Below are 219,454 nucleotides of genomic sequence, written 5' to 3' on the forward strand. Positions count from 1 at the left end.
CAAGGTAAAATCCACATCCCCCCCCCCCCCCCCCCCTTGTTGATCAAATGTTTCATAGAAAAAAAGACTTTTTTTCAGTAGGACAAATTAGCTGAAGTTGAACCGGGACCTTTGCTGTAGATTGGCCTCAAACGGCAGTGAAACCCAAAGTAAAAATGTTATATTTGCAGTTCTATACATCAGGATTTTCCATTAAAAATTATTATGTTTAATTTGTTTAAAATATCCATATATTACTGGATATGCAGTAAATAAAAAAAATGTCTCTGCTGGTAATTAAAAAGGTTGCCATGAGGACTGTAACTGAGATCTTTCCCTTTCCTTAACCGGACAGGAACATTTTATAAATATGAACAGAAGTGCATTGCTGTGCTTGATCAATATGTGAGTACCACTTATTTTTATATGCTGAATTCCTATTTCATTTTTCTTTTTTTAAATGTTTAGTTTATAATGGTGCACGTTTGTAGTTTCCCTGTCTACACACACTTTACACTCAGGTGAAACATTGAAAATTGAGCTTTTTCTCCTTCGTTCAGCTCGATGTTGTATTCATGTTACGTTGGTAGATTTTTGTTTGGCTGTTTCATCAACGAAACAGTAGAAACTGGACGTATACATCCTGCAAGCATTATGTTTCCACACTGAAGACTCGAGTTCATTTAAGTGAAACAATTCGCAGCTTTAATCACCATATTTGGGACATTTTTTAAACCAGTGTAGCGTCTCCCTCTTTAACTGTGTGTCAGGTCAGTTAAAATTTTGGCCAGTGGCCAATAAAACAGGATGTATTTCAATCAGAGAAAATAATCAAATGTAGGTGGGGTTCAAATAATTTAGTTGATTTAAACAAAATGAAAGTCAGTTAAGGGAATATTTGGAATTTTCTCCTCCAAATGTTTTCTATAAACAAAACAAACAAATACTATAAGGGTTATAATTGTAAAATGACATAATCAAATAGCAAAAAGAATCCACATACGTTAGCTTTGAATTTATGTTGAATGATGTCCAGTCCAACTTATCTGTACAGCCTCCACAAGTGTACAAACCAATGCAGCTCGTCACATATTAAGGTCTGAGCAGAGCCCTTAAGTGTCACATTTTAGTGCAGGGAAACAAAACATTTATTGTCATAGGTCGCTACAGTCAACGCTGGCTGTAAAGTGTGTCTTTCATTTCATGGCCCAATCCTGAAAATATGAGGAGGCTGGCAAGGAATGAGAAGAATGCTTCTCATTTCGATGACAGCCACAGAGTCGGCTAAGGGTGGCTCGACCTTGCTGCAGAAACAAATTAATAAATAAATAAAAGATGAATTAGTGTGGAGAAATGTTTCAGAAGGTGTTCACATTCACCAACATGGATAGTTAGTGAGAAAGTATGAGTCCCGTCGCCTTTCAAGGGCACGATACAGCATCAGTGAAGCAGAGAGAGTTAAAGCTCAGCTGCTGAGTTGTGCCACTGTCACAGAATGAGAACCATTCACAGCAGATATGTGGACACGTCCATAGGCTGCCAACCCTTACAGAAAGGAAGAAAGACTACATTTCTTACTTCTCAATCAACCACCTGCTTCCTCTTTCCAGAACCAAGCCATCTTTCATTGACAGTGCATAATCAGGAGGTCAAATCACTAATTTTCAAAGCACACCTTTAGGTGCCCATTCAATGCTGGGGGGAAATTATAGGGTAGCTTCTTCCTAATAGCTTATCATTGAGCTACGAAGAGGAGGAGCAACAGATAAAGACAAGAGAGAGGAAGAGGATGATTGCCCAGCTGAGTGATGCTGGCGTCCGGTGGCATGAATATGTTCGGCTGGCTCGGCTCCACCGCCGATTGTGAGGGCAGATGTTGCTTTGGGCCCCCGGGCATGGCCGTGATGCAGCGGCAGCAGGTTTGTCCAACCAGCTGCCGTCTCTAGTGTCATTCCACATTTGGAGCAAGGGATAGGAATCAAACTGGGCTTGACCAAAAGGGCAGGCTGCGGGGGTGCTGGGTGGGCAAGGGTGGGGGTGGGCACTTCACACCATGTGTGGCGACAAAAGGCCTGGCAGTCTGCAGTCAGGCTCGGGCTGCCAGTGCTTTTCAAGATGATGTTAGGGGTGGGCGGGCTGAGGGGGAGCTGACAGAGACAAATGGCTGAGCAGAGTGCTGGTCACAGGATGCAGCTGCTACACATCAATCGCTTCCTCATCACAGTTAGAATGACTGCCAGCTTCAGCTTTGAGCAAGTAGGTTTATTAGAGGGTGTGAATGCGGCTTCAAGTAAAAGCCACACAGAGATTTGAAAGTTGCGTCTGATGAAAACTTTAAGGACTTAACTTCTGTACATGGCTTCCTTCTTTATGGTTTGCTGCCATAAACCCAAAACGGGTCGGCAGTAAGCTTCTCAAAGAATAGTTTAAAGTATAATTCAGGTTTTTCACAACTTTTCTTTACAGTTCTGGTCACTTTCTCTTCAAGGTTATTTCTGAGAACACTGTAACATACAGGATGTTTACAGTAGATTTAGCAGTTATTTTACTGCAACTAGAGTAAATCCACCCATCATCAGTCTCAAATGAAAACAATTAGAAAGCCTTCCGCTGCTGCTCCAGTTGAAATTTCACTGTCAAACGAATCTTCCGGCTCGAGTATTTGACTTACCACTTAATACCCAAATGAAGCGTCTGGATAGCATAACCATTTTTGCCATTTTTTTTCAACAAACATGAGTTTAAAGGTAAACATTGGCGAGTTGTGTGAATTCTGACATGATTTGTGAGATCACCAAGTTCACAAAGTCATTCTTCATCACCATCTGGTGCTGCAAAAACTGTTTCCTGATATTCGCAGTGGCAGATTTATATGATTCACAGCACACGATGAGAACGTTTCTGTGATTTTGCTCTTTTACAGATCACTGTGCTGCCTAATTTAAAACCTTCTCATGACAGACAGCTTTCCTGGGCTGAGGCAGTGTTTTATTTATTTATTTATTTATTTATTTATTTATTTATCTTTGTACTTTACCAAATTTTAATGTCTCTGTATTTACAGCAAAATCACTGTTTGAAGTAGATTTTACGAAATGACTTAATTGATCGGGGCAGGCTGTAGGATATCCTTTCCTTGGTTGAGGGAATATAATTGGACGACAGAGACATTGTTATGTGAAGTGCTGATTAAATGAGGGGACCAGAACCATGCATTATGTCTCTTTTTGCTTCCCAGCATCCAATCATAATCAGAGGCTCTAACAATAAAAGAAATGACATTCCTTCAACAGCGGAGGACAAAAAAGTAATCAGTGGCAGAGTAAAACAATTAGAAAATTAGATGTAATTGTCTACCTACCTTCCTGCATTAGGACAGAATCGCTGCCTCTGCAACACAAAGCATTGTGCAGGGAAAATATCAGCACAAGCCACAAGTCTGCAGCATTCGAAGCCCAGACAGAATGACTGACCGCACAATGCGATTCCAGTTTGAATGTTTTCAGCAACATTTTTTCACGGCAGAGGTTAATGTACACTGACCTATCCCTCTCCAGCTAACTGCTCCTCCTTTGTCTCTTAGTGAAGCAGGACTACAAGCGCAAGCTATGAGCCATGTCAGATAGAGACTTAATAAGGTTCAGACGGCTCCAAAGGTCATCCAGCTTCTCAAAAGAGCAATAAAACTAATTTTCAGTTAACTGAATGTTGTATTTGAGGCTTGTACCGCTGCATGTCTTCAGTCAGGAATTAATAGGCAGCACCAAACCAAAACCCAGGTCTAACTGGGCAGTCTGCATACTTTAAGTGATCTTTTACTGACACCTGCTGGTGAAATCAGTTATTACTGCACTAAAATGTAATAATAATTAAAAGATTGACTACAATGTTTTCTCATCAAGTTTTCTTTTGATGATTTTAGTAATTAATTAAGTCAACCAGTAACACTGCAGAAGAGATCACATCAGCAAACTGTCTCGACTGCTCTTTGCTCAAAGTCGTTAAGGATTTTTTAATTGATATCATATGTGTTTCATAACTCAGCACAATAACTGAGAGGTGGTCACAGGATAATACAATCATCTATGAGCATTGTGCTTAGACAGATATTCAACTTTATGCATTATAGAAACATTTTTTTAAAATTAGTATCAGTTTGTAATCTATTATCACACCGAACATTTTTACTTCATTCACATTTTCAATCAATTATAACACCAAACTGTGCACAGTGAGTCCGGCTCACGTTTCTTCTCCTCCAGTCGGGCATCTCCCTGAAAAGAGCAGAAAAACAACTGCTCCCTACTACTGCAGTTGTTACAGACACGCTTCCTCTAGGTTGTTGTCAACCTTAACCCGACACCTTGAAGTTTCTATCGCCAGTGCAGGAACGCCATCCTCCCATAACCCCAACACATTCCTAAGGCAGCCTCTCCTTGCTTATGCTCTATGTCAGTGTCAGTGTGAACCAGTCTACGTTCAACACCCTCCTTCACATCATGGAGTTAAATACTTGCAACTAATAAGAAGTGTATCAACTCTATTATGAACATACACTGCAAGTAATGTTAAAAAGAAACTTTATTAAAATGCATTTGTGACAGGTTTCTTCACGACAATGCTGTCCTGCACTCCCAGAATTTATGGACCAGTAGAGGCAGCACATTTGCTTTTTACTGGCAGTCCAGGGATGACCTCTCTGCTCTTCTCTGCATCTGGCTGATAGACGAACAACAGCACAACCAAGACCAGTTGTAGCAACAGATCTTTCTGCAGGCAAAGTTAGAACATACCAGGAGCTGAAGTGTTAAGAACAATGAAAAGTGTACACTGGAGCCACTGTCTGTGTTTTTTTAGGAGATCTTTCACATTTCTGGATGGGATTAATCTTCAAGAAACAAGAAGTCAACCAGTTATCTTTTTCAAGCACTCGGGACTACGGCTGGGCCATTTCATACCGTTCACGGTAACACCGGTATAATGTTGGGCAACGATAAGAAAATGAATATGGGTAAAACGCGCATGCGCAGAGCCTTTGTTTTCATACGCACATGGTGGAAAAATCATGGCGGCGACGCAGAATAAGAAGGGCGAAAGTGGATCGTTGAATGAAACAATGAACCAGAACTGGTTTGTAAAAATGCTGCAACTTCACTGGTGTGGAACTGGTTTAGCTTTCGTCCATCAGATACACAACAAAGCACTATTTTTGGTAGCACATGCTAGCGGGCCGTCGTTATTACCGTGTTGTTTGGAAAATACGGCGCACTTAAAATCAATCCTTTGATTTCTCTGAAAATCGACAGTGCCCCTTATAATCCTGTGTGCCTTATGTATGAATTCTGGTTGTGTTTACTGACCTCGAAATAATTTTATGTGCACGGCGCTCGAAAATCTGTCAGATGTTTCAGTACGACTTTGCTAAGCTACGAAGCCGCACCGCTTGATGGATTGTCGGAGCATTACGGCTATTGTAGGCGGAGCCTCGCGGAGTGATACGTACTGTGCTTCAACATAATATTACTGTATTGTGTGTGTATAACCTCTTATTATACAGGGTTATATTATACATGGTTTTGCTGAGGATATGTCGGCCAGTTTCCACTGGAAATGCCTTTTGGTTTTGCACTGTTAAATTTTTATATAACTTTAATGCACATAAAAAAACAGCTGCTTGTTTAAGTGAAAATACATTGATGTTTGGTTTCTTTTGCACTAATAAAGTTGTGGAGTTGAAAATTCAGAGAGGGGAATTACATATATATATATATATATATACATATATCAAGCTCTACCAGAGGTCTGGGAGCTTGAGGGTGTCTTAGTTGTTCCTAGGACACTGCTCCTCGGGACAGAGATCTCTACACAGCCTGCACCTGGGGTCTTGGCTCGTGTGATTCTTGTGCTGCCATGATTAGTGCCTCTGTGCTGTCTTTCAGTCCAGCTTTGTCCAGCCACTGGTAGGATTTCTGGATGTCAGCCACCTCCTCTATCTGCTGGTGGTACATACCGTGCAGGGGCCTGTCCTTCCATGATGGTTGCTCCTCTTTCTTGGGTTTCTGCTGCCTGAGGTATTTACTGAGCACGCTGTCAGTTTCTTCCTGATGTATTCGTGGATGTTCATTGTCTCATCCTGGACTGTGGTGCTGACACCAGTCCCTGGCCTCCTTCCTTCTGGTTAGCGTACAGCCTCAGGGTGCTGGACTTGGGTTGAAACCCTCCATGCATGGTAAGGAGTTTCCTGGTCTTGATGTCAGTGGCTTCTATCTCCTCCTTTGGCCAATTTATTACCCCAGCAGGGTACCTGATCACGGGCAGATGTAGGTGTTGATCTTGTTCTTACCGTTCAGCTGACTCCTCAGGACTTGCCTGACCCTCTGCAGGTATTTGGTGGTTGCAGCTGTCCTAGCGGCCTCTTCATGGTTCCCATTTGCCTGATTTCAATTGAATTATGTTACTCTTATGTTACTCTTTGTCAAATACATTAAATTAGTGCTTTTCTTTTGTTGTGGTGGGGGCATGGTAGTACTCAGACTTCACCCTTCATTGACATGCTCCAACCTCAGGTTTCCAACTTTGTAGAGAAGGATTCAGCAGCAGGATAACACATGTCAGTGCTTTAAAGAGTGAAGTACTTCAGACTGGAAAATAATAAGGACTCCTGACTGTCACCTAACCTTAGACCTTTTGTAACTGAGAATCACAAAAGCGCTGATAATCTTTCGTGGTAAAGCACCTATGACCAAAAGCTATAGTTCTTAAAAAAAAAGGAATGAAATCAAGCAGCAGATAAGAGCTTCCTCCCAAGAGTCTGACCGCTCCCTTAGAGATGGGTTGAGGAACTTGAGTAGATTTGAGAATAGAGCTACTACACCTCCACATCGGAAGCAGCAGTTTAGGTGGTGGTGATGGCGTCTGACTAGAATGCCTCCTGGACGGCTCTGAGGTGAGGTGTTTCCAGCATGTTCAAGCGGGAGAGAGCAGGTACAGACCTAGGACACACATAAGAGATCTTTGGCATCTGCCCAGAAGAGAAGCTGGTTGGGAGAGTGAGGTTTTTTCCCCTCTTGATAATTATAAAGAAAAAGAAAAAAGTCAACAGTGATGATTCAGTTATTCTGCGTGCTACATTACTTAATTATCTACAGACTTATATTTGTAATGACTGTCAGGTAGGGATGGGTATCGTTTAGGTTTTATCCGATACCGGTGCCAAACTGGTAGTTTTGAAATGGTGCCAGTGCTTAAACGGTGCTCGAACCGCTGCTTAAAGAATCAAGAACACAAACTTTGTCCAAAAACCTCTCATGTTCAGCTGTTTTTTGTAAAAAGATAACAATGTTAGCCTTTTCTGCAGCTATGGGGCATATATGGTATCATTCTTGGCTGGAAGCAGCTTAAACAATGGAAAAAACACAAACTTTGTTCAAAAACCTCTCATGTTCAGCTGTTTTTTTGTAAAAAGATAACAATGTTAGCCTTTTCTGCAGCTATGGGGCATATATGGTATCATTCTTGGCTGGAAGCAGCTTAAACAATGGAAAAAACACAAACTTTGTCCAAAAACCTCTCATGTTTAACTGTTTTCCACTTTTTCTTTGGTCATTTTAGCCTTTTTGTCCAGGGTGAAGGGAGTATCTGCCATCAAACAAGAAGACAGCCACATGTAGCTATGATGGTGTTTGCTAGTTCACCTTACATGCATTAATGTAATAACGTGGTTAGCCTACTCAACGTAAATTACACACGAACAACATTAAGCTACTCACGCAGAGAAGAACGGCTGCTGCTGCATCATCATCCTCATCATTTCTGCTACACTGGCAGGGCTAGGGGCCAGGACTCTCCTCTTCGGGTTTTTGGGGGATGTTGCTAACTCCGGGTCGATAACAGGCACCACACCCGCAGTAGATGTGCTCGGTGTGAGGTCTCGCAGCAAGCTATCAAATACGGCGCATTTCTCTGCTTTTAAAAAAAACGCTATGCGTCACCAGGTGTTTCATCAGATTTGAGGTGTTACCTCCTTTGACAGTATCACAGTATCAGCTTAAAACACTTGTTGCAGCTGCTGAGTTTGCATCTTTTGCTGTGAAGTACAGCCAGACTTTTGACCGCTTCACCTTGGGCATTTTTAATCTGTAGCTCTGCTCTAAAAGAACGTACGTACCTGGGCCCGCCTACTATCCTCGGAAACGTAAAATGATTGGCTAGAATCTAAAGTGTATCACAGCTCAGGGAAAAAAAGCACCAAAATGTGCGCTGCTTTTCGGTCTGGTTACTACCGTTTATGTGAGAACCGGTGCCATCATGGCACCGGACACCGGTACCCATCCCTACTGTCAGGTAAAGCCCTAAACCAAAGACCAACTTATTTGAACCTTGTGTGAACACCTGTACTGCAATTTGCATGATTTAATAAGTTATTAAAAGAATTAGAATAATATTTCCATTGTTTATTATCAGCAATTACTCAAATACATACAAACAAACAGTAGGAAAACTTGACTTATTTGTCACAAGCTTATCATGTTTAACGCGCCCACATTCACACTTCCAAGTTTGTTTCTTTTCTTTTCTTTTTTTTTTTAAAAAGAATTTTATTTACAAATCATTTTCCAAGAAATATAAATTAAACATTCCACTGATTTACTACCAACAAACTCCACAGAATATTAAACTGCCATTTTCCGGCAATGTCTCAGTACTAATAAATACAACACTATCCGTTCTGAGTGACTGGACCTTCAGCTTACTTCAGCCATTTTCACTTTAAAACATTCCTACACAATTATTCTTCCTAAAGTCTTTGAAAACAATAGAAAAGCTGGAAAGGTTCTGACATCATCCTCTGATACAGAAAGTTCAAGGGCTGAAAGACCAATTCGTTTTCAACATTGCTGAAGACTCCATAAACGGATGGACAATGAACATTACACTGGAGAGGCAATATCGGCTGGCAGAGGTCAAATTCAACATGAGTCAAAAATCAAAGGTATACAGAAGACTTTAAGGGAAGAACCACAGAAAATTCCAATAAATTATTTTTGAGGATAAATAATATTTTTAAGCCAGGCTGAGAGATTCCCAAATTCACCACATAACTGGTGCAGAACCAAGCTTAAAGATGTACACTCGTAGCTGATCGTAAGTAAATAACAAGTGGTCCAAACTTAGTAGCCACTGGTAAAGCCATTAATTTCAATAATGAATTAAAAAAAAAACAACAAAAAGCGCTAAAGTCAAAAATTTGGTGTTAAATATAATATTTCTTAGATGGACTCAACTGAGAGTTCTTGGCGATGAAAGAAACAATTTGATGATGAACTTATCTTCCATGTTTAGTTGTTTTTAGTTGTTCTTTCCATGTAATAATCTAAAGGCTTTCATGATGTTTGAATTTTCCACAGAAGATTTTGATGTATGTTACGTATTTACAAAGATAAAATCACACAACCCCCCAACTGGTTCTGAAATTTGGCCGCCCCTCCCTGAGCCTGTTCTGTCAGAGGTTTCTTCCCACTGTCAACAAGTGCTTGTTCAAAGGGGGTTGCTTTGATTGTAGGGTCTTTATCTTATAATATAAAGCGCCTTGATGTTGTGATTTGGCACTATATAAATTAACTTGAAATTAAAAAGGTTGTTACAATTAGTAAAAAAAATGTCAGAGATTAACTGGCAGAGTTTGGAACATTTAGCTAGACATGATAGAAAGATAAAGTTGAGACCACATTAAAAAAAATCCTATTTACACAAAGTCCCATCAAATCATGTAAAAAGAGGCAATAGAAGAAAAATAATTACAAACATTGGTGAGTTTTCGTTTGCAAAAAAGCCTTCTCCTGTACATTTCTACAACATCTGTATTGAGACAGGCATACCTAGACCTAAGTACATATCATGCTGCACTAATATAGTGCAAAATTATCCCTGAAAAATGGAGAAGGGACAGGCAGGCAGAAGTGATGCTGTCTCTGGGATTTATTAAGCTCCTTTTTGTCTCCTCGTCATGTTGTTTCCTGTGAGATGCACCGAAGCCATAATGACACTCAGGCCTCCGAATGTTCATTTGACACAGAACGAGTGATATCAAGGCAATGTCACCAAGCAGTGAAAAAAAATGAGGGAATGATTTTCACAGAAGTATTTGTCCTGCGGAGACACTATTCAGTGACTGTTGTTTGAATATTTTGGGCAGTGGTAGATGGCAAAGAAGCAAAGGAGGACTTTCAGCAGGAAACAAAGAATCCATGAAGGCTCGTGTGAAAAAAATGCCAAAATGAACATTTAAAAACAGACGGGGAAAACTAGGCTGCTAATGAACATGGTCAGTCGTGATCTTTGAGGTTCTTCTTTTGCATGTGAACAAGTCTCAGCATTGGCGCTGATATCAAAGGGTTTCCACGGCGATGCCGTAAGTTCTGAAAGAGGACAAATGTTTGTACGTTGAGCAGGAAGACTTCTACATGTCTGCGTCTCCATCGTAAGCCAGAGTCAAAGGCTTCAGTCTGTTGTTCATCTGGCGTCTCTGTGGCTTCTTTGGCTTTTTGCTACAGAACAAACAAAGAACAGGTGAGGAACAGTAAGACAATCTGACAGTGACTTCCACTCATGACCAACCTATTACATACAAGACATGATTCTGTGTTTCTGTCACGTCTGCCTTAAAAACAACACCACTGTCTTTGGAAGTATATCCATCAGTCTTCAGCTGTCCCTCCTCATTTAGACCCTGTTGCTAAAGAGGAGAGTCTGTGAAGGTTCTCAGTCATCCAGGTCATCTTAGTCAAAGGAGCTTGCAAAGAAAAGCGTCTGGACTTCTTTAAGTTGCTTGAAGACGTTTCACCTCTCATCCGAGAAGCTTCTTCAGTTCTAAGGTCAAATGGTGGAGAGTCCCAGATTTAAACCTAGTGGGAGTGTCCCCCCACAGAGGGACAAAAGGACCCCCTGATGATCCTCTAATCGCCTGAGCCAAGGTGTGAAACTGGGTGTGGGTCCCAATCAGCCAGAGTTTCGGGTGAGCTCATTGTGAAACCTGGCCCCACCTTATCATGCGATTTCCTGAGGTCAGATGGCCCAGGATGTGAGTGGGCGTTAAGGCGTCTGGGAAGGGATCTCAAAACTGGATTATAGATGGCAGAGAGTTGGTGTCGTAAACCACCGCCTCTGTTCAAAGATGGTCGCTCACAGTGGACATAGATGCTTCTTTCACTCCTCTTTCAAACCATCTGTCCTCTCTGTCCAAAATGTGAACGTTGGCATCCTCGAAAGAGTGACCTTTGACCTTTAGATGCAGATGAAGGTGGGGCCAGGTTTCACAATGAACTCACCCAAAACTCTGGCTGATTGGGACCCACACCCAGTTTCACACCTTGGCTCAGGCGATTAGAGGATCATCAGGGGGTCCTTTTGTCCCTCTGTGGGGGGAAACTCCCACTAAGTTTATATCTGGGACTCTCCACCATTTGACCTTAGAACTGAAGAAGCTTCTCGGATGAGAGGTGAAACATCTTCAAGCAACTTAAAGAAGTCCAGACGCTTTTCTTTGCAAGCTCCTTTGACTAAAGAGGAGAGCTGTACAAAATAAAGTCCTTTATAGTTTTCAAAATTGGCTTCAAAGTTACTGTAACTCTGGGACAACGTTTAGCGTTTTCCACAGGTGCTACACATTGATGCATTACCACATCACTAGTTTCTAAACTTTGGTTACAGTCCTGGTAATATTAACTTAAAATAAACATTAAAATGTGCAAAAACGGTGATATTGCATTTGCTCTGCAATATGAGAGAAATTCAAATTCTATATTTCCAGAGGTTTCTTCATATTGAAAGGGAGTTTTTCCTTCCCACTGCGGTCGAGTGCATGCTCATACCAAATGGTCTGGTTGTTGGGGTCTTTACTTTGAAACATAAAGCACCTCGAGGCGAGTGTTGTTTTGAATTGTTGCTATATTAATAAAACTGAAGTGAACTGAATTGAAATTGTTTAACCAAGACTTAGTTCAACTAATAAACTTGTACAAATATGATTCAACTTTTCACCTTTTTGCTGTCAAATCAGCAGCTTTTTGGTTTTCTCACCTCTAGTAGGTGATCCACTGACATGATTGAACAAGCAATCTGGATGTTTGGGAACATGTCACGTAGAGAATAAAAGGTAAAAGTAAGGCCTTGACTACGTGATAAGAGTCTCAAAGGGAGCTGGGTGTGGCAGTGAGTGCTGTAGCTCTGGATGTTGTTGTGATGATGGAGGCTTTGAGAGCTGCGCCTCATATTGCTGTTGCTTTTCCTGCAGCTGCGGTTGCTGTTTGTTGCACCACTTTAACTCCTCTTGCTCTAGTTTCTGGCAGGCAGGACAGGTATAAGTGCAGCTGTTTTGCTCCATCCAATAAATCCTGTCTGAGGGGGACTTGGAGCTTGACTTGCAGCAAAGGCAACAACCACAACAACTAAATAGAGTGTGAGAGGGTAGAAAGAAAAAAGGGACAAGACAAGACAAGAAGGAACAAATGATAAGGGAAACAGAAAAATGAAAAACAAAAACAAATGAAGAAATAATTGTGAGCAGTGTTGTGATGGAGGTCAGATCCCATGTCATTTTATTGGACGATGCTTTTTTTTTTTTCATAATATGGCCTTTAAATAGACAATGCAAGATGGAAGACAGGCGTTACACTTTATTCTACATGAAAACCGAAATCTAAGAAGTCTGTTGAAGCGTCGTTGATTTAACAGGTGACTCGCCTCTGTCAGTGCGCCCCAGGGCAGCTGTGGCTACAATGTAGCTGCCGTCACCAGTGTGTGGATGTAGTGTCAAGCGCTTTACAGGCTACAAATACATTTACCATCTACCAATAGATCGGACTCTCACTTTTGAGCTTAGTATGGCTTAGTGATCAGATAGCAATTGGTTGTTAAAAACAAATTGCTATCTGATCAGTGAACATGATGTCAGAGCCATTATTTTTTTTAAAAAAATCCTTACTGACTCGTCCTTATGGTCGCCAAACTGGCCAATATGTGAAATTCCCAACATCAAAAATAACCAAAAAAGTTGTAAGATTGTTGCAGGATGTTAAGATTCTTTTGCAACATCCAATCTGCGACAGCAGATGGGTGCTCCATCATGACAGTGCACACTCACAGTACACTGAAAATGCTCACCTGCTACAGATTTGACTCAGTGACTCGTTCCACTTTGATTTTTTAGGGAACTTTATGAGACACAGTACAAAATCACTAATTGCTAATTAGTGAACTACATTTTAATTTGACTTTCTTTCATGGTGATCTCCATCACATCACTTAATGTACATTATTGACATCATGAGGGAAAAAAAATTGATGATGAAGTCAGAACATATTTCAGATGTGTTACTTTACCATGCTAAGTATGTCATGGAGATTATAAAGACAAGCAGCACAAATGCTCCTGCTGCTACTCCATACACCCAGGTTTTCAGCTTCCCATCTGCAGAGACACATAGACAGCAATGGTCAGCACTTACGATTGGACAGTTTTATTTAGACAAAGGTGACCCGAGTAAATACAAAATGCAGTTATTAAATTATGACTTCCTTTATTAAATGAAACAGTTTATCTAAGGTTATCTGCAAAAGAGACCTCTAAACCTAATATCGGGTTATCAGCCCTCCCTTTTTTCTCTCTCTCTCATTCGATTCCTTTTCTTCTTCTTTTTTTCTTTTATTATTACTTCCCCTATCTTTTGCCAACATAGCTCACCCTCGGTCAGCTCCGGCAGAATAACCACTCCGATTACAATTTGAATAATGATAGAAAAGAAAAGAAAAAAAATAGAAAGATCACACTACCACCTCTGTGTTTTACTTGTATACCTCATACATCTCTAAAGTTAGAAATATCCTGTCTCACTGAAAAGCCTTCAGTTAATCCAAAATGCTGCAGCAAGAGTCCTGACAGGGACTACAAAGAGAGAGCAGATTTCTCCTGTTTTGGCTTCCTGTTAAATCCAGAATTCAAAATCCTGCTCCTCACATACAAGGTCTTAAATAATCAGGCCCCATCTTATCTTAATGACCTTGTAGTACCATATCACCCTATTAGAGCACTTCGCTCCTGCTCTGCAGGCCTACTTGTTGTTCCTAGAGTATTTAAAAGTAGAATGGGAGGCAGAGCCTTCAGTTTTCAGGCCCCTCTTCTGTGGAACCAGCTTCCAGTTTGGATTCGGGAGACAGACACTATCTCTACTTTTAAGATTAGGCTTAAAACTTTCCTTTTTGCTAAAGCATATAGTTAGGGCTGGACCAGGTGACCCTGAATCCTCCCTTAGTTATGCTGCAATAGATGTAGGCTGCTGGGGATTCCCATGATGCATTGAGTTTTTCCTTTCCAGTCACCTTTCTCACTCACTATGTATTAACAGACCTCTCTGTATTGAATCATATCTGTTATTAATCTCTGTCTCTCTTCCACAGCATGTCTTTATCCTGTCTTCCTTCTCTCACCCCAACCAATCACAGCAGATGGCCCCGCCCCTCCCTGAGCCTGGTTCTGCTGGAGGTTTCTTCCTGTTAAAAGGGAGTTTTTCCTTCCCACTGTCGCCAAAGTGCTGCTCATAGGGGGTCATATGATTGTTGGGCTTTTCTCTGTATCTATGAAGCGCCTTGAGGCGACTTTTGTTGTGATTTGGCGCTATATAAATAAAATTGAATTGAATTGAATTGAATGTTTGTATTATATTATTTTTATGAAACGCTGTTAACTTTCTATCAGATGTAACAGGACTCAAACCTTTTTGTCCCGTCAGACCACAGAATATTTTCCAAACAGTCTTGAGAGTCATCTCAAACAAAAAGTTATTATACTTTATCAGTATAAAACCACATATTGAGGTGCACATGTCTCAAACTACAAACACAGATGTCCTTGTATTTATATACACATTCATACAATAATCTGAAAAAGAAAGTTTGCACAGTCCCTGATTATTTTCCGGGCATGCACGATATTGTGTTTCTTTGGTCTCTTTCTGGTAAGCCTACGTGGATTTTGTCAAGTCATTTGGGAGAACAGAAACAAGACTTGATCAACCACCCTACAAGGAAAAAATCTACATTTGTTTCAGAATCAAAGCTGGGACCGTATACAAGTACTAACGTTCTGTGGTGAAGTGCCTAAAGTTACTAATGTGCCACAAACAGGACTTTAATATCACCAACCATTCCCATTTTATTACAGTGTATCCATATAAATGGCCCACTCTGTAGTATGCAGATTTGGCTGAAGCAATGCAGTCCTTATAAAACAACATATGATCGTTATGCATTTCTTTGTGTATGGTAAGTCCGGTTTTCCTGAACAGATATTCCAGTTGGCGTCCTTTAGCTTTGAGATGATGCAGGTTAAGAGTAAACCGTGGTGCTGAACGGGCGTTTAAGTGGAGCAAATATGTTAAGAAGGTTATGGAGGAGCTGCGAGTAAATGGAAGGTCATAAATGGCAGATGAAAGATCAGCAAGGTTAATATTACTAATTTTCCTAAATGTGATGTCACGGGGGAGTATAGGTTTTAGAGGATGGTGCATTTACAGGAGAAGAAATAAACATATGATCAGATTGGGGAAACAAATGGGCTTTACAGTGAGTGGGGGTGAGGCCAGAGCAGCAGACCAAATCCAAGACATGACCTTTAGAATGAGTAGAAAATGTTATGTATTGAAGAAGCCCAAAACTTTCCAGGCAAGAAGTAAAATCTCTGGAAAGATTGTCCATATGGATATTGACGTCACCAACAATTATCAAATTTAGGGAAGGTACTGAGAAATTAATAATAAAAAAAAGCAGCAAAGTAATTTAAAAATTCCTTATTTGGCTTAGGTGGTGAGAGTATATACAAGGAGCTGCACTGCGATGTATTCAAATGAGTGGAAGGGTGGGGAAGAGACAGGGAGAACTTTCCGGTGCTTGTGGTGAATTATCACGAGGCCGCCGCCCCTCCCAGAGTTGCGAGATTGACAGATGTAAACAAACTCAGATGGAGTAGAGTCCTTAAGTGAAACAAAATCATTAGGCTGTTGCCACGTTTCAGTCAAGCAAAGAAAGTCCAACTTACGGTCCGAGAGGAGATCCTGGACAAGATGTCCCTTACCGGTAAGAGCGGATGTTTAAAAGACAGAAGTTGATGCTGGAATTACGATGCCAGGCTTAGCCGACCTAACAAGGTGGGCCAGCACATTGTGGTCAACAGTCCGGTCAGTTTTGCGGGGATGACGACGAGTTTTGGACCAGATGGACTGGACACTATTGAGTTAGTGTCACTGGTATTGAAGTTTCGCCGAAGCCCTCGGTGAATGTACGTGTGGCGGGGCTTGAAAGCGATGTCTGGATAGAGTTAAATCAGAACCAGAAAGACTTTATTTATCTCCAAGGGGCAATTAAGAAAGTAAAGCGCCACAGGTAGAGAGTTAGGAAGTGGAGTTGCAGAAGTTGAGGACTGAAGTAGAGCTGTCGCTGAGTGACGAGCGATGGAAAAAACAACCCAGGTGAGCACGGATCGCTCAGACACCACATCTTGATCAGGGCTGGCGCTGAATGTAGACGGATGGAAAAGGCCATGAGGGTAAAAGACGGAGCAGGCAGCTGGAGTGCGAGCAGTAAAAACCCGCAAATATTGCAAAAGCAAGTCAAAACAGGATTGTGCTTTAAATACGCTTAAAATACTTCAGTCAAGTTGTCATCAATAACTTTAAAACAAAATAAAAACAAATAACAACGAGAATAAATCGGTGAGCAGCGGCAGCCAGACGCGCCAGCGTTCATTCAGTCAAAAGACTAGTGTCTGTGACAGCAGAGCAGGAGCACTGGTGTGGCCGGCATCGGACCTTTAATGCTACTCGGGTTCCCAGATTTTACCAGAAGAGGCAGGGTAGCCACCTGGATAACAGAGGCAGTTAGTGCTGGCTGAGTCTCACAGATCGGCTTCATCCGAACTCTGCAGTGCCTGTTGGGTAATACTCACAGGATCAGAGGTTAAACAGTGAGCTCATCCAGACTTCCTTTATTGAGAAGCTGGTTCCACCAGAATGACACTTTTGATCTGTAATCTGGATCTTAAGCTGCTCGGAGCAGGTTAGGTGTGCAGCATGGGTTAACCCTGATGTGACCTGGATAACCCAAAATCCCGCTTCGTAGTACAGGCCTCTGATCGGCAGTGTTAGGGTAAGTGAATCCAGATAACAGGCTGTGCTGAACGCGTTAACACGAAGCCACGAGGCTCGGTGTTAACAGAAGGAAAATGTTGACTTGTTATTTTTCATCACAGATGTTTTAGTCCAGCCTGAGGACTGTTCCTTTGTTTTACATTTTAAAACAATAATTTGCATGATTGTATTGACACATATTAGCATTAACCGGACTTTACAACCTCTTCATCAGGTCAAATCAAACCATTTAATGTAAAAACCAATAATGCCGTGTTCCAGATGCCTGAGGTCACTCCCGAGCAGAGATGGGCAGTAACACATTACAAGTAATCTGATTACTTTTTTCAAGTAACGCGTAAAGTAAGGGATTACTATTGCAAAAAAGGTAATTAGATTACCGTTACTTTCCCGTAAGCATGCTGCGTTACTGCGTTACTAAAACCGTGATTTTTTTGTGAGTGTCTCATGACAGTGACGTAAGCGAGTGTGATGTTCGTGACAACAGCTGTGTGCAGATCAACAATGGATCATATATCGAGTGCAGAGAGAGTATGAGCGTGCAGCGTTTAAAGCGTGGAAGTACTGACCTCACTTTGAGTTTGATTCCATAAAAAGTGACAAAAACATCAGCGTCTGCTGCTCACTGCGTGGGAAGAAAACTTCTTTTTACAGCGAAAAAACCCCTAAACTTCCGAGCAAGCACAGAGTGCGCTATGACGTAATGGGAAACTCACAGAGAAACTCGTGGATTCGTCAACTCACCGCTGCGGCACACCTGCACCAGGGTAAACCTCCGCCTGCCCCACTCCTGCTATACAGGTAAAAATAGAGCAAAAGGACCGCTAATCTTTGATTTTATTTATTTTCTGTGTTTTACTTGCATCTATTTGAAAGACTGAGTGCATATAATTTAATGTTTGCTTGATGCATTTTGTATGATGGATTATGCAGAAAGAATTGGGCTGAAAGTTCTATCGCTTTATCACGAATTCAGGTTGTAAATCATGTTTTTAAAAAGTATTCAATTCAATTCAATTTTATTTATATAGCGCCAAATCACAACAAAAGTCGCCTCAAGGCGCTTCATAGATATAGAGAAAAACCCAACAATCATATGACCCCCTATGAGCAAGCACTTTGGCGACAGTGGGAAGGAAAAACTCCCTTTTAACAGGAAGAAACCTCCGGCAGAACCAGGCTCAGGGAGGGGCGGGGCCATCTGCTGCGACCGGTTGGGGTGAGAGAAGGAAGACAGGATAAAGACATGCTGTGGAAGAGAGACAGAGATTAATAACAGATATGATTCAATACAGAGAGGTCTGTTAATACATAGTGAGCGAGAAAGGTGACTGGAAAGGAAAAACTCAATGCATCATGGGAATCCCCCGGCAGCCTACATCTATTGCAGCATAACTAAGGGAGGATTCAGGGTCACCTGGTCCAGCCCTAACTATATGCTTTAGCAAAAAGGAAAGTTTTAAGCCTAATCTTAAAAGTAGAGATAGTGTCTGTCTTCCGAATCCAAACTGGAAGCTGGTTCCACAGAAGAGGGGCCTGAAAACTGAAGGCTCTGCCTCCCATTCTACTTTTAAATACTCTAGGAACAACAAGTAGGCCTGCAGAGCGGGAGCGAAGTGCTCTAATAGGGTGATATGGTACTACAAGGTCATTAATATAAGATGGGGCCTGATTATTTAAGACCTTGTATGTGAGGAGCAGGATTTTGAGTTCAATTCTGGATTTAACAGGAAGCCAATGAAGGGAAGCCAAAACAGGAGAAATCTGCTCTCTCTTTCTAGTCCCTGTCAGGACTCTTGCTGCAGCATTTTGGATTAGCTGAAGGCTTTTCAGTGAGTTTTTTGGACATCCTGATAATAATGAATTGCAGTAGTCCAGCCTGGAAGTAATAAATGCACGAACTAGTTTTTCAGCGTCACTCTGAGACAGGATATTTCTAATTTTAGAGATGTTGCGCAAATGGAAGAACGCAGTCTTACATATTTGTTTAATATGTGCGTTGAAGGACATATCCTGGTCAAAAATGACTCCAAGTTTCCTCACAGTGTTACTGGAGGCCAAGGTATTGCCATCCAGAGTAAGAATCTGGTTAGATACCATATTTCTAAGCTTTTCAGCGCCGAGTACAATAACCTCAGTTTTATCTGAGTTAAGAAGCAGAAAGTTAGTGGCCATCCAAGTCTTTATGTCTTTAAGACATTCCTGCAGTTTAACTAATTGGTGTGTGTTATCTGGCTTCATGGACAGATAGAGCTGGGTGTCATCTGCATAGCAGTGAAAATGTATGCTATGTCTTCTAATGATGCTGCCTAGGGGAAGCATGTATAATGTAAACAGAATTGGTCCTAGCACTGAACCCTGTGGAACTCCATAATTAACCTCAGTGTGTGAAGAGGACTCTCCATTTACATGCACAAATTGGAGTCTATTAGATAGATATGATACAAACCACTGCAGTGCAATACCTGTAATACCTACAGCATGTTCTAATCGCTCTAATAGGATATTATGGTCAACAGTATCGAATGCTGCACTAAGGTCAAGAAGGACAAGCACAGAGATGAGTCCACTGTCAGAGGCCATAAGAAGATCATTTGTAACCTTCACTAAAGCTGTTTCTGTGCTGTGATGAACTCTGAAACCTGACTGAAACTCTTCAAATAAACCATTCCTCTGCAGATGATCTGTTAGCTGTTTGACAACTACTCTTTCAAGGATTTTTGATATGAAAGGAAGGTTGGAGATTGGCCTATAATTAGCTAAGACTGCTGGGTCTAGAGATGGCTTTCTGAGTAAAGGTTTAACTGCAGCCACCTTGAAGGCCTGTGGTACATAGCCGATTATTAGAGATAGGTTGATCATATATAAGATCGAAGAATTAATCAATGGCAGGACTTCTTTGAGCAGTTTTGTAGGAATGGGGTCTAAAAGACACGTTGATGGTTTGGAGGAAGTAATTATTGAAGTTAACTCAGAAAGATCGATTGGAAAAAAAGAGTCTAACTTAACATCAATGAAACTAAGAGTAGCTGTAGATAATATTACATCTGTGGGATGATTATTGGTAATTTTTTCTCTAATGATAAAAATTTTATTTGTGAAGAAGTTCATGAAGTCATCACTAGTTAACGTTAAAGGGATGGTTGGCTCAAAAGAGCTCTGACTTTTTGTCAGCCTGGCTACAGTGCTGAAGAGAAACCTGGGGTTGTTCTTATTTTCTTCAATCAGTGATGAGTAGTAAGCTGTTCTGGCTTTGCGGAGGGCTTTCTTATAAAGCAACAAACTATTTCTCCAGGCTAAATGATGATCCTCTAAATTTGTGACACGCCATTTCCTCTCCAGATTACGAGTCATCTGCTTTAGGGTACGTGTTTGAGAATTATACCACGGGGTCAGGTACTTCTGATTAGAGACCTTAGTTTTCACTGGAGCTACAGTATCCAGAGTCGTACGTAGTGAGGAGGTGAAATTATTAACAAGATAATCGACCTCTGTTGGGGTAGCGTTCAGATAGCTGCTCTGCTCTGTGTTGGTACAGGGCATTGACGATGATAACAGTGGCTGGATTATATTCTTAAACTTAGTTACAGCGCTTTCAGAAAGACATCTACTTTGATAAAGTCTACTCTCCACTGCTGTGTAATCAATTATTGTAAATGTAAATGTTATCAGTAAATGATCAGACAGGAGAGGGTTTTCAGGAAACACTGTTAAATGTTCAGTTTCTATGCCATATGTTAAAACAAGATCTAGAGTGTGATTAAAGTGGTGGGTGGATTCTTTTACATTTTGAGAGAAACCAATTGAGTCTAACAACAGATTAAATGCCATGTTGAGGCTGTCATTTTTAGCATCAACATGGATGTTAAAATCACCCACAATAATTATTTTATCTGAGCTCAGAACTAAATCAGATATAAAGTCTGAGAAATCAGACAGAAACTCTGTGTAAGGCCCAGGTGGACGATAGATGATAACAAGTAAGACTGGTTTCTGAGTTTCACAGCTGGGGTGGACAATGTTAAGCATCAGGCTTTCAAATGAATTAAAAGTCTGTCTTGGTCTTTCATTAGTTAATAGACTGGTGTGAAAAATTGCTGCCACACCGCCCCCTCGACCTGTGCTTCGAGATTTCTGGTAGTTAGAATGACTCGGGGGTGTTGATTCATTTAAACTAACATAATCATCCTGCTGCAACCAGGTTTCTGTAAGGCAGAGTAAATCAATTTGTTGATCAATTATTAAGTCATGTACTAACAGAGACTTGGAGGAGAGAGACCTAATATTTAATAATCCACATTTCACTGTTTTACTCTTTGGTTCAGATGTGGATACTGTATTGTTCTTTCTTTGTAAATGTTTAAGTTGTTTGTTGGTGGTTTTTAGTTTGTTTTTTGTCTTTTTGGAAGCTGACACAGTCTCTATGGAGATGGGTTTTTGGGGGGGTAGCAGGAGGAGAGAAGCTGCAGAGAGGCGTGTAAGACTGCAACTCTGCTTCCTGGTCCCAACTCTGGATAGTCATATTTTGAGGGGTTTAATAAATTTGTCCATATTTCTAGAAATGAGAGCTGCTCCATCCAAAGTGGGATGGATGCCATCTCTCCTAACAAGACCAGGTTTCCTCCAGAAGGTTTGCCAATTATCTATGAAGCCCACATCGTTTCTGGGACACCACTCAGACAGCCAACAATTTAAGGAGAACATGCGGCTAAACATGTCACTCCTGGTCTGATTGGGGAGGGGACCAGAGAAAACTACAGAGTCCGACATTGTTTTGGCAAAGTTGCACACCGATTCAATATTGATTTTAGTGACCTCCGATTGGCGTAACCGGGTGTCATTACTGCCGACGTGAATTATGATTTTACTGAATTTACGTTTACCCTTAGCCAGCAGTTTTAAATTTCCTTCAATGTCGCCTGCTCTGGCCCCTGGAAGACAATTGACTATGGTTGCCGGTGTCTCTAGCTTCACATGTCTGAGAACAGAATCACCAATTACCAGAGTTTGACCCCCAGCGGGTGTGTCACCGAGTGGGGAAAAACGGTTAGACACATGAACGGGTTGGTGGTGTACCTGGGGCTTCTGTTTAGGACTATGCTTCCTCCTCACCGTTACCCAGCCGTCCTCTTTCCGCAGCTGCTTGGGATCTGCCGGGGAACAGCTAGCGGGGCCTACGCTATCTTCGGCTGCACCAGCTACAGGGGCCTGGCTAGCTAAGGGTGAGTGAAGGGTGCGAAGCAGAGTCTCCAATTCAGTAATCCTGGCCTCCAGAGCTGCAAATATGCTACATTTGTTACAGATATCATTACTGCTAAAGGAGGCCGAGGAGTAACTAAACATCTGACACAATGAGCAAGAAAGTGCAGAAGGGACAGGTGAAGTAGCCATGGTGCTAACGAGTCGGCTACGAGCTAAGCTAGCGAAACAGTACAGAGACAGTGAGTGAATACTTTGGCTATAAATTAGGTAGTGAGTACACAGAAAGTGTGCTTCGGATGAAGCACGTGAAGATTATACTATGAAAAAAGAATGTATTTAAAAGTTGTTAATTAAACTGCTAAGCAAATAAGCTACTCAGAAACACCACTGTGTTTGAGCAGGAACAGGAAGTGATACTATACCACAGAGCGAGCAAACACCAAGTGACAGCGCCACCGACAGGAGTGAAAAAGACATCACACTAGTAACTAAGTAACTAATTACTTTTGAAAATAAGTAATCAGTAAAGTAACGGGATTACTTTCCCGTAATCAGTAATTAGATACTGATTACTTTTTTCAAGTCATTTGACCAACACTGCTCCCGAGTTAGCGCATTCCAGACAAAAGCAAAAAAACAAAACAGGTTTGTTAAGTTTGTTAACTAAGAATATAAGAATATATGTATATATAATAATGTATATAATGTTGGTCCCCTGTCTCACCAGCTGGCTCACATTGGCCCACAGTGTTGTTTTTGTTGTTTTCCATGTCGCTCGCTCTCCTCTGTCTGCCTGGGCAGAACTCATTACTGGGCTCCCGCTTTTGGCCGACGCATCTGCGCTAATGATCGGCACCTACAGCTAATTAGTTCCTGTTTTCCCTGGCCGCTATTAATGGTTGGAGCAGCTCATCGCTGAATGCCCCGAGTTCATAAAGCCCCGGCTAAGTCTAAGTTTGCTTTTGTGATTGTTCAGTGTAGTGTTAACACTCGCTTCTGTGCGTAGGTTCCTTGGACCCCGAACGATGCCACCTTATCCCAAAGTCCAGCCAATAATGCGATTCACATTCGTGTATACGCAGCTAATCAACGTCATTGAAGGGCTATGACAGCGTCCTTATGTGCCGACACCGGTGTTTTAGCGAGCAAAGCAGCGTGGCTGATGTTAATGACAACGTGTACGACCATTGGAGATGTGAGCAGGACAGACGGAACAATTGATGGAAAAGTGTGGACTTTATACCAGTTTTTAAATTGTGTTGATCGGCCACGTAAAACCAGAGTTATGATAAAAATATCTGCAATGTTTGGTTTTCTTCCTGAATACTGTCGTTGTTTATATTTACTGCGGGAAGAAACGGTAAAAATGGCGTTTTATAAGGAAAACGCTCGAAAGCCTGTGAACGAAAACAAAACCAAAAAAAACCCACCCTTTCCTATTGGTGGACAAATGTACCATGTTGACCAATCAAAAAATTATATGGCAACATGGCCTTTAGTCGTTTAGGAAGGGGGAAGTTTTAGGAGTGACGGCGGTGTTTTGAGATGTGAGAGATTTGCGACGTTTAGCACAAGTCTTGTGTAGTTAGTGTGTAGTTAGTGTGTAGTGTAGTCAGTAGTGTTGTTGTGTGTGTCAGAACAATGAGGCGACTGCTGAATGTTACAGGTGTTACAGCAGTGATACATCTGCTGCTGTCAGGCCTGCAGGTATCAGGCTGTTATTCTCCTTCATCTCATAGTGACAGAAATTATTTTTTGGAGTGGCACAAATAATTTGTGTGGCATCAGATTTGATGCAGAACAGCTGATTGTTCTGTGAATAGTTTGAAATGTTTATTTAAAAAAACGCCTTGGCTGCATTTTTAGGTAAACAGCTGCAAAAAACTTTGTTGTTTGCAAAACTCAGTAACTTTTTTGAAGAAGTAACTATATAATTAATTGACCAACATTGGTCATTATTGACTGTATTTGCAGACAGAGAGTTACAGACTCTCTCCCAGACCACAGACTCATAATACAAGTCAGAGCTTTATAATAAAGAAAGAAGGAAAGAAAGTTGTGTTTTCAAAATTGGAGTTCAAGTTATTTTTACTTCCAATAGTGTTAACATCCTCCACAGGTCAGGAACAAGATTTTTTTAAATTTTCATTGTAAGTGGGCTAAAGCAGTTAATTAAAAGTAGTCTAACATAAATATAAATGCTGTAATTTGATTATTTTAATAAACATGTAACTTGGATGGATTCGATGCTGGCGTGACCACAGTGCACACGTCTGCTGTTGCTCACAGTGGTCCAAGGGACGCTCAGGGAGTTTGTGTGTTCACTCAGGCTACGTCCACGCGTACCCGGGTATTTTTGAAAACGCAGATTTTTCTATGTGTTTGCACCTTTCGTCCACACGTAAACGGCGTTTTTAGTCACTGAAAACGGAGATTTTTAAAAACTCTGGCCAGGAGTAAATGCCGTTTTTGCATTTACATGTGGATGAGGAAAACGGAGAAAACGCAGCGTCAAAGGTGTGCGCCTTTTTTGACGTCACACTGTGCGCCACGTTATTGTTTCGGTGAAATGAATTTCTACAATACTGTTACTGTTAATTGTTCTCTCTGCAGTGTTTAAATGCTTACATATACACACACAGTTACTGTCCCTCCACACATACCACTCGGTTCTGCTTCTATGCCCCAGCTTTGTTTACTTTTTCCCACCGAGGCTTCTAGACTTCTGATTGGCCAACATTTCTGCATGGTTAGGAATATAGCACCACCTGCTGCTTTGGCATGTTCCTAGCAGTGTTTTCCTTCATTTCTGCCTTTACGTGTGGACGGGATTATTTTTTAAAACGAAAACGGAAAATCTCCGTTTTCAAAAATACCCGTGTACGTGTGGACGTAGCCTCAGACACATGAAAAATTAGAGGGAACATTGTTCACCAAATGACTGATTATGTCTGCCTTAAGCTGACACCAGCTTGGAGCCTCAAAACACAGTTGATCCTTTAACCATCATGATGCACTTCGTTTTAAAACCCCCTGAAGACCCCACAGCTTATGCTTGGCTGCTTTTTATTGATTTTAGCTCTGCTTTTAATACTATCCAGCCTTTTTCAGAAGCTAAAACAGACGACACACAGCTCTATTATAAATGGTAAAAAATTATTTTTTCACAAATGTTTTAAAAATTGTTTTAAAAAAAATGTGCAGTTTTGGTTGTATAACTATGTTGGTTTTCATGGTGGGCTCTCTCAAAAAGTCATGCTTCTGTCTGAGCACTTTTGTGTTTCCTGTTTTAAGCACGTATAAGTATAATTAGACACAAAATAATAGCGTGGTCTGGAAATTTCTCAGTAAAATGGAAGTTGTTAAAAGTGGTGCAGGCAGCCACGAAAATTATAGTCCAGAAATAGTATCAGAACAGTGTGCATTACAGCAAGCCACAGGAACTTTGTGCAATCTAAGTCATATCCTGTACAATATGAGCTGTTACTTTCTGACAGAAGATTTGAAAATTTAAAAGGAATTCATTTGTAACTTGCTTGATTAATGCTCTGAATAACTCTAAATGGTTTGTAGTTTGTGGAAAAAAAATTAATTTGGTTTAAATATATTTTTTATGTATGTCCTTTGTATGTGGTTGTTGTAATGCTTGTCCTGTTGGAGTCCAGAACAAATGTCCTCTTTGGAAACAAAGTACATTAAAAGAAACGAATGGATGAATATTTCTGTGGAAGCTTCTGATTTGATCCAACCAGTGCTTAGGTTTCTGCTATAGTCTGTTCCTCATCTGATCAGCAGGGGGCAGCAGAATATAACATAACACAATATTTTGAATTTGTCCAAATTTTTCAGTGTTTAAAAAAAAATTCCCAATGTAGCCTCAAGGTTCACAATAGTACAAAGTCTGTAATAAAAGATCTTTACAGTCAAAGAGATTTTGATTGTAAAATGTGTGTTTAGCATGGAGCCTTCTTCTATAGATGCAGCATGTAGTTTTATTTTGATTTTAGGTGAATATTGCATAATTTTAACATTTCTGAGATTAAACATTGCATCCACATAATGGGCTTCTTGTTTAAATATATTATCATTTCTTATAGACTTGACAGTTAGCGATGGCTCTGTTACCTGGACCAAAGGGCTGCAGGAACCAGGTGCGTCCTGCCCTGCCTGGTGAGCTGGCTGCAGGTTGAGTGGGGTTGAAGCCTCGGATCGTCTTAACGTCAGCCTTGTTGTCACCTGCAGTGGGGATCTCTAGCACTGGAATGAGAGTGCACTGGTCCAGCAAGCCATCAGATGTCATCACTTCAGTGTAGCCATCTTCACAGCCACACACACCCGCCTGAAACAGGAAAGAGAAATTTCGTAATGACCTCTGTTATATGAAACTATGTAAACGAAACTCTGAGCAGCAGAGATGTGCCATAGCTAACACAAGGAATAAAAGTTTCTGGAAGTCAAATTATTTTCAAACTGCTTTAAAAAGGGAGAAAAGACGTCTTTGTGGTGATTATTCACAGCAGATACCAATCAATCAACATTTTTATATTTTCTTTTTCCTTTTTATGGTTTGGCTTTGGTATCTGATAGTTGCACTGACCAATTCATTGCATTACATGTAAAGTTGATAAACTATGAGTTTTTGAAAATCCCCAGATTAACTTGAGTTGTTTTGGAGTCTGTTTTAGAGAAGTTAAGTCTTCCTGATGAACCTGTAATAAGAACACTGCCTGATGTCAAGCAGTAACTGCCTCCACAACTGTCGCAGAGCGACTGCAACGGCTTTGTCGCCTTGTTTGAGGACATGTCACGCCTCTTTTCCACTAGTACCTACTTAGCTCAAATTGACTCGACTCTACTCAGTCTACATCATTTTCAATTACAATTGAGTAATAGTATAACAACCACCTAACGTGCATGGGGTTGTTATAGCAATGCAGCCAAAAATCCTGTGATGTCACTTGCATGGGACAAAAACAACACACAATCCAGGGCATTGAGGCCATGGTATACGTGCTGCTGCTTGGTAAGTGTCTGGACTTCATTCCTGGACATGGTGCTGATTTTTGTTCCCACGTTGCCAGGTTTCAATTTTGATTTTTGTGAAGGAGTCGCTCTAATGCCTCAAGTGATGCCACTGACTGACCAGTCAGTCAGTGGCATCAGATCAATTTAGATAGTTTGGAACCTGATCGAGTAGGTCCTAGTACCTAGTACTGTCACCTATTGGAAAACCCTCAAAACCAAGTAAAGTTGAGCCGAGTAGGTACCAGTGGGAAAGGGCTAAGAGATCTTTGCCAGTGGACTGAAAGTCCTGGGAACTGAATGTCAATGAGTAAGACTGGTAATATAAGCTAGGGCTTGTCTGTTAAGGGCCATTATTAAAGCTTAAACTAAATTCTAAAATGCACAGGAAGCCAGTGCAGCTAAGCCATGACTGGAGGGATAAGCTCATATTTTTAGCACCAGTCAGCAGAGTTGATGCAGAATTTAGCATCATTTGAAAATATGTTAACAGAGACAGTGGGAGGCTGTATAGTATAGGCATTATTGCTGACTGGTAATAGTTATTTTTGACAAGAGAACAAAATAACATCCAAGTCTTTTACATAAAACTTGAAATATGGGTTGAGATGACCTCAGCAGAAGTGTTTCTAGATGTGAAGCTGGTCTAAAACTGATTTGGTTGCAGTTATTCACAGAAAGGGTGTGGGTCACTATTAGAGAGTCCTGAACCACTTGGCTGATAGTGACCCACACCCGTTTTCATACCTTGGCTCATGTGATTAGGCAGATGATCAATAGCGGGTCAACGACCCTCTTAAGGGGCACTCTCAAAAATCTGGGACTCTCCACCATTTGCTCTTAGAACTGAAGAAGCTTCTCAGATGAAAAGTGAAAGGTTTTCAAGAAACTTTATAAAAGTCCTGTCGCTTTTCTTTCAAAACTCCATAGAGAGCTTGGGTGTGTTTTTCATCATTGAAAATTTCTGAAAATGAAAAGTTGAAAATGCTGAAAAACCAATGCACCAAGTGCCAAATTTCAACCCAGCCCTTTGAACTCCAATTTTGATTTCTCAAAATTCTCAAAACACTTAACGATACCACTTACAGCTCCCAGGGACTTCAGTCAGAATGCTCTTCATAGACTGTAACTGTAAACACCAAGTCTAGCAGTGCTTTTAACTGTATGTTCTTATAATGAAAGTATATCCATGACATGACATGAGATGCACTTATGACACACGTCTGTGAACTTGTATTTCTATTTGTTTGAACTACACCTCTTCTGAGAACATGTTTTTGTATTTGTTTTCTGTTGAAGGGCAATTTCACTATCAGTGTGTGACTGGCCTGACTCTTTGACTGATTTGACAATGGTCTTTGACTGACCATTGTTTTTCTTGTGACATTACCAATAAGTTTGATGTGTCACATGACCCTCTTCCTATTGCAAAAACAAAAGTTGTATCCAAGATGGCCGACTTCTAAATGGCCACCATGGTCACCACCCATCTTGAGGAGTTTGCCCCCTCACATATACTAATGTGCCACAAACAGGACTTTAATATCACCAACCATTCCCATGTTATTACGTATCTATATAAATGGACCACCCTTTAGTCTCAAAACCAATAGCCTGCCATCAAGAGCTCGAAGCCAATCACATGGACATCCGGTAAATAAGAATCTATCCTTTGGGATAAAAATGCTCCCTGCATGAGTAATTAATAAGATGTACTGTAGAAACATGACCTACTGACCTGAACTACTGAATAACATGAATAACCTCAAACAATCACATTTCTAAAGGTTTAAAAAAAAACTGAAATAAAACAGCAGCCATTCACAACTCAAAAGTCCAAGTCATGTAAAGTTTAGTCACATATCATGATGCCATCGCAAGTTTCACAATTTGTTAACAGCTTCTCTTATCAAATGTCTCAATATCTCGAAAATAAGAAACCTCCTGTCTCAGAGTGATGGTGAAAAACGACCTCAGTCATTTATTACTTCTAGGCTGGGCTACTGCAATTGATTATTATCATGTTGTTCTAAAAGCTGCCTGAAAAGCTTTGAGTTGCTGCAGCAAGAGTACTGACAGGTTATATAGAGAGAGTCCTTATTTCCCCCAAATTGGATTCTCTTCAGTTCTCCCTGTTAAACCCAGAATCAAATTTAATTCTTCATATTCAAGGTCCTGAATAATCATAAACATCTTATCTTAAAGACCTCATATCATCCCAATAGAGCGCTTTGCTCTTGGACTGCAGGCTTACTTGTAGAAGTAAGAAGCAATAATGATGTGTTCTAATATAATACAACTATGAAGCAAACAGCAGGCTAGTTTTCTGCTTGTCTGCAACTATATCAGAATGAGAAACTGCTCATGCTGGTAATGATGGTCTTCTACACTGAATTTAATATTTGGAAGCATAAGCATTTCATTTTTCAAATGATGTATGATTTGAATCTTATATTCAAAAAGCAGGTGGAAGTTTTATTTTCTAGCATAAAGGGTTTAATGAGCTGTTCACAAGAATGTAGTAAAATAGCTCTATTAGATAGGTCTCAAATCCACCTGGACAGTTACTCAGTGGCACAGTGGAAGCTGAAGATTGGATCTGACCACAGATGTAAGAAAAATGAATGAATTGACTTCATCATATACTCACCTCTGTGCACAGGGACTGTGGCTTGGTGCATGGTGGGTTACACGATCGGTCTGCCTTTGGTTTGGCTGTTGTAAGGCATCCACCTGTGGAGTAAAGTTCAAAAGGTCAAACCAGAGGTTTGATGTTCTGTTTGGTTCTTTTTTTGCTTATTGTTTATACTGACTTATATATCTTTTTTTAATATCTTGAGCCTTAGTTCTTCATTTGAGTTCCTGTTTATTTGTCTTTGTAATCTACTTGGGGTTTACTTTGTATAGTCTTTTGCGTTATTTTCATAGCCTTCCACCTTCCTTGTCAAGTATAAGTTATTTGCAATACACCAAGCACCTCTCAGGTTGTGTCGGGTTTCCCAGCAGCACAAATCCTGTCACAGTGTTGACCAAATTCCCGAAGTGATTTGTCAGACCTGTGGCATGATCCTTTGTGGATATCTTCGGAGCTGCAGCCAAGGTGTGCCAGTGGAAGAGTGGGCTCTGTAGCTGCTCCCAGCATCGCAAGGCAAGTTTAAGCACGTCTGTGATTTTGGATCATCTGGGGATGTCCTCTAAAGATCACCGCTGCCAGTTCCTTGGAGAGCCAGATGAAAGCGTGTGATCGCCCTTTTGACTATACTCAGAGGCTCTGGGAAGCTGCAGCGAGGTGGCCTCCCAGCACCCTCCATATTCAGTAATTCAGTATGTTCTGGACCTCAGTGGCAAGTGGGGCGTGTTGACTATGAAGTGTTGTGGTCGTACAGGGGTCACACAAATCAACCACCTCCTTAAAGCATGGAGAGAGGGAGAATCCATTTCTCCTGTTAGATTGGTAAAGGGTAGAGATGAGTTGGGGCCGGAGGTGCCAACTTCAACCATTCCCACCTCTCTCCTTGTGACCACCTTCTAACACTGGCCCAGAGAGCAGATGTTGTGTGTCTGTTGTCTCCCCTGCCCAGTTGCACCGCTCTCATAGAACACCACTTTGAGACTAACCCTGGGGTGGTGCTGGTTTCACAGCTCTACGGGTTACCTGAACACAAAACGTAAAGAAAGATGGGTCTATGGATTTTTGATGGATTTGACCAAAGGTTACTGGCAGATTCCCTTTTCTCCAGAGTACAAGGAGAAAACAGCCTTTTCCACTCCGTATGGGTTGTACCAACTGGTCATCCTTCCTTTCAGCTTGTTGGCGCTTCGGCCACTGTCCAGCAGGTGCTGAGATGCACACTACACAGGCTGCCACCTATCTGTATAATCTTATCATCCACAGTGACACCTGGGCAGAGCATATGCAGCGGGAAGTGTGTGGTCAGATAAAGGGAGGTACAGTATATGGGGGAGGCAGGCAGGTGCACCCCAGATAGACAAAACAGCAGCCATTGAATGGACTGATTCTTACACAGTACTTTTCTACACTGAGCACTCAAAACATATTCACCCATTCACACAAGCACTTTTCTCAGTGGTATTTCTATGTAAGGGCTTCTATCTTACATTCACACACAGTCATATTCTGATGGATGCACCGAGAGCATCTTGGGCTGAGTGTCTTGCCTAAGGATATTTGGCATACAGACTGGAGCAGATGAGGATTCAACCACCAATCCTCATCTGCTTCCCATTTAATAGGTAGCCTGCTCTACCACCTGAGCTACAGCCACCCCTGAATGTTATGTTAAAATTCCCGTGAGTAGGCCATGAGTTGGGTAATGGGGCTGTGTGCCAATGGAATGTGGCTTTGCGGCTCAGCTGCAGGGGAGGGGTGCAGTCCAGTGGGTTCAAAGGCAGTGCCTGGGGAGGCTTGCGGACACAGCTGTCAGCAATGGTCTAATGATGAAGAATAAAGTGATGGCAATGATGTAGACAGTGTGCAACTGACACTGACAGAAAAAACGCAAGTCTGCAAAAGCATGGTGATCCAGCAAGGCTACTGAATATTTATTAGGTTGTGGGCTCTGGGGGAGAAATCTATATTAATATTCATGAAAGGAATGCCACTGCTTACAAGCAAAAATCTATGAAAAGAGAATAACAATGTGCATTATGCCAATCACAGATGCAAGGGCCAGCACAGCATCTGGAGCATCAGATCTACTGATATTTCTTCATGTATACAGAAATATGAATGAATTGGCTATTTGGAAAAGAAGTGGATGCAAAGTGCTGATGGTGATGGACAGCAGGCTTCAATCATCACTGTGGAACTGCTGGGGATTGAAACATCTGTTATCTGGATCTCAAATTCTCTTTCCAGTAATGCTTGTGGGGAAGACTGTTTTAGGAAAGCTTATCCACATTGTCACCCTGCTAATCACAGAGCAAATCCCCATGTCAAAGATTGATTGAGGCAACTCATGCACACGCTCACATTTACATCTGCTCTGTGTGAGATCAGGCTGTAAACTGGTCTACAGTGGCAATTTGAGCATTCAGTAAATCGAGGGTTTTAACTCTTTAAGACCTACCATAGAACCAAGTCCACCAGAGCTTATATTATATGTTTACATGCTGTGGAGCCATTTTTGGGAGCATTTCAAGTTGCTATACATCAATACAACCATTACAGCCTCAATTTTAATAATATGTATGCATTAAGTGCATAGTAATTACATAAATTGCAAAAAAGTGCAATAAACTACAAAAAAATTGAAAATTGTTTTTGTTTTTTTAACATATATTTGTAGTTAGAGAAATTTAAGAGGCTTATCCCTCAAAACTGTAAATACAAAAAAGTTGCACAAAATAGTTTCCCACCACAGGAAATTTATTTTGAGCGTCTTCATAGTTTTATTTTTGAAATACACCAATTTTTATATACTGCAGGAAAAATGAAAATAAATATTATAATGCAAATTTGCAAAAAAGAAGCATATGCATCAAAATAAACTATTTCCAGCAGTGCAATATGAGTCCTAAGCATCCCAGAAACGACACAGAAAGTCATAAAGTCAAAGATAACTTTTAAAAACACCAGTATAGACTCATGAGGCCCTGATGGTAAAAAAAAAAACTACATTTCCGCGAAATGACGTCACTTCCGGTTTCGGGCAGGTCATGGCGGACATGCGAAAGTTCGCACTGACGTCTAATCCAATGTAGGAAGTGTTACGAACAGCTGATCGGATCGGCAAAGCGTGTTTCTGGAATATTATGTTTTTGTTGCTGCAAGTGCTTTTTATGCAGTTTGTGCAAAGTTATACGTGGAAGGAAACTGTGACCGAGGACAAGCTGATGGCATAAGATGTAAGTACAACTCCTCCGGTTTCATATGCAAAAAAAATTATTGCGCTAGCTTACGTGGTTGCAGAGCTTAAAAATAGTTACGCAAAACAGAGCGTGCTGCTCTGACCGGTTTTAAAGGGTTAAAGAACAGGCGCTGAATTGGGAAAAGAAAAATCATATCTGTTATTAACCTCTGTCTCTCTTCCACAGCATGTCTTTATCCTGTCTTCCTTCTCTCACCCCAACCAATCACAGCAGATGGCCCCGCCCCTCCCCGAGCCTGGTTCTGCTGGAGGTTTCTTCCTGTTAAAAGGGAGTTTTTCCTTCCCACTGTCGCCAAAGTGCTGCTCATAGGGGGTCATACAATTGTTGGGTTTTTCTCTGTATCTATGAAGCGCCTTGAGGTGACTTTTGTTGTGATTTGGCGCTATATAAATAAAATTGAATTGAATTGAATTGAAAAAAAGAACTGACAGGGAGACTGTAGCTCGTTTAGCTCGTTTAGTTCATTCAGTAAACACGCTCTTATTACCTGTGACATTGAGACCATCTGAACGCTCACACCAGACGTGCCGAGACGAGCCTCTCCACGGTCCAGATTTCCACTTGTAATCAAAACATTCACCGTCTACAGAAAGGATATAATCAGATGTTTTTGTTTTAAAAAATGTTTTTTTAATTTAAAATTAAATTATATAAATTATATAAATGATATGAATATTGTCTGTCCTTTTCACCATTTTTATTGTTTGTGTAGCTTACACTTACATTTCTTAGTGTAAGAAAAAAACAGGAAAAGGGACAATACTATATCAGTGCTTAAATTAAACGTCTGAATTAATTGCAGTTCACATTAAAAAACATCCTTTGACCGGGACTATTGTGACCTGTGCACGGTCGTGCTTCAAGCTCTTGTTCTGGACACTGCAGCAGGTTCTCTGGATCCTGGGCCACCACGGCTCTAGATCGAACTTGGACTGAACCGAAGCCCAGGTCAGCTCCATTAATGCAGCTTAGCTGGCACGAACTCCAAACAGTCCAGTCTGTCAAGTAGCACTCTCCTACAGAACAGAAACCAGTTCATCAGCAAACCAAAATGCAACATCGCTGTATGATGTAAAAGTTATTGATAAACACAGTGTCCATAATTAAAGTTTTAAGTGTTAAGTGCATGTCCACAGCCTATTCATGGCTTTGGGAGATTATATCATGTGCTGTTAAAATGTAATATTAAGTTGGTTAAAGGAAAATAAAACGTGAATGAAATGGCACACAAATCTTACACATTATACATTCTTTAAAATGAGCATTATGGTAGCCATCCATAATGTTTAGAAAGGCCCTATACAGTGGTTATTAAATATTTACAAGTATTTATACCTATTTCTGGGGGTTCCTTCCAGGAGAATCTTTAAATCAAGCTTGCAAACTGATTTACTAAAGAAATCAAAACAGCTGGTCTCATTTTTCCTGCTTGATATAGTGGAAGTCATTGGTGTGTCGAGGAGGCGTTTTGTGTTTATCATTATTATCATACTATGTTCTGGTTTATTCTGATGATGTATTTGGGTTTAGACTTTGAGTTCTTCCTGTTTTGGTTCTGTGCGTCCTCTGTCTGCCCGTGTGTTCCCTCCCTGTTGCTATGTCTGAGGTCTTGTGTCAAGCTCGTGTCTGTGCATACCTGTTGTTGTTTTTCCTGTTTTACTTTGATAGTCTCTGTCCTGTGTGTAGTGTGTCTGGTTTTGCTTCCCCTTGTCTAGTCAGCTTTGATTAGTCGCAGCTGTGTCTCATGCCCTTGTTATCCCAGTGTGTATTTAAGGCCTGTGTTTCTCTGTGTCAGCATCGCATCGTTAACGTCTGCTCACCATCCTCCCTCTGCCTGCCTACTAGTTTAGTTTTGTATTCCCAGTTCAGTTTGTGCACAGCAATAAAGCTGTTTAAGTTCACCTTTTGTCTTTGCGTTTTGGAGTCTGCATGCACACAGACCATGACACGTTGCAGAGATTAAAGCGCAGATGCTAGAAAAGTGAGACATTTACCCACTGTAAAAATAAACTTGTCAATCAGGCATTTCTGGTTCATTTTAGTCCTTCAAGGGATCTATGTTGGTAAATCACCCGCAGCTGAATATCATCTCTTACTTTGCACTAAACTCTGCGGCTCGTGGCAGAGACAGATTCAATGATTAGCATTAAGTAACAGCACTAGAACTGACAGGAAAAGCTCAAATAAAGGCTTTTAGAACAATCTGATAAATAATTGAAGTCATCCTCCCAAGAAGTAACAAATGGACATTTTTTACCATCATTCTGAGACAATGTTTCCTGTTATAGTATTTATATATATGCTAATTTAAAGTCATATCCTGAAGGACAACGTCAAGACAGAACTGAAGGTCAAAGCTATCCAAACTATGTACAGAGGAATTTAACTGGATATGACATCCTATCTGGGCTGATGTATAATGTGAAGACGTCCAAGCACAGAACCCTGTGGGATTCTGTGATTAACTGTTGTGTGTAAGCAAGGCTCCTTATTTACATACAAAAGTCAGAATCCATCAGGTGATGAAATATTTAAAACCAGCAGAATTTCTTTCAACATGAACAGTTTAGTCAGTGTATTTAATAGTGAAGCACATTAACTGTAATACTTGTGTGAATAGTCTTGGGTTTGGGTCCAATAGTAACAGACGAGTTACTGTTACCTCAGCAAGTGACTGCTCTTTATTAACAAAGAGCTGGATTCAACAACAACCTACCTGGACAGGGTACAGTACAGGCTTCCTGCAGAACTATCTGTGTGTTTCCTTCTACTGAGGGCTCCAGATCCCCACACAGTTCATCGTCCACCACACTACCGTCCTGTCGACCTGAACCGTCTGACACAAAGCACGACACATTCCTGAATCTCAGACCTTCTCCACACCTCGCTCCCTAATGGAAAAGCAAACAGAATTACACTAAAGATGGATACAATTCAATCTACATTTAACTTCTGTAGTCCAGTCAGCTAGCTGCTAGCTTTAATCACCTTCAGCTACTAGGCCTTCAAATGATTTTAAACCATTTGTGTTAGTCTTTGGTAAGTTTAAAAAACAATTCTAAATATAGTAACAAACTACTGGTACTGGTACTACTGGTTACCTGCTGTTTGAAATGAGTTAAATATTAAACTATTATAGCAATAATAACAATAATAACAATAATAATAATAACAATAATAACAATAATATCCTTCAGGTTAACATGGCAATTTAAAAGGAGAGGCATATAATAATAATAATAATAATAATAATAATAATAATAATAATAATAATAATAATAATAATAATAATAATAATAATAATATCCTTCAGGTTAACATGGCAATTTAAAAGGAGAGGCATATAATAATAATAATAATAATAATAATAATAATAATAATAATAATAATAATAATGATGATGATGATGATGATGATGATGATAATAATAATAATAATATCCTTCAGGTTAACATGGCAATTTAAAAGGAGAGGCATATAATAATAATAATAATAATAATAATAATAATAATAATAATAATAATAATAATAATAATAATGATGATGATGATGATGATGATGATAATAATAATATCCTTCAGGTTAACATGGCAATTTAAAAGGAGAGGCATATAATAATAATAATAATAATAATAATAATGATGATGATGATGATGATGATGATGATAATAATAATAATATCCTTCAGGTTAACATGGCAATTTAAAAGGAGAGGCATATAATAATAATAATAATAATAATAATAATAATAATAATAATAATAATAATAATAACAATAATAACAATAATATCCTTCAGGTTAACATGGCAATTTAAAAGGAGAGGCATATAATAATAATAATAATAATAATAATAATAATAATAATAATAATAATAATAATAATAATAATAATATCCTTCAGGTTAACATGGCAATTTAAAAGGAGAGGCATATAATAATAATAATAATAATAATAATAATAATAATAATAATATCCTTCAGGTTAACATGGCAATTTAAAAGGAGAGGCATATAATAATAATAATAATAATAATAATAATAATAATGATGATGATGATGATGATGATGATGATAATAATAATAATAATATCCTTCAGGTTAACATGGCAATTTAAAAGGAGAGGCATATAATAATAATAATAATAATAATAATAATAATAACAATAATAACAATAATAACAATAATATCCTTCAGGTTAACATGGCAATTTAAAAGGAGAGGCATATAATAATAATAATAATAATAATAATAATAATAATATCCTTCAGGTTAACATGGCAATTTAAAAGGAGAGGCATATAATAATAATAATAATAATAATAATAATAATAATAATAATAATAATAATAATAATAATGATGATGATGATGATGATGATGATGATGATAATAATAATAATAATATCCTTCAGGTTAACATGGCAATTTAAAAGGAGAGGCATATAATAATAATAATAATAATAATAATAATAATAATAATAATAATAATTAGTCAAGACATTTGTCATGTTAATTGTCCAATTTTTCATTTATAAAGTTCTTATGAAAACAAAGTATAAATTTTCAATTCAATTCACTTTTATTTATACAGCACCAAATCACAACAACAGTTGCCTCAAGGCGCTTCATATTGTAAGGTAGACCGTGGCGACAGTGGGAAGGAAAAACTCCCTTTTAACAGGAAGAAACCTCCGACAGAACCAGGCTCAGGGAGGGGCGGGGCCATCTGCTGTGATTGGTTGGGGTGAGAGAAGGAAGACAGGATAAAGACATGCTGTAGAAGAGAATCACAGCGTGTCTTTTAGGGTTTACTAAATAGTGAAATGGTCAAAGTCAGTCCTCTGGAAAGTCTCACCAGGTGTCATGACAGCATCTTGAGACACCTTCATTTTGGACTATCCCTCCTCATCTAGGTGAGTATGTCAGGATGGTTTAATATGACTTTAATGGTTTTATATAATATTTTTCACACTAGTGAAATTAGTGACTAGTGAAAATTAAATACAGTGTTTCACTATTCTGGTAAATATGTTGAAGAAGAAGAGGAAGGCTAATTGACCTCAGATTTGCACTCAGACCAGGCGCTGTATCTCCACCTGTAGCAGGGCTTCACCAGGCAGGGCTTCCACTGCTCCATTTGGGATGGACATGGCCTCCCATCACCCTGCGGAGCTTGGATCACCGTCCGTCTCCTCCACAGTTTGCCTGCCAAAAAGCAGAGAAATGAATCAATTCAAATATTAATGGTTGGGTGAAAAAGAATAGGATAACATTAATTACTCGAAACATAAAGACAGTATTGTGTATATTTTCATGATGACAGCCTCACACTAAAAACAAATGTAGACTGTTTGTCTTCAGTTCCAGTTTAACTTTATTTTTGATGTTCTACAGTGTCTAAACCCTGGTCCCTCATGATTGTGATATCACTGTTTTATTACAAAGACTTTTCTTATTTATTTGTTTGATGTAAACAGAAGGCCTGCACTACGTTTGAAGGTCATAGCCATCTATCAGGCATGAAGGCTCACATGCATCAACATGTTTTTGGTACTGTGCCTGGTACCTGTGCATTCATTTTCAGTTAGTGGTTTCAAACTGAACCTGATTTTCAGTTGTTTTTTAGTCAGTACTAAGTAAATAACAATAGATACAAGGCCTGAAGTATATGGTTTAAGTCAGGGGTCTTAAATATAAGGCTCGGGGGCCAGAATCAGCCTGGCAAAGACTCTGCCCCACTGGAAAGCTTTAGAGGGCATAGACGTTTAACTTTTAGCTGTGTTTTCATAAGTTTACAGCTGTTTATACTGATGAAGACCTCTTCCTTTGCTATTAGGAAGGCAATTGGTACTATACTGACAGAACAGACAGCCAGAGGGATGAGGGAGATCAAGACACCGGACGGAGGGAGACACAGACAATTTATATACAAGAGGGAACTGGGGCAGAGAAGAAACACCTGGGGAACATGGATCGACATAATCTAACTAACAAGACAGGGGAAGCAAAACTGAACATGGCACACACAAGACAAGTTACTATCACTGCAAAACAGGAAATGGTAAATGGCCTGTATTTGTATAGCGCTTTACTAGTCCCTAAGGACCCCAAAGTGCTTTACACACCCAGTCATCCACACATTCACACACTGGTGATGGCAGCTACATTGTAGCCACAGCCGCCCTGGGGCGCACTGACAGAGGCGAGGCTGCCGGACACTGGCGCCACGGCAGAAATCACTAACACCGAGACACAGGCAAGAAAGAGCGCGATGGACAGAGAGAGGGTGAGAGACAGAGAGCAAACTTGACATTCATAAACAGACATAACTGACTCACTGCTGGAGAGGACACAGAGGTGCAAGACCAAGACAAACAGGACACAAAATGGAACAAAGCTCCGAACTAAGAACTAGCACCAAGGCCTCGCAAATCTGAACATCAGAATAAGATCCCTAAAAGAGTGAACAAGGCCAAACAATGCTAAACACAAACCCAAACAAACTCCAAACACATGGTCAAACCCCAGGACCATGGCATTCAAACTATACCAAACAAATGAAATAAGAGATAAAGAATTAACTAACAGGAAAAATCCTGTTTTATTTCTATCTACTATAGAAATTTCAGGGTAAATTTTCAGTAAAAAGTAAAAAAATATTTTTTTAAGGAATTTTACACATTACGACAGAATTTCTGAGACATACTATTGAAATTTCACCTCTTTGTCAACTGGGAATATGGGGAGAGAACGCCAAGAGTCCATTTTACCAGATTCACTGTGCATTAAAAGGAGTTTAAAGGAGGCAACTGGACTGTTTCACCTCTCATCCAAGAGGCTTCTTAAGGTCTAAAATCAAAAGCTGGAGAGTCCTGGGTATTTAAACCCTAGTGGGGTTGTCCATTAAGAAGGTCATTGACCCCCTATTAATCATTGTGAATCATCAACATGTTATTACCACCACCAGGGGTTTCGGATGAAACCACTGTGAGACCATACCTCACCCTATTATGTGGCCTATTGAAGTTACTTGATGCAAAATGGGAAAGGACCTCAACCTGCATTGAAGGCAGCTTACAGTATCATAAGCCACCACCTCTGTGTTTAAAGACGGTCATTCACATGGTTTCTTTTACTCTTCACTTTACTCTTCTACTCTTCACTCTTCAATTTAGGACAGATGGTTCGACATCTGTCCTAAATTCCAAAATGTGAACATTGGCATGATTCAGGTGTAGAGTCTTGTCCTGTCTGGATGGCTCTTCCATGTTGTGTCACATGTTTGTGGAGCAGCTGTTTGGTTTCACACCACTGCACAGCTTAACTTGTGTTTGCGAGTTATTGTCCTTGGGATGAGCCACAAATGGTCTCAGAGTGGGGCTGGATCTGAAGAGCACTGTGATGTCATGCTTGGAGAAAATTCTCTGGGGTTTCTCTAACAAACCTGACTTGAATGTTCTTCTGTTTGCCATTCTGTCTCTCCCAAGTTGATGTCTGACCTTTTCTATCTATCTGCATTTATTTGATGAAGGCCTAGTTGGGACAACCACACGTTTTAAGAGCTTTCTTTCCATGTGTGCATTATAATACTATTTCCCACCAGCCTTAGAGGCATTTTTACCCAGTGTTTCAGGGTCATGGAAGAGATTGGATGGAGAAATGATTGCACTGGAGAGCATACCTGAAACCTTCATCCAGATTTGACTCTGCTTCAGGTTGTGTTAGTTCAGTAATCCTTATTTCTGTTTCTGTGGCCATCTGTGTCCACTGTGAATGACCATCATTGAACAGAGATGGTGGCTGACGACACCATCTGTCAGCCACCTACAATGCAGCCTTGAGACATCTGACATAGACTCTTAGATGCGGCGGCAACTTAACAGTCATCACTCCAACTGTTTCTCTCCGATAACTATGACAAGGAAGAAAACTGCATTGTTCCACCTGAATCAGAGGTTCAATTAATGGACTTTCCTCGTCAGTACCCTGACATAGACATAGGGATGCTGAGCAGTGTGACTTTCCCATAGCACAGCTTCCAGCCAGCCTTCTTTAAGATGGGAATCAACACCCCAGTCTACCAATTTAGAGGCACAACCCTACAGTAGATCTCCACGCAATATTACAGAGGCATGTCAATCAAACTGGCCCTATGACATTCACAGCCTTAGTGTACACAGGATGAATCTCATCCACACAAGGGGCCCTGCCACCAAGGAGTTGTTTAACTACTTCAAAAATTCACAGAGTCATCTCCCTCGTCCCAGACGAGGCATGCCAGCAGGATGGATGAAAAGTATTCCTTTCATTGACCAACTATATGCTCAGTTGACATCAGCAACACTCCCCCTACACCACACTCTGTGTGAGAAAACATTGCTTTTCATTCCTGAGTCACATCATAATTTTCCAGAATTTAGGAGGTAGCTCAGGAAGTAGAGCAGACTAATCGGAAGGTTGGTGGTTCCAGTCCAAATGGCAAAGCATTCTTGGGAAAGATACCGAATTCCAAGTTGCTCTCTGAGGCACTTATCGGAGTGAGAATGTGTGAATGTCCGATAGAAAGGAATTAGGTGTAGAAAAAAGTGAATGGGTGAATCAGTACAAAGTGCTTCGAGTGCTCAAGTAGAATTGCAACATGGCCTCACTGAACTCCTTGTTTCAGCTACTACCAGAGCCACACTCCATTTGGCCCGCCAGTACCCGTCTGCCACCTCTGGAGTCCTCCAAGCTACACAAGCCTGACAGAAGCCCTTCTTTAGCTTGTCAGCTCCCTTCATCTATGATGTCCACCATGTTGTTTGGGGATTATCAACAAAACAATTGTAGCTGTTCCTTTGTGAAGCCATCTCAACAATGCAGGTGAGGAACATGGTGCATTTGGAGTCAGTATTCCCAGCTTCTCTCTGAATGCTGTCAAAGTTCTGATGGAGGTGGCCTCTGCCAGATGTTCCCAGTGCATCCTTCCTATATGTTTGGGTGTGCGAGGCCTGTCCACCATCCTACCCTGCCTTTTGATCTAACTAACTACTAGTTAAATACTCTGTTAAATGCTTAGCTTCTCAAAAACTCTCAAAAAAAATATTTCCAGAATCAATCATTTATCCAGGTGCCATGTGCACATGAACATTTTTCTGTCACAAATTGCACAAAAATCCAGTAATCTGAACCACTCGAGGCAGGCCGTTTCTCCCAATTACACCATGCCAGGTCTCACTGTCATGTGACGAAGAAGGGCAATGGAGTCACCAGGTGGGGAAACCTCCTGCACTATAACCAGCAACTCCAAGCTAAGAGAGCATTTGTAAAGCATTTGGACAATCTACATGAAGTAAAGGTTTGTAATTCCCACATTCACTTTTTCTATCTGTAAAATAACACCGTGCAGTGCAGATAAAGTACAGAAAACTTAAAAGGAAACATATATGATTGGAGACTGTTGGACTCAAACATTAGCACATAGTAGCAATAAACTACTGCGAAAAATGTAACTGGTTAATTCCAATTCTTCCCTGGATTTGTTTACCTGCCAGTCCACATGTGTGACTACAGCCAGACCATGGTGACCAGTCAGACAGCTGGCAATTAACAGGACACTCCACAACACAGGATGCATTCATTTGCCACTTTCTCTCCAGACCAAGCTGCAAAGAAATATCATTAGTATTTCATGAACTCAAACATTTACAAAGGTTTAAAAGGCAAGCAGTACTACACATCTCACCTCTTTGCAGAAGATGAGGTCTACAGATTTACCATCACTACGCACACAGTCCAGCATGCGGGTTTTGAATCCATTTCCACACACTGCTTTGTCACTGAGCTGACAGGTACTCCATTCTGAAGAGACACAGTAAAAGGTCAGCATAACAGGAGGTAGGAGAGTAGGTCATCTACAGTCTGAAGGTTGGTGGTTCAATCTCTGGCTGCTTCAGTCTGTATGCCTGGGCAAAGTACTAACCCCAAGTTGTTTATTTCTGACCCATAAAATACTTTTTAATGAGCGGGCCAAAGTTTCAGTTTAAACCGACATTCTGTTTTACTTCCTTTAATTAATCCGTGCATGCTGGATGTACATTCAGTGAAAGATCGCAAGTCTTTTGCAAAGCCAACACAAAAAGACAATCATTCATGCTCACATTGACACCTATGAGGATTTAAACATACAGTACATGGAAAAAGCTCACGCAGGCACAAAGTGAAACGCTAACTTCACACAGAAGGGCACTGAACAGCTTAAACCCAGGATGTGCTTGCTTTGAATTTGCAGTGCTAAACACTGCACTATGCTGTGTCTTTAAATCAGGGGCCTTGAACTCCAGGCCTCGAGGGCTGGTGTCCTGCAGGTTTAGATATCACCCTGGATCAAATGATGAGTTCATTAGCAGGCCTCTGGAGAACTTCAAGACGTGTTGAGGAAGTCATTTAGCCATTTAAATCAGCTGTGTTGGATCAAGGACACATCTAAGGGCCTGGAGTTTGAGACCCCTGCTTTAACTACAGAATTTAATTGATTCGCATTCATTGTTTTTATTAACATACATAATATCCCAACTTCTTTGGAAACAAATCTGAACAGGTTAATGCTGACCAGTGATGTTGTAGGTGTAGTGAAAGCAGTTCCTGTTGAGTTTGCACGGCTCTGTCTCTTCAGTCGGTGGACACTCCTTCTTTTCTCCTGGCTGTCGGAGCGGGTAAGCACTCCTCTCCCGGGTGCTGTTCTCACTACATGGCTGAAAAGCAGAGGGAAAGGTTCTGACTGTTTTACATAAGCACACATTAAAAGCGTGGAACATAAAGGCTTTTGATTTTTCTATGTTGCAGATAGACAGACAGAAGTAATTTGACTGAAATTTGAACTCTTTTGATGAGACGTGAGATTCAGTGCATCATTTCTTACATTGAAACACTAGCAGTTTGTATTGGTGAAATGTGTTCCTGATTTGAGAACTGTATTAACAGTAGTAAGAATTACTTTTCTGCTGTCACAATTGTGCCAAAGCGATCAAGAAAAACTCTAAAACTCAGAACAGAAGCTAAGCTTGTTTTTTCACACACAAAGTCCTGAATGATCAGGCCTAATTCATATATTCACCTTCAGAAGTCAAAGTCATTATCAGTGATAATCCCAACTCTGATTCTAACCCTCGGCAATCACAATATTGTTTTTATTTCACAGTTAATCCAAGTTTTGGCAACAGAGAACTGAGAAAATTATCATTTTAATTGGCACACAGGAAAATCTATTCACATTTTTCCAAAATTAAGTCACGACCTTCTCCAAAATATATGATCAAGGCTCCATGATATCCCAAAAGAGCACTTTGTTTACTTATGGTTTCCTTCCTTCCTTGTTTCATTCCATCCATCCAATCTCCTCTGGGGTACGCATAGAGACAGACAACTGTCCACAGTCACATTCACCTACCATACCTATGGTACCTATGGTTTCTTGAGTTTCCCTCTTCTGTGGACTCATTTTTTTTTCTGTTGTTGTTGTTTTTTTAAAGGTTTCGATTGTTTGTAAATAAGAGCAACATAACAAAAATCCCTTTGTTATGTTGCTCTGAGTCTAGACTGGTGTTGGACTTTCATTCTTTCTTCTTTTCAGTCCTGACTTGTTTATATGGCACTTTTGTACATTGTTAACTGTCTTGTCCTGTTTGTTATTAGCGGTCTGTCTGTCCTCACCTTTTGTCTCTTCTTTTCCCTTGACCCTCAGTTGGTCACTGCAGATTACTGCCCCTCCATGATTCTGGTCCTGACAGAGAGCTCCTGTTGAAAAGGAGCGCTTACTTCCCACCAATCGCCAAGTGCTTGCACATAGAGTAAGCACTTGGCGATTGGTCATTGCGGTTCTCTCTTAAATAATGTAGGGTCTCACTATATTAAGTGTGTTGACACGATTGTTGTTAGCAGTATATAAATAAAAGTGAATTGAATTAACATACAAACAAATATGTGACACTGAGCAATACCACCTAGATATATTTCGGCTCAGCTCAGCACACAGCTCAATCCTGGATCCAGTATCCTGGAGACGGGCTAATCTTTATTCCACTTTGGAGTTGCATTCAGTAAGAAGTAGTGAACTAGGGTAGTATACTTCTCTTTGCTGGTAGTTTTCTCAGGTGGATGTTTCCATTCATCTTGGGGTAAGAGGACAGGTCCTCACTGTTGTTTTTCCCTGTGCCCCAAGCATCAGCTCAGAGTACACAGCCTTCTCGGAGGGCCTGGCTGAGGGCTGGAAGGTCCCCCACCTGGGGACTGATTTGTTGTCCTTGGGACCTCAGCATTCATGTGAGCAATGACAGTGAAGGCTGGTGGAGTGTGATCGGGACAACATCCTACCTGACGTCTAAGGAGCTCGGAAAGAAAAGCGTCTGGACTTCTTTAAGTTGCTTGAACTTAAAGGGTGAGCTCATTGTGAAACCATGTCCCACCTTATCATGTGATTTCGAAATCACATGATAGGGTGGGGCCAGGTTTCACAGTGAACTCACCCGAAACTCTGGCTGATTGGGACCCACACCCAGTTTCACACCTTGGCTCAGGCGATTAGAGGATCATCAGGGGGTCCTTTTGTCCCTCTGTGGGGGGACACTCCCACCAGGTTTATATCTAAAGAATTAAAGAAGTCCAGATGCTTTTCTTTCCAAGCTCTTTAGACTACGATGACCTGGATGTCTGAGAACCTTCACAGACACATCCTACCTGACCTAAACCTGAGCAGCGCGCTGTTACTGGACTTCTTTGTTGTTCACAGGTTGTCTATAATAAGCATGAGAGTTTTCATAAGTGCATTTGGCACTAGGACACACTTGGTTGCAGGCTAATGATTGATTCTGTAATCATATCATGCATTTCATGGACTTTTGGGTGGAGAGGTGAGCTGCTTCTGTTGGCGTCATCATGCAGTTATTTGTATAAATTGGCTGAGATAAGAATTAGCAACTCCAAGTCTGAATCCTTTGTTTTCATCTGGGAAAAGTTAAAGTGTCTACCCTGGGGTGGGGCTGAATTATTGCCCCAAGTACATCAGTTTGTCTCAGAGTCTGATTCACTAAAGAGGGAAAAATGATGAAGGAGATTGACAGATGGATTTGTGCAACATATGCAGTAATGCTGCTGCTGCAGCATGAGCATTGAGTATGAAAGAGAAGTTTTTGATTTACTGGGCAATATATTTTCCTACCCTCACCTATGACCACAAGCTCTGGGTAGTGACTAAAAAATGAGATCACAAATACAAACAGTTGACATTAGCTTCCTCTGAAGGGTGTCTTGGCTCTCCTATAGAAGTAGGGTTAGAGCTTGGTCATGCTGAAGGGACTGAAATTAGAGCCTTTACTCCTCCTTTTCAAAAGGAGCCAATTCAGGTCCTTCGTGCATCTGACCTTTTGAGCATCATCTAGGTGAGATGTGCTGGACACGTCCAACTGGAAACGAACCCTATTCTAACCCAGGATATGCTGGTGAGAACATATGTCTCGGCTGGTTTAGAAGCATCTTAATTTCCACCTTGTTTAGCTCCTCATGTTGGTGCTGCGCTTTTACTTTTTCCCACCATTGGCTGCCAGATTTTCATCTTCTCTCCTATTGGTAAATTAATTGGCGCTACATACTATATATCCCATTCTGGACTGTAATAATGAGTGAATGAGTGTCCTTGCTCAAAATATAGGGTTAAGATTACCACCTATGATGACTTAGAAATAAGAGAGTTAATCCAGTTATTTTTCATTTAAATTTCTTTTTCATTTTTGTGCAAAGTTTGGGAACATTTGTATTACCAGTCTCATCAGTTAATTATATTAACTTGTTAGATTATAAACAATTTGCTGACTTTCATCTGGTCTTCTTCTTTGGCTCTCAGCGAAGGCGGTCGCACTTTTCTCCTCTCCTCCTTACCCTTATCTTCCCTGCTTAGCCTCTTGTGTCCTTGTCTTGTCTCATGTGCATTACTTTCCCTCGAACAGTCTCTCACTGTCGTTCTCTAAAACCTAAAAGAGAATTATGGATTTGATAAACTGATCTCTGAATGCTATTGACACCCTTTTCTCAACGAGAAGTCTGGGCTCGGGAGAGCCCGAGTGCCCTGGAGGGACTTTCCCTGCCGGATACACGATGGACGGGTGGCAGAACTAGAGAGTCGTGTGCCTGGCGGGACTGTCGATCGAGGACGCTGAAGATATCTACCTATTCGGAACCATGATAGCAGGGTTCTTGCTGATCGGAGCTGGCATGGCCCTGACTTATCGGAGAATTGAGAGAGCAGAACCGGCTGTTCAACCCCCCCCAAGGCTGCCCGCTGGAATCGAAGCGACGGGACGAGGCGCGACCTCTCACAACGAACGCAGCATGGTTAACACCTTGGAGACGCTTCCAGCTGCTGTGAAGGCTCAAAACAACACCATTGAGCGCATGGGGGGATACATCAGAGAGAGGCCTGCTCAAAATGAGACCCTTGAGCGAAAGTTGGATCACATCGCAGAACGGATCACTGCAGTTGTGAGGTCTCAGAATCAAAAGAATGACAACACCACGGATCAGAAGTTTGATACCGTCATGGGGAGGCTCGCGGCTCTCCAACGGGAGATCGAGAGACCAGTGTCCGAGTGTTAAATGAACAGATTTAAATTCTCGTGAGCTGCTCGCATGAAAACAAATCAACAAATTCGAGATCATAATGCAGACACCACCACGGCGCCAGCTGCAGGCCCAAGGCTGAAGCCGGACAAACACTCCCTGATAACGACTGTGTGATGACTATTCTCCCATCCCATGCAAGGCCACCTGGATTGGCTGGAGGACTGTTTACTTAGCCTGATAGGGCGAAGGACACTGTCTCAGCTAAACTATGGACACGCACACACACACACTTACACTGATAAGCACTCACTCATCCCCCCTCCCTTTCCAACGCCTTCGAAGCTTGTTTCCTGCGAGGGAACATGGCGGGTCTTTGTGCCGCGCTGGGGTGATAGCGCTGTGCAGAGGGCGGCTGCTGTGTTCGCTTTGTATTACTCCTCACCCCCCACCCAACCCTGTGGCTTGTTATGTCTTCACAATGTTGTACTGTGGACATTTGTGTGCTTTTTTGTGCAGAGGAGTTTTTTTGTTTCCTGTTCTCATGCTGTCCTACCATGGAAGCACAGCATGAGTAGAGGTCTCTTTTTTTCCTCTTGTACTTTCCCATTGTAGTGTACATTCAGTGTTTTTTTTTTTTTCTGTAACGCTACCGGTCTCCGACTTGTATCCCCATGTAATGTCTGTGTTATGTGTGTAAGGTCGGGGTGGGTCCCACTTCACTGCAGGGCAACCTGCTTTGATTGATTGATTGATTGATTGATTGATTGATTGATTGATTGGTAATTAAGATAACTCACTGAGAATCTGAAAATGATGCTACAAAGCAGGTCAAGGCTTTAAACTATATCACTACTGTATCCAATGTAATGGTTTTTAACTTCATTACACAATAGCCATAAAGAAATACGAGACAATCTGATTGGCTGAGAAGTCTTAAAACTCTGAAGTTGCTTTGTCCAATCTATTTACACATATGGGAAATTAGAATTCACTTTATGCAGCATGCTTATCTTTCTTAAACTGCCTTTACACCACAAGACACATTCACCCATCAACAAACATATGTACTTATTCACAGAGTGCCTTTTTAGCACAAAGAGCGGGTTTAGTTGACACAGGCGGGGTTCCTCTATTACCTTCACTAGTTCTCTGAATTCAAAACCACTACTTTAACTCTGGTTTCAACTATCCACTATATAATAAAGGCAACATGTCAGAAACAATGTAAGATTTAGAAAGAAAAAAAAAGACTGGCAACTTCATTCCATCCTTACCAGTGGACATGGGCTCCAAGCTCCCCAGTCTGACAACACACAGTCTTCCGGGCAGGGCAGGTGGCTCTTGCGGGCCCCCAAAGGCATTTCCTCTGGGTCACACAAGTAGTCCTCCACCTGTTCAGAGGGCCCGTCTATAGTGTTCAGCATGCACCTGGTCACAAAAAGTTGAAGCAAAAGTTTCACAGCATTCCTTCAACAACACTCGAATATTTGAGCCTATTTTTACAGTCTTCTTGAACTAAAGCTGTTAATAAACATGTGGTATTTGTAAAGTCTGTGTAAAGCTAAATATCTGGATATTAAACCAGATGTACTCTATATTGCCAAAAATATATTTTTTAATGAAAATGGTTTAACATGTCGACCCATCCTCTAAGCTATAACAGCTTCAACTCTTCTGGGAAGACTTTCCATATGATGGGGATTTTTGACTACTCTTCAAGAAGCACATTTGTGAGATCAGACACTGATAATGGACACGAAGGCCAGTCCCCACTGGAGATTTTAATCATGTGGATTTAAAATCTGTGCTTTCTAAATTCCTTCAGCACATTATGTGTGAAATGATCAGGCCAGACCCGATCAAGGGAACGCACACTGCTGAGGTAGTGAAGAAAGCCCACAAGAAACTCTACTTTCTGAGGGTTCTCAGAAAGAATAACATCCCTGAGAAACTGTTTGTGTCCTACTATCACTGCACAGTAGAAAGTATCCTGGTATCCTTCTCCAGCTGCACAGTAGCACAGAAGAGAAACCACTGCAGGGTTATACGGGTCGCCCAGCGGATAGTGAGCTGTCCACTCCCCTCATTTAAAGAACTGCACTCCCTGATCATGACCTGTTTCAAAGGCTACTTTTAGCCAGATGATTAAGATCCATAAAGACAGACTTAGGAAAAGCTTTTATCCCTCAGCCATCACATTGCTGCTAAGATAATCAGACAATCTGATCGAATACAACTTTCATGTACAATGTTTACAATGTTACAACACCGTCTCATGTTACCATGTTTACAGCTTTATGAGCATCACTGCTCCCAACAAACGTCACTAGCCGTGTCTGGGCCTAAACTTCGCTGCAGGTCCATATATCAAACGATCACTATGGCATTACTGAGAGTTGAAAAAGTCTATAGTCTTTCATCTTTAATAAAATGATCAGCGTTCTGCTCTACCAGGTGTAACAATTGAGTTTAACATCCAGGCATCCATGAAAACGGAATTTATGACATTTAACGTTAGAAGTTAGCAGGAAGTTAGCTCGCTAGCTTCTATCTAAATACAATATAGCATGTCCTGACTGCGGGGTTTTGGAAACAAATTCAAACGTACAGCTCTGTTATCACTTCCAGCATAAATGAAGACAGAAAACTAAACAGCAGTGACGTTTGTAGGGTTACTGAAGTTTGGCTAGCTGGTATATAATGATGTGCTACGTGACCGCTAGCGACACAGCTATGTTAGCATAACATAATCAAGCTAACTTTTTTTCCACTCGATAAAAGTTAACGTGAGTGTTCTCGATGGTTAGGAACAAATGTAATGGCATGGCAGGATGCTGTAAAAGGACCAAACTTCAGTCAGGAGAACAACTGAGATAATCCATCCACAATACGAGGTTAGTCATTCATATACTGCTGCATGGGCTGGGCTGTAGTTACATCCTAAGGTTTTAAAAACTGAGCTTAAATAAATGATTAGCGGTAATAAAAGCCGAGGGAGGTCAACAGTGATCACTGACTGTTTTAGGAGCTTTTTGAGATTAAATAGAAGAAAACACAAAACATTAAACATGTTAACAACACAAAAGCCATATTAAACACAGACTACTTTAGGCCTGGAAGTAGGATTCGTCACGTCATCACTTAACGACCGGATAGGTTGTTGGGAGCAGTGATTGTTCTCAACAAGGGTTGTTCACATCCCTGCTGTTCTTTGCACACATTTCCCATTTTCTGTAAACAGTTTGTCAGGTTTTTTAAAGCACAAATATATCGCACTTTTTGTATATTTTTAAAAGGATTATCTTACTCACTTTCACATTTCTTCGTATTTGAGTATGCTATTTTTACTAACTGTACGGTAATCTTTTTTTTGGATGTTGTAAATTTGCCCTTACAGTCTCTTATTTCTTGTTTTTTTTATTTTACTTTCGTTACTTTTGTGTGAATCTGCATGCTCCATCTGCCTGTCACTTTGCTGATGGAACACCTGAATTACCCAAAGAGGGACAACAAAGGATGTTTCTATTCTATTCAATGATTTGGACGGGTCAGTGAATACTTTTGGCAATATAGTGTATATATTGGTTATAACATCATGCACTACTATTTTAATTGTTTGATCACTTTTTAACAATTCAGCACAAGCAAACACTCAGCTCTGTTTTTCCTCCAAAAGGAAGAATATCACCTGTTTAAAGCTCTACCTAAAGATCAGAGACACTGACACATGATTCTGTTCATCTTACTTGACGTTTCGGGTTTGAACACCTTCACCACAGTTGTCATTCAGGTCCACATTGCTGACTTTCCACACACTCCAAGGCTCTGCCACCCACACATACTGCCCACAGTCACTGAGGCAAGGCACCACCTCATAGACCTGATGCACATAAAAACACCAGTTACCCTACAGGCACAGCTGCATGATGTCAGAGAGGAAATGTGTCAAAAAATAAGAAATTTAAATCCTTCCAGTCAGTTTTGCTTATGTTTGAAAATCATACATTATAATAAAACTAAATACCAAAACTAACTTTATGAAATAATTACAAACAGCAGCAGCCTACTTACTTGAGCCTGTAAGTGGAATCCATTTGTAAAAGAAGACAAGGAAACAACAGAAAACAGCATTGTTTAGGTTATTATCCAAAAAGAATAGGTATAAAGCTAGAATATAACACTTTAAGTGAGCCCTCTCTCACCTGGTTGACATGGTCCAATTTAGGGCAAGGTCTGCCACCATTGTATGGTTTTTCTCGGAGCCATTTAGAGCGAACTTTGACCCCACTGCCACATGATTTGCTACAGCGAGACCAGTTGGACCACTCACTTAGTTTGCAGTCAGATGGACAAGGAATGATGCAGGCTTCCTCAATATACCCTGTAACCAGTCACATAACGAAAAAGTACAGCAAGATATTTGACAGCATCTTGGCTGTACACAATGGTCTGTTTTTATTATTTGACATACAGGTCATTCAGTCTCAAATTATTGTGGGCCTTCTGCTTGACCATCTCTGGTTTGCACAAAAATCTTATGGTCCAAAGTTTGGACATATTAAATTGCTGTAAATTGTTTCACGTATCCAATCATTTTCAAGATATATGTTTGTGAAAAATGGTCCATCCATCTGATGGACGAATGAGCAGGGACTCCTCCTGGTAAGACATGTCTGAAACACCTCAACTGGAAGTGATCCAGGAGTCATCCTGGTCCGATGACCGAATCGCCTTAACTTGATTTTTTTTCCCAAGGAAACGAATCTGTCTTGTATTTAAAGCCTATTCTTTTGTGACCATGGGTGAGGAAGAAACGTAGATTGATTGGTAAATCGACAGCTTCTCTATGCACGTGTTTAAATGTGTATGCAAAAACTTAGGTTAAACATAGTATTTTCATAGCGGTGGCTTAGCTCACTGGGATGAGCAGGCGCCTGCTTCACTTCACTATCTAATAAAGTCAGAACGAGGTACTTTCGAGGTTGTAGTGAAGTTGTGTTGTGATGGTTACTTTTCTCTATCTTTTCCAATAAGGTATGGTCTCTCCATTTCAAACTAAGTGCTCTATTAGGGTGATATGCCACTTTGAGGTCTTGGCCTGATTATTCAAGACCTTCTATTTGGAGAGAAGCATTTTAAAATTTACTCTGGATTTAAAGAAAGCCGCTGAATAGGAGCCAATATGGGAGACATATAGTCTTTCTTTCTCTTTCTGGTACCGGTTAGTACTCTCATTGCAGAGTACTGTGTGAGGTAAGTGTAACATAGTTAAATAGAGTTGAAGTTAAATCCTGCTAATTGGGACATTGGCACCACTTACTGTTGTAAAAGTCACCCTGCAACATTCACAAAGGGCAAGGGATTCTGGGTAATCCTCAGAATAATGGAGGAGTCCTGCGAGGTAAGGAATGCGCAAATGTCGTGGGGAAGAAAAATCATATCGCAGGTTGTAACAGTGATACAATCTGACCCGATTATTTTTGTTGTTTAAACATCATTTGTTGCGGGTAATTTCTCCAGTCCTTATGTTGAGTTGATGCACATTTCTTTATTATTTCTTTATTGGGAAGAGAGGGAAAAAACACAGGAGCATAGGTAGCTAACGCTGTTGTTGCTTTTCCATTTAGGTCTTTACGCTGACTGCCCACGACAATAAATGAAAGCATCCTAACTTGTTGCCTTTTTGTTGTGAATGCAGGTATGTGACTGTGCCACACTGTTTAGAGAATACTCATTGTTTTATGTACAGCTCTGAAATATATTTCTGTATTCCTTTCATTTGGGAAATTTAAGCTGCAGATTAATTGTGTTGAGGTTCTTCTATTTTGTTTGTATAATTTTACCACTATATGATCACACTGCAAGTGTAAATGTAATCTGCACTGGTCACTTCACTTTATTGTTATTGATATTTATATTTAAAAGTGCAATACTGTAATTTTCTGCTGCTCATTCCTGTGCAATATCCCGTCTGCCCTCCCGTCATATTTCTTTTCAAGATTTTCTTATTTAATCACTAGTGTACATATATTTATATTTATAGATACATATATATTTAGTCATCTTTTGTCTTTTACCATGTCTCTCTAATATTTTGCTCCTTATTATTTACTATCTTACTTACTTAAACTTACTATCCTTTACTATTTTTACTATTTTTCTATTTTTTTATTATTTTATTTTATTTATTATATTTTTTCCTACTGTATCATGCTGCTGAGTGACTGCTGCTCGTCAAACACATTTCATTGCAATGTTGACCCTGTGCTGTGTTGCATATGACAAATAAAACTGAAAACTAAATGTAATCCTCAGAATAATGGAGGATCCCTGCGAGGTCTTTAAGCTGACTGCCCACAACAACAAATGAAAGCATCCTAACCTGTTGCCTTTTTGTTGTGAATGCAGACCAGAGAAGACACCACACAGAGGTCACATGAGCATGCAAATCAGTAACATAGGCTGTCTATATGACAACCAAGACAATTTACACAGTTTCACTGATTGAACACTTAATCACATTGTCTTTAGAATAATCAGCAGATGCAAATATATATATATCTTGCAGCTAACATTTAGCTGTAACCCTGTCAAGTAGAGACGGCAGTGTGAGCAATTAGAAATATATTTTACTGTTATTGTCAATCATCATCCTCATTACCATTGCATTAATAACATAATCTGCAGTATTGATATTGTATTCAGATGTTTAAACATATTGGTACCCGATTAGCCTTTACTACAGGTGCAGTTATAACCACTCTAAACTGTTGAGTTGAATCTATAATCTTAAATGCTTTTGAATGCTCGTTATAATCTTAAAATGTGTACGTGCTGGCCTTCTGTCTGGTGGAAAAGGTTACAAGTTGAAACTGAGTGCAGTTCATGATGACACACAAACACACAGTAGACTTTATCTCATTTATAGGTGAGAGGTTAATCATGTTTGCTTGTAACTCTAAAATTGTCTCTGTAAAAGAGGAACAGTTTGATTTTCAGACGGGAAGTGAAAGTCAGAATGTTGACAGGAAGCATCTGCTGTGGAGACGGAGACATTGTTATTTTTAAACTGTGTTAAGTCATTGTGGTTTTGAAACCTATGTATGAACTGTATCTGAGTGACGTTTAAGGGCGTCAGTAAATTTAAGCCCAGAAGGTATAAAACACCTGCTTATGCTCTGTAAGTCGGGGATCGGCGCTGTCTGCGTACAGCGGGCGGTCTTCCCACGCGTGTCATTAAAATCATCGTTTGACTCCACCCGGCCGGACCAGTGTTGTTATCATGGAAGTTGATTACCTCCTCTACCCCTCCTCAATATTGAACCTAACAGCAGCAGAGGTGAAAACAGCACAAGGGATTGTGGGAAGTCCACTTCCACATCTGGACTCAGAGTATGATGGACAGATCCAAAAAAGGGGCAGACATATTGCTGCAGACCCCACTGACACTGGCAATGGACTGTTTATACTGCTTCCTTCTGGAAAGCGTTATATGAACATACCAGACTGAGACACAGCTTCTTCCCCAGAGCTGTGAAATCCATTTCAATTCAGTGATGTTTTGCACATATTTCTAAGGCACAGGTGGATAGTAGCCTTCAGTTGTTTTTTTATTTTGTTAAATACCAATAAAATGATAGCACAAGTGCTGTTACGTGTCTGGCCAATGTGTCCCCTTTGTTAAGAGGGAGGAAAAAAAACTTCACATTTGTAGTTTTGTCTTGTTATATAATATTTGAAATAAAAAAAATCTACATTTTCAGAAATATTTGTGGGTGTTTTCTTGTTTGTTTGGTTAGTTTTTTGTGCTACTTGAACACTAAAGTGGCACTCCAATGAGATGACAGCGTTAGCAGTGGCCCACGGCTCATTTAAGCTTGAGACCCCTGCTCTGCGGGGAACGGTGTTAATGTGATGCCTTGGGGTCAGATTTAGTTATCCAGTCACAGAAAACTCACCGTGGCTGTTGCATCGAGAAGTCTCCACTATCCTGTTGTCTTGGTCATAGCACACCATGGCTTGGTAGCGGTAGCCTTGGCCACACTCTTTGATGTCACCTTGTATCTTCATGCCAAGCTGACCCTCCATGCGACCACCCTCGGATAGGATACAGTCCGACCAGTTGCCTACAGGCTGGGCATTGTATTTATTACATGGGCAGTACTGTGTCTCGCTTAGAGGATACAGCTGGTTGTTTTTACACTGGTCATGCTTTCTACTTCTCCCTGCAGAAACAGCAAAAGATAAACGGTTATCATCTACAACCAGTTTCCACTAGTGAAGGGTTCAATGTGGTGACCTTCACACACAGAAAAGTAACAATATGTTTTTACATCTGCTGAATGAGCACTAAAGTTTCTGGAAGTTGGCCACTCACCTACTAGCATCCTTTTGCGGGTTCTGACACCCACACAATCTGCTGTACAGGAAGAAAACTTGGACCAGCTGCTGAGTTGACAGTCTTCCTGGCAGGGCACCTGACAGGGTTGGGTGAGAGATGGCATGGAGCTAGCAAACTTAAGACAAGCTTCAATGTCTGCTTGCCCACCATCCTGCTTTCGGCATGAAACAGCTAAAGAAGGGGAAAAAAAGGAATGATGGAGTTCTGCAAAAATGGACTTTTGTTTTTGTAATGGCACACCATTTGTATAACCGATAATGTGAACTAATCACTAATGGATTTGATTATCAGATTTAGAGTACTGTATATACTATCAGGGTTGGGTATCAATTTTGATTTCTGTAACTGATTAGATTCACTTCAATTTTGACTCAGTCAGTCAGAAATATTATAATTCTGATCATTTATCAGTACATGTCCGTGTTTTTATATCTATGTGTAAAAACAACGCTGACACTTGTGAGACTTCATTAGAGGTGTGAGCATCACAGCAGAGACCTTTGTGTTAAAGTACGTGAGGATAAAACTCAGAACAACATGAAGAAGACTTTCCTGGCCTGGCGTTTTATAGCAGATAATCTTCAGTAGATAGAAAAAGGGAAGAAAACCGTGAACAATATCAACATTGTTTTAGAATATGAACATTACCTGATGCTGCTGAAGTTATAGAGGTCTGATTAGAGACGCAGCTAAGCATTGTGCAATTTAGCATCATTTGTAAAGTTTTTTTTAGTACTGAACAACAGAAATGAGGCTTTTCTTGTCGAAGGTCATTTTTGAAAAAAACACAACAACAACCAAGAAACAGCGGGCGACGGTGCTGTACAAAACGGTAGAAAGCAAGCGAATAATGCAGAAAACAGAGATTTTGATGGTAAACTGGTCGCTGAGTACACTGAGAAAGAGAGCTGTGCAGGAAGTAAAAGCCAAAGTCAGAGGTAATTCATGACAATGTTTCTCAAACGTGAAGCGTAGTTTGGATCGTCTTTTGCTGCTGGTTCAGTGAATTTTGGTCAGAGTGATGAAACCTGCAGCTTCAGAATCTATGAGACGTCTGCTTTCAGCACCTGATGGCGTTTCTGTGTACGTGCCGTCGGGAGAACGATCCACACTTTGTGTTTACATCTTTGTGCAGAATCCATTTACCTGCTCTTTGCTGTTTTAGCTGTTTGGTGGTTGTTGACACAGTTTTGTGAGCTTTAACCTGAGATTCTGGCATTTCTGGCAAAATACATATATTTAAAAATGGATTCAGAATTTTATGAAACAATATCGTTTTATTCAAACTAAAATCTTTTTAAACCTACCCAATATACTATCTTTCCAGCTGTCACAGAAAAATATAGATGGGCATGATTTGATAGCAGAACAAATTGTCACTATTTAAGGTTATCTCTGTTTGCTTCTGTTTAATATCCACAACATGGTTATGCCTTATGTAAGTGAAAGGGTGCACAAGGGTAGTATTGTGCTAATCAATTTAATTAAATTCAGTTCAGTTTTATTTATACAGCCTCAAATCACAACATCATTTGCATCAAGGCACAGTCCTACAATAAAATAATACATACAGAGAAAAACCCAACAATCATATGACCCCCTATGAGCAAATACTTTGGCAACAGTGGGAAGGAAAAACTCCCTTTTAACAGGAAGAAACCTCCTGCAGAACCAGGCTCAGGGAGGGGCGGGGCCATCTGCTGTGATTGGTTAGGGAGACAGGACAAAAGACACGCTGTGGAAGAGAGCCAGAGTATACCATTACAGGTACCTCCCAGGGATCAGGGTGAAGATAACCGGAAACTCGCAATGGCCTTGTGGCAGGGGTGTGGTGGCTGAGGGGCAGTGCCAAGGAGGCTGAGGCTCAGGTGGAGGTAATCAGGTGGATGAACTGTTTTTTCCTTTTTTAGTGCCTGCCACCAGCGGCAAGAGAGGAGAGCTCACACATTTAATTATTAATCCAGTGAAGTGATTAATTATTGCTTATATGTTTAACATTTCCCTAACCATGACATGTTATTTTGTGATTCCATTTATCAGTGTCTACATGCCCATCCACTCCTCCCCCACTAAATTATTATTTTTGTCTCCAGTGGGGATTTAAAAGATTTGCATCTTAAAACCGTCTACAACAAAATTAAAATCGGAAGCTGACTTTCATAGTTAGAACTCGTCACCAGTGACAGATGACACTGCCACTGACACCAGATCCGATTTCCATTTCAATATTCCAGTAAGCCGCTAATGACCATTGTTTCTGAAAAACTACAATCAACTAAATGAATGAGAATGATTAGGAGACTCATAATAAATACTATAACTATTCCTACTGTGTGTCAAACACTTGCCTGATCACTGACCACCCTACAAAAGTGAGTTCTGCAGCTTCTTCTTTCAGCTTGTTAAATTGCAGTCATGGAACAGCTCTGCTGTCTGCCACAACATGCAGTTATGAAGACTGTCTCTGAAAAAAATATGAGCAAGGTTTGCTGACTTCGCAAATGATGGTGCAGCTGCTGTGATGGGCTGAAAGGAGGCACACTCCTGAGTGAAAACATCAACTAACCTGAACGTCATTCACTGCATGATTCACGTGTTAGAACCTTTTCACCATCATCCTTTATAACAAGTTACAGAGGGGTCTCAAATCAGCACGGGCCTTCTGCATGACCATTTCCAATTTGCAAAAAAATGTTATGGTACAAAGTCTGGACACAGAATGATTGCTGCAAGATTTTGGCTTCATATATCAAATACTGTCCAGCACATAATTTTTTGTGAGACTGTCTGCCGACCTACTTTGACCATTTTTTCACACATTGAAATCTGAGGCAATGTTTGAACGTGAATATCACAACATCTATTAAAGATAACACCCTGAAAGTTTTCTTTGGACAGATATATTAAAACATGCCCAATAATTAAAATCTGCCCTTGTGCAAAGTGAATGTTGAGCGCACCCTAATAAAACACTTCACACACACACGACTGACACTTTTTTAATGGTATATAGTTGAATTTAACAATACTGCCAAAAAAAGCATGTAGAATATTTTTTGAACATAAAATTCATAGTCACAAAAATTAAGATAATGCCATTTTTCACTCAACTTGGATCAAGTAAATATGACAAGTTGTGGCAGAAAATCACAAACACTGGTAAAGTGTCCAAACAGAATAAAATTCTGGAATCTCCACATGGTGAAAAAATGAAATTATTATGTTAAATATGAACATATTGTTTATTTCTGAGACCTGGGTCAAATCAGCATTTGTTTTAGAATATTTTCTACTTAGCCATATTCAATTTGTTTAAAAATGTGATTGTCCAAAGTCTGGAGACAAATAATTATTGCTGAGAATTTTTTGCTTCATATATCAAATACTTTTCAAGATATATGTTTTTTAGAAAAATGGTCCATCCACTCATTTTCAGGCAATTTGAAATCGGAGACGATATTGGAACATGAATGGCCCAAAAACTATTAAAGACAAAAGCCTGAAATTATTACTTGTCTTTCATCACTTCTGTTTTCATCAAAAGGAATTTAGAAAAGATTCTAAGTATTGGCTAAAATACAAAAAAAAAAAAATTCAAGCTCTCTTAAAAATTCCCATATTTGAATACACACTACCATTAAATGATAATTACTAACTACCGTACTTTCCACACTCTAAGGCGCACTTAAAATCCTTTAATTTCCTCAAAAATCAACAGTGTGCCTTATGTATGAATTCTGGTTGTGCTTACTGATCTCGAACCGATTTTATGTGGTACACAGCACTTAGAAATCTGTCAAAAAATGTTTTAATACGACTTTGGTAGCTACGAAGCCACTTGATGGATTTTCAGAGCATAATGGCTACAGTGATCAGGAGCCTCGCGGAGTAATCTGGGTCCTAAACTCCGTCTCTTCAGGTCCCAAAGTCAAACGAACACTGCGGCATCATTGAGAGTTAAAAACGGTCTAAATTCTTTCATCTTTAATAAAATGATCAGCGTTGCTGGTGTAACAATTAAGTTTAACATCCAGGCATCCATGAAAACAGAATTTATTAAATTTAACGGAATTAGAAGTTAGCAGGAAGTTAGCCTGCTAGCTTCCACCTAAACATGATATAGCATGTTTGACTGAGAGATTTCTGAAATAATTCAAACATACAGCTCTGCTATCACTTCCAACATAAATGAAGACAGAAAACTAAACAGCAGTGACATTTGTAGGGTTACTGAAGTTGGACTAGCTGGTATATAATGATGTGCTACGTGTTGGCTAGCAACACAGCTATGTTAGCATAACAAACACAGTGAAGCAGGAGGATGAACGCTAACTATTTTCCACTGGATAACATGAGGGTTCCTGATGGTCAGGGACAAATGCAATCGCATGGCAGGATGCTGTAAACGGACCAAACTTCAGTCAGGAGAACAACTGAGAAAATCCATCCACAATACGAGGTTAGTCATTAATATACTGCAACAACATGGGAATAGAACAGCTGCCAGAGAATTCAACATTAATGAATCAATGGTACAGAAGTGGAGGAAGCAAGAAGAATGAGTTGAGGAAAGTTTGACTTATTTGACTGTTTTGTTTCGCTTAGTGCGCCTTATAATCTGATGCGCCTTATGGTCTGAAAAATAGGGTACAATAAAAGTTTAATGAAAATACTATTTTCTTAATTTTTATGCCAAAGAATTTCATGCAAAAAAAGGTTCTACATGTTTTACTTTAAATTATTTTATTGTGACCTGTTTAATATTATATACTATTCAGAAGTTATCACTAGTTGTCTCTGGCAGGTGAGAATTGCTTACATTTTTTCATATTTCATTTACCCAATAGTTGCACACTTTTTTGATCTGTCTCAAATTACACATCGTGATTCACTTTGATTGTTTAAAGAAACAAAAAAGCCAATGAAAATGTTAAATGTTAAAACATTGCCTCAGACTTTAGGCCTGGACCAAATTGCAAACGAAAAACAAGTATCTTGAAAAGTATTTGATATGTGAAGCTAATTATATATGTCAGGTGGGGGGGTTGAGATGACAGAGCAAATGACCCAGACTTGAGGTGGCTGTAGCTCAGGAGGTAAAGCAGGCCATCTACTGATTGGAAGGTTGGTGGTTTGATCCCTGGCTCCCCCACTCTGCATGTCAAAAATCCTTGGGCAAGATACTAACCCCCACTCACTCTCCGATGCATCCATCAAGTATGAATGTTAGTTAATTAATTAGAAATCACTGAAAGGCATAGAAAACAGTGCATGGGTGAATGCGGAGTCTTGTATAAAGTGCTTTGAGTGCTCCAGGAGAGTAGAAAAGCGCTATATAAGAATCAGTCCATTTACTATGGTGTTATTTTTGTGCCACTATTCTGAGCACAAATAAAAAAAATTGCAGGTGCAAGTGTTGCATTTTGAGAAGAAATGTATTTTGAGCGAAGAAAAGCTCAATTTGAGTGAACAAAATTCATTGCTGCGTGCAAAAAATGTATTTCAGTGTTTGCTATTATCCACACACACACACAACAGCAGCCCCTCTCGCTCGTTTTTTGCATTTGCGCTTGCTTGCAATGTGTTGCTCGCGCTCTCAACATTTCTGCCCGTGCACGTTCAACTCTTTCTCTACAGCGTTATATTTGTGCCACAAAACCAACCAATCACAGACTTGGATGCAAAAAAAATCAGATTAGCTGTTTTGGTCTCCAATCAGCTCGAAATGACGAAATGCAATATCCCAATATCCTAAAACTCAAACGAGGCAGTGGCGGAGGAACGTGGTTGCGCATTTAAAACACTGGTAAGCTAACGCTAGTCTGGTGACAATTAAGTGCAGTTACTGGTTACAGTTATTGAATATTGTTGTTTTTGGTTTTTTTCACTATGGCCAAATGTTAAATTAACGTTTCAGGAGTTGAGTGAGTGATCTGATTTCAGTTTTGTTCGTGTTGCCTGTCTCTTGTTACTCTGATTAAATGCCAAAACGGCCTATGGGAGTTTTGAATTGCGTTAAATTTCTTGTTGTTGCGCTAATGTTTATTAGCTTTATTGCTAATTTCCTTTACTTTGATGGGACCCATGTGAATGTTTTTCTATATTATTTTGAATGAATATCATTATAAGAATTAGATGTTGTAATTTGTTTGGTTATTGATTGTTGTATGAAATATGGCATTAATGATTTGACTTTGTTATTTATGGATTTATTTGTTTTATCATGACAGTAGATCGGTGTTTCGGTTTAATATTGAATGATAATTTATGTTTTTTGACCTTGACCTTTCATTACAAAACAAAGACAGCTTCTTCGTTAGCACTCATGCCATCTCTTTTCAACACCAAAAACATTACTCAAGAGGACAGCAGCTGAAATATGAAATCCAAAGATGATAATGCACACAGAGCCCTTTGTAACTCATCCCAATCAACAAACGTCATATATGAATTTCTCACGTTTGAATTGAATTGAATTGAATTGAATTGTTTAGGTCAGGTTATACTCCCGCCATCAAAGCCCTGGTCAGTCCATTATTTTTGTGTGTGATACATATGCATATATTTATTTTGTTGTACATCTGTATACATTCCTCAATACCATAATATATATATATTTTTTGAGCTCTATTTCTTTTTCCTGTGTTTTATTCACACACTCAGGCTCAACAGTCGAAACACTTCTGATTAGCTCATTATCTGTGAAGCTGCAGCCAGGCGCCCTGGTCCCTTACCGCGTTACTCTGTGTGTGTGTGTGTGTGTGTGTGTGAGATTGTCCTCACCTCGAACCTGCAGACCTAGCCCACAGAGCTCCTGATTCCCAGGACTGCCCTCCCGAACAGACCATGGAACCAATTGACATCTTCGCCACTTATGAGTTTTCCATCTGTCAAAAAACACATTATAAGAGGAGTCTTGAATGAAAATTGAACTGGTCTACTTTGTTCATATTTGACCATCACAAGAAAACATCATATTCAGCATTGCATATTAGTTTTTGGCAGGTACTGAGTGAAAAAAGTCCCCCCACTTTTTTTTTACTTGTGAAGGAGCTTGTTTATTATAAACATGAAGTTAGGATTAACAAACTTTATTAGACTGGTTTTAAATATATTGTATTATCAGATAATACATGTTATCAGATTAATATGATTAATCTATCTATATTAATGGGCTACATACCACGAGCCTTTACGGTGGCAGTAATTAATCCATGACTTAAAAAGCCATCGGGTGGCTCAGCTGCACCAATCTCCAACTTTCCTTTCATCTCAAAATTTCATAAAAGAATAATATTAAACCAGTTAACTGCTCACCTGCAGAGGAACAGTTTATGTGAAGCATTTCAGTCAGAATTCATAACTGTACAGAAACAGCTTTAGTGATCTTCTTGTAGCCTCTGACAGTGGATTAATTTCTGTGATTGTGCACTATCATTCAAAGGCACAGCATATATTTTCATTGCTTTGCAGACGATAATCACCTTTTAATTAATATGTGTGTGTTATCCCTGTGTTCATAATATAGTTCAACTGTAGGAGTGTCTTAAAGATATAAAGACCTCTAGGTTTTTGTACTGGATCATAAAAATGAGAAACATCAGGACAGACACTTGCTGGCATTACCTTGACCTTCTGCAGCACTGTAAGGCAGCGGTCCTCAACCCCCGGGCCTCGGACCGGTACCGGTCCGTGAGTCGTTTGGTACCGGGCCGCGAGAGTTGAGGCTCAGGTGTGAAATGTATAGTTTTCAGGGTTTTTATTGGTTTTCAGCGTTATTTTGTTATTGTTTTTATCGTTTACTCGGTTTTCCTGGGTCTTTTCACGTGTGTTATGAATAAATCTTCTTTTTTTCGGTACCGGTACTAGTTTTATTTTGTTGTATTTATCCGCGACACCTTAAAGGCCGGTCCATGAAAATATTGTCGGGCATAAACCGGTCCGTGGAGCAAAAAAGGTTGGGGACCGCTGCTGTAAGGGATGCTGGAGTCGATTCTGATATTATATTTATATAATGTAAACAATATTTTGGCTTTATGCTGCTAAACTATTATTCATTGCTTCTGCAATGGTTTAATAAGAATATTTTCTTCTTCCTGCTCCTTTTCACACATGGTTGTAGTGTTTTTGATAGAAAGTGTGGTTGGTTTGTTTGATTTTTTTTTTGTACCAAGTGTGAAATAAATAAATAAATGAAATGAAATGAAATGCAACACTGACAATAAAAATGAGCTTATCTTATGCTCGACTGTTTCTAATTTTAGATTCTAATTTTGGAGATATTGCATCGTCGTTGCAGAGTATCTGTAAAATTAGAATCATCTTTTCTCAGACTTATACTGAAAAACTAGTTCATGCATTTATTGTTTTATTATTATTATTATCAGGATTTCCTAAAAACTGCCTGGAAAGCCTTCAGTTGATCCAAAATGATGCAGCGAGTGTGCTGACAGGGACTAAAGGTCTCAAATAATCAGGCCCCGTCCTATCTTTATGAACTCATATCACCCCAATAGAGCACTTTTCTCGCAGACCACAGGCTCGCTTGTGGTTCCTGGGATATTTAAAAGCAAAACAGGAGGCGGAGCCTTCAGCTTACTGTAGAACCAGCTCAAGATGCACTGAGCATTTCTTCTTTGCGAACCCTTTTCTTTGATTAATAAATATTTGTAATATGTAGTCTGGATTTTCACAACGAGTCCTTTGTCTCGTCTCCCTCCGCTCACCCCCAACCAGACACAGTAGTCGTCTGCCTTTTCCTGAGCCATGTTCATTTCGGTTGTTCACATTTCAACATAACATTAGTACTGATACAAAAGTAGTTCTCTTCTGACACTGAGTGAAAAAACACACGAGTAAAACCATTCCTGTTTGGGGGTTTCTCATTGTTGCCCCTTTAATGCAGTTACCAAATCAACATCCCAGATGTTTAACTGACTTGATGCTATTCTCTGATCTAAAAAGTATTCCTTATATTTTTGTGTCTGAGCGGTGTATAATGATTTAAACTATATTAATAGCATTTAAATTCATGCATGAATGCGTATTTACTGAACAGGACCCATACCTGTATCCCTCACAGACAGAGGGAGTCTCGCAATCTCTTTCCTGGGTCAGTACCTCAGGGCAGTCCTGTCCTCCGTTAGCTGGCAACTGAATGATGAGCCGTTTCCTGTATTGCTTCTTTTTAGTGTTAGCGCCTAGGGGAAACCACAAGAGAACACACTGATCCGTTAAACTGAAGTTTCCAAAATGCCCTGAATCTTTAAAGCTGTTTTTTAAAGATAGGATGTATTTTGTGTCCTCTGAGAATGTTTATTATTAGCCTAGCTAGCATACTCACCCTGTACAAGAAGACAGCATTTCAAGGAGAGGCTAATATAATTGAGTGAAATCTCAAATGTCATCTCCATTATCTGCTCTATGGTATCCAATACAACAGTTAGAGATAATTGACTTTACAGGAAGTCCACTTCTAGCAGGATTACTATATCAGGTTAAAGCTTCCAGTGATTGAGTTTGGATAATCTATTAAGGATTAAAATGGTTTTGGGATGCATTGCAGCTGGATTATTACTTCTAAAAGTAAGCATCTTATAAGCCTAATGCACACTTCAACGTGACCGAAGGATCTGAGAATGTAACAAACAACAACGATGTCTCTGCAATATTCACTCTATTAAAGCTTGTATAAGAGAGATGAAAGACAAATAGAGTGACTCATTTGTTTGGCTTCTGGTTTTCCATATTTACATGGAAACGTGTTCCTTTATATTGTAGAGTCTTTACCTTGCAATATAAGGTAAAGACTCTTCAATATAAAGCACCTCGAGGGGACTGATGTTGTGATTTGATGCTTTATAAATAAAACTGAACTGAATTGAATTCAAGCAGCTGCTACATCAGAAGTGTCAGCCTCCACTGAAATAGCCCTCACTATAGCTACACAATCCTTTTTCATCATACCTTAGCTTAAAAAGAACAAAAACAACAATAACTGGACTGTCAAACTTCTTGCCATCTCCACCAGGTAACCTCCTTGGGGATCTAACCCTGGGAACCTTTGTTGGAAACACTGCATTTCCATGGCATTTATGAAACATGTCACAACATTCACAAGAGAACTGGGATATCTGATATTCCTTTTCAGTGAAGAGGCTGCTGCTATTATTTATCTGCTACAGCTAAAATAATGATTTGCATATTTTCTGTGCTTTATTATTGGGGTGACTGCTTTACACACGCACATTCTAGCTGTTTGTGGCCTTTCTAACATTGTTAGAAGCATTAACGTGTGCATTGATTGTACCTGTCTGACACGTTGATGGACAGGGGCTCCAATCACTGTATGGGGTCACAATACAGTCTCTCTTGCATGGCAGCAAACAGGGCCTGACAGTGTCTGGACGAACACTCTCTGGACACCTGAAAGTACATCACTGACATGTCACACACACACAGAGTACCCTTGAAAATCTGATAGAGCCGCAGTGAACACACTGCACTGTAAAAACTAATTGTTTCTAAAATGTCTACTTAAAATATTATTAAATTTGTGGATTAACATGACAAATGTAAAAATTTCCCCCTGATGATAACAGTAAATTGCGTATCGTTCCTGCAGAAGTCACACACATGGCTCCTGAGCAATCCCAGCTCATTCTTCTTTGGCGAATCTCCTCCAGATCTGATCGTCTTCTGGCACGGACCTCGGTCTTCAGTTCACAAACATTCAACAGGATTGAAATCAGGACTTTGCGTCTCATCAGTAAAGTTCACTTTAGTCTTATGGAGGCAGCGCTTAAAATCTTTTGCTTCTGACCTCTACCAGTCTTATTCTGACGATACTTCTTACTCCACTGTGTTCTCTAAGAATCAAAACTTCTGTTTCTCAAGTCTAAACTGATTTTTTTGGCGTGATACTTTCTCAACTGACAGCTAAAGCTTTGCTGAGTTTTTTGTGTATGTACATCGGGAGATAGAACAGAAATATTTCTTATTGCAGAGATGGGCAGTAACGCGTAATCCAATTTACTTTTTGCAAGTAACGAGTAAAGTAAGGGATTACTATTGAAGTAATTAGATTACTTACTTTCCCATAAGCATGCCCCGTTGCCGCGTTACTAAACTGAGATTTTGTTTGTGAGAGTGTCTCATGACCAGTGTTGGTCAAGTTACTTGAAAAATCTACGTCCCTACCCTCACCTATGGCCACGAGCTGTGGGTAGTGACCGAAAGAACGAGATCGTGGATACAAGCGGCAGAAATGAGCTTCCTCCGAAGGGTGGCTGGCCTCTCCCTTAGAGATAGGGTGAGAAGTTCGGCCATCCGGGAGGAGCTCAGAGTAGAGCCGCTGCTGCTCAACATCGAAAGGAGCCAGCTGATGTGGTTTGGGCATCTGACAAGGATGTCTCCTGGGCACCTCCTGGGTGAGGTGTTCCAGGCATGTCCCACGGGGAGGAGGCCCCGCAGCAGACCCAGGACACGCTGGAGAGATTATATCTCTCGGCTGGCCTGGGAACGCCTTGGTGTTTCCCCGGATAAGCTGGAGGAGGTGGCTGGGGAGAGGGAGGTCTGGGCCTCTTTGCTTAGGCTGCTGCCCCCGCGACCCGGCCTCAGATAAAGCGGATGAAGATGGATGGATGGATGGAACATGCAGTTCCTCTCTCAGCGTCTGCTTTTGGGTCCTGTTCACAAACACACCGGCGAACCCCGCCCTCACATCTATCTTTAAACATTGTCTGACATTGTTTGTTTTACATGTTGAACAATTTAGCCAGATTCATCTATCCATTTCATCTGGAGATAAATCAGAAAAGCATATTTATTTAAAATATCAGTTCACACAATCCAGTTGCATTGATGTGTGTATACAGTGTTATCACAAGTGACAGAACAGACAGTCAAAACATAAAAATAGGACAGAAGGTGAAAAAGTCCCAGAATAATTATATATTGATAGATATTTTTGTTTAGTTTTTGTACTGGTAATGAACTGGGACAGTTTCTTGCCCTTTCAACTTCACAAGACGTGCAATACAGTATTCGGTCATATGCCAAAATATGCTGATTAGGTTTTCTTACTTTTTGGGAGGAACCTGGCCCACATTCACCCGAACACAAATGACTTTGCGGGTTTGCATCCCCACAGAACAGGAGACATCATCTCCACGAGTACGGCCCACAGATGTGTTGGTTGATGGAATGAAAGAGTCCTCGATGCATTGTCCCCATGGACCAGTTTGCCAGTGGTAGACCGTACAGGGATGGTCATTGCACCTTCTCACCTCCTGCAGAGCACTGATGTTTGGACACTGGACTCCACCTGAGAAGCGAAAATTGTAGTACAGTTGTCAGTGGGGTAGTGTTAGTGCTGACAAATGACCAGGACACAGGAGTGAGGGTTATGAAATTAAAAACAAAATGAAATTGTAATAAAAAAGCAAAAATGTTATTACTATTATCAACATTCAAATTCAATATCTGAGGTGGAAATGCAAAGGACAGTGGACCAATTGTGAGAGACGATCTCTAACTAGTTTTTGTTTATGTTTGTTCACTTATGAACAAACGGTGGGGTGGCTGTAGCTCAGGTGGTAGAGCAGGTCATCTACTGATCGGAAGGTTGGTGGTTCGATCCCTGGCTTCCCCAGTCTGCATGCCAAATATCCTTGGGCAAGATACTAACCCCAAATTGCTCTCCGATGCATCCATCGGAGTATGAATGTGTGTGTGAATGTTACCTTAGAAAGCACTTAGAAAAATGTGCTTGTGCGAATGGGTGTGAATGGGTGAATGTACATGTTGTGTAACGCGCTTTGAGTGCTCAGAAAGAGTAGAAAAGCGCTATATAAGAACCAGTCCATTTACCATTTACCATTTACTTATGAAGGTCGAGTCAAAAAGAACTAACCAACAAACTACAGTGACACTCTTTTCAGCACTTTGTCCCAGCTGAGCACCTGACATCTGTGTAGCATCCTGTGTTAGCATGTTCAGTCTTACGCTCCTCCAAAATCAAATCAAATCAAATCAAAATTTATTTATAGAGCACATATTAAAACAACAGTGTTGACCATAGTGCTTCACAGTCAGTAAAAGCATGAGACAGTTAAAACAAACAATAAAAGAGGACAACAAACAATAGGTAACAACACAACAAACTAGACCAGCCAACTACACAGAATCAAAAGCCAAAGTAAAAAAATAAGTTTTAAGACATGAGTTGCAACAAACTGTTTGTGATTCAGTGCTCTTGCCCTGATGAAGGGAACTATTCACAACATTAACAAACTACTTCCTTGCTCACAAGTGGTCACTACGGCAGGTTTACAGCTTCCTGACACAACCACCAAGGTTTGTTCACTACTTAGGTAAATGTGTAATCCACTATACTGTAGAGCTACTTAGTGACAACATCAACTACAAGGTGATTTTTTAGTATTGAGTTACACAATGCCTCCTAGGATATAATACAATGCAAAAATACACAGTTCAGTTCTGGGTTCATTTCAGTCACTTTATCCTTAAACTCAACCTTTATTATTTAGAATAGAATAGACATTTGTTAAATATGATACAGAGCATCTCCAACTCAGTGCTAACATGTGGGGGGGGGGGGGGGGGGGGGGGGAGTTCTGCTGCGCTATATATATAAAATGTATAAAAATGTACAAATATACAATCTGGTGTAAGAAGAAAAAAGTAAATATGTAAATAAACAGTTTGTTTCGTTTATTGCGCATAGAATTTCGTATTGCACAGTGGTGGTTTATAAAGGGAAATGGGAAAATGGCTGAGTGGGACTGTGTTATTGGTGTGTGTACGAGTTAAGGGTGGTTATGGCCTTGGGGGCACCTGTAGCGCTTCTCTGACGGAAGCAGGCTGAACAAGTTAAAAACAGGTTGGGAACTGTCTACGATGATATTTGTTGCTCTGCTGAGGCAGCAGGAGGAATTAATTGTCCTCAAACTCGGGCTGCATCCACACGTACACGGGTATTTTTGAAAATGCATATTTTTCTATGGGTTTGGGCCTTTCGTCCACATGTAAACAGCTGACGAGTCACCTGTAGGTGTGGACGAATTAACCTGGAGATTTACTCACGCAACGTCAACGGTGTGCGCCACGTTATTATTTACATGAGATTCACTTCAACAATGGCAGATAGAGACAAAATACTGTTGCTGTTGGTCTTATTATCTGCAGCTTTTACACGCTTAAATATACACATGCAGTTAGAAAGACAGAGGTGTCAGAGTGAACTTCGGACATGGCTTCTACATTCAACACAGTGTAACAGCAGTCTGGCGAGGAAGGAGCAGCTAGCAGGTCCAGCGGGCATGTAGTGTGAAGGTTAGCTGGTTAACTCGAAGCCAGTCAGTTAAATTATGTATAAATACACAACCACTAATTTTTTTGACATTAGTAATTCATTTTGTGCATAATTTTATATTGTTGTTGATAATAAATAATAAACATCATACATTTTTAGAGAATTTGCTGTGGCAATGCCTACTGAGTATGTGCTAAGTGACAGTAACTGAAATGTTGGAAGTTCACACAAATATGTCTTTTCTCAGAATTACTTGAATATAGACCAGCGGATGTTGCTGAGAGTTGTCATCGGTGAAGATGATATTAGAAAGTTAACGATGTGTAAGACACCAGATTGCTGCAGTATCATTTTAAACCACAGTACGAAGATAAAGACTTCAATAATGCCCTCTGCAGTTTGACTTAAATAGTTGATTTGCCTTAAAGAGGCAAATCAATTATGGTGAAAGAGCAACACTAAAAAAAAATCCCTCTCATAACTCTTCATCTAACAACTCTTTCATAACCCAACACGTGATCAGTCATGCACAGCAAACACTGAAATCGTGTCAACTGTTGGGACGTTACAACTGCTAAGCCATCAGTGGCCGGAGTTCTTTAATATACCCAATTTCTCAGTAGATGTTGAGTACAGACTTGGAAGGGGAAATCTTGCCTTCATGCAAGATCGGACACAAATGACACGAGACGTTAAGCATGACGTATTTGAAAAAGCTTCATGTACACTTTCAAGGCATAGCAAAAAGATGATGACTTCACCAGAGTTGCAAAAGCACTGATTAGCAAGCACCCTGACTGACTGACTAACGAGGGAATGGTTGAGAACCTTAAACAGCATTCACTGATTGCTCTGCAGATCGTTATTGACCATGTAAACCATGTAGGAGGTTTGCGCAATGTAGTCTACACAAAAGAGCTACTGCAGCTGCAGCCAGGCAGAAGTATCCCATGTATCTTGAGGACCAATGATTTCTAAAGTAACATGAACAGAAAGCAAAGCAGACCAAAGGACTAACGGAGGAGATAACAGAGATAAAAACCAAAAAGAAGAGAATGGAGAAGGATGTGTCCAATGGGCTTCAAAGAGCTGCAAAAGAAAAGGAAAAAAGTCTGGAGGTTCTGGAGAAACAGTCAACTGACAAACTCAAGGAACTGAAAGACACTCCTTCATAGGCCCTGCCCTTATTATTTTGATGTACTTGGTGCAGTTTTCTTGTTTTGTGGGTTATTTTTCTCAACAGATCTGACAGGTTGATTCAGTCATTTGCACATCTAGATTTGTTGGTGAAATATGCTTCTATGCCTTTTCTCAGTTTTTACACTATATGCATATAATGCATCATTTTGCTTTTGTAGTATTTGTGTGGTACTTTTTTCTGTGTTTAACAAAAAAAAAAAAAGGGGGGGGGGGAACATTTAAGTAAGTCTAAGATGATTTTGCACATGGTCTTACTGAGGTAATGTGAAGCAAATATGCAGTTCCCCCATCTGTTTTTGCACTGTTCTGAGTTGTTATTGCATTAACTTTTTTTTGATTTTTTTTGATACTTTAATTCAATGCCTACCAAAAAGACAAATTCTATTATATTTCTCACTTTATTGTTAAGTTATTTGCCAAATGACATTTAGCATAATACCGTCTTTTTTGTGCGATTAAAAAAAAAGTGAAATGATTCTGCGTATGCATGTTTTTGTATCAATATGTAATTTATGACAGTGGCAATGTGCTGGAAAAGCTTGAACATGGACCTTGAAAGTGCTTAAAAACGGCTTGAATTTGACCCTGAAAAAAGGTGCATGTAGGAGGGCCAGGAGAGTCCTTACTGAATTCCTTGATCCATAAAAAAGGATTTCTGATCTATTGTAGGAAACTGTCTTATCTACAGAAATTGTGTGTCAGGGTATGTATGTTACATGTTAGTTGTGTAACACACACTTCACGATCTGTGAACATGTTCAAAAAGAAAGTGGCACCTTGCCACCTTAAACGTTTGTAACAGGGAATAAGACTTCTTTTTTTTAATGTTGCATTTAATAATTTAATGCATTTTGTCACTCAGACTAATGTAAAATTTTCTGTTTCTTTCTTTACTGAATAAACTCCAAGAGAGGCAACACAATCCAAAATGCTGTTTTTAGTTGTTAGCATTTTTAATGATGAAGGCACTTGAAAAGTAACACAATAAGAATTATATATCAAATAATAATGGCAATGTTTCATTTCAACGTATAGTATGTTGACATGAAAGAAAGCATATACTCTCAAATTATGGAAACGGCCAATGGGATGTGTTTTGTTTGACATGTCATGCACATGTATATATTTGGTGGCTGTCATTAAAGTTGCTCTCTCTTGGGGCGTGTACATCATCCAAAATGGCCAAAGGCTGATGTCTGTTTATTCGTCCCTACTTATCGTTGGTGCAGTCTATTATTCATGTCAGACTTCTCTGTGGATTTCATTTTCTGCTAACATAGTAACTGCAACCTTTTGTTCATTGTACTCCTGTATTGTCAGACAAAGTGAGTGTTTAAAACACATAGCCTCAAGCTATTTCCCTGCAATCTCACACACTTTATCACCTAAACAAAGCTAAACACAGGTCCAAGGTTTTGTAACCAAATAAAGGGTCTGGGGGAGTTACATTTGTTACAGTTCTAAACTGCACCCTCTGATGAAGATTAGTCTTAAGAAAAGTTGGATATTGTTGAAAAAAAAAACCCAACTCTCCATTTAAAATCTCTAATGCTGTGATGATCAATGGTATCGCTTTAGATGATAAGAAAGTGGGAGAAAATTACAGATTTTCTTAAAGGTTTTGCTCCATTAATAGGATCATATTAGTAGATGAGCAAACCTCTAAACTCCATAGACAGGCAGTTGATATAGTAGTACCCATTCCAACCTCCCTAAACTTAAAAACCTAGCTAAGGTAATTGGCAGGGATTATGTTCTCAAGGACATGATGGCCCAAATCAGTGAGTCATTCACAAATCTTTTGCCTTCCACAGCCGAGTTACTGCCTGAGTTAACTGAGACCCACCCCACTAAATCCCGTGTTAGCAACACGTTCTCACTCCCACAGCGTAACATTTTACGTTAGGTGACAAATCGTCAACATATTACGTTTTCGGCTACCCACCAAGTTTCTAAGTGACGACCTCGGAAAAATTAGGAAATATGAGAACCGTATGGACTCAATCTACACATGTTCGCTCTTTTTCTTCAAAACGCTTAGAAACACGCTATTTAACATCATTAAAGTCCTGGATACGGTCAGGAAAAAGGTTATGGTTAGGGCTAGGGATAAGGTTAGGTTAAGGCTGGAATACAGGGCTGGAACGTCTATTACCGCGGGAGCGTCATTGCACTGGATTTCGGCCATAACCCGCCGCGTACCATAAGAACACCGAAGGTCTACTTTCGCGTTCCTCAGGAACGCCGCGGGACGTGACAAAACGTCGGCATGTTACGCCTCGGGAGTGAGAACGGGCTGGTGTTAGAGTTGACTCCCAGAAAGTACCACTTAAATCTCTTGGTGAAGTTCAGATTGCTCCAGCAATACACGTGATCTCAGTCCATCAGAAGTGAAGCATGTAGTGGAGGAGCACATTGTAAAAAGGAAATACGGTACACTGCAGATTCAGTCTTCGCAGAGGCTGCAAAATCCCTAAACCATACTTTAACATCTGGTGCTCCAGTGCTGAACTGATCAGCACTGATGTGGTCCTTCCCTATATATATCAAGCATCAGAGGTTGAGGAGAATTCTTAAAAACCTTTTATCTCCAGCAGTTGATGTATTAAAACATTTAAGCTTCAGTAGCTTACTTGCTATATTTCCACTTACCCAACTCTGATTATGGAAGGAGCCATTCAGCAATGGCTCCATTGACACAGTAACTACTGTTTTATATTCTGGAGCTCCACATGAAAGTAAGGTGAAGAAAGACAGGCTGCAGAGCTAGAGTAAAGTCTTGGGAAAACCTTCCATATCATATGTCATTACGAGAAATCTAAGATCTCTGTCCAATAAGATGGAAGAGCTAACAACATTAACCAGTCTGCACAAGACGTATTTCGCTTGTGCTTCTCAGAGAAGTGGGTGAATGAATTTGTTCTGGACTCAAAAAGCAAAGGAGACTGGAAAAAGGAAGGAATTTCTACTGGAATGCCACCTCAGGTCAGATTTTCATCTTGGAAGATGCTGACTGGTTGACAGGTGGGCAGCAATAAGGAAAGTGAAGGAAGTGACAGTTGACACTTTCATTGTTTTTACACTCTTTCTCACTTCAGGTCTTTGTAAGTTATAACGACGCTCTTATCTGCAGCTGGCGATGGGCCAACAGCAGCACAGAGTGGTCCAAAGACTCGCTGTACCACATATTTTGAACACTGCCTCACTGTGGCAATACGGCTCTATGGAGGCAGGCAGGCCATCCCCAAGCTGCCAAAAACAGTGAACGTGCTAGACAAAGAGAAAGGAAGTGACAACTACAAGAGAAAATTGGAGGAGTGGCTTTAGGGAATAATGCAAGGACATTCTGGAGGGTCTGAAAACAATCACCGGCCAAGACAAAGCCAGCAGAAGGTGCCCAGAATATGATGGAAGGTAGTGAGCTAACCAACAAAACTGAGTGTTTAAAACAATGATAAGTGACCTTCACAGCCACGATCTGTGGTTTTCATGCTGTATTTTTTCTCTCTTCTTCTGTTCCTGGTAAACTCCACGGTTGCTTCGTTCCCTATTCGGACCCACTTCTCAACCAGTCAGCATCTGGCCCATGCATATGTCATCCATATCCAGTGACATGCAGCTGAGATTTGGGATGATTAATGGTCAATGAAAAATTGCTGTCCAAACGGAAGTACGTGCAAAGACACAAATTTTAAATACAGTCACTTACAATATTTCATCACTGTATGCGTATATACACATACAGTGTATATATTCACTAAAGAAATCAAGGACATGGTAATGCTAAGTAAGTGAGCACTTTATGTGTATACAGTCTGTACAAAGACGTGGTTTGCAAGTTTAACCTGGACTTGTTGCTGATGTTGTGAGCAGAATACGTAGTCTTGATAAACCCAAAACATGATGGTGTCACAGGCTGGGTCTCTGACCCAGCGCTCTGAGTTCATTTTGTATTTGTCTCATTTTAGATTTGTGATTAGTTTGTGTCATTCCTATTTAGCTTTAGTTAAGGAAAGGCAGTTATTATTTATTGTTTCCTTGGTTTCTATGTTTGAGTTCTTGTATCGTTCATCACGTGTTAGGTCTGTTAAGCTTGTGTTGTCATGTCTAGTTTCAGTGTTTCCTGTTTTATTTTGAAGGGGTCGTGTGTTCTTTGTTCATTGTATTTAGTTTCACTTCCCTTGTCCTGTCATTAGGCTCATGTCAGTCAGCTGTTCCTCCATGTGTTCCCACTTCCCCTAATCACCTCCTGTGTATTGAAGTCCTCTGTTTTCAGTGTGTCATTGTCAGATCGTCTGCTTTGTTTTCAAGCCAAGAAGTTGCGTCAAGTTTCCTCATGTCAAGTCCATGTTCCTGTTGTAGGTTTTTTAGTTAATTTAGCTCACCCAGTTTAGTTTATTGTTAGCCTTGCATTTTGCCTTTTGTTTACAGTTATTTTGCCAGCCTCAATAAACGGCTCATTTTCTGTTATTCAAGTCATGTTTCACATTTTGTTTCTGTCTGCATTTGGGTCCACCCTTCACTCTACACACAGTCAGCCCTGCTGATTGTGACAGATGGATCTGAATATTTGAGAAATTTATGATCACAAAGCATATGTGCCATAAGACAACTTATTGTAGAAACACTGGTAAAAGCATACGTGAATAAATTTGCTGAATAACCCTTTACAACTTTACATCAATAATCCTTGATGTTGAAAATAAAAGCCTCCATCAAGATTTTCACTTGATGCGATATTTAGATTATGTTTAAAGTTGATTTGGTTAAACGTTTTCAAATGTTGTTCAATTATGTTCAAATGTTAAATGTTAAATTTCACTTTGCTTTCTCGTGTCCTTAATGGAAAATAAAAAACATGCTGTAAAAATAAGACTTATTATTAAGCATCCAATTTCAACCTACCCCTGTATTCTTAAAGGTGTAAATTGGACTTCTGTACTATTAAGTTAAACATTTGCATTGATTAAATATGCTGATGTCATTGCTGAAAGACCCAGCGTACACTGAGGAGCTCAGGTGAGAGGCACATATTCATTTTTAATAGAATTACCTTTACCTATACTGTAGCTTCATGAGTGCTGCAACGCTGCTTTGCTCTCCTTATACAGTTCCTACCTTCTCCTGCATTATAGGCGAGGATGGAACGAGTTCTGGTCTGTTTGCCCTCCGTGTTCTTTCCAGAGCAGGTATGGGAGCAGAGAGACCAGGAGCTCCAGGGGCTCAAGGCACAGTCCTTGGGGCAAGGCACCTCGCAGATAAATGGCATAGGAAGGATGGCGTCCTGGCAGAGTTGTCGATCCACATATTCACCTGGGTGAATAAAAAGAGAATTATGGTACTGTGCCAAATTCAAAATGTGTTATAAAGTTAAAAGATAATAATAACATTCATTCAATTAAACAGGGCTAAGAAAGCAACATCAAATTTCCTTCAAAAAGTCACTTTAAAATAAAGGCTGAGTGTGAAATGTTGCTTTTCTTGGTGGGACTGCCAAAATGACTAAAGGAAAAATTGCACTTTCTAATGTGGTAACTAATGTAACTAATGACCAACATTGTAAATTCTTTTGCATCACAGTTTTATTGCCTTAAATTAAAAAACAAAAAAACTGAAATAAACAGCAACAATAGATCATTTCTGGCGCCGCTCCAAGCTGGCAGCCAGTGTTAGCAGCTCTGGCCTGACCAAGTCCTTTTTTCTCTTTCTTTGTTGTTATTGTGTTTCGTGTTCTTGTTTTTATATTGTGGACTGTACTACTCCACAATCAAGCTCAGAATTTTATGGACAATTGTGTTTTTTATCATATTTTTAACGGCATCTGTATCCGGAGAGTGCATGCAGGTGTTAGCCCTCGGGGTCCCCGCTGTTCTGCCTATTGATCTCGCTTCTTGTTTCTGCATTTCTTTGTGGTACAATCACCTGATATTAATTTGGGGAATTAATTATTAATTATGGGAAAGTGTAAATTCAGTTTTGGCTGTTTGCAGTGATGAGCATTCAAGCTGCGGCCTGAAAGTCTCTTTGTGCTGGTTTTCATCTTTGCTTTGTGCTGCCAAAGTTATACATAAGTTAAACACAACAAATGGCTAACAGATCTATAAACCCTATAAATTTATATGTTGGAAATGGGAGTGACATCTCACTGACATTTCAGTACATCATTCACAAGCTGGGCTGAGTATCAGATGGTCCTAGGAATCCTGAACTGAATGACTGAATGATCTTTTGATTGTGAAAAACACACAGAGATGTGAATGGGACTGCAGACTACGGTAAAATCATCGATGGACTACTTAGAAATAAATAATCATCGTAAAAGGTGTAAGAAACATCCCAGCACAGGTGCCACACAGCCTCCTAAAGTATGATGTGCACATTATCACCCACCCTTAGGCGAGCTTTCACAGCAGCTTTAAAGGCATGTGCATCATGATGAGTTGATGTCTATCAACACATTTATAAGCCACTGTCCAATTTTCCATTTAAAGATAAAATTCACTCATGTTCACATCTTACTCCTTATTGTGCTTCTATCTGTGTGACATGCCTAGTGTGTGTGGGGGATTAGAAATTATTTTACTACTATTGTTAATAATCATCATCATTACCATTGCATTAATAACATAATCTGCAGTATTGATATTGTATTTAGATGTTTAAACATATTGGTACCCGATTAGCCTTTACTACAGGTGCAGTTATAACCACGTTAAACTGTTGAGTTGAATCTATAATCTTAAATGCTTTTGAATGCTTGTTATAATCTTAAATGTGTACGTGCTGGCCTTCTGTCTGGTGGAAAAGGTTACAAGTTGAAACTGAGTGCAGTTCATGCTGACAAACACACAGTAGACTTTATCTCATTTATAGGTGAGAGGTTAATCATGTTTGCTTGCAACTCTAAAATTGTCTCTGCAAAAAGAGGAACAGTTTGGTTTTCCAGACAGGAAGTGAAAGTCAGAATGTTGACAGGAAGCATCTGCTGTGGAGACGGAGACAATGTTATTTTTAAACTGTCTTAAGTCATTGTGATTTTGAAACCTATGTATGAACTGTATCTGAGTGACGTTTAAGGGCGTCAGTAAATTTAAGCCTGGAAAGGTATAAAACACCTGCTTATGCTCTGTAAGTCGGGGATCGGCGCTGTCTGCGTACAGCGGGCGATCTTCCCACGCGTGTCATTAAAATCATCGTTTGACTCAACCCGGCCGGACCAGTGTTGTTATTATGGAAGTTGATTACCTCCTCTACCCCTCCTCAGTATTTGAACCCAACATGTGAAATGTCAGTGACAACTGTGTGATAAAGCGAGTGCGAGTGGGACCGCAGGTTTTCAAACTGTCATCCATACCTGCACAGAGGGCAACAGGAAAACTCTGACAGTGGAGAAATGCCCCTGACTTTCCACTGGCACTGTTTCTGTGGTGATGGCACATAATGTGCCAAAATTACATAAAGTATTTTTAAAGTAGACAATTTTAAGCATAATTGTCACGTGACTCTGTGTGAATTACACCTTCTGTAAACATTATCTTCTGTCTACTCAGAGAGACCTGACTACAGAAAATCATCAGTGTTCTTAGTTTTCTACAGTATGAAGATACCCTGGGGATGTTTTGCTAGCAGAGTGATAGATAATTTATGGAAAGTGTCAAAACACCACAGTAGCTTTTGCTTGGAACCAAAACTTAAAGGCAATCTCAAAGCACTTTAGAGACCAGCTACTCCTAAAGCTCGGACTAGGATAAATATGTTCACATATACTCACCGTCACTGTTGAAACACTGGACCTGAGGGATCTGGGTTCCTGGTCCACACTTCTCCTCATTATCTGGGATACAGTCCTCCAGTTTAACCACCAGCCAGTCGTAGCAGCCCGGGTCTTCACATGGTATGGCCTCCACCAGGTGGGGGCAGTTTCCTGTCCCACCTGTTGGTTCATTGATGATTCTCCTCTTCCTCAACTTAAAGCCTTTGGGGGAACAACAGAAATCTAATGAGCTACATGATCTCAAACTAATAAACTATGGCTACCCCTGTGTGTACGCTTGTGTACAACTGTAGCATATTTTTTCACCAGATGTTTCTTATTGAAATATTGCTTTTAGCAGTCCATTGTTACATGTAGCACAAGTGACTGAGATCATGCTTTTGTTGGAGCAGCTCCAAAACTGTGGAACGATCTCTCTTTAGAGATTTTTAGTTTTATTTTAGTTGTTTTTAGTTGATTCTCTGCGGTTTTATCTTGTTTTTTAATATAGGGCTGTTTTAATTTTTATGTATTGTGTGTTTTATTTATTTATATTTGCTGTTTTCTGTTATTGTATTGTTTTTGACCTATTTTCTGTACGGCACTTTGGTCCTGTGCTGGCTATTTTAAAGTGCTTTATAAATAAAATTGGATTGGATCAGATTAGGAGTTAAATTAACAAAGATTCAAAGAAATTTGCATGATGAATAGTGTGATGCATATATCTATCACACCCGCTGCTTCCACAAAGCTGCCAGCATTGTGGAAAACCCCTCACACACAAGCTTCAATCTGCTGCCTTCTGGCAAGAGGTACCAGGCGCTCACTGCCAGACCGCCAAACAGTTTCTTCGCCCAAGCCGCCAGACTCCTGAACACACTGGACTAACACACACACAAACACACACCTTCATATATCAAGTTACTTTCTGCACAACCTACTGTCATTGTTGCACTTTTCTATTGCATGTTTGTGTCTGCGCTGTCTTGTGCCTGTATTGTTCTGTTTCTTTTGCAGTTTTTGCACACTTGCACTATGTAGTCCTGCGTTGATTGTCTGTTATATGTTGCACATGACTAATGCCTGAAGACATCCATTAATTAATTTGGGAAATTGTTTGAACGGCAAGAGTTGAGGTTGGGATTAGGGTTGTATAAACCAAGATGAGGACTGAATGCTATACTCTCAGTCATCACTGACTTGCTCTCTGCAGAGTGTATCATGGATGCAATAACTGAAAGGCAGGAGTGAAGGCTATGTGATAGGTGATGAATCTTTGCTTTGACATGAAGATTTTGGCTCTGTTTATTTTTAATTTTGCATTACAGTCCAAAATGCAGCAGCCCGCCTCTTGACTGGTACCAGGAAATTTTGCCATATTACTCCTGTTCTAGCTAGCTTGCATTGGCTGCCCATAAAGTACCGTATTCAATTTAAAATATTACTCCTTACATTCAAAACTATTAATAAATTAGCGCCAAGTTATCTTAGTGAACTTCTCAAACCACAGACTCCTGCTAGAACACTCAACTACTTCTGACCCAACCCAGATCTCGGCTGAAGTCTCGGGGTGACCGTGCGTTTGCTCCGGCTGCCCCGGGACTGTGGAATAACCTTCCTCTCGACCTCCACGCATCTGATTCCATTGCACTGTTCAAATCACGACTAAAAACCCACTTATTCAATCTTGCCTTTCCCTCTATTTAATATTTCTTTTATGATTTTATATCATGCACTTTTATGCTCATTTAAATTCTTGTTTGCTCTGTACCTGTTGCTTTCCTATGTATCAGTGACAGCTACCTGCTTGCATACCTAGTACTTGCTTTGGTCCTATTTCTATTATCCTCCTCCTATTCTCTATGTTACTTGTTAAGCACCTTGGCATACCCTTGGTTTTTAAGTGTGCTTTATAAATAAAGTTTATTATTATTATTATTATTCATTGTGTCCTAAAACCATTTCACCTTTTGAAACTGCAACTGTCATCTACTAAATTCAGTCAGCTGTGGCTAATTAACATTAATTAAGATGATAGCGCTGCAGTTTCATCCAGGTCACGTCTTATTCTTGAACACTGCTGACTGCATAAATTGAGGACACTTTCGCTGCGTTCACACTGCAGGCGAAAGCGCATCAAATCAGATTTTTTTGACCCTCTGCGACCCATATCCGATCGTGGTGTGACAGTGTGAACGGCACAAATCCGATATTTTCAAATCCGATCTGGGTCACTTTCGCATGTGGTACTGAATCCGATACATATCCGATGTTTCAGAAAGCGACTGCTGTTTGAACGGTCAGGTTGTATTAAATCCGTCTTTTACGTCACTGACACAACACAGACGCCAATTATCAGCGCCCGATGAGACATCGTGAACGCTTCCCGGCCATCCCGTGAAACTGTTGGGAAGACAACGTTGGAGAAACATGAACATTTTATTTGTACTGACAGAAATCTGCAACTATCCTTTGATGCACCGCTCCTCTAAAACAGCAATAAGGATCATTAATTTGTTATTTACATTATTATGTAAATAACAAAATAACTTAAAGCAAAAATTGGGAAACGTGAAGTCCGAAGTCTTTATATTAAGGCCATCTGTCAAACAATACTGTTGCTCTGGGTCCAAACAGAGCGCGTTGTGTGTGACGTCTTCTTTTGCGCATGAGGACGCATTGAGCGTTCACACTAGAGCGCGTTTGCTGTCGCATTTTATTTGTAGTGTGAACGAGCAGACAAAAAAATCGGATTTGAGCATTAAGACCTGCAGAGTGAACGTAGCCATAGCTTGGGACTTGGTCAAGGATGTCATCGGCTGTCTATATAGGAAAACATGATGGCAACCTCCCTCTTGTGGTATTCAGAAAGTGAAAACAAGTGCTCGGTTTGCTGTTGTACACTTACTTTGATATAAATCTGACACTGTACTGTACCACGGTAGATTTCACTGGGAAAAGATGTGTGTGCAGTGAAGACTTCCAGTTTTAAAAGGTTTAACAGAATTCCTTACATGCATTTTTATACATAGTCCCATATTTTCAGACGTCCAACTTTACATTCAAAACTGACTGAAAATCAGTTTCTTTATTCAGTCACAAAGGACCTGAAGTTCAATTCAAGTGTTGAACTATTTAGTGGCTGTTCACTGGAAATGTCAACATGAGGTCCAGAGAGATCTTGATGCAAGTCATTCATGAAAAATTGAAATAAACCTATGAGAGAGATAGAAAATACTTTAGGAGTGGCCAAGTCAGCAATTTGATGTATTCTTTATCCAGCTCAGTGACATCAGTGACATCGGTGACATTGGAAGGACACAGGAGACGAATAAAGTGGCTGATCACAAAATCTACAATCAAGAGACACCTTTCTGAATGAAATGCCTTCATGAAGGAAAATCATTGGCTTTACAGTAAAATTTCGCACCCCTGGTAAAACCCAACAACAGGAACACAAGATTAGTGTCATGGTCCGGATCTGTGACTCCGTGTTTATGTTTTAGTTTATTATTAGTCTGTGGTTTTGGTTACCTTGGGTGTTTGTACTCTTCTGTTTCATGGTTCATGTTCCTATGTTCTGTGTCCCCCAGTCTGTGTTAAGTTGGTGTGTTATGTCATTACGTGTATGTGTTTCCTGTTTTACTTTGAAGGTCCGTGTTTGTTCTCAGTGTGTTCAGTTTGCTTTTCCCCTGTCTCGTCAGGTCTGATTACTCCCAGCTGTGCCCTCCTTTTGTGTCTCAATCATTCGTTATCCTTTTGTGTATTTTAACCTCGTGTCTGCCTGTTAGTTGCTGGTTCGTCTGTGTTTTTCCCCTCCGTCATTCTGTGTTTGTTCCTCCGTCTTCCTGGACTTTCTCCCTGCCAAGGTACTCTGATTCGTGTTCTGGTTTTGTTGTTTAAGTTCTAGTTTTTCCCAGTTTAGAGTATTTTCAGTTCTGTTTCTCGCCACCCCTGCTTTGTGTTGTACTCCACCCCTTTGGTTATTAAAGCTCGCTCACAACTACGCAGTCTGCATCTTGGGTCCGTTTATATTTTCACACGGCCTGCCCCGGCAGCCCGTGACAATTAGATGTTGACAGAAAACCGTTCTGAAAAAAATAGTTCTGAAAACAAACAAACAAAACAAAAATAAAAACTTATGAAAACAAGATTAAATTGAATCACAAGAAGAAGGAAGAGAAAAGCAAAGATAAGGAAAGGAACGCCTCATGATTCAAAAAATACCACATGGCACGGACATGTGAAACCAACTCACTAGTGTTTATTGATGACGTGACTGCAAATTGAAGTTGGCAGATAATTTCTGAAGTGCGCAGGTTATACAGCTGCAAAAAAGGTCTGACAAAGTATCTCAAGGGAGGAAATGGACTGAGAGTGACACAAGGAGGATAAAAGTAAAAAAAGGATCTATTTCAACAATTTCTAGTCATCCTTTTAATTTGATGTTCTTCATGAAGGCAGAGTCATGGTGGACACTGCTGTTCCAGGGATTGTGACTGTGTCAACTCTACTGATGGACTAACATCACCACAACAGCATCCAACTGCATGGCTTCTGTAATTGATTTTGACTTCATTGTCAACATCAAGCAGTGTTGCCAACTCCTCAGTAAGGAAAATCGCTATTGGTTGTCCTAAAAGTCGCTAGAAGTCGCTAAATGACGTCATCACCTAATTTGCATAATTGGTCATGCTAATGTAATTGTAACCTACGCTGCTGGAGAGAGAAATAACATCGTGGACGAGACATAAAGTGAGCAAAAAACGTCCTAAATGCATTTAGAATTTATTTAGAACTACAAATTAAATTTCTTTTAGCAATTATTGTTTTTTGTAATGTCTTTCACGTCTTTTTTTAGCGACTTTTTTTAGAAAAAAAGTGCTAGGGGGTCTGAAAACTCGCTAAATATAGCGTCAAAGTCGCTAAGTTGGCAACACTGACATCAAGTTTAACATTTTTAATACATACTATAGAATATGAAGGTAGAATGTTTTGTACATTATAAATCTGGGTAAAAGTCAATGCACTGCAAATTTGTTTGGCTTATTTGCTTTATTGGGGCACAAAAACAATCGTAGGGCAGATGAAGGGGTATGCAATTTTTAAAGGGAGATTTCAGGAAAGTAAACCCTGCAGAAGTCCTTTGATTAGTCACTTCATGACACAATATACTATTGTAACCCTAACAGTATCGCTTACCTTTCTTGGCTACCTGGTCTTGACAGTTTTCATACGTGCAGGGTCCCCACGTGCTCCACGAAGATACCTCACAATCAACAGGACAGCTTATGTGGCAGAGTTGGGTGGTGTTTGGAGGAATACCCAGACAAAGCTTACTGTCCACTGGCCGCAGTGCTATAGAGACAAAGACAAGGACAAAGACAGTGTTCATCTATCTTTAAGACATAGTTTAAAAACAAACTAGCTCAATAAAATTATAAATGGACTCATATAGTTCTTATACAGGGCTTTTCTACTCTACCTGAGCACTCAAAGCCTTGTAAAGTGATTAGAAAGTACTCAGCTATCTGTTCAGTAAGTGGTGCAGAGGGTGATAATCCATGTATTTTCCACATATACCCACAGTCATGTGACTTCTACAACACATGACAGACGGCGTAGTGAGTCACACTGATTTCAAATTGCAACCGCAGTTTAAAAAAAACCTTATAGATGTTTGGCCTGATTGTCAGCTGACCTCTGCTCCATCAGCTGCAGATGGCTGTCTGCAAGGTCGTCAGGCTGATGAGTCATCATAGTTGTGTCACAGCAGAACTCATGCACATACAAATTGCTTAGCCAAAGGTGTGTCCTTTAATAGCGTTGCTCAGTAGGCAGTAGACGACATGCCCTCGAGTGCTAATGTGGCAAAAGCTGGTGGATGAACAATCCAGTCACTTTATCATGGACTACTGGTGGTTCTATTGTTAATATTTTGGGAATAGCGGGTGAGATAGAAAGCAGTCATTTTCTTTCTCAGTGTTACAACCACCATGGCCACTGCCCTGTGATGCTCTGGGTGAGTGAAACAGAACTGGGCCCCAGAGCAAGAGTTTGTCTGTTTGAGTCACTCCTGTCACATCTAATTTTCTTTCTTGCTAGAAGGTTCAAAAAGTACTTCAAGCTGAGATCTAGGCTGGCTTAAGTTATTGATCTGATTTATAGACTGCCATTCAACATCAACAAAAAGACTTTTTAAGCTTGCAATCTGCAGCTGTTTGGAAATAAGTCCAGGGGACCTCCTCATCTTGTGTAAATCTACAATTCCCCCTCTTGGATCTTTTTGTTCTCATTCCAAGATATTCCATCTTTGCCTCTCTTTGTCTCCAAACTGTTCATTTCTGTTTTACAGGAGGAGATCACTGACATGGGTTTTCATCATCAGGCTGTCCAACCTCTCCCTGACTCATGCCACTGTTCCTACTTGTCTGAGGGCCTGCACCATCATTCCCATCCCCCAAACAGTGGAATAGACAGCCTCAGTGACTACAGACCTATAGCTCTCATGTCTGTAGTCATGAAGTGTTTCTCAGTGCACCAGAGACTGCCTGCCTCCCTCCTCGTTCAACCCCCACCAGTTTGCTGAAGAAGCAAATCAGTCCACAGAGGATGCCGTTACCATCACCCTTCACAGAGCACTGAGCCATCTTGAGAACAGGAAGATCTACATGAGGATGCTCTCCGCTACAGCTTAGCGTTCAGCAACACAATCCCAAACATCCTCATCACCAAACTGGGCCCCCTTCAAATCCCCCTTCCACCTGCTCCTGGATCAGGCCACTCACAAACGGACTCTACTTTGACCTCGTCCAACGCAAGGTTGTTATCGTTAACAAAAACTAACCAAATGACGAACACTGGAAGTAAAAAAACATTTTTGTTGGATGGATGATGGATGTAGAAATAAAAATAAAAAACGAGACTTTGTAAAAAAAAAAAAAAAATTTATATAGAAAATGTGTTTAGTTTTCCATGATGTGTGTCTGTCATACATTTGTCCAGACACGTGCAGAGGGTGGGGGTGGAAGGGGCTTGAGCACCGGCCCCTTTCTCGATGGTGCCCCAGTTTTCTTGAACCATTGCATTAATCAGCAGCATTTGCAGAGGTCCACACTGACTTGTCTGATGCAGACGAATATGTAGAAGAAATCTACCTACACTCATTTATTGCCCGATGTCGTAATTGTGTCTACTACTTTATTTCCCACTTAAAAAGATAAATGGCTTCTCAGTAGACCCACTGCTCAGATGCCTTGATGAAATTAGGGCCTGGATGGCTTTGAACTTTTTACATTTTAATGAACAGAAAACAGAAGTGATGGTTTTTGGTGGCGCTTCTGAGGCCACTATTATAGATCTTGGTTCGCTGGCACAGTATGTTAAACCAGTCATCACTAATCTGGGAGTTAAAATAGAGGCAAATCTTAAACTTGAAAGCCAGGTCAGAGCTGTTGTAAGATCGAACTTTTTTCATTTGAGAGAATTAGCCAAAATAAAGCCTATCTTATCGAAACAGCATTTTGAGACAGTAATCCATGCCTTTGTTACTTCTAGGCTGGATTATTGTAACGCACTTTATTTTGGGGTTAGTGATGCGTCCATTAGGCGCCTGCAGGTTGTGCAAAATGCTGCAGCACGTCTTTTAACTGGAACAAAAAAGTCTGAGCACATTACCCCAATTTTAATTTCACTCCACTGGCTACCTGTACATTTTAGGATTGTTTTTAAAATTCTCTTATTTGCTTTTAAATCTCTTAATGGCCTGCCCCCCCCCTACCTCTCGGAGCTACTACAACCATATACACCTGCCCGTTCCCTTAGGTCCGCCAATCAGCAGCTCCTTAAGGTACCGAAAACTAAGTACAGTGGGGCAAAAAAGTATTTAGTCAGCCACCGATTGTGCAAGTTCCCCCACTTAAAATGATGACAGAGGTCAGTAATTTGCACCAGAGGTACACTTCAACTGTGAGAGACAGAATGTGAAAAAAAATCCATGAATTCACATGGTAGGATTTGTAAAGAATTTATTCGTAAATCAGGGTGGAAAATAAGTATTTGGTCAATAACAAAAATACAACTCAATACTTTGTAACATAACCTTTGTTGGCAATAACAGAGGTCAAACGTTTACTATAGGTCTTTACCAGGTTTGCACACACAGTAGCTGGTATTTTGGCCCATTCCTCCATGCAGATCTTCTCAAGAGCAGTGATGTTTTGGGGCTGTCGCCGAGCAACACGGACTTTCAACTCCCGCCACAGATTTTCTATGGGGTTGAGGTCTGGAGACTGGCTAGGCCACTCCAGGACTTTCAAATGCTTCTTACGGAGCCACTCCTTTGTTGCCCGGGCGGTGTGTTTTGGATCATTGTCATGTTGGAAGACCCAGCCTCGTTTCATCTTCAAAGTTCTCACTGATGGAAGGAGGTTTTGGCTCAAAATCTCACGATACTTGGCCCCATTCATTCTGTCCTTAACACGGATCAGTCGTCCTGTCCCCTTGGCAGAAAAACAGCCCCATAGCATGATGTTTCCACCCCCATGCTTCACAGTAGGTATGGTGTTCTTGGGATGCAACTCAGTATTCTTCTTCCTCCAAACACGACGAGTTGAGTTTATACCAAAAAGTTCTACTTTGGTTTCATCTGACCACATGACATTCTCCCAATCCTCTGCTGTATCATCCATGTGCTCTCTGGCAAACTTCAGACGGGCCTGGACATGCACTGGCTTCAGCAGCGGAACACGTCTGGCACTGCGGGATTTGATTCCCTGCCGTTGTAGTGTGTTACTGATGGTGACCTTTGTTACTTTGGTCCCAGCTCTCTGCAGGTCATTCACCAGGTCCCCCCGTGTGGTTCTGGGATCTTTGCTCACCGTTCTCATGATCATTTTGACCCCACGGGATGAGATCTTGCGTGGAGCCCCAGATCGAGGGAGATTATCAGTGGTCTTGTATGTCTTCCATTTTCTGATGATTGCTCCCACAGTTGATTTTTTCACACCAAGCTGCTTGCCTATTGTAGATTCACTCTTCCCAGTCTGGTGCAGGTCTACAATTCTTTACCTGGTGTCCTTCGAAAGCTCTTTGGTCTTGGCCATGGCGGAGTTTGGAGTCTGACTGGTTGAGGCTGTGGACAGGTGTCTTTTATACAGATGATGAGGTCAAACAGGTGCCATTCATACAGGTAACGAGTGGGGGACAGAAAAGCTTCTTACAGAAGACGTTACAGGTCTGTGAGAGCCAGGGATTTTCCTTGTTTGAGGTGACCAAATACTTATTTTCCACCCTGATTTACAAATAAATTCTTTACAAATCCTACCATGTGAATTCATGGATTTTTTTTTCACATTCTGTCTCTCACAGTTGAAGTGTACCTCTGGTGCAAATTACTGACCTCTGTCATCATTTTAAGTGGGGGAACTTGCACAATCGGTGGCTGACTAAATACTTTTTTGCCCCACTGTATAAATTTAAAGGTGATCGTGCTTTTGCTGTAGTTGCTCCAAAGTTGTGGAATGATCTACCCTTGCATGTTAGGCAGGCTTCTTCTCTTTCTGAATTTAAAAGTCTTCTTAAAACATATTTATTCGCTGAAGCCTTTGGCATTGATTAGAGGGGTTGACTCAATTTGTTTTAACATGTTTCAATTTATTTTAGTTTTTTAGTTATTTATTTTATCTTATCTTATCTCATTTTAATTTTTTTTTTACTTATGCTATTAGCATGTACAGCACTTTGTGAACTCTGGTTTTATGTTAAAGTGCTTTATAAATAAAGGTGGTATGGTATGGTACTAAATCCATCTTAATTACAAAGTTACTCTGCCATTATTACAGAAGAAAGTGATACGAATGATTCATAACGTTAAATATAGAGAACATACAAATAAATTATTTATAAAATCAAAATTATTAAAATTAGGAGATTTAGTGAAACTACGGACACTATTAATTATGTTTAAGGCTAAAAATAATATTTTGCCCTTTAAGTTACAAAGAGTATTTTTATTGTGTTCAGGGGGAGAAGACAGCAGAAGGAAATTTTATTTTAAGCATCAGTTAGCTACACAAAGATTAATGAGTCCAACGGTTAGAGGTATACGACTGTGGAACACTTCATTATAATTTAAAGAATTGTATAAATTTACATTGTTTTAAAAAGTGTTACATGCTTAAAGCGATAACTCAATATGAAGAATGTGAATGAAATTGGAGTTCATTGAAAAAGGATCCATCCATTTTTATTTATTTTAATATTATTTTTCTCCTTGTTACTATGTGGAGCGGTATATTCTGATTGTAAATGTGTTGTTTGGTTTGGGTTAGGACCGGAGATAAATGTTAATGTTAGTTTGTCCTGATTTTTGGTGCCCACTTGTAATATAAATTGGATTGTAGATATGGGGCGGGGTTTAATAAGAATATTTTCTTCTTCCTGCTTCTTTTCACACATGGTTGTTGTGCTTTTTATAGAAAGTGCGGTTGGTTTGTTAGAATTGTTGTACCAAGTGTGAAATAAATAAATAAATGAAATATATCTTTTATAGTTACCTGATATCAATGGATGTTCATCTGCCCTACATTAATATTATTTTTAGAAAGAGCCCACAGGTTCATAGGTGTGTATGTGGGTTGTCTGTGTTGGCCCTGCTACAGATCGGCGACCTGCCTCTCGCCCTATTAGCTGGGATAGGCTCCTGGGATAGACGTCTTCCTGATGTATTCCTCTTGTTTGTACATAATCCGCTTGTTGTACATACTACTGTTCTCTGAAATTTATTCTTGCTGTTCAGCTATTTATATTTGTATTCCATCCACAGTTTGTGAGGTGAGTCCACAATTTTGCTGAACGTGTGCAATAACAAGGCTATTCTATTCTATTCTATTCTATTCTATTCTATTTTTTCCTTCTTTTTTTTTTTTTTTACTAGGTTTCCCTTTGGCAATACTGACACAGGCAATACATGGACTCTACAAAGGTTGCACAGGAAGTTCAGCCCATCCATGTCTCCCAGCACAGTCTGAAGAGCATGGAGGAGATTCTCTGTGCAAGGAAGAGCAGGATGGGCAATCTCAGAGCTCCACCAATGCCTCAAATGCCTCTATGCAGGCAGTTCCTGGAGGATAAAGGAATTAATACCATTGACAGGCCACCATGCTCTTCTGACCTAAACCCTCCTGGGATCTTATCTTTTGGTCCACCCAACACTGCTAGGTTGCACCCCTGATTGTCCAGCAGCTCAGTGATGCTCCGCTCTAGATCTGGAAGGAGACCTCCCAGTATCAACTGAAAATAGCTGCACATGATGTAATTTCTGTGAGACCGTCATGAGTATTGTTTTTTCTAACAGTTAAAATTCTATTTGTGAAGAAACTGATGAAGTCGTTACCAGTGAAGGTTAAAAGAACAACAGAGCTCTGAGTCTCTGTGACTCATTCTTCTTTGTGCTTCCCAACACCAGAGGGCACTGCTCTGTGCTGCGATGCACCAGCTGACTAATAACCTTCTTGCCAGTTCCTTTCCAGATGAGGATTCATTGCATCAGAGTTACACAGCTATTATATATAGCATGCCACAGTTTCATGCCCTGTAGGTGTTGCATTGATCATAATGTTCAGAGATATTAAGGTCTCAGTCCCACTGGGGTTTGCTGATCATCTTTAGAGAGCAAATTCTTACATTACAACAGCCAAATTATCAGATCAGAATTAAAAATCACAAGTTCTGCAATGACAGTAGCTCTAAGAAATTATATCACTGCTGTGGTCAAAAGCAATTTACTAGTCAGCAACAAAATCTGTTTGTTTTTAATGTTTTTTTAGAGTTTGGAACAAATATTAGAGCATAGTTTAATTAAGTATCTGTTGAGAGGTGTGTGAGGCCACCAGTGTAACATGTGCTCAATACAGCTCACTTACCCATCTTAAAATATCGCAAGGTTTCAGATTCTTTTGTTTTACTGGGATGTTCTGGCAACAAAATGCTAATAATCATACCAGAAAAAATTAGGCTAAGCAAAACAGAGGTGGAGCTGGATTAAGTGGGATCAGGATACACAAAGTGACTCTAAGACATTCCAGTCAGTAATATGGTCCTCTCTCTCTCTCTCTCTTTGAGAGAAATCTCTAAAAAGGAGCCACTAAACCAATCAAAACCTTAATATGGATAAAGTCACTAATTTACAGCATTCAATGAGTCACTGAGTTGCTAATACAACACAAGTTTTAGTGCAATAATAAAACTTGTATGCAAACTGAGGAAACATGAATAAAGAAAGAAAAACACATGAAAGTATTTTTACCTGATGGCTTCACTGCTACGAACATGTCTGCTCATTTCCGTCTCCACTATTCATAAGAATGACCTCAGATTTTAAAACCAGTCTCACCAAGTTTGAACACAGCAACGATCACCCTGCTTTTCAAACCAAATAAAGATTACGCCAACCTCTCTGACTGTCAGCTGCTTTCTCAAATCAATACAGACATTAAAATTATAAATGAGGCTCTGGCATTTAGACGAGACAAAATCATACCAATTCTAATTCATCCTGATCAGACTGATGTTATTAAAGGTAAACAACTTTTACTTATCAATAAATCTCACATTTTAATCTCATCCGCACGCTCCACAATGTTACTAGATAAGGATGTCTTCTCTTTACTTCGCTCTTTACATTTTTCATAGAGCCAGTAGAGGATTTAATCAGACAAAATGAAAATATCAAAAATGTATTCAAACAGCCACCATAGACCATGAAGCCATCCATCCATTCGCTTCCGCTTATCCTTTTCAGGGTAGCGGGGGTCGCTGGAGCCTATCCCAGCTGTCATAGGGCGAGAGGTCGCCAGTCTGTCGCAGGGCCAACACACAGGGACAGACAACCATTCGCACTCACATTCACTCCGCATTCACACCTAGTGGCAATTTGGATTATCCAATTAACCTATCCTCACAAGCTGCATGTCTTTGGACGGTGGGAGGAAGCCGGAGTACCCGGAGGGAACCCACACAAACACGGGGAGAACATGCAAACTCCACACAGAAAGACCCCGAGCTGATGGTGGAATTGAACTCAGGACCTTCTTGCTGTGCGGCAACAGTGCTAACCACCGTGCTGAAAATATCAAAAATGTATTCAAACAGCCACCGTAGACCATGAAGCCATTTTTTATGCAGATGATATTTTATAAAAATACAAATGTATAATTTCTGCATTATAAAAATATTAATTAAGCACACAACAGAAGGAACAACTCAATATAAAAATGTATCAAATGGGATTTTAGATGCATACACTAAACACCTAAATGCAACCTGGCAGTGCAGCCCAGTCAACACACTGATCAGCTACAGCATCTTCCCTGTTGGTTTGCCACATCCTGTTGTCTCCACAACGCTGCGTTCCAATGTAGCCCTTACTGTTGCCAAGAAGGTAACAATTTTGACAATTTTTAAAGTGTAAATTACAAAATGATATAAGCATTGTGAAATAGAAGAATTGAAGGATCTTCTAATAAATCACATGCTTGGAGATGGAAACGTCTTAAGTTAACCAGATCAGGACTTAATAATCAAAAATTATTTATTAAGTGCTTCTGACAGAGAAACAGTTGCAAAGTGCACAGAAAGAGTAAAATAAATAAGAACATTAATAGACACAATAAAATCTAACAGGTACTTTTAAAATAAATAATTAATAATTCAATGAACTAAAAGTAAGCTTTTTATTCCCAGGCCAGTGGTCTAGTTCAAGCAACCAAAACTGCATTTACTCTGATCCACTCCCCCTCAGGGTCAGTTTCTCTGACTGTCAGTATCCCACTTCTGTCCAACCCAGTTAATTTTGGAATATTCTCGATCTCCTCGTCTTAACCTGCGAGGCAACACCGTACTGAGCCAGTCAAGTTTAGCACATTTCTCTTCCCGTCTGTGTCCCTGGTTTCTGGTCATGAGGATGTTGTGTAATGGGTGTCTGTAGTTCACAGGGTGTGAGTAGAGCCACACCTTTCTTTTTTTGACCCTCCTCTCATCCTATTTGTAAAAGTTCATCGATGTTTCCGGCAATATTAATGAATGGCTGAGTGCAACTGGCACTAATCAGTATACTCAGGAAATACATGATCTAATTAATAGAAATACTTTGTGCTCCTTAAAGTAAATCATAATATGTGGGGTTTTTTTGGTTTTCAATAAAAGTTTAGTTTTATTAATTCTATATTTTTATTTTAAGCTGTTTCTTTTTCGATTTGCTCTCCAGGCTTGATGGAGCTGTTTCAGAGTTGTTCTTTGCTGGTTTTAAAGCCACTTTCAGTCCAATGCTCGTGCCTGCAGGGGGTTGTTTTCCAAACCCAGTTTGAACCTTGCAACCATGCAAATGAAACTGTACAGGACCAGGTGTGAAACTCTTATCAACTATTTGGGCTGAATTTTGTAGACCAGATAAACTAAACAGGCCTATTTTGAGTTGTTAGATCATGCCATCATGTGAAAATGACTTCTGCATATTTTTAAATTACACTTTATTATAAATTCAACATGATGTCACAAAGTTTTGGATGTCTTAATATCAGGTTTATTAATGTACTCTGGACTCTCTACTTTTTAGGACTGGGATTATAACAGTAATTTAAAAATCAGATGAAAGTTCTATGATTATTTTAATCAAAGAACAAAACACATCAAATGCATTCAGTTAGAAAGTTCTACAAAAAGGCAGAGATGGGGGTTGTCTGTGGAAAGAAAGCTCTTATTTCACATTGAATCCTTAAGAAGTGACAATAGTTTCAATGTAATTGATTTGAATGACAAGGACTAAAATGAGACAAGCAAAAATTCCTAATTTTAACATGTTGCTAAATGTTAGGAGCATACAAAGAAGAGGATTGGTTTTATAACATCCATAACAGGGCTGGAGCCTATCCCAGCTGTCACAGGGCGACAGACCCTGGACAGATCGCCATTCTGTCGCAGACACATAGAGACAGACACCCATTCGCACTCACATTCACACCTATGGGCAATTTAGAATCATTAAGGCATGTTATTTAACTAATTGCGTGCCTTTCTACTGTGGGAAGCCAGAGTAACCAGACCAAACCCAGACGAGCATTAACATGCACACAGAAAGGCCCCGGCCAGATGGTGGAGTCAAACCCAGGAACTTCTTGCTGTGAGGCAACAGTGCTAACCACCGCACCACCGTGCTGCCCTTTTTCTTTAAAAAACAGTGTTCTGTAGTGACCAAGACATCGATTTACTGATCCACACTACTAGGATCTACAGCATGGACATCAGAATTTCATTCAGACAGGAGCATTGTAGTAGGGATGGTAACAAAGAGAGGGAAGGTAATCAGAACTGAGGGGAGAAGGCAACTGAGGCAAACACTGAGAACAGATACAAGTACCTTGGAATCGCACAGGCAAATGGGAACCATGAACAGAACAGCTCTTTACTGTCTTTACTTATTGTACATGTACAACGAAAGAGGCTGCTAGAAACGTCACAACCCCAAGTTGGAAGGAGACTGTGGACTAGTGATTGACAGAACCACTGTCCAGGATTAAACAGCAAACATCTATGAGTACGTCAGGAAAATGGCCACAACTGATCATGTGCTTAGTGAATACCTCAGACAGCAGAAACCCAAGAAAGAAGTGAATGAGGTCATGGAAGAACAGGCCCCTGTATGGCAGATACCACTGGCAGACAGCAGAAGTGACTGATATCAACATCCCTACCAATAGCTTGACAAAGCTGAACACAGTGCACTGCAGCACAGGAGCATGCGACATCAATAGAGGCTGCCATCTACTACAGCAAGCAAGACTTGAGGTGCAGGATGTGTGAAGATGCCCCTGAAAGATTCCAGCACGTACCAGCAGGGTACAAGATGCTAGCAGGCAGGACACACATGCAAAGAGACTGGACAAGCAGAGGAAGAGGCCTATAATGATAGCTGTAGCTATTCCAAGTGATAGGAAGAGGGAACACAAGAAGCTTGAGAAATACCGAGGACTGAGAGTGGAGCTCGGGAAGATGTGGAATATGAAGGCAATAACTGCCATGCAAATTATATCCACTTGTATATCTCTTCTAAGCCCCAAGATGTATCTAAACTACAGATTTTGCAAAGGTGACCATTTTTCCAGTTTAATGGAGAGAAAACACAAGTCCTTGTTTGAACCTAAGGTTAAGGTAATGCAAACTCTCGCTCTTGCCATATTCACTACACAAAGCTTAGCAACTTTTAGCATTATTTATTTGTATTAGAAAAACCTCCCTCACTAAGTCTTCACACTCTTGCTAATTCAATTACACCAGCTTTCCATCAACGTCAAAGTCCACTTTAGAGTCTTTCTTTGACTTTTAGAGCTCAACACAGCCGAGCATCAAGAACTTTTACAGACGTACTTTACGTCCCTGAGGGCTGCTCAAAGGCTGCACACTGTGCAGCATGCAAAGCTGAAAACTATATTAGACAGAAACTCTGCAACTCTCTCACTCAGCTAAAGATCACTTTAGCATTTTTGTTATGAAGCGCTTTTTATATTTATCTTGGAAGATGCTATATCAATAAAAAATTACTTTTACTTACTTATCACTGTGTAGCTGTTACAGACTGAATTTGGAAATTTTGGAAATTTGAATTTGTGTGAAAACAAGCTGAGGAATTATTAACACATACTAGACTTTTAATGGATAATTTGTTTTACTGTAAACACATTTAGAAAGCCCTTTTATAGTCTTCCTGACCTCTTGAAGCAGTTTAGACTATAACATTTATACAGCACCTGACATACGTGGCATTGATATTTTTGGACTGTGAGGAATAAGCCAGAGTGCTCTGAACACAGTGGGCCTCCCACAGCCAGGGCTTGAACCAGGAACCCTCTTAATAAGAAGTGACAGCACTAACCACAATGCCACCATTAAATGCTTAACACTAGTGGTGTGTGATACTGCATATTTTGGTATCGATCCAATACCAAGTAAATACGAGCCAGTATCGCCGATACCGATACTTTTCTATAAATGAGCTGGATGCGTCATTGAATTGCTAAATCTCAATTAATTTTCATGACCTTAAGTGTCTTTTGTGATGTTTCCTTTTTTATTATTAAATAGTTAAATCCCAGGACATAATTAGGACAAAGTTATAATTAAATAGAAAATGCTGTATTATCATTTTTTAGTGCACGCAAACCGGTAAACAAACAAATTAAAACAAACAAGTACTGTTGAGAAATCCCCAAAGCGTCACGTCACGTGACAGCGCAACATCTGAACACAAGGGGGGGGGGGGGGGGGGGGGCAAAGTGTGCCTGCTCTGCGCTGACACAGGAGCGGTGAGTCTGGCGCCCTGGCTGTTTCGTCTTTCGTGTGCAGCATTGCAAACAAGAGCGGACCTTAAAGTAAAGAATCAATCTCATCAGGCGATCTCGATCCGATACCAATGACGACTTGGTATCGATACAATCAATATTTGGATCGATCCACCGACCACTACTTAAAACCAGAGTACAGAAAACCTGGCACACATGCCTTTGGCCAACAACAACTTGGTTTCTAAACAACATACGTTGCAGAGGTGGAAAGTGACAAAGTATAAATACTTTGTTACTGTAGGTAAATAGAATATTCAGTATCTGTACTTTATCTCTGTAGTTATTTTTCTTGTTTTTTACTTTTACTTTTACCCCCCCCACATTTCAACATAAATATCTGTATTTCTACTCTTGACATTTTCAAATCAGGCTCATTACTTTAGGTTCAAAGGTATAATTTATAGCGTTATACTCAGTCTGTATGTTGTAGTGAGCATCTAGCTTAACCGGCTCTATCCTGGCCATTTGTGGCCACTTTACTTTTCTTTTTTCAGCCATTTTCGTTCTGTTAATGCAAATGGAATGAAACTTCCCAAAGGTGTGTATTTTTTTCAGATTTAATTTTCAACATCAGGTCCTTAATAATATCAATAATATTCACTATACACCAAATTGTTCCTCTTGGCGCTACTGTGGCCATTTTTGGCCAATTGAAACCCATTATAACCACCTTTTTTGATTCCTTGTTATTGACAGTAATATATCATGCGATTTAGGTAAAATTGCTTTCATTCTAAACTCAACACATGAAAATTTTATTTTTTAATGTTTTTTACCAAATTACATCATTTACCCATTTTTGGCCAAACAAGCAATTTCATGTAATATTCCGAGTTTCTAGTAGCGGCCTTTGATGGCTTATCACACTCCAATGGACCAAAATAATGACACAATTTTGACATAGGTTTGATCTTAAGGATCTAATAGTAAAAACAAACATGTATTTGCAAGATAGACTGGAATAAATTATGATGCATCAAACATTACAAAGGCTGCAGTGAATTGCTGTGGATGCAGGTTATTGAGCTTTGAGGTTCCCAGTCAAACTCAGCTTTGAAGCACATGTTAAAACCACTTTTACTCTTGTATTTTTCATAAAAAGAGACCATACCCAAAATATCAACTCAAAAAAACAAAACAAAACCCGATCACAGGACATTTTGCAGAGTTCAAAGCTACAGCTGCAGCTGCAGCGCAAACAACAACAAACACTGTTTGTAAACGTGTCCTGGAGTTTCTGCAGGTGCAAACGTTGCTACTGCTGTAAGTCAGCCTAACAGCTTCCAGACTATTTATTCTGACTATATGACAAGAAGGTCATCACTGCTTCAAGCACTGTCTGTATGATCTGGTCAGATACAAAGGACAGCAAGCAGACATCTGCCCTTGAAGAAAAGTCATCTGCCCAAGATGAAGAAACTTCCTCTCCAGAAGATGAGGGGACAATCTCCAAAGTGTCTGACTGCATCACCACTGATGATGAGTACTAGCCAGTGCCTGAATCCTCTTCTTTGGGGGAAGATTGGGGTTGGGGGGGCATGGAGGTGGAGGCCGAGCAGCTGATGGAAAAGAACATGGGAGCATTTTCTGAGACCGAGGAGCCGGTGACTGAGTGGATCCCTCATGAAAAGAAAACCGTGTGGGTCCCACTACTGAAGAGAGACTGCTCTACAATCCAGTACCCACTGGTATCAAACCAGGGCTCAGCCTGTATGCAGTTCCCTGCATTAGCAGCCTGAGATCTACTTTTGACTTTTTTAAAACAAAGGAGATCTTTTAGCTGCTGTGCACCCTTACAAACCTGCACGGGAGGTGAAGGTGTGAGGATTGGAGGATTATAGATGAAGTGGAGATGTGAGCCTACACCAGAATAAAGCAATACATAGCATGTTGGATGACAATGCTGGAAGTTCTCAGGAAGTAAAAAAGGGAAAGGGGTTCAGACTCCACCTGACGGAGGAGCTCCTAGGACAACGTCTTTCCTTCGGGCACCTTGGCAGAGGAACTCCTGAGATGAAAACTGGCACAGAGGAAACAACCCAGAGCTTCCTCCCCAGCTCCTCCAGTTGCAACAGAGGAAGATTTTGTTGTCTGTCTTTGGCTTCACCAAAACTACCACGGCGATATCCCACATGCCAAAGCAACGGAGGAATGTGCTTCTTTTGACCACAACGCACAAGGAACCAGCAGTTAGTGATGGGGAACAGAGGAAGCCTGGAAGCAAGAAGCAATCCTGGACTACAATAGGCACAAATACAGCTTGGATAAGTTAGAGAGGATGTTGGCACCTCGAGTTGTTGAAGGAAAACTAACTGATGGCTCTTTTCTCCAATCTCCTGGATGTCTTGGGATACGATGCCTTTGTCCCACCGGAAACAGCTTCACTGAAGTGGGGGAGTCCTCTACAACCTACAAATGAAGAGTGATCCTGGGAGAGCTGGGACACATGCTGGTGACCTCAACAACTGCAAGACACCCTTGTCCCTGATTCTCAGCCACTTCTGCCATTGATCTCAAGACACAGTAGTCTGAACCAGAGTGTGACCCACACCCCACCAACGAAATGAGAAGAAGGTGCAAAAGGTGCACCTCCAGGAACAGCAGCCCCTCAGGTGTAGAAAGTGTGTCTACAAAAACCACTCTACTGTGGTTAGCACATCTTGCTGCTAATGAGGATGCACACAGACGCACACAAACACTGGAATATAAATTTTGATCATTTTTGTGGTCATTTCAGTGGTTATTTGGTCATTAAATTGCCTTTTTGGCCATTCATCCCAAAAAAATTTAATAAAGTAAAGTAAAAATAAATCATTGTTACTGTTACTGACCTGCAATGATGATTAAAAAAATATTAGGTTTCATCATTCATATGCTAATGTGAACTTTATTTCAATTTTCCCCCAAAAGCGTAGTAATAATACATAAGCTGACTGGTATTCAAAGGGTATAATTTCTGAATACGAATTATATTTTGGTTTTCATGACTAGAAGCGGTGCTAATTTAAAAAATCAAGTCAACGAAAGTAGAAAAATATTTTAATATATATTAATTTTATAGTATTTGGTAAACGTAAACAGGGGGTGGCCATTTTTGGCCATGAACAAGCTGAGAGGGATTTTTCTTGTTTTTCTGTCACTACACAAAAACCCAAAGATGCATAAAACTCATTGATACTTTTAATTATTGCTACGCATCTAACCTCCATCATGGTTAGAAAATAAATCAGTTTGCATGTATTATTTAGGAAAAAAATGGTGATTTTATGCTTTTATCCCTATTTAAATCATTACAATTATGTGATTTAACTGGTATTTAAAGGGTTAAAATTATGGATTTGATTTAAATTTTGGTCTTGATGAACAGCACCGATGCTAATCTTAAGAATCAAGTCAAAAAAATAATACAAGAAATTTCAGTAGCATTGCAATTATATAAAATTGCGAGATTCGAGGTTGTCCTCCAGCTAGTGCAATGGACAAACAAACTGGTGTTTAAAGGGTTATAAATTTAAAAAGTAATAATTATCTTATATTTGTGAAAAGAACTGAAGTTACTTAAAAGCTTTATGCAGAAAAAATGGCAAAAAAACATAAAAATAATAAATTACAGACCTAATCTGTTGGTGGCCACTTTTGGCCACGAACAAGCTGAAAGTGATTTTGAACAAACCAGAGGGTTAAGAGGGATAAGCATAAATAATAAAGGGAATATTGTTTTTACATTAAATAACCTTTCTACAACATTTCTAATTAGCTCAACAAACATCAGCAAACAAACAAACAATTTGAATACAGGCTGTTGCAGTGTGTTGGTAGCTAAAGTTCCTGACTTAGTTCCAGGGAGGAAAACAAAGGAGAGCTAACTTCACTCAGAAATGGTGAAAGATCTAAGAAAAGGCAAAACAGGTCAGGAGGAAGAGAGGTTACATTTAAATGTAAGGGCTGCTTAGTAACACTGCAGATTTAAAAATTATATGTAATGTCATGTGAAGCATCCTGCAAAAAGTAAGTATCCTAATTTTGTGTTATTCAAATGTTGTATTACATTCTGGGTAGTTTTGTGCAGGATAAACAGGTTAGCTTACATGTGGTGATTGTTTACCGTAGAGCACTGTGTTGTGCACTGATACACCGTGGCTATGGTGCTTATGGCTACTGTTGGGTTACATCAAGTGTAGCAGAGATTAATTTACATTTAAGATGATGATGCTTAGATTCATTCAGTAAATTCAATCATTATCCTGCCTTTATACTGTTTATTATAAAGAAAGTATAGAGTATATGCTGAGCCACTGCAACAGATCTTAGTGTTCCCTCACTTGCAGACTCTCACTTTAACCCCTCATTGTTCTGTTCAGGTGTGTGTCCCACTCTACCATGTAGGCAAAAGAAAATAGTATTTTTTTAATTCTCTTTTACTGCTTGTGTCCTAGGTAACAGATTCAAGTACATCCATTAGAATTTAGGTTTGAATAAAACTAGTATTTAGTCATGCACTGATATTATATTTGCAGAAGGTCCTGTGCATGAAAATAGATGATAGAATTGTCTTCACTGACTTACTTTTTACTTTCTTTCTTTATGCCTATGGTATTCACTTTTACTTGAGTAAAGAAGTTGACTCGGTAAAATTTACTGGAGTATTTCTTAACACAAGTATCTGCACTATACAATGTCTGTACTATGCATGCCACCTCTGTTGAACTAGCATGCATATATAAAAAAATTAGTATGAGAATTACAACACAAAATGCTTTCTCAATCTAAGCAACACTTCAAGTAACACACAGTGTTGTCATTCAGATATTTTCCATTCATTCTGTTCCTTTGCTGTTTGCTTGTCTTACCTTTGAAATCAGTTCTTGTGAGGATGAAAGTGGTTTTAAGATATAATGAAACAAGCCTGAATCAGACAATGAAACCGGACGGAGGTTAACTTTGAAAAAGACCAATGCAATGACAACATTTACCTTCTCAGGAGTGTTTTTGTTTAATAAAACAGAAAAATTACCTTCTTTGCTCCTGAGAGGACTGAGGTTTGATGGTGTGTCAGTGCTGGCTTGCACACAGTACACCTCCCGAGTCTGAGTACCACCTCCGCACATTCCTGTATGGTTTCCACGTCGGCGGTCCTGCTGGCTCAGCAGCATGTCCACCTTGCACTCTGTCCATTCTGTGGTCTTCCAGCTGTACCTGCGGACAGGTGTGACAACAAGAACCTTTGTGAATCAATAAATAAACTGATAACATGGGACAACATTTCTGCTCATCATTTTCTAAGAAAGATGCAGATACAAGCAAAACCGATCAAACTGTGAAGGTGAACTGCAGCTATTGAGACCATTAATCAGCGAGTTGCACAGTCTACTTGATAATAGGCTTCATTTTCTGACTGTCACACAAACTTTCAGCTTTAAGGAGCTGAGCAGGTCTTCTGTGCCATTGACAAGCTGCTGCTGGTCTTCCTGCAGCGACTGATGACATATTAATTTAGTGTTTCTGACCATGAAACAACGGTCAGAATAGAATCAAATCAAACTAGCACATGACTTCCAGTAAATATATGGTTTATACAAAAATGTGTAAACATGCATCATGAAGGTGCTCATAGAGACCACAACAGTTTTCAGTGAAGTGTACAATAAGAGTAAAATTGCTGCATATTATTCATATAGGTGTGTGAGTTGATTAGAGTCTTATGTGAAGGTAATCCTTTAAATAAGGGAAGAAGAAAAGAAAAAGGTGCAAGCAGATTTAAAAGTAATTAGAAAAAGGAAAACATTTTTGAAAATGACAGAAAGGAAGAGAATGACTGTAACTAAAGTGAGTGTCATGGTCCCCGTGCCTGTGCAGCCGCCCCGCAAGGCTACATGTGTGTTTGTTTACTCTCTCCTTCTCTTGCCTCTCCGCCCACACACCTGTTGCCCATCAGGCTGCCATTAGGTGTGTGCCATTTAAGGCCGAGACGCAGTCTCCACGCTGGATGATTGTGTGAGACACATTAGTGAGCCTCTAGCCTCAGTGAAGTTTCCGTGTGTAAATCTGTGATTCTGCGTAACCGATCTCTGTTTTGAGTAGTTTTCCGGGACCCATAACCTACCCGCTGTGTGGACATGTGTGAAGAAGAGAGCATGTGTGAGAGAGCTTCCCCTTCCCGGATTTTCCCCCTGGACCCTAGGAACTCCGAATTTCCCCCACTGTATATATTCTGCACCTGATGATTGTGTAAATAAAACTGAACTCTGCTCTGCGCTTGAGTCCCGCCATCGCTTGTGACAGCGAGCTGATCCTGAGATCATTTGGATCAAATGATGCTCCACCCCATATGGCAGTGCAGATGTAGGCCTTAAGCAAGTAATGATCCAGTAAGTGTGACTAGAAAAAGAAAATGTAAAAGAGAAAATCTTGCTAAACACCAATGAGGGTGCCCTCCAGTGGACTATTGACTATAAGTGATTCATGAGTTAATAATAAGTATAACTGGAAGCAAAAACCGTAAGACCACGCATGTTTGAATGTGGACATTGTTAGAGATACTAATGTTTATATAGGAGCACTGACTGTGATTGCTGAAATTAACAATCTGGTGATACAATGTAATCAGGACAAAACTGATAATAAAGTTGTGAATAAACAACCAGAATAAATAAATAAATAAATAAATAAATAAGGGAAATTAAACAGGATATGGTATAAATGCAATAAAAAATAGACAGGCTAAATACTATGTACACTGATATTAAACAATAATGGGATATCTATAAAGAAAAAAGGGTAGTAGCAGCAAAGATGAAATCATTGCCTGAACATAAACTCAAAACAAACAGAAACTCAAGGAATGAGAACATTTTTGGGTTAAGTATTGAAGTATCAAGATGATGCTTTGGTAAACACATGACTGCAGACGTGTTTACCAAAGCCAAGCTGCAGTAATCGAGCAGATTGTGTAATCAGCCACACTCACAGCAGCCCTACAGTTAAATCCATTTAACTGTAGGGCCAGAGGCCAGAGGTTTTTGGAATGAAGATGTAATTAGCAGCACGTGAACACCTTTTCCTACACGAACACAGTCTCTGATAGTCAGAGAGGTGAATGACCCCATAGTCACAGGAGAGGAAAGCCTGGTTAAGAGCACAGAAGCATCTTGTGACAGCAGAGCGGCTGAAGAGCTGTCGGCATTGAAGGACTGGATGGAGTACACGAGGAGCGAGAAATGAATGCTGACCAAATAGCAGGCAGAGCTGAGCAACTGGAAAATGAAATCAGAGAAACAATGGAAGCTGAGAAACAACCAGATAGAATAGATCTGCATGTGTACCATACTCACCCTATTTGCTAGAGAAATTAATAAACGAGAGATGTTGGAAGAAATTTCTGGCACATGTAAAAAGTGTGGTCTGGAGCAAAATGCAGCCCCTGTGGCATCCCTCACCAGATCTGTGGGTCCAAAGGCTCATTGAGTGGAACTGGTAGGGATCATAAAAGAAAACTCTCTCCAAAAAGAAAAGCAACTACATAAACACATCCTTCACTTTCCCAATGACTTTTCTCATCACAGAGTGAATCCTTTTAAAGATCCATTAATGAATCAAAATAATAATCATTGGTGCCAGAAGGAAGTCCTTTGATCATTCTTCTGGCCCAAAAGAAGATCCTACTGCGATCTAGGGTTGGCAGATACGCTGGCAGACCTCACTGAGGGAGCAAATTAATTTATCAGTGCTTTAGAGGAGAGCCGTGCTGCAGTAATGCTGGAGACATCAAAGTTCTGTTAATGCATGGAGATGTGTTTACCAAGGCTAAGCTCCCACAGTTATGCCAAAGGAAAGACAGTGAAGGGTTTGGAGGACATCACACAGACATGTAGGAGGCCCTGAGAACATTTTATCCAGAAAGAGTAGACCCCTCCAGAGTGAAGGGAGAAAAAATTACAGATGATTAATATCTTTCCAAATTTCTTCACAACTTTCAAAGCAGATTCAAAGGTGAAACAGGCAGAAACCCTGTTTAAGGTAATGACAGTGGAGGCCATGCTACATGTGCAAGAGCGAGTGGAGAATGTGGTAGGCCTGGATAAGCTGGCATGGCTGTTGGTTGTAGATCATATTGTCCATCATGTTAACGATTATAGGAAGAAAAAACAACAAGCAAATAAAATGAACAAACGTTTGACAAATAAACTGAGACAACTAAAGCTGGGAAAACTAACCAAACAAAAGACAAGATGAAAGGTGCTGTTGGTGACCACTGATCCAGAAGCAAACCACAAGCACCAGCTGTAGCTGTAGCAATGCTGCAACCTTCAGCACACCATTAATCCAACAGGTCCTTGAGGCAGATGAGGTTAACATGACCAACAACCAGGACTAAGGCAGTCTGGACAACACCAACTGTATAATCATTCTCATTCCACACCTCAACAGAATGAAGAACTCATTGTTACACACATTAAACAAATATGTAAGACTGCGTTCTTCCATTTGTGCAACATCTCTAAAGTTAGAAATATCCTGTCTCAGAGTGACGCTGAAAAACTAGTTCATGCATTTATTACTTCCAGGCTGGACAAGTGTAATTCATTATTATCAGGAAGTCCAAAAAACTCCCTGAAAAGCCTTCAGCTAATCCAAAATACTGCAGCAAGAGTCCTGACAGGGACTAGAAAGAGAGAGCAGATTTCTCCTGTTTTGGCTTCCTGTTAAATCCAGAATTCAAAATCCTGCTCCTCACATACAAGGTCTTAAATAATCAGGCCCCATCTTATCTTAATGACCTTGTAGTACCATATCACCCTATTAGAGCACTTCGCTCTCGCTCTGCAGGCCTACTTGTTGTTCCTAGAGTATTTAAAAGTAGAATGGGAGGCAGAGCCTTCAGTTTTCAGGCACCTCTTCTGTGGAACCAGCTTCCAGTTTGGATTCAGGAGACAGACACTATCTCTACTTTCAAGATTAGGCTTAAAACTTTCCTTTTTGCTAAAGCATATAGTTAGGGCTGGACCAGGTGACCCTGAATCCTCCCTTAGTTATGCTGCAATAGATGTAGGCTGCCGGGGGATTCCCATGATGCATTGAGTTTTTCCTTTCCAGTCACCTTTCTCACTCACTATGTGTTAACAGACCTCTCTGTATTGAATCATATCTGTTATTAATCTCTGTCTCTCTTCCACAGCATGTCTTTATCCTGTCTTCCTTCTCTCACCCCAACCAATCACAGCAGATGGCCCCGCCCCTCCCTGAGCCTGGTTCTGCCGGAGGTTTCTTCCTGTTAAAAGGGAGTTTTTCCTTCCCACTGTCGCCAAAGTGCTGCTCATAGGGAGTCATATGATTGTTGGGTTTTTCTCTGTATCTATGAAGCGCCTTGAGGCGACTTTTGTTGTGATTTGGCGCTATATAAATAAAATTGAATTGAATTGAATTGTTATTTATTCCTGGTGTCTTACTATTTATATTTTACTCCTGCACATTTGGCGTGGAGCACCCATAATTTTGTTGTACACATACAATGACAATAAAAGGCTGTTCTATTTTAGTGCAACTAATGTATGTTGGGGTTACAATTAGCATGGTCATTGAAGAAGAGTCTGTCCCGTTAAACAATAGATCGACTCTGGTATGACATGAATTGAACTTAGTATTATCAATGATAGATGAAGTCCCATCATGCATTGGTGATACTGTGCTTGAATGAGTCACATAAACTAGGTCCCATGTGGGAATCTGCTCTGAAAGTACTTGAGTGGATTCTACCTGAAAATAAACGAATTCATGTTTCAGCAGCAGTGATCGGTACCATTAGAATATTGATAAATGGTGAGTAAGACAACCATGGAAATTACTCTACAGCAAGCAATAGGGATCCGCCCTCTATTGAAGTGTTAATAAATCACAAGTTTCTGCAATACAACAATTTATAGCAATTCAACATCCTGACTCCAAGACTATTGTTTGGTTCATTGCCTCAGAGCAATCAATGCACGTGAATCACTGCTTCACACTGTTGTTTCTGATGCTCAGCTGTACTGTGATTGATTTGTGTTCAGCTTTTTTCATTTACTCTTGCACTGTCGTGTGAAGGCTGTGTGCAGACTCACGGCAGGCTCCAAATCTCAGCTTTTATTGCTGGATGACAAAATGTAACAAAAGCCCAAAAACACAAAACACTGGGTCGACGACCCAGGCACCCTAACATGCACCTCGATTCACAAATTCTCTTTGACAGCAGTACACCTATACCACCTGACCTAGGTTTGAACCCGTCTCCATCCATCTTCAACCATATGTTAGCACAGAATTTGCAGCAGATTGATGCACAACACTGCTGCATTATGCAAATGACGTTCTTATTTGTAGAAGCTCTAAAGAAAATTGTGAGAAAGACGTCTGTTTCTTTTCTAACTACATTGACAGTGGGGGGACCATAAAGAAAGCAGAGACAAATTGCAATTCAGCCAACAAAAGCACACAGAAGTGTCTTGGTAAACAACTTTGTGGGGGAAGGATGCTGATGACTGTCAGATCTCTGTCCCTTTAAAGAAAAAGGCACATACTCTACACAGCCATTACTTCAGTGTCTCGATGACATTAAGGCTTGGATGTCTGTTAACTTTTTAAAATTCAATGATAAAAAGACCGAGGTGATGGTTTTTGGTAGCCCCACCGAGACCCCCGATGTGTATTTAGATACCTTGGCCCAGTATGTTAAACCAGCTGTCACAAACCTGGGGGTCAAAGTGGACTGTGTTTGAAAATCAGATTAAGGCAGTGATAAAAATCTAGCTTCTTTCAGCTCAGGCAGCTGCAAAAAAAGCCATTAGGACACATTTCTCCTGTTTTAGCTTCACTTCACTGGCTGCCCATTTCTTTTAGGATTCATTTTAAAATTCTTTTATTTGCTTTTAAAGCCCTCCATGGCCTAGCCCCACCTTATCTCTCCCGCTCTCTCAGGTCAGCTGATCAGCTGCTCCTGCATGTACTCAGGACTGGGCGTAAACCCAATCTCCCTTTAGAGATTAGACAGGCCACTTTCCTGCCTGTTTTTAAGTCACTCCTGAAAAGCCACCTCTTTCGGCCTTTGACACCACGTGAGATGTTGGTTTTTAGTTTTATTTTAGTTGTTTATAGTTGATTCTTTGCTGTTTTATCTTGTTTTCTTTTTTAATATAGGGCTGTTTTAATTTTTATGTATTATGTGTTTTGTTTATTTATTTTTGTTTGTTTTCTTTTATTCTACTGTTTTTAACTTATTTTCTGTACACCTGTGCTGGCTATTTTAAAGTGCTTTATAGATCAAACGGGATTGGATTGGAAAGGAGGCTAATTGCTCCTTCCCAAACAGAAGCTGTGACCAAAGTGCCCAAACAGTTAACCATGGGCCAGGTGTTTTCTTTCCTGTGAATGGCAGAAGATAGCCGCCTGTGGATCAGCTATAATATGGACAATAGGTCGAAGCAACAATAAAGCCAAGCTGCAATGGACAGAAGGTGCAGAGGGAGTCTTTGAGGCACCGAAGAAAGATATACAGTCTACCCCATCACTGGGCAATGGCTACTGATTACTTTAAAACAATATATAAATGAAACTGAATGAAATTGAAATGCTGTACCCATGCTGTACACCCCCATGTATGAAGCCTTTAACTTATTACTGCACTAAACCTGACAACATGGAAACTGGTCTGCCACCCAGTTATCAGGACCAGGCAGCTGCAGCTTTTAAAAAGTCATCTTTATTGACAATTGGCTGCCCAGTGATAGTTCATACATCACACCAGTTTACTACTCCAGATTTGTTTCTACCCAACCAAGGTGTACGGGCTATGAAGGCAAATCTCAAAGTTCCAGAACTGAACAACTGGTGCAACACTGCGCACGCTGCAACCAGGATGATGGTGCCAACTGATAGGAACTCCCATGATTGTTACAGCATACTGAGAAGCTTAAGCACATGATAGCTGCTGATCTTACTTTATTTGTGGACAACTCCTGCTTTCAGGATGAAAAGGTTGACTCTGCTGGTTATGCTGCTGTTCAACTAAACTCTACTGTTGAGACTTTCACAACCATACAAGCACGAATGGTTGATCAGCTGTGCTCTCCACAACCTGACAGCTGCCTGTAAAATAGCTACAGGTAAAAGATGTTTACTCCAATTTGCTTGTGCCATGTGACATGTCAGCGCTAACAGCTGAAAGCAGAGAGGCATCCATCGAGCAGATGGAACACCAATAGCACAATTAATAGAAGCTCTACAACTCCCCTCTGTTGTACTAGCAATTAAATGCCCATCATATCAGAAAACTGACACCATGTTAGCTAAAGGCAACAGTGTAGCAGATGAAGTAGCAAAACAGGCAGCAGTGCCATGATGGCACCTGTGTTAACAGATGCAGCTGCTCACCCTTGGTCAGTCTGAATTCGCTTATAGTTGCTCAGGAAAAGGCTAACGAGCAAAAAACCATCCTTGGATACAGTGAGGAGCACTCATTCAACCATCTGATGTCGGTCTTACTGAGAAGTAGTCACAGACATTTTGTGCTACTATCTTCATTTCTCCATGCAACAATCTATCTTCCACATGTATCAGATCACTTCACAGTTACCTTAGCAACCCCTACTTCTCTAAAGGACAGACTTGTCCTATGACATAAAAAAATCCATACCACCTGTGGTCTACATGATAAAAACACAATTTTCCCTTTTTGCATGGTCCAGGGGGAGTAACTTGAGAATATCACAAAAAAAACTATACCCGTGATATGAGTAAGATGATGCTGATATCATCCAAAACCCAAACATGAGTGGAATCTTTAAGACATGTAACACCACTAAACAGTGATATTTTTCTGGGTCAACACACTGACACAAGAATACTGTGTCAGCCTGTATGGAGCAGAAGAGGAAGACTCTTTAGATTTATATGTGCTACAATAAACCTCATGCACAGTGCTTGCAAGTTTATGATGTAGGCAATAGCACATGGCTGTTAGATGTTGTTTTTTGGTTGTGTGATAAAGATAAATGCATAAATTCAGTATTACCACCTAACTGGACAGGCATATGTGCACCAGTCATATTAACAGGACAAATCAACTAACCAGCAACAAACTTTATGAGATTCCAGATGCCTCACCTTATTATGTCTTTATGGAAAATTTTAGCTATTTAGCTTTTTTAAAGTAGCTCAAGATTGTTTGATCACACCAGGCCATGCAGAAGAATAGTAACCTTTGCGTGCTCTGATAATTAATATTAACCCTATAATACCCTTTGTATCATATTTGATACTGAGACATCTATCTCATCAACATGATCAATACTTGCCATAATTTCAAAATGTTATGGAAAAAATTCTTTTTTTGTCTAAAATTAACATTGTTGTTAACAAAAAGTTGCCAAAAATGGCCAATGTATCAAATGCGATACAAAAAATATATAACAAATATATCATGAAGAACATGATATAGCAAAAACATTTTGTGGATTTTGTCATAAGGGTTAATAAACATCTCAGTTCCAAAAAAATCAGAATTTTCCAGCTATTTTTTGATGGGTTGGGTCTTACAGGGCTAACTCCCAGAGTTATTCCCCCGGAAATATTGTTTTGAGAGTAGTTAATAATTTATGTTCATTTCAGTAGAGTGGTGCAAGAAAGTCAAATTGGTGGTGGGGTTACTAATCCTACTCCTATCAACAGTGTCTAAAGCTGAGTGATCTAAACAGGGTTACGTTCTAACAATAACCTGCGATAAGTGAAATCTGCGACGTAGCCAGCTTTATATTTTACAATTATTATAGATGTTTTAAGGCTGTGAAACCCCTCACTACACACTTTATACACTTTTCTCAGACAGGCACGAACATTTTCACACTTTTCTGTCTTGTTTAAACTCTCAAAGTTCAAACCTTGTTAGAAAAAAAAGTCCAGTATTATAGAACGAAACCAAAGATCAAACCCTGTTTTCAGGACCAGAACATGAGAACAGAGCAGCTGCCAGAGAATTCAACATTAATGAATCAATGATACGGAAGTAGAGGAAGCAGGAAGAATGAGTTGAATAAAGTTTGATTTATCTGACTGTTTTTTTCGCTTAATGCGCCTTATAATCCAAAAAATACGCTAACTTCTACCTTCCTTTAGCATGTCCGGAAGTCTAACTTTTTGTGCGATGGTTAGCATCTTCCTCTGCCTTTTGGGTGCTACGGCAGGTGCCTTTGTCGGTGCAAAACTTTTCATCGATATTATTGTGTTTGTTGGGGAGAAAACTTACAAACATACAGTGCAGCACTTCAGAGTCACACTGCTAGGATCGAAGATTTATGTGAATTTTACAAGTTGATCACATGCTGTACTGTACAGGAGGCACGGCACGGAGGAGACTGATTGTCAATGGTCTACAGCTGATCAGGGCGCAGACCACGATGCGCTGTAAAAAAAAAAAAAAAAAAAAAGCATGCAAAATGGCACAAAAAAACAGCGAGGCCGCGAAAGGTGAACCGCATTATAGCGAGGAACAAGCACAGCTTGAAAATGGAAGGATTAGTGCTACAGTGAGATTTGCAGTGTCAAAAACAGAATAGTTTATTTTTCATTTGATGTAGAAATCATCAGTGTGGGCACAGCCAAGACAACAGACAGAACAATCAAGAATGAAAACACAACTAACGTCTAACCTCCCTCCCTACACGGGAGAAATGGTGTTAAAGAAAAAGGTTTCCCACCCTTACAGCTACCAGGTCTATTTGCTTTATAAATATTACTGTATACTTTATAATATATACTGTAAATATTATAAAAATATTATTCATAATGTTTTTATAATATTTACAGCATATACAGAAAAAAACGAATCCAGCTCTTCTAGATGCAGAAACTTGGTCACACAATACACAGCTAAACACACAACACGGCCATGATGGAAACAGAAAGTAGGCGGGGCCAGCTATGGAGTTATTTTTGTGCCACTATTCTGAGTGCATGCAAAAAAAAATTGCAGGTGCAAGTGTTGCATTTTGAGGAGAACTTTATTTTGAGCGAAGAAAAGCTAAATTTGAGTGAATAAAATTCATTGCTGCGTGCAAAAAATGTATTTCAGTGTTTGCTATTATCCACACACACACACAACAGCAGCCCCTCTCGCTCAGTTTTTGTATTTGCGCTCACTCGCAATGTGTTGCTCGCGCTCTCAACATTTCTGCCCGTGCGCGCTCAACTCTTTCTCTACACCGTTATATTTGTGCCACAAAACCAACCAATCACAGACTTGGATGCAAAACAAATCTGATTGGCTGTTTTGGTCTCCAATCAGCTCGAAGTGACGAAATGCAATATCCCAGAATCCATTTCGTCCAAAACTCAAACGAGGCAGTGGCAGAGTTTGAAATATTATTCTTTCTGGGTCACAAAATAAACTTTTAAGATATTTTCATGCGAGAACGGTGTAAACTTCAAATATCTGCTCGATTCATCAACACATCACATATTTGCATAAGTGCTCTAACGTTTTCGGAGATGCCTAGATGCCTAGAAGAACAATGGATAATAACATCAGATTATCAAGGCTTTTCTGTCTCTTACAGGCGAGGGAGCAGATACCAGACGAGGTCATGGAAATACGAGGATGCTTCGCAGCAGACACCAAGACTGCCACGTCCATGCGGGAGGAAGATAGCTGCTATAATCTGTCTTTGTCTCACTATATAATGTTGTGCAGCCCACTTTAAGTTCATCCTTGTTGTGAAACATGCTGCTGGTTCACACAGAGGTCCACAGCGCTGTGTACACTTGTAATCTCAACTGCCAAAAGAAAGGTAAACCCTTTTTTAAAAGACAGACCGTTGTCCTGAGATTCCTTCCAAAAATTCTGAACACGACACAAGTTAATTGTGTTAGATCGTTCGCATTTACAGACAGATTTTGTTTTTCTGAGTCAGTTGCAGAAAGTGTTTTCTTTTTGAGTTTTGTGTTTTGAAGCCTGAGATGGACGAAACCGTTACTCCGCCCTGTACCACCCCAGAAAAAGAGGTGGGAAAGACGTGAGGTACAACCTGGCCTTGTTCTCTGTCTACCACAGGGAGGTGTGGTCTATAAGTTCATAATAACGAGTCATTTTCTGCTGCTCGTGCATTAAGTTAAGCACATGTACTTACGTAATGCAGGGTGGTACAACGTCACTCTGGGGGGTGCAGGGCTCCTTCTCCTCCAACTCTGGACAATCTATTCCTCCACCCACAGGGAACTGGGTCACTTTTCTAGTGCGAGTCCACACCGCCTTGGGACTGGTGGGGTCATAGCACTCCTTGGTGCAAGCAGACCATTTGGACCATTCAGTCACATCACAGTCTTTGGTTATCACACAAGCCTGGAAGGTCACCGGCAAAGTCTCCTGAGAGCACAGGCTGTAGAACATGGAAATAAAGACAGCAAAGTACTCGGTGTAACCACTTAAAAATGTAACAAAACATGTTTAGAACTGTGCAAAAGTCACAATCGATCCACATTTTTTATATTTTGTAGGAAAAACAGAAATACTGTAACTGATATAATATCAGAGTTATTAAAAAGAACAGGCTGTATGACGGGCTAAAATCTGGTTTGATGTAAAGAAAGAATATTTGAATGCTTTATAATTATGCAATATTTTATCTGTGTGCAAAATGAGCACAACATTTAAGTGTGACAGATGTATCACTGAAACATCACTGATCATATTTATAGTATAAACACAATATCCTCGGGTTCACAGGAAGCTGGCAGATAAAGAAAAGAAGAAAAGAGGAAGTCAGTGCGAATCAGACTCACATCCGAGCTGCATTTCAGTGGCTATTTCTGCTGTTACCGCTCGTTCACTCCAAGGCTTTTCTCTGTCTGAGGCAGCTAATGTGATAATTAAAGTTCCAAGAATCCAAGTCATTTATTTATATTTCTGTGGCTGCTTCCACAGGCCGTGGCTTTGTTGGAAGACAGGGCTGCTTTAAAATCGCTGTTGTTGTTTTTATCGCTGCGTTTGCTTTACTTTTTTCAAAAGAAAATGATTTGCGATAATGATGTGATGCTTCTCTAAAACTTCCATTTTTCTTCTTCTCTGGATGTTTTAAATTTTAACACGCACACTTTCTTTGCTTTTCTGTGTTAGGTTAATTGTTTTATTTTACTCTCATTTTGCCTCAATTGACCTGCAAGCCTCTGCACCATGTTTTCATTATGACCATATGAGGCTTTACATGTTAAACGGCCTGTTTCTTATTATGGTTTATATGGCTCATGTGTAAAGTGTAAAGTTACTGGACAGGTGATAAAAAAAACTGAGAATCTTATTGTCATTTTACTAAAAGTAACGAGTCAAATGGAAAACCTGAAGTTTTTTTATTCTACTTGTGAATTATTTTGGCATACACAGAAACAATAGTTTGGCAGAAGTTGTAAACTCTGTATATATCCCCCAGTCCTCTAGCCTGTGGTTAGATGCTCAAAGCTAACAGTTATGTTTGACACATTGACTGACATTGAAATTTTAAACCCTGGGCTTATTAGCCTTTTTAATTATTTACTGTATAGTTTAAGTTTCAGTTTCAGCTGTATTTTGGTAAATGTGGCAGTTATTGGGTTTAATACCACTTAGTTTAATTCACATTAACATTCTCAAATACCAAAACATCAGCACCGACCTAACCTATCAAGGCAGCTACAAACTAACCAGTTGTGTGTACTACTTAACTTATATCATCTTTGAGTTGCTTAAACACTGACAGCTGTGTCTCCCTGCAGCCAGTGAATCAGGTTGTGGTTTCCCATATGGAAAAGATATATCTAAATCTTATAAAGTTTGTATCTGTCTTGTATGAAACTTGTATGAAAAGCATACAAGAGTGAAAACAGATATAAGATCCCTTGAAAAATTATATAATGAAACTTGTATTTTTGGATACTTACTAAAAAAATATATGAAAGTAATGAGAAAGTGGCCACTTTCATGAGTAAATCATATAAGTTTTTACTATTTCTTTTCCATATGGGTTATGGTGTGCTATAACCACATCAGCCTATTCCTGCCTCAGCTTTTGATGCAAGGCAGGTTATATTGTGTATATTAATCATGTTACATTTTCATGAATTAAAACTGATAGTAATCTTGTTAATGGGGGCATGATAAAATATTTATAAACACATTTTTGGGTGATTTTTCATCTTTATTAAAAAAGTGAAATTATCATTGAGTTTAATTTAAAACCAGTAATGAATAGAATAACAATTGTCAACTCGAAGACAAGCTCAAATATCAGAGATTTAACTATAGCTCTCAGTCTGTAACTGATCTTTAAAAGAAGAAGACGAGCTAACATGCTGACAAAGATATGATGATATCAATACTCTATGAAGGATAGAACCACGACATCACAGATAACAGTTTATTTTCTTCATTATATTTCAGTCGTGGTTACCTGAGCGCTTCGACAGCCCCGCTCTTATGCACACAGGTCACTTCTCTGGTCTGAAATCCAGTCTGTAGGTCCCAGAACTTTCCTCCCGGGCGGTTCTGACGATTCTTGTTCCTCTTCTTTTTGATGAGTTCTCTGGTCTCAGCATCTTTTGCTTTGCCCCTCTCCCTTAACCTCTCTTGGACTTTCTCTCTTAATTTCTCTCTTTTTTCTTTGTTTTTCGCTTTTTTCTGTCGTTTCGGCCGATCAGCCAGTAGCGATGGCCTGTCTGATTTCCTATTCCTGTTTCCCCTGCCCAGTTTTCTTTTGGATTTAAGTGGATTTTCGCCGTCTTTGGGCTGTTTGTCTCCTTCTTTTAACTGTTTTTCACCCTCTCTGCTCTGTTTGCCATCTCCTCTGGGTGGTTTTTCACCCTCTTTGGTGAGTTTGTCTCCCTCATTAGAAAGTTTATCACTTTCCCGGGGTTGTTTTTCACTCTCTCTTGGTGGTTTGTCAGCCTGTCTGGTTTGCCTTGGCAGTGGGACAGTGCATGGGCCCCAGGGACCCACCCTGAGACTGTAAAGGCTCTCTTCTCCCTGACAGGGACCTAGCTGGCATGTCTGAAATTCAGTTAGATTTGGGCAGGCTGCCCCACCAAACAATGGTGGAGCCAGAACAAAGCGGATGCGGTTCTGTAACCCTATCCCGCAGGTTTTAGAACAGGGAGTCCACGGGATAAACTCAGACACCACACAGTCCTGAGGACATGGGATGAGACAGGCCTGCTCCAGGCGTGGTTTGGGCTCAAAGTATTCACAGATTGCATCTTCTGCAGGCTCCCCCTTTGCTTTTTGAACACATCCCACCTCACGGGTCTGAATTCCTTCCTCTCCCTGAGTGCACGTGGTAGGACGCTGCACCCTTGCACCGCGCATCACTGGGACACACTGGTTCCAGGCACCCAGCTGCCAGTCATACAGCTCTTTGTGCCAGTCACACACCCTGAAGCAGCTCTGCTGGTTGTCTGGTCGTTCTGCTTGGTCACAGTTGGTATGCAGGGTGGTCCAACCTTCAGAATGAGCACACCATACTGCTCTACTCTGGCTGCCTCCAGGACCACATTCACTTCCCATACAACGACCCCACGGACCTGTGAAACGAACATAAACAGAGAGGTCAGAGAAGAATGAGCGGTCGTGCTTTTTGCAAAGGGAAAGTCACAGTTTTCATTATCTTAATACATTTAGTTTCATATTTTAACCTTGTTGTTCTTGTTCTAACACTCTACTAATCATTTTAATAAGTTAGGTCTGAGCAACTACTGTATAAAAACGCACAACATGGCTCCATTTCCTCTCACCGTATAAAGGCGTGCCACCCACTCACCCACTGGATGTGATCACACAAACGTCCCCCTGCACTTTTTACACAGTTTCGCTGCTCTGGTTGTTTTTAACGATCTCTGTGTCTAATGGCTCGTTAAACTAACGTAAATACAACCACAACGATACACTGAAAAAGGCATACATGTTAACATCTTATAGACATATACCAGCGGTCCCCAACCAGACGGTTTAATGTCAGACAATATTTTCACAGACCGGCGTTTAAGGTGTGGCGGATAAATACGACAAAATAAAATGATACGACAAAAACTGGTATTTTGTAAATATAACAATAAATGCAAATTAACTGTGTAATTGTGTAACTTTATTAGCAGCGTCCTCGTGAAATGGACCAACAATATTGAGAGTAACATCCTCCTCTGCTCCTTAATGCTTTCTGGTCACTATGGTAACGCGTGAATATTTCTTTTAAAATAAGACACAACTACAACACGGGAAAGACCCAGGGAAACCGAAACCCTGAAAACCATCAATTTCACACCCGAGCCTCAACTCTCACGGCCCGGGACCAAACGACCCGTGGCCCGGAAGGGAAGGGGGGGGGGGGGGGCTGCTCTATACAACATGTAGCATCATTCTGAATTCCTATTGTTGATGCGTTAGCTAGGCTAGGCGCTAGCATACACACTATGTTATAGTGTTGTTGTTAGCCATCCTACACACCTGTGTTGCTGCCAATAATTAAATAATTTGTCATTTCTTAGTTTTTCTTACCCTCATTTTAAACAGAGAGGGAGGCCTTTGACATTCAACTAAAAGCAACTAAAACATTCAACATTCAACTAAAAACTTTCAACTGCATGTTAAATTTAAAAACACAGCAGTTGAAGTTTTTCTAGAGGTTTAATTTGTTGTTTTTATTTAACAACAATACTATAATCAGCTGCATTTACTTTGGGGGGAAACAACAAGCTGGATTCATGGGTCCAGAAGACAGACTTCTTCTCTTTCTTTCATCATAGCTGTCCTGTGCCAGATGTTCACCAAGGCATACGTCCTTTCAGAAATGTCAGGAGGACTGAAGTTTATCGCAGGGATCAAGCAGAACTCTTATTTTCACCATCAGCTTCCTCAGAAGGAAAATCCTCTTCAGACCTCCACTATAGGCCCACTCAGAAAACAGACAAAACTAGAACTTTGCTTTTTGTTATGTACAAGTACTGCACATTATCACCAGATGAAGCTCAAAGTCTGGACTTTTACATAATGATGTTCTATTCAGTCACGAAGAAGGTTACACATTACAAATATATACATAAAGGGCGATCGTGGCTCAAGAGTTTGGAGTTTGTCTTGTAATCGGAAGGTTGCCGGTTCGACCCCCGGCTTGGACAGTCTCGGTCGTTGTGTCCTTGGGCAAGACGCTTCACCCGTTGCCTACTGGTGGTGGTCAGAGGGCCCGGTGGCGCCAGTGTCCGGCAGCCTCGCCTCTGTCAGTGCACCCCAGGGTGGCTGTGGCTACAATGTAGCTGCCATCACCAGTGTGTGAATGGGTGTGTAAAGCACTTTGGGGTCCTTAGGGACTAGAAAAGCGCTACATTTACCATTAAAAAGAAAGTGCTATATAAATATATACATAAAGTGCTATATAAATACAGGCCATTTACCAATTACATATAAACATTTACATATATATATATATATATATATATATATATATATATGAGACTTTTGACCTTCCATCGGGTTTTTGCTGTCAGAGAAAATATCATGTACTCTGTATTCAGCTTCATGCATTCAGCGTTAAAAACAGACACTTTGCAAGTCTGGAATCAGCAGCTTCCAAACACCAAACTGATGTACTGTTTATTCTCCTCAGTGTAAAGAGCAGCATGGAAGTGGGTAATAATCTATATAATGATAACAGGTACATGGATGTTTAATACCTTTGACTTTTTGTCTTTAACTTTCTCATAAAGGCAGCATCATTAGAAGACATAGCATACATTTTCACTGCTATGCAGATGACACCCAGCTCTATCTGTCCATGAAGCCAGATAACACACACCAATTAGTTAAACTGCAGGAATGTCTTAAAGACATAAAGACTTGGATGGCCACTAACTTTCTGCTTCTTAACTCAGATAAAACTGAGGTCATTGTACTCGGCGCTGAAAAGCTTAGAAATATGGTATCTAACCAGATTCTTACTCTGGATGGCATTACCTTGGCCTCCAGTAACACTGTGAGGAATCTTGGAGTCATTTTTGACCAGGATATGTCCTTCAACGCACATATTAAACAAATATGTAAGACTGCGTTCTTCCATTTGCGCAACATCTCTAAAATTAGAAATATCCTGTCTCAGAGTGACGCTGAAAAACTAGTTCATGCATTTATTACTTCCAGGCTGGACTGCTGCAATTCATTATTATCAGGATGTCCAAAAAACTCACTGAAAAGCCTTCAGTTAATCCAAAATGCTGCAGCAAGAGTACTGACAGGGACTAGAAGGAGAGAGCATATTTCTCCTGTTTTGGCTTCCCTTCATTGGCTTCCTGTTAAATCCAGAATTGAATTCAAAATCCTGCTCCTCACATACAAGGTCTTAAATAATCAGGCCCCATCTTATCTTAATGACCTTGTAGTACCATATCACCCTATTAGAGCACTTCGCTCTCGCTCTGCAGGCCTACTTGTTGTTCCTAGAGTATTTAAAAGTAGAATGGGAGGGAGAGCCTTCAGTTTTCAGGCCCCTCTTCTGTGGAACCAGCTTCCAGTTTGGATTCAGGAGACAGACACTATCTCTACTTTTAAGATTAGGCTTAAAACCTTCCTTTTTGCTAAAGCATATAGTTAGGGCTGGACCAGGTGACCCTGAATCCTCCCTTAGTTATGCTGCAATAGATGTAGGCTGCCGGGGGATTCCCATGATGCATTGAGTTTTCCCTTTCCAGTCACCTTTCTCGCTCACTATGTATTAACAGACCTCTCTGTATTGAATCGTATCTGTTATTAATCTCTGTCTCTCTTCCACAGCATGTCTTTATCCTGTCTTCCTTCTCTCACCCCAACCGGTCGCAGCAGATGGCCGCCCCTCCCTGAGCCTGGTTCTGCCGGAGGTTTCTTCCTGTTAAAAGGGAGTTTTTCCTTCCCACTGTCGCCAAAGTGCTGCTCATAGGGGGTCATATGATTGTTGGGCTTTTCTCTGTATCTATGAAGCGCCTTGAGGCGACATTTGTTGTGATTTGGCGCTATATAAATAAAATTGAATTGAATTGGAATTGAATAAACTAATTTCAGTTTACAGTGACAGTAGATATTTTGGTAGCTTAGCCTCTGTACTTTGTTCATCAGCTAATTTTGGAGTTTTTACTCCCATATTCACTTAGTGTATTAAGCATTAAGAGTGAACATACAGCGAGGAGGAGGCCCCGCGGCAGACCCAGGACACGCTGGAGAGATTATATCTCTCGGCTGGCCTGGGAACGCCTTGGTGTTCCCCCGGATAAGCTGGAGGAGGTGGGTGGGGAGAGGGAGGTCTGGGCCTCTTTGCTTAGACTGCTGCCCCCGCGACCCGGCCTTGGATACCTATTCGGAACCATGATAACAGGGTTCTTGCTGATCGGAGCTGGCATGGCCCTGACTTATCAGAGAATTGAGAGAGCGGAACCGGCTGTTCAAACCCCCCCAAGGCTGCCCGCTGGAATCGAAGCGACGGGACGAGGCGCGACCTCTCACAACGAACGCAGCATGGTTAACACCTTGGAGACGCTTACAGCTGCTGTGAAGGCTCAAAACAACACCATTGAGCGTATGGTGGGATACATCAGAGAGGGCCCTGCTCAAAATGAGAACCTTGAGCGAAAGTTGGATCACATCACAGAACGGATCACTGCAGTTGTGAGGTCTCAGAATCAAAAGAATGATAACACCACGGATCAGAAGTTTGATACCATCATGGGGAGGCTCGCGGCTCTCCAACGGGAGATCGAGAGACCAGCATCTGAGTGTTAAATGAACAGATTTAAATTCTCGTGAGCTGCTCGCATGAAAACAAATCAACAAATTCGGGATCAAAATGCAGACACCACCACAGCGCCAGCTGCAGGCCCAAGGCTGAAGCCGGACAAACACTCCCTGATAACGACTGTGTGATGACTATTCTCCCATCCCATGCAAGGCCACCTGGACTGGCTGGAGGACTGTTTACTCAGCCTGATAGGGCGAAGGACAGAGGAGTTTTTTTGTTTCCTGTTCTCATGCTGTCCTACCATGGAAGCACAGCATGAGTAGAGGTCTCTTTTTTTCCTCTAGTACTTTCCCGATGTTGTGTACATTCAGTGTTTTTTTTCTGTAACGCTACCGATCTCCGACTTGTATCCCCATGTAATGTCTGTGTTATGTGTGTAAGGTCGGGGGGGGGGGGGGGGTCCCATTTCACTGCAGGGCAACCTGCATGTGGCGAATAAAGCTTTGATTGATAAAGCGGAGGAAGATGGATGGATGGAGTGAACATACATACATATGACATCTTGTCGAGCACAAGTGTGCATGGAGCACAGTTAGACCCCAAAAATATTTTTGCTGTGATTACTTTGTAACAACTACTCTCTGAAAAAGATAATATATATTTTTTATTTTTCTATTGAATAGATTATAAAGAATAGATAAACATAAAACCAAGAACTTGACATTTCACGGTCAGCCTTTGATAACCCTTTCCAGTAGAGGCAATTCAATTCCAGTCCTTAAGAGCTGACTGTAAAAGCGCCCATCAAAATAACATTCATCATCAATGTTAGCATTATGGAGAACCACATTAGCAATCTAAAAGCTAAGTGCTCCCTGGTATAATGCACTGACAAATAAAAAGCGGTGTGCGGATCGATATTTAAATATCAATTCTTCTGATACCAGTAATTTATGTTCTAGAATCGATTCTCATATTAAAATATCGACATTTTAGTATTTTGGGGTAAATTTGTCGTTTTTCATTAACAGGAACACAGTGGACAGAAACTATATCATTCAGATCATCTGATTGCTTCCTCTTACGCCTTTCATAGTCATACGGCTGTATAAATGGTAAATGGTAAAAGGACTGATTCTTATATAGCGCTTTTCTACTCTCCCGGAGCACTCAAAGCGCTCTATACAACATGCCACATTCACCCAGTCACACCCATTCTCACAAGCCCTTTATCTATACTTAGTGCTTTTTCTAACTACATTCACACTCCGATGGACGCATCGGAGAGCAACTTGGGGTTAGTATCTTGCCCAAGGATACTTGGCATGCAGACTGGAGGAGCCTGGGATCGAACCACCAACCTTCCGATCAGTAGGTGACCTGCTCTACCTCCTGAGCTACAGCCACCCCACTGTGTCGCAGTCCCTGGCGTGTGCACTTACGACAATGACTGAGCGCACAACTTCAGGTTTTTATTTCTATATGATAAATCTGCATTATTAAGCAATAAGAACAAGTAGTGTGATGTCCTGTAATCATTATGAAGCTATATTATTACAATTACATAATACAACTATATATTGTATTATAAAATACAATTAAACATTACGGTTTTGTACAGAGTATCGGTATCGGATCAGTATCGTCAATACCAACCTGATTTTACTTGGTATCAGATCGGAAAGTAAACCAGTGGTATTGCACATCACTACTAATTGTTCTTTTTCAATACTGTGATTCCACTTCCACTGGATTTACTGTGAGAACTAAATTATAGGTCCACACAAACATCAACTTTAAGGACAATAGCCTCCTCCACAGCAGAGGAGCTGAAGGTTTGGTCATTACAAAGAAACATGTTTATGCCAGGAATGGTGTAATCTTGTGTATCATTAGCTGTGTGTGGTGTTACATTATCTGTAAGACTAGACTTCTCACATACACTAATTAGAATTCTAGAAGTCACAACACAGATACTGGAAAAAGTAATAAGAGTTATAAAAAGTAGACATGCATCCACAAACACATACCGCTTGTTCACCCTCGTTAGTTTATCTTCGAGACACCACTTTGATACCATAATTGACAAAGTTTTTGACAAAGTCGTCTTGGCTTTTCTTATCAACAAGCTCCAGAAATTTGGATGTTGAGACTCGCTCATTTAGTGGATCAAAAATCTTAACCACTCAACATCTGTAGCTGTAACTAATAACTAGAGATGGACCGATCCGATATTACGTATGGGTATCGGTCCGATACTGACCCAAATTACTGGATCGGATATCGGAGAGAAATAAAAAATGTAATCCGATCCATTAAATATCAAAAAAGCACCTCACAAAACTTGCTACACGGCGTAACTCGTCTCATAACCGTAGCACGTTGCAGCAGTGTGGTCACTTGATAGAGCCGCTGTGTGTATTTGTAGCCTTGCTACCAAACCAGCATTTCATCTCCGAGGAAGTTTTCCCAGAGAGAAGTAAAGCAAGTGTGTAAGTTCATCTCTGAATGTATGTAAAGCATTCCAGCGTTAAGCTTAACAACGAGATATGGAGCGACTGCCTCTCTCTCTCTCTCTCTCTCCTGCTGCTACTTCAATCTGAAACTGATCAATGATCAGCTGATCGGCTTTTCTGTCGTGAGTCCGTCTCTCTTCTTAGTTTTTGGCCCACTTCTCACCAGAAAGAGGAAACCAGCGGCTGAACAACAGCAGCACGTTTAAGCTTGATAAACTGTTGTTAGAATTTATTTAATATTACTTTCTACACCAGGATCTTTTTCTACGCAGCTGACGGCTGGTAATTGTGCAGGGGCGGATCTAGCAAAGTTTAGCCAGGGGGGCTGATAGGGCATTAACAGGGAAAAGGGGGCACAAAGACATACTTTTCTTTCTTATTCTCATTTAAAATGTCTAGCTTTTAATAAATAATTATCTGAATCTTACACCCAAAGTTTTAATCTGATGTAAAATATATAGAAGTCCATTACTGTATATAGTAACTGTTAAGTCTAATATACCCTAGTAAGCTATAGTACTTTTTCCTTTGGGAAGATACCATCTGTGCAGTCTGCAATTCTGTTGAAGAAAGATGTTGAATCTATTCAATTATTCTTGAAAAATAATTAATTTTTGTGCATTTTTCCCCCTGCATCAAATTAAATTTGATTACATCGATTAAGCATCATGAGGTGGAGGGTGGTTCCCTATTTTTTTTTTTGCTGGGAGTTTGCAACCCTATTAGTTAGGTTGCTTAATATTTCTGCTAAGTACTCTTTAAAATACCAGAATAGGGAGGATGGAGCAGGTTTAAGTTTATCAGATTGATCAGTTTTGCTGAACTATGACATATTTTGGACGCAGTGTATTTTTTTACATACAGGTGTAACAGAATAGCTTTAGTGTTGTTATTTATTTAAACGTGAGTATAAACTTATACAAAATGCAGCAAGATATTAAAAAAACGTTTTATTGATTAAAAAACACACAATATCGGATTCATATCGGTATCGGCAGATATCCAAATTTATGATATCGGTATCGGTATCTGACATAAAAAAGTGGTATCGTGCCATCTCTACTAATAACCACACCTCGACTCAGATTCACATTACAGTGAGGTTGAGGTATGTGACTATCTCTAAGTAAAACACACATGTAACTGGTATACAATCAAGTCCCTTTCACCATAAAATCAGCTATACCGGTGACATTCTGTTACATTATTGGTCAGAGGGCCCAGTGGCGCCAGTGTCCGGCACCTCGCCTCTGTCAGTGTGCCCCAGGGCGGCTGTGGCTACAATGTAGCTGCCATCACCAGTGTGTGAATGTGTGTGTGTGTGAATGGGTGGATGACTGGATGTGTAAAGCGCTTTGGGGTCCATAGGGACTAGTGAAGCGCTATACAAATACAGGCCATTTACCATTTACCAATATTAAGGCTACGTCCACACGTACACGGGTATTTTTGAAAATGGAGATTTTCCGTTTTCGTTTTAAAAAATAATCTCATCCACATGTAAAGGCAGAAATGAAGGAAAACGCTGCTAGGAACATGCCAAAGCAGCAGGTGGCGCTATATTCCTAACCGTGTAGAAATATTGGCCAATCAGAAGTCTAGAAGCCTCGGTGGGAAAAAGTAAATAAAGCTGGGGCATAGAAGCAGAACCGAGTCGTATGTGTGGAGGGACAGTAACTGTGTGTGTATATGTAAGCATTTAAACACTGCAGAGAGAACAATTAACAGTAACAGTATTGTAGAAATTCATTTCACCGAAACAATAACGTGGCGCACAGTGTGACGTCAAAAAGGCGCACATCTTTGACGCTGCGTTTTCTGCGTTTTCTCCGTTTTTCTCGTCCACACATAAACGCAAAAACTGAGTTTTAGAAAATATCCACCCTGGCCGGAGTTTTTAGAAATCTCCGTTTTCAGTGACCGAAAACGCAGTTTACGTGTGGACGAAAGGTGCAAACACATAGAAAAATCTGCGTTTTCAAAAATACCCGGGTACGTGTGGACGTAGCCTAAGTGTAACAGAATGTCATTGGTGTGTTCCTTTAACAGCTATCCTCTAAGCCTTCAATATATGATTCACATTCTTAACTGTCGCTACTCTTGCCATGGCCTGGGTCTAGGGACCCAGGGCTCATGTATTTTAGTGTATGTTTGTGTTTATATTTTCTGTGTGGTGTTTTGGTTTTCGCTCCTTTTTCTCCATGTTTCTCCGTGTGAGCTTCCGGAGGTTTTGGTTTGCTGAGGAGACTGCAAACCCGGAAGTATTTCTGCTCTAGAGACCGCCACACCTGCCGCTTGTTGTCCTCTGCCAGCTGCAGCAGATTACGCTCGTCAAGGGAGCGGCATTTAAGACTGTAGCTGAGCTGAGGCCGACGCTGGATCCTTGAGTCAGAACTCGTCAGTACAGCCGTGGACTTGGTATAAACCCTCGAGAAAGTAGATTCCCTGCTAACCTGAATGTGTTTGTGTTACCAGGAATCTGGAGCGGAGTGTGTTTTGGAAGTCACGGTGTGGGAGTTTTTGGAGTCGCCACTGTTTCACCTTTCACGAACATCTGCACTGTGGGATTCAGGGAGAATCGCCACGGGACCACAGTCCCGGGATTTTGTATATAGTTGTGTGTTTTCCACCCCCTGTCAATAAATCCACTGTCCTCACTAAGAGTCTCATGTTTGGGCTCTACTTTCACTGCAACTCCACGGTCTGCCATCGCAGCCCGTGACAGAAGGATCCAGCCTTATGGGCCCAGCGTACTCAATGGAGAAACTCAAGAGGGAGGTAACTGGCAAAGTAAATAAGCTGTGTGACCTATGGATAAATACGCCCGGAGAGGAGTTTCATCAGGCGGTGGAGAAGTGATTGCAGGAGATGCTTCTTTGCTTCCCCTGGGTAATAGACTCTCTCTACCCGATCGTGGCGGATTTTTTGCTTAACACTTTCCACCTCTATTCTCCTAACCAGGCTGCTCTCCAGCCCGACCAGCTGGTGGAACCTCAGCCTGACACACCGGCCCCGGCATCGTCAATGAAGTGATGCTCGCGCCACCGGCGCTCCTCACCGCAGCCGGATTCCCAGACTTTTCATCAGTCGGCTGCGGTGAGTCATATGGACAATTCATCATCACACCCCTTATCTTTATACCGAACCATGGACTGTGTGAATGCTAACCTTGTAGCACAGCCGGTAGCAGTAACTCAGTCTGCTGCCCAGCTAGTAACTCGGTCTGCTGCCCAGCTAGTAACTCAGTCTGCTGCCCAACTAGTAACTCAGTCTGCTGCCCAGCTAGTAACTCAGTCTGCTGCCCAGCTAGTAACTCAGTCTGCTGCCCAGCTAGTAACTCAGTCTGCTGCCCAACTAGTAACTCAGTCTGCTGCCCAACTAGTAACTCAGTCTGCTGCCTAACTAGTAACTCAGACTGCTGCCCAGCTAGTAATTCAATCAGCTGCCCAGCTAGTAACTCAGACTGCTGCCCAGCTAGTAACTCAGTCTGCTGCCCAGCTAGTAACTCAGTCTGCTGCCCAGCTAGTAACTCAATCAGCTGCCCAGCTAGTAACTCAATCAGCTGCCCAGCTAGTAACTCAATCAGCTGCCCAGCTAGTAACTCAGTCTGCTGCCCAGCTAGTAACTCAGTCTGCTGCCCAGCTAGTAACTCAGTCTGCTGCCCAGCTACCTATATCTCAGTCTGTAGTCCAGTCAGCCTCTCATCTTTATCCTCAGTTGGAGGTTGATATGCCTGCAGAACCTATTCTGCCATCATAAGGAGAGAGCATATTTCTCCTGTTTTGGCTTCCCTTCATTGGCTTCCTGTTAAATCCAGAATTGAATTCAAAATCCTGCTCCTCACATACAAGGTCTTAAATAATCAGGCCCCATCTTATCTTAATGACCTTGTAGTACCATATCACCCTATTAGAGCACTTCGCTCCCGCTCTGCAGGCCTACTTGTTGTTCCTAGAGTATTTAAAAGTAGAATGGGAGGGAGAGCCTTCAGTTTTCAGGCCCCTCTTCTGTGGAACCAGCTTCCAGTTTGGATTCAGGAGACAGACACTATCTCTACTTTTAAGATTAGGCTTAAAACCTTCCTTTTTGCTAAAGCATATAGTTAGGGCTGGACCAGGTGACCCTGAATCCTCCCTTAGTTATGCTGCAATAGATGTAGGCTGCCGGGGGATTCCCATGATGCATTGAGTTTTTCCTTTCCAGTCACCTTTCTCACTCACTATGTATTAACAGACCTCTCTGTATTGAATCGTATCTGTTATTAATCTCTGTCTCTCTTCCACAGCATGTCTTTATCCTGTCTTCCTTCTCTCACCCCAACCGGTCGCAGCAGATGGCCGCCCCTCCCTGAGCCTGGTTCTGCCGGAGGTTTCTTCCTGTTAAAAGGGAGTTTTTCCTTCCCACTGTCGCCAAAGTGCTTGCTCATAGGGGGTCATATGATTGTTGGGCTTTTCTCTGTATCTATGAAGCGCCTTGAGGCGACATTTGTTGTGATTTGGCGCTATATAAATAAAATTGAATTGAATTGAATTGAATCATTTCACCCATCTGTTGTTCCTGCATCGCTGTCCAGTCTGCCACGAGTAGCTGCCACACCATCATCACCTCTGCCCTCTGCAGCTACAGCGACAGCGACCGCAGTACTCTCGCCTTCACCATCTACTCTACCATCATCTTCACCTCTGGATCAACCATCAGTAGCTGTAGCGCAGCCGGATGTGCTCAGCGAGCCGGAGGAGCCTGCACCGCAAGTGGATGAGCTCAGCGAGCCGGAGGAGCCCGCGCCGCACATGGATGAGCTCAGCGAGCTGGAGGAGCCCACGCCGCAGCCGGATGAGCTCAGCGAGCCGAAGGGGCTCAGCGAACTGGAGGGACCCACTCAGCCAGAGCTGGAGGTCGGCGTGCCAGATGGACCTACACGTCCAGGGCGCCCTCCACGCCGCCCACGTCCAGTGTGCCCTCCACACCGCCCACGTCCAGTGCGCCCTCCACACTGCCCACGTCCAGCGCGCCCTCCACGCCGCCCACATCCAGCAGCACGGGCGCCACGTCTACAACTTGCATGGCCAGCACATGATGGCTCGTGTGTTGTGCTACATTGTTGCCAGGGGCGGATCTAGAAGGGTGGCATGGGGTGGCAAGTGCCACCCTAAAATGATCCCTTGCCACCCCAAGTGCCACCCCAGTTTTGCATATGACAGTGTTGTTTATTAAAATAAGATAGCATTAACAGTTTGAGCGTAGTTACAGTCAACAGTGAATATAAATGCTAAAACTGAATATATTGCATAGTGCCCCCCCCCCCCCCTCCACCATTAACAAATGGTTCAGCCCATAGCAGGACCAGCTTTTTTCTTGTTTTCAGTAGCAAGCGATGGTTATGATTGTGCCAGAGCACATTTTGAACAACACCATGGGAATTTCACTTTTTACACAGGTGGGTGGATGTCACACTGTGGAAATGGAAGGAAGGTGAGAGTTATTAACCCTCTGTGGTCCACGGACGCTGCACCTCCAAATCACATGACTGATGTAAGCTGACATAGCAACAAGCTGCAGCCAAGCTGAGTCTCTATTTCAGCCCACATTGAAAGTTCGGACTTCAACGTTTTTACATTTTAATTACAGGCCAGTAAGTCCAGAGTTATGATAATATATATCAGCCACGCTTTTTTCTAAATACTGTCGTCACGTTTTTGTGTGTGTGTTAAGCGTTTTCTAAGGACACCGCGAAAACAGTAAAGAAAGAAATAAAGCCACCTGTTTCTTATCGGTGGGAAAATGTACCATGTCCACCAATTAAAAACAAGTCAACACGTGGGATTTGGTTGTTTAGGAAGAGGGAGAGTTTTGGGAGTGACAGTAACGGCAGCGAGACAGAGCGAGCGAGAGAGAGAGTTTTTAGATGTGGGAGATTTGTGACGTTTAGTGTGTTGTGTTGTATAGTTGTTGTGTTGTGTAGTTGTTGTTTTGTTTTGTGTGTCAGTGAGGGCACTAATGAATGTCACAAAGGCACATTTGCAACGTAAACACTGTCACTAAGTAGAAAACCAGCGGAGTGATACACCTCCTGTTGTCAGGCCTGCAGGTTTGTCCCTGTTCTTCTGTCTTTTGGTGGACAAACTGTTTTTTCTTTTTACTGGCACACATCATTTGTGGGGCATCTTATTGTTCTCTCATTTTAGTTTTAGTAATATTTTTAATGGTTGTACAAAATGAAAAAAAAAACGTCAGGTGTATTGGCTGCATTTTTAGATAAATTGTTGTTTATGTTTACAAAATGTACATTTTATATTTGTATTTCAAGTTATAAAAATTTACTCAACATGTCTGTGTTTTTTTTTTTTACAGTAAAGAAATACTACTAGGATTTTAAGTTATTTGTGTGATTTCAGATCAGTAATACTAATGCAGTATGTCAGTGAAAAAAACAACTAAATTCAGTTGAGCTGAAAAGATACCAAACAAGGCAAGGGGAAAATAAAATGAAGCTGATCTATTAGGATCTGTTCTTTTTAAATATGACTGGTGATTTTAATATTCATATCTGTTGTAAGGATGATCCATTAGCCAAAGACTTTCTTGCTCTAACTGACTTTCTTAACCTTGTTCAGTGGGTGAACCAGCCCACTTTAAAGTCCATCCCCTTGATCTGTTTTTTTCATATGGCCTGGACATTTGTATTTAAAACATTGACAATGTTGGGATCTCTGATCACTTCCCAGTTGTTTTTGATGTTGATCTCTGCAATACAGAACTGCACCCTGAGAGCCTCCGATGCCCTATGTGCATAATTAATTCTGAAACTGTGGCTAATTTTTCTGTGGTGTTCCTTAATTCTGCACCCACTATTACTGATTGTCCCATACCTCATACAGTTGATGACTTTGCTGATTCTTTGCTATCCACATGCTCCTCTATCCTTGACGTTGTAGCATCGAATAAAATGAAATGTCCCAACGTTGGTTAAATGACTCTACACATGCCCTACGACGTGTGTGTCACCGAGCCGAGAGGAGGTGGAAAAAAGATAAGCTCCGGGTATCCTTTGATATCTTATGTACCAGCCGCCTGAAGTTTCATAATGCTGCTAAAACAGCTAAAGCGGCTTTCTTTTCTGAAATTATTGAGACTAATGGCCATAATCCTCGAACTCTGCTTAAAATCTTTAGTTCAGTGGTCAATCCCTGTCATGAAATGCCGATGGTGTCTTCTCCAGCTCTTTGTGAACAATTTTTAAATTACTTCACAGATAAAATTTTATCTCTCAAGTCTTCACACCCTTTAGTTGTGAGCCCTGCTTTCACCTCAGGATGTTTGTCTACTTTTCATCAGTTATAGCTAGGGATGGGTATCGAAACCCGGTTCTTGTTGAGAACCGGTTCCCACTGTTTCAATTCCTTGGAATTGTTTGCCGTTTTTGCAAACGATTCCCTTATCGATTCCAGTCGCCCCGAATGACACCACATTACACACACATTACATGACACCACATTACAGAGCGTCATTTACCTGGCAGGAAACACTTTGCCTAAGCGGCTCAAACGCTCAAAAGTTTGATATACTTTACGAGAACGGATGACAACAGGGCAACTTGCAATACTTGCAAAGTAGATTTTTCATTTAAGGGAGGAAACACTACGAATATACAAAAGCATTTGCTCACAAAACACACGATGACCTTAAATGAATGTCGTGTTTTTAATTCCACTCCGGACTCGTGAATCTCGTCCCAGCAGCAGCGGTAACGTTTGCACGTCCTCTCCCGTTAATGCGGCAGGTAAATAATCAACTAACAGTGCAGATTATGTTAGCGCGATCTGCCTTATTACAAAACCTGCCATTACTGTGCATTTAGGTGACCATGATGAGACAGACACAGTCTGGCTCAGATGCTGGCAGTTCTCGCTGCAGTCTACCGTTAGCGTCTCCTTTCAGGCCAGGATAGACGAATGTCACCGAGCAGTGACTCAGTTTGTGGTCAAAGGTTTGCACCCATTTGCCACAGCAGATGATTTTCAGTAAGTGAATGTGTTTAATTGTAGACAGGGACATTACTGGATATTCTTGTATAATTGCTACTGAATAATTTATGTTTAATAACTTTGTTATTTTACATTTACAGTTTTTTTCCTGGGGACCCTGTGACACCCCATTGAAGAACCGTAGGCTGTGGATCTCTTAAGATCTCACTGTTGGGTTTGTAAGGCCATGTTACTCCTAAATTTCTATCTTGTTCAAACAGAAGATATAAAGCAAAGTTCTAAGCTAATCGACTTTAGTGTTCTCCTTTTTTAAAAAAATAAGAATCGATAAAGAATCGATAAAGAATCAAATCGTTAAACAGAATCGAAAATGGAATCAGAATCGTGAAAATTGTATCAATACCCATCCCTAGTTCTAGCCGGTGTCACTCACTGCCCTTAAGCAAATAGTTGAACAACTGAAAAATACAAATTCTGTACATGATATTCTCCCATCACGCATTATCAAGGATGGTTTTGATGCAATTGGGCCCAGTATTTTAACTCTAATGAATTCTTCATTGCTTTCCGGCCATGTTCCGTCAGCCTTTAAACACGCTGTAGTGCAGCCTGTTCTCAAAGATGGAGCGAGGTTAGAACATACATGCATTAGAGGTGACGCCCTTAACTGGTTTGAATCCTATCTTTCGAGCAGGTCCTCCTCTGTCATTCTGGGTACCTATTCTTCCTCTGCTGCATCCTTCTGCTGTGGCGTGCCTCAAGGCTCTGTGTTGGGCCCAATGTTATTCTCTCTCTCTATGCTACCTCTAGGCCTAATCTTTTCATTTCATTTCATTGCTATGCTGATGATATACAAATTTACTTTCAGCTAACTGACGATGTTGCTCTGTCACTGCACTGCTTCCTGAGAGAAGTCAAAGACTTTGGGCAACTCTCTAATCTTAAATGAAAAGAAAACCGAAATTGTGGTGTTTGACAGTCATTTCCCCCGGGGCCAGCTAGTTGATACCTTTGGACCCCTCGCCACTTTTCTCTCTGACACTGTTAGTAATCTAGGTGTGCTGCTGGACAGCTCCTTCAAATTTGACAAACAAGTGACCTCTGTAGTCAAATCTAGCTTCTACTAACTGCGTCTTATTTCAAAGGCTAAGCATTACGCACCACATAAGGATCTTGAAAAGCTTATTCATGCCTTTGTGACCTCTAGATTAGATTACTGTAATTCCTTTTACTTTGGTCTCCATGCTGTTCTTCTCCATAGATTACAGCTTGTCCAAAATGCTGCGGCACGCCTTTTGACTGGTCCCGGAAGGTTTGCCTCTATCACCCTTGTCCTTTCTGATTTGTACTGGCTCCCCATCAAATACCGCATCGAATTTAAAATATTGCTGCTTACCTTCAAAATTATAAATAATACAGCACCTAGCTATCTCGCCATACACCCCTGGGAGAGCCCTCAGATTATCCAACCAACGGTCACCTCTGGTCTTAAGCTGAGCCTAGATCTCAGTTTAAGACCAGAGGTGACCGTGCGTTTGCCCTGGTTGCACCTAACCTGGAACAATATTCCCATTGCTATTCACACGTCTGACTTCTCTTCATCCTGGCGTTGTTCCCGCTGGTGCAGGGTCCGCTCTTCGGCAAAGGTTTCTCCATTTGGTTCTGTCCAAGGCGTCCTCAGGTGTTGCGTTGATGGTCTTAATGTCCTCCTTAATTTTGTCCATCCACCGTTTCTTCGGTCTGCCTTCTGGGTCGATCATCATTGCCGTTTTTGCACGTCTGACTCCATCCAATTATTTAAATCATGATTAAAAACTCACTTATTTAATCTTTCTTTCCCAGTTAGTTAACGCCTGTATTTTATAACCAATTCCAATTTTATCTTTCTATATATCTTCTTCTACTTTAAACATGTGTGTTTTTAGCAAGTTTGATTTGATATTCACTTTTATTCTTGTGTAATTAGTGCCATTGACCTGTTCAGTACTTTGTTAATGGTCTTATATTATTCATGTTTTAACTTGCTGTTTTATTGTGAAGCACTTTGGTATACCGTTGGTTTTTAAATGTGCTATATAAATAAAGTTGTATTATATTGTATTGTATTTCACAGGACACTTGGATGCGTTGTTATCGTGAAAACCATGCACATTAGTTGGTACTCAATTGTAATGGAAAATCAGTCGAATCCAGTCAAGTCGTAATGAGCCGTGGCGAGTTGTTCTGAGTAGGTACAAATGCAAAAGAGGCTTTAGAATACCATGACCTGGATGACTGAGAACATACACAGACACATGAGCAGTGTTGGTCAAGTTACTTGAAAAAAGTAATCAGTAACTAATTACTGATTACTTCCCCAAAATAGTAATCCCGTTACTTTACTGATTATTTATTTTCAAAAGTAATTAATTACTTAGTTACTTAGTTACTTTTTTAAAAACACGATTTACAACCTGAATAGGTGATAAAGTGATAGATCTTTCAGCCCAATTCTACTTTTTCTACATAATCCATCATACAAAATGTAATCAAATGGAAAAGTCTCTTTTTAAAACTTGTTTTATTAGTTTTAATCTTTTAACTTTATGCATCAAGCAAACATTTAATTATATGCAACATTCTCTGACTGGAAGAAATTAGTTTAATATTTAAACCTATTTTCTGCACATTCCAGCACATAAAATAAAATATTTTTTTTGTGTTTACACTCAGTCTTTCAAATAGATGCAAGTAAAACACAGCAGAAAATAAATAAAGTCAAAGACTAGCGGTCCTGTTGCTCTATTTTCACCTGTAAAGCAGGAGTGGGGTAGGCGGAGGTTTACCCTGGTGCAGGTGTGCAGCGGTCAGTGGAAGAATCCGCGAGTTTCTCTGTGAGTTTCCCATTACGTCGTAGCTACTCGGTGCTTGTTTGGAAGTTTAGGGGTTTTTCGCTATAAAAAGAAGTTTTCTTCCCACGCACAACGGACACTAATGTTTTTGTCACTTTTTATGGAATCAAACTCAAAGTAAGGTCAGTACTTCCACGCTTTAAACGCTGCACGCTCATACTCTCTCTGCACTCGATATATGATCCATTGTTGATCTGCACACAGCTGTTGTCACGAACGTCGCACTCGCTTACGTCACTGTCATGAGACATTCTCGCAAAAAAATCATGGTTTCAGTAACGCAGTAACGCAGCGTTCCTACGAGAAAGTAACAGTAATCTAATTACCGTTTTTGCAATAGTAATCCCTTACTTTACTCGTTACTTGAAAAAAAGTAATCGGATTACACGTTACTGCCCATCTCTGCACATGAGTCACAAATACACAACAGCACAGATGAAAGGTTTTACAGTTTTTACTACTGTTTCTTTACAGTGCCACCTCTGGGTTGACAAGTTTTCAACTGGGAAATTGGAGTTGAGGGTGAGACTGGAATTGCTGGAGCAGTTTTGATGATTGATCTCAGGGTTAAGCAGGAAATTTGAGCAACAATGATGCTCTCAGTGGCAGATGGCCTTATCAAGACTTCTGAGGAACTGGTGGCACTGAAGATGATCTGAGAAGGCATCTGAGTCAGAAAAGTAGTCCTGAGGAAGTACAAGAGACATGTGATGACTGGGTGGAGAGAGAAGAAAAATGGCATCTTAGAGGAGATAGCCAGGTGACTCTTTTTGTGAAATCTGTCCATTAGTCATTATTCAATCTGGGCTATAAAGTGGAGAAGCAAACAAGATTGAATTAGGTAACATGGGAAATGCACTCCCTGAGGTTGGGGGTGAAAGGATAGGGGGGTGAAAGGAAAAATAATAGGATGAGAGGCTGGAATCATCAACTTTGCACTCAGCATAGAGACTAATCCACTTCTTCTTATCTGATTATGACACTCTACTTGGCAAGAGGGGAAATGTCATCAGCACCTTGAGCCGTTACCCTGCTGCTCTTTGTTTTCTGGAAGCCCAAATGTCTGTGACGGGAAGTTGTCTTTGTTATGAGATGGTCACTACAAATCATAAGTGGAGGCAAGGCTGCTAAAATCTTCAGGTCGGGGTGAAACCAGTTCTCTTTTTACATAATGAAATACTATTAAAAGGATTATATTGACCATATAACATGTGAAAGTGCATGTGAACAGTTTTTAATACCCAAGTGGGGGAAATAATAGAGGATGTTTTAAAGCTGCATAAAAATAGGTGAAGGGTAGACAGATGTCCAATACTAAAACAGACCTTCTGCCTACTGCCAGGGAACAAAGCAGTGGCAGCAATGGTGGCGGTGCTGTGGGGGTTGGGTAGGATATGGTTGGATAGATTTCTTAAATGTCAGAGGGGGTGAGGTGGGATTAGACAAAGGAGGAGATGGGGGTGGCTGGGACTGCTTTATTAAGACATGTCATGTCAAACCATGCATCCTTTCTTTGATAGACAAGCAAGCAACTCAGAAACAACTGTGCAGAATACAACCTGATCGTTTTAGTTGCATATTAGCCTTTTGATAAGTATAATAACAATGTTAGTTTGTGCTATTTAATTCATTCATTCATAGTAGAATGTCATAAATACATTGTTTTGTCAGAAATGTGTTCCTCTTTGTTGTAATCATTCTATATGGTTTTCATTTAATGTCACAGACAAGTCAAGGTCTGTCTTGAAAATCAGTTTATACGGAAACCTTTACTGTACTAATCAGCACAGAGATTCACGGCAGTTCTCTCCACTTTGTGCTTCTCCTCTTGATAAATATTTACATTTCATGACAACTTAAGTATCTTTCTTTTACAGGAAGATTAAATCTAAACCAGTTGTGCTGGTTTAAACTGATTTAGGTTTTTGACTAAAACCCTTAAAAATGATAAAACTTGATTACCAGATAGAAAATAGTAAAGTAAGACATTTACTAATAAAAAACCTTTTAATTTTTATGCATCTTTATCTTTCTTCACTTGCAATATATTGGGCTACATATTCAGTTTTTGTAAATATATACTTTTTTCTTATTTTAATCAGTACACATCGTATGTATTAACTACCAGTATATTTTTGTGCATGTTTTTATCATAAATTCATGATAGTCCCGGTTCAATGCACAATGAAGAATTTGTTAAATGCTTTGTTGGACAATTTTCTAAACCAGAGTTTTATAAAGTCAGATGTATTAAAGTGACTTAAACAGTTCAGCTACAGTTAACATAACCTTTGACTATCAATAATCATCATTTAGCTTTAGCAAGCTAAACTTAATCATGTCAAGTTAATTGAATCTGTTGTCAGTAGATGTAAAGTTAATGTAATTTAACTCTTTTCTTCAGCATTTAATTAACAAAGCTTAGTTAGATTTATATCAAACAATTAATTGCAGTTAATGACTTTTCCCATTGAAACAACTGAGTTTTGTGGGACTGGTTGCCATAACTTAATTAAGTAAATCAGCATTTTATTTCGTAGAGTGAAGCACTGAAGAGTTTGATGTGAATGCAGCTGAAAATAAAGACCAAACCAAGTATTATTTAAGCCTCACCGTGTGTTTCTGTGCCGTATCATCCAACTCGTAAATACACAAAGATGCTGTCATTCATTTGGTTCATTTTAGTGTAAATGTGACACATTGTCAAATATGTATATTAATATATTAATGTGATATTTAAAATCCATTAGTTAACTATTGCTGTGAGGTATGCAAAAGAAATACCAAAGCTGGTCTGGGAAAGTAAACCAGGGACCCCTGGCTCTTCTCCACCACCTCCTGCTCAGGCAGTAAGTAGAACAGATGGGGTCCAGTGGCATGCAAGGGAGCAATGAAGAAATGAGGGTAGGAAGATGGAGGGGTGTGGAGGGTGATGGACGAGTGGAGGAGGTGTTGATTAGCCCACCACAGACTCACTGTGATATATTTAGCTTCATGTTGCCAGTGAGGAGCTCAGCCAGGAGGGTTGGTGTGTGCACCCCACAGACGATTTTAGGCTCAGCTGCTTTAACACATTAACTTGGCTCCTGTCGCCCTCTCCGATGATTGATCTGGTTTTCTTCCATTTGAAGAACTATATTAAGTCACAGAGTGCAAATCTGTTTTCCACTGGCCTTCATGCAAAGAGTTGCCACACCGAAAAGCTTTCAGGAACACACAGATTTAATCTTATAGCTTGGATGCAATATTGTGGATTTATTTGAACTGAGCTGCAGATTTGATATGATATGAGATATTTCTCCGTATGAGCAGGGATTTGGATGTGCAGAACACTTCAGGATTATTTCCTAACTGCTAACTGCTTGTAATATTTATTTAATGCATTAGAAAAAGAACTGATGACGAGTGAATGGACTTCAGCGTGGAGTTGGATGCCTCGAGACCGCTCTTGGTTTTGTCTTGGTCTCGCTGTCTCGGTCTTGCGTTCTCAAATCGACATAGTGTTCGGGAGATTTGGAGTCAACCATCAGCGGAGCGGGGGCGTGGCTTACTGAGCTTAAGCCCGGGTAATTTTTTCAGAAGCCCGGGGTCTTTTGGAGTGTAATTTGTTAGTTAGATGCCTGACTGACAACTGTATAAAACAAAAACAACACCCGAAGCACAGAGCGCACCGTCGTAAATTCCCCCTAATTTTGGTATGATCCGAGCTCAGGCACTGGGCGACTGAGCACAGCACCCATGTGAGCGAGGGGGGAGTTTGCTGCAGACAGAGGAGAGCTGAAGTTTGAGCAGGTACCAAAGCAAATCATTCGTACTGTACAAATAATGTAAATATGACGGTGAATCACAAAAGACTGAGATTAAACTGATCACTTGGTTGCGTTACTTGCTCTTCGAGTGAATCAACAAATGGATAAATAAAAAGCCGAACAACAACAATGCTGTTTTTAGAGAGTCTTAGCTTACATCTCATATTTTCAGTTGTTTCCCTCCACGGCTAAACAAACTCTCTAAACCAGTTTCAGTTAAGTACTGATGAACACAACGATGGACATAAGGAGCTTCTGGTAGATGTTATTTTATATATTATGCTTCGTATGTTGTTCAGTATATTTCTATGCAAAACAAGAGGAATTTCAACACACAGCAGTATATTCACAGTTGAAACCAGATGTTTACACTTTAGGGAGAAAACAACAACTTTTTTTTTACTGTTAAACATCAATTTAGAGTAAACTTGTTTTATTTTAGATAAATAAATATATCGTATATTTTAAATTAGTTAAATGTCAGAATAAAGAGAGACAGAGCTGTCTCTTTTTTATCACTTTCATCAACTTTAGGAGTACATATACACTAAGTTTATTGTTAATTAATAAGAAAACTGCAGACGATTCCATTCTGAGCTGAAGAAGCGTCTGATTGGTTCGTAGAGTCCATGTGAGTAAACTGGTGGCACAGCTGTGGATGCATATAAGGCAAAACACAGAGTCTGTTTCTGTGACAATCAAGAGATGTCAACCAAAACAGCAGGAACAGAACTGTGGAGCTCCATAAGTGTGGCTCAGTTTTGAATACAATTTGGTGCCATTTACAATTAAGAAATATATACAATTGATCTCTTTACTCTTAAATTTAACAAATATGTGTTTTTATATTTATCAACCTAAAGAAATAAACATTTAGTCTGATTTGATGTTACAATTAAAAAAGTATTTGTGTTTTTATCTGAAGAGTTTGTAAATATCTGGTTTCAACTGTATATTTGATGATGTTGGTGTTTGGCTTGATTGTCAGCACAGAGAGAGAGAGAGAGAGAGAGAGAGAGGGCGAGAGAGAGAGGAACAGAGATGAACACGAGCAGGTGAGACACACATGATAGTCAAATGGTTGTTTACCAAAACTCATCAGAACATGTATCCAGTACCTAGTGTATCTTTTAGATACCATTTGTTACTTTTCAAATTCTATATTTATTAAGTTCTGCAGGCTTGTTTGCACAGCAAGGATAAATAATTATATAAACGTTTCAGAATCTAAATAGTGTACTTTGGTAGAATTGAAGTGTAGTGTAACTCCAGTGTAGTGCAGGGCTATGATGATTTTTAGTGCTGCTATCGTCTAGTTCTGATTCTGGTTCTGATTTGGTTTAGTCCTCAGTAGTCCTGATTTTGAACTGTTGTAGTCCTGTTTTAATTCCGGATCAGTTCTGGTTGAATCGAGGTTTAGTCCCTGTGTCTTGATGCAGCCCTGACTTTGTTCTGCTTGCTGCTTAATTAAAAAACTAGTTTAAGGTTTCCTGCATATGTGATATTTTTTTCCTGTATGAAGTCATTCTTTTTTTAACAAAAATCAAAACAGAGCCTATTAATCTTTCACTTAATTTCCTTTGGCTGCTCAGCTCTCAGTGGCTCAGCTATGCTCCAATCCCTCCATATTGTTGCCAATCACATGCGAGGATATAGGATAATATCATTATGTGAAAAACAGAGAGGGTGAGAGACGCGACAGTCAGGTGGAGCGTCCGTCTGTCCTCTCAGTGAGTGAGTGAGACAGTAGACAGCAGTGAGGAGAGCTGTGCATCGCAAAAACACATAAATATGCCTGAAACCCATAAACGAAGCAGCATCTGGCTGCAGTTTAAAGACTTTTTTTGTCTCGGTCTTGGTCTCGGATTAGGCGGTCTTGACTACAAGTCTACTTCAGCGTTAAAATTCAATTTCCCAGGAGCAACAGAAAGTCTTGTTTCTGATCCAGAAGAATTTCATCCAAGGAGACTCCCGAGCACCACAGCTGATGATCTGCACATCAACAGCTCAACACCACTCCATGACTGTCCTGATCTTGTGTCAGCTTATCTATATCCACACAAAGCCCTTTGTGACTCTTTCCTTTTTATTTTCCCTTTTCACTGGTTTAAAAGCAAATTATGTTTGGTGTTTATTTTTTTGCCTTGCTGTTGTTGTGATTTTACGTTATTCTTTGATGGCTGCACTGCTTTGTTTCACTTTTCACCTCTTTTCTCTTGTCTTTGCACTCAGAATTATGCTTGTTCTACCTTCAATGCTGGGATTTACTACACAAACATACAGCACAGACACACACATGTGCACATCTAACAGCACTCCACCAGTTAGCTAAACATGACCACACTGAGATGTGTCACATGGAAACTTTGTGAAGTTCCAGAGAAATGAGGCTAAAATTTGCTAATCAGTTAAATTAGTTATAGGCAGCTGTTATCTGTCAGACTCATATATGTTCAAACCATCTGCACACACACAACACTATAATTTATCTATTATTTTTTTATCTATTCAAAATGTGGATTTAAGAATATTACATGGATATGACAACATTTGCAGTCTACAGACATCTTTTAACAAACCTGAAGGATTCTTGTCTTTGCGATGCTCTCAGGCATGTTGTCTTTGCCAGTACAGCACTCACATTCACATCATGATGGTTGTGTGATCATGCACCAGCTGTTATTGCTCTGACACCGAAAAAAGTCACACAATCAATTAGGAGAACAATATATCTAACTGAAATCCAGCCATCCATTCACTTCCGCTTATCCTTTTCAGGGTCGCGGGGGGCGCTGGAGCCTATCCCAGCTGTCATAGGGCGAGAGGCAGGGTACACCCTGGACAGGTCGCCAGTCTGTCGCAGGGCCAACACACAGGGACAGACAACCATTCACACTCACATTCATTCGCACATTCACACCTAGTGGCAATTTGGATTATCCGATTAACCTATCCCCATAAGCTGCATGTCTTTGGACGGTGGGAGGAAGCCGGAGTACCCGGAGGGAACCCACACAAACACGGGGAGAACATGCAAACTCCACACAGAAAGACCCCGGCCTGATGTTGGAATTGAACTCAGGACCTTCTTGCTGTGCGGCAACAGTGCTAACCACCGTGCTGCAAGTTGCACCGTGCTGAAAGATAAAGAAAAATCACTTATTACAACAAAACAAATGAATAATTAGATGCTGCCTTTGCTGCCTCGCAACAAGAAGGTATAATTACCATCCTCAGAAAACTAAAATTGGAATTAAATTAAGAAGACACAATCTTGTAATGGCTGTGTTTGGAGAAAATTCATCGCTGTATAAAGAAAGAAAAACTATTTAGTCTGCTAAAGATTTGACTGGGAACATTTCTCGTAATCCACAACAAATATTAAATCTTTGAAAGACTTTTATGAAGTTTTATAGTCGTCACAGATTCATCCATCTGATGCTGCTATTAACGAATGTATTAACAATTTAAATCTACTAAAATGTAAAAGGTTGTCGTCCTCTCCATTCATCTGTTTCAATGTGTGAATTCCATGAAGCCCTACAACATTTTCCAAATAACAAAGCCCCAGAGGGTCCAAAGGTCCCGATGGATTTCGAGCAGTTTTACGCTAGCACCCACTCAGAATGGTTCCAATTCAAAATGATCACACACTAAACTCCATTTAAAATTTATTAGGACTAAACATGTCCCGTTGTGGTAGACAATCAGCCATTAATAATAAATGTAGTAGACTACTGTTCTGTTAACAATACATTTATTTATAGGTGCCTTTAAAGACCTTCAGGGTCACCTTACATTAGTACAACAAAATAAAAGCATAAAGTAAATGAAAAATAAAAAACATGCATAAAAGTATAAAACCTTTCATGACGAAGGGTTTGAAATTATGGGTTTTAAGATGCAATATGAAAGTAGAGCCAGAGTTTGTAGATCTGGTGGAAGTGCACTCTAACGTCTCGAGGCAGAACAACTAACGGTCCCGTGGTACTCGGGAAGCTGAAGAAGAGAGGAGTGTACGAGGGGGTGAGTATGTTTGGAGAAGATCAGATAAATATGGAGGAGCGAGGTTATGAAACACTTTGAAAGCAAGAAGCAGGATCTTGAAACTGACACTGAGGTGAAGTGGAAGCGAGTGGAGCTGTTTAAGAACAGTGGAGCTGTTCTAATTTTACACGAGCAGCTGGATTTTGAACTCACTGCAGTTTATGGAGAGATGTGAGATGATATGAATGGTTGAGCTTAGCCCACGGTAAACAGTGATAGATGTAGTTATAAATGTTTCCTGTGGATACCTACATGTTGTTTTGAGAGTACCAAGCACACAAGGTTCTTTTTATTGCATTTATTTTGAACCTTGTGTAGCTGGGTAGTTATTGACAGTGTGCAGTCCTTTATATTTAAATCAGTTTAGTTCACATGTACATTAGCTAATAATAGTTCTAGGTAACATGTTGGAAATATGTATAGCAACCTCACCCAGGGACTCCCAACGAACTGGTGTAAAAAGCCAAGGATGGAGACGTGCTCATCTTAATCCGTACTGATCGTGCTACAGATAAGCTCACTGCAGTGTAATCACCAGTGATTAGAATCTGTACAGTTTACAAGATAAATAAATATTTGGAGAAATAGTCAAGTCACACCAAGAATGTGTTGCTCTCTGTTTTGTTACCCTTTTATTTATTTGTTTATTTACAATGTTACCATATGTGAACCTCGCGTCTTAACAAAGAGGAAATGATTCTTGCTGCAGCTGTATAACTGAACTGTTTTGTCTCCATAGTGAAAACTGCAGTGCAATGTTATAAATACACGGATCATAAAATCTTCTTATTTTGAGGCCTGTGTGTGACTCAGACTGAACACATATATTTAAAATAATAATAATTATTTACAAAAACAACTTTTATCGTTTCACTTTCTAACTACCACATGATCTTGTTTCCCTGCAATGAGCCGCTCCCATCTGACAATGACACCTGAAGTGCGTTACTTATGTCCTGTCTACTCTGTAATTTGGTCGCTGGCAGAAAATCCCAGTTCACAAAGACAGGATGTTGGAAATGAAAGCAAGGTACTCTGGGCTTTTTTTTTTTTTGGAAATTTCTGGATATTCTGCTTGATCTTGATCCAAACACCAGCAGAGTTGGTGTCTGAAACACACTTTAAAGATCATTTTCCATCTCCAGCTGTTGGCTTTCTTGGAGCATGGTCAGGTTGTTCACTTTTCCAGTTCGGGGGTCTTCTGTGGTTGGAAAGTACCACTCAGACTCTTAAAAGTAGAGACAAGTGATAATGCACAAGCCCGGATCATTTTGACAGGCACAGTTTCTTCCCAAACTCCTGCTAATATTTGAAACATGCCAAATATCTCTTCACTCAGTGTCCCCATACTCTAGTTTGGCTTTGAATCCAGTTACTTTATCTGCCAACTTGAAGACAGTTGTCATTTTCTGCTGAAGAGGTACATTGTGTTCAATAAGCAGACTCAATATGTCGCACAAGTGAGTGAGTTTTGTGACCCATTTCGAGTCACTGAAATATGCAAATATATAATAATTATATATATATATAATAATCTGCCTTTAGAAAGCCATCTTACTTCTGCATGTCAGAGAAGGCAGTTTTGCTCTGCGTCCATCTCCTCACAAAATTGCATGAGCACATGCAAGTTTAGATCATTTCTCTACAAACCCAAACAACAGAAATCTGTCCAATCAGCTCCCTTCGTGCATATGCAGACACAAAAGACCAATTCTGTTTTCCTGATATGTAATGATTCGGAGACTGTGGTGTTACTTGCAGTGACAGTGCACATATCTTTTCTTCGTGCACATTCTCAGAAACAAGCAGTATCGCCTTGTTGTCAGTATCAGTATCTACCTGAATTGTGTACAACGATGACTTGTTAATCCTCTGTGTCCTCTAGATCCTCTAGTGTCAGTGTTAGTTAAAATAGGAAACTGGGCTAACTTTTTAACTGTAACATCAGTTACAGTTCACAGCAAATGTCCTTAGCGGCGAGCAGGATCGGTTCCTCACTGGTACTAAAAGGTTTCTTCACCTTAGTCATGAAGTTAGCCACTAGCTATGATGCTCATTTTCTTGATGTGGTGGCTGTAACTAATTCCTTTTCACATTTTCTCACATTTTCTCTTTTCAGAAAACTCCAAAGACTTGTCTTTTAATCCAGGGTGCTTGGTCTCCATGTGCCGAAGCAGTTGTGGAGGCATCACAGGCCAATTTACTAGCCTGTTGGCACATATCATGCATTGGTGTGTGACAATCACATGCAGTGATAAACCCATGCATAAAGTATCTTGATGCATGTGGCTTCTATAGTCACTGAAGAAGTCACTTGGATGAGTGATGAAACATTTCTCCTACTGAAATTGCTTCATCCAGATGAACAGAATCCACTTTTTTGGCACAATTCAAGGAGGACTCTTCTTCTTGAAAGCCGTAGACTCTAGTTCTGTCTTCTCATTGGGCCTTTTGCCCTTTCCAAAGATCTTTGTTTTTTTACTCATTTTTGGAAGCTTGTGGGGATCATTTTTAAAATATCATGTGACTAAGATAAGTGTTTTTTCAAAATAAAAAAGTGTGATATTGATTATCACACTCTGATAATCAAAAAAACATTTTAGTATTACTTATACCACTATTACTACTTTTACTGCACCATCACCACTGGAATGGACCATTATATGACCTGAGCAAAGACAAACTTTGATTTGTGTTTTTAGGGCAGTAGGTAGAGTGGGCGCCCCATGACCGGGAGGTCGGGGTTCGAATCGACTGAACGGTGCCCCTGAGGTACTACTGAGCAAGGTACCGTCCCTACACACTGCTCCCCACTGCTTCACTGAGTGAATGGGTCAAATGCAGAGAGAGTAATTTCCCCACGGGCATCAATAAAATATACATTATTATTATTAACAAGTAATGTAAGGGATTACTATTGCAAAAAAGTAATTAGATTACTGTTACTTTTCCATAAGCATCCTGCGTTACTGCATTACTAAACTGTGATTTTGTGAGAGTGTCTCATGACAATGATGTAAGCACACGCAACGTCCGTGGCAGCAACAGACGTGTGCAGGTCAACAATGGATAATATGGAGTGTGGCAGAGAGTATAGGACCATGCAGCGCTTAAAGAGTAGACGTACTTATATTACTTCAGGTTTTAATCCATAAAAAGTGACAAAAACATTAGCGTCTGCTGTACACTCTGCGTGGGAAGAAGACTTGCATATAATTGTTGCAAACAATTTAATTTTTGCTTGATGCAATGTGCATAAAGTTGAAAGATTAAAACGAATCAAGCACGTTTTAAAAAGAGACTTTTTCATTTGATTCAATTTTATATGATGGATTATGCAGAAAAAACAGAATTGGACAGAAAGGTCTGTTGCTTTATTACGTATTCAGCTTGTTTATCATGTTTTTAAAAGTAACTAAGATACTAAGTAATAAAGTAACTAATTACTTTTGAAAATAAGTAATCAGTAAAGCATCACGATTACATTCTTGGAGTAGTAATCAGTAATTAGTAAAAAATGACTTTTTTCAAGTAACTTGACCAACATTGTTGGGGCCGCTGAATCACATGATTAAACAAAGGTTTTCTCCAGTCTGCTGCCGTCCTGTAACACATGCAACACATCTTCATGCTATGATGACAGGATGGGCCAGTTTTCAAAGACTCCTCAAAACATGATGAACATGAACGATGCATCATCTCATATCGTCCCCTTACAATGATCTGAATGAAAACATAGCATTTACAATGTTGAGATGGGTGATAAACACATATCCAAACATTAGCAAAGACCATGCACATTTTCCATGTCAAAGGCACAACCAGAGAGCAGGCCGAGCATATGATACAACCAGTGTTGGGGAGTAACGGAATACATGTACCGCCGTTACGTATTTAAAATACAAAATATGAGTAACTGTATTCCGTTACAGTTACCGTTTAAAAAGGTGGTATTTAGAATACAGTTACTTTGTTGAAATAAATGGATTACACGGCGGTACTTCCCTGTTTCATATTGTGGCGGGTCAGGACTGTTTGGGTTTTGTTTGACAGCTACGTTCTGTTGTTCCAGGCGGCAGCGCTACGGTTGCCATGGTTACAGGGCGACGCTCTCTCTCTCTCTCTGCGACTGTGTGTTTCCTGGGTGAGAGAGGCCTTTTTGTTGTTGTTGTGCTAAGCTAACAGGCAGAATGCTACAGGTATAGCTCTAAAGAATGTAGCATCATAGGCAGTGTAGTCCGTGCTGCAGGGAGAATGGACTGCCATACACGTTATGTGTCTGTGAGCGAGGGAGGGAGAAAAAGGAAAAGTACAAGCTGTCATCGAGCAAAAACGGGAGCTGGAAGCATGTAAATATAATAATAACCACTGCAGCCAAGAAGAGAGCCTGACGAGCCCAGTTGTAAGTAAGCTATTAAGACTCGACTGTACACCGTGTTCGTGTTTTCCTCCAAAAACAATAAGTTCTGTTGGAGCAGCCTTTCAACGCCTCTCTCTGTCTCTGCTAGCAAACTTGACCCAGACAACAAAGTAAAGCTAGTTTTCGGCTACGAGCCGACACAGAACCCACCGTATTAGCCAGAGGTCCCTTTACTACGGTTCGGAGCTGCGGACCTTCAGTAACAGTAATAAATCACAGCAATAGTACATTCATGTAGTTGTAAACAGCATGATAATATATTAAGTAATCCAAAGTATTCAGAGTACGTTACTCTCATTGAGTAACGTAACAGAATACGTTACAGAATACATTTTGGGGCATGTAATCTGTAATCTGTAATGGAATACATTTTAAAAGTAACCTTCCCAACACTGGATACAACACTGTTTTATCTGTAGCTTCGTCTAAATACATTAAATAGGGAAATAATTTAGTCTGTTAAAAAAGATGCTCATGTATGAATGAATTTATCACAAAAGAAATAATTTGATTTTTTTATGTATCAAATAGTTAAACACATTTATTGATTTGCTTGTTTTTTACGTAACATCAGGACTTTATTTTAAAGCTGAAGTGCAGCTTTTATTTTTCGATGAATAGAATAGAATAGAATAAACCTTTATTATCCCATGGATGAGAAACTTCGGTGTTACGGAGCTCGTACAGCAAGGGAAAATAAAATATGAAAGGAAGACAGATGGATGTTGGATGTTAGCTCAGACAACATCCTCTCCTCGCCGACCTGCTCGATGGACTTCAGCGGACAGTCCAGGACAGAAATCCTTCATGTAGTGGATCAATAAGTAGAGACTTCAGGGAGGTTTAAAGTTTAAAATAAATGGTGTAAAATAACCACAAAGACTGCCTCAGAACCACCATTTTAATTATTTTAATTAATTTTTGTTATTTGTTAACACCAATATTTAAAAAATACTACAACAACTTGCTCCATAACTCAGCCTTTGATACGCCATTTATTTCATACAACTACCCCATTGTGGAAGCAGCAATAAAGAACAATCGTTAATTGGCTAATATTGCTTTTCATGCCTGAGTAGCTCGGATATTAACTTGGCTGGAGGAAACCCAGCATTCTGTAGTCACACAGTAGGCTCTCCCTGTGGTTAGTGCCCTGAGACTGCACGTTTATTTCATCACCACAACCCCATCTCGATTTTCAGCACTGAATTTAATTATACCGGTGGCTTGAAATTACCCACAATGCCCATAAGTGCTCCCAATGGAGTTTGGGCTGGAAGCATGGGACATTCGCAGGACAGAGGAAAACACAATATGCATAGGATATGTAGGATGGACAAATGCTGCTTATGATGCGACAGACTCTACAGAAAAGGTCTGAGAAATGAAGCCAATGTGAACGTAGCTTAAAAACTTAAGCACGTAATTTACTGGGTTGTTTTTATTTCCATCTCTTATCTCATCATTTAACAGCGTGTGTGTGAGATTTTAAGGTTTATGGACTGTCATCGTTTCTACATTTATCCTTTTCTATTACTAACAAATGGGAAAGAAATGGGAGGGGCGCCATGTGAAGCAGGTCTGCCAATTTGTGCTGTGGAGAATCAGCCTGAATGATACAGCCTCTAAAGGAACGTTCAGATGTGTCGGGATGTGTTAAAACATGACGACGCAGAGCTTCAGACAGGATATTTTGAAAAACGAGTCAAATTTATTTGGTTCAGTTTTTCTCATTGTGTAAGAATTTGTTTTAACATTAAACTGTTACGCAGCAGTATTCACTCAGAGAAGGGGTAGCGTTGCAACATGTTAAACTAAATCAGTGTGTTTATATCTATATGAGGTACTGTAGTGCTGTGAAAAGGTATTTTCTCCTTCCTGGTTTCTTAGTTTTATTTGCAAATTTGTCACAATTCCAAGTTTTAACGAGTAAATGCAAAATGTGATTATTTCATTGATTAAAGTGAAAACGTTTTAAAAAGCTATCCAAACCTACCTGGCCCTTTGTGAAAAAGTAATTGCCCCCCTTGTTAAATCATGAATTAACTGATTTTCTGGAACGTTGAGTTTCATTTCTACAGCCACACCCACACCTGACGACTGCCAGTCCTCTTCATTCAACGTGTGGTGTGATCTAAAGGAACTCAATCATCATTTCTAAAATTCAGGACTCGAGCTAACATACTGAGAGACGTTTTTTACAAACGGAGAAAAACCTGAATAATGGAGCGCCTGTCAAGGATTAGCTGGCCTACCAGAGTTTTTCATTTTACTCATCGATACCTCATCACAGAAGTACCCAGAACAACATTTAACAAACTCAGTTAAGGTCAACGTTCATGATTCTTCAATAAGAAAGCGACTGAGCAATCATGGCAATAACATTGATATTTTCAATTTGTCACATTGTATCCATGTCTGACATTTAGGGAATTTGTGAAGTTATCAGTAAAAGTAAAACAAAAGGAACCAGATCAGGAACAGCTGTGGGTAATATCTGTGCAATAATAACTGCATCAGTGCAGCTCTGTTTGTCCATGAACATTAACAGCAGCTGCTATTCAGTGAATGTCCTGTAAGGACGTCTTCAGAGCTGCTGCTGTTTGTTTCCATTGTACTGGACGTCTGGGAGAAACACTCTGTCTGAGCAGGAGATTAAAGCAGCTGTTAGGTTTTAATAATCATGATGAGTTCACAATGGAAAACTTTCTGCTCTCTCAGCAGCATGATTCTCTAAAACATGTCTTTATACTGAAATATTCTGCAGCACATGATGGACGTTACGAATGGAAATGCAGAAAGAAGTGTAGCACCAACAAAGGGGGTTGGGTTTGTACAGATCATGGCAAGGTTTGGCCTGGATGTAACCTCAGCATAACAAGACAACTCCCCCACTCCATCTCCACCCAAGAAACAGCCAAAAAATCTGGGCTATGCCAAAATAACAAACACAAGATCTCTAAAGGTCCCTCATCTGCCTGCACTCTAACCCTGTCACTCCTACAAGGCTGCTGCAGTGAAAGAATACGAGCTCTCTAATTTACAAAAATATTTACAAAGATCACGACCAGATCTCATAATTACAGACACACAAATTTACTCGCACTACTCACTAATAAACTTTTCGACTCTGGTGGTTAAGAGGCTGCTGTCCATCCAATTATTCAAACGGGAGCAGGAATCAATTCAAGCCGAGCACTCTGCATGGGTGTGTCTTGATAGAGACAGGTGTCTGCTAACCCCAGGGAGGGAAGAAAAGGAAAAGGCCACACCCACAACATCTGGTGGGAGGAGTCAAACACACACAAACATGATCTTGGCTCATAACCAAGAAACTTTCATCCCAGCTAAACTCAAAAACAACCTTTTCTAATATGTGTTCTAATATACACAGTTAACATTATTTTAGTGCTTTGGTGCCGAAACTTAACAAAACAGCAATTTCAAAAAATACAACTTTACAACAAAAAATAGCTCCCGCGTGGACACCACATACCAGCATGCTGTGTAACTCTTAATAATGCTATAATGCTTAATACGATATTAAGATTAGAGTCTTTCCTAAACATTTATTGTAAAAGCACAGTGATAAAGGGTAGCTCAGGGTTGTTCTTTTAGAACAAAGCACAGTTAAAGTTCAGTCTTCATTAAGATCCCATGAGGCAGTTTGTTTGTAGGGAATCAAAACAGCTTCCCAAAGAGTTCCCAGTTTCAGGCTACGTCCACACGTACACGGGTATTTTTGAAAACAGAGATTTTCCGTTTTCGTTTATAAAAATAATCCCGTCCACACGTAAAGGCAGAAATGAAGGAAAACGCTGCTAGGAACATGCCAAAGCAACAGGTGGCGCTATATTCCTAACCGTGTAGAAATGTTGGCCAATCAGAAGTCTAGAAGCCTCGGTGGGAAAAAGTAAACAAAGCTGGGGCATAGAAGCAGAACCGAGTCGTATGTGTGGAGGGACAGTAACTGTGTGTGTATATGTAAGCATTTAAACACTGCAGAGAGAACAATTAACAGTAACAGTATTGTAGAAATTCATTTCACCGAAACAATAACGTGGCGCACAGTGTGACGTCAAAAAAGGCGCACACCTTTGACGCTGCGCTTCTCGTCCACACGTAAACGCAAAAACTGAGTTTTCAAAAATATCCACCCTGGCCAGAGGTTTTAGAAATCTCAGTTTTCAGTGACCAAAAACGCCGTTTACGTGTGGACGAAAGGTGCAAACGCATAGAAAAATCTGCGTTTTCAAAAATACCCGGGTACGTGTGGACGTAGCCTCAGTCTCTTGTGTGCCCCCTGCAGCTTTTAAAATCCATCTTAAAATCTTTCAGTAATCATCTGAGTACTCTCATGTGACACCGTTGCTAATTCGGCTGCTTTGGCTCCCCATCAAGTCCATTTTAAGATTCTGGTTCTGACCTTTAGAGCTCTTCATGGACAAGCACCAGCCTACATGATTGAACTTTTACAGTCCTATGTCCCTAGCAGTCCCTGAGGTCATGTGATCAAGGCTTTCTTGTTATTCAGCATACAAGCCTGAGAAAAAAATCATAGATAATAAGTAGGTGGAGCAGCCTGTGACACTTATGTTTCCACTTTCTGCACTCGCAGAGTGTTAAACAATTTTTTCAGACAGTAGAGCCAGACTGAATCACGGAGACAACAATGTGAACATGTGTGTTTGTGTGTGTGTCAGCACGACAGCGCAGCATGCAGACCAGATTATTTTGTGGAATAAATATACTAGCTATGATTCAGACACATAAAAACAGAAACACTGCACAGAAACAAATAACGTGACACAAGGCAGGAATGTGACAGCATCACGATTATAAGGATGGAATAACAGCTGCTTTAAGGACCTGTGGCAGTAACACAGAAGCACGGTAAGGTTGGGGATCACCATGTATGAGTCAACATGAGAATAAGTGCTGTGTGCTTTGTTAATGTGCAAACATGTGTACAAGTGTCTTTGTTTAATCATTTATATTGTTCTTCATTTAAAAAAGCTTTAAGTTCTTACTTTTTGCACAGTTGTGATCAGCAAGAATCTCATTTTAAGATTTGTAAAATTTCTTTTCTGTCTTCTCTCTAAGGACGCTGAGAAGTTATTACAGTCTTACATCCTTGCACATCACTCTTAACTTAGAGCAGTAACTGTAATTTATGTCCATATAATACTTGTAAAACATCTTGGGGCTTAAAAGATTTACATGTAATACTTCAATTTTCAGTTAGTTTCAGCGAGTTGATTCCAGCAGGCACAAATGTTTCACAGTTAATGATAATGTGCTGAGGTTAATCATGGAAACTGAAAACAACGACTCCTGAAAAAAAACTAAGAAAAAAAACAAAAATTTAAACAAATAAATAAAATTGGCAAATAAAATCAATTTATAGAGAGAAAAATTAAAAACATCAACGATCAGACAGACCACAACCAGGTTAAAGAAACTGAAAAGAAAAAAAAAGATATTCTACTTGAAGAGGTGGAAAAGAAGCATCTACTTTTAAAGAGGCGTTCCTGTGAAATGGGCCCAGAATAAACAAAACATCTACCAAGGTAGGGATGCACCGATACCGGTATCGGGTATCGGCCTCGATACCACATTTTCTAAAGTACTTGTTAAAAACCCCCGATACCGGGGACCGATACCACGGTCTGAGACCTGTCTATGTTTGAGCGGCATGTAAGGGGTTAATCACAGGCGCCGAGTGCCCGCCCCCAGGCCCCGAGTGCTGCCCCCAGGCCCCGGCTGCATCTCAGAGCTGGGAGAAGGCGAGGCGAGACAAGTCAGCCGTGTGGAACTATTTCAAAGTGAACGAAGACACGAAAACAAAGGCGGACTGCAAATTGTGCTCAGCGAAATTGTCCAGAGGCTCAGAAGGTAGCGCATTTAACACAAGTAATTTAATCAAGCACCAAAATCCCAACACGACAACGAGTACAAAGAGTTTACCCACGCTTATTTACCCACGCTTATTAGCACAGAGGAGCATAGCTGATGCTACAGCAGTGGGACGGAAAATAGTTGGGCATTTTAAACACTCTGCCTTAGCCTACTCCCGCCTCGAGGACATTCAGGGACAGCTCAACCAGCCAATAAAGAGACTGCAGCAGGACGTACAGACGCGCTGGAACAGCACGTATTACATGCTCCAGTCCCTCATTGAGCAAAAGTGAGTGCTGGGCGTGTCCGAGCACGAACTCCCTGACTATCTCACTGCTCACCAATGGGCTCTTATGGAGACGACTGTTGCCATCCTCGCCCCCTTTGAGGAACTAACTAAAAAAGTGAGCAGCTACGACGCACTAGCCTCTGATGTCATCCCAGCTGTGACTGTGCTAGTGAGACTTCTAAACAGAGAAACAGACGAACAAATTTAAAATTAAATTTTGTTTTTTTATAATTATTTATTCTGTAATATGTTGCATACAACATGCTTTTCATTTTAAATAAATGTTCTTAATTCCAAACTAGTCACTTGTTTGTTTGTTTTTTGTTAAATTATAGGACTAAAGCTGTTACCTGTAAATTTAAATCATGTTTTTATTAAGTACTCGGTATCGGCGAGTACTGAAATGCAAGTACTCGTACTCATTTTCAAAAAAGTGGTATCGGTGCATCCCTATACCAAGATGAATAAAGAAGAAGCAGGAGAGGAACACAGCACAGAAAATTAAAGACCCACACTCAAATAAACAGAAGAAAGACACTTCATCATCACTATAACCACCTCTATACACAACCACCAGCGGAGAAAGATAATACAATGAATGCTTTTAGAGCAACTGGCTCTGCATCAGTGGAACTTCCTAAGATGAAACACATCAGAAATTAACAAAGCTATAAAATTTAAAACACAAAAAAATCAATTGGTAGTGAATAGTACACAATAGTACAAATGATTTAATGAAGAATTCATATCAGTACTTCACGACACTTTCAATTGGACTCAAAAAAATAAGATGTCACCTTCATGGTGAGAAGTGATAATCACAGGAAGATTGTAGTTTGTGCAATCTCTGTGTTAAATATAGACTATAAAATATATACGTCGATCATCTCTGAGAAAAATGAACACATTGGTACCAGAAATAGATTAAATAATACATTAGGAGAAATGTGCCAAAGAGAAAACCTGAGCATTGATGCTTAAAAGGCATCTGATTGGGTAACTTGTCAGTTTCAAACCATCGAAAAAAAAATGGATTCATTGCAAAAATAAAGATATTAAGGTAAAGTTATGACTCCTGTACATATCCTATACAGTTAGGAGATGACTACAGGAAGGAAATCCAGGTGGACCCTACAGGATGACAAAGAGCTTGATATTCAGGAATGCACATTTGATTTTGGTCAGCATGGAGACATGCACGGCTCTGAAGGTGCACAGGTGTGACTTGAAGAGACGCAGCTTTGCCCGAAACGCTTTCATGCACACATACGGCTTTGGCTGCTCTTTGGAAATAAATAGTTTGCTGGGTTAGCAGGCTGTGATTTGCATAACGGCAAATCAAACAAACACTTTCGCTGGGTTTCCATAAAAAATATTCATTTTCCGCCTACTCTAACATTTTCTGCGATCACTTGCAATCTTGCATCTCTTTGGTTCTGTTATTTCTGGTGGGCATGAGCCAGTGTTTTCTTTCATTGCTTGCTTGACAGCTAAGAAGTACAATACAGCACAAATGTTGTGTGTGAACTAAAGTCTGTTATATTTTTAGAACGGGCCAATTAAAAACGGCAGTTGGCTCGCGAGCCGTAGTTTGGACAACCCTGAATTAGAGAATAAAACCTGGGATAAAATATGTGCATAGCACGTCAGGAGTTTACCTGGAAAAACGTGGTGCGATACATGATCACATAAAGATTTAAAAGCAAACAGATAAAGACAGAAATGCTGGAGAGAGTGTGGGCTCCATGACGCTGGCCACACACGTGTTCTGGAAACAACAAAGACTAAATGTGTTCTGGGAACAATTAGTGAACTGATGCATCAGATATTTGGGGATACGTTTCCAATTACGATTTTCTTCCTTAACAGACAGAAAAGAGGACAAAATATAGATATGAGTTTGGCTGATGAATGGATTACAGTACGGAGTAACTAACTGATTTTATCATGGGTGTCTTTAGAAAGACTGGATGATGAGACCACAGGGTTCATCAAATTCACAATCAGCAACATCAAAATCTAAAAATCATAAAGTCAGCAAATTTATTTAAAGGATGCTCTTATAATTCTTGTGCTTTTTAACCATCGATTCTAAATGAAAATGTAGTAAATGCTGAAAATGTTGAGCCATATAAGACTGTTAGGCTTCCCAGCAGGAGACGTGGCTCCTTCTGGTGACTGTGAACATTCCCTAAATCTAATCAGTGGTCGTAAATGGTAAATGGCCTGTATTTGTATAGCGCTTTTCTGGTCCCTAAGGACCCCAAAGCACTTTACACAACCAGTCATCCACCCATTCAAACACTGGTGAAGCTACATTGTAGCCACAGCCGCCCTGGGGCGCACTGACAGAGGTCAAATCTTCCTTTAAACAAAGAATGGATGGATTCACTGCAGTAGACATGCAGGACCTGCTGAAGCCAAAACTCAGTTCCTGTTTACAAACAGCCAGAAAAAAACACTGAAGTACTGAAACAAACAAATACTTGTATAGAAATACAAGTTAGATATTTTTTAGCTAATGAAATTGCAACATTGGGTGGGGAAGAGGTAATGGTTTGAATTCAAATACACGAAACTGCCTCTCACAGAGCTTCTCTGACACAAAGCACTGAAGGCAAACTTGCACATCCTACAGATTAGCAATGTGTTCCTGCTCGCAGCTAAACCTGTTACCTCCTGGTAAGCAATGGGAGCATGCCAGCAGATTGGCCTAAGAAGCGTAAAGAGCTTTTCATCACCTGGCATCTTCTAAAGGCCCACCTCTATTAGTATTCAACTTCAACTGACACTCTGCTGACACAAGATCGAAAAACTTTCTGAGCTTCCTGCTTGGACGTCGCACCGACCGTGCTCGGTCCAAAGTTATTCAGATGATATAGAAACACCACATGTAGTCTTAGACATACTGAGATTCATATGATTTGTGGATGATACCAATATCTTTTTTACAAATGACTCTCATGCTCAGTGTCTTGGTGACGTCACTGGGACCAAACACAAGCGGAGACCACCAAGTGACCTCTTGTTATTTTATTGTTTTAGAAACACTAAAAGTTAGAGACACACTCTCTTGTTCCATTGGCAGATTTTTTTTTCACTTATTCCAACCAAAACTATCTTGTATTAAAAGAAAAAATCTTACTGATGTGTTACTCTGTAGCTGATTGTGTCTTATTTTACGTGTGATGAGATTATTTTGACAAATAACACAAATATACTTGGTTCAAGATTACACGGTTTTGAGTTTTTGCAGTGTTCAGCTGCCACTAACCAGGTAGAGGTTTTCTCAAGACGCTGGGATGCCACACTTGGTGACTTTAAGGAGGAAGCCTGACAAACAAGCATGTGGTAAATCATCTAATGGAGTATCCCAACTTGGTAACACACTAGTTTTTTTTTCTGAGCTGTGATAACACACAGCTCACTGAAAAAAAGGCCATGTTGGATTTACTTGATTCAATAGTGGACATTGGTTGCACACAAACGTTTTGCTTTGGCAGAAACTTAAACAATTGAGTTAAATCAGCACAACTTATTCATAGTCAATAAACCTGTGCATTTTGTGTTCATGAAACGTGATTGAAACATGTTTAGATGAAGTAAGTTGAGCTCTTGGAATATTTTGATCCTTCACAATTTTGTCATTTTATTTCAACACTATTCAATAACCTTAACCACAGTACTACTTGATTAATTAAATACTGCATGTTGTCTTCATATTACATAATGTTCAACAAAGTCTAGAGTCTGGTTATCATAAAAGTTGAATGGATCTAAAACAACTAACATCCTCCTATCGTTATCCTGGTTGCGGGGGTAGGTTATGAGGCAGGGTACACACTGGACAGCTCACCAGTCAATCACATAGAGACAAACAACCATTTGCATTCACATTCATGGTGAATTTAGAATCACTAATCAACCTAAGCTGACTCTAATAACTGCAGGAGGACACCAGAATACCCAGAGAGAAACCAATGCAAACTAGCCATATTGTGGATTTGAACCCAGGACCTTCTTACTGTGAGGCAACAGCGCTAACCACCATGTCACCAATCCAGGGTTGAAAAGTAGGAAAGCTATGATTTCAAGGCTTGATGCAGAATTTTTTGTACGTTTTTGTCCTTGACAGGTTAAACCACAATAAAAAGCAATAGCATACACGTTGTGTGTGTGTAGTTGTCTGCCTCTTATAACTCTTATATAAGTGATTTTCCTGCAGTTTCAAATCTCATGTGATCTTGTTAATTTCATGAGTCCAGCAACTAACCACTCTTACTAGATTGTATCATGTCATCTCAACAAGAACAAATTAAGTTGTTGAATTTTGTACAGATCCTACATGATTTAATTACGTTCAAGATAGAAACATTAATTAACATAAATTATTATAATTAATGTAACAACCACCTAATTTACTTTTTTCGGTTTACCAAAAAAAGTAGAGGCGGTTGTTCGACTTGACTGAGTTGGATGCCTTCCTCAAACCACGATCCAAAGCGTGCAAGACTGAAATCCCGTGCAGTGTCGCGAGATTTAACATTGCTATATCATTGACTTACTTCACTCGAACATGATATGAACAATTGAATCTGCCCGCTCTGCATATTATGTAGTTTCTAAACTATATAGTTACACTTAACTTTAAACCATGAGGCAATTGTGTTAAATACACGCAAGATGCTTACATAAATCCAAGAGCTGGCCAATCCCTTTTTTTCAGTGCTGCATGGCATCATTCCTTCCTCCTGAGCTTCATAAACTGCGTTGGGTATGTATTACAGATTACTTGCTACTTTTGCATCAGTTAATAAATGACCTGAAACACAGTCAAACAACAACTAGTGAACACAAGCCGACAACACAAAGCAAGGCTGAAAGCAAGCCCAGAAACGTTTACATATACACAGTGTTGGGAAGGTTACTTTTAAAATGTATTCCATTACAGATTACAGAATACATGCCCCAAAATGTAGACGTCGGGTTCTGTGTCGGCTCGTAGCTGAAAACTAGCTTTACTTTGTTGTCTGGGTCAACTTTGCTAGCAGAGACAGAGAGAGGCGTTGAAAGGCTGCTCCAACAGAACTTATTGTTTCAGAGGAAAACACGAACACGGTGTACAGTCGAGTCTTAATAGCTTACTTACAACTGGGCTCGTCAGGCTCTCTTCTTGGCTGCAGTGGTTATTATTATATTTACATGCTTCCAGCTCCCGTTTCTGCTCGATGACAGCTCGTACTTTTCCTTTTTCTCCCTCCCTCGCTCACAGACACATAACGTGTATGGCAGTCCATTCTCCCTGCAGCACGGACTACACTGCCCATGATGCTACATTCTTTAGAGCTATACCTGTAGCATTCTGCCTGTTAGCTTAGCACAACAACAACAACAAAAAGGCCTCTCTCACCCAGGAAACAGGCAGAGAGAGCGTCACCCTGTAACCGTGGCAACCGTAACGCTGCCACCTGGAACAACAGAACGTAGCTGTCAAACAAAACCCAAACAGTCCTGACCCGTCAGAATATGAAACAGGGAAGTACCGCCGTGTAATCCATTTATTTCAACAAAGTAACTGTATTCTAAATACCACCTTTTTAAACTGTAACTGTAACGGAATACAGTTACTCATATTTTGTATTTTAAATACGTAACGGCGGTACATGTATTCCGTTACGTACGTGCGTTACAAGTTTGAGCTACAAATTTCCTTCCACAACATCTGCTGTATTCTCAATGCAGCAAGGTGCTATAGATGTGCAAAGGTCTGTACAGGCTGGCAACCGGCTGTGAAATGAACATAAATGACCTTCGTCCTGTATTTACTTTAGTTGCTCTCACCCCAGATACATCTGGGCAACGAGCAGACTGAGTGTTTTTGCATTTGTTGAAATGTAAATGTAAAGCCTCAGTATTTCAGTCTTGGTCTTGTCCTGACATGAAACAAAAACTTGACAATTAATAATATTTCCTGAAAATCGTGTGGTTCAGATTACAGTCATGGAATACACAGCCTTGGGAAAAACTATTGCAGTACATCTATGAATGCAAAAGTCTTTTCAAAAGTGCTGTAACTAAGCTTGGATGATTCCACTACGTTTTTCTTCAGTGCATTATCATAACTTGAGCTGTATTACTGTGGCTACTGTAGCTCCTCTGAAAAAGAAAGCAACAAATCAAAGAGTGACTTTCTGGTATTACTCACAAACACATGTCTTAAAGCAGAGAGGAAATGTTTCCATATTTAGAAACTCTTTGTCTTTCCTGGAAAAAAAGGTCTTTAAAGCTGGAACATTTTCCTATTTGTTAAAGAAAGAGGAAAGCAGGAATGCCCTCAGGTTTCTTTTCAGCACAAAGGCATAAACTACAAAGTTGTGTTGTGTGTTCCTGATTTCCTATTTTCTTGTATGTTTGTCACACTTAAATGATTCACATCAACAAACGAATGTTAATATTAAACAACGATAACATGAGAAAACACAACATGCAGTTTCTAAATGAACGTGTTTATTATTAAGGGGAAAAACGAACACTGGAGCCACTCTTCTTTGCAGAAGTGCCATAATTTAGACACGCTGGAGGGTTTTTGAGCATGAACCTTTTCAAGGTGATGCTACAGCATCCCAGATTCAGACTGGGCCACTCCAATCTTCATTCTGGTTTTCTTAAGCCATTCAGAGGTAGACTGCTGTGTTTTGGATCATCATCCAGCTTCATAACCCAAGTGTGCTTCAGCAGTCACGTAGTGATGGACCGACATCCTTCAGAACTCATTAAGCAAGTCCTCTGAGGTCCTGTGACAGCACAATAGCCCCAGGCCGTCACACCACCGTTATGTACCGTTGGTATGGTGTTTTTGGAAATTTGAGACAAGCCTTTGTGTTCTTTTTGGTCTGCAGCGGTTTCCTCCTTCTTTAATGTTGTTCTTGGTTATTTTGTGACCTCCTGAGTCTTCGATGTGCTCGTGGAGCTCTGGTGAAGCTTCCTAGGAGTGACCAACCTACCAAAATTACTCTAAGTCTTCTCCATCTGTGTATAATGGCTCTCACTGTGTTTCACTGGAGTCCCAAAGCCTTAGAATGGATTTGTCACCCTTTCCAATGACTTTGTTTTCAGGTGTTTCTTCAGGTCGTGGCACGACGTGTTGCTTTTTGAGATCTGCTCCCCTTTGTCAAATAGGTGCTATTTAAGTGATTTCCTGATTTCCAGTAATCAGGCCTGAGTGTGATTAGTTAAACTGAAGCCAGTTTTTCGAAAACTGTGGTTAATCAGAGTTAATTCATGATTTAACAGGAGGAGCAATGACTTCTCCACACGACCAGGTAGGTTTGCATTGCATTTCTCCCTTAATGGATTTAAAAACTCCATCTTTGTCTAACACTAAAAAAATGTGATGATCTGAAACATGTGTGACAAATATGCAAAACACTAGGAAACCAGGAAGAGGGCAAACTGTTTTTCAAACGACTGTAAATTATGTCCAATTATTGGATGCATCAGTGACAGGTAGGAGAAAGAGGATAACGTGCTCCTGGATTGTTCTGTGAGAAACTGTCTGCTTCACGATGTGACGGTGAAGAAGGAACAGGACAGCTACACAACCAGTCTGTACTGGGACACAGTGTTGGTGGAGGAGTATATATACCTGAGCAGACTGTATATAACAAAGGGATAAATATTTCCTCAGGAAACTGAAATCTTTTTAATCTTTTTAAACAATAATATTAATGATGATGATGCCGGCACTGGTACCCTGACACTCAAAATATTTTTAGTACGTCTTCCTTAATTATGATTAATTATGTCATCTTTTAACGGGCCAGTCTAAACAGCTGAACGAAGCACTCGACCCAGAGAAACACTTGATGTGTAGAAGCAGCTTCAGCTTCAACTCCTGCCTCATTTTTAATGTTTATACTCTCAAGACCCCTCTCAGCTTGTAGGTTAAAGGTCACCTTGAGAGAGGGTGAGGGCTGAGGTCGGGGGATTGATTTTGTGGGGGTGAAGAAGAACAATAAGCAAGCCATGTGACTCGAGGTGAAGCCTCTTTTGTGTGCCACATAGAGATGAGCATCTGCAGCCTGAACAGAGCTGCATGCGGACGATGCCACAACACAGTGTTATTCTCTCAGTGTGTGATCTATACAGCATTAAATAACCTTCATTCATCGCTTCTTTCTGCAGCTTACTGAGTCTGGACAAGATGACCTTTCCCATCAAATTCCATCATTCATTGCTCTGATTTGTGCAGCTCTACAGAAACCCTTGTTGTTCCACGGAGGACCAAGCAGCACACAACTGCATCACTTACACAGTTGTGTTTATGCCTCAAAGGCTGCTTTAAACAGATGAGTAAGTGCAGCGCAGACATATAAAGCACCAGTAACTGGTTTTCAGGACTGCCAGGAGCTGCTGCAGTGTCTGAAAACGTATCAAAATGATTCAACATAGATGCTGTACACAGACCACTATGTTTGTTTTGTGTTTGTAAGACTTAACTATGTGTTAAATGTGTTGTTTTAGGTTTCTTATTGTTTTCCAAAGGTAACAGAAAGGTTTAGAGATATGATTATATAATTGCCCCCAAAATAGAAAATAAACTGTGAATCTCTGAAATTTGTTTAGAAGTTATTTGTGCCATGTAACAACTTCAAAACAGTGTCAGATGTTTTTCTTGTTCAAAATGACAAAAGATGACACTCATCATGAATGAAAGTCTGTGTGACTGACTGGAGAGGAAACAGGGAGATAACATTTACAGAGGAAGACAAGCTGATCCCAGACCTTCTGTCTGTGGCTTCTACACTCCAGACACAAATCTAGTCATCTGCCAAAAGACACCACACTGTGCCAAATTACACATTGTCACCAAATTCCATGCATATGGGTGTAATGTGGAGGCTGATGACTCATCTGTTGGTTTCATGGTCCATTTCTGGTCGGGTTAAAAATGGCCTGCAGGGAATGATTTAACAGATTCTTTATTAATATTTCCATGTTCACTTCTGAACATATTGCTGCAGTCGCCAGAGAACCCATGTCTTTCACATTAGTACTGTCGCAAATTTCAGCCACCCGTCTGCACAAAATAGTGGGCTGCATCTCTTCATTTTTCAGTTCAGACTTAAGGCAGGCTGCATGATTAGGTGAAGTCTGTCAAAAACAAGCTAATAAATGTTAGCTTGTAAAAAAAAACTCATGCATTAGACGTGTATGTTACTTAATTACTCCCAAGAGAAAGCAATATAAAATAATATAAAATAGTACCCATCCATTGTAAAATAATATCCATGCTGCAGACTGTAACAATACCCTCTGGCACACATTGAAATCAGCTGATTGTAGCAGAAGAGGGATCGATTCCTTTCCCTATAACCGAGGTTATTATCTTTAACGAAAACTAGAGGTGAAAAAACATTTTCGTTAACAAGACTTTGCAAAAAAAGAAAAACTAACTAAAATTAACTGAATTTATAGCAAAAATGTGTTTAGTTTTCAATAGTCAAGGGTGAAAATGAAGTGTAGTTTCCAGATTTTTTTCTTGCTGTGTCTCATTATGCCAGCAGGGGGCAGTACGTTAGTCGAGTCGTCTGCGTCGCTGCTCCGTCCCACGCAGAATCACGTCAGCAAAAGTCGGGAGAAATCGCCAGAGTCCAATTTCGTATTACTCTGACTATGACTGTGTTTTAGATAAAGCAAGTGTCTTGTAGTGGAAAGAGACAAATGATGCGGGACGTTTCTAAAGGGAAAAAAGTCCCGCAAACCTTAAAGTGCACTTGAAAAGCTCGCACAAGAAGGCTAACCTAGCTTAGCTTGAGAAGGTAAGGGAGCACACTCAACCCTCATCCCCAGAAACAGAAGCTAACCCCGGGCAGCGTGAAGCATCCCGAGACAACTCCACAAAAACATTAATGCAGTGCTTCCAACAGCGAGCCGATGGCTGCTGGTTGGTCCGTTCGCAAGAACATCACAAGCGAGAGGAAGCGTTGGTGAATATGTTCATTGAGACTGGGATATCTACACAACTGTGTGAGTCTTCAAAAAGTTTAGCAATTCACCCGGAGCTGCAAGAGTTAATAGTCTCATTGGGCCAAGATATATCTTTTATAGTTGCTGCTATCAATAGTTGTTCATCTGCCCTCATTTATTGATTTATTTATTTATTCCCATAGGTGGGGATGTGAGTTGTCTGTCTCTGCATGTTAGCCCTGCGACAGACTGGCGACCTGTCCAGGGTGCAGTATGGTAGCTGGAAGAGCAACATACCCAAGGATGAGCAGAAGAGCATGAAACTGGGATTTTGTTGCACTTCATTGTTGCAAACACGAATAAAACTATAACTGAAACTAAGGATTTAAAAAAAATAAAAACTAAACTAGCAAACAAATGGTAAAAACGAATTAAAACTGATACAAAATTGAAAATCTGAAGTCAAAACTAAATAAAAATAAAAACGAATGAAAATTGCAAAACTATTAAAACCCTGCCTATAAGTGAGCAGGACATTTGTTCAGTTATTTCCTGAGATCTCAGCCGGCGGCTTTATTCATTGTGGGAAAGGATCAGGACTGCCCAGAGTTTTGATACTTCCTAATCTGACAACATGGAATAAATGTAAAAATAATAAAATGATGAAGTGAGAATTTATTAATATCACACAAAAACCCGATTAGGCAGCAACACCCAGCATGCACAAAAACATCGACTGTTTTTTTTACACTGCTGCCATTGTTCTGTCAGGGTGACAAGAGCTGCACCCAAGTGCCAAGCACAGACACACTTAGGCCAAGAAGCGAGACGCCACACAAACATGTCTGTACCGTATCTAGGTTAACTTTGTCTGGCCAATCTGCTCTGGTTTCTCTGCCCTTAATCTCATCCGCTGCTTTAACACAGTGGGAGGTACAGCGCATAATACAAAAGGATTTCCATTCCTTTGCACGTGGTGTGAACAATGAAGCTTGTAAACAACAGCTATGACAGGAATAAATAAATTATCTTTGATGAGAGCGTATAGTGAGTGTGACCTATTTGTGTGTTATCTTGTTGTGTTTTTATACTGGAGTAAACCGCTGCCTGAGGATTGGGGGGAAACAAAGTCTCAGTTTGAAGGAAATAATTTTTTAAAGTGCACACAGTCATGTCTCGTGTTTTCTTGTGAAGTCAGACCTGATTAAAATTATTTTATATCCTATACTGTGTTAAAAACTGATAATGTTCACAACAAATAAATAAATAAATAAATCGAGGCCAGTCTGAGAGCAAAATTAGCTGAGCAGTTCAGGAGCAACAAAAGAAGCTTTTCCATTAAAGAGACGACGATTTCGATGCATGAATCCAACTAATCAGGAAGTAAAATGAGGGTAATCGTTAAATGAAAGTAGTCCAAGTGTGAAATAGCATAAGACCAGCTCTAAAAGAAAAACCATTAAGCAACACTGGTGTCTCACTTCTACTGAGGAGGAAACTCAGCAAACAAAAGAAAAAGTCAAGTAAACAAAACAGGTGAAAGCACATGTACCATCAACCTGCTACCATCAACCTGCTACCATCAACCTGCTACCTTCAACCTGCTGCCATCAACCTGCTCCATCAACCTGCTACCATCAACCTGCTCCATCAACCTGCTACCATCAACCTGCTCCATCAACCTGCTACCATCAACCTGCTGCCATCAACCTGCTGCCATCAACCTGCTACCATCAACCTGCTCCATCAACCTGCTACCATCAACCTGCTCCATCAACCTGCTACCATCAACCTGCTCCATCAACCTGCTACCATCAACCTGCTCCATCAACCTGCTACCATCAACCTGCTCCATCAACCTGCTACCATCAACCTGCTCCATCAACCTGCTCCATCATTTTCTACATAAAGATGAAAAGAAACTTCACAGCAATAGATGTTACACAGATGCTGGTATAAAGAAAAAAGGAATAATTTATTGTGAACGTTTTTCCTGGTGTCCCGAATACACATCTGGGAATCTTAACCAATTAGGGGACGTAAACATTGCAGAACGGAAATATTTTTATTTCAACCCCACAGATGATTACTACGCTGCACATGCTATTCTTCATAAACAAATGATTGCAGATCATATTTTAGACTTAGCCATAGTTGATCTCATGCAGGCTGAGCTTTACAGGGTTATGTTCATTGATCAGTCCCTGGTGGTACAGCGGTTGCAGAATCCCAGTGAAACCAGGACATTGATCCAGAGAAAGAGAGATTAGACAGTAGAGAAAGAGAACATTCATCTCCAGCTGCCCCTAAAGGGCACCTTTGTCTCAATGGGTCAACACAGTTCCACCCCCAATTCCTGCTTTCATCACTCCTCCTCCATCCTCCTCCCCTCTTTCTCCCTTGTGTCCTTCTGGCCATGTGCTGCTCTCACAGAGTGAATGAACCTTGGATGGTGAGAGGCACCACCCTAAACAGCAGCAGTGAGGATCCTTGTATTGTGCTGAGACTGTAAAGCTGTACTCACAAGTCATCAGCAGATACCAAAAACACCTGCATCAATAGTCAATTACTATTTGTGTTTGTGTTGCTTCCTTCACAGCTAGCTTCCATTTCCCCCACTCAGAAACATAGTAACATATGCAGCTTTGATACACACACAATTTCTTATCAATTGCATCTCAAAATGTGATACATGAGTCCAATAGCAGCATAAGGCAATCAAAGTGTTCCAGCTGTCTCTGTCTGGGGGAGTGCTCTGCCAAAAAGACGGGAGCACAATGCACATCTCCACCCCCCAAACGGGGGCAAAAACCCCCATTCACTTCAGGGACTGCAGCAAATATGTTATCAAACTCTAGTGTAGCAAGATGGCTCCAGTGCATTAACCACAAAAAGACCGTGAGAAAATAAACTTTTGGTTTTAAAAAAATATTAATTTATGAGATATATTGATCCAATCAAAAAAGTGAAAGAAACAAAAAGAAGCATGTTCACCCTTTTCATTTCCCCTTATGTATTGTGTTATGTACACAAACATTTGCATATGAATATTTCATCGAGAGTGTAAGGTTAGAACATCCATCCAGTCAGTGTCTCAGGGACCAGGACTGAACGAGCAGAGAGGATGGACTGTACCTGTTCGCCAGATGTACATGGGTCTAGTTTCCACTGCAGTTTGTGCATTCAGTTCCCACATGGGTAAAAACAGCAGCGCTAACGTCCAGAGAGAGAGGAGTGGGGCTCCTTTCAAGACCTCTCGGATCCCGATACCTCTGCCGGCCGTCCCCATGGCCACCGCACGGCAAATACTGCTGTTCCCAATGCAATCGAGAGGAAAATGTGAGCCTGGCCACAAGGTAGAGAGCGGCACTCAAGTGAATTTTCTGCTTTGTCCACGCCACCGCATCCAAGAAGTAATCCTGAGCAAGCGAGGGTGAGGTTTCCTCACGCTCTCCTCTCCCTCTGTGTTTCTCTTATTCCCCTGGCTACTTAATGAGTGCGAATGAGCTCTTGCAGTAATAAAACAGGGAACAATAGATCCCTAAGCCCAGCCTGCTCCTGCTGCTGTATGCCGGGTAATGTAGCGCCTCCCTTTCTCTCAGCTCTTTCTCTGCCTGTCTCATTCTCTCTTACACACACAAGCAGTTGATGCACACATTTACACACACACATCCTGTCCACCCGCCCTGTTCACTCATCACTCGTGCTGCTTTACAAAGACCTGAGAGAAGTTCTAGCTGGATCGAGAATGTGGAGATGTGTTTGTTGGTGAAGTAAACAAGTAAGCAGCAGTTTTCCTATTAAAGCATTTTTCTATTTTAACTTTTTATTACAATAAAATTACCATGGATGGATGGATGTGTCAAAAGAAGGGTATGTAAATGGTAAATGGCCTGTATTTGTATAGCGCTTTTACTAGTCCTTAAGGACCCCAAAGCGCTTTATACACCCAGTCATCCACCCATTCACACACACATTCACACACTGGTGATGGCAACTACAGTTGTAGCCACAGCTGCCCTGGGGCAGACTGACAGGTATGTAGTTAATATTGTTATATACACCAGTCAGCCAAAATATTCAAACCACCTGTCCCGTTTTGGTCAAATTCCCCACTAACTGGAAAACCAGCTCATAACTCTTGAAGCATTGCAGATTTGTGGGGGGCTTGTCCTGGCACATCTAGTGGATTGGGATCTGGGAAATCTGAATGGCAAGTTAGTGTTTTGAGCAATTCCAGTGCTGTGGTGCAGGATAGGGATATATAAGCTCCAGGGTGGCTGACCGTCACAATAATCAGAGTACTTCTATTCAGCTTTGATAACTGACAAGCAGCTTCTGCAGTGATATGGATTTTGTTTGCACAGTTGCCTTGCTCTGTTTGGAGGATCAACGTTTCCGTGGTATGTGTTGGACGTTCTTCACCAGAAACCAAAAGTATCAAGACTGAGGTCATTTCAGACTGAAACTCGAGGTGTAATATCGACTGATAGTATTTAATCTGCTTCTTTTGTTGAGTTGATACTAAAAACTAAAAATAATGAGGAACAATCTGTAATCATCCCTGATTGTCTACTTTTTGATTAAATAAAGCAAATATTAATAATGAACATCTTGCACCAGCTTATTTAACAGTTAAATAGCTGTTGAAAGAAAGGTTAAGGACACATACGCACATTTTAAAATACTAAAGTAAAGGAAAAAAGGGCCCACCCTGCTGTAGGCCCATCACTAACAGAACTTTAGAGACTGGGGACAGTGTTTGCAGGAGCCAAGGCACACACCAAGGAGGACCGATCATATCTGCTTAATCCAGCATGAAAAATAAATGGCATGTTAAAAGGATTCATATATGTATAAGTATATGAATTTAAAATTTCACAGCAATCATTATATATGTGCAATCTGGACTACAATGTGGTTTTATGCAAATTAGAGATGGCTGAGAAATGTCTGATTGAGCTGAAAAGACTCTGCTGCGAGCTGCTGTACGCACAATGACACAACTACAAAGAATGTTTTAGCCTTGGAGTCATTTTTGACCAGGACATGTCCTTCAACGCACATATTAAACAAATATGTAAGACTGCGTTCTTCCATTTGTGCAACATCTCTAAAATTAGAAATATCCTGTCTCAGAGTGACGCTGAAAAACTAGTTCATGCATTTATTACTTCCAGGCTGGACGACTGTAATTCATTATTATCAGGATGTCCAAAAAACTCACTGAAAAGCCTTCAGTTAATCCAAAATGCTGCAGCAAGAGTACTGACAGGGACTAGAAAGAGAGAGCAGATTTCTCCTGTTTTGGCTTCCTGTTAAATCCAGAATTCAAAATCCTGCTCCTCACATACAAGGTCTTAAATAATCAGGCCCCATCTTATCTTAATGACCTTGTAGTACCATATCACCCTATTAGAGCACTTCGCTCCCGCTCTGCAGGCCTACTTGTTGTTCCTAGAGTATTTAAAAGTAGAATGGGAGGCAGAGCCTTCAGTTTTCAGGCCCCTCTTCTGTGGAACCAGCTTCCAGTTTGGATTCAGGAGACAGACACTATCTCTACTTTTAAGATTAGGCTTCAAACTTTCCTTTTTGCTAAAGCATATAGTTAGGGCTGGACCAGGTGACCCTGAATCTTCCCTTAGTTATGCTGCAATAGATGTAGGCTGCCGGGGATTCCCATGATGCACTGAGTTTTTCCTTTCCAGTCACCTTTCTCACTCACTATGTATTAACAGACCTCTCTGCATTGAATCATATCTGTTATTAACCTCTGTCTCTCTTCCACAGCATGTCTTTATCCTGTCTTCCTTCTCTCACCCCAACCAATCACAGCAGATGGCCGCCCCTCCCTGAGCCTGGTTCTGCCGGAGGTTTCTTCCTGTTAAAAGGGAGTTTTTCCTTCCCACTGTCGCCAAAGTGCTGCTCATAGGGGGTCATATGATTGTTGGGTTTTTCTCTGTATCTATGAAGTGCCTTGAGGCGACTTTTGTTGTGATTTGGCGCTATATAAATAAAATTGAATTGAATTGAAGTTGTTTGTTACAGATGATTGATTACCTGCCTTCTATGATCATTTAAGTTAAGAAGCTCAGCAAACTGTTTCTAGTTTTCACACTGCCTGCTTAATAACATTTTACGAGCTCCTGTTGATGAAAAACAGCACTTTGATTTTCTGTTGTAAAAACCTGATCTGAGCCTGAAGTTTACTGAATTTGAACGGTGCATAAATAAGGGAGGTCAAGGACAGCTCCTTGAACAATTAGCATTTTCCTTTTGGGAATTCCCAAAACAACATTAACAATGTTAATTTGGGACTTAACATTCCCAAAAGGGAATGTTAATTTTTGCCTGTTTCATTAGCATTCCCACATGTCTGATCCAACACTTATATACAAAGATGCTACAGGAAGATTATTCAGAAATATTCAGTGCCCTCACTGGACCTGTGGTGCTGACAGGTTTCTCCTACCAAGGAGAAAGCAGATGCTATGAAGCACACTACAGTATAAATTTCCTTTAATTTAGATTTACCGTAGTATAGATTGATTTTTTGTCTTAGAAGTGGATCAACACTTTGTTCCACCAGCTCAACAAACCTCCTCCAGGCTGAACCATAAGTGGGATTTGGTCTTCAAGCCTAGAGTTGCATCACTTGATGTAGCAGAAAGTCCAGGAGTCCCGGCTGTCTGTGTCGACAGCAGAGACAGAAAAACGGGGGAAGGGGACTCCAACCTAAGCTAAAGGCTATCCCCCACAAATTGGCATTCCCGGTTCTTTTGCTTGCCAACACACAGTCACATAATAACAAAACAGATGAGCTTCAATTACACATTATTTAGCGCAGTTTGAAGCACTGTGTCGTCAGAACAGCCCATATTCTGCCAACTTCAGAGCAGACAGTACTAATCAGTTTGGTAGCTGCAGCTAGGTTTGCTATGAACAAGCTACGTCACTTAGGTACCCAGTATATATCAGCTGATCGTGACAGCATTGTTATAACAACAAGAGAGCTTAATCATGCAAACCTGTTTCATGCAAAAAGTTTTCTGACAAAAGAAAAGAACATTTTTGATCAAGTCTACGAAAATCAGCCTTTTGCTGCATCTGTGACTCTGACATCATCTCTCTCATCTCCTGTGAGTTTGACCCTCTGTGTCATATCTCATTATTACCAGAGATGAGCAGCAACGCGTTACAAGTAACGCAACTAACGTGTTACTGTAATCCGATTACTTTTTTCAAGAAACGAGTAAAGTAAGGGATTACTATTGCAAAAAAGGTAATTAGATTACCTGAATGAGAATCAAGAGATTTCTGCTAAACTGGTTTAGTAGAAATGTCATATTCTGAATTGTCTTTCTTCTTTTTCCCTGCTAAGGAGGTTATGTACTTGCACACAGTCGATGCTAAGTGTATAAACTATAACCTTACTAGCACAAGTATAGGTTTAAGGTTATATTTTTTTCTCTTTCAAAACATATTTTCCTTTCCAAATTGTTCTTCTCCACAAAAGAAAACTGGACTGGTGAGAAAACACTCTGTACAAGAAGACCCAAAGTTGGCTTCATCTGCTGGGCAGGCTGAGGTCTTTGGGGGTGTGCAGAGCATTACTGAGGACCTTTTATGACACATTAATGGCAAATTTTATATGTGGTTGTCTGCTGGAGAGGTGGCACCACAGAGACTGACACAAAATAATTTAATAGACTGGTGCAGAGAGCCAGCTCTGTCCTGGCCAGTCCACTAGTTTCTACAGAGGAGGTGGGTGAGAAGAGGATGTTAGACAAGCTACGGTACATTAAGGACAACACCTCTGAACCAATGCATGAGACTGTGGAGGCCCTGAGCAGCTCCTTCAGCCAAGGGTGTAGATTTGGATTGGACGGCAGGGACACGTCCGCACCAATAATTTGATCTCTTCGAGTAAAGAAAAACAACCCGATAGAAAGAAATAACAATCTGTCAACATCTCAACGACTCCAGGAAGAGTTAAATTACGTTCTCTACTGGAGTCCTACCTCATGTGACAAATATGGCCAATGTGATTGGCTGAGCCTTTCAGGGAGCTCTGTTTAGTTTTAGCAGCTGCAAACCTGCGCTGCCAGGAGGAGAGGAGGACGGCAGCAAAGAGGAAGAACCTGGATAAGAAAGTAATTTTCAAAGAAACCTGCAAGTCACTTAAAGTCAAGTTCACTCATAAAATGTGTCCATCATAATAACGTTACAGGCTGTGCTAGGCTTTGGCCCACATCAGTCTAAAACTGTATGTAACCATGAATAACGTGTTTTGGAAACTAACTGCACAACAAGCAGCACTATTAGTTTTCTCAGTCTCAGAGCAGCATTTCTAACTTTGATTGAAACTGTCAGAGAAAACGGAGCCTCGAGTAAGCCAGGATATTAGTTTACAGAGGCTGTACCATGTCCACCAGGAGAGACTGGACAGTATAGATGTAAAACCAATACGCCAGCAGTTTATCTCAGTTAACGAGAGGAGCAGGCATGTGTTTGGCTGCTTCACACAGTGGACATTGAGTTGTTGTGTGGGGCATGTAGTCCATGTCTGTTGCTGTAACATTAGTTCATGTTTAGAATAAAAGATCCCAGCTCACTGAGTTGATCAGAGCAATAGTGCCTAAAATGTTGCATAATTCTGCTGAGAGATCTTTTACTTTGTGGTAATCTTAGACGAGTAGTTTTATGGACAAAAACCAGCAGGTCATTCGGTGTTCCCTTAGTGCTGATGTGTCAGAGATGTTGGTGTAACTGAAGTAATGTTGTTAAGTCCTTAAAGTCATATTCTTTTATTGTCATGACTGTATTTGAAGCTATTTTTATTTTTGTATGATACCTGATTTATATGGAATATGGCTGAAGTAAACTAAACTCTAAAATACTTTAGTCAGTCATTTGTTTAATAGTAATTTAACATTATATAATTCACATAAAACTATGAATTGTAATTTTAAATGGTTTAAAGGCAGGTAGAATAACATATGTAGGCAAGTATATTTCTCTTTTTATCAAGAAGCAAAAACAAAAAGGAAAAAAAAAAAGAAACAGTGTTCGGTGGTTGAATCATCCGTCCCCACCAACGCCAAAACCAAATCTACGCCCTTGCCTTCAGCAGTAGATTGTTACAGCTACAGTGTAAGATGAAGCATTATCATAGACACGTGTCTTCATCCCAGCAGCAGTCAAGCTGTACAATGCACACATACAATATATACCTGCTAAAATATGCATGGATATATTACCACTCCTAATGCACTTTTATGTAAACATGTTTTCTCAGGAAACCTTGGCAGGCATTCATGTTACTCTGAAACATCCCACTTCCCTTTACATTGGAAACCAGGTGTTTATACACCTCTCCGCATGTAATTATTTGTTATTATTAATCTCTGGCTCTCTTCAGTTTGTGTCTTTTGTCCTGTCCTTATCCACTCACCCCTAAGAGGTCACGGCAGATGACCCCGCCCCTCCCTGAGCCTGGTTCTGCTGGAGGTTTCTTCCTGTTAAAAGGGAGTTTTTCCTTCCCACTGTCGCCAAAGTGCTTGTTCATAGGGGTCATATGATTGTTAAGGTTTTCTCTGTTGTTTTGTATTACTGTAGGGTCTTTAGCTTACAATATGAAGCTGGCTTGAGGCAGCTGTTGTTTTTATTTGGCACTATATCAATAAAAACAAATTCAAATGAAATAAGGCCAATTTAAGTATACTGCAAAAAGTACGGTGGCCCTGAGAGGCCAAACGGACTGCAACTTTAGAAAACACCAGCAATAAGAAAAACGCTGCAAAAGCACACAAAACACAACAGAAACAGGAAAAAAACTGGTTTCCAAAAGCTCACAGGAAGTGTTTCTGGGGAGACAATAACCCGACGGACCAGTTGCAGGAACCAAAATATGCAAAGAATTGCGCTGGGAGACAGTTAAACGAAGTGGAGGATCTATCGGCTTTGTGAGGAAAGAAAAGATGAGAGGTAAGTGTGTTAGCCTAACTATTAGCCTATTAAAAGGTTAACTATTAACCTTTTTACGGTGGCCCTGAAAGGCTATGAACACGATCTCTCCCTGCTGGTAATGCAACTACTGCATGCACTAATGCAACTACTGCATGCACTAATGCAACTACTGCATGCATGTAGATTTCATGTTTTGGAGATGCAAAGCATGAAATGGACTTGGTGGATCGGTTTGTCTATCGGGTTTCACACAACGCTCTGATGACCATCAGGCACCACAACTACTGCAACTAATGCACAACACCTAAATTTCATTGTTTCAAAGGCTTAGCCTATGATCTATGTGCAATTACTGAACATATCACAGTATGCCATGTAATAGCCCCCTGCCCCACAGAAGCAAATGTTATTACAGTCTCCATTAGCAAAGCATCATCATAACTCAGAGCTGCTGCTGTAACGTGAGGCTCAAATGACAGCAGAGTAGTTTCTACTTACGCTAACATCTTAACACTCTCTCTCTTTTCTTCCTCCCTTTATCTTAGCAGGACAGTTCTTGCTAAGAATCCTGGCAAGAATAAAAGACACAAACAAAATCTTACGTTTCTTGTGGTGCTGAAAAAACAATACAAACACCTAATGAATAACTACGCCACATAAGGAACAAGCATTTACCAAAGTATACAAAATCAATGACACCAACAGACATGGCCAAAGTTCAGAGAAGCATCTGATGCAGCAACGACAAAGACAAACAATGATTTATTGCAGCATTAATCTTTTAGTTGCACCATTGTTAGAGTTTACTGTTATATTTTTTATGTTCAATTTACATTTTGATCAACATTTTATCATTTTTGATGGAAACAAAATTATAATTCACATCAGAAAATTAAAGAGAAAAGAACAAAACAAATGGAGAATACCAACAGCGATTGGTAAACAAACTAAATAATGCACTTGGTGTTGATGCTTTCACGCACTAACCCATCTAAAGCGTGCACTAAATGCTTCTTATTGTGCTTTCTATTCTAATCAATGTAGGGGAGACCGGGGATAGTTGTAACATTTTTGACATTTCTGTCTGTAGCTTGGAGCTCTTTTAAGGTAGTGGATTCAAAATGTAATGAAAAGTATTTACATGTCTCTGCTTTTAAATAGTGCAGCTATTTTCTCTGCAGCACAATTACCCATTGCATGATATGGTCTCAAACACAAAGAGTGAAATGTTACAATTAACCCCATAGTCTGGGTTAGTTGTAACATATCCTGGGGTGAAATGTAACACAATGAAATAAGGGTACTAACAAAACATTAACATGTAATCTTTTTTATTCAACCCATGAATGCACTTAGAGCCATTTATGTAGCTGTGTGTGTGTGTGTGACAGAATGCAGAAATCTAGCTTTTGAACATATTCCAACCCCCCAAAAAAGACAAATTATGGAATTTTCTGCAACTGAATATTTCATTAATCTTGGTTGGTCTTCCTTGAGTTTGGCCTCATTGGCTCAGTGGGCATTATAACCCACAACTCTTGCACCAATTTTGAACATAACAATGAAGCTGAAAAAATGTAGTTGTTCACCAGCATCGCAATTCCATTACTTTTTTTCATGGCTTACCTTGGTGTGGTTTGCAAAGTGCTTCGGAAAGATGAGGAAATCTGTTTCTTGCACCCATCCTGATTTTTTTCCACTACCAATACTTCCTACTGGTCCATCTCTGACACAGTGGTCTGCATAATGTATGTGTGGGAACACATACATTATGCATTATACCTATAGCCATGAACTAGCTAACATTACAGCCAACAGCTAAAACATTAGCACTACAGACCTACACAGAATATACCCCCATAGACATACAAATAACATAATTTAAGTTTGATGAGTTTAACTGCAAAGCAGATAATGCTATTAGAAATTGAAATAAAGTAGAAAAACTTACTTTTTGGCATACAAATTACTTTTTTTCGTGTTAAATTGTCTGTGTTTGACAAAATGTGATGATTTTTCACATGTGATAGCAGAACTGAGTTGGACATGTACAGGATGAGTCACATCATTTGAAACTTAGCCCTGATTGGAGAAATTGGAAGTGTTACAACTGACCCACGTTACAACTATCCCCGGTCTCCCCTACTTTATACAACATGCCTCGTTCACACAAGCACTTTTTTCTATGCTTTGTCTTACTTCACACTTTGGTGAATGAATAAAGTCTTGATTAAAATATAACCATAAAATGCAACACTGCTGTAAATGACGCAAGACTTTAATGCTGCAGAAAACTGTTGATCTTGGAATTTAGAGCATAGAGTGATAAGCATTTAAATTGTAGTTAATTATTTAAAATTTTAAAATATTTTTTGAGTTCATTCTGAACCTGATCTGAACCTTCCAGATCCCTCAGGTCATCTGGATCCGGTCTTTTATCAGTTCCCAGAGTCAGAACCAGACACGGAGAAGCTGCATTCAGCTTTTATGCTCCTTATATCTGGAACAAACTCCCAGAAAGCCTCAGATCAGCTGAAACACTCAGTTTGTTTAAATCCAGGTTGAAGACTCACCTGTTCTCAGCTGCATTTGAATAAAGCACCAAATCCACACTTAAGCTTAAATTTCAAAACTTACATTTAACTACTGATTTTATCTGTTTTGATTTTATCTGTTTTGATTTTATATACTGTTTTGTTTGTTTGTTTGTTTGTTAGTTAGCTTTTTATTTGTTTTTGTTTCTAATGTCTCTGTAAAGCACTTTGAATCACCTTGTTGTTGAATTGTGCTATACAAATAAACTTGCCTTGCCTTAATAAAAACAATATTGTACTGACAGCTGTACTTGATTAACGTGTAATTTTGTTTTCCAAAGAAATGGTTATTCTCATAAATCTGTTAATCCATTAAAATTACATGAGAGTGTGTTCTGGTTTGTGGAAACCTCCATGTTGAACACAGTGACGGTTTCAGCTAAAGAGCTCTTAGTGTTTGTGTCTGCAGCTTCAAACTCAAGATATGAAGAGCTGTACCTGTGTTTGATCACCTAAGAAGGGAAAACAGAGGAAAGAGACAATGTAGCATCTGGATAATATGTCCTCCTCCTCCTCCTCCTCAAGCTAACATACAAGAACAGAGTTAAACTTGCTTATTTATTCCAGATATTGTTATAATCACTTATTATTAGCAGATTAGATAGACCACCCTCCCGTCTCTGGACAGCTGTCAACAATTTTAGGCTTCGGTGTCCTAAAAATTACACTTTCGCTCTGATAAACAATTTTACTACATTCTCACATCGTACAACTGACTGGAACAATGTTTTATCCAAGAAAGTTTGAAAAACTCTCCTCAATATTGCAGTCATCGGACAGAAGTGAGCTTCACTGACTCATATCAGACACAAACTTTTCAAGTGTCCTCCAGAGTCAGTAAACATGTACACGTTTGATAGCTGCAGTAAACAGTGGACTGACAGACACACACAACCTCTAACATCTGTCTTGTCTTCTTGTATTTCTTTGATAATGTTTTCTTATCCCTCATTAGCAGCCCCATGAAAGCTACTACACATGCATAACAGCTCTCCACATGCAAGTCATACTTTCTTCTTAAACCATAGGTTATATCCTGTATATACACACATGAAACATAATTGCTTTCTTGTTATGCTGCCTTCAGCTCTAGTTGCTTGGAATGTACATGTATTTGTTCACAGGCGAAAAAACAACAATTCTGACGGTCATCGCAAAATTAAAAGTAAAACTCTCCTCCTACAGGAAATCATCTCTTAGAGGGAATAACTTTACCCAAACCTTCTCAGCTTGTTATAATAGTAGACTAAATCAGGCAACTATTTTAAATAATATGTTTACAGTTGTCAGTCTATATGCTCCTAATAATAAGGATCCAGCTTTGAGTCATGCATTTTCTCTCAAATATCTGATCCTATTGGAAACTTCAACAGCTTTTGACACTGTATTGAACACCTCAATAGATCGCTCCAGTAATTCAGCAAATATTAGGCATTCACAATCTGCCAAAATAATAACAGGAATATATTTGGAGGATGTTGGTCTCAGTCTGAGTATACTCTTTTCTTTCCAGTACATCAATGATTTTCTTGAAAAGATTTTTATTTTCTTACAGGTAATTCTGTTTTTGAAAAGTTTTAGAATACACACCCCTCACTGCTGACTCATTTTTAATCATCTTCCACAATTTAATATCTCCCTGTTAATGGATTTATCAGGAAAGAGTGAACAAACTTCATGCAAACAAATGATTCTCCTGATACATTTCTGACTTTACTTTGGGAAACAGTGAGAAGTAAAACAGTCATGTGGTCAAAAGCAGGCACGTGCAGAGGGGGGGGGGGGGGGGGGGGCTAGAGGAGCACCCGCCCCTTTCCTGATGGGTGCCCAAAGTGCCCTTTTGTTGAGGCAACTTTTTAAAAATATATTTTTTTTTAATGTGTGTGTGCGTGCGGAGTCCTGTCTGTGCCCCTCAACAATAATATTTAACTATTAATCACAGTTTTGCTAAATAAAAGGATCTGGCTTGCATCAGTCACATGATCACATTTAACCAATGATCGCTCTTGACGGCAGAACGCGCTGGTTACGAGCCGGGAACGAGCTCACAAAGAGCACGCGCATTTTTAGTGGTCCGTAGCTGTAGGAGAAACACAAATTAACTCAGAGACACAGACTTACTATATTTCTTCCATACAGACTGATGCGACAAAACCAGTAAGTAGGTGTACAGCGTACACTGTAGTGTATAGCACACAGGAGTATTGGCTTATTACGTACACGTTGGTAAGTTGTCTTGTGGCAACTGAGGCACTGAAACAAACGAGTGTGCTGTGTGTGCAACAGCGCGACAAACATTACCTGTCCTTTTATTAACTGCACATGTAGTGCTGGTCATAGCTGCTGGCTACCTGTGTAAGGCTGTCATGGGTCTGTAGCTCTGTCACCGTTTTAGGGAACATATTTAGTTTTAAAGTAAGTTACAAGGCTTTTCCTGCCTTTCTGGTGGGATTATATTTCACTAAAAAACGATCTAATATGCATATCCACATAATTATGCATTATTATAATATTTTAAAAAACATACATTAAGAAGCAGATTATATTAGATTTATATTTTAAATAAAAAAATTTTTGGATTTTACAACAGTAAAATTATTGTATCTCTACAGTTTAAAAATGTAATAAGCTTTGCCCTGCACAGAGTGGATAGTGAAACAAATGGAATCATCATAAATACATTATTTCATATTTATTACTTCCCCCTCCTCATTGGTTTATTATTGTAGCTCTAGTAATAAATAATAATGTAAGGATTCTGGATCAGCACCGTGATGCCCATAGTATATACAGTATTCTGAAGAAGGTCTAAAACGTCACTGTGTGTGCGTGCATGTGTTTGTTTTATGTATATGGATTATTTTAAATTATTACTCATGATATAACATTGTCCAGACATGGCTGGTAAGGACATGAGGAGGGAACAGTAGGAGCTGTGTGAGGCTACTAAAGGCAGGGCTATAACATTTTTCTGTCATCATTTTATTATAGATTAAGTGCTGGAGTTGTTAGGTGTGGATAATTAGATTATAGTTTATTGCAATAGCAAGTTGTACCTTGTTCTCAGATAGACAGCAAGTGGAGAGTGATATATGAGATGATGGGATGGAAGGAAGAAGAGAAGCAAAGAGTGATTCACAGGCAGAGCCTAAATTATTTCTCACAGTTTTTTGTGTCCTTATGGTTCCAAGCGCTGTCACCAATCTTTGCATTTTGTTATTATCTCATGATACTTGTTTAATCAGCTACCATCTCTCCTATGGACTTTTTACTGTCTACAGTCTCAGATCAACACAGCCCTGCCCTTCCCATATTAGATTCTTGATGAATGTGTGTTGCTGTTATTCAGCCTGGTTCAATGTGCCCCTTTTTAACTTCTCTGCACGGCCCTGGTCAAAAGTGAATCCATTCATTAAAAAATGTAAATTTATAAATAAAGGTAAAAATGTCCCTTTTAAAGTATTGTAATGCAAAAGAGCCGGAAACAGCTAAGAGTTATTAACTTTGTTCAGAAGGATGTAATAATACCGCCTGTACAAACGAGCTAATTTCAATCCACAATGTACCTGATGGGGCTGAAGTAGAGCTGGGCGATATGAGATTTTTTCATATCACGATATATTTTTTTCATTTCAGGCGATAACGATATATATCACGATATAAGCCAAATAACTATATTTGTAAGATTTAAATGTGCCGTTGCTCACAAGTAGGGATGCAACGATAGCAATTATTTCAAACCGATACGATACCGATACTTGGATCTGAGTACTTGCTGATACAGAGTACAAAAAAACGATACTTCTACCACACACACACACACACACACACACACACACACACACACACACACACACAAATGCAATGAATTGGAAGACAGGTTTTATTTTATTCTCTGCCGATAAAAAATAATATCTTAATAAAAATGACCACAAAAAAATTTCAAGTGAAAAATAAGCACTTCTGTTAAATTATTGCAGAGTCTCCACATTGTAATTTTACAAAATATCACTGAACTATTGGCACTGTCTCGAGCTTTCAGAATAATAAATAAACTCTTCTGTTTATTTATTAAATTTCATATTGCAGCTCGAGTATGCTGAGAAGACGGTGTGAACTTAAGGAACATGAGACTTTTTCAGATAAATAAAGGCAAATATTGCAAACTACACAAAAGGCAGCTGCTAAAGTTTAAGTTTCAAAACAGAACAAACAAAAACAGACTAAATTGTCAATTCCACTTAGAAACAAAATATTAATTCTAAAAATAAATCTTAGTTTGTTTTACAGAAGAACAGACAAAATTGACTAACTTTTGTGGACATCAAAGAAACTGAGAACTAAAAGGAAATTCTCGATCTCTCCTTGTTGTATAGCTGAGCTTTTCAAACAGTTTAACAGTTACTTTAGTCTGACAAAAGCTGAATGACGAATTAGCGCTTCCAGTCAGAGACTGAGCATGCACCCCTTTATTGTATTTCCAGACTTGCTTTCGGCACATTTACAGTGCACGCTACTCTGTTTTTGTCAGACTTGAAATAGCAGAAATACCTTCACACTACAGAACTTCTGTGGCTCTTCCGTTCGACAATCTCTCCGGCATTGAACCATCATCTGTTTTCTCTTCGGGAACCTTCGCTCACGCTCTCGGTTGATTTTTCTCTAGTCGGCACACTCCGTTACCCGGGCGGCACGGCGGCTGGCTGCTTCCCAAACAAATACACATGTGCGGCTTGGCCGTACGTAACAAGTCACCTGACGTGACGCTGCGGCTGTGATTGGTTCGGCTCTGCGCTAGTTAATTTGGATTGGTTGTTCTTCTTTTTGTAGAGAGATGAGGTCTATCGCAATAGTTTAACTTTTCTATCGAGAAAAAGTTATTTCGCAATACATATCGTTATCGTTCTATCGCCCAGCTCTAGCTGAAACATAATCCATGTGTTTGATTAGTCATGCCTGCAGCTGCTGGAAGGGGGCGCTGCGGCCACGATGCCTCCTTTGGAATGAAGCTGGAGGAGAAGCATAGCGTCCCAGCGTCTTCACTGATTTATCCCCTTTACAGCTACAGAATGATGTCGACCCAGAACAGCATCTGATTTTGATATGGAAAACAAATGACATTCAAAGATGCAAAATGTGGGGTGACTTTAGCTCAGGAAGTAGCGTTTGTTATCAGTTACTTTGGAAGGGTGGTGGTTCGGTCCCTAGCTGCGCCAGTCTGCACACTTTATATCCTTGGGCAAGACACTAACCCCCAGTTGTTCTCTGTTGGGTTTGTTAAGAGGAGAGATTCCCCGAACATAACCGTGAGCCACCGCTGATTTTACTGTTAATGTTTTCATGGTGGTTGAACCAGGGGGTTAACGTGGGATATGGTAGGTGGGGGGACCCTCACAGGTGTAGTGGTGCAGCGTGGGGGGAAGGATCACTCAGGCATGAGTCTCATCGTTTGTTTAGTGAGCTCCAACAGATTTGTGTTGTTCGCTGCTCTTTGCGTATTTAGCCAGCTGAATTATGGTTATGAGAAGAGTCGGGCTGTAAGCATGTTTATTCTTTCTGCTCTGTACTGTTTCCAGCACATTTCCAGTATGTGGTGAGTGGGGGTGGGTTACAAGGCTGTGGGGGGAGGTGTGGGAGTTGGACTGCAGGGCCAAGCCAAGCACATCCAATTTAAATATGCAAATGTTATCACAGGGAGTGGTAACAAGAAACATGGTAGCAATGAGGGAGAACAGAGAACAACACAGGACTTAATAGAATTAAATGTTTGCTACTGTCGACCTGCCTGATCAACAATCACTTATCTCATTTAGGAGTTATAGAAAACATGGTTAACATTTCCTCTTAAACACCTTCAGGGGAAAATATAAACAGTATGTTTTTTATTATATACAACCTAATCCTGACTTCACAAGTGAGCAGTCTGCAGACCCTAAACCTGTTTGTTCACAAGAATGAGATGGTTTAAGAGATTTATATGGCACAGCTTTGTAGATTTCCTGAAGCCAGGAGTCGCTATCAAATAATTTAGGTCAGAAACCTTGCAGACCACTAGAAAGGGACCACTGTATTTCACCTGAAAGGAGAGGTAGCAAAGGCCAAAAGTGCAAGGACACACACTGGCATTCCACATCCTGCCTGTCATAGATTTTATTCATCTTTTCCAGCGAGCTCTCCAACCTCTCTTTAGTTATTTTACCCGCCATATGCTGCCATCCAAGCGACGTCTTTTTCAGGGACGTCTCTGCTTATTTCAGCAGGACAATGCAAAGCCACATTCTGCATGTGTTACAACAGCGTGGCGTCGTAGTAAAAGAGTGCGTGTGCTATAGTGGCCTGCCCGCGGTCCAGACCTGCCTTCCATTGACAATGTGTGATGCATTATGAAGCACAAAGTACAACGATGGAGACCCCGGGCTGTTCAGCAGCTGTTGTACATCAAGCAAGAATTGGAAAGAATTCCCCCTACACGGCTTCAAGTGTCCTCAGTTCCCAAACGCTTATTAATATTAATAATAATACATTTACATACGCCTTTCAAAAACTCAAGGTCACCTTATAAAAGAACAAAAATTAATGAAAGGAGCAATAGTCATAAAATCCATAAAATAAGTTAAAATTGCAAAACAGAAAATCAGCATGAGGAGGAAAAATCGGCGAGGAGCAGAGCGACTGAGGGCTCTGTTCCCCATAGTGATGAGACGTGTGGACGAAACAGTAAGATGAATAGCAGATGAGGATCTGAGAGGGCGGGAAACAGTGGTGATATGGAGCAGGTCACACAAATAGGAAGCAGCAGATTTATGGATACACGTGTATGTAAGAAGTGAGGGAGGCCAAATAAGAGGGAGTTGCAGTAATCAATACGGGACGTAATAAGACTGGACAAGGACGGCAGCAGCATGGGGAGAAAGGAAGGGGCGGAGTCGGTTAATATTACGTAAGTGGAAGTAAGCAGACCGGGTTATGTAATTAATGTGAGACTGGAATGAACGAGTATTATCAAATATGACACCCAAGCTCTTAACCTGAGGGGAGGGAAGGGTGGGAGAATTTTTAATGTTAATGGAAAACTGTGAGATTTGGTTAAGATAGAGGCTGTACCAACAAGTAAAACTTCAGTTTTATTACTGTTAAGTTTAAGAATTAGAGGAGAACCAGGATCTAATCTCAATAAGACAGTTTGAGAGGGAGGTAGGTGGGAGGGATGAACTGGGTTTAGAAGAAATGTAGAGCTGGGTGTCATCAGCATAACAGTGAAAATTGATATTATATGTATATTACTGAGTACTGTTAAAAGGTAAGGTGATGTAACACAGTGGTAAACATGTCGCAGCTTTTTTTGAAACGTGTTGCAGACATCAAGTTCAAAATGAGTGAAGATTTGCAAATTAAATTTTATTAGTTTGAACATTAGATAACTTGTCTTTGCAGTGTATTCAACGGAATATGGGATGAAAACAAAATCATTGCGAATCATTATATTGTTTTTATTTATGTTTTACACAACGTCTCAACTTCATTGGAACTGAGGTCATACACTTCATTGCCAGAAGTATAGACTCACCCCGTCTATGGCTGTATCCCAATTCAGGGTCTGCAGCCTTAAGGCCGATTACGTCACAGCGACGCGACGAAGGCTGTCCCAATTCGAAGGCTGCTCGAAATGCGGCCCTCAAATGCGTCCTTCATTTCCCTGAATTGTAAGGACGTGGCGGTGTAGACTTCGTGGCCCAACATATCCCAGAATGCATAGCACGCCGGTGGGTGTGGATAATTTTGCGAAAAAAAAACGGCGGATGAGGGGCGCCCGAAAAGTCAACTTTAAGTAAGTCCTGAATATGACGTCACTTATTTATGTGCAAATGTTTAATAACGAAGAACATGAAAACATTCCTGTTGGCCACATGTCGGCAAAGTCATGTGACATTAGTGACGTTTGTACTAACTTGGTTTTAAAGCCTTTACTTTAAAATATACGCCGTTCAATAGCTGAGCTTAATCAGAGAATGATCAAAGCTCATGTAGAAACAAACAAACAAATGAACAAAAGATTTTCTCCTTCATTTCTGTCAAACAAAGCTGTATGAAACGTTTCCAGCTGTTAGTATCATGGTTGCTAGGCAACCTGGGCAGCGCGACGGAGGTTAGACCGTCCCATTTCACAAGCACTTCCGGCCTTAGCGGTCTTTAAGTACGCGGCCCTTGTGGACCGTTAAGGCTGCGAACTTTAAGGCTGCAGACCCTGAATTGGGATACAGCCTACACTTCATGAAATGGGTTTCCATGGCCAAGCAGCTGCATCCGAGCCTTACGTGATTATGTATGGGGTTGTTTTTCAGAAGTTAGGTTTGGCCTCTTACTTTCAGTGGAAGGAACTCCTATCTCGAGTCTATGAACACGGCGTGTCAGAATCACATGACTGATTTAAAATGAAGGAGACATGATATCTCCTTTTCTATCTGTGGAAAAATGCACCATGGAAACTGTACTGCTACACCTGGCATTGGGTTGATTGGGAGTGACGGCATAGAGAGAGAAAGTGATATCAACAGTAAGTGTGAGAGATTCGTGACATTTAGAGTGTTTGGAGTTCATAGTTGGTTTGTAGTGTCGTTGTCTTTTTTCGTTTGTTTGTTTTGTGCATAAACATAATGGGGCCACTACCACATATAATATGCTTTTAAAGATAAGAAAATGAGTCGTTACAAATGTTCACAGTAAAAATCGACCATTTCCAACTCAAATGTTTTTTTTGTGTGAGTTAAGGTCATTAAATACAGTATGTCAAAAGTCAGAGATGTGAGATGGTGCTGAAAATACCAGATACCAAGGCAAGGTAAACACTTCTGCAAGGTAAAACACAGTGTAAGGTAAAATCAAAATATGAAGTCAAAAAGGAGCAGTTATGCTGCAGACCGTAGACTCCAGAGGGTTAATGCTTCAACATACCGTGGATGAGCAAATTTGGTGCAGCAAAACTCGTCTGTCCTGACCTCAACTGATAGAAAACCTTTGGGATAAATTAGAGCAGCGAGTGCAAAAATGCAAAATGACAAACTGCTAAAGCTTGTGGAAAACCTTCCCAGAACAGTGGAAGCAGTTATAGCTGCAAAGGCTGGGCTGAGATGTTAAAAACCCTATGGATTAAGAACTGAATGTCACTCAAGTTCATATGTGTGCGAAGGCAGATGAGTGAATACTTTATCATATATGGTGATTTTCAGTGAGCAAAGTGGTTTTTCATGTTTGTGGCTGAACTTTGGGATAGATAAAATATTTCTTATGTTATGATTGTTACATTTTTGCAATCCCAGTGTACAGTTTTATTTCTAAGGGTGATTTTAAAAAAGGGTGAATCATAGATTTATATTTTATTAGGGCACCCTCCTCTGTCTGAGACAGACAGTATATTGAAAATAGAGGGAGGGAGGGACTGTTTACAAAATGCATGCTTTAAGCAGAGATCAGAATTTAACAATCATTTCTGCGGTATAGTAATGAGGCAGACGCTGTACAGAGCCCAGTGAAAAAACTGTAAAGAAGTGGAAGTGCTAGTTACAGTTAAAGGTTTATTTTCTGTGACGTGGCTGGAAGAACCACAGAGGTTTTTTTTGTCTTTCCATCACGCTTTCCCCTACCCCTTTTTCCCCATCCCCCAACAACTGAACCCCCTGCTGCACTCCCCACGACCCCTCAGGATCTCCAAGGCTCTACCAATGAGCACTCTACATCCGTATTCCTTCCCAGAGACAAGAACCTCCAGCTCTGGTGAAATCCTTCCCTCTGACAGTCATAATGCGCAACACCAATCACATGCTTGACACCAAATGATTCCACATCATAGAGTTGCCAAATAAAAAAAGCAAATAATATGTAGAATTTCATGGTTGCTACCCCTGAGCACGATATCTGCCCGCCTAATGAAGCCATTTGCAAAGAACAAAAGATAAACAATTTTGATTTCTCATTCTACTGAAGTGAAATGTCCTTGCATCTTAGATGTTTTACTCTAAATAAAGGTCAAGGACAGTTGTGGTCATTATTGTCCTGTCTCACATTTGCAGCTTTACTGGAAGCCTTCTTTTGCATCAGAATAGAGTTGGGCTGGATACGCAGAACAGCATGCTCTGGATTAAATAAAATCAGCATAATGTCAGTATCAGTCATAACATGTCAGTTTTAGGAACTGAGATCATGTTATATTTATATGGCATCATTTAAAATAACCCAAAAGAAACAAAATAGCTGTGTGTCCTTATGAAGTCAGTTCATGTTCATGCAATCTTCAAGAAATAGAATCAACAGAATCTCTATAAGCATTTTTAATACCCACCGGACTTTACAGGAGGAACAATCAAGGTGCTAAAAGGAAAGTTGTTCATCAATGCCAGAAATACAGTCATATGAAAAGGTTTGGGAACCCCTTTCAGCGTGCATAATAATTAACTCTTCTTTTAAAAAAACATAATAGTGGTGTGGCTTTTATTTCCTAGTCATATCTGAGTACTGGGATGTTTTACAAAGTAGTATTTAGTTGTACAAAATTAAATCAAATGTCTGTGCAAATTGGGTACCCTTGTAATTTTGCTGATTTAAGTGCATGCAACTCCTTACTACTAATTACTTGCAACACCAAATTGGTTGGATGAGCTCTTTAAGCCTTGATCTTCATAAACAAGGTCTTAAATAATCAGGCCCCATCTTATCTTAATGACCTTGTAGTACCATATCACCCTATTAGAGCACTTCGCTCTCACTCTGCAGGCCTACTTGTTGTTCCTAGAGTATTTAAAAGTAGAATGGGAGGCAGAGCCTTCAGTTTTCAGGCCCCTCTTCTGTGGAACCAGCTTCCAGTTTGGATTCAGGAGACAGACACTATCTCTACTTTCAAGATTAGGCTTCAAACTTTCCTTTTTGCTAAAGCATATAGTTAGGGCTGGACCAGGTGACCCTGAATCCTCCCTTAGTTATGCTGCAATAGACGTAGGCTGCCGGGGATTCCCATGATGCACTGGGTGTTTCTTCTTCACCCACTATGTATTAACAGACCTCTCTGTATTGAATCATATCTGTTATTATCTCTGTCTCTCTTCCACAGCATGTCTTTATCCTGTCTTCCTTCTCTCACCCCAACCGGTCGCAGCAGATGGCCCCGCCCCTCCCTGAGCCTGGTTCTGCTGGAGGTTTCTTCCTGTTAAAAGGGAGTTTTTCCTTCCCACTGTCGCCAAAGTGCTTGCTCATAGGGGGTCATATGATTGTTGGGTTTTTCTCTGTATCTATGAAGCGCCTTGAGGCGACTTTTGTTGTGATTTGGTGCTATATAAATAAAATTGAATTGAATTGAATTGAATTGAATAAACAGGTGTGTCCCACCATGAAAAACAGGAAGCCAAGGTTGTGTTTCTCTTTGACTGTTTGACTTCTCCTCTGAAGAGTGACAGGATGGGATCATTAAGATAACTCTAAAAAGATCTACTCCCGCACCATCGAGAGCATCCTGGTCTGCTGTCCATCTACACCAAGCGGTGCAAGACCAAAGCTAGGAAGATTAGGATGGACCTCTCCCACACACATCACCACACATACTCTGGTTTTTTGCACACATAATTTATAATTTCTTCTTTCTTTCTTCTTTCTTTTATTAATAATTTCTTACGTGTAATTCTTATTTGCTGTAAATTTTGTAGTAATCTGTAAATCTTACTGTCAATTCTTACTGCCATTTAATGGTCGGGCATTGCACAGCAATAAGCATTTCACCACATCGTACTGTGTAAGCTTCTGTGCTTGACAAACAAAATTTGAATCTTAAGATCTGAATGTTCAGAGGAAGGTTACAAAAAGCTATCTCAGAGGTTTAAACTGTAAGGAGTGTAATCAGGAAGTAGAAGGCCACAAGCACCATTGCTGTTAACCCAGGTCTGGAAAGCCAAGAAACATACAGGAGCTGCATATGTGGTGAGTTGTGAGAATGGTTACAGACAACCCACAGATCACCTCCACAGACCTGCAAGAACAGCTTCCCGATGATGGTGTATCTGTACATTGTTCTACAATGCAGCACAATTTGCACTGAGAACATCTGTGCGATAGGGTGAGGAGGGGAGAAAAGCCCTTTCTGCACTCACACCGCAAACTGAGTCGCTTGTTAGACTGTTGCTTATTATTATAAGTTCCTTATTAGACTCAATTGGCTTCTCTCAAAATGTAAAAGAACCCACCCACCACTTTAATCACACTCTAGATCTTGTTTTAACATATGGCATAGAAACTGAACATTTAACAGTGTTTCCTGAAAACCCTCTCCTGTCTGATCATTTCCTGATAACATTTACATTTACAATAATTGATTACACAGCAGTGGAGAGTGGACTTTATCAAAGTAGATGTCTTTCTGAAAGCGCTGTAACTAAGTTTAAGAATATAATCCAGCCACTGTTATCATTGTCAATGCCCTGTACCAACACAGAGCAGAGCAGCTATCTGAACGCTACCCCAACAGAGGTCGATTATCTTGTTAATAATTTCACCTCCTCACTACGTACGACTCTGGATACTGTAGCTCCAGTGAAAACTAAGGTCTCTAATCAGAAGTACCTGACCCCGTGGTATAATTCCCAAACACGTACCCTAAAGCAGATGACTCGTAATCTGGAGAGGAAATGGCGTGTCACAAATTTAGAGGATCATCATTTAGCCTGGAGAAATAGTTTGTTGCTTTATAAGAAAGCCCTCCGCAAAGCCAGAACATCTTACTATTCGTCACTGATTGAAGAAAATAGGTGGGAAAAACAGATGGGAAGCACAGCCGATTCTAATACACAAGACGACCTGAGGGCACAAGCTGAACACAGTGACAACAGACACAGACCTTCAAAATAAAACAGGAAATCCACAACACAAACTCAGGGACACGAACAGAACCAGACAGGACGCTGAATTAAACAGACAGATTCACAAGCAGACAGTGTGACACCATAGACAGACCGAGGAAACACAGAGAAGTGGGAGCAGGCAGGCATAGAACAAAAACCCTAACAAATGGCAAACCTTAACAAACGATATAACAGAATAAACAAGCACATAGAATAATACAAAGAAACACGAAACACTGAGTTGACAGACTCAGGACCATGACACAACCCCAGGTTTCTATTCAGCTCTGTAGCCAGGCTGACAAACAGTCAGAGCTCTGTTGAGCCAACCATCCCTTTAACGTTAACTAGTAATGACTTCTCTTTTGGGTCTCAGCGAAGGCGGTCGCACTTTTCTCCTCTCCTCCCCCTTATCTTCCCTGCTTAGCTTCTTATGTCCTTGTCTTGTCTTGTGTTTTTACTTACTTTTCCCTGGAACACTCTCTCACAGTCTGTTCTCTAAAACCTAAAAGAGGAATTATGGATTGGATCAACTGGTCCCTAAATGCAACTGACACCCCTTTCTCAACGAGAAGTTTGGGCTTGGGTGAGCCTGAGTGCTGAAGATATCTACCTATTCGGAACCATGGTAACAGGGTTCTTGCTGATCGGAGCTGGCTTGGCCCTGACTTATCGAAGAATTAAGGAAGCGGAACCGGCTGTTCAAACCCCCACAAGGCTGCCCGCTGGGATTGAAACGATGGGAAGAGGCGTGAGTTTCTCAAAATGGGCTCATTGAGTCAGCACGGATAAGATCTTGGAGAACGCACGGCTGCTGTGAATACTCAGAATAAGATCTCTGAGTGAAAAACTGGATTACATCTGGAGAGGCTAGCTCGAATAACACCTTTGAGCGCAAATTGGATCAAATCTTGGGAAGTGCACTGTGATCGTGAGTTCTCAGAACCTGCTCTTTGAGCAAAAAGAATGACAACATCATGGAACGTAAGTTTGGATAACATCATAGGAAGCTCACAGCTCTCCAACGGGAGATTGAGAGACCGGTGTTGGACTGTTAGAACAGCTTTGAAATTCATATGAGCTGTTCGCACTAAAGAAAAAACCATCATCACTTCATGTGGAGACCCCTTCGGCGCCAGCTGTGGTCTCAAGGCCGGAGCCGAACAAAAACACCCTGATAACGACTGTGTTTAGTCTGTTCTTCCCATTCCATGCAAGGCCACCTGGGTTGGCTGGAAGACTGTTTCACAATGTTGTGCTGTGGACATTTATGTGCTTTTTGTGCAGAGGAGTTTTTTTGTTTCCTGTTCTCATGCTGTCCTACCATGGAAGTACAGCATGAGTAGAGGTCTCTTTTTTTCCTCTAGTACTTTCCCATTGTAGTGTATATTTCAGTGTTTTTTTTTTTCTGTATCGCTACCGATTTCCAACTTGTATCCCCATGTAATGTCTGTGTTGTGTGTGTAAGGTCGGGGTCGGGGGGGTGTCCCGTTTCACTGCAGGGCAACCTGCAAGTGGCGAATAAAGCTTTGATTGATTGATTGATTGGTTCATGAACTTCTTCACGAATAAAATTTTAATCATTAGAGAAAAAATTACCAATAATCATCCCACAGATGTAATATTATCTACAGCTACTCTTAGTACCATTGATGTTAAGTTAGACTCTTTTTCTCCAATTGATCTTTCTGAGTTAACTTCAATAATTACTTCCTCCAAACCATCAACGTGTCTTTTAGACCCCATTCCTACAAAACTGCTCAAAGAAGTCCTGCCATTAATTAATTCTTCGATCTTAAATATGATCAACCTATCTCTAATAATCGGCTATGTACCACAGGCCTTCAAGGTGGCTGCAGTTAAACCTTTACTCAAAAAGCATCTCTAGACCCAGCAGTCTTAGCTAATTATAGGCCAATCTCCAACCTTCCTTTCATATCAAACATCCTTGAAAGAGTAGTTGTCAAACAGCTAACAGATCATCTGCAGAGGAATGGTTTATTTGAAGAGTTTCAGTCAGGTTTCAGAGTTCATCACAGCACAGAAACAGCTTTAGTGAAGGTTACAAATGATCTTCTGCGATCTCACCCCAACCAATCACAGCAGATGGCCGCCCCTCCCTGAGCCTGGTTCTGCCGGAGGTTTCTTCCTGTTAAAAGGGAGTTTTTCCTTCCCACTGTCGCCAAAGTGCTTGCTCATAGGGGGTCATATGATTGTTGGGCTTTTCTCTGTATCTATGAAGCGCCATGAGGCGACATTTGTTGTGATTTGGCGCTATATAAATAAATAAATAAATAAATAAATTGAATTGAATTGAATCTTCTTATGGCCTCTGACAGTGGACTCATCTCTGTGCTTGTCCTTCTTGACCTCAGTGCAGCGTTCGATACTGTTGACCATAATATCCTATTAGAGCGATTAGAACATGCTGTAGGTATTACAGGTACTGTGCTGCAGTGGTTTGTATCATATCTATCTAATAGACTCCAGTTTGTACATGTAAATGGAGAGTCCTCTTCACACACTGAGGTTAATTATGGAGTTCCACAGGGTTCAGTGCTAGGACCAATTCTGTTTACACTATACTATACATGCTTCCTATGGGTGACTGTAGCTCAGGAGGTCGAGCAGGTCACCTACTGATCGGAAGGTTGGTGATTCGATCCCTGGCTCCTCCAGTCTGCATGTCAAGTATCCTTGTGCAAGATACTAACCCCAACTTGCTCTGCGATGCATCCATCGGAGTATGAATGTGTATGAATCAGAAAGCACTGAGTGTAGATAAAGTGCTTGTGAGAATGAGTGTGACTGGGTGAATGTGGCATGTTGTACAGAGCGCTTTGAGTACTCTGGGAGCGTAGAAAAGCGCTATATAAGAATCAGTCCATATACCATTTACCTTAGGCAGCATCATTAGAAGACATAGCATACATTTTCACTGCTATGCAGACGACACCCAGCTCTATCTGTCCATGAAGCCAGATAACACACACCAATGAGTTAAACTGCAGGAATGTCTTAAAGACATAAAGACCTGGATGGCCGCTAACTTTCTGCTCCTGTCATGGTCCCCGTGTCTCGCTGGCTGACTCTGTGTCAGGCGACATGTTTGTTTTTGGGTTTTTTGGCTCTGTCCCTCTCTCTCCGCTCTCTCTCTCTCCCTTTCGCCGCAGCGGTGCTCATCGTGGGCTCCCGCTGCTGGCCCACCTGCTCTCATCACCACACCTGTTGCTGATTCCAGCGGATTGCCACACTACTTAAGATGGCAGACCTATGCTAGTCTTCGCTGGATCGTTGAGCTATCAGCGTCAGTCAACCTGCGAATCTGCAATCTGAATCTGAGAGTTTTGTGACTTTTCCTGATTTTTCTGCGTGCGTAGATCATCCCTGAAACTGTTTGGTTTTGTATTGGACGGACGAACGAGAGGAGCGGCCGTGGAGAGGAATTGGCTTATTGTAAAGAAAGAGTGGAGCACTTCTTCCCCTTTCCCTCTGTCACTTTGTATATATTCACTTGGTGTTTTTTCACTGTAAATAAACACACTGTCTTTTGCCCAAAGAATACCTGGTCTGCACTTGAGTCCGTTAAAAGAACCTTGTCAAAACAATCCAGCCAACATGGACAGGACAGGACCCCGTGGCCCAGGCTCTGGCCACTCAGGAAGCCGCTCTTGCCCGTCATGAACAGATGCTCATCCAGCTACGGAATGACATCGCCGCATTAACTCAGGCCGTTGCCCAGTTAATACCGCTGGAAGGAAATGTGCAGCCGGGAAGCCCTCAGCCAGCTAACCCCGCTCCCCGGGTGACGCCACCCGCTGCAGCGAGTCTGAAAAATACACCGGTTCCCTGGCTCAGTGTTCTTTAATTTTCCGTGAACAACAACATTTTCACAATAATGATGGACCAAAAATCACTTGTTTTGTTCAACTTTTTAAAGTTGCACTAAAATGGGCCCAGGTTGTGCTAAGCTCTGACCCATTTCCTATACTGACTTTCTCACTAAGTTTAAGAGTGCGTTTAATCAAGGCACCGGGGCTGAGGCCGCTGCTCTCCGTCTCCTGAACTTCAAACAAGGTAAGCGGAGCATGTCCCACTACGCTATTGACTTTTGGATTTTGGCTGAGGAGATGGGATGGAGCCAGGCGCGCTAAGGAGGGCTTTGTTAAATAACATCTGTGAGGAATTAAAGGATGAACTCATTATGCATGGTCTACCTGCCTTCTTTAATGATTTGATGTCCCTGTGCATTAAGGTTAATGAACGGTTGCAGGCTCGGCGGTCGCAGCGAAACTACAACTCCCATAAGTCTGTGGGATTCTTGGGCACTGGCACCATGGCTGAATCAGGTTCCTCCCGGGCACACAAGGGCGCTGATGGGGAGGAACCCATGCAGTTAGGCAGCTCCCACATTACGGCTGCAGAGCACCAGCGCAGGATTTCGGCCGGTGAGTGCCTCTATTGCAGCCGTAAGGGACATGTCGTTGCCACCTGCCCTTAGCTCATCACCTCGGTTCACAATTGGACCCCCTGCCTCATGCTCTGTGTGTTACCGGCCTATCAAGGCAATCCTCGCAGAGGCGCCTCGCACCTCGCGTTCTTGTTACACTGAAAGGGCTCTCCGAAAAAAGTAATAAAAAAATATTAACACTGCATATTTCCAAAGCTCAGCCCAAAACTCACTGTCTGTGCCCAGCTGTGGTAAATGGACTGATTCTTATAAAGCACTTTTCTACTCAGCACTCAAAGGCTGTGATTTTAACATATGTACACAGCCCACGTTGGAGAATCATTGTCAGAAAGTATTGTGATGATGAGTGGTGAGTATGCACTTTGGGCTGAGGAGATTGGATTCATCTTGTTAGACTGGATAGATTTATGTCCACTGTATGGGCTGGGACAAAAAAGTGCTGATCATTAAAAAAAGAGAGAAGAGAGGAGACGTGTGCAGAAGCAGGGCCAGAATCGAAGTTTTGGGCTGAGGCATTAGCGAGGGGTATGGGAACTGCGTGCAACTTTTACTGTTGCTGACAGTGGAGAGTGTTTCCTGTGCTAGGAGGGGGAACATTCACAGGCTGTGCCACCAGGTCTGGTATTTAAATATAGATAAGTATGGCATCCACAGGAAAGTCTCAGCTCAGAGTTCACAAAAATAATTTTCATGACCACCAAATGCAAGTAAAACGACAAACAATTAAAGAGCAGGTTAACAGAGTCTGTGAAAGGTGTGGATTCCTTGAGGGCATTTACATGAGCGCTGCTTTCGACACTATTTCTCACTCCATTCTTCTCAGTAGGCTAGCCTCCATCGGTCTCTCCCATACTCCACTAGCCTGGTTTAAATCATACCTGTCTGATCGCTCTCAGTTCATTCAACTCAAATCCTTTTCTCAGCCCTTTCCTCTGACCACTGGCGTGCCCCAGGGATCTGTCCTGGGCCCCCTTCTTTTCATTATCTACTTTCTTCCGCTTGGACACGTTTTCCGTAAATACAATATCCATTTTCATTGTTATGCCGATGACACCCAGCTTTATCTGTCCACTAAACCTGATTCTGCTCGTCCTCCATCCTCCCTCACCCTCTGCTTAGTTGAACTAAATTCATGGTTCTCTTCTACTTTTCTCAAACTCAATAGTAATAAATCCGAGCTCCTCTTGGTTGGCTCTAAATCAACATTATCCAGAACCAACAGTTTCTCTGTTACTATCGATAACTCACCGGTCTTCGTTTCTTTATCTGTGAAAAGTTTGGGTGTCATCCTCGACAGTACTTTATCTTTCAATTCACACATTAATAATATTACTCGGTCTGCATATTTTCAGTTGCGCAACATTAATCGTCTCCGTCCTTTTCTCACCCCACATGCCACTGCCATTCTTGTCCACAGCCGTGTTACTTCCCGGATTGATTATTGTAATTCACTTCTTTCTGGTCTTACTCAAAAATCCACCCACAAGCTCCAACGCGTCCAGAACTCTGCTGCCCGTATCATCTCCAGGACCCCTTCTGTCCACCACATCACTCCTGTCCTGCAGCAGCTTCATTGGCCGGTCAAATATCGCATCAATTTCAAAATACTCTTGTACACATTTAAGGCTATTCATCATCTCTCTCCTCCATATCTCTCTGACCTGGTTCAGATCACCGCCCCATCTCGTTGTCTCAGATCTTCTTCTTCCCTTTCACTCTCCGTCCCTTCCCCCCGTCTTGCCACCATGGGGAGCCGGGCTTTCAGCTGCTCTGCTCCACGACTCTGGAATTCCCGACCTCCTGATTTAAGAAACATCTCTTCCTTCTCTCTCTTTAAGTCCAAACTCAAAACCCACTTGTTCAAAATAGCTTATCCCACATAACCTTTCCACTCTCCTATTTTATTTGTTTATGTCTTATGCTTTTATGATTCTGTAAACTTCTTGCTTTTATGTTGCTTTTATTCTACTGTGTACAGCGACCTTGAGTGTTTTGAAAGGCGCTTTCAAATAAAATGTATTATTATTATTATTATTATTATTATGACAAATAGTGTCTCTATTGAAAGTACAGCTCTAAGATTCCAAAACTGCAAGTTATGCCACGTTATGCCGCTCCAACCAACTACACTAGCCCGGATAATTTTGAAAATGGCATTTTCATCGCTACTTCCCGGCTCTAACAAACAAACTAAATCCTTACTTCCCGGTTCTTTGAAACATCGCGGCAAAATGTCGAGGAAAAGCACCGAGTTTTTTAAATGGACTAACAATGAGGTGGAGTTGTTGCTGCGAGTAACACAAAAGTAAAAAGTTGCAAAAGCGAGTGAGAATAAAAGAAATTGAAGAAAAGCTCTCTGGAGCACGTACAGACTGATTAATCTTTAATAGGGCTGTCAAACAAAACAACAGCTGTATAATGCCCTCCACTATCTTGGTTTAACTGGTCACATGACTGCATCACATGATTAAAATGTGTCATTGTTTTCGAAAAGGCTCCGGGTTCGCTGTCGCCATTTTCACCTTTTCAAATGTATCCGCTTTGGAGAGCGTTTTTAAAATGCTGCGTTTTCCTTGAACGAAAACACGTCTCAGTCTGGACAGAAAACTTATGAGTGTGGACATGGCCCAAAATGCACTGAAACAGCAGCAAAAGAAGACCAAAGTTACATTTCACATTTGAAAAACATTAGCATGAATTCTGTCTTACCTTGCATCCAAAACTACCACCGTGATAAATCCCGCACAGGTCCATCTCTCACCCATCATAAATCGCAATAATTATTTGCTTGTTTACACACAGATGCATTTTGCACCAGTCTACCATTGGGTACACATCTGCTGTTTTTAATTTTTGGTTTGTAAAACGACCTCCAATAGTCAACAGTTTCTACTCTACGTAGATGACATTTTAGTGACAGAGGCTGTGTTACGTCACTTGGCTGAGTTAAGGCCACAAGGTGTCTTTAAATAAACTCCAATTATGGAGACCTGAAGTCACGTAGGGCACACCCTCTCAGGTGAAGGCAGAAAGCTACTAAACAAGGGAAAAGAAGCGATACAAAATGCGCCACAGCCACAAACTAAGCATTCACATTCTTTCATCCTGAGTTATGACCTTGGCTCCCTGTTTTTCTGCTTCCAACAAAAGTGGGGGTGAAGCTCCTGTGCAATGTGCTCTGTTCTCTCTACTATCAGAAAAGCAAGGCCCTGACTCTCTGCACACAATATTCTCTTCATAACTCAGCAGTATGAAAAGTCATGAAACAGTGTAACTCACACAGTAGATCAGCAGTGTAGGATAATACAAACCCATCTAATAAATCTAATGATTTTCACTTTTAAATCAGAAGTATGATGTGGCCTACAGCAGTATCATGATTCACTCATTTTGATTACAGGTATAGTGTAACATATAACAGCATAATAATCTCACAACTGCTACAAACACATTTGCCTTTCTTAACACACGCGAGAGAAAGGCAACTGTTAAGAAAATGCCCTTTTGGGTGAGACAGGCCCACAGGCCCTGCATGCAAGCGTACTAACACACATACATGCAATGAAGAACAGCTTACACTATAGCACACACTATACATGCGCCTATATCTCCCATTGGTGTTAGTCCCATCATCATCACCTGTTCCCTCTGACTCACTTACTGGGAGCCGCATCAATATCAGGGAGGGACTGCTGGAGGTGATGGCAACCGGATACGTCCACCAGGAGTGCCCGTGGTCGGACGTGGGACAGGTGTTCCATGTTGCCAGCCCTAAAACACCCTCCCTTGGTCTTAGAGGGATGTAAAGTATAGTGGTAAGGTGCCAATGGTGTACATGCCAAGCTATGATGGATTCGTGCTGCACACAGACCAAACCCTGGTTCGGCCTGCATGGGGCATTGTTGGAGGCAAAGTGGGTGGAGGTTAGGTGTATTCATCGGGACATAAACAAATATCCTATAGTGCTGCGACAAATGAAAAAGGGCATATGGGATATGATAAAACTCTGGAGTGAATAAAAGCCTGATTTTCAGGTGGATGTGTGTTGGTGTGTTTCCTGCTCCAGGCTGGGGGCCAGCACCTGCCACCACAAGCACCCACATCTCAAGACCATTAGGCAGCCCCCACTCCAGCTCTCCACCGCCACCAACTGTGGAAGACACACAGACCGAGGCCACCACACACCAGTAGTCCCAGTGACCATCCTCATTCACCCACAAGGCAAACAGGCAAACGAGACTATAGCCAACCACTAAGGACAGGAATTAATCAGTGGGGACCAGAAAGAGAGAAATTCATCCAGTTGGTTTCTGGAAGAGGCAGACTAATGTGATCAAGAGTAAATTTATACGGTGACTGATACATAAGCTGCTTTCGATTTCCAGTTCCCGAGAATAGTTTTCTTGGCAATCTTCCCGTATGAAGGATTTCATTTCCTGATATTGTCATGGGCAGACCCATGTAGATGTAGGACTCTCTGATGAATGCAGTGCATTTATTTACAGTGAGGTAAATAGTACACAACAATAAATCCCTGTGCTCACAGTGTCTTCGTGCTCTGTCTTCTCCCAGTGTCCGTACTCCATGTCTCTGCTCCGTAGGGTCTGTGTACCCCATGCTCGCTGCTAGGGATGGGTATCGTTTAGGTTTTATCCGATACCGGTGCCAAACCGGTACTTTTGAAACGGTGCCGGTGCTTAAAGAATGGAGAACACAAACGTTGTCCAAAAACCTCTCATGTTCAGCTGTTTTTTTGTAAAAAGATAACAATGTTAGCCTTTTCTGCAGCTATGGGGCATATATGGTATCATTCTTGGCTGGAAGCAGCTTAAACAATGGAAAAAACACAAACTTTGTCCAAAAACCTCTCATGTTTAACTGTTTTCCACTTTTTCTTTGGTCATTTTAGCCTTTTTGTCCAGGGTGAAGGGAGTATCTGCCATCAAACAAGAAGACAGCTGCATGTAGCTATGATGGTGTTTGCTAGTTCACCTTACATGCATTAATGTAATAACGTGGTTAGCCTACTCAACGTAAATTACACACGAACAACATTAAGCTACTCACGCAGAGAAGAGCGGCTGCTGCTGCATCATCATCCTCATCATTTCTGCTACACTGGCAGTGCTAGGGGCCAGGACTCTCCTCTTCGGGTTTTTGGGGGATGTTGCTAACTCCGGGTCGATAACAGGCACCACACCTGCAGTAGATGTGCTCGGTGTGAGGTCTCGCAGCAAGCTATCAAATACGGCGCATTTCTCGGCTTTTAAAAAAAAACGCTATACGTCGCCAGGTGTTTCATCAGATTTGAGGTGTTACCTCCTTTGACAGTATCACAGTATCAGCTTAAAGCACTTGTTGCAGCTGCTGAGTTTGCATCTTTTGCTGTGAAGTACAGCCAGACTTTTGACCGCTTCGCCTTGGGCGTTTTTTTTTTTTTGCCATCATGGCACCGGATACCAGTACCCATCCCTACTCGCTGCCCTCTCGTTTACGCACTCCTGCTGGGAAATTGGCAGCCGTTAGTACATTCCCAATGCGGCAGACTCACACTCACTGACTGACTCACACACACACACACACACCAGTAAAAGGGAAAACAAGGGACAACAATACAATACATGGACATGGCAGGTCACCTTGCAAGGACCACCAAGCCAAACCCATCAAAATATAAACAAGTCCATAACTACTCATGGACCCTGACAGACAGAAAATGAAATTAAAGAAATGTAGTTCTTCAGATGAAATAAACTTTCCATCTTGTATAATATGTTCTAGAAGTTGTATCCCTTTCACATGACACAATGACAAACTTTTTTCTTTTCCTGATAAATATCTGGATTATTCCAAATGGGTGTAAGTTTACATGGGATAAGTGAAGACTTGGCTATTCATACTGGAGCTGATGAAAGAGATTTTTACCTTTCCACAGAATGCTTGTTAGCTTCTGTCTAATAAGCTTGGTTTAATCCATTTTGGATTAAAAAAGTAAACAGTAAACTTTAATATTGATGTTTCCATTCTCAAAAATGTACGTGCATGTTCCAGAAATGGTAAACCTCAACACTGAAGTTTACCTGAAGCTCACACACACAGACCAGTACCTCCTCTTTGACTCCCACCACGCTCTGGAGCACAAACTTGGAGTAATTAGGACCCTACACCACCTGGAAGAAAACATTCCCTCCAAGGCAGATGTGATAGCAAAGTAACACATAGATGTACAGCAAGCTCTCAAAACAGAATAACAAATGGTTAAAGGAGCTTGCAAAGAAAAGCGTCTGGACTTCTTTAAGTTACTTGAAGACGTTTCACCTCTCATCCGAGAAGCTTCTTCAGTTCTAAGGTCAAATGGTGGGGAGTCCCAGATTTAAACCTAGCGGGAGTTTCCCCCCACAGAGGGACAAAAGGACCCCCTGATGATCCTGTAATCGCCTGAGCCAAGGTGTGAAACTGGGTGTGGGTCCCAATCAGCCAGAGTTCCGGGTGAGTTCATTGTGAAACCTGGCCCCACCTTATCATGCGAATTCCTGAGGTCAGATGGCCCAGGATGTGAGTGGGCGTTAAGGCGTCTGGGGAGGGAACTCAAAACTGGATTATAGATGGCAGAGAGTTGGGACTCTCCACGATTTGACCTTAGAACTGAAGAAGCTTCTCGGATGAGAGGTGAAACATCTTCAAGTAACTTAAAGAAGTCCAGACGCTTTTCTTTGCAAGCTCCTTAGACTACGATGACCTGGATGACTGAGAACCTTCACAGACAGAATAACAAATGGAACAGCGCTGTCATCGTTTATGAAGCAGGTTTATCAGAGAAACTTAGGAGAGTTTTCTCCAAGCATGAAGTCCCAGCATACTTCAGACTCAGCCACACACTCAGACAAAAACTGGTTCATCCAAAAGACAAACTGAACAACGTAGTGTAACATTGGAGAAACCAAACAACCACTCATAAACGCCACAAAATGGAAGAGCCACCACGACAGGACAAGACTCGGCTGTCCAGCTGCATCTAAAGGTCAAAGGTCACTCTTTCAAGGATGCCACTGTTCACATTTTGGACAAAGAAGACAGATGGTTTGAAAGAGCCCATTGATGTCCACTGTGAACGACCGTTCTTGAGCAGAGGGGGTGTCTTACAGCACCAAGTGTCTGCCATCTATAATCCAGTTTTCACATCCCTCCCCAGACACCTTATCGCTGACTCACATCTGTCACTTATTAAGTCACCCTAATAAGTCACATGATAGGGTGAGGCAAGGTCCCACAATGGTTTCGACCTGAAACCTCTGCTGACAATGACTCACACCCGTTTTCACACCTTGGCTCATGTGATTATGCAGATGATCAATAGTGGGTCGAAGACCCTCTTATGGGACAACTCCGAATAGGGCTTAAAATCTGGGACAGACTGGTCATAGAACTGAAGCTTCTTGTATGAGAGGATGAAAGTTTCTTCAGATGCTTTTCTTTTTTATGCTCCTTAGACTGCAATGACCTGGATGACTGAGAACCTACACAGATGATCTGAAAAAGGATTTATGTTTAGCGCTTTCCAACAGTGGTTTTATAATTTGTTCCTTTGTGCTCCTGAGTTTCATTATTAGGTGCCTTAGACCTTAGCTTTTGTTTATAGACCTGTTTGTTAGTTACCTTTTGTGTTCTACAAGCTATTGAATCATTGGGTGTAATTAGTTCTTCACAGGACTGTATCGTGTAATGGGAAAACCTTCTTTTTCACAAGTAAGGAGACAAAAAAGAAGACAGTCTAATACATAGAACATTTTACCCAAATATTTCAGATGAATCAATATCTGAATAAATAAAGTATTTTCAGTTATGGTGTTTAAACTCTTAGACTCCACACTTCATGGGGACACTGATCACAGGAAACGGCGACAGACTGGACACAAAGGGGAGCAATCAGAAATGAAGCAGAAAAATCAACGAGTATGAATAAAAAACTCAGAGGCACTAAAAAATAACACACCCAGGAACACAATTAGCTTACATTTTCAAAGAAATCAACAAGTCCAAAATAAAACTGGGTTTCCTGGCAGTAGGTTTTGAGTTACTAATAATTTGTCAGGAAAGAAAAAACCTTCATTTCAAGTAAAAGATACCTTGATTGGATTTTTATTTAAGCTTTGTTAAGAGGAAAGAAATTAAGATTGATCACACTGGACAGATGGGCAGTGTGTGTGTGTGTGTGTGTGTGTGTGTGTGTGTGTGTGTGTGTGTGTGTGTGTGTGTGTGTACGTGTACATGTGTGATACGGATAAATGAAAGAGTGGAAGACAAGGGATGGATGGATTCAGAGATCCTGACAGTACATGTACATCCACGTTTTCCTCTTTGACCTAAAGTGCCCTAATTAAGGAGAATAAAGGAGAATATGCAGCACTATACATGTTTATGAGTAGTTATGGAGCCAATGAGGTGAAAGAATGCAGACAGTGGCTGATAAATCCCAAAGTTGTTGTTATGATCAACATGAGTGACATGATGAACAGGGGTGAAGTCAGTCTAAACAGCATTTAATATAAACTTCATTGATACATTAGTTATAAAACAAGTTCCTGAGATTATAGTAAAACCTTCGATGTATACAAGCAATCAATCTTTAAAAAAATGAGTTTTTCCTAATAATATAAAATTAGCGAAGGTAATTCCAATCTTAGACATGGACATGAGCATCGCATTTACAGGCATATTTCCCTTTTCAAAGATATTAGTGTCATGTTTTGGCTGTGTCCAGGCAGGAAAAGGACCCAAACGCAAAACTCACCACACCGGAATTAAACTCAAAAAGCTGCTTTATTGCAGGATGGCATGGAAAACTAAACTGGGACATGGGTAAACTAAAACACAAGGAAACACAGCCATGAGGGCGACTACGACACTGACAAAGAGAAACACAGGGCTTAAATACACAGAGGGATAACGAGGGAATGAGACACAGAAGGAGAGCACAGCTGAGAGTAATCAGGCTGGACGAGACAAGGGAAGCAAAACTAGAAACACTCACATGAGATGTGGACCTTCAAAGTAAAACAGGAAACACACTGACTGAACTCAAAACATGTAAACTTAACAGCAACTGAGACAGAACATAGGGAGCTGAAACATGGGACAGAAAGGCAAAGTAGACACAACATGAACATAACGACGCCCACAGGGAAAGAGCAAAACAGAGCACCGAAACACAGGACCTCTTTCAAAATAAAATAGGAAACAATGAAACACTGACATGACTACATGAACTTGACAACATAAGAAACAGACATGAAACACATGAAGGATAAGGGAGACTTAACACTAGGGTTGAAAACACAAGGGGAATAGAATAAGCAAATGAACATAGAAACCTAATGAGCTTAAACATAAACTATAAACATCAAAATGAACTAGAAAAATTTGCATTTCCTGCGAAAATGCAGTGTGGATGCTTTAAAGCTGAAGCTGTCTGCAAAAACTAGCTGAAAAAGCTGAAAAGTTGCAGAAATTGTAAAAACTTTGCAGAAGCAAAATAACTTTGCTAAAATGTAATAACTTGGCAGAACTGCAATATCTTAGAGGAAACATAATACTTGGCAGAAATACAATAGCATAACAGAACTTGCCAGAAATATTGTAACTTACCAGAAACATGATGACTTCTCAAATATACAAGAATTTAGGAGAAATAGTATAAGATAACAGAAAGAATATATTTAGCCAAAAATACTTAAAGATTACAGAAACACTATGATTTAGAAAAATAGTACAACATAGCAGAAATACTGTGATTTACCAGAGACACTGTGATGAACTATGAATATTGTAATTTTAAATTAATACTATGTTTTAGCACAAATACTATAATTTGGCAGAAATACTATCATTTGGCAGAAATACTATGTTTCAGCACAAATACTCTGGTTTAGCACAAATATTATAACATAGCAGAAATACAATTATATAGCAGAAATGCTATATTTAGAAAGAAAAATATAATATAGTAGGAATAATATGATTTAGCAGAAATACTGTAATCAGCACATATACTGTAACATGACAGAAATTCCTCCACTTAGTAGTAATACTATAACATAACACAAATGTTATGATTTGGCACAAAAACCAGGATTTGGCAAAAATACTATGATTTAGCAGAAATACTATGATTGAGCAGAAGTACTAAGATGTAGTAAAAGTACTTTGATTTAACAGAAATACAATTATGGAGGAGTAATACTTTAAAATGGGAGAAATATTGATACACACACACATACACAGAGCCTAAAGGGAACAGTATTTGTGCCATGGAGTGTTAACAAGAATGTGAGGTCCATATTAGAAAAGCTGGTAAAATGATAAAAGTTTGCAAAATTGTAATAAATGATGAATATGAATTACTGGTCTGTGATAGTGTATTAATTTGTAGGGAAAAAAACATGTTGACCAAGGTGGAATCGAACCAACGACCTTTGGCTTGCAGACCCATGTCACTACCACCTGCGCCACTATGAAAGAGACTGGGCGCCTGGAAAACAGGTTGATGAGCAGTCAGAATTAGATTCTGGTGTGAGGCGAAAAACGCCGTTTTTTGGAGTTACAAAATGCCGTGTAACTCAAAAACTAGGTGGAAACATAATTCTTGTACTGGGTGAATCAGCGGACTTTGGTGTACTTTGACTGCGATTTTCATTGCTCTTTGTACAACCGTTGCTGAGATATGACGAGAGAAGAAACGGCAGACCTCAGATATAATTGGCTGGCTGGGAAGCCGTGCAGGCCCTGATTTGTAAATTTCAGGGCTAAATGTCTCAGTCCACAGAGGATTGGCTGCCTGGGGACCTGGCAGTAATATATAGAAATAGTATGATTAAGCATAAATACTACATTTAGTAGAAATACTATGTTTTAGCACAAATACTACAAAAAGCAGAAATACTATAATTTAGCAGAAATACTATAAAAAGCAGAAATACTGTAATTTAGCAGAAACACTATATTAAGCACAAATACTATAAAAAGCAGAAATACTATAATGTAGCAGAAATACTATAATGTAGCAGAAATACTATAAAAAGCAGAAATACTATAAAAAGCAAAAATACTATATTAAGCACAAATCCTATAAAAAGCAGAAATACTATATTAAGCACAAATCTTATAAAAAGCAGAACTACTATATTAAGCACAAATACTATAAAAAGCAGAAATACTATATTAAGCACAAATCCTATTAAAAGCAGAAATAGTATAATTTAGCAGAAATACTATAAAAAGCAGAAATACTATATTAAGCACAAATCCTATTAAAAGCAGAAATAGTATAATTTAGCAGAAATACTATAAAAAGCAGAAATACTATAATTTAGAAATACTATAACACACACAGAAAGAGAGAGAAGCAACTTTATAGATCAGTCAAGCAGCCTGGGAGCTGCTGGATTTGAATCAACCAATCAGAGATGCTGTGTACATTTTCCCGCCAAAACAGGTGCAGCCGTTTTTACACACACAGCAGAGAGACAGGATTTTTGCAGTCTATTTCTCATAGTGAGGACTACCCTCCAAACAAATGGCCATAATTTCCTAACCGTAGGGGCTAGAATGGTCATTCTTACACCGTTTTGTTCAGAAGAGATGGGGGAATCTTCAAGTGTTGACAATTTATCATTAAAATATGAATTATTAAAGATATTTGACTTGTAATGCACCATAACTGAGTAGAGGCTAAGCAAAAACTGCCTTGACTTGCCCTCAAACAACGCTTTCTAACTCTAAATCTATTTGGAGTATCGATATCATTTTTTCACCGTAAGAGACAGCAGGCTTTGGTGAACAACCATGGAAATTTTCAGGTCTTTGTGGAAATCTATCAAAAAGATATGACGAGAGAAAAAAGTGGCTCATTTCCAGAGTTTGAAATCTGAAGAAATCTGAGCGAAGAATGAATTTCCTACCCTCAAACAAGTCTAACTCATCTCAGAACGGTAATAGGTGAGAAAAAAATTCTTGAATTGTGAGCGTCAGGAGTGTCTGAAGATATACTGGGACAAGCCTCATGTTTTAACTTCGCTTCGTTAAGGAGATATGACGATTCGAATATGCCTCTCATTAGAGAAATCCAGCGGTGATTTTGAACAAACTCTCCATTGACTTTCTATGGAGAGTTTTCAGACTTTGTGTTGGTCTGAGGAGATTTGCCAAAATTCTATAAATTCCACAACAATGATATTGACATTTCCTGAAAGCCAGCAAAAATACCTACGTTTTGATGTATAATTTGTGGGAGTTGAGTGAAAATTGAGCAAGTAGCAAGAAGTTGTTCGGACATGAAGAGAAAATTGCCAAAGGTACAGCGGCTCACTTAGAACCAACTGCATAGCAACCATAACAACGTATGTATTTTGTGAAAAATCACAAAGATGAAACTCAAAACTTGAAGAGGGATAAGATGAAAACAGTAACAGATATGAAAAAGCTGAATCATACATGAATAGCCCAATAATTTGTGAACATTTTAAAGTTTGAATGGTTGTTCTAGGTGAAAGTATGAGGAAGTAGTTAAGTTTCAAAAACAAGCAAGTTTTAGCAGAATTTTGGATGTTTTCCATTCATTTCAATGGGACAAATTAAAGGAAAAAAGCTTAATATTTTAAAAAGTATAATAGCAAAAAATAGCAAAAGTCATAGCTGGAATTAGCAGAAATAGCAGAATAGTTTAAATTTTGAACGGTGAAAATCGGCTGAAAATTGTGGAAGTAGTTAAGTGCCAAAAAACGTACAAAAAGTGGCAACTAGAATAATAATAATAAAGTATAAAGAATAAAGAGAAACAGGAAAACAATAGTGTGGATGCCTTAAAGCATCCACACAACTAAAACTCAAAACGCTGGGTCATAAGACCCAGGATCGTGACAATTAGAGAAGTTATTTAAGGAACAATTGCATCTCTTTATTGATATAAAATATTGGATGAGCATCAGAATTGTTTTGGGAGAAACAGAATTATTACTTTTGCCGTGATAACGAAGTTTAAAGAAATAATTGAAATCATTGAATTCATTGAATGAATTAAGTCATGAGTGATGAGTGCTCTGTTTGTATTTATGTTGAAAGCATTTGGTATACACAGATATTAAAGAGGTTAGAGTCACATGGAATAAGACCAACAAACTATACTTGGTTGACAAGATATGTAAAGAAAATAGACAACAATGTGTACAAAGTAACAACACTGTGTGAATTTAGAATATTTCAGTGATCTGTGATTGTTCCAAAAGTCTGTATTGTATGGATTTGAAAAGGAGTTGGAAATTCAATATCAAGAAAACTACATTCATCACTTTTAAAAATAGAAAATATCATTAAAAAATATCAAATAAAAGATTTGTCATGCTAAAATTAAAATTTAAGTTTATGACGTAAAATGTTTAGGTGTTATGACATGATCATACATGAACAGTGTTGGTCAAGTTACTTGAAAAAATGATTTACAACCTGAGTAGGTGATAAAGTCATAGATCTTTCAGCCCAATTCTACTTTTTCTGCATAATCATCATACAAAATGTAATCAAATGGAAAAGTCTCTTTTTAAAACTTGTTTTATTAGTTTTAATCTTTTAACTTTATGCATCAAGCAAAAATTTAATTATCTGCAACATTCTCTGACTGGAAGAAATTAGTTTAACATTTAAACCTATTTTCTGCACATTCCAGCACATAAAATAAAATAATTTTTTGTGTGTTTACACTCAGTTTTTCAAATAGATGCAAGTAAAACACAGCAGAAAATAAATAAAGTCAAAGACTAGCGGTCCTGTTGCTCTATTTTCACCTGTAAAGCAGGAGTGGGGTAGGCGGAGGTTTACCCTGGTGCAGGTGTGCAGCGGTCAGTGGAAGAATCCGCGAGTTTCTCTGTGAGTTTCCCATTACGTCGTAGCTACTCGGTGCTTGCTCGGAAGTTTAGGGGTTTTTTCGCTGTAAAAAGAAGTTTTCTTCCCACGCACAGCGGACACTAATGTTTTTGTCACTTTTTATTGAATCAAACTCAAAGTAAGGTCAGTACTTCCACGCTTTAAACGCTGCACGCTCATACTCTCTCTGCACTCGATATATGATCCATTGTTGATCTGCACACAGCTGTTGCCACGAACGTCGCACTCGCTTACGTCACTGTCATGAGACATTCTCGCAAAAAATCACGGTTTTAGTAACGCAGTAACGCAGCGTTCCTACGGGAAAGTAACAGTAATCTAATTACCGATTTTGCAATAGTAATCCCTTACTTTACTCGTTACTTGAAAAAAGTAATAAGATTACAGTAACACACTACAAGTAACGCGTTACTGCCCATCTCTGTACATGAATATATCATATTATCCCTCTGGGGTCAACCATTTAAGATGACATAGCAACAAGACGCAGTTGTTGATAGGCCACGTAAAACCAGAGTTTAAATTTTAAAATAGGGCAACCGATGGAAGTGACAGCAGCGAGAGAGCGAGTGAGCAGGGATGGAAAGGGATGATGAGCTGCTAGACTTCGTCAGAGAGGACATGAGGCAGCGAAGAGAGGCTGAGGAGACGAGAGCAGAGGAGACGAGAGCAGAGGAGAGCAGGGAAAGAACGGACAGATCATGGTCAGCTCTTGAAAGATTCGTTCCCAAATGAGAAATGGCATATGAATTTAATGTATTTGTTGCTTCATTATAATTGTTAATTGTTAGTTTGTTTTATGAATAAATTGATTAAAACAAACATTAATTGTCATTAACTGATTTTGTTCAGGTTTTTTTTACATGTATTAACATAAAGCTACCTTGATGGCTGAAGTCTGTGGTGTAGAGGGTGTTGCTGATCACCTTGTCAGACACACAATGTTGAAGACGCACATATTGTGGTTATTCTGTCATTTAATCAACAATCCAGGACACAAGAGAGGCATCCGCCTGCATTACTGTCAGCTTATCACCCAGGAGGGTCGGCCTCATGGTGTTGAATGCGCTGGAAAAGTTGAAAAACATGACTGTAAAGTGCTTGCTGCCTCGTCCAAATGGGCGTAGACACGACTGAGCAGGTACATGATGGAGCACTCAGCTCTGAGGCGGGGCTAACAAGCGAACTGAAGGGGATTCTGATGTCTCCCACATTGAAAACGCTACATCCACATAGGCTGGGCACTTCATTGTCTTTCCATAACATGACACATGTGGACATGTGCTGTTTGAAATAAAAGGTGGTGGATCTTTGCTGTAAGTTCCTGCTTTTCTGATATCTCGTCAATGGGATCGGTCATTCACATGAAACCTGGAAAAATGTCGCCATCTACAGGAATAATTCTCATAGCACAAAGAGAGTGGTACTGGGAGGATAAGGAATTATTTAGTGAATGACTTTTTGTACAGTCTGAAATGCATCATCATTTTTTCTTTTCTTTTTTTAGGACAGTGCATGTTAATGAACATACATGTAAAAAAAAATATATATATATCATATGAATGTAAACATACCAGATTATAGCCAAAGGCTAATTTCCATCTGTTGTCCAAAAAAACATATTAAAAATGGACAAATAAGTCATAAAAGTTCATAATTCATACATAATAAGAACTCCATCACCAAACTCACACGTACATACATTCTATTCCCAAGTAAAACATTAAAGATATACAACTTATACATGAATTTCACCAGAGAAACACACACACACACACACATATGAAAAGAGAGAGAGTGTGCATTGTATGCAAACAGCTACCAAACAGCCATCATAATTCGTCATACAATGAGAACAGGACAAATCAACAACTGACAATGACTAATTAATATTAAAAACTGTAACATAATGTATTGTTTGGAGTTTAGTCTGTTACTGTTACTACTTTTACCATTTCTTCTTGGAGCAACTGTAACCCACATAATTTCCTTAGGGATTAATAAAGTATTCTGATTCTGATTGTTTCAGGATGACCCGCCATTATCCAATCACACATCTGCTTACCTGCATCTTTTGCTCATTTCTCCTCCTCTTCTTTTCTCTTTTTTCTAAACTGAGCACCTGATGGCTTTGAACTTTTCTTGTCCATCTTCCATTGGTTTTAATTTTGCACTCCAGTATGAACACAAATCTCCCAACTCAGGGATCACCACAACATAACCTAACAGACCTACACCTTAGTTCTGTCAGGGTTCTGGGTCTGAGCAACCCAGGATCCCTGAGCAGTTATGGACTGGTTATCTTATGTGTATTTGGTGTTGCTGTCCCTCTTCTCCCTGTTTGCGGATGTGTATGTGTTTCTGCGAGCGCCGGTTTGCGGGCGCCTTCAGGCCTGGTGGGTGTGGCCCTGCTGGTGGACTGGCCACACCCGAGGCCACACACCTGCTCCTGATCAGGCCTCGTCGAGGGGAGCTACTTAAGAGAGTCTTGGAGCTCCCACCGGCGCGGGATCATTGTGTGAGACTCCACGTCAGTCATCCAGTTCAGCCTAGTTAGTGTATGTGTATGCCCGCGGTTGTATGTGTCCTGACGGCTGCTTCTATTGTGTCCCCAGGAGAAGTGTGGAGCGCCAGATCGCAGCCGGCACGAGGAGTGCTGAGACACGGGAGCGGAGAGCACAAACACTGGGAGAAGACACGACACGGGAGTCTGGGGAAAGCACGGGAATTTGTTGTTGTTGTTATTGCCACACACTGTAAATAAACGCACTGTTTATACACAGAGCACCGCGCCTGGGTCCTCCTTCCCCACACCCCCCACGGTTTGCCATGCCATACCGTGACAAGTTCACAGATTCACTTTGTCTAAGGTGTATTTCTGGGATTTCACACAACCCAGGATTCATGGGCTTGGATTTACATCATTATGATTAAAATCTGCTCTATCTGGAAGCAGCAGGCCCCTCCCCTGTTGACAGGTTGTGTGTGAGATCATCAAACTGTAAATTATAAGTTTTAAATTGTTATTGATCCCTTCACCCCGAGTCCTAACGTGTATATTTATTTTCTTACTCTTCTTATATTTATTGTTTGTTTACTTGCACTGTTGTAACCGGAGCCTCGTCGTCTCGTCTCTCTATATACTGGACTGTATGTAGCGGAGATGACAAAGTTTACTTTGACTTCAGCAGCGAGCAGCGCACCGAGGGCTCTCACGCTCACTTTCGTGTATAGAATTTTGAAAAAACATCGGTGCAAATTATGAGTCTGTATCATGATGTCTGGTGTTTTCGTGTTTGTTGTTTTGTTTTTATTTTGTTTTATTTTGCGAGTTGGTTATTAGATGCTGCTCCAGCCAGCCAGAGAATCCCCCGCCGCCCCGCCCTCTCCTCTCTGCGCCGCAAGCAGCAGGCGCACCTCGCAAACGGAGGGCGCCCTTACTCCCAGCAATACTCCCAATATGCGCTGGCTGATGTCGGGGCAGCATGAGTACGGCATTTTTTTTTTTGCCGATACCCCACCACGATGCCGCCCCGGGCAACCGCCCGTGTCGCCCGTGTCTAAAACCGCTACTGAGTCTCCATCTTGACTCTGACTATAGCGATGCTGTGAACTGTCAGTTTCCTTGCTTTGCAAACATTTACTGCAAGTTACACATTTATCAATGATAAATCATTTGTCACACAGACTGGAAAATGTTTGTCACAGTCGACTCTTGGAGATTATGTGAATACATGAGGCTGAAACTCCTTTTAATACATTTAGTTAAGTGTTAAATCTGAAAGTAACATTTTAAATGCAGTGACAGTCTGTATTCTTACTATATATCATGTTGAAATGTGTTCACAGATTGAGCTTTAATCATTTACTGTCTGACATTCAGGGTGTAAGCTTCTAAACATATTTTCCACTGAAAATCACCGAAATCAGTCCCAGTTGGTCCGTAACAGACCAGCAAATGTGTCCGACTCTCAGACCAGATCAGGCCCAGACCCGGTTTAAGCTCATCACGCCTGGATCTGTTCATAGTGGCTGATTTTACATTTTACAAAAGCTGAGATATTTGTAATAAATTCCCCTTTGGTGATACAACCTTATATTCATTAAATACTTTATTTTACTAAATGTGAAACAGTGACTGTCAGGGAACCAGCATTAATGTGAAGGTTGATCACATTAATGTTCCCTTTGTAAGTTTTTCTGTCTTTAAGCATTTTTATCCAATAATCACAGAAATTATTATTATTGTTATTGTTGTTGTTGTTGTTGTTGTCATTATTATCATTGGAATCATAGAAAAGAATGAAATGGTCATGAAGTTTTTTTTATTTATTAACAGACAGACTTGAGGGCAGATCACGGTGAAGTCTGTTGCTATATCAGAGCTCCGTCAGTAAACTGTGCCTGTGTCTATTCCAGATGTTTTCGCTCTCGGTCACTTACATTTCGTACAAAAGCTCCTAAGGAGGGAGCGTGAGGGAGAGCGTTGGGGCCAAAATAACCAAGTGTAAGATCAGATTTCATGCATGTGTTTATCTCTGAAAACAGCGTTTCAATTTGAGATAAGTCTGAAGGAAAATCAGTATTTCAATAACTCTTCTAGTCATGAGCCCCAGTTACTGTGTTACTGTGTCACAAGTGTGAGTGCACACGCGACTTTGTAGTTTTATGCAACATTCACACATTAATCTAACACAGTAACACTTTAATCTACAGATTCAGATTCAGCAGAGACAAGTTGCTCTCTGTGTGTGCAGTGCCAAGACAAGAAGCTCATTTTAGTTTCTGCTGTTTCAGTGTTACTGAGGAACAATAAGTGATGCCTCTAAACACTCAGCACGAGGACTGAGTGAATGGTTTTAGGACAGAGTCAAAGTTTTGGCACTGCGCTCACAATTTGGAGCTATCAGTGCAAAGTGCTGATTACTGTTCTAGTAGCAACTGTCACAGCCACATCAGACATACGACATTCGTGTTAGATTTCATGCTTTTTGCAGGAAATCATTTGCCACAGAAAGAGAAGCTCTTGCATGCGTATGCTGTAAAGCCAGCAAAAATACTCCTGTTCACACCTTTCAGTCACAAAGCTAACACTGTGCCTCTTTGGTAAAGCAGGTTTTTAACATTAAAAGAAGGGTTTGTGCTCCTGCAGATGTCAGTAAATTGGGCCCTAAATAACATCTCTCTCGAGGGAACGGATTTGTGTGAGGTTGAGCGATACCTGCTTAATATAGTTGGGTTCACCTCAGCGCACAGCTGGAACCAGTCACCTAGAGAGGCACTGGACTTCCAGTCTGGAGGTGCCCTCGGTGAGAGGCACAGGGCAGCTTTGGGTCTTCTTGTATCCCCTTGGCTTGCTGCATGTATGTTGGAGCTTTTCCTGGTGGACCAGAGGGTTGCTTTCCTGCTCCTTCAGGTTGGGGAACAGATCCTGAACATCCTTTGTGCAGTCACACAAGAGCCCTGAGGCCTCAGGCTCCTCAGGCTGTCAGAATTGCTCCTTTATGGCTGCAGAGTGTCCAGTCTCTGATGAAGTGCACCGTTCAGCTCATCCACATATCTTTTGTTGCAGCAATGACTGCTATTATCTTCATAAGTCTTTATTGAATGGCATGCCATCACCCTGTGCTAACATTTGAGTCTGAGGTTTATTTTCTCTTTCTTAGTTCTTAAACTCTCTCATGTGATTGTTGCATCAGTGGCAGAAGAGGTTCATTGTGTCTGTGTCTCTGGTGGAGACCAGTTTGCTGCATAATTTGCACAGTTTTCTGCACCATGTCAGACTTTTCGTAACCAAACCATGCCCATGCTACAGAGATGGCCCCTTGTTTAGGAACAAGCTCCCCGATTTGTCTTGGCTGGTCTTTGGCTGTCGTGCCGTGATGACTATTGCAAACCATCATCTAAACCAATGAAAAAATGCTGGATTAAACAGTGTGTTTTGCGACAGCACGAAATAAACAATAGAGTATAATATGAAACATTAATGTTAATGTTAACAGCCCAAAGCACCAGGACACCCCAGGTCGCAGGTAGATGATAAGTGCTGAGTCACTGATCACCACCTGGTGGTGATTTAGATCAGGTGACAGAGGAGGATGCTGGGTAGACCTTACAAAACATATAGTGAGGCTCTGTGAAGGTTCTCAGTCATCCAGGTCATCGTAGTCTAAGGAGCTTGCAAAGAAAAGCGTCTGGACTTCTTTAAGTTACTTGAAGACGTTTCACCTTCATCCGAGAAGCTTCTTCGGTTCTAAGGTCAAATGGTGGAGAGTCCCAGATATAAACCTGGTGGGAGTTTCCCCCCAAAGAGGGACAAAAGGACCCCCTGATGATCCTCTAATCGCCTGAGCCAAGGTGTGAAACTGTGTGTGCATGTTGGATAGTTTAGCCAGGTGGAGGTTTCTAAAGAGGAAATAAAAATGCACCTATAAGCTTGTGGTCACAGTTTGCTGTTTTCAGTGAAAATAGCAGAGCTTACTGTGTCTGCACATAGCTCAGAAAGTACTGAAACTGCGCTCTGTGCGGCGAGGAGAGCAATTCCTCTGCTTTACAAAGCTGCACACGATCAGTTTTGTACTTTATGTGAGTTGCTTGATAAGAGAAGGGGAAAGCACTTTGTAATTATGTTATTACTGACTCGTGGATTAACTGGTAGATGAAATGTCTTAGATGGTGGGGAAATGTTAAGTGGAGACACAGTAGCAGATAAGAAAGAGCTGATAATACAGAATTTAGAAACCACTTGGGTCACACTTTCCATCCGTAAACAGGATGTGGAGAAACACAAAGTGCTAACAAATAAATGCAGGCAAGCACAGTTGTTGCAGCACAACCTCGATGATGTTTGCTCTCATCAGGCTGCCCTCTTGCTGCTTATGTTCATTTGGGTTGGTCACTGTTGAAATCAACTGGCTGTCTGTGCTCAGACAGTCAGATTAAGGTGATCTTAAGGTTACAAAAACTCCAATAATCCGTAGAAGATTGCCAAGTCATGTAAAAATATGTTATCATCCACATTGACACCTGGGCGGAGCATGTGCAGCATGAACCGACCAGCCCCTGGACTGATGTCACCCAAAAAGATGCCTCAGATCTGGCAGTGCCAGTGACATTGATGCAGGTGAAGAAGGCTCTCCGGTTCAGGGAGCCGTCATTGTAATCACAGCTCCCCTAATTCAGTAGCTGCTGGGGCCAGAGGAGGCAGAAGAGGAGGCAGAGCAACTGACAACGAGGCTGATCGATCAGGACATTGTGATAGCATCAGCGGCAGTGACAGCAGGATGTTCAGAAAACCATCTGTAGAGAAGAACTGTTAAAGTGTGAAAAGCAGCCTACACTCGGGTCGTGGCGTGTCATTTCACATTTATCAGTAACCTCTCGGCTACAGTCCCACACACCAACACAAACCCTGCCCTGATGAGGACGCTCATATGATCTTTCTCTCAGTATGTGTGAACACAAAGTTCAGGATGCAGCTGTTTCGGACCTGTTTGTTACCACCGCGTGCTCATCCTTTTGTAATGTTCAAGTAATGTTCATATCTATGCTGTAGACTGGGCCACTCTTTTCTTCCTCTGGCACACGAACTGAAACGAGCTGATTGTTGATAAGCAGACAGCTGATAAGCAGAATTGCTACACAAGCAGAATAACAACTCCAATTGAATTGAACTTCACCACCGCGCGCTCGTCCTTTGCTGTTTAAAAAGGTTACAGCACATTTCTTACCCTCTTTCTCAAACACCTCTCTTCTCTTCTTTGCATTAAAAGCCACAACACAAAACACTGTAGTCTGCACCAGTCTGTCGACGTGATGAAAGAGTTATTGACTGTTAACAAAATGTCAGAAAATCACAAAAACACGAGATACACAAGAGCATCTTATTGGGTATTTGTAAGTGGTACCACTGCACTGTGCCAACACTACACATATTGGTATCCTACACTGTAGTGGCAGCACTCCGTCTCTATTTCACTCTTCTGTACCACCTTTAGGAGTCAGTCTGGCAACATGCATTTGAAACGCAAGCAAGTCCAGGTACTTTTCTTGCAAAAAAGATGTTTATTGAAACTTTTAATTTACATGGCAAGACTCTGTCAAAAAACTGTGTTGCTTCCAGCTTATCCGACTCCCCAACTACGTAATTACAGTGTGCCGGAAGCCCAAAATACTAAAAAGCGCATTAGAATGTCGCACTTCTATATTCTATACCTTTAACAAAACAGTATTTTGAAATTAACTAGAAATTATATTCTTAACATCAAACATGTATATTTCTCCTCTAATCATTTTACCAGCACCAATAAAATTAACCTTTAATTGGCTCTTACATACACTGTTGCCAGATGTTGCTGTGAGGCCTTTAAAATAAGCATAATCTACTTTGTTTCAGTTCCTCATACGTGCATTGACATTCAAAAACAGGAAATGTGGTACGCTTCAGTCATAGCTTAGAGTTTTAGAGTGAGGGTTAGCAGATGTGGCTGTCGTGTGAAAATAATGGCTGACTGTGAGGCCGCTGCCTGCATCTGCATTCATTTAGGCACCTGCTCTGTTTGTTGAAGAATGTGCCAAACTAGCTACTAGCTGGGTATTATGGTGTTACACACCGGCCTGGGGGGCTGGAGTGCAACACAAGAAAAATAATAAAAAGAAGTAAATCACACAGCCACAGCTTTACAATGACTAGTCGCTTTATTAACTTGACAGGTAGCGAGCGTCAGGGTGGGCGTGGCCAAAACAACAAACAAAACACACTGGAAATGAATCAGAACTAACTTACCTATAGTGAATCAACCCCAAAAGAAAATACAAACCTCTAACCTGTCTCCCTCCCCGAAACAGGAGAAAAAGGTGGTAAAAGAAACGGCTTCCCACCCCTACAGCTACCGTGTCCAGATACGACTCTCTAAACTGTTTTTACTGCAGCCCAGCTCTGTCACACGCCACGAAGGGTGCCAAACGCGCAGCTCACTGGAAACAGGAAGTAGTAGGAGAGGCTGCCGGCCCAGTCAGGTCCCAATTTGTAGCTGGCCTCATTCCCTCTTCCACCAATGGTCAGCCTCCACCTGGAAACTTACATAACAGACATCACAGAGTACAAACAATGCCCCCGCATGGTGTGGCGAGTAACAGCACCACACGGCAACAATGACCTGGGTTATAACAATGGTACTGTATTACATAGTCACATGGATAAATCATGAGAGAAAAGCCTGGACTACTGACAAACTAGTGTGTGTGTTCAGGCATTTTGGCTTTGTTAGCTTTTGCTGAAAAGAAAAGGAACAGGAAAAACCCAGAATAAGCATACACACCGAAAAATGCTGGGTTGATTTCATAACTCAGCCTCTGGGGAAAAGTTGGGTTAGTTTGACCGAATATTGGTTCAAAAGTCGTGACTCAGGAGTTCTGTTGGCAATAAATAATTAAATAATTAGGTTGGGCAGCTTTGATCAAATATTGGGTCAAAATTGTACCCAAGTGTTTGTGTTGAATACAAACCTCAGAAGAAGCCATATCATTCTTCAAAAACTGCCATTGTCAACTAGACTGTGACCTGATCAGACATCACTGGACTTCTCTACTATGAAATCAGACATGATGAGTAAAAAGTGAATTCTAAAAGTTTGAAAATCATAAGGTTATTTTTGATAATGCAATTTATTGGTTTATTGTAGAACTTTACCTACTCAAAGGCCATTTAACAGATAACACCAGCTAGCTTCTGATGAAGAAAGCTATAGTTATTTCTACTTTAAAATAAGTTATTATTTCAAATGAGGCTGAGGTTGCTCTGTTTGACTAACTATTTGTCAATACTGTCTATTCTGTGTATTATATGGCAATAAAAGTATTTTTGAGACAATCTGTAAGTAGGAATCCTGTTTTCTGGCCTTATTAGACAGATACAATGAAGACTGACGGGAAAGTGAGAGGGGGAAACATGTCAGACTTGAGCCCAGGCCGACTGCTTTCAGCCATGCAGCATATGGTCGCCTGCCTATCCAACTTAGCTAAACCGGCACCCAGTAAATAGAATCTTAACCTAAATGTTAATGGTAATTTAATATAACCCTTGTGGTGAGATATGAGTTTCATCCCAATTTTTGGTAACGTCAACTTTAAACAGTTAAAACAGTTATGCTAACCCAGTGTGCCGGGTCAAACCAGTAACCCAACCCTATTAAGCTAAAACAACCCAGCATTGGCTCGGTCCAAATTTGACCAAGCACTGGGTTACAAATTGGGTTATTTTTGACCCAGCATTTTTTAGTGTGTATGTATGTGGCCTCAACCTACTGACAGCTGACATCATCACATGGAATCCAGATTCAGGACAGTCACTGCTCATACCAGTGTCAGGACCTTTTGATTGCACCTTACAGTTTCCAGTTGTTGGGTGCTAAAACGTATTATACTCTCTTATGCTAGTTCACTGTTATTATCTGTCCCTGTCACTTTGTACTGTCCAGTGAAAGTTCTTTATCTATGTTTTCTACTGAGAAACCTGGTGCAAACACAGCTTTAAACGAGGCTGATCTTTGAAGGATCACAGGTCTGGGGTTTCCCAGGACAGGAAGCTGTCATAACCTTTTACATCTGTTGCACTATTGTAGGGCCCACAAAATGTTTGTTACAAGACAGAGACCAAGCTTCCTAAAAGCTAGCATAAGGCACAGTTAGCACTAGTCATGCAGTAGTGACACAGTGCACATCATAGCTGGGAACTTTAAGCATGCTGACGTAGGGTCAGTATTCCCCAGATTTGAACAGCATATTAAATGTGCAACAAGGGGGGGATAATACAGTGGATAAAGCCTACAGCAACATCCAAAAAGACTACAGAGCAACCCCTCTAGGTTTGTCAGACTACATGATCATGCTGCTGATCCCTGCATACACTCCTGTTAGGAGGGGAGCCCCCCAGCCATAAAGACTGTGAAACCCTGGATGACTAAAGAGGTCCAGGTCCTGCTGAAGCAACGTGATGCTGCTTTCATATCCAGGGACGGTATACAGTACAGTGCAGCCAGATCTGATCTGAAAAGTGGTATCAGAGAGGCCAAAGCAGCGCATTTAATAAATGCTGATAATTTATGTTTGAGTAATTTCTTCATGCACATCTGCGCTGTATGTTAATAAAAGTGCCTGTGTGACATCTGGGACACAGCTTTGACTAAGAACTCTCTTTTTGTTCTTACCTTATGGCTTAAAAAAAAAAATACCGAGATATATATCGTAAATCGCCATCCAGCTAAAAAATATCGAGATATAAATTTGGGGTCATATCGCCCATTCCTAGTCCAGAGGCTGTTGGATTGGTGTGGAGACAACCACCTGGACCTCAATACCACCAAGACAAAAGAGCTGGTAGTCAACTTCAGAACGAGGAAGTCTGAGCTGCAACCTGTCAGCACAACGGGGAGTATGTGGAAAGGGTGTTTCAAGTTCCTGGGTGTGCACATAGACACAGACCTCCAATGGAGCTCAAACACCTCAGCAGTTGTAAAGAAGGCCCAACAGTTTCTCCATTTTCTGAGAATCCTCAGAAAAATGAATCTGAAGATGGAGCTGCTGATTGTCTTCTACCACTGCTCCACTGAAAGTGTGCCGACATACTGCATCTGTGTGTGGTACTCCAGCTGCACCATGGCACACAAAAAGGTATTTCAGATGGTCATTAATATGGCCCAAAAAATCTTTGGACATCCTCTTCCCTCCCTGAAGGACCTGTACAGCACTCGCTGTCTCAAGAGGGCACACAGCATCCTACGGGACTGCAGGCACCCAGGACACTGGGTGCTTAAGCTGCTGCCGTCTGGCAGGAGATTCAGGCTGCTGAGGTCACAAACAGATACAACAGGGCAGGCCTAATCAGTGCTAACAGCTGACCTGACTGGCTACCTGTGTTGTAATGTGTTGTGTCGTGTTGTACGTAGTGCCAATGTGGGACAGTTTTCCAATTTCACTGTACTATTGTAATATGTATGACTGTGCAATTACAAATAAGAGTTATCTATCCGGTCGTTAAGTCTGACGTCACTAGCCGCGTCTGGGCCTAAACTCCGCTGCAGGTCCATATATCAAACAATCACTATGGCAACACTGAGAGTTGAAAAACTGTCTAAAGTCCTTCATCTTTAATAAAATGATCAGTGTTCTGCTCTACCAGGTGTAACAATTGAGTTTAACATCCAGGCATCCATGAAAACGGAATTTATGACATTTAATGGAGTTAGCAGGAACTTAGCAGGAACTTAGCAGGAAGTTAGCTCGCTAGCTTCTATCTAAATACAATATAGCATGTCCTGACTGCGGGGTTTTGGAAACAAATTCAAACGTACAGCTCTGTTATCACTTCCAACATAAATGAAGACAGAAAACTAAACAGCAGTGACGTTTGTAGGGTTACTGAAGTTTGGCTAGCTGGTATATAATGATGTGCTACGTGACTGCTAGCGACACAGCTATGTTAGCATAATATAAACAAGCTAACTTTTTTTCCACTCGATAAAAGTTAACGTGAGTGTTCTCGGTGGTCAGGAACAAATGTAATCGCATGGCAGGATGCTGTAAAAGGACCAAACTTCAGCCAGGAGAACAACTGAGATAATCCATCCACAATACGAGGTTAGTCATTCATATACTGCTGCATGGGCTGGGCTGTAGTTACATCCTGAGGTTTTAAAAACTGAGCTTAAATGAATGATTAGCGGTAATAAAAGCCGAGGGAGGTCAACAGTGATCACTGACTGTTTTAGGAGCTTTTTGAGATTAAATAGAAGAAAATACAAAACATTAAACACGTTAACAACACAAAAGCCATATTAAACGCAGACTACTTTAGGCCCGGAAGTAGGATTCGTCACATCATCACTTAACAACCGGATAGTACACCATTTACCCTGGTTAGCAAGCAGTTAAATCAATTAAATAGAGCGATGTACTACGAATGAAGTTCAGGTTTTTATTGTATTAACTGGTTAACAAAACCTAAATTCTCAGTCAGAAGTAACTGGTAGCAGCTGTTATCAACTTTGTGCATTGAAATGGGGCGTTTTATGTGTC

At 40.5% G+C, this 219,454-nt stretch overlaps 1 protein-coding gene and 1 long non-coding RNA gene across 2 annotated transcripts; both read right to left on the minus strand.

Moving 5' to 3' along the window:
- Positions 1 to 8,343: 8,343 nt before the first annotated feature.
- Positions 8,344 to 166,195, minus strand: LOC146493832 (thrombospondin type-1 domain-containing protein 7A-like). Its single transcript, XM_085148973.1, has 28 exons — positions 165,669 to 166,195; positions 115,415 to 116,540; positions 113,123 to 113,371; positions 101,986 to 102,167; positions 84,778 to 84,933; positions 79,594 to 79,797; positions 76,941 to 77,135; positions 68,372 to 68,612; positions 66,597 to 66,712; positions 65,355 to 65,487; positions 63,071 to 63,174; positions 56,264 to 56,458; positions 55,845 to 56,111; positions 52,089 to 52,267; positions 51,958 to 51,963; positions 51,633 to 51,766; positions 49,161 to 49,314; positions 43,886 to 44,027; positions 43,019 to 43,134; positions 42,821 to 42,938; positions 38,354 to 38,499; positions 36,010 to 36,184; positions 34,136 to 34,309; positions 33,781 to 33,876; positions 30,052 to 30,134; positions 26,505 to 26,718; positions 13,360 to 13,447; positions 8,344 to 10,526 (listed from the first exon to the last, which is right to left on the minus strand). Exons 1-28 carry the CDS (start codon positions 165,820 to 165,822, stop codon positions 10,439 to 10,441), a joined length of 5,235 nt encoding a protein of 1,744 aa, XP_085005099.1. The 5' UTR covers positions 165,823 to 166,195; the 3' UTR covers positions 8,344 to 10,438.
- On the minus strand, positions 139,763 to 151,947 carry LOC146493833 (uncharacterized). The gene is made up of 2 exons (XR_014871982.1): positions 141,044 to 151,947; positions 139,763 to 140,642 (listed from the first exon to the last, which is right to left on the minus strand). It is a non-coding gene; the product is annotated as an uncharacterized LOC146493833 (long non-coding RNA).
- Positions 166,196 to 219,454: the final 53,259 nt, after the last annotated feature.

The sequence above is a fragment of the Neolamprologus multifasciatus genome, chromosome 22 (assembly GCF_963576455.1).
Source record: "Neolamprologus multifasciatus chromosome 22, fNeoMul1.2, whole genome shotgun sequence".
NCBI lineage: Eukaryota > Metazoa > Chordata > Actinopteri > Cichliformes > Cichlidae > Neolamprologus > Neolamprologus multifasciatus.

Coding starts and splice junctions, on each gene's coding strand:
- LOC146493832 (XM_085148973.1), bottom strand. CDS start 165,822: ATGGGGACGGCCGGCAGAGGTATCGGGATCCGAGAGGTCTTGAAAGGA. Junction 102,168..113,122: donor GTTGTACCACCCTGCATTAC/GTAAGTACATGT, acceptor ACCTGTCCGCAG/GTACAGCTGGAAGACCACAG. Junction 56,112..56,263: donor CCGCAAAAGGATGCTAGTAG/GTGAGTGGCCAA, acceptor CTGTTTCTGCAG/GGAGAAGTAGAAAGCATGAC.